Raw genomic sequence first — 234485 nt, forward strand, 5'->3', positions numbered from 1 at the left:
TATCAGTATTATTTTCTGTACAGTAAATAATTATTTACGTGTAACTTAAAAATCATTTAAATTAGGTAACCTTTAACCTTTTAGAGTAAAAATAACATACACTCATGTACACTACCAACTTCATTTTATTTTATTGTATACAATTTAAAGGTTTGCAACGAGAATACACATTTTTGTTGAACTATATAGAGGGATGCGTCTGATGAATGATGATAGATAAGTAAGCCAAATCTATTTTCGAAAATAGTTCGTAAAATAATCTAGGCTTAATTAATTGTTCATTTCTAATTACGTACTTGGCCATTTATATCATTATATGTAGTGTATACAACTTTTTCATATTCTTGGGAGTGCTATTGACTTGAGTAATGAGTGGCGCAGAAAATACATAGCATTTTTGGGCTTTGATGTATTAAAAATTGGTAAAATCACGATTGTTATAAGTTGCAAGTGAATATTTGGCTTTAACAAAAGCATCTAAATTCGGCTTTTAGAAAAGAATCGCAATCATTAATTGAGCCACTTGAAGATCATCAAAAGCAAAAAAAAATTAGTAATGACCTAATTAATTAGTGTCTACAACCCTAAGACAAAGGATCCAATTCTCTTGCCCAATGAGAGGCAGAGATTATCCAAGAGGGCTCTTAAATATTCAATTTTATACTACTATTATGATAGTTGGAATGATTGAAGACTTCATAAAACAGACTAGTGAGAGTTGAATTTACTTTTTAACGTTGGAAAAAAAACCATTTCATTTACTAAATGCTCACATATAGTGCGATTTATTTTCCTAGATAAATTAGAACGCTTTGAAGTGATAATATAAATTACATGTTCTCTTGGGAAAGTTTAAATGATGATACTAGCTAACCTAGTGAATCTTGTAAGAAAGCATATATATATATATATATATATATATATATTTTGTGACCACATAATTTATTTTGCATTTTATTTACTCTATATGTCTAACATCAATCCTTTGGTTCCAATGCGCTTGTGACGGATCAATCATATCTACAATGAAGGAGATATGAAGAATCGATGTAGGGGAATATGGAAAAAAATAATATAAAGAAAGAGAAGGGAAAGAAAACAACTTATACCGGTATGAATGGTTTCAGCGGTCAAGATGGACAAATCCATCAATGGATTAAATTGCTTTTTATTCACCATTCATCAAATACAGTACGCAGCGGTGCGGTCTAAAAATAATAGAAAGAAAATCGCTGCGAACCAACTGCGGACCGTTTTTGTCTACAAATAGAATTGGTCTGTAGCGCTATATCCTACTTTTTGGGGTGGTCTAAACCGCTGACGGATTTGGCCTAGTGAAAAGTTTTATTTGTTGGATAGTTAAATCCTAGTATATATATATATGTATATATATATATATATCCTTTTTGTTGTGTGAGAAGTTTTAGCACCTTCCATAAGAACATTTATATGTTCGATATCAGCCATTGATTATACATGTGATCGTAACGCTAGTTTGAGAGAGAGAATAATGTCATTATCGAATTGAAATATAATTAAGACCGCTGCAACAATAAATCCCAAACATGTTGAACTAATTATGTGTATCACTTTTATTTATCATAAAAGGCAAACATCTTTTTCTTTCCAAAAGCATAAAAACCCTAGCCACCCTTATGTATTAATACATAATCGTTATAAGTTGAACGCTCAGAAACAGTCCTAAATTTTCAATTTTGTAATGATTTGAAATATAATATGAACACGTCACCGCTCCTAACATTCCAATTCAGTTGTTTTAGATCTACAGTAAAACCTCTATAAATTAATAATGTTGGTACCAAGACATTTTATTAATTTATAGTAATATTAATTTATCTATAAATTAATAATTATTATTTTATAGTGTAAATTAATAATTATTAATTTATATGTATATTTTTAATTGTTTAATTTTAAAAAAACTATGAATTGAGACAATTTTTGCAAAATAAGATTAGAATTTTGGATGTTGTAAATTTTATGGTATTGGAATTGAATTTGAAATAATTAAAAAATATTATTGACAATGAATTACAAATATTATAGACAAATTCACTTATACATATGACATAAATATTCAAATTTATGAATAAGAATATCAATTCTCGTATTTTAATAGTCTATCAAACTATAAAAATGTAAATGATGCATATTTAGAAATTGAAAATTTTAAAAAGTTTTAGCTGTTTTATGAAATGTTATAGAATATTTTATATCATTATAGTTTGAAGATACAACATAACAATTTTTTTATATATATAAGGTTTAAGAGAAACATACTTTACTATATCAACATATATATATATATATATATATATTTACATGATTATTAATTTATGATATTATTGGGACTATATTTTACATGGGGATTTCAAAAAAAATATTATCTTATTATCTTATCTAAATTTGTTAATTTTTACACTGTCCCGACTTGGAACTAGTAAAATTTATTAATTTATAGTGTTTATTAATTTATAGAGTATTAATTTATAGAGGTTTTACTGTATATCAAAATGTAGACAAACTATCAAGCAAATGAAACGATAAAAAGTAGAGTATAATGGATACATTAGCAAACAAATAAACCTATTTCAAATTGTGATACATAACATAATAAAACACATTCATCTAAAAACAGATATTGATCCTTCTATTTTCTTCATGTGCTTTTTTCATATTCTTATTCTACGATATATAATTAAATTAGGAGTGCACTTGAGTTGTTAATTACTGAATTGTACTTTTAATGAATACTTTTTTTTGGTGAAAGGAAAATGAATAGTTAATTTAACGATGGGTAGATTCATAAACAAAAAAGAGGAACGTCGAGGATACGATCTTGTAATATATGTTTAATGCAAATGACGCATAAGTTCTATCTAATCCATATATACATAATGTTAATAAATAAAAAATTTGAACTTTTAAGGGTGTTGAGTTCCTATCGGACAAACTATATTCTTCCAGAAAAACAAAAGAGAGGAATATATTGAATTATGATTGTTGTTCTTGACTCCTTTATCTCTCATATTGTTGTCTACGTCATTTTCAAGCACATTTAAAATTTAATTTTCAGTATTTTATCAATTTGTGGTTGCTAACCTGACAATTCACCAAAAAAAGAGTGTTTCAAAAAAAAATTGAAGACCTAACATTACAAATCTAATCGTATACAATAAATATGCCAAAACATGAGTTCCAGTCCCATATATAACTTTTCAGTGAACAACAAATATTAAATATGTAATCATGTATCGGTCATTTAGAAAATATAATCGGGCACTTAATGAATCCGTTTAAGTGACTCTATCCGAATAACCAAACCATTTGAAAGTGGATGTCAGTAGTATTGCCAGAATTAATATAACTTGACGAGGATTTGTAGAATTATCGTGCATAAAAGACATTAAATTCATGTAAAACATCATTTTCATTTATAAATATTAAATGGTGTATTTTTTTGTCTTTTTTTTGTTGTTGTAATTTTCCAACTTTCAGATTGGAAATTTTGATCATGTCGTAATGATGGAGCAGCATGTGTAACAAGAAAATATTGTAGCTGATCCAAAATATGGTACATATAATAGCTAGTCTAATCTCCACTACCCGATTATTTACTCACATGTAACTATGTAAGATATTCGGATCACGTTGCTCAACATGCTAACATAAACAAGTGATATTGTCCTCTATGATGATATCACTCCATTTCCTTTCAAGCAAAACTCAACTTTTAAAGCACTTTCAGATATTACTAACACAGTTTAAGCATAATTGATCAATTATACAGCACTTGACAAAGGAAAAGCAAAAAAAATGAAAACATAGTAAGCGATATTTTGGAAAGAAGTAAGAGAGTTGCACACTGCATACTTAGCTAATCAATTTTATAGATATGAAAACATTGAAAAGCAAACCGAGGGGATACGATAACATGAAGCAAGACAAAGCAAAATAGAAAACTCACACCAAAACCCTAAAGAAGTTCGACCAACGTGCCAAAACCCTAACTTCCTTCCCACCTTAATTATTATTAATTATTAATTAGTAGTGCTACCCATAGTTCATTAAACAAGTATCCGACACCGATGATACATCACGCGAAACCAACATTCCTTGGAACAGCCTTGCACTTCAACGGCTGCTTCATCTCCATAGACAGCTTCAGAACCTCAGCGAGCTCAACATCACAAGAACCCTTAACCCATTCGAAATTCTGAATCAGTTGAGCAATCCAAAGATGGACAGTAGCTAGACCCATTGCTTTACCAGGGCAAACGCGACGTCCGGACCCGAACGGAGCCAATCTAAGATCAGAGCCCATGATGCTCACATCCTCACCACCAATGAACCTATCAGGGTTAAACACTTCAGGGTCGGTCCAGATTTTGGCGTCGTGTGTGATGGACCACATGTTGACCATAGCTATGGTTCCTGCAGGGACAAGGTTGGGACCTACGTGAACATCGTGGATAGCGAGTCGGGCCCATGAGAGGAGTGGACCAGGTGGGTGGAGCCTTAAGGTTTCTTTGACAATAGCTTGGAGGTACGGCAGTTTTGGGATGTCGGAGTCAGACAAGGATCTAGTGTTGTTACTTGTAGCAGAAGCTATCTCTTTGTAGAGCTTATCCTGGATGTCTTGATGCAAAACCATTCTAGCAAGAACCCATTCTACTAGAATCGCAACAGTATCTGTCCCTCTAAAAATCATTTCCTTAAAAAAAAAAATCAAAAGATTAAAACCCTAGAGACAAAATATAAATAAAACTCACATTCAAAGATTAAAACTTTTTATCCTATGAAAAAAATAGTGAAAGTAGCTTACCCAAAGGACAGCAATCATGTCAGAATCAGACAGCTTTTCATCCTTTTGCAAGCCAAGCAAGACATCAACGAAGTCCTCTCCATTGAGATTGTTGCTCTTCTTCATCTTGTGTTTCTCAATTATTCCGCCGACAAAAGTGTTGACTTCAGAGACCAAAGCTCTACACCTCTTCCTCACTCCTTGAAAGTCAAACCAACGAAGAAGCCAAAAGTGATCGCTCCAGTTAAATTTCCCAAGCAACTCATAGCCTTCACTCACCAGCCTCTCCAGGAAACACCCATCCCCATTAACTTCATCAAAATCGTAACTTTCACCGAAAACAGTCGTCATTACGTTATTCAAAGAACCAAAGTGAACGATCTTTTTCACTTCAACTTCACCACAAGCATCAGACGTGACAAGGCTCTTGATCTTCTTCACCATTTTCATACCGATCCCAACTCTAACACCTTCGAAACTCGCGATTCTCCTCGGACTGAAAAGATGAGTGGAAGAGATTCTCCTAAGATTCCTCCAGTACTCACCATACGGTGCGAATCCCATGGCACGGTGGAACAGTAGCTCGTAAGCTGACTCCTTAACCGGCCGGTCCGCAAAAGCAGAGCTGTTCAAAATCTCTTTAGCCGTCTCCGGTTCACTAGAGATGACGAAACGCGAAAACCCAACAGAAAACGCCATCAACGGAGAGGCCTTGAAGCGTTTTGCAAGAGCGGCGAGAACACGGTGGGGATTAGCGCCGGAGAAGACGGAAAGAGAACCAGATGGTCCAGGAATCGCGACCCGGTCCTTGGATGACCCGGTCCAGGCCCATGCGAGCCCACCTGGTGAGAGGAAGAAAGCAACGGTCGCTACGAATAGCGAGATCAAAGCAAAGGCTTCGACGGTGAGAAGGTTCAGGTTGTTAAAGAACAGAACGTAAGCTTCCGAAGACATCTCACTATCTCAGGCTGAGTTATGGAAGGAGAGAGAGAGTGTTGTTGGGAGTGTGAGAGAGAGGAGTGTTTAGAGTTTATGATGAAGATATGAAGTGTTTGTGCATGGGAAGTGTCTTTAAATAGATGTGATTTACTAGTTGGATCGTTGATATTTTTTAAAAAAAAACTAATTAATAAGGTATTAATCTTTAATGGTGAATTAAATGTTTTAAATTTGTATTTGCATTGTTGGTCAATGCGTTTTTACCGGTGGAGCGATTTTTTATGTTGCTTTCTTTTGTTATTAGTACTAAACTTTTTTGAAAATCGCCACATTTATATTCAGTATAATAAAATAAATTGTAATCTGCTAATATTTTAATGGTTTGATGATAAAAATGAAATTATATTTTTGTAACGGTTTTGGAGATTTTCTAATAATCGAGTCGCATCATTTTTGATAAAATATCAGGAGACAGTATAGTGTGATTCATATGGTTTGTGTGAAGATTTGAAAGCCAAAGATTTGGTATGTTTTCTTGCAACAATTGGCAAATTGTAGTTGTGTCATGCGTAAAATATTGGAAATAAAGTCAAGATATTTTCAATCATGTAATAAAAACTGTTTTTGGAATACATGATAGGACAAGCTTTTTACTACCATATCAATCTATTTTATTAAACATTGATGAACATCACATGAATATCAATATCAACCTCACGCTAAAACAGCTAATCTATTCGAAAAGATTCATTCGCTCTCCTGATACAATTTTAAAATAAATGGGTGGAAGTTAATTAACCATAATTATAAAATAGTACTTCGTCAGTTTCATAATATAAGATATTTTAGAGGTTTTTCTTTGTTTTATAATATAGCATGTTTTCAACTTTTTAGATAACTTTAATATTTTTTTATTATTTATTTTATGTAATATTATTTATGAGTGGTTAAACTTTTTTAAAGTGGTTATTTTTTAATATGCGTACTTTCATCCCAAACATCTTATATTTTGAAACGGAGAAAATAATTAGTATAAAAAAAGGAAAACAATGCTAAAGAAGAATCGATATGAGGGAATCGTAGCCGTCGTTGCCACTAGTACGGATGTATTCATATTTTAGTGTGGCATACTAATTTTTTTATTTGAAAACATTTTTTTGAACTTAAGAAAAAAAAAACACTAACTTCAGTCGTGAAATCAAAATTTTATTATCAACGATTATGTGAAAATCGTGATTAACAATCGACAATTTCATCATTCCACAGTTTTAAACGACTAGAATCTAAAAAGAAAGATGAATACTGGTTTCTAATTAAATCAAATTGTTATCACTTATTCATTTCACTGTTCCATTCAATTTTTTTTACGGCAAATACCAATTAAAAGAATTTTCACCACCAACTCAAAAATGGCAAACAGAAGTGTGACTTCTCTGTATTACTCCATTTTGTTTTTTGTTTCACACTCATAAATATGAGTTAGATGCAAACGGTGCAGTTAATACATCTGGCAAGGCGTGCTCACATGGCGAACAGAAGATAGAATCGTTATGGCTAAGCGTTGGAGGCATCTCAAAGGTTCGAGGCTTTTTTATTTCACTATTCGAGTTAACATTACGAGACACGTGGAAGGAGTCAAATCAATAGTAAAGTCAATATCAGTATCATAATTGAAGAAGAAAAATATTTGCCGTGTGATTTTTAACATAAGAGATAGAGCCTTCCCGTGGTCCTTTATAATTTTTTTGTAACACTATGCACATCACTGTTGTTGTGCTCTTTTTTCAATTTTTACATTGCCAATTTTACTTTACAAGTTGTACAAGATACATAAATTAATATATATACTTGTACTAGGATTTACGTAGAGAAGAAAATATAATATATATAAGTAAAATTTAAGGGGAGACAAAGGGCAGTGATGATTAAGAAAATACAGAAGAAAGCTGACATTAGTAAACACGTAAAAGCTCTGTGATGTGTTATGGTCTACTAGTCCTAGTGTTGTAGGCTTAGGCCTGCTCCGTCCAGCTACTTTCTACTGCTTAAATTTACTGTTTCGTATTTTTTATTAGTGTGTATATTACTTACTTCACAGATAGCGAAACCCATATCTCCTTTTCACATATATACTTTTAGTATCAGTTGTAGACTGTAGTAAATGGACCAACTAATACTAATTGATTTATTTCATGGTTCTGATTTTCTTTATGTATTTTTTTCTCAACTGATATTGATATTGTTATTAATAAATTTGGTTCTAACCAAGCTAGAATACAAAATAGGATACTACCTCCGAAAAAGGGGAGCCGGAGGAAAACCAGATTTCTCCCCAAACTAACAAAGAAACTAAATAAAATCATACATAACAGCGCATCTTTATGTATTTATGACCCTAATTCATATTGACCTATTAAATTATTTGCTAACTTATTAACTGATTAACTATATGGTTTTTAATAGATTAGTAATGAAAATTGTTCACTTTTTAAAAAGACTAATCGGTTGTGATTAGTATATGACATAGAATTTTCGTTGTAATCAATAACAAATATTTTTAATGTTCTACCATTTTTTACTCACTATTTTACATTACTTTGAAGTTTGAACTAATATTATCTATGGCTAATTATTATTTTATTCGCTAAAAGTTTTATATTAGTTTATATGAGTAATCGGACTCGATTCTTTAATTTTTTATAATTTATTAACGAATTTAGCTATAGCAAATCAAAATAATGGAGACATGTTTTCTAATACTACATGTTTAATAACAAACAATGTCATTCCATAATATTATAGTAAATTAATACATCTTCTCAAACAATATAAACTAGTTATATTATCATCAAATTTGACCAATAAATACATGAATATATGGAAATGTAGCTGCAATTCTGTTAAAAGCAAAAGCGTCTACAAGTTGATATAGAAATTTAGAATTGTAATATTATGTGGCAAAACCAAATCATGATATTTATTTTGAAAGTAATCGAAATAATTGGTAGAATTTGACTGATAAATACATACTTACATAGAAATAAAGTTACATTATCTTCTTACAACAAGAACATGAGTAATGTTTTTAAAAAATGAATTATGTAGCATGCAATACTTTTTAGAAGAATCATAATAAGAAGGAGCAAAACCAAAGCATGAAATGTTCCTATTTAGTTATCATTAAACATAAAAACTTGATAGTTTCATAATTTAATTCAACTATTTGTAGGACTTTGATTAACAAATACATGCAATTACGATTCTTTCTTGAAAACAAGATAATGAAATAGTTCAAAAAATATATTTATGCAGCCTGAAGTAGTTTGATTAGAGGTATAACTTGTAATAATAAAATAAAAACATGAAGTACTCGTATTTATTTGTCAATATGAAGTATTCATATTTATCCATCACTTGTAAAAAAATGCTTTATGTTTTTTTTATATACTGATATACTTTAATCAGTAAATATATGAAGACACATATTGTTGGTACAATTCACTTTTAAAAACAAATGTGTGAAGTAGTTCAAAACAAATGTAATTGTGTCACATAACATAGATTCATTTAAATTAGAGTTTGTAACATTAACTAGAAAAATCAGAGCATTATATACATATTTGTTACCCATAAACAAATATCTAGTTAAAGTATTCTGTAAATTTTGTAGATTTACTACCTATTTAGTAAGGTAGCTATAACTTATAAAAAAAACATAAGTAACATGAAATAGTTTGGTAAAAGTCCTAACACAAAGTAACAAAATCAAAAGTTCAAAACATAAAGCATACATATTTATTTTTGTCACAAAAAATATATGACAAAAGATTGCAATATTTTAGATCCAGCAATGTTCTTACAATTCTCTCTTACACACAAAATCATAAATTAGATCAAACAAATAGAATTATGTAACATTACATATTTGTGTAACAGTGTTGAATGAAATAACAAAGCTTGATCATAAAAAAAAACAATAGAGAGATGTTTGATAATAGTTTAACTTTTTAACAAAATTTGATCACTAAATAGATAAATACATATAATTGCATTCATGTAACATAAATATAAATAAACTACAACTTTATCTTGATATTAAATTTATGAAGAATGTTTTACCTGAAATAACACAACATCAAAATAGAAATAACAAAATTAGTTTTGTACATCACAACCATCTCATATGATCTACATGCATTTCTACATCATTTACATCACACTTTAGTAATCAATGACTGTTGTAACAATTTTTTTAATAGATTGAGAATAATGTGACAAATTTGTAACTTTGAATCAATCATATTAGATATTTGAATATCTTTTAATGTATATAGAATACTTTTGTAATGTCATCACAACTACCACTCATAAACTATCTAATTTTAGTGAACTTTTTTTTGATAATTTTCAAATTTCATTTCAGATATTATTTTACTATCTAAATTCGTAATTTTAAATATCAATAATTGAAATTAATTTATTAATCAAATATGATCATTAAATATTTTTGTCACTTTCATCATTTTATATACTAGTATAAGAATAATATTTTATCATGTCTATACTTTAAAAGATTTTGTTATCAGTTTGCATGAATATTCATGTGAATTTTAACAAATACATAATTGATAAAGTTTTTGAAACTAGTTAATAAATTTTGACCTAAAATGAAGTATTTATGTAGAACTGCATGTATGACCTTTAGAAACTGTGAAGTAACTTAGAGCATGTGCAATGGCGTTGTTTTGGGTCGTCTCCCGGCAAATGTGGATTTATAATAAATCGAAAATGGCCCAATATTGAAGGATCGACTCTTTATTTGCGACGTTTTTTGGCAATGTACTTGGACACGTGGAAGGTGATGATTCACAACTTTTGATCCTAGTCAAAACACTTGTACTACTCCGACCCTTTTTCTCTTTGTTTTTCCTTCCGGTGGTTGCTCGTCGTCTCTTAGTAGTAGTAGTAGAAGAAGAAATATGATGAAGAAGGGGAAAGGGAAGAACAGTGGTTTGTTACCCAATTCCTTTAAAATTATCTCTTCTTGCCTCAAAACTGTCTCTCCCAACGCCTCCAACGTTGCTTCTTCTGTTCGTTTTGCTGGAGCCTCCGTCACTGCTTCTATTTCCGCTGCTGAAGACGATAAAGATCATGTCAAAAATAAGAAACCAATGCTCATACTAAAAATAAGAAACTTTCTAAATAATAATATTAAAATTGAGGGACCAAAAACTATGGAACACCAATGACCATGCTCTTAAATGAAAAGGTGCATGTTCTACATTTTTTTTTTTGGAAAAGACATACTACATCACTACATCAGGAGTATTTTTTAAAAGACATACTACATCACTACATGAGGAGTATTTTTACTATTGACAGCTGTTTTTGTTGTGAGTCCAAAATAGATTTTAAATGTAAAGCGTAGGAATAAACATGTAAGAACAAAAAAGAAAAGAACTGGAAAGTGAGAGGTCAATCATGTCAATGTCTGGACAACCAGACTTCATAGCCTTAACAAGCAAAGAGACTAGTTCAGTTCAAACATAACCAAACCAGAGTGGTATCATTCTCTTGTCATCATCGTCTTGTATTTCCTTTCCCCTTGTTTGGTATGTGGTTAAGGATATGGATTGGGTATATATTTTTGAACATAAACTGTATATTGAGATCTCATTCTATTTGGATAAATAGATCTATTTTTCAAATTTTTTTATTTTTTATATCTAAAATTCACTACAGATTTTTTGTATAACACGTATATACAAGACCGATGATTACATTTTGAGTTACTTTCACATTAGCTTTTTTTTTTGACGTCTGAATTTGTATTAATCTATTTGGATAAACTAACAGCTACAAATTACATTAAGAGACCAGTTAGCCTAAGCTAATTCACTACAGATTTTTTGTATAACACGTATATACAAAACCGATGATTACATATTGAGTTACTTTCGCATTAGCTATTTGTTTTGTTATTTTCAGAGTGTTTTTAATAGAAAGATTAATGCTTTTTTATTTACTATGCAAAATTTATATATAATGTCATTTTCTAAGTAATAAAAATATGCATGTGTTCACGTTTCCCAAGATTTGGTGTCTATATGTTTTTTATCAAAGAAATAAAAACGAAGCAAAAGAAAAAAAATTGTGACACTAAAATGAAGTCAAAATAGTTTATTAAAAACATTTCTTAGTAGTAAGTTAGTAACTTACCGGTAACTTGAGTTAAGCATTTCAGTTATTATTTTCGCTTCAAATTTTGTTGTTAGATGTACAATTTTATTCTATGAATAGAAAGATGAGGTTTGTTTTAGTGTTTTACTGGTCGTATATGTTGTTCAACCTTAAACTTTTTTTTTGGTTTATTTGCTTTTAAATCTTACCGGTTAAGCTTAATAATAAGATTGAAATATGTTCACAAAAGTTTCGTGAAACACTTCTTGATATATTATAGCTCGTATCAATGCACTGTTCAAACATTTCCCACCATAATTGCTTTGGCTTTGGCTTTATTTTGGTGATAATTATAAATTTTTATAAATAAGCAAAACTTGTTATCTTTGCCTAACTGTGTGTATGTGGCTTCCTGTAAACTCGAGCACACACATTCCCTTTTATCAAGTCCGATGATTCATGGGCTGTACGAACCGTTTGCTAGTAATTGGGCCGATAATGTATCGTAGAGTAACACATTCACACTAGCAAATAAATAATTCTGTGGGTATATGTTTTTCTCTATTGGTTAATTCGTTTTACTTCAAAAAACCTCTCTTAAGATTTGATATAACCGCACTGTTTTCTTTTAGTCACAAAATGAATAAAATTTATAACAATATTGTTGTTTATATCCTTCAGATTTTTTTTTTTTTTATTATCAAATTTAATGTTTAGAATCCAACCATAATTATTTTGTACAGTACAGTTACAAGTTATAAAATATATTTCACGATATATGATTGACATTTTTTAAATTGATGATTTCAAAATACAAATCAAAGATCTAAATTAAAATTGAATTTTATTCTTTGGGAAGACTACGAAAGAGGCAAAATATTAATGTTTTTCACTCTTTAAAATCTATGTTAATTTTTAGATTTAGTATTTAAAAAATATACTTTATAAGTAGTTTAAAAGCCTCCGTAGCATAGTGGTATTGCGTTCGCTTCGTAAGCGAAAGGCCGCGAGTTCGATCCTCGCCGGGGGCTTTTATATAGCTCTTTCTTTTGACCTTTTTACAAAAATATTTATTTTGAACTTGCCTATTTTATCTCTTTAGTTTCTTTTGTGACATTCCCAATTTCTTAGCCACAAAATTTCCATTACTCGACAAATATAATCGTCAAAAAAAACAATTCGTGGAAATTTTCCCTCCTTATACCATAAATAATAATGTTTAATTGAATAAAATCTGTAGCAAAAGCCCTACAAAAATCCCCAATTCTCGTCGGAGATTTCTAAGTCAAAACCCTAAATGATAGACCACCATACCTATATATAAATATTATATTCATATCTCCTGTGTCCCTTACTCTGTCTTCTTCTTCTTCTTCTTCCTTCTCTTCGAACTGATCTGAGATTTTGATTCTGCTTCTCTCTTCTCATCGTCCAAGGTAATTGCTTTTGTTCATTGTTCATATACCCCATTCTCTCGCACTTTTTCAATTGGGTTTTATAAAATCTAACCTTAAAGTTTTCTCCTTTATTGTGGATTCCTCTGTAAAAGCTTGAGCTGTTCTTTTTATTTTTTTACTTCAAAGTGTATTGTAGCCTTAAAGATAGATCTTTAGAGTTCAATTTTTATAGATACACTTCTTGGCAAAAGTCTTAAAGTAAAGCTATAGGATCTACTGAGATTTGTGAGTTCCTTTTGCGTAGAATGGAATTGACAATGTGGGATTTGTACTGAGTTTTCTTGTTTGATTCAGATGAAACAAATTCATATTTCTGTTTGTCTGACGCTAATGAATGAATCTTTTCTTGGGATTAGGTAGAGATGGCACTCGAATCAAACACTCCAGTGATGGATCCACACACTGTGGGTAATGCGTTTGTTCAGAAGTACTACAACCACTTGTATGAATCACCAGCGGAAGTGTATCAGTATTATCGCGAGGATAGTGTTTTAGGACGCCCGGGTTCTGATGGAGAGATGGATTCTGTCAAATCCTTAAAAGTAAGCTTCGGTTTCGATTATATGAATCGGAAAAGTTCATTGTTTGATTAGGTGTTGATGTCTCTTCTGCGTTTGTTTTTGAGTTCCAACTAGTGCAAAATCTTTTTAATTTTTACTTGGAAGCAAAGTTTTGATTTTTAGAGTTTCTTTGATTTTGTTTGCAGGCTATCAATGACAAGATCATGTCCTTCGATTACGTGAACTCAAAGATTCAGATTTTGACTGCTGATTCCCAAGCATCTTACAAGAATGGCGTTGTTACTCTAGTCACTGGTTTACTGACCGTGAAAGATGGTGAAAGAATGAGATTTACTCAATCGTTTTTCCTTGTGCCCCAGAATGGAAGCTACTTTGTCCTGAACGATGTCTTTAGGTATGTCTCTGATGAGATTGTTGAACCAGAAGCTAGCAAGAAAGAGGTCGAGGCGGTGATTCCTCAAGTGGTTGAATCAACAACAGTTACTGCAGTGGGTGAGTACTTATTTGCCAATGTGTTTTTGTCAATCAAGAATATCAGTTTTACATTTCGGGATTCATGAGAATATTGATAATGATCTGCAGAGCCAACAAAAGAAGTTGTGGAGCCAGTTACTATCCCTAGTCAACAACCTGCGTCGAAACCGACAACTGAAGTTACAGAGAAGAGACCAGAAAGAGCTGTAGCAAATGGACATCCCAAAACCCCGGAGGAAACACTTGTGAAGGAAGATAAGAGCAATGGTGTGGATGCTCCCAAGAAATCATTTGCAGCAATGGTGAGTCCTCTTTACCTGTAAAATACTAAAATACAATTCTCTCGCGCTATCTTTGCTTTAGGTGTAATCTAAAGATTTTGCTACTTACGCTTAGGTCCAATCTCCTGCAAAGCCTAAGCCTAAGCCTGTGACAAGGCCGAGTGCTGCTCCCAAACCCAAAGCTCCTGCGCCTGTTCTTGAACACTCTCCTGCCGAAACAGTCGACCAACCAGGTTTGAATTCAATGTTCTAACATTTCAGGAAAACCAAATCTTTTCCCACTTTTGTCTATGTCTTAATATGATTTACTCATTTTCATGTGTCAGCCGAGGATGGTGCCACCATATTTGTTGCAAACTTGCCTATGGACGCAACACCCGAGCAACTCAATGAAACATTCAAAGGCTTTGGAGCGATTAAGAAAGATGGTATCCAAGTTAGAAGTTACAGGGTGAGTTGTAATTGAATGGATCTTTAGAGGAAACACGTTCTGCTTTGTTGTTCGACTGCTGAAGTTTTTGAACCATCAAAACGTTTTCATTTTTCAGTTAAAGGGAAACTGTTTCGGGTTTGTGACATTTGAATCTGCTGAAGTTACGAAATTGGTACTCCAGGTATGTTTCAACTTTCGACATCAACAAATAGCTTACAAACTTCTGATTTATTGCTTCTGATGATGTCCCTCTACATAACTCTAGGCTCATAAAGAATTGGCCATCAGAATCGGAAACCGAAGAGTTTCAATAGAAGAGAAACGAGGTAAGTTAGAGTAAGCATTACTACTTTGTATTGGTCTCCAAGATATAAACTTCAAGATTGTAAAGACCTTTGATTCCTCTGCAGGCAACAACGATAATGGAAGACCCTCAACGCGAAACGGAGGCTACAGGAGCGAGAATGGTTACAGAAACGACGGGTTTAGGCCTCGAGGCAACAGTTTTAATGGTGGAGGTCGAGGCTATGGAAGAAATGGATATGATAGACGAGGAGGCGAATCACGCAACGGTGAATCTAACAATGGTGATGGCAAAGTTCACCAGAACGGAACAGTAAAAGCTGGCAGTGAAAATGCTCGATCCAGAGGCTAAAAGAGTTTTTTTTCTTAAACTCTGATGATGTGTTGTTATTTTGTTCATTTGAAAAATTGAGAATCTGAAGAAGCTTTTATAGGAAGAGAGAAAGAGAGAGATTAGAAGGTTTTGTTTGGAGTAGGCTTGTCTCTTTTCATTTGATCTTGTTTTGGACAAATAATTTGATGATTACATTGTTTCTTTCCAATCTAAAAAATCTTGAAGGCTTCGTCTGGTTCGGTCTGCAAAAACCAAATTATCTATGACTAAATCAGACAGAGAAACAAAAAAGACTTTGAATTATTGAAACGGCAACCAACCGTCTCAACTTATGGGCTTGGTTTGTGATGGGAAAGTGAATGAGTTGAGTTAGCTCAGTAAGGTCTACTACACAAACCAACGGGTGGAGAACACGTAGCATGGTTGGTTCTACACGTCGGTCCCCCACTTGACTCCACAAAGGAGAGACCCACCAAGGATTCTAAAAAATCTTCTTTTCAATTTATAGATTTCATTCTCCAACCTAACTATCACTTATATAAACCAGACCATTTTGTTTCACTAAGCTATATGCTCATTTATGTTTAATCTTACTCTTCTCCGTCAAAAGATTTTTTAGTCGTCAATTATCAAACTTTACCATTAGTACTTTATATTATCATGAATTCATGATTAGTCTTTTAAGCTTATACTACTAGCCTATTGATTAGTTTGCTTTTTTTTTTCTTTTTTGTAGTAGTAGTAATTTAATTACTTTTTTTTTTTAAAACATAGAAGTGTTTTTATTCTCCTTAGTTCACTTTTTCACAATCAACTTGCTTGCTTCGTGGGGTCCTTTATGGTCTATCCCACGTGAGTGACGTTGTCGAGTCGCTAGATTTATATCATATTCAAATTGTTTTCACTCTCAATTTTTACAAGACCAAATTTTAATTTTCTTACTCTCTAGATGAAATTATTTGTTTAATTTTTCTTTTTTTTTACGGATTTTTTTGGTAGTGTTTTTTTTTTTATTATAATTTTCTATTTGTTTAACTAATACAAAAACAAACTTGTACAAAAAGAAAAGGAGAAAGAAAAATAAAAGAAATTAAAAAACAGGGGAAAAGGAGGAAACGGATCTTTTTACCTGGAGGACACGTGTCGTGACACTGGGTAACTCAGTCACTTTACGACACGTTTCCTGAAGCAGCACTATGAAAACGCCGACGTAATCCACCGGCCACGTGTCGTTCAGGCAGCTCTCTCGGCGGCCACTTGCCTCCTCTCAGTCAAGGCCTCTGTCTCTCCTTTCTTTCTCTCTTTCCTTCTTTCTCTTTTCTTTCTCTCTAATGTCTAAAACAGTCTTCTTCTTCTTCTTCTTCTTCTTCTCCGTCTCTGCTTTTCAATTTCAATTAACCACCTCTTCGTCTCTGGTAACAACAACAACTCCGCCGGAGTCTTTCTAATTTTACTTTGATGTGAAAATTTGCGATATTTACTGTTTAAATCCATCATAACAATTTTGGATTTTTGATCGGATGTGAGAATTCAAAGTTTCTTTTTTTTTTTTTTTTTTGTTTTTTTCCATTCTTCTTCATCATTTTAGTATTACATAGGAGAAACAAAAAAAAAAGATCCTTAAAGTTTCTTTCTGTTGTTTCGGAATCTATGGGGGAAGCAAGTAGACAACAAAGGGCATGGAACAGAGAAATGACCGTTACGACAAATCTTTCTCTAGACATAAATAAATACCCGAGAGATCTGTTACGAGGTTTCATGTCTGAAAACGGTGTTGGAGGTGTAGGTGGAGGAGTAGGAGAAACAGACTGCGATGACGAGGCTGCGATCGAGTTGAATCTTGGTTTGTCTTTAGGAGGTCGATTCGGAGTTGACAAGACTCCTCGGAAGCTCAAACGATCTTCCTCTGTTATCGGAACTCTTCCGTTTGATGACTCTACGGCGACTGTAACGGGGATGGAGGAGGCTGAGCCGGAGAATTACACTGTCGGTTTAGTGAGAACGACGTCGTTACCGGCGGAGATGGAGGAGGAATGGAGGAAAAGGAAAGAGATGCAGTCTTTGAGGAGAATGGAAGCTAAGAGGAGGAGATGCGAGAAACAGAGTTTGAGAGTTGGGAATTCTGATGACCAAACGGTGTCCTTCGAGAATGAGAGATGGGTCACTGCGAGCAAAAGTGGGTTTTTGCAGAGACATTTGGTTTCTTCTAATAGGCAACTCTGTGTTGATTCCGATGGCGGAGGCGGAGCAACAGGAGGAGGTAGCTCATCTAGCTTATCAGAGCTGGACAACAAGAATCAACAAGGTAGATTTCATTACATTTGTTTTGGTCTTAGACTCGTATTATAGTAACAGTATGGTTTAGTTTCTATATTTGTCATTGAACTTGTGTTATCGTAGAATGAGTGGGAGACTTATCAGAATCTATGTTGTGTAGGATCATCAAACAGTTGTAATGATGAAAGAAGCCCGAAGATCGTGGCAGGATGTTCATCTAATAGCGGAAGCAACGGAACAGAGAAACCAAATAGTGTGGCAAGAGGCAACAAAGTGAGTGAGAATGAGAATGAGAAAGGAGTGAGAAGTGAGGACTCGGTGGATAGGAAAGGCAAAGGGATGATGGCTACCTCTACTACTGGTTTGTTTGACATGCCGTGTGTGTTTACGAAAGGGGACGGGCCAAACGGGAGACGAGTTGACGGCATTCTATACAAGTACGGGAAAGGAGAGGAAGTGAGGATAATGTGCATTTGCCACGGCAGTTTCTTGACACCAGCTGAGTTTGTTAAACACGGTGGCGGAGGAGATGTGGATCGTCCTCTTCGCCATATCGTTGTCAACACTTCTTCTTCGACCTTTTAAAATCGAAGAATCGGTACAAAGAGAAAACGGATGCGGTCTTTTGTTCTTTGTTTTCATTTTTCTCGTTGTTTTTTTTTTTTTTCTTTTGGATCTTTGGTTTTTTGGCTATAAGAATGAAAGCCAAATCCCAAGTCTTGAACCAATCTTGATCTTCAAGATTTTCATGTTTTTTTTCTTTTCTCTAGGGTGTAATATTTGTGAACATGAAAGTATCATCATCAAATGATTCTTTCTCTAGCTCTGTCGCGTTTAAGCTAAGTTTCATTTATGATATCTCCACACAGCAGCCTCTCTGTAAAGTACGTATAATTGATGTGTAAACAGTAAACACTCCCAACAGTTTAATAAAAAGACCAAGGAGCAATTGAATACAGAAGTGCTCAAGCAGTAGCAAAGTCTCTATGAAGCAAGTGTTGTTGCAGGGCAACTATCAACAGCACAAGCTAAGATATCTCTGTAGTCTCTTGATATTGTGAAAGAATCATGGACTCGTCCATCACTGCTCTTCTTATACTCGAACAGAAGGTTAGAGTGATCAACCGCTGTAAGTTTAACGAATCCGTAATCTTTATCTCTTACAAGACTCCAGTTAGGTTGAAGATCAGAGAATTCAGCAAGACCAGCTCCTCCACCTCCAGCAACAATGTGGATCGTCCCATTCAACGGACCTTTGTAGTTGTTCTTCTCATGAGTCGTACATACACTCTACACAAACACAAAAGAAACAGAACAATGGAGTGATTTCATTTTCTAAGATTCATTCTTTGATATGATGTTTTTACCTGATAAACCGGGCATGTTCTCTCGTAGTTATGTGCGTGGCCATAGACTGCAATGTCGACTTTGTACTTCTGCCATAGCTTTTGAAGACTGTCTCTTCCCATTGGTTCGGCAAAAGAGCCTTTTTCTGCATAGAACGATGTGGAGGAGTAACCGAGCACACGGTGAGCAATGAATATCAGCCACGGCTGCTGTTTCCTATCAACTGATGCTAGACAGTGCTCGATGAAGTTGTATTGCTCTGTTCCTTCTCTCCAGTCATGTTCTGTGTCAGCCACACAGAACCTAAACATTCCGTAGTCACTTGAGTACCAGAACTTGGCTCTGTTTTGAGCAGCTACGTAGAACATTGTCTCAGCTGGTACACCACATTCTCCTCCAGAGTCTAAACCCTGGTAAAATGAACCTGAGTTGGGCCAGTCACGTTCATGGTTTCCGCTGCAGAGAGTCAATTTTCAAAGACTCAGTAATCAAGAAAGCCAACTAACTTTTTGCCAAAGAAACCAAAAGGCAAAACCTTGCAATCATGTATGGAACAGTGGAAGCAATTGGCTCAATCTGTGCAATGAATTGGTCCCACTGAGAAAGGTATCCATTTGCATAACATATATCTCCAATGTGGAATACTGCATCAGTCTTCTTTAGGTCTTTAATAAGTTGCTTTGTGGTGTTGAGAGAAGCACGTTGGAAATCGTTGTACTCGTTCGAGCCATCAACTTCAGCCTGCAACCACATGACACAAGAAAAAGTATGAATGTGGTTTTGAGACTACAACAATGAATAGTATGGTATGGTCTAGACTAAAGATCAGAACCTTTCCCATGTCTCCAAAGATAACAACTTGTTGGAGAGAGTTTTGTCCCGGGAAAGGAGAAGATTTGAACTGGTACTCTTTACTCCAGATAAATGCACCACTGGACACTCTATGCCCAACTCTGTAGGTATACCTATATATTGACCAAACCAAAGCTCAGTGATTCTTTCACGAAGCTAATTCATCAGTTCAGAACAGAGAAAACACATGGCACATACTTGGAATTAGGCCATAACTCTTTGAGGAAAGCTGTGTGTATGTATCCGGGATCACGCCATCCCACCGTTCTTGCAGGAGCACCGCACATGCTGTTACGCCCGAAGGTCAATGTCGCAGCAGGTGAGAGTTTACTCTCTCCTCCTTTAATGCCCCACTCAACAACAGGTTGAGCTAGGTTGAGTCCATAACCACTAGTCCATGTTACTGTCATCTATATACAAACTCGTTTTAACTTCTTTGGGTTAGTAACACAGAAAATGATCACCAAAAGGGTTTTAGAATCTTACTTCATCCCATTCTTTGCCTAGTGCTAATCGCGGGTAAACTGGTGCATTTGGGTTCTCAAAGGCTACTTTGTTTGAGATGGCCACAAGCTTTGGCTATTACACAAGGAAAAAGCAACAACCAAGGAATGGTTAAAGATGAAGCTAAAAAAGAACTTGTAAAGCTAGAAAAGTTGTGGGTGGGAAGAGTGTTACATCCAACAAACCGCCAGAAAAGAGCGCGAATGAGAAATCTGATCTCTGGTTGATCAGTTGAAGCTTCAAGGAACCTATTCCAGTATTGTTGTATCTTGGATTACTAAAGTTTGCATATTGAAACTGCAAAGAGAAAAAAAGGAGCAAAAAGCTTAAGACTTGATACAGAGATGAAAGGCAGAATCATTGGTGAACCAGGCTATGAGAAAGCAACAAAGACCTTGATTGGCGCAGAACATAGTCGAGGTGTTTGCACCATTTTGTTATCTCCTGGACAAGTAGATGCACTGCAGGAACAATAAAAGTGTTCCAAAGACTATTAATTTCAATCTCAGAAGTACTAATCTTGATAAAGAGATTGTGTTAAACTACTTGAAATCTGCAGGAGAAAACACTCCAATCCAATCGTCATCTGATGGTTCCGGAGAACTATATTTAACCAACACCAATTCACTATGTTGACCCTGCAAAAAAAAAAAAGAATTCGCATTGAAGTTCACCATGTCAAATGTCATCATCAAAAACTATGAAAAGATCTGATGAAAGAAGAGAATGGTTGTTACATTAGATCCAAGAACTGTTGGAGAGGCTTTGACATAAGCTTTTACATTGAGATGGAATGTTGTTTTATGGATAGCAATTCCTGATAAAGGTTGGTCTTTATCAGAATTCACTTCTTGAATTGCTCCAAGAACTGATACAACAGTCACCAATATTGCAACAATCGATCCTCTCATGTCTGTAACACAAATGAAACCACATGTAGCAGAAATTGAAACACCTTGCTAAATTCAGAATCATCAACAAGGCATCGAAGAAAAATAAAACCTAACAACTGGATTCAAGAAACAGAATGAGGAGGACATTATTACCAGTAAACTTCGTTTTTTTTTTGCTTTTAATCAATCTGAGGAAAGAAAAGATTGTTGTGCCTTTGAAGAAGAAGATGATGATTTTGGACTAGTCTTTTTAAAAACGTCAGCTGAATAAAGTAATATGCCATTCTTGAGATTCCCCCAAGGATAGATAAAAGACTTTGTTTCGTCAACGGTCAGTTTGTATGACACTATGGAGTAGAATTCACATCGATACTTCAAATTTGATTCCCTAAAATTGCTTAAATTCAGGGAAATTAAGATTTTTATTAAATTCGATTCCCTAAAATTGCTTGACAAATTTAGGGAAATCAAAATTTTTAATGTCTGAACAAAAATAAAAATAAAAAAGCATTCATATTTTTAGGTTTATTAGTAAGAAGCATAGTTTTTGGTGGAATTGTTAGTTTTTCTTTGCTAAGGAGAAATATTTTGTGATTTGGTGATATATTTAAAGGAATACCAAATAGGTGTTTTAGGAGATTTTTAATAAAAAGGTGTACTGGATTATAGATTTTGGAAGATTTTGTGATATTTAGGAAATTTTGGTTTTTGAGAAACTTATGTGAATATTTTGATACTTGGGTCGAAGGAGATTGAAAGGAAAACAAAAGAAAAAATAATTTTCTTTTTTAACTACACGTGGAATTTTGTTAGTGACTTATTAGTGATAATTAGTACTATGGGATGTATTTGACTAACAAAAATGATTATTATTAAATACTTATGGACGAAAAAGAAAAAATACTTATGGAAGTTCAAACCCCAATAAACCCAATCAACATTGGAGTCCTTTCTTTTTTATAGTATAGATCTTCAAGATTGCTAAAGCGCAAGGCCGCAAGCGTTGTTGCAGGACAACTTAAATTTAATAGTTTTTTTTTCTTTCTCAATAATACAAAATTCGTTAAACACTTAAACTTCGTGGCATTTTTTTTTTATGATACGCATTTGAATATCATTAATGAGAAATGAAAGGTAAAATATACAAAAAGCTTAACCTAGTAGCTAATCCTTGCCCAAAAAAATTTCGTGGCATTTTTATTATCTTCATTCCTAAAACACTAGCGTTGTTGCATGACAGCTATCAAACGAGCACGCCAAGACGTCTCTGTAGTCCCTTGATATCTTGAACGAGTCGTGGACTATTCCGTCACTGCTTCTCTTGTACTCGAACCCGCAGGTAGGAGCTATTGAATGCCGTAAGTGAGAAAAACTTGTGATCTCTATCACTGATCACACTCCAGTTCGATTGGTCGGAAGAGAAAGAATCAAGGTTGGCTCCTCCACCACCTCCAGCAACAACGTGAATGGTCCCGTTTGTACATTGTCTTCTCAGAATGCATGTATTTTCTCTACAAAAAGAGTAACAGAAAACTCAAAATTAATTTTCGGCCAAGAAAATTAACATTCTATGATATGCTATATAGTGAAAAGAAAAATTATTTTTAACCTGGTTAACAGGGTATGTCCTCTGTGAAGGCTGTCTCTTCCCATTGGTTCCCCAAAAGTACCTTCCTTAACATAATAATAGGCTGAGGAACAACCGAGCACTCCAGTAAGATTTCACGTCGGAGAAATCATTTAGATTGGCTCCTCCATCCCCAGCAACTCGTGAATTGTCCCGTTTAATGGACTCTTGTACTTTATCTTTTCAAAACGCATGCATTTATTCTACAAAAGGGTCACGGAAAATTCAAAAATTTCGGCCAAGGAAACATTCTTTGATATGCTCAATAGAGGAATTTTCTTTTGAATATTTTATTAGATTTTTTTTACTTTTTTTTTTGTCGAAGATTTTTTTACTTTTAAAAAAGATAAATAGTTTGTCATTTGGTGAACATTGATTTTAAGTGATTCTTAAATAAAAATAGTTTGAGTGATTTTTAAGGAAAATTTTAGGAAAAAAAAAAGCAAAAATAAAATTGATTTTTTTCTTCTTTATCTACACGTGCCCCAGCCTCTCCACCCTATTTTTTGTTTTTTCTTGAATAAATAGTGTAATATTTATTTATATACCCCCTAATTTAATTATTAGTCTTACTAGTGCCCCATACTAAATATTTGTCTACATCCGCCCCTGGTAATTACTATGGGATTTATTTGACTAACAAAAAATGATTACGAATAGATACTTATGAAAGTTCGAACCTCAAACAAAAACTCAATAAACATTGAAACAAGGATGAAGGAAAGCCGATACAAGCTAACTATATACAAACTTAGGAGAAAGACTTAAACCATTCGTAGTTCTTTTTCTTTTTCTCAAATGAGTCGTAGATTCTTATGTTTATTGCTTCTCTTGTACTCAAACTGAAGGTTAGAGCGATCAAATGCGGTAGTGTGACGAAACCGTAATCTTTATCATGGAACACATGGTAAGGGTAAATTGGCTTCTCCACCTCGAGCAACAACATTAATCGTCCCATTTAATTGACCATTAATTGTACTTTCTCTTCTCATAACGCATGCATTTGTTTATTTTCATAATATGTTTTTATTTCATTTTAATAAACATGAGCATTCATCATATGCAATTGTACAAACCGGAGTGTTCTTTTAAAATGCCAATTTGCAATACCCTTGCTTTGAACATTTCATGTTGCAATCATTATCTGTTTGGCATTGAACATTATTAAAATTCATCACTTTAACCATTTTACAAACGCAATTGCATCTGCAAAAACCTCCCTCTGGGCAATACTTATCACAGTCACTATCCTTCTTACAACAAGTAGGTGGTGGACCGGGATCACCACGACCACCACGAGCACCTTCGCAGCCGCTGCATGTTGGTATACAAGAGTTTTTGTTAAGAGAACTTCCATTACTTTGAATGCTAACTCCATTTTCTGCACATATAAATAAAAGATAAGAAACAAAAAAAAAAATGTTGAAAAAATGTTAAATAGCAAGATTTTATTCTTAAAACACATTAGACAAAAAAAAAACCTTTACCTATAGGCACAATTCTTCACTGAAATATTTTTTAATATTTTTACTTACCGACAACAGCAACAAGTAAAGAAACCAATAACAAAAGCTTTAAGGAAACGGTCTTCATTCTTGTAATCCCTTTCACCGATTAAATTCTTTTTTGTCTTCTTTGGTAAATATTTTTGATAGTTAAGTTGAAGCTAGTCTAGTTTATGTGATGGTTTGATGGTCTAGTTTTCCATCTAATGGTTTGTTGCTTTGACCAAGAGATCGAACTTTTCTTAGAAAAACGTTGGTCTGGCTTTGACAAAAGAACTGATTATAAATCTACTTATAACAACTTTTGGAGTCTTTGTCAAAAAAAATTAGAATACTTTTCCTTAAAGGTTTAAAAATATATTAATTACTAATTCATTCAAACAGTTTGTGGATTGTGGATTTTAATAATTTTTAGGGATTCTAAAGGAATTGAGAGGATTTTTTTAGTTAAAAATACAAAAATTCAAATCTCATGGTTTTAAGTGAGATTTGAATTTTTATTGCAATAAATCATATCAAATTCTCTAAAAATCATCAAAATCATTTAAAGTCTCATGAAAATTCAAATCACTTAAAATTTAGATCAAATACATTCCCTAAAACTTAAAACCTATATGATTTAATTATTATACTTTTTCTTCCATCACATCAAAGATTTGTATTACATATTATGCATTGAATTTGATTTTTTTATAATCTAGTTAAAATATGGTTTATTTCCTTCTATGTGTGATCATTGTATTTTGATTTTCAATTCAGAAAGAAACATTAATTACTAATTTTTCGGAGATTCATTCGATGATCACTGAAAGATTTATGCTGAAATTTATGGGCCACTAAATATATATAATCATGGCCCATCAAATTGTGGTCAAACATAAAGCTGGCCCAAAAAAAAAGTTGCACAATGTTTTTTTATATTTATATTACCAAATATTATTCAAATTTTATAATATTACATATTTTAATCAAAATTATACAACCTGAACTTTAGTCACCACTAACTAATTTTAAAAAACCAATCTCTAACTGTTCAAATGATTTGTGATGTACCAAACAATTTATAAAACATATAAAAAATGTTGTAAGTATTAAACACAAACTAAATAGTATAGATAGATAGATAGATACTCTCTAAATACTACACTAAACCACCACAATTTTGTTAGCACTATGTAAACCTTACACTGACACAATTTATTAAACATAAATACTGATCCTGGTCTGATGATATTATAATGATTTACAGTATATATATATATATATATATACTATAATGATTTACAGTATATATATTATTAAATCTTTTGACCAATTTATTAGATTTATTAATTTTTTTTAAAAATGAAAAATAGTTTGTGATTTGGTGAAACTTAAATTTAAGTGTTTTTTAATGAAAATTTTAGCAAACAAAAAGCAAAAAATAAGCAAAACAAATTTGGATTTTTTTTCTTCTTTACGTACACGTGGAAATTTTGTTAGTGAATTAGTGTAATTAGTAATTACTACGGGATTCATTTGACTAATAGATACTTATGGAAGTTCGAACCTAAAAAAAACCACTAAACATTGGAACTAAAGAAGAAGGAAAGCCGATAAAAGGTAATTAGTATACCAGTCAGGCAGTCACTATGGTTACCCTAAAAATAAGCACTGAAGTTAGATCAACGGTGGTGATTAAGAGTTTGCATATGTTTCTGATATTAAAAAAAAAAAAAGCGAAAGCTTTACATCAGTTCCAAGAACTGTTGGAGAGGCTTTGATATAAGCTTCTTCGTCTCCGTGAGACTTTCCCTCTTGAATTGCTCCAAGAAGTATCACATCAGTCATCAAGACTGTAAGCTTTCCCATGTCTCACAAGAAAGCGTGAAACAAAAAGAACATGATGAAAAATGAAAAGATGAGTGAGGAAATGAGAAACTAAAAGTGCGTATATTTATACTTCGAAATGGGTTTTGAGGTTCAGACGTCTTAGTCCACAGACACAGTCATAAAGCATATTTCAATACTCAATAACATTTCTTTTGGTGCCTAGAAAGTAAAAACCCTATTTCAAAACATTCATGGTAGACATTTATTGACACACAAACTCAACAAGAATATCTCTTCTTCTTATTAAACTCTCTTTAGGTAAAATAACTCAAACCCTTACATCATTCAAGCATTACCACAACTAAATATATATGTTTTGCTCAAGACACAAAAATAGAAGACTTCTAACAAAAGGAAATTTAACATAACTCGTAACTTCCTATTCTTCTAAATATACTCTGCTTGAGCCCCAATCTACTTCAAGATTACTCAACATTCTTCTCCTTAAGCTTGAAGTTAACTTCTTCCACATCTTGAACTCCAATCAGATCTCTCATCTCTTTAAACTTAGTTCTTCCAAGCGCCTTAGTTAGAATGTCTGCCTTTTGCTCATTACCAGGAACATACTCAACCTCCACTTGCTCATTTTCAACACATTCCCTTATAAAATGGAATCTGGTATGAATGTGTTTGCTTCGTCCATGAAACACTGGATTCTTGGTGAGTGCAATCGCACATTTGTTGTCAACACGTATTGTAGCCTTTCTTCCTGTTTCTCCAACAATTTCTCCATGAAGGTCTTGGAGCCATATTGCTTGTTTAGCAGCTTCTGTAGCTGCCATGAACTCAGCCTCACAAGAAGATAGCGCAACTGTCTCTTGTTTTTGCGAACACCAAGTAATTGGACAACCTTCAAGATAAAAAACGTGCCCAGTAGTACTCTTCCCATCATCTACGTCGACAATATGTGAACTGTGGCTATAGCCTACTAAGCCGCTTGCTACTGATCGTTTGAAGAAGATTCCAAGAGAGGTAGTTCCACGCAAGTACCTTAAAACTTGTTTCAAGGCAGCTCCGTGAGATTCTTTAGGATCTTGCATATATCTGCTCAACACTCCAACACTATAAGACAAGTCAGGTCATGTATTCAACATATACCGAAGACAACCGATAGTCTTCCTGTATTCCGTCACATCGATTCCTTTCTCCTTTGGCGACTTGGACAGCTTCAAATTGAAATCCATTGGCACTTGTGTTGAGCTACAGTCGGCCATTCCAGTTTCACACAATATTTTGCGTGCATATCCATCTTGTTTCAAGCTAATCCCACCTTCTTGTTGTTGCACTTCAATCCCGAGATAATAAGTAAGCCTTCCGAGATCACTCATCTCAAATTTTGTTGCCATTTCTTCCTTGAATTCCTTAATCGAGCTTAATAGGGAACCTGTTACTAACAGATCATCAACATATACCGCCATTATAAGGAGATTCTCCCCATCACTCCTTTCATACAAAGAAGGTTCCTTTAAGCATCGATGAAACCTCAGTTCCTTAAGTACTTTATTGAGCTTTACATTCCAAGCTCTGGGAGCTTGTTTTAAGCCATAAAGAGCTTTCTCCAACTTGTAAATCTTATGTTCGCTTCCTGAGATCGTAAAACCTTCGGGCTGACTGACATAGACTCCCTCCATTAATTCTCCATGTAATAACGCGGTCTTAACATCCAGATGATGAATTTCCCAGCCTCTTGAAGCCGCTAGAGTAATGATGAAACGAACAGTTTCCATTCTTGCTACCAGAGCAAATACCTCATCATAGTCAATTCCATGCTTTTGAACATATCCTTTTGCTACTAACCGCGCCTTGTGTTTGTTGATGCTTCCATCAGAATTGTGTTTTACCTTAAAGACCCACTTTAAACCAATGGGTTTAACTCCTTGAGGAGGATCAATTAGGTTCCATGTTTTGTTGTTCTCGATGGAAGTAAGCTCGTTTTCACATGCCTCTATCCAAACTCTGTGATCTTTGGCTTCTGTAAAATCCCATGATTCATCATTAATCACGGTTAGGAGCTTCTCGCCTTCTATTTCAGCCATCAACACGTAATCATTCATCCAAGCTGGTTTTACTTTTGGTCTTGTTGATCTTCTTAGTGAAATAACATCACTATTATCTTCATTTCCTCCACCGTTTTCTGAATTAGCATCATCTCCTTCTTCTGGACCATTTCTGCTCTCCACATCATCACTAACAAGTTCCTCTGTTTCGGTAGTAGTATGCTCTGTTTCGTTACTCCAAGGATAATGAATGTGCTATATTCTTTAACAAGTCCTTCTTCCTTGTCGTTACAGAACCAACTTTTGCTTTCATCAAAAACCACATCACGAGACACACAAATTTTCTTGGTTGTGGGATCTAGAAGACGATATGCTTTCGAACCGGGTTCTGTGCCTAGATGAACCAGAACTCTTGATCTATCATCGAGTTTCTTTCTTCCAATTGTTTCAGTTCTTGCACAACTCAAACACCCAAAAGTTCTGAGATGTTCAACATTCGGCTTCCTTCCTTCAGATGCTTCGTATAGTTTCTTCCCAATCACTGATCTTGTTCCAATCCTATTGATTAAGTAAGTAGCGTGTCTCACAGCTTCTCCCCAGAGGTAGTTAGGTAAGTTCATGTGTTTCAAGATGCTTCGAGTCATCTCCATAAGTGTTCTATTGCGTCTTTCTACTACGCCATTTTGTTGAGGAGAGTATGGTGCAGTCAGATGCCTTTGAATCCCAAACTTATCACAGAAACTCTGAAACTCATGAGAGACAAATTCTCCACCTCTATCAGTTCGAAATACCTTAACCGTAGCTCCAATTTATTGTTCGACGAGCTTCTTGAACGCCTTGAGTTTTTCTAGTGCTTCGCTTTTCTCCTTCAACAAAGCAGTCCACATATATCGAGAACGATCATCAATAATCACGAATATATACCTTTTGTGAGAAGGAGTCGGCGACGTGATTGGACCACAGAGATCACCATGAATCAGTTCAAGAATTGCAGAGGCTCGATATGAAGTAGATTGTGGGAAAGATTGTCTTGCTTGCTTTCCAAGCAAGCACGATGCACAAGTCTCTCTCTCGACTACGATGTTTGGTATGCCAAATACTAGCTGCTTATTGATCATTGTCCTCATTGTTTCAACATTTACATGTCCCAACCTTGCATGCCATTTGGTGGACTCTGTGGAAGATGCTAACTGCAGGCACCTAACGGTTTTGACTTCAAGAAAGACTTTGTATAAACGATTCCTTGACCTTCTAGTCTCTATCAGCAAGCCTCCTAACCGATCATAAATTCTCAACAAATCTTCTTTCATTCGCACCTCACACCCAACTTATATAGCTTGCCGAGACTTATGATATTACTCTTTAGATCCGGAATGAAATATACATTGTTTAGCACCTTCCTTACTCCATTCTCGAACACAAAACAAATTGAGCCTTTACCTCGTATATTGATTCGTGAATCATCTCCAAACCTCACCATTCTCGTAATTCCTTCATCTAGTTTTAGAACGAAGTCTCGGTTTCCACTCATGTGATTACTAGCTCCATTGTCGAGATACCACACATTCTTTGTGTCCAGGTCAGACTCAAACACACTTGGTTTCACCTTCTTCTCATTAAGATAAACGACCTCATGCACCATTAATTCATCAGCATCCTGAGTCTCATCAGCAGTTCTCTTCTCTTGAGTTTCTTGGAGTTTTAGCAGTCTATCAGGGCAGTTAGAGGCATAATGTCCCAATTTATCACATCGAAAACATGTTATTGATGATGCATCTTTCTCCTTATCTTGAGATCCATTACCATACCCGTAATGACCTCGACCTCTTCCTCTCCAACCTGAGCGACCTCCTCGTCCTCTTCCTCTGAAACCACCGTTTCTTTCTTGGTAATAGCCTTGAGATTCAGAATTTGCATACATTAATTTGTCTTGACTCTCGGTTTGTTCCTCATCTTCTTCACAGATCCTTTCCTCATATACTTTGAGTCTCCCAACAATCTCTTCAAAGGTAGTATGATTTATATCAAGTACTTGTTCGAGTGAGGCAACAATGTGTATGTATTTCTTCCTTGGCAAGCTCTTCAAAAACTTCTTCACGAGCTTCGGTTCTTCGATAGTTTCTCCAAGAGATGCATATTTGGAAGAAATTGATGAAAGTTTTCCAACGAATACATCGATGGTGTCGGTTTCTTTCATCTTGAGTTTGTCAAATTCGTTCATCAAGGTTTGTAACCTGGCCTCTTTTACTCTGTCAGCTCCCATATGTCTTGACTTGATTGCTTCCTAAACTCCTTTAGATGTATCGTGGTCTCCTACTTGCAGTGTCAACGCCTCTGTTATAGATTGGAACAACAGGGAGATTGCCATGTTATTCTTCTCCTCATCCTTCGAACCTAGATCAATTGTCTCCCATACCTTGTTGACTTTTAGAGCAATCTTCATCTTCATCACCCATGTGGTGTAGTTGGTGTCATTCAGCATCGGATACTTGATGGAAGAAGGTGAGATCTCCTTGGACTTCAACTCGCCTTCGTCAGTTGGCTTCACGTCAACCATGGTGAGCTTCTAAGGTTTCTCCTAAGCTCTGATACCAATTATTGACACACAAACTCAATAAGAATATCTCTTCTCTTATTAAACTCTCTTTAGGTAAAATAACTCAAACCCTTACATCATTCAAGCATTACCACAACTCAATATATATGCTTTGCTCAAGACACAAAAATAGAAGACTTCTAACAAAAGGAAATTTAACATAACTCGTAACTTCCTATTCTTCTTATTAGTGTATATTTAGATTGCTCCTAAATATACTCTGCTTGAGCCCCAATCTACTTCAAGTTACTCAACAACATTTATTTATTTATTTTTCGTCGTCTATTTCATGGTAGAGTAATAAGATGTGGACATTTAAGCAGAGCTAAGCTTGCCATAAACGTACCGTTTACAGTTTGAGTGCGAGGTTAGAATGTCATAAAGTGAAAGAAATTAATATGGCGTGCCATTTTCTAGTCTGTATGCCATTGAAAATGTGATTTCCTGGAAATACCCTTAATGAATAGTTCAAGTAGTAAAACTAAATGGTAATAGAACAACTGGTACAAATGATATATAACACGACAATTAGTACAAATGGTACAACTTCGATATAATTGGATCAACGGTACAACTGAGATATAATAGGACAACTGGGTACAAGCGAGTGATAAATAGGACAACTGGTACAACCAAGATATAATAGGACAACTGGTACAACCAAGATATAAATAGGACAACGGGTACAACCAAGATATAATAGGACAACTGGTACAAAATAGTACAAATGTTGCAAACGTAACTTTTGCAATTCTAAACCCTAGCACCGCCAGACTCACTAATTCGTTTCTTCTTGATTCATTCACTGTTGTTATCGCCGATTCCTCGCTGTTAACCTTCCACTACTCCTCCGTTGTCAACCTTCCACTACACCGCTTCCTCCGGCATCAACCTTCACCGCTTCCTCGTTTTCTATTAACAGATCCGTCGCAAAATCCAACAAGGCGTCTTTCACCGGATCTGAAGCCAAAACAGATCCATCAGCGACTAGGATCTCATCACCTTTCTTCACTCATTCGTTTGATTTCACGTTCATCTCTCTCGATTTCGTCATCTTCTTCTTTGTTCTAGATCTGATTTTGTTTCAGTTGGGTGAAAAAGACGTGTTTAAAATCATTAGATTAAATGAATAAAGTAAGGAGTTTTTGGTCTTTTCTGTACTTTTTGATATAAAATAAATTAAAAATAAAACGCTGGCATTCTAGCTCTTTCTTTTATAAATTATGGCTTTCTAGACATTGATTCTTACAGACTTTATAAATTATGGAAGTACACAACATAGTTTTTGTAGACTTTATATTTTTAATAAATGGTTACAAATTGTTACAAATAGGTTATAGATAGGTTATAGATTAATTCATATATTAATCAGTTACACCTAAATATTGGGTGCAACCTTAATTGGGGATATTCTAAATTGATAATTGATATATTAATGGTAACAAATAAACTCATGGATATTCCAAACTGTATTTTTGGAAGGTTTTAGTCTTATATCAAGTTGTTTCCAAAGATCTTTAAACACAATATTATAAATTTACTTTCCTGATTAGGACCCGTGCTCTAGCACATATTGAATTTTTTTTTATTTATATTATAATTTTAAGACTTACATATTAAATTTTTATATACTCTAACACGTAAGCTGCTGGAGACACTTTATCACGGATTAATAATTTTATATATTCTAGCATGCATTAAAATTAATAATATAAAAGTTACATAATAAATTTACATTATATAAGTAATATTTACCATAAAAATTGTTTGCATATATTATATCCAATTAATATTATAAACAATTACATATATAATATTTTAAAAATAATGAAAAGTATTACCGCACAGATCCAAATCTAGTAATTTAGTAGTCAGAAGAAACTCGTGTACCCCACAATATCAAAAACAATAACTTAACTCAGTTCTACAATATGCGATTCCGGTTCGATTAATTTGGTATGAGAAATTGTGGTACAACATATTGTATGAAGATTCTGATTCAATCTCCCTTCGAAAACTTTCGATTATGAAATTACTACATACATAATCTTTCTGTATCTGCTCGATTAATTCGGTATGAAATAATCAAACCAGTCAATTTCAATTGAAACCCAATCCAAAGTCCAAAAAACTCATAAAAGTCTAACGTAAGAAGCCAAGATTTCGCCATGAGAGATGGAGAAGTCTCTGATTGCGCATCATTTACACTCGAAGAATGGAATGGTTCTTCTTCTACTAAGCTATTCAGAACTGCAACCATCACTGCCTCCACTTCTCTCTCCATCCAAAGGTTCTTCCTTTGTTCCTCCTTTTTCTAATCCATCCAAATCTGATAGTTTCAGTGAGAATTCACAACAAAATTGAGAAACTTTCTGCTGCTGGTGATTGATCATAGATCTGCTAATCGCTTCAATCATGTATGGAGACGAGTTCTTCAAGCATTTGTACCGGAGGCAAGTTTTTTGTTTTCTTTCTTTCTTTTTCCCTTTTTAGAATCTGGTCTTCGGATTAGGGTTCGTCTGAATTGTACTTTGTATGATGATGCAGGGCTTCCCTGGTAGTGTAACTCCGGATTATGTAGGGTTTCAGTTATGGGACACGTTACAGGTAATGTGAGAGAATATGCTTTGTGTGCCTTATCGCTACTGTAAAATTTGATCTGTGGTTGAATTTGTGACTCGGCTATGTTATATTTTGTTTGCAGGGGCTCTCAACTTATATAAAGATGATGCTTTCCACTCAGGTGAGCTAAAGTGTTTTGAGTTCTTAAATTGGTCTGCTTTTCTGATCTGGATTAGTTTCATTTCAGGCTCTTTTGAGTGCAATTGGCGTTGGTGAGAAATCCGCAACAGTTATAGGTGCTACATTTCAAGTGAGTTTCTTCTATTGCTGATATTTAACATGTCTCCTACTTTAGAATTCACTGGCTCTTCTTTTAAGCACTATAAGTTGCAAGGGATTATGGTTGTTATATCTTGTTTGTAATATGCAGTGGTTTCTGAGGGATTTTACTGGGATGCTTGGAGGCATATTGTTCAGGTGCCTATATTGTAGATTCTATCAGCAATTGATTCTCTTTATATGCTGAGTATCAATATCAGCCTTTAGTAAAATGTGGGAATTGTCTGATGTTCTGTTCTTCAGGGTTCCAACCTGGATAGTAATGCAAAAATGTGGCGTCTTGTTGCTGACCTTATGAATGATATTGGTATGTTCTATTGTTTTCTTTCATCACACCAGTTTAGTTAGTTGCCACATTTACACTTGACAATCATTGCCCTCATTTGGTTCTCAGAGTCTTTGAATAATATCAAGTTTGTTGCTTTTATTGCAGGGATGCTAATGGACCTTCTTTCTCCTTTGTTTCCATCTGCCTTCATCATTGTGGTTTGCTTAGGGAGCCTGTCAAGATCATTTAGTGAGTTTCATTACTTGCATCAAACACTGAACTTGAGATTTCCTCTTTGATTGATACATCGGTTTTTAACGTTTTTTCGATCTCCACTACTTGAATTAGCTGGTGTTGCAAGTGGAGCAACCAGAGCAGCTCTAACTCAGCACTTTGCTCTCCAAGAGAATGCAGCGGATATATCTGCTAAGGTATTTGAACTTTTTTTCACTGTGAATGATTTTAGAAAACTATAAATGTAAACTTCTTAGTAGTTTTTTTTTTATCTACTTTATTTATTGAAAGGAAGGAAGCCAAGAGACTATGGCAACTATGATGGGTATGTCATTGGGAATGTTGCTAGCTCGGTTTACCTCTGGAAACCCTTTGGCTATTTGGTTTTCGTTCCTCTCTCTCACAGTGTTTCATATGTATGGTAAGTTACAAATGAAGGTTAAAGCCTAGATCAGATCAGAATTTCTCTAATTATTTGTATTTACTGTTTCCCTTTCTTATTTTTTTAGCAAACTATAGAGCTGTCCGGTGTCTTGTATTGAATTCACTAAACTTCGAGAGGAGTTCGATTCTTCTAACACATTTCATGCAAACTGGCCAAGGTAGTTTAAGTGTTATTGAGTTTTAGAACGTTTCAGTGACTTCCCTTTGTTCTTAACTGGTTCCTCTTCATCAGTCATCACTGCATCATATATCAGTAACTTTCTTTAACTAAACATGTCGCCAGTTCTCTCTCCCGAACAGGTTTCTTCAATGGAGGGTGTATTGCCTGTGTGGGCCACTTCACTGAGATCAACTGATTCAAAAATATTGCATAAGAGAGTGCACTTAGGAGTAAGAGTTTCTTCTCTTCCTCGTCTAGAGATGTAAGTTCAATACTTTAAACAAAACAGATGATGGTTTAAAAAGAGAATAGATTGTCGCTGGTTTAGGGAAAGAATCGGTTTGAGGTTGACAATATTATGTGCAGGATGCAGCTGTTAAACGGTGTTGGAGCTTCTTCATACAAAAATGGTTAGATTGATTTCTTTTTCCATAATATTTCAGGGACATTAGTTTCTCCGTCTATATTTGACTTAAACTCGGTTATTGTCTGTTGCATACTCCTGCAGCTAAGTACTTATTGGCGCACAGAAAGGGAAATGTTAGTGTGATCTTGCACAAAGATTCAGCGGCCGCAGATGTGTTGAAATCGTATATACACGCGATGGTTTTGGCAAACCTTATGGAAAAAAGCACATCTTTCTATTCGGAAGGAGAAGCTTGGATGGATAAACACTATGACGAATTTCTCCACAAGGTAATATAGATCACTATGACGAAGCTGGTGTTTTCATGACATGAAAGTGATTGTTCTAAGTTTTGATTTTCACTTCTTCTTTTTTTCTTCTTCTTCCCACAATCCCACTATGTAGCTAAGATCAGGAGGTTGGAAAACAGAACGTCTTCTTTCACCTTCCATTACTTGGAGAGCAAATTGGATAATCTCACACTTCCGGTGCTAAGATCGACTGAAGCTTTATCGCCTTTTTTTAAGATCAAAATTGTTTGGCAAAGTACTAGAAACTGATATGTTAGTTTTTGGTTTCCATATTCTATAGTAGGTTGGATCATATGCTTTTGAAGTTTTGTTACATATTTCTCCAAACTACTTTACTTAGTCAATTTTACGTAGATCAAGAAACTAACAAATCCAAAATAGGCTACTCAAAATCAACCAAGATCAGTAGGTCAGTAAATGTGGGACTTTTGAGTGTTTTTCAGGCCTGGGATAAAAATCGAACCGAACCATACCGAACCGAGATTTTAGGTGTTCGGTTCGACTTTGGTTATAAGAGATGAACCGATCGGCGGTAATAATAAAGCCAACCGTTTTTTTTTTCCTAAACGCAAAAACTGGCATTGGAATCGCTTCGAACGTAAATAAATTAACAGTTTCTGAATCCCCCTCAGTCCTCACATTATCCAGTTCATCGCTTAAACCCGCAACAACTCCGGTTAACAATCCCAGCCGGCGAATCGAATCCACGGTGAGTCTTTTTGTTTTTACAAAATCGAATTTTTGTGTACCCTAGATTTTGGAATTCCGATTAAGTTAGTTTTTTTTTTTGTTCGTAGCTCTTAGCTCTTAGGGTGAATGATGATGCCTCGTGACGATAGATTTAGCGAACTACCGGATCCTTTGATAACTCAAATACTCCTACACCTTCCGACTAAAGATTCGGTGAAGACGAGCGTTTTATCGACTAGGTGGAAGACTCTATGGCTACATGTCCCTGGGCTTGACTTAAACTGCTGTGATTTCTCTTTCAAAAACCAGAACGAGCTTGAGATGGTTACTTTCATCGACAGGTTTCTCCAGTTCAACCCTGAGTCACGCCTGCTCAAATTCAAGGTTGATTACAGTAGATATAAGATACCCCAGTTCGAGGATCGGATCGGCGATGCGGTTAGCCGCGGGGTTAGGGTTCTAGATGTGAAGAGCAATACATTGTATCAAGATGCTGATGACGGACTTGTCTATCCTTGTATCGAGTTCATGCCTTTGAATCTCTATACCAGCAAGACTTTGGTTTCTTTAAAGCTCTAGTGTTCGGGTCTTTGGGAACCTGAGGGTTCTGTTTACATGCCTTGTCTCAGATTCATGCATCTTCAAGGACTTAGATGGCGTAGTAGTATTGGTGGTGGTGGTACTATGAATCTGGAGAAGCTCGTCTCAGGTTGTCCTGTTCTTGAAGAACTCACCTATGTAAAGGACATTAATGATGATGAATCGGTGGTTACGCGTGTGAGATCTCGGAGCCTGAAGAGGTTTACTGCTCCGGTTGAGTATGGGTATTATGGTAATCTGGGAGTGGCTCAGACGTTTGAGATTGATGCTCCGGGACTAGAGTATATGAGTCTCAAAGAAAACCATTTTGATAGAATCGTGGTAAAGAACCTGACTTCTTTGTTCATGGTTGACCTTCATATCAAATTCATGGTCGAGTCTGGCCGGATGTTTGATTCGGAGGACTTGTCAAAGAGAAACGAAATCTGTGATTTTCTCACTGGGATATCTAGTGTTAGACATATGACCATCTCTCATCAAACAGTGAAGGTAATATATATGTTGTTAATACAACACTTCTTAGTCTTTGTCTGGTTGGAAAACTCTCACTCACTAGTATCCTTTCTCCTTTGCTTGTTGTTGCAGGTCCTTGGTCTTTACTCAAAAGTAGGAGTGATTCCCAAATTCAACAACTTGTCCCGTTTACATGCTGTGTTCCCGAGCTCCTTCATACAGTTTTTGCCAGTCTTTCTTGAGAGTCTCCCTAACCTGAAACATTTAACTTTGGTAAAACCTGTTTATGGATTTTGGCTTAACAACATTGTGGTTGTTGTGGATGGTTTCTAAATAGGAATACCCTGGTGTTTGCAGGAGATTCCTTATGTAAAGGAGAAGACGGAGGAATTCAAACTCGTAAATGTGCCTCAGTGTTTGGTATCGGCTCTCGAGTTTCTTGAGCTGAAACGATTGTTTGACTGGAGGAAAGAGGAGATGAAAGCAGCGAGCTACTTTCTTGAAAACTCAGCAGTCCTCAAGAAACTGACTCTGAGGTTCATGGGTTGTCCTAAATACTATTCGGATACAGATATCTATGAGGAGCTTAATAATCTCAGAAAATGTTCTCCAACATGTCAAATTATCATTGCCTGATGAATTTGATGCACAAAAGCAGGAATGAGACAATGAGCATTCTCAGTGTAGGAGTCTGTCATGAATTCTTGAAGTTGAGCTTTTAGCATTCTTCTTTTTAAAGATCATTTTTGTTGGATTTCTCAATTTCAATATTTGTTTCTTGGATATTGTATTCTCTTATTAATAAATTGAAAATAAAAAGGTGAAAGAAAAAAGCATTGGTCATTGGTCAATGAGTAGGAACGTTGAACATTACATGCTGGAGTAAAGCCAAATAGCTTTGAGACCCTCTCAGTCTAAGCTCTGAACTGAACCAATGATAGGAGGAACACGCTTGTTTAATTTAGTCAGAAACTCATGTTCACCCAGTCAAAAACATATAATTTCTACAATGTTCGATTCCGGTTCGATTAATTTGGTATACAACATATAAAATCTTGATTCACTCTGTATCTGCTTCTGCTCGATTAATTCGGTATGAAATAATCAAACCAATCAATATAAATTTCGGTTAAATGAGAATGTAGTTTTTTTGGTTCGGTTTGGTCTAGATATGACGACTCCAGTCCAGTATAGAACACGCTAAATGGGAGAGTTGCAATTCTTTTTCGCCTTTTTTCACTCTTTTCTTTCCAGTCACGGTTTACGCGTCACTATCTATCTCTCCCCCACACCTGATTGAAAGGGAGACTCGTCGCCGTTGTTCGTGGCGGCACTTCAAAGGTTTGCTTCATCCTCCTCCTACTTCTCTCGCTTATCTTTCTTTAACAGCTCTTATTTTACAGACATTTTACGAATTTTGTCTTTTTTTCTTTTAAAAAAAAAACTGTTTCCGTGAAATTCTCTTATGTCTGTGTGTCATTTCGTTGGTCCATTTTAGTGTCTCTCTTCGTCGTGTATGTGGTCTGGAGATACGCAATTTCCATTTTGTTCTTCTGATCTCATATCCCATTTGGGTGTTAGCGAAATGCAGTTGGGTTATAATTGTTAGGGTTTTCTTTCACTAGTTTTGTTTCTCATCTTTAGTAATTTACTGGGTCGGTTGTCTTACTCGTCTTCTTCGTCTAGGTGTTAAAAAGTTGTGATTTTTATTAGGTTTCTGGAATTGGGTTTCGTCAATTTCAGGGTTTAAGGATAAGGGTTTTATGCTATCATCATCATCATCATGAGACTTGATGATTATAATTCAAATTTTTGCTACACGAGCTTCTTTTGGCTTACTGTGGGATACTATGGGATGTTTTGTGTTGTAGGGTTGCAATGTATTCTAGAAGAGAGCTGGAGGATTTGGAGTACAGATACTACAGTGATATGAAAGATGGTTCAAGGAAGGTCAAAATCTCAGAGTCTCTGTTCAGATGTCCCTTCTGCTACAGAGATCGAAAGCGTGATTACCAGTTTGATGACTTGCTTCGACATGCTTCTGGTATTGGCGGTAGTTCCCGCACTAAGGATGGCCGAGAGAAAGCTAGACATTTAGCACTCGAGAGATATATGAGGAAGTATCTCCGCCCTCTGGAAAGACTCGATTCTACTCCAACTCCAGATATCTCTTCTCTTCCTAAAGAGGATTTAACTGGAAAGTGGATATCTACTTTGTCAACTTTTGAAGGAGAACTGATTGAAAATTCTAGTTCACCATATACTGCTCAAGCTGAACCCAAGTCTGTCTCAGTAGATGATCCTGGACTAAGTGGTGGAGAAAGACCAATATTTTCTGATAAACCAAACTCCTCATTTAGCAATGAAGACAAATCATACCCTGCCAAAAGACCTTGCCTAATTGCTGGTGTGAAAGAGGAAGAAGAACCTGTCCAACAGATTGGTCTCAGCCATGGTGTTAAGTTTTCTCCAAAATTTCCTCAAAGGCTGGATTCTTTGGCTGCTGGTAACGGGGATCAGATGTTTGTGCATCCCTGGAAAGGTATCCTGGCGAACATCAAAAGAATTTTTAATGAGAAAACAAGAAGGTATGCTGGTGAGAGTGGAAGCAAGATAAGGGAAGATATGGCCAACAAAGGGTTTAATCCCCTCAAAGTCACGCCACTGTGGAACGGAAGACTTGGTTTTACTGGTTTTGCTGTTGTTGACTTTGGTAAAGATTGGGACGGATTCAGAAACGCCACCATGTTTGAGAAACACTTTGAAGTCAATCATTGTGGGAAGAGAGACTATGATCTCACTCGTTATCGAGGTGATAAACTTTATGGTTGGGTAGCAAAACAAGATGACTACTATTCAAGACATTATATTGGTGACCACCTCAGGAAACAAGGGGACTTGAAGAGTGTTTCTGGTAAAGAGGCAGAAGATCAAAGAAAGACATTGTCACTGGTCTCAAACTTGGAAAACACACTGGAGACCCAAAGCAGTAGTCTTCAACAAATGGAGAGCGTATACAAAGAAACCAGTTCAGCGCTTGAGAAAATAATGAGAGAGAAGGATGAAATGATCGACAGACATAATGAACGTATGTTCTCTTTCCAATGATATGAATTTTTGCTTGGTCTTGTATTTATTTGGAAACTGATTAGTTTACTTTTCAATGATTAGAAATGAGTATTATGCAGCAAACTGCCCGTGATTATTTGGCCAGTGTTTACGAAGAACATGAAAACGCCTCTCTTCATCTGGAAGCTCAAAGGAAAGCATATGAAGACCGGGAGAAATATCTAGATACATGTCAAGCTAAGAATAAGACTGAGCGGAGAAAGCTTCAATGGCAAAAACAAAAGGTAACATTCACATGCTTTGCACAACTTTACCTTATACTATCTTGATCTTAGCAATAATTCTTGGAATCTTAAATTTCTGCCAGAACTTAATGGCAATGCAAGAGCAACAAAAAGCTGATGAAGACATGATGAGATTGGCAGAACAGCAACAGGTAGGCTATACACTTTAAAAGTTAATGTTCTTTCTGTCGGTTTGATTTTTGGCCATAGTTGTAAAGTTGGCTGTTGGTTTACAGAGGGAGAAAGATGAATTACGCAAGAAAGTTCGTGAGCTGGAGCAGCAGATCGATGCTGAGCAGGCATTGGAGCTAGAGATAGAGCGTATGAGGGGTGACTTGCAGGTCATGGGACTCATGCAAGAAGGTGAAAGTGAAGATCCAATAATAAAGAAGATGATAGAAACGACAAAGGAAGAACTGAAGGACAAAGAAGAGGAGTGGGAATTCCAAGAGTCAATCTATCAAGCTCTTGTTGTAAAACATGGCTACACTAACGATGAGCTACAGGATGCGCGCAAGGCTTTGATCAATGTAAGCCTCCATGTTTTTGCCTGGTAACTCGTAATAGAACCAACACTCCGATGATAGTATAAGTGATAGAACCAACACTCCGATGATAGTATAAGTGATTTGCCGTTTATGTTCTGGTACTTGTTACTCATGTTGTTTAAGCTATGCAGTCAATGCGACAGTTGACCGTACGAGCTTACATTGGTGTGAAGAGAATGGGAGCATTGGATGAGAAACCATTCCAAAAACTAGCTAAAGAGAAATGTCCAGCCAAAGAAGCTGATGAAAAAGCCGCAGAGCTCTATTCCTTGTGGGAAGAGCACTTGGGAGACTCGGCTTGGCATCCGATTAAGGTCGTCGTAAAAGATGGAAACCCGAAGGTAAACAAACATGTTTTTCTCTTCCAACTATGCTTCTAGATGATATCTTAGCTCCTGCAATTTAAGAACATGAGAGAGACTATAACGAGTTTGCAGGAAGAACTTAATGAAGAAGATGAGAAGCTACAAGAGCTGAGGAAAGAATTGGGGGAGGAAGTGTATGCAGCTGTGACACAAGCGCTAAAAGAAAGGAACGAGTATAATGGCAGTGGAAGGTACATAGTGCCTGAGCTTTGGAATTTTAAAGAAAATAGAAAAGCTACTCTCACGGAGGGAATTGTTTATCTGGTCAACTTGTGGAAACAGAAGAAGCCGAAGCCGAAGCGTAGATAAGATTTTATGATTATCTCCACTAAGATATTAATTCCTCCACTTTTCTAAACTGCTGCAATCATGAATATATATCACAGACTTACAAGGCTTGTTTGGTTATTGAATTACACGTTACATTTCTAAGTACTACAAATATATATATATACACAATCAAAAGGGCTTCGTGTTATTTTATACTGTCGTCGTGATGCTTTCTGGAGATTACTTCCTGTGTTGAGATGGCGCCATAAATAAGAAAATGCAGGGTACAAATAGAGCATTGAAAATCCCCTGATTCAGAGCTGATGAATCCTGACCCTTCTTGTCAACGTTATTGCCACAAGCCGCACATTGTGCTTTACTTCTATGCCTGCAGTGATAGTTTTATTCCTTGAAACGGATAAATTTCGAAGAAATGGTTTTGTGATAAGCAAAGTATCTACCTTTATGGTTCCTCTGTGACAAGCTTCAGTCCTGCCTTTTCTCTTTTTCCGTCCCATCATTATACCAGTCTCAAAAACTGATGCACATTTCTTGTCAACTGACAAAGAACTTTGTTCTCAAGACCACTGTGCTTCCAAATGCTCACCTGACCATTTAAATATAGGTTCTTCATCATCATCTGAGTCTCTTGGCCTTTAATACAGACAGGGAAGCTTCAGTCGGTTTAATCCCGTTTGCCAACATCTCTTTCATAAGTGTGACCGCCTTACGTGCAGATCCATTCCTACGAAAACCAGCTATTAGCGTTGTGTACGACACAGCATCAGGCTTTAACCCGCTTTCAATCATTAGATCAAATATCATTTTCGCCTCTTTAAGATTTCCCATCTTACAACTACCAGCTATTAGTGCTGTGTAAGGCGCAGCATCAGGATCCACCCCACTTTTGATCATTTGATCAAAGATTCTTTTTGCCTCTGTAAGATCCCCCATCTTGCACTGCCGATCAATCAAAACCGTGTAGTAGAAGACATCTGGTTTAACATCAAAGGCTTTCATTTCCCTCGTAAGATCCAGTTCTGGATCGTTACTGAGCAAAACTGTGTATGTTACCACATCAGGTACGATTTCTCTCTTCTTCATCTCTTTAAAATGAGTTTTGGCTTTGTCCAGGTCGTTTAACTGGCAATATCTGTTAATCATGACTGTGTAGTAAACAACGTCTCGTTTAACATCAAATGCTTCCATTTCCCTCTTCATATCCAACTCTGGAATGCTATTGAGTAAAACTGTGTACGTTACCACATCAGGTATGACATCTCTCCTCTTCATGTCTTGAAAAAGAGCATAGGCTTGCTTCAGCTTGTTTAACCGGCAACAGGTGTTAATCATGTTTGTGTAAGTGAACAAATCAGGGATAATCTCTTTACTAAGTAATATTTCAAAAAACTGCTGGGCTTTTCTCACATTATTAACTCGACACCAAGCACCAATTAACCTTCCATACATGCTCTTCTCAGGTTCGACTCCAAGTTCCCACATTCTCTCCAGTAAGTCTTGAGCTTTGCTGATATAATCCTTCTCGGCGCAAAGACTAGTGAATAGAGTAAAATACACACTCTTGGGCAGAGGAAATTCCAGTCTAATGAATCTTTCAAAGGCCTGATCAAGATAGCCAGCTTCACAATAACCTTTCACCATACTTGCATCATTTTCCGGAGATTTAGGTTCCAAACTCTCATAGAACGCTTCAGCCTCGTCTATTTTACCGGCAACAATCAGGCCTTCAATGACCCTGTTGTGTGTAACATAAGTGGGTTTTACCCCACGAGCTTCCATCAGTTTCAGAGTTTCGAGTGCCTCTACTGCAAGACCATTCCTAGCCAATCCACCAGCAAGTACATTATATATAATAATATCAGGTGTTTTACCTGTTCCGTCCATTTCAATCATCAAATCAAAGGCCTCAGAACATTTACCTTGTAGACAGCAACCACGTATCAAAGTCGTGTAGTTGATGACGTCAGGAGCTATTCCTTCAACCTTCATTTCTCGGAACAACTCAATGGCTTCGTCTACTTTGCCAAGCTTTCCCAAAGCATCAAATGCAACATTGTAGCAAACCCTATCAAGAGGAATGTTCATCTCTCTAACCTCTTTAAACAGATCACAAACATCCGAGAACTTTCCTATCTGACAACAGCACTGAAGGATTGAGCTTACAATTACACAATTTATTCTTACTCTTTTCTCCAACATTTTGTTAAAAATATCCAAAGCTTTAGGTACATTCATATTCTTGCGATGTACCTCAATTAAAGCCGAGTAAACATAGACATCCGGATCAATCCCAAGTTCCTCCATGTCAACAACTGCGCTTTCAGCAACGTCTATATTCATCTCATTACATAAACCACGAACTACTTTGCGATATGCAATTCCAAGAACACTTTTTCCCACCAAAACATTTGCATCCCTCAATGGTTGGAGAAGAAGATAAGCTATACCTGCCATCTGATTTAAGCATAGTCCTTCAATGAAATCCATATAGAACACGCAAGGGTTCCTCGTCTCTGAGTTTAACAGTCTACTAAGAAGCTTCTCTACTCCTTCTGTATCATCATTCCTACACAATGCTTTAACCACAAGCACATAAGTATGCGCATCAGCATCCAACCCCAGCCGCTCAATCTCCCAGAAAACACCAACCACCAAATCAGTTCTCCCAGAAGCAATCATACGGCTCAACAAAAAATTCAGAGCCTTTATATCCGAAGCACGACCTAGGGAATAGTAAGACTTGAAGAAAAACTCAACAGCTTCATCAAACATTTGAAGATTAGCATAGGCTTTAACCAATGCAGTAGAGACCCGGGTCAACAACACCAATGACACTTCTGCTTCTCCAATGGCATTAATCAAAGCCATGACAGTGAAACCACGTCCCTCATCTCCTTTTCTAATGAATCCCACAAAAAAAAGATCCAATTTCTGAGCCAAACCACAACCACAGACGATTCTGATCACAGCTGCATAAGCTTGGAGACTAGGGAAAGCCCCATTTCCTTCAATTCGTTTCAGAAACGACAAAGCAAGATAAGGATCATCCTTCATAGTATTCAAAACCCGAAGAACCCCAATTTCATTCAACTCCAACACATTACAATCAAAGTTACCTTCTTTCACTTGCTCCGACTGTGAGATTGCAAAGTTGTCCATCCGGGCGAGTGCAGACACCACGTAGAATCGGGAAGAGGGTGTTCTACGAATCAATCCTCTCACATGTGAGAGTATCTGAATCGGAAAAACCCGCATGAAATATTGGGAAATAAGCAATCGGAGAGACACTAATTGAGATTTTTCCGACCAAGAGAAACTGACACAGTTCATAGCTCCAAAGATTTTCTCAGGGTTTTACTTTCACAGAAATCGAACCGAAATAAACCGTATACAAACCGTAATTTCTTTTCAATTCGAACTCAAACCGAAATAACATTGTAAATATACCGAATCAAACCGAAGTAAATTATTTTAATTCGTAAAGCAGACGTAATCTGACCCGTTAAATGTTTGGGCCAATAAGGCCCACTCATTATGAGCTGAGAGTTTTATAACATAATCGTGCTTCACTTCCTTAAACCCTTAAAAACTTCAGAATCAAAATCTCGTCTGTTCACCGCCGGTGTGCCGTCGCCGAATATGCTTCGTCGTATCTTTTACAAGCGTGCACGGTTAGTTGTAGTCTCTGTCTAATCAGTTTATCTAGTTCAGAGTTCTGTAATAGCAATCGAACGAAATTGGGGCTCAATTTTGATTTTTGCCTGCTTGTAAATTGTAATCGGTTTTCGAATTGAAACTAATTTGGGGGAAAAATTTAAACTTTTGATTTTTTTTTTTTTATTATTGGCAGTGATGATTTAGCTTACTGTCATCGTCTGTTGCACGTTCCGTATAGCGAACCAGAGTCTGATTCTAAGGTAATATCCGAAATCGTTAATATAGTATCAAAGAAAGAAGCATCATCATCATCAGTTACGGAATCAACTCAACATTGGCGTAAGAACTGGCAAGATTTGAGAAAGGATAGGTTAACAGCTAGTAATTTTTCACGTGCTATTGGGTTTTGGCCTGACGGTAGACGAAATCTTTGGTTTGAAAAAATCGGGGTATCGAAACAGTTCGGTGGGAACCGAGCTACGTTTTGGGATACTGATAACGAGGTTGAAGCACTCGAGAGATACAACGAGCTGACTGGTAATGAAATCCTCATGCCTGAGTTCTTTGTGTATATGAATGGTGAAAGCCCTGAAGAAGACTGGTTAGGAGCTTCTCCTGATGGAGTGATTAACGTAGTCAAAGACGGTGTTACTTCAAGCGGTGTGTTAGAAGTGAAATGCCCGTTTTATAATGGGAAAGTGGTGTATCCGTGGAAGAAGGTTCCTTGGAACTGTGTTCCTCAACTTCAAGGTTTGATGGAGATTGTGGATGCAGATTGGTTGGATTTGTATTGTTGGACTCCGAAAGGAAGCAGTCTCTTCAGAGTTTGGCGAGATACCGCGTTTTGGGATGATATGAAACCTGCACTTGTTGATTTCTGGCAGAAGCATGTTTTACCTGCAAGAGAAGTGTACAATAACATTGATATAAAGGATCCTCAGGTGAAGCTAAGAGAGTTTATGCCGGATCATTGGCATCAAGATTGCAAGAAGATTATGCGTGGATCTGAGAGAATCAGCGAAAGCTCTAACCGTTTGTTCTATGAAATCGACGGGAAGCTTGTAGATTGAGATTTTGGTGGAGTGGAACCTCCAAACAAAAAGCCATGTTTCTTGCTTTCATTTGAATGTTATTTGCTTCGTTCGGAATGTAGAAAACACGAAATGAAGCTCTTGCGATGAGCTTTAAGTACATATTTCATATTGTATACTCTGTTTCTTGTTGTTTCATCAGCCTTTTGTTACATCATAGTATTGGTTTGGTCACTCTTCAAGTTCTCTTAATAGAAATTTATATTTGTGATTGTGTGTATTGGACGGTTGGATTGAAGCTCAATTATCCGTAGTATATAAGAATATGTGGTTGGGATTATGCCACGTAGGATGGACATACTTGCCACGTGTCATATCTGTTCTATCAAGTACTGTACCAACCAACCCGCTTCCGAAGTGAAACAGAGAGTACAGAGAGACGCGTCGTCTTCCACGATGCTCTCAACGATGACGGCGGTTTCTCGGCCGGTTTTCAAATTGAAACGGCCGTTCAAAGTGACGGCGGAGAAATTCCCGACGTTCTTGCCGAGTGATGTTGAGAGAATCAAAGACAAGTTTGCTTTGAAGCTCGCCACCAGAATCGAGAGGCTTCCCGTATCTGTAAGTGACACGTTTACAACTATAATATAAATCTTTTCAAATCGGAAGTATGATCCTTTTATTATGATTGAGAATTTTGAGCTTCTCACATTTTCTTAGCTGCAAGTGAGTTGATTGACTTGTTAAGTTAATTGAAATCACATAGGTAAGCTTCACTGAGAAAAGTATTATGAGCAGTTGCGTGACACCGCTGACGCGGATCGAGACAACAAGTCCTGTTGTGCTTCTACACGGATTTGATAGGTACTATTTCCTTTGATCTCAACTCAGATTATGTGGTATCTTTTAAGTTTTTTAAAAAACTCTTGTAAACAGTTCTTGTTTAGAGTGGAGATACACTTATCCATTGCTTGAAGAGGCTGGTTTAGAAACATGGGCATTTGATATCCTTGGTTGGGGTTTTTCTGATTTAGGTTCACTTCCTTTCCCTTCTTCTCTCATGCGCCGAAATTTTCAACGTTTCCGCACTTACTCAGTTTCCATGCTTCTCTTTTCAGGGAAACTTCCACCGTGTGATGTAACGTCTAAAAGAGAGCATTTTTACAAGGTTTGTAGTCATTTCCTTTTACTTATGTGGTTTTCATGTTAGTTGAGGGGAATTGATTTTGCTCTTCTTGTATGGATGGATACATAGTTCTGGAAGACTCATATTAAAAGGCCTGTGGTTTTGGTTGGGCCGAGCCTCGGTGCTGCTGTCGCAATTGACATTGCAGTCAACCATCCAGAAGCGGTACTTGTAGAATCCTTAAGGAGTTTTCCATTATTTCTCATAAAGAAGTTTATTAGTAAACATGTTCAGAAGATATTGACTATGAGAAGAAATCTTTGAATATTCATTCAGGTTGAGTCCTTGGTTTTAATGGACGCAAGCGTTTACGCTGAAGGTACTGGAGACTTGGCAACTTTACCCAAAGCAGCAGCTTATGCTGGTGTAAGTTCTCATCAACTTTTATACATAATAGTCCCTGATTGTGCTGGAAGTGATCCTCTGAGTAAAACTCCTCACAATTCTGTTAACTTTATGGTTTTTTAGGTATATCTACTGAAGAGTATTCCATTGCGGTTATACGTGAACTTCATTTGTTTCAATGGTATCTCATTGGAAACTAGTTGGGACTGGACAAAGGTAAAGAAGCCTTACTAAGCGAGTTCTTATTGGTATAACAAGAAACTAGCTCTCAGTCTGTTTTTTCTTTTTTTTTGTCTCAATCTAGATTGGTCGCTTGCATTGTTTATATCCTTGGTGGGAAGATGCAACTGTTAGTTTTATGACGAGCGGAGGATACAACGTAACTTCTTTGATAAAAAAGGTACTTTCTTTTAAATCATTTCTTGTTCATTCAGATTTTGGAAAAGATGAAATCAAGAAGAGAAACCATGCTTTGATATTTCTATGTTTGCTCTTTCTTTTCTACTCTTTATCTTCTGTTGCAGGCTACTGAAAAGATTCTGTTCTGCAGGTTTCACAGAAGACACTGATACTATGGGGAGAGGATGACCAAATCATTAGCAACAAGCTCGCTTGGGTTAGAATTTTGTAATCTCTATATAACTATATTTAAATTGGTCTCACTAGTTCTAAATCATTTCTTCTTCAATACAGAGACTTCACGGAGAATTACCGAACGCGCGAGTGGCACAAATATCAGACTGTGGACACCTTCCCCACGTCGAAAAACCGGCTACTGTGGCTAAACTGATCACAGAGTTTGTTAGAGAGACTTGTTGCAGGGAAGTGGTTGAAACTATATCTTAGAGCCTTGGGGGCGTTGGGAATTATTGAAGGTGTGTTTCTTACCAAAATCTAACTACTCAAATTGTATAGTTGATACTTCACTTCTTTCATTGTTGGTTGGTCTTTTTTTGAATAAATAAAATTAATCCCCCACACTTGTTGTACTCTATGATTGATCAAAATAAATTATTGCTGATATCATTTAAAAAAAAACACACAAGAAACGAGTTGGTAAGGTTGTTGTTGAGAGGTCTTCATCATAAACTCATCACTTCCCAAATCGTTTGTTTCCATTCTCATCACTAAGATTTAATGTTCTGTTTTTTCTTTCTTTACTCAAGATTCGATTAGAGCAACCTCTTTACATAATAAACGAAAGCCCAACAAACGCCTAAGCTTCATGTTCCCACCCATAATAGAATCAGAAGTGGATGTCTTTGCCTCTCTACACGTGTCCAAATCCCAACCGTACATCAGAACCCCATAGAAACGCTAGTAATGATGAGAAACAGAGTCTAAAAACAGAGGAGATGACCAAACTTGAAGCACCACTGCCTGAGTTGCCTGGGTTGAAGACTCCTGTTGGACCAAACACCGGAGGAGTTCCCGGGAACGGAGTTCCTGGAAATGGATTCCCGTATTTGGAGTTGTTCCGTTGGACGGAGTTGTTCCGTTGGACGGAGTTGTTCCAGTTGGTGGTGTAGTTGATGGAGGTGATCTTGTAGAGGAGCTGTTATAAAATAGTGAACAAAAAGTAAACTTCACGTTTTAATGTGAATGAGACAGCTTTAGGTTAAATGGAAGTGATCATACAAACCTAGGGCTTAAAGGAAAGATGCAACCAGTACCCAAATCTGCACAAAAAGAACGTCATTAATTTTAAGATCACAACTTTTTCATCCAAAGACTTAAAAACTTTTATGGGTGGTTGACTTTACTGGAAGGTGGGTTTGGATTGGTAGTGGCAGTGCCGGAGAAATTGCAGCTTCCAGGGACTTGAGCTGCGTTTTGGAAATAGCTATTAACAGCCCAATCACAGTGGCTTTTGATGGTGTTAGGTTGATAACAAGGAGCCTTGTCATGGATTGGATTACAATCTGCTAAGGTTCCACATGCATAGTCTATTGCTGTTTGAAGCTCTTTCTCTCCTATGCCATCTTTGCAGAGACAGTAAATTGCACCTAGAAAGATAGAGATATATATATTTTAGCTTTAGATTGAATTCTTTTAAAATATACTATAGAGCCTATTTAAATATGATGATAATAACTGTTCTTGAAAAGATCATTCCTTTACAGAAAGTTTGATTAAGGAAATAAGAAAATAAGAGTTAAATCATAAACAGAGAAGAAGAAGAAAGCTTTACTTGAAGATTTGGTGAAGGCCAAAAGAAGCAAGAGACCCAGAAACACGTTCATGATGATTAGTCCTAAGATCGCTGTTTAGGAGAACCACAAAAGAAACTTTGACCTTTAGACCAAGAACTAAAGATGATGGCTTTAGAGAGAGAGAGAGAGCTGTACAGAAGTTTAGGAGTATTGGAAAATGAAAGGTGGTTTAATAAAAGATTGGAAGAAACAAAACAAAACAAAAAAAACATTGTATAAAACCTTGTAAGTTAGTGTTTTGGTTCCAATATTCCAACGACGATTTCTTTTGTATTGACTTGTACACTGAAATAAAATAAACCTTTTTCAAAAAAGAAATACATTATTATAATAGGTTGATTTTTATAACGTACAAAAGAAAAAAAAAAGAAAGAGTTGAAAAAATTGACAAGTATCGACGAACATAATGCATTTACGTATAGAAGATATGCGTGCGGGGTCCTCTCTGTTTGTTGTTGCCAGCATAATGCATCTTTGGTAAATTATGTATTTAACGCATTTTTAGTTTAGCATTTTTTGACATGAGTCACGTTTTATGTGCAAAATAAAACTGCTTTGAAATTTACATATTGATGAGTCAAAATATTCTGATGAAACGTTTCTAAATTCAATAATATAATCCTATTATTCTGATGGGTATGTACTTCTCTTGTTGTGTGTGTGTGTGTGTGACACGACCGAAACGGTAATAGTTTTGGGTTTGAACACCAATTTTCGTTTGTTTAATGGTTTGAACTTTGAACTCAATTTAAGAATGGTTTTGACTAGTTAATGTATACGTAAAGCTTAATTTAATTAATGCATTATTTTTATGTATACCACCATTACACTTATTCATCAACCCCATTCACCATATTCATATATGAGCCGGCTTAGAGACTCAGAGCCATGTAATGTAATATGGTACGGTTTGAAACTAGAATATAGATTGTACAGTTTCACATTAAGCAAATGGGGATGTAGCTCAAATGGTAGAGCGCTCGCTTTGCATGCGAGAGGCACGGGGTTCGATCCCCCGCATCTCCAATTCTTTTTATCTTCTTTTAATTTATTTAAACATTCTATTACCATTACCATACTGGTACTAGTACTACACATCGCTGAAAACTATATTTTATGAACTGATGTTCTATCAACTTTTTTCTCTGTAGAACAATTGGTTTTGTAGCAGACTGCAGTAGATGAATTATGAATATATACGAGAGATATCCTTTGGAAACAATTACAAAACGCAGAAAATAAAACTGAAAACAAATAATGTGCGATAATGGATGAATGAAAGAAATTATATATAACAGAGCTGCAAATTTGTTTGCAAAACAGAAGAAGAAAATATGTAAAGAATGTTGTAATATGATGATGATCAAATCTTATCTTCCCCATTAGTAGAAAATCTCAGTCTCCATTTTGATCTACTTGATTTCTCCCCAGGGTTTGCAATGTATCATCATTTGGATCTTCGATGCAAAGTGAGACTCTGATTACATAGAAAATCTCAGTGTTCTTGAAGTTTCCAAAACTTGGAAATTTGTAGAAAAGAAGAGGGAGAGAGAGAGAGAGCGATCACCTATTGAAAAAAATACTGTACTTAGTGTCGCCGTCGGATGGTGCAGAGAAAGCAAAAGTTTTGACATCTTGCCTTGTTTTGAGTTACTTTTTCAGGAAAGGTTTTTGACAAACGAGGAGCCGTTGGTCACTTCCGTCTTGAAGGTCGATGACCCGTGCTTCCCAACGTACACGAGCAGCAAGTGTACGTGCCATCTCTATCACTCCAAGCTTATCGCTTAGCACAACCCATCCCTATCAATCAGTCAGCAAAGGCTAAGTTTCTCTCAGCTTATGATTTCCTAGTTAAGATCATATGAGAAATGGTGGGAAGTGTAGAAAAGAACCTCAGGGCGGAGAATCCGATCCATCTCCAAGAACAAGTCCATTAGGCTGCACCGTTCTGAGCTAAGATGTGTGAGAAGTTCATTGGCATGCAGCATGTCATATGTTCGAGGATAAGTAGGGAATGGTTCACACCTGAGCAGCATTAAAATGTCCAAGAAACAAATGTTATAAGCCAAAAGGAGGATATAAGCAATGAAAAACATGCTCTGAGTCTTATAGAGAGACCTAAGGCAGATAAATGTGATTAACCTAAGTCTTTTATGGAATATGTAAGTCTAAGAAAACAGACACTCACCAGTCATGTAGAACGCCGGGAAAACCTCGATCAAGTATAATAGGAAGAGTATTACGTGCTTTGACTGGGACAACATTCATCACCCAAACTGATTTCCCTTGTTTCAGTAAGGCGTGATTCAGATTCCCATAACGAGCATTCATGTCCATGGCATTGCGTATCATGTAAAAAGGTGGGACAGGATCTTCATCACCAGGTCTTTTGGGGTGGTCTGAGAATATCAAAGGTGTAAGCAAGGACCAATAGTTTTTTAGGGCTGATCTCCATACTTGTATATCCTCATCGAATTCTTCAGGTTTAATACCTGTTGAAAGAAATTTAATTCGGAGAAGAACATTAATCGCAAGAAAAGTATGAGCAATGAAAACTGAAAATGACTCGCAAAAATAAATAGTTACCATTTGCTGTAGACCTATTCTGAATAGGAATCCATCGTTTACTCTTGGTTCCACTTATACATGGAACAAGGGGTTGGTAATACGGAACACTATCATCATCTTTGCAAAGAGGTATAGAAGCTTCCGAGCTAAACAGCAAGCAGGAAAAAAGAAAGAACGACATCAGTGTGTGACTGTGAGTGACAAACCAAGCTTCAATACTCTGTTCTCATACTCACCGAGATGAATAACAATTTGAATCTGTTGTTTTCTGCCAAAGAAACGTCTCATCTTGCTGACCTGAGAGACTCCAGCAGATTTTCTTAGATAACTCATCCACTCGTGTGGAGATACTTGTTTTCTTAGTATCAGGAGAATTTCCATGTGCTTTGCTTGTAGGAGATGTTAAAACAAAATAACCCCCGGGCTTGAGAACACGATCCACTTCCAAGAGTAGCATTGCATCTGCTTAAGGGCAGATAATTGAAAGCATAACTCTGTAAGTTCCATTTCAAAGACCCAAATTCACATATGTTAACCAAAATAAGTGAAAGACTATGAACCATACTAGATAAATACCTTTTCTATCCCAAGTAATCCCACATTGAGCACAGTGGACCATGTCAAATGATAAAGGTGGATATGGAAGCTGTTTCGAAAATAAATTTCCAATCATTGCAGGAAGGCCTCTCTCTAGAGCTAACTGGACTTGGCTTCCAGTTGCCTCATACTCTGCTATACATATAGGCATCACGTTCAAAGACACTAGATGTGCACCAAAGCTACCAAATCCGCAACCAATGTCTAACACAGTCCGTATCTGCAAGAAAAGGAAGATAACTTATAGGAGTTTCTGTTGAAAACAGAACTAACGATCAAATGTTAAGACAAACTAGAGAAAGAAGATAAAACGTCTTACACCAGCTTGTCGAAACTCGGTATCGCTTCCTAATCCAATCATCTCAGCAATTTGAAAAGCATAATCTTTGACCCCATCAAAGAGCAAGCCATCTTCCGAGTGAAACGTAATTTGATTCTCTTCAAGCAACATTAGCCTAATGACAAGTATATTAAAAAAGATTAAGATGGTACAACACTAGCTGCTGAAACTGCATAACAAAGCTATGGTGATCACAAATAGTACCTTTTAGTCATAGTTCCTGATGAAAGAAACTGGTCTTTAGTAATCTTGACGTTCCCAGTCCATATAATATCTCTACCAACAGGCCATCTAAGTGGTATCTTATAATCCTTGGGAGGACGAACTAGACATCTTTCCTCTTCTCTTGCAAACCCACAATTCCGATCAGCAAGTACATTCTCTGTTACGTTATAACAAGGAACATAGTTTTCTCTTTCTTTACCACATAAAGGAAACTCTTTTAACCGATTGACCCCTAAGGAGAAAAACCTTAGATCTAGATAATCAATAGCTGCTTGTTCCTTAATCCTCCCATAGTTACTATAAACGTTGTGTGGCGGCACTCGCGTAGTCGAGGTCGTAGAAGAAGAATCATCAGAGTTTGGTACTAAAATGGTAATGAGAGCAATGACACCAAGGATCAAGAATAGTAAACCGCTGATCCGTGGTCTAAGACCAAAAACTGAGGCAAGCTTCATGGTCAGCTTTTATTGACACTATACAACCACCAATACCACTTTAAGTCCCTAAAAAAGATTTCTTAAATCCAACTAACACCATATAACCTAATCAAGCCATAAAAGATTCAACATTTGATTGATTCATGTAGACCAAACCACAAAAAGAAGAAAAAATCCAAATCAGGAAAGAGCATCAGTCACAGGACTGTATGCCAAATTCAGAACCAATACATAACAACAAGTATTGGTTAAATCCCAGATGTAGCCCAATTACGGAAACGAAACAACCTGCAACCAAATTTTCTCAGATCAAATTTTGTTTCTAAAAAAGGAAGATAGATAAAGTTTTAACCTTTTTACAAGAATTTTTAGATAAAGCTTTATTGTTTCTCGACGTATAGTTTTCTAGATCATAAACGAAATGAGTCAGGCAGGAACAAACAAACAACGAACCTCGTAATTTCTAATAATGAGATCTCGACGACGACAAACAAATCAAATAAGCCTGAACCAACGAATCGACGACGAGAAGAAAAAATAAACAGAAGGGTTTGGAGAAGCAGAGTAAGTGTAAATGAGGGTTGAAAAAAGAGAAAACTTTAAAGAATTGGACCAAAACGATGGCGAAAACGAAGTAACCAGTCAGAGAGTGATGTGATATGATTAGAGAAGAGAGGACTGTTAAGCTTTTTCTTGCTCTGCGTCTGTCTGTACTTTACTCCGTTTATGAATTTTTTATATATTAATAATTAAATAAGTTTGCATTATTAAAGGCTTTATGGATTTTTTACCAACGAGAATGTCGACAAAAAAGAAAGCCTTTACATATTTAACATTTTTTTTTGATTTTGCATTACTTTGCTTTAAGCCTGACTGAAATATTATGAGCGTATGAGGATTGAGGAACTTGTATTTATGTTATGAGCTGTTAAACAAATAATGTGGAGGAAAGAAAACAGAGAAAAAAACATCTTTTGAACAGCTATTATTACACAAGGAGACAAAATACAAAAAGAAGACATGGGGGACAAAGATTTCTCCAAATAACATGTTAATAACAGACCAAGGTTTTAATATTTTTTAAGCCATAAACTAATGAATCGCAAGTTTGAAGTTACAATATACATGGAGATAAAAAAAAAAAAAAAAAAAAAAAGAGCGAGAAATGATTGCTAACTTAGGTGGTGGATTTGGCTTTGCGCTTGTAGTAGTGGAGGAATCGCATCTTTGAACTTGATCGGAGCTGCTTAGTTATACTTGAGTTACTAACATCATCAGGCTAGCTTGGACAACTTTTCCAAGTTATAAATATATTAAAGTATATGTATAGTTCATACTGTATCATATTAATCAATTGGGGATGTAGCTCAAATGGTAGAGCGCTCGCTTTGCATGCGAGAGGCACGGGGTTCGATCCCCCGCATCTCCAAATTTTGACGTTGCTTAATTTTTTTTGGTTTGTGGGGTAAGAGATAAAAACAACTAGAGAACAAGGAGGCAGAGATGAAAAAAGCAGCTGACAATAGGAAGCAAAGCCTAGTCTCTCTTTTCGTATATGCCACACTCCATGTGAGGTGAGGCCAATGTGTACGACAATCTCGCAAGAAAGAAACATGGAAGCAACCTTTCATCTGTATGATGATGAGGAAGCAAGCTAAGTACTCTTGTTCCAGAAAAAAAATTCATCCAGGCCACCAAGGGACCATATCCATATAAGTAACGATCATATATGTTTGCAGTGTTATAACACATCAATTTAGCCCCAAAATTTCATTGAAGAACTACAAGGATGGAAACTTGACTTGAGTTAAGAAAATACAGAACCAAATTGTAAAAATGTTTTTTTTACCCACAAATTCCAAGCGTTTAATTAACCTCCAAACTCTCTGTTCAAGTAATCCACAAAACGTCTCTTTGCACTGTCTGCATCAGTTGGTAATGGTGGCCCGCTTAAACTCGATTGACCCATCAATTTAACAAACGTTCTCCGAAGCCTCCTTAGCTCCGGTAGTCCAATAGGTCTGCAGATTTCGATTGGAGGTAGTTCACTGCCAAGAGTAACTCTGCTTATAGCCCCACCAAGTGACTGTTGTTCCACAATCGCGTTGATGATTTCTTGTGTCGCTCTGTCCAACTCGTAAAGAGAATTCGCTTCTGAGAATCTAGCAGCCTGAGTGGCGATACTTGGTTGGAGAATCCTCACATCTTGCGTTCTGGAGTCAACAGTCTTGGTTAGATAAGTCACAGCCTCTGAAATCACAGGAGAGGATTTGTCTATTCCTTCTCGAGCAGGGTACAGCTCAAACAGAGGTGAATCCCACCGGTTTCTTCTCTCAGGTTTCTCGAATCTTCTCACCAGATCTTCGAATATACCATCGCCATATGAAGCCTCACCTCTATCACTACGTTCTTTATTCCATTGCCTGCAATGAGCTTCATCCACATCACAGTAAACAACACAATACCTAATCCCAGCAGCACGCGCGATACACCAGAGCTCGTATCTGTAACCTTTGATACTGTTTAACGAATCCACAATAACAATATCGCCTCTCGAAACTGATCTATCAACATCTGACCTGAGCTTTCCTCTCAGATTCTTCTCCGCAGGCATGTTAGCATAGTTTTGGTTGCGATCTAGATGAAACGAAGCCTCATCAATGATCCTAACACTCTGTTTCGTCTCTGACTCTCCCAGTGTTTCAGCTAAGGTTACTGCAGCTATTGACTTACCACTACAAGGTTGCCCACAAATCACAACTAGCGCCATTGGCTTATATCACACACAACCTAAAAATTGGAGTCAATATAAAACTTTAGATCCAATCATCCAAAACTGTGCAACGACCCAGATTCACATATAACGGATTCAATCCTCTAGAACAAGTTAAAGCATCAAACTTTATACATATATACTCCCAAAATTAACAATTCCGACGAAAAAATCAAGATAAATCAAAACATTACCAGAGCAAAATCGGGAGTGTTGTTCGACAGGTTGAAGAAAGCAAAGAGTGATGATGATGCTAATGGTCGCGTGAGAATCTAATTTGGGAATTTAGGGTTTATAAGATTATAACCGGTTTAATTCGTTTGGTTCGGTTTGTTAATTATGTGCCGACGTTACCGGTTAAGAAGATAGATACGAGCCGGATTTGCCAACACAAGTTGCGAGGCACGTTGATGGTATACGGCGAGGATAATTTGGTAACTTCAAATTTTCTGTAAAGATTTAAATAAAGTACAGCTCATTCGAGGTTGTCTCGGTATCCGAATTAAAATCCGGGTTTCAAAATCGGGTCTTTCCCCCAATCGAAAAAAAGCACGAATTTTTAACCCTAGCCGCGTCCTAAAATTCCCCCAAATTTTTTTTTTTTTTCCTTACAAAATTTTCTTCGATTTCTTTTTTCAGATCCCTTCCTTAATCCAGATCGATCTTCAAATCAATTGTAATTTTCTTATTCCTCTCGATTTCCTCCTTCAATCGATGTCTGTTTTGTTATCATCGCATCGTTTTGGTCAAATCTAGGGTTTGAGTCAGATCCAGATCTTGAAACAACAGATCTGATTAATCTTTGGTCTTTGATGTTGATTTCATTAAATAGGTTTACCGGATCTGTTGTTAATTCGGGTTTTCCCCAATTTTTATTGTCCGATTTGGGGATCTCGTAGATCTCGATGTTTTAGGGTTCGTCAGATATGTCTATTAACCGAGGGCTTTTTGTCTGTTTTCTTGATAATTAACCGATTCTTTGATTTACGATTCTTAATTTGATGATTTAATCCGTGAATTGAAATCTAGGGTTAGGGTTTTTTTTCAAATTTGGGGATTTTTTTAATTTACCCAAATTAAATTGGGGTTAATTTTTTTTTATTTTTTTATTATACTCTAATTAAATTATTTTACTGGTGAAATAGTCTTCTTGTTGTCACTTGTCAGTGTGAGTCTGTGGTTCTCATAGATAACCTTCACGCCAAGTAACTAAATGGCTTTGGTTCTTATTTTACAGTCTCAAAAATATGGGTTTCAAGCGCACTTTTGATGCTGAGGATGTCCAAGAGCTCAACGTTAAGCATGCAAGACAGATTAGTTATTGCAATAAGCTGACCAAGCTAGATGAAGGAGTTCCATCTCAGTCTACCCTTTCTCATGAATCTCCTGAGTCAGATATACCTTGGAGACCAGTTTGCTCGGAAGATGTTTATTGTTCTCCGATGTCTCCTAGAAAACAAGTTCCTGTCGGGCCGGATTACCAGGCGGTTATTCCTGAATGTGTCAAGGAAGAGGCAAGTCATCAGTCAGGTCAGGCTGTGACGGGGAAGTGCGTAATTCCAATGCCTGACTGTGAAACCGAGATTTGCAAAATTGGTAAAGGAAGAAAGGAATGCATTTGCCTGGATAAAGGTTCCACCAGATGTGTGCAGCAGCATATCATGGAAAACAGGGAAGACTTGTTTGAAACTATTGGATACGACAGATGCCTGGATTTAGGTCTTTGTGAAATGGGGGAGGAAGTAGCCGGCAAACTAACTGAAGATGAGGAAGATCTATTTCACGAGGTTGTTTACTCCAACCCGGTGTCACTGGACAGGGATTTCTGGAAACACCTTAAGTCTGCGTTTCCTTCGAGAACCATGAAGGAAATTGTGAGTTATTATTTCAATGTCTTTATCCTGCGAAGACGAGCTATCCAGAATCGTTCCAAAAGCCTGGATGCTGATAGTGATGATGACGAGTGGGAAGTAGAGTATGACAACACCTTTTATGGTGCTGAAACTCCATCAGATGATAAAGCCGAAAAAAGCCTCTCAAGAGACGAAGAAGAAGAAGAGGAAGAGGTTAATGTTAATGCAGATTCGAACATGTCCTTTGAATACCAGTCCAATGTTATCTACTCTCGATGTCCAGTTAGAAACAGAGAAGAATCCAACATTGGGAATTACTGGCGCCACTGCAATGATCTTGTGGATAATTCATATTCATTTGATCCTTGTGATTCGATACTACCAGATCATTGCTGGACTAAGAACATTGATCTGCTTCCAACTTCAAACATCATTGATGAGATCTTTGGTCAAGACCCGTGGGATGATTTTTCGAGAGGGAAGTAAATGAAGAACGATCTCAGTTCTCCATTATTACTCTGCTCTTAAGTTCTGAATCTTGTTTATGTAAATGCATTATTTAAAAAAAAAACTCAAGTTGGAAGTTTCAGGGAGTCTTGTATAGTTTATGGCCCTTGAAGCTCTGTGTTTTTGATGCTTTAGGTTATTTTATTACCTTTGTTAATCAGAATTAGATTTTGTTGTAAGAAGAAGAAAAAATCTTCAAACTGTTTAATGAACTAACTTTTTGTTCATATTCTTAATTCAAATCTCACTTCCTATACCTACGATTTCAGTAATCAGCTTCTCCAGTACTTGACATTTACTCTATTTTCTTGAACTTGAACTAACAGTACTAGACATAAACCTCGTCTCTGAAACAGAGTGTTTGGTTATTACTAACGGTCCCAAAATAGGAAGCAGCAGAAGACTGTGACGTGAAGGTGGATCCTTCTCTGACGCGTCTCCCTTCATCTCTAAATCCCTTCAACAGTAAACAAACAGAGAGAGAATCAAAAACAATTCTTTTGATCCATTCTTGAATTACATATCTCTATCACAGGTGACATGTTTCTATTTTTGGATAGCCATTTTTCTTAATCAGAATTTTTTTCAGAGATTTCACAGGTAATCCATCAGATTCTATCTCTTCCTGATTCGAAACTTTCCAATATTTTTAACATTTTCATATCAAGTTCTTGAGAATCTTTCGTCAATCATCATCATCGTTATTTCCTTGTTGAATAGATGTTTGGATTTTTCAAATCTCCGGGAAACAATAAGCTTCCCAATGAATCATCAGGAGGAACAATCACTGCAGGAAGAAGGACTTCTTCAGAACCAATCCTTATAACACCTGATTTCGACGATGACGACAAATACAAGAATGGTTTCCGTGATTCTGGTGGTCTGCAGAGCCAAACCACAGAGGAGTTAGAGAACTATGCGGTTTATAAAGCCGAAGAAACAACCAAAGGTGTTAACAATTGTCTTAAAATCGCTGAAGATATAAGATCAGATGCTACAAGAACTCTCGAAATGTTGCATGACCAAGGTGAACAGATCAACAGGACTCATGCTATGGCTGTTGATATGGATAAAGATCTTAGCCGGGTAAAGATTTTCGTATCCTTCTTACGTTCTTTGAAATTATAGGTTCTGTTTTTTATGGGTGCTGATGAAAATGTTTGTTAAATTAGGGAGAGAAACTTTTGAACAACTTAGGAGGAATGTTTTCAAAGCCATGGAAACCAAAGAAGACTAAAACTATCTCAGGACCTATGATCACACCAGGTTTTAATCCTTCTAACAGAATCTATACCTAGTTACATAATGTATGCAATCTCAATCTCTAGTGTTTTTTTAACGTTTCCGAGCTCTTGATTCTTGATTGGATAAAATTATGTGTTTGATGATCATGTTGTTACCTCATTAATAACTCATATCATCTCTATAGTTATTGTTTTCACACTTTAGGACTCATGATTCTTGATCATAAGATGATCATCTTTGTTTGCAGTTTGAAGATTAGGAAAAAAACTCGATCCTTAACTTGTGAATAACTCGTATCATCTTGATTCTTGATTCTTGATTGGATTATATCATGTATATGGTGGTCATGTTAAATATAGTTATTGAACCTTTAGATAAACCGTCGAAGAAGGGTGAGAATCATAAGGAAGAGCGAGAGAAACTCGGTTTGGGTGGGAAAGGACGATCGAGCAGCCAACCACCTGCACTAGACCAACCAACAAACGCGTTGCAGAAAGTTGAGGTGTGTGTTCTGTTTTATAAGTTTTGCAGATCTCTTCAATCTTTTAAATGAAGGAAAGTTGTTAAAAACATATGTTTAATGCAGCTAGAGAAGGCAAAACAAGATGATGGACTTTCAGATTTAAGTGACATTTTGGGTGATCTTAAGAGCATGGCTGTTGATATGGGATCTGAGATCGACAAGTCAGATAACACAAATTACATATACTCATACATTTTTATGCTTGTGTTTAATATACTTATTATTGTTTTTGGTGCAAAAATTGCAGGCAAAACAAAGCTCTTGATCATCTCGGCGACGATGTTGATGAGCTTAACTCTCGTGTTAAAGGAGCTAATCAACGAGCACGTCATTTGCTTTCCAAATAAGCAACCCACCTTCCACAAATATTGCTGTTCTTATATGTATATTATTACGTATCTTCTCTTTTTTTACTTCCACATTTGAGATTTTCTTCTTTGTTCATTCTTTGCTACATAATTTGTCAATATTAACAACACATTTGATTCAATTGTTTCTATTAATTTTACAGACAATATTATATCGAAGTGTTTATACCTATTACAAACTGAATCGATCCAATCTAAAACAAAACATTAAACTATCAAACTGAGAATAAAACCCCACCAAATTAATCCATACTTTACAAGTTGGTTTCAGTTTGTTTCAAATATGCTTCAACCAGAAACCTTAAAACTAAAACCGAACAGAAGCCTGGTTTAGTTGATTAGACTCTGCAGTTCCAAAAGTGTTGTATTTCTATAGTATAACTCAAACAGTACATTAATGTAATTACAGCAAAATCCCTTCAGTCTGTAACATCGTAGTGATACTCACAAACTCTTACAAATAATAAGCACAAGAAGACACTATCTAACAACAATCAGTATTATTTGTAGTGTACAAAAACTTATCTTCTCTTCCCAACACCGTGGTAAAAAAGAGATCCTATACAAATCATGCCCCCTAAATAGACTCAGTTCAATATTATGTCTCTTCGTTCTTGACTGGGATCCAACGGTTACCAGACGACGATTTCTTTCCACGGGTGAAAAACCCGATAATGAACCCTAACACCACACCCGCAACCATCAAGCCTGCTCCTTTGACATACCACAAGGTATTAGATTCGGATTTTCTAATCAGCGTAGCAGAAGCGGAAACGGTTTTAAGACTTGGGATTTTAGTACTCTCTTTACTCCCACTGATTACTTCCCCAGAAGCTAACATCTCAACAGTATCATGAACTTCACCATCATGGTTACCCACAAATGAGACAGTGAGCTTTTCTTTGTTTGCAACTAAACGAGTGTATCCAAACTCACCCGTACGATACATTGATTGTTCAGGCTGAGGGAATATAGGAACATCTGGATGGTTTGGTCTCGGCTGCCAAATTGGTTGCCAATCTTGACCAGCCATACCGATCACAAGATGAACCGGGCTTCCTGGCCACTGTTTGCCGCAAGTGTTGTTGCTTATCGGACAAAACCTTTCGTATCTATGAACATGTCCCCATAGAGCAAGTGTGACATTGTTGTCCACAAAGAGCGGTTCCAAATGCTCAACCATCTTTTGTCTAATCATAGTATCTCTAACCTCATTGCTCGTAGTGTACATCGGTCTATGTCCTTGCACAACAACAAACGGCGTTTTCTGCCTGTTCACAGTCTCTAGATCTCGCTTTATGAATTCATACTGACTGCCTCCTTTAACAAAATTCGTCTCTGTGGAGATATAGAGGAAATGAACCGATCCCATATCATAAGAATAATATAGATTCCTCGTCGGAGGAGCTTTCATTCCCGTGGGTTCTGAAGAATTCCCAGGCATGTTGAACTTCAAACTATACGGCACACCACATTCACCACCACCATCAGTTCCATAAGTCGTAGCTGCCCAATCAGGTTTCCAAGGCTGAGTAGGGAAATCATACTCATGATTACCAATGCAAACATGGTAAGGAACTTTGGAGGCAATAGGCTCAATCTGAGCAAAGAACTCATCCCATACCCACGAGTAACCACGAGCGTAACTTATATCTCCAATGTGTGAAATAAGAGCTGGCTTTTCACCAAGAGCTTCAATATCACGGAGGATCCACTTCACCGTAGCTATACTCTCATCTTGTGTTCGGATAAATGTAGTGTAAGGCGTAGCACAACCCATATCTCCAAACATGAAAGCTACTGTTTCTTCTGAGTATGCATCTCTAGCAATAAAACTACGGATCTCACTCCATCCCTTAGATTCACTCCCAACCTAATTCATAGAATCCATTAGTCAATCCTGTAATCTAAACATATATCTTTCAGAAGCTTTAGATTGGGATATGTGAATAATACCTGATAATAGTACCTAACGCCATTGTTCAAATTCTTCATAACGGTATCGTAAATCCAACCAGGATCTCTCCACCCGATGGTTGAATTCGCCGGCGAATCACACATGTGCTCTCTCTCGTACCTCATCCCACGAGCCGCAGCGGAATTGCCTAACAAGTCCTTCTCTTCTCCGTATCTAACGAAACGTTCCTCTCCATCTCCAGCTACAAACATGACACGCATCGTGTTAACCTTATCCGTGAACGACAAATGAATCTGCTCCGGCTTGCCAACGCCGCCGGATCCGAAGCTCAGCTGCTCCGATTCAGCTAAAAGATGTTTAGTTCCCGGTAAAGGATTCTGATCATGATCCTGGTGTTTCATATCGATCTCTGATTCGCTCCATCTGAAGATCCGAAACGTGTAGTTCGATCGGAGATTTGTCAAAGGAAGAGAGATCGAACCGAATCCAGATTTCCAAGTGGACGATTCGTTGAGGAACTTGTAACCGATGAAGTGATCGCTAGGAGACTCCGGCGGCGAATAGAGGCCTAACCAATCGAGATCTGACGGAGAATCGACGCCGGACCATTGGATCACGACGGTATCGCCAGATCGATTCAAAGCTTTCGGGGAAATAGAAACTGTAGCTTTGGCATTAGCAGAGGAAGCGAAGACGGAGATGAAAAGGAGGAGGAGGAGGAAGAAGAAGGAGAAATTGACGATCATGGCGACGGAGGAATGCAAGAATAGTTGTTGCCGGAGCAGAGCGCCGGAGATGAAAGTTATATAAACAGTGATTAGTACAAGAATAGTTGTTACCTGTGATTTGTGGTGGTTAGCTCTTTGAAAAACCAATGGATGATGATCTTTGACCTGTCACCTTCTTAAAGATGGGTCTATCTAAAGCCCAATAAAATGGGCCTTACTAGGCCTATATAAAGAAATTAATTAAAATAATACTGGGGAGTTTGAACCGTTTTAATTCGTGACGGGATTAGTTTAGTTTCCACTGAGCTTTTGTTTGCTTTCCATGGCGATGATATAATAAATCCTTCTTCTTTCTCCCACACCATTTCACTTGCCCACTAAACAAAATTGATTCTTTTTACCCTTCTTATACCCACGAAGGATTCATGATTTCGTAAGCTCTACAGATCTTCTGAAGATGGCTCTGCATTTGAGTTTGTCTCTGATCCTCCGGATTTACGCTATTTTGTTGCTACTGATCAATGTCTCCTTCGCTAAAACACTTAAACGAGACGGTAAACTCTTTCGATTTCGATATTTTAGCTTGTTTCCAATTTATACTGTTCCAAAGTTGTGATCTTTCGTCGGATTTGTTTTTTTTTTGGGGGGCAGTGAAAGCGTTGAATGAGATAAAGAGGTTAGTTGGGTGGAGAGTGGTGTACTCTTGGGTTGGAGATGATCCTTGTGGAGATAAACATTTGCCTCCTTGGTCTGGAGTCACTTGTTCCACTGTTGGCAATTACCGTGTCGTCGTCAAGCTGTAATCTTTGACTCTCACAATCTCTGAAAGTTTGAGGCTTTTGTTATGTTAGTTGTTATCGCTTAAAATTGGTTTGTGATGTTTTTGCAGAGAAGTGTTTTCAGTGTCGATAGTTGGGAAATTCCCAACGGCTGTAACGAGGCTCCTCGATCTCACTGTTCTGTAAGACTATCCTCATTAGTGTGATCCTTAGTTGTTTCTTAAGGTAATTTTTAATAATAAAAAGGGAAGAAGAAACTTTGTTAAAAGAAAAGGAAAATTTTGTTGATTATTGGTAGAACCAAGTTAAAGTGTTTCTTAGTAATAAATATAATAAAATAATAATTAATAACTTAAAATATTCAAAATTATTTTATATATCATAGAAACATATTTTAATAATAAAAACATAAAATAACATACAACATTTAAAATTAAAACATAAAATGTTTTTAAAAAATGTCGTCTGCTTCACCGGAACCAAATCGACGACGAATCCATTAAGAATCAGATGTGGGAATCAATTGGAAGAAAAGAAAGAAGTAACAAGACGATTTTGTGGAGAAAGAGATAGAAGAGAAAACTCGAAAATGAAATAGAAAGGCCAAAAAAAAATTTACCCCATTAATCTCATTTCACCTTTCAACCCATTGATATTGCGCCACCTATCCTTAAGAAACGTTTCTTGTGATCCTAAAATAAGAAACGTTTCTTACAGTTCTTACATTTTGTTTCATTAATAATTAATTTCTCTAACTAAGAAATTTTCTAAGAAACAACTAAGAACCACCAATGAGGATAGTCTAAGTTTCACTGACTTATCTTGTTAGTTCTGATGTTAGGGGTATTGATTGTTTTAAGGAATTGGATTTATAAATTTTGGCAGGGATCTGCACAACAACAAATTGACAGGACCTGTTCCTTCAGAAATTGGGCGCCTTAAGCATCTTAAGACACTGTGATGTTCTTCACATTATCTCAACATAATATATGTTAAGGGGTTGAGTTTTGGCTGCTTGCTTTGTTTTGATCTTGTTTTTGTGTAATGTGTACTGTGAGCAGGAATTTGAGGTGGAATAAACTTCAACATGCTCTGCCTCCTGAAATTGGTGGATTGAAGAGTCTTACGTATCTGTGAGTAATCCTAGCTTATGTCAGGGATGATTGAAGGGATTTTGTTTGAGATCTGTCACATGCTCTCGCTATTGCAGGTACCTGAGCTTTAACAACTTCAAAGGAGACATCCCCAAAGAGCTTGCAAATCTCCATGAGCTCCAAGACCTACATCTTCAGGAGAATCATTTTACTGGGCGGATCCCGGCGGAGTTGGGAACATTACAAAAACTTCGCCACTTGTAATCTTGACATTCAATGCTCTTTCCTGTATATCAACCAACAGAGTTCAGATATACTTAGTATCTTTGTCATGTTCTGCATGTCCGTAGGGATGTTGGTAGCAATCAATTAGTGGGGAGTATAAGCGATCTTTTACGCATACAAGGATGCTTTCCCGTTCTTAGAAACCTGTAAGTGAGTTTGAGAGTTAGCCATCAGATATAATATTGTTCCTGAGTTAACTTTTGGTTGTAGGTTTCTAAACAATAATTACTTCACTGGTGAACTCCCAAACAAGCTTGCAAATCTAACAAACCTGGAGATGTTGTGAGTACTTTATCACATCTTTTGATTTATGAACACCACTTACATATTTTATCTCTCCCTATCTTATCCTTTTGAGTTCAGGTACTTGTCTTTCAACAAACTGACTGGAGCAATACCTTCTGCACTAGCCAATATACCAAGGCTAACTAACTTGTAGGCCTCTCTCCTCAACTAAATACGTAATTAAAAATTGATCTGAAGGACCCATGTGCTTTCTTACATCCATAGAGCATGTTGTGATTTAACTTTCAGGCACTTGGACCACAATCTATTTAGTGGGAGTATCCCTGAAGCCTTCTACAAGCATCCGAATCTAAAAGATATGTATGTAAATAACCTCTCTTTGATCTCTTTGTAAAGGACAATTATATAACATCCATGTTATAATTTAATTCTTGGTGGATGTATGTGGCAGGTCCATAGAAGGGAACGCATTCAAAACAGACGCGAAGGCGATTGGTACACATAAAGTCCTCAAACTTTCTGACACAGACATCCTTGTTTAGTGCATATTACAACCGTGTTTCATTTCAGATATTAATTTGGCAGTGTAATGATTTAATTTCTATGTTACAGCAATATTTTGTACTTGATGTGTTTTCTGAATCTGAAAGATTCCTTATCCATATATTAAAATTGAATGGAAAGCAATCTAGTTTGTTCTTTTCACTGTCCTTTTGAGAAAGCAAAGAACCATAAAGCTGAAGAGGGAAAAGAAATAAAAAGTGTTCTTAACTTTACCTGCACACCTTTATGATCCAAATATGAAACTTGCATGCAAAGCAATATTCTCAAAAACCCTTCAAAAACCAAAACCCTGAAACACATCTAACCCCAACCTTCTCAAGTCCTCCCACCATATTTTAGTTTGAAAATGGATACCTTGATCAAGCAGACAAGGTAAACCACTAAATCTCCAGATTCATCTTTGCTATTCAACAACACGTACATATAGATATGCATATGTTTATGTAAAATGTTGACATCTTTGTTTCAGGAGGAGACATCCAGCTTCCCAGGAAAAAAATAGAGAGGTTGGTAGCTCCACTAGAGAGAAAAAAGTGCCGGCAAGGAAGTCTGTTTCATTCAAAGAAGGTGCTGCATAATTCTGTTCTGTTGTTCTTGATAGCCTATCAATATTTTGATTAATTTCACATTAGTGCTGTTCATATTCTGTGTTTTGGTAGATAAGAAGAAGCCCTCAAACTGGTTACAGAAGCAGTTCTCGAGGCAAATGAGTGGCCAAAGTTATGACCCGATCGGCGACATGGATCACGCAGCTGCAGTTGCAGCCACTGCTTATGCCATAAGCACTTTTGAAGAAACTTGGCTAGAGAGTTATCATGTAAGGGCCCTAAGAAAAACTTTTTGTTACGGTTAATAAAAGTAACAATATCATGTTATATGAGTTTGTTGTTGTTTGAAATTGTAAAACAAAACAGAATGGCCTTGAACGTGGACCTTCTTTGTCAAGGAGCAGGAGCAGAAGCGAAGATAAGTTTCCTTCAGAGGAACCAAGAAGCTTATCAAGAAGATTCTCAGGTGAGGTTACGGATTATCAAGATTAAAATTTTGCTATTCAACTGAAAATGTTTACTGGATGTTAATGTTTTTGTGTTGACACAGGACAACTTTCGTTTAGAGATTCAGAGACGAAAGATCAAAAACATCCAACGCCAAAGTCACCAGTGAGAAAGTCATCGTCGGTCAAAAAGACATTCTCCATAAACTTGAGAGAAGACCACACCAAACAGAATGAAGATTCAGGTGAAAAACATGATGGACAAAGAAAACCAGTTTCTGAACCGCCACGGATACAACCACCGGTCAGGATACGATCAGAACGTCGTGCTCCACCACCGCCTCCTCCTCCTCCTTTTCTATCACCTCCGCCTCTGCGGCTTCCACCTAGGGAAATGAAAAGGCAGAGTTCTGGGCATGCCAGTCGAAAAGATGATTCTACAGCTGATGCTTGGGAAAAAGCTGAACTAGCTAAGATCAAAGCAAGGTAAGTCTCAGTACACACAAGAAATTATCTATTTGTGTTTTAGTTACACTCACATATGTATTACACAATCAGGTATGAGAAGTTAAACAGAAAGATCGATTTGTGGGAAGCTAAGAAGAGGGACAAAGCTCGAAGGAAGCTGGACATATCTGAGGTTGGCAATATAATGACTTTGTATAATCTAATGTCGTGATCATTATCATATAATTGAATGATAATTTGAGTTTTCTTACACTAACTGGTTTGTACATGAACAGCAGAGCGAACAAGAACAGAAGAGGAAGAGAGGTTTGCAGAGATTTAGAGAAGACACGGAGTACATCGAACAGATAGCTGCTGGAGCCAGAGCTCAGGCGGAGAAAGAGAGACAGAGCAAAGAATTCAAGGTGAAGGAGAAAGCCGGGGTTATCCGTAGTACCGGTGAACTCCCTGGAAAGGCATGCTGTTTCTGACAGTAAAACAGATGGTCCTAGATAACTGTAGCTATATTGTGTGTGTGCGTGAGAGATTTATATGGGTTTCCTTTAAAGAAAGATGATATTGAAAGCCAAATGTATATAACAGAGAGCTCTTGGCAAGCAACAAAGATATTCTTAACACACAACGCTCAGTGTTAATTTGTTGCACAATGTTTTGAAACCAACAAAACCCAATGAAACACTTCCTAACAAGTACTATATATGTCACACTAGTGAAGCTAATCCGGTTTAAGGTACAAACATAGCGTCAAAATTGGGCCATTAAGCGCAAGAAATTGTTTTATAGTACACCTGTATAATGATAAAGGCCCACCTAGTACTGTTTGGTTTTTGTCATTATAAAAGTAACTTGTAAATTACGCAACTCGACAAAATCAAGTGATGGGAGTTATATATCACCACCCATCAAAGCTTCGACCGACAGTTTTTAATGGAAAACGATAATTCCATAAAGATATTTTGTGATATTTTTTTTTGTACTATATTGTAGCATAAAGACCACGTACGAATGGTGTGATCGAGAAGAGAACACCACATTGGTCACTGTATACTAATCACGTAAATGTTCTTTTCAGCCACGACAACACAAACAAACAATAATGATATATCAACTTTAGTTAATTAGTGTACCTCAACGAACAACACTATACTTTTTCAACAGTGAATCACATTATTAATTAAGAGTATTTAGCTCGATAATTCTTTGTACTGTATTATTCATAGTAATTAATTACAGTTTTTTTCTAAATGGTTTTATAATTATCATCTGTTTATTTTCTCCATATAATAAATATTCCGTGATCTCGTTTATTTGTAAAAAGAATATAATTGTATTGGATAAATATCCATTTTTTTCAATCTATAAATAATAGACATATCCATCTCGTAACTCATACATCCAACACACACAAACAAAAGCTTTTTTATATTCAGAGAAGAGAAAGAAAAAAAAATGAATTTCATCTCCGAGCAAGTTAAGAAACACTCAAGCTCGAAACCAGAGGAGCCAGAACACAACAAGCCTGCTGCAGCCGAAGGAACAGAAACAGCCACAAGACCAGCTTCCAACGCCGAGCTCATGGCGAGTGCCAAGGTCGTAGCCGAAGCTGCTCAAGCCGCAGCTCGTAACGAATCAGACAAACTTGACAAAGGTAAAGTCGCCGGAGCCTCCGCTGATATCTTAGACGCTGCCGAGAAATACGGTAAGTTCGATGAAACGACTAGCACTGGTCAGTACCTCGACAAGGCAGAGAAGTATCTCAACGACTACGAGTCGTCACACACCGCCGGTACCGGCGCTGGTGTTCCTCCTCCGACGACGACTCAGGCTGAGCCAGTAAGTCAGACTGAGCCGGCGGCTAAGAAAGACGGTGAAGAGTCTGGTGGTGGGCTTGGAGGTTTTGCCAAGACGGCTCAAGGTTTCATGAAGTGATTTGATCGTTAATTGTTGTCCCACTTTCGTAATAATAATTAAATAACTTTTAAGTATCGTGTTGTGACTTGTGACTAGTTTATGCTGCATCGTTTGTGTTAGTGTGGGGAGTGACGAGTGAGTGTAATAAATTCAGGTGATCATAGTATAGTGTCCATCTGTGTTGTGTTTATGCTTATTCTCCCGTTTCTTTAAATTCTATGTGTTCTAAAAGGTTTTTAATTTTCTATGTTAAACTAGTGTTTCGTAAACAGTTTCTATGTTAAACAGTTTTCCTAAAATCATACAACCTCAAAAGATGGACATTAAGAAACAGAGACACTGATGTATATATCACTCTAGAATCTGTCCATTAATTTCATAAAACAAACGCTTAGAGTTATCAACAATCCTCTCAGCCCCACGCAAAACCTGGTTCGTTCATGTCTAGATCCAGGTACATAATCACTAAAAGGATCCGTTACAACTAAACTCTTGAACATCTCTCTCCCAGGCACAACATGGTTCACCCAAAAATCAACAAGTGTTACTTACACATCTCCTTAAAACGCAGAATCTCTTTCAATCCTAAACAAACTAGTTCCATTAAGTCATTAACAGTCCAACAATACAAATCCAACCAATCTCTTATCCATAATCTCCATCAAGCGTTGCGCTTGATGGAACATACATAGGATAGTACCAAGGAATCTTCTTCCATGGATAAGCCTGTATTTTATCACCGTCGTAAAATGGCGGGACATTTTCACTTCAGCACACCACGTGAACGTCTCCATCTGGTGAAGCTCCTAACCAATCTTCTTTGAAGGCTTCTACGAATTCAGGTAAGAGAAAGTGAGTGCTTACCTGGTATCATCTACTGAGTGCTTCGAACTCTTTGATCTTGGTCCAACACGTAACGTGGCTGCATTGCCTTAAAATGGCTCTATGGGCCTATGGCTCCTCCTATTTTCTCTAACCAAAGTTGAAATCTACGGTTAGGCCAAAACCCAATGGCTTGAGTAATCGATTACTTCTCTGTTTTGTCCCAGTTCTTACGTCAATGTTGCATACATTGTTCCTCTGTAAACGGATCATTCGAGCTCACGATCGTAGATTTGGTGCTACTGCTACTGCTGCTAAATTGGAGTGTGCCAAATCGACAATGCAATGTGTGCAACTGAAGCATTTGTGGCAACATACAAATTTCGAAACTTTCGGATCTAAAACAAAAACATAAACAAAACATCAGAGAGAATTGACCGTGAAATCTTACAAGAGCTACGACTAAACATCGTTGAGAAGTGAGAGCAAACGCAAACGAAAACGAGAGGGACGGGACGATCTCTGTGTTTTTGGAAGTGACTCAGAAAATTTTGGGGGCGTTAATACAAATATCGATCGCTCCAAGGACGAAAACATGTAACATTTATTCAAAAAAAAGAAAACGAAGATTAGCAAAAGGTTAAAAGCTGAGACGCTTTTGATCGGACGGTCCGGAGTTCCAGAGATGACGACGTGTCGTGAGATGAGATATTATTGTCTTTTAAGTATTTTATTAGCAATTACACGAGAATCAGTGTCACATTCCAAAATTACCCTTTTGTTCCGCAACATCGTTGGGCCATATATTAGCAAGTTACCGAAATAGGCCCATTAGATCATATATTTGAACCGAACCGAACCGAATTTGAATTCTGTATATTAACCGAAACGGTACAGTACGGCAAAATGTATCGGTATGGAACTCCATTAAAAAGTGGTTGAACGAATAAAAATATCTTCATGTATTCATCACCAACCTAAAATAAAAATTAAAAAAATTAGTCGATGAAAAATCTCTATCACAAACTGTTCTCTTATATTACGTCTCTCTCTCTCTATACGACAACTCTTTTGAAAAGAATCGTACTCGGTACAGTAATAATAATCTCATAGTCACTTTCCCAAAGTCTCAACATCATTGTCACGTGAAAGGCGCGTGTGATGACGAACGTTGGTTACTTGCAGTTGTTACAGTTGTAGTAGTTGAAGGACATCGTTGTCTTCTAGGCCTTCTTGTCATCTTACCCCAACCTGCAAAGCTTCTATCTTCTAAACTCATTTCAGTCTCACCATTGTTGTTTTGATTGCTCACAACATGTTGTTGATGAACCACTTGAGCAGGAGCTGGAGCTGGAACCGGGATATAGACCGGTTCAGCAGGGATTGTTATGACTCGTCTTGGTCTTCCTCTTGCACCGGTTTTTTTCCTTGTTAAACCGGTTGGAGTCCAGGAGCTTCCCGCTGCTCTCATGAACCCATCAAACATATGAATGTCTTCTGTTACTTCGTGTTTTGAAAGAGACACAAGTCCAGGGAGAATGTCTCTTTGGAAATCTCGTCTATGTTTCCCTTTTCTCGCGTTTCCTCTTCTTGGTCTTTGGCTCGTTACCAGCGTAGTTCCTGTAGTTTCCTCCAATTTGAGGTCTTCAGGAACCAATGGCTTAGGCATATACTCTTCTTCTGATATCTCAGGTAGTTGCAGGGTCATTGACTCAAAGTAATCAATCTCTTCGATAGAACGTGACTGATTGCTCGATAAAGTATCGAGCTTTGTGTCCAGATTCTCTTTGTGAGCATTTACTGTTTCTGCAAACCAGTGAAGGATGATGGTTTCAGAGACTTCTGGCGAAGCAGCAACTTCAAGCTCTCTATCTACGCAAGCTGAAGAGATGGAAACTATTGTTTCTGCTGCTAATTTTTCAAACTCTGGCGGTTTCTCTAGAGTTTTTTCTTCAACTGGGGTTTCCTCTGATGGCTTTTCTCCACAGATATTATCATCTTCTTCTTCATCATCAGACTCCGGAACAGATTCCAAATCTATCATAGGTGCCTTCGAATTCATCTGTCTTGAACTGGTAGGAACAGAACAATGTTCGCCTTCATCATCAGTAACCAACATATTCAAATCAATCTGACACCTATTACTAACCGATGCCTTTGTACCAATCTGTTGTTCCTCTATTTGCTGATCATCATCCCAAAAAGGATCACACGGTTCGTTCATGTCTAGCATCCTAACGTTATGGACTTTACCTTTTCCTGCATTGGATTGATCTTTAAAAGCAGATCCAGGATTTTCCACGTTAGCAGTTAACTTCTCAGTCTCCGGATTACTGGAACAAGAACCAGACTTTAACCTCTCTAGCCACATACTATTCTGAACTTTGTCTCCTGCCTCATCTTTAATATCCAATGGTTTCGAAGTAGAACTCAGAACAACATCATTGCTCTTCAGATTCCCTTTCCCATCAGCCATCTCAGAGTTACAAACAGACTTGGGTTTATTAAGCCATGGTAAAGTACCCAAGCGTTCTTCATCCTTTCTAACTTCAACAACAGAAGTATTTGAAAGTGTCACATTTAAATTCAAATCTCTCACACACTTCATCTCCGAGCTGTAGTCACTTCTTCCACCATTAGGATAATTAAAGTCAGTCCCAGCGAGTTTTGGTTTTGATGAAGAGGAACACTCATTGTAAAACATGTTGTGGTTTAACCGACTGGGATTCCCACAACCCGGGTTAAATCTAGAATTGCTTTCATACTGCAGTCTATCTCCAAGAAACCCTTGTCTCTGAGTATTAGCACTTAGTGTGTCAGACAAGTTTAGAACCGGGTATCTCTGTGCTGAAGCAACTTTATGAGAAAATCCAAAACCAGGATTTTGCCAAGAAGACTGCAAATGGTTCCACGAGACAGCAGAATCTGGAGGATTATACGGATACAAGTGGCGCTGTTGGTGAGAAGTTAAACTTGACTCCACGTGATTTTGATGAGTGATGGCTTCATGACTACTATTGGTATCAGTATCAGCCTCTAGATCAATAAACGTTCTTTCTCTCCAGAACACTGGCTTACTTGGTGGACCAGAATTAGGTACACTCATAACTCTTTGTGAACTGTTCATTAGAACTTGCATATGCTGAGAGGACGAATCAAGAGGCTTGGCCGCTTGAAAAAATGGAGCAGCAGACTTGTGTGTGCCAGTATAATGATCTGCATATGGCAGATTTTACATGAAAACATTGGTAAATAAAAAAAACATGTGTAACCATGGAAGAATCCAACAATGGCATTTACAACATGATGGATCATCTTACCATTTCTTAAGGGCTGATGTGGCCAAACTTTTGGTCTATTGTTCTCATCTGAATGCAGAGAGACAACAGGAACATGGTCCCTTACACTACCCGGGTTCAGAGATTTTCCATAGTCGCGAATATGGCCTTGAAACTCACCATTACGCAAGTCACGGGGATGACCATAAGCAAATTCGTTCGTTTCTTGAGCATCGATTGGTTCATTCAAGTCAGCTAAACCATTGCTTCTACTCGAGCCATATTTAATCCTCAACCCATCTCCGCGAGATTCAGTCTTCACATCTCCATTAGGAAGCTGACTAGAGGTGCTGCAAACCCTGTGATCTTTTAGCTCCACAACTTCGTCATTGTCATCAATGTACTCATCAGCTGGAAGACAAAGGTCGATCATCTTTCTTCTGATTTTCGTCGGTCTAGCCTCCGACATTTCAACATTCTTGGAACTAGCTCCATTTTGCCATGAAACTGGGCCAACAACCACTTGAGAACTGCTTCCTTTCATGGGAGAATGTCCATTATCCTCAACCACAGACATGGATGGCCTATCGTAAACAGAGTTTGCCAAAGGGAAAGTTGGGATTTTCCATTTACGGGCATCGACATTTGTAGCTTGAGATGAGAAAGATGCCTCAATCGGAGCCCATTCGTTATTCAACTGTTTCCTTTTCAGTTCTTCCATCATATCCTTTTGTATGCTGTACACCCGGTGAAGTTCCAAAACCTGGTTAAAAAGGATCAAAATTTCACAAAAATAAGCTGAAAATACCAGAGAACGGAGAAAGATCAGAGAGAAAAATCTTCAAGTAAGTAAACCTGTGTCTTAAAAACAGCTTCGTGTTCGAGCATTGTCCTTCTCACAACATCCTTGTCATAGCCAAATGAAGTAGTCTGGGAAGGGAAGCCATTGTAGCATTGATCATTAGCAGCAGCAGCAGCAGAGGTTTTACTGTCACTGTAGAACAATGGCCATCTACAACCGTTAGACTCTTTGTTGAGATCTCCCATAGAGTGATGATATCCACCAAATAAGCTTTCACAGTGCACCTTTGTTCCCATTCCTGCTCACACAAAACAAAAACAAACAAAAAAAATACAAAACCTCAGTCTCCGCCAGAGATAAGCAAATCTGAAATTAAAAGAAACTGAAATTGCCTCACAAAACAAGGACTTTAAAAGCTCCATGAGGCTCTAATGTAACTATCTATCTAAATCACCAGAAACCCAGTAGCTTGAAAAATCCATCATCCAAAAGTCAAACAGTAAAACACAAAGCAATTTGTAAAGTGATAGCAAAAGGGTTTTTGAGTTGTAAACGCCGACGAGTCAAAATAGGATCTTGAGCAATCAACTTGAAATCTAAAGTTAGATAACAAAGGAGAATCTGAAACATATTAGGACAAAGGAGGATTGTACCAAATTGAGAAGAAAGAATACTACTTTATTATAATCTAGTGAAATTGGGAAATCTCCAAACTCCAAAATCATAAGACAAAACCCAATTAATAGAGATTATAAAAATGGGATTTTTATGGTTTTAATTACCTCAAACCCACATCCTCTTATCGCCGAGCTCGTCTTCGATACTTTCTCAGAAGAAATTAAAAATTAAATTTTTATAAAAAATTTAAAAAAAAAAAAAAAAAAATCTAAGAATCAGAAAGGCAAAAAAGAAAGAACAAATAGTCGAATCTCTCTAGTAGAGAAATGGGAGGGATGGTGGTGGGTATAATAAGAGTTATAGCGTAAAACACCATTAATGGAAAAAATTAGATCGTCATCTTTTTCGATCTACTGGGCCACTCTTCTCTCTCTCTCTTTAATCAAACATAAAAATTCTGCTGCTTGTATTGTGAGGGAAGGGAGGAGGAGGATGATAAAGAAGGTTTGTGAGAGAGAGAGTTTGTTTATATTATTATAGAAGAAGAAGAGAAAGAAAGATCCGAAAATGAGAAGAGAGGAAACGAGGGCCGAGAGGGGGGGGGGGGGGGGGATTTGGCTTTTGTACAGTGTGTCTTCTCTTCCCTTTTTATTCTCTGTTTTTTCTTCTCCTTTTTTTTTATTTTTATTTTTCTTTACTCACTTCGATTTTATGGGAATGTAATAATAATAAAAAATATTAACATTTTAACACATATTATTATAGAAAAAAAAATCAGGATTTTTCCAATATATCAGAATATGATTTGTTATTTTTTTGGCCTCCTGAAACTGTTTCTTTATTTTGTTTTTTAAGTGATAAATTGGATTTTTTCTATATAGGAATTTAGGATATTTCCATTTATTAAATCGGTTTTAGGTAAAATATCTTATATTTAAATTAAATGTTTAAATAAAATTTTCTTGCCAAAAAAAAAAGTTGATTGAGTAATGAGCAGTAGAAGTAAAATTATTGGTGAAATCTAAAATGGGGGTATCTTCTAGGTTCTCTTCATCTTCTTTTCAATCCTTTCTTTAAGAGAAAAATAATATATAATATTATACATATAAGTATTTAATTTTGTATTGTAATAATTTAATATGGTTATATCGACTTTAATCGGTCATTGGTGTATCCTACAACTTAAATTGTGAAACGTGTTAACATAATTTAATTAATTAATTTTTAAAATTTTTAAATTGTGTATATTGAATCTCCTAGAAGGTTTCAAAAGTATTTGAAAAAATATATAAATTAATGATATAATGTCAAATGTTGTTATTTACAGCGACTAATACTCTGTATATACTATATAGTAATAGAAGAAAAAAATGAAAATTGAAAAGGAACATGTCGTCACTCGTCAAGGATATATATGGTAAATCCTTTGCCCATTGATTACGCTTTCTTTATTTAACACATTTTTTTTTATGTTTTTAGGCCTAAATTTATTTTTGTATATATTTTTTGGTTTTTGATAATTAGGCCTCTCTCAAGTCCTTTTTTAAAATACTAGTATAAATTTAAAAATAAAACAGTAGTTAATAAATTATTGACAGCAAACAAAATGTAGGTCCCACCTAAAAATCCTTTCTATAGGCTCTTAAGAATTCTACAAATTTTTGGATTGATGACTAAAGTTGTCAAGTACGCTTTCAAAAATAATAATAATATGGAATAACGAGTTATCCCATAACCTTCTGGTTAGTTATAGCTTAGATGTTTAAAGTCTACTTGTATATGAAAAAAAAAATGAATGTTGTTAATAGGATTGAATTTCCAAAGATGTTTTTGGTATCAAATCTGGTGAGAGCAAGGGTCCAGCTCACATATGTTTATATATTTATTAACAACTGTGAAGAAATGACCCCTAAAGGAGTAACAAAATAATTATAACTTTTTTACTATGGATGTGACCAAAAACTCTTTATAAATTTTTATATGCACAAAGTTCGAAAGCCTTCTAAATTTTCATTTATTAAAGCTTAAAATTCTGTATAAAAATATCTTTGTTGAAATTATTTTGGTATCTTAGACGTGAATTTTTTTTTGGTAATTAGTTATTTAAAAAGTAAAAATAAAACAAACAAAACCTACGGTCTTCGCCTGTTGTGTGGCATGGCATCATTATGTTTTGTCTCTTATGTCACAAACCCACATGGTTAGTTCCGTATTGGTATATTTTTTTAGGTAACATCGGAAAATTTATGACATTGTCTCATTTTTTTACTTTTTAAATCCAAGAATACATAGTAGTTAGACAAAAATAAAATCAGGAATAAACTATAATATATATATATATGGTAGATCTACATATGTGAACTATTTTCACAAACAAAATCAAATATTATACAGTATCTATCTTTCTCTCCTCAAAACTTACCAACGTTATTTATTTTCATTATTTTAAAAAAACTGAATTTCAAATACATATCAGTAAAGAAAGAAAAAAAAAACGATCGAAGCGCTAAACAATTAGATCGAAGGGCATGTAATCCTTATTATAATTAATAAACAAGTATCAATAGTTGTTAAAAATGCTTTTATTTGGGTTCAAGATAAGTTGGGATATAGACCTTAAAAGTGGTCCAAAGTATACTTTCGGAAATGTCACTCTCATCAGAAAACTAAAAAAAAAAAGAATCAAAGATTTTATAAAACTTAAGTATTAGTCAAGGGTCCTATCATAGTTCTTATGGTGTGTCCCACCAAATTGATTTCATTGCGAATCCAAATAGTATTAATAATTTTATTAAATGTTAAATATATATACACACATGCAATGCAACTATACTAAATATATATATATGCAACGATCAATTTTCATCAGTTTTTCTACCAAACAAAATTATACTTCAGACTCATAATAAAACACGTATTTTGATCCAAACAATATAGATCTAAGTTTTTTAAGTATATCAATGATGGTTTTTTAAGTATATCAATGATGGTTTTTTAAAAAACTATAGAATTATGAGATAATTATGTTATTATGAGATAATTATGTTATGTGGCAGGCTCATAATATTTTATCATATCGGAAATATATTTATCACTTAACAATATTAAAAACAAAGGAAACTGAAATTGAGAAGAAAAAAAAAGTAAACTATTTTGCCACTCGTCTCCCACTAGCTCTCCTTTTACCCCGAAAGAAAAAGAATAACTATGTATTTTTAAAATATTCTCTCGTCTTTAACGCGTACGTCAATCTATTATTAATCTATACATACGGAGTAGTATTATTTTTATTAAATGCAAAAAATAAAAATAAAAAATAAAAAAATCTCTCATGAGTTGTTACATAAAGATAGTCCCTTTCCAAAAGTTTTTTTACATAAATTTTTGAAAAAGCATCAAAGAACGTAGACAAACCACACTTGTCCACACAAAAAAGCAATGAATTAAACACTTAATTTATCTCGTTTTGTAGCCTGCAAAAGTAGATTCCAATAAAATCTATAGCTAATCCAGATCTGTTTTAGTTCGTTTTTTTTTTTGTCTGAAACACCGAGCATACATACTTTAAGAGAAAACCAAAACCGAATTAATCAGAATGGATTGTGCATTTGATACAAATGTTATTGGCGAAATTTAAGATTTATGGGTATATATTGATTCCAACTACATACAAATCAAAACATTACTCTAATGATGGATAAAAAAATTGTCAAAGTTATTGGTATTAATAAACGAAATTTACAAGTAAAATAAACCATCTAACCAATTCATAACGGTATAATAATTATCATTAGAAAAAAAAAACCCAAGATATAAATCATTTTACTACGATTGTAATCATGATCAACCTGTGTGAGTATCTTAAATGGTATAAATATCTTGCACCTTTCGTATTAATTTCTTTTATTTTGTTTTGATTTCAAAAACTTTATGAAACCAGCTTACTACAGTCTGTATAAATCCGTATGAACCCCAACGAGGAAGTCCCCGGGGACTAAATCGGTCATAACCCAATTCAAAATGCAGTATGTATTATTGATTAGGTATATGATTGATTTATATAACTATTGACTGTTTGTCCATAAAATACTAAGCATAGAACTATATCCATATGGATATATTATATGATTTTTTAGTGTTTCTTCAATCTAGTATATTTTTTTTGCTTTTTGTTCTTTTCCCCTTGAATAAGATTGATGATAAGCCCATTTCCAAATATAGAATTTGGGCCTAAATCACTACAAAAAAAAAGTAATAATACTCCATTGTAGTAGCTTTCAGATAAGGGCATAACTAAGATACTGATGGTGTGTAAGTCGTCGTCTGTCAAGTGTGACTACGTTACATTTGTAATGCTTTATTTTTTTTTTCCCTTGTCATGAAAAAAAAATCTAACAAGCAGATAAGATGAAATATGACCATTTGAAAAAATTAGATAAAACTACTTACTAGTTACTAAACAGTTTTTAGTTATTAATTTAGTTGTAGTTCTAGTTTATTACATCGTTTTCACCGGCTTGTGCGTGTACGGATGCTACTATTATTATACTTGGAATATGAAAAGGGCCAATCACCGAATTTTGTCGACAAAGACAAAGAGAAAAAAGGGAAGAGAGAAGAAGAAGATGCTCTCCTATTTCTCTAAGGGCAGTTTTGGTGAATTAATAAATTTAAATGGCAGATGATGTAATTAAAGAGTGAGTAGTGGTTTGTTTTGTCTTAAAAATATTGTAAGTTTGAAACGGGAAAGAGAGAAACAAATATTTTCTTTTTGTCTCCAGAAGCAGAAGTATTTATTAGTTTCCGTTTCTACCCTTCTACTTATAATTTTCATATGAGAAACAAAAAACACAACAAATGTATGTTAATTAGTGACAATACTATTGGTAAACCCAAGTAAAATGGTTTTGATAAATAATTTTCGTATAATCCTGGTTTAGTAACCATGTTTTATATTTTTAATCGTTAATAATTTAATTAATTTGTCAGCTTCGAAAAATATTTGTCGTGCTCAGAAATATAGTACAAAATCTCTTTAGGTTGTCCTTTTAATAGCCTCTGACCTATGATTGCTCTTTCCCTGGATCCTATTTTAAAAAGTGCATGTATCATTCTGTACTGTATTTTACAAAATACCTGTATTTTTCGTATTTATCAGAAAAAAACAAATGAATCAAAATTAGTTGTAAGTGTTTTATGATATGTCTCGATAAATTAACTAACAGGCATAATATGTTTCAATATGTGTGAACAATTGTTATATAATGTGATTGGAAGTGAACGTATATACAAATAGTTATGTACTAGTATCTATGGTTTTTTTTTATAGAACATATATATTTGCTCCAACCATATTCTAAAGGCGAGGTACGTAGTAGGTGAAAGGCTATGCAAAGTTCCTTTTCGACAATTTTTTATTTTTAATTTTTTTTTGTACGTTTTTAAAAAATTTTAGTTCTGGAGACGTTTTTTTTTCTTTTTTTTCCCTAAAGACGTTTCTAGATACCGTATAGAAACGATTACACTAGAGTAAAGTAGTAACTACTACTAGACTACAATTACAACACGTAGGTAACTTTTCCAGTACACAGCTTTATTTCACAAGTTTTTCCATCAATATCAACTAATAATACACGTTTCAGAATCATCAAACAAATGCTTTTCAAGAAAGCTTTTGATGATTAATTGATCATATAATTAAACCGTCAGAATCTAGTCTTCATTCCCTTGTCAGCAAATTCATCAAAATATAATCCTAATTTTAATATTACCATTATCTCTTTCTCTTTTTTTTTGTTAAGAAGTTATTAATCTATCGTCATTAAATTATAGTACTAAGTATTACTTTAACACTTGATGCTATATATCAATGTTTAAATCTGCGTTCGATCTAATTAACTAACTAAGAGACCCTACAAATATGGGAATCCGCAAGAATCAAAAGGGGGCCATCAAAGTCTCCATCACCAATCACCTGTGATCGCTCGCACACTTAACTATACGATCTTTGTAGGCATTAACGGCGCGTGTCATCTTGATCCCATCACGAGATATACCTTTCACGCTCATAGACCCCGCTCACCTCAGCACCTGTCCTGGTCGTCGACAATATTAAGAAAAGCTGAGAAACCAACACATCATGACATCATGACATCATGACATCATGTCACTGATTCATAAGCTGACTGTCTCTGATATTCAGGCCCATTGGGCCTTATTCCACAAATTATATTATCCAGCAACAAGCTGATTGACATTTCTAACGTGCGTTTAATTGTGATATAGGCCCTGTTCGAAAGCATGTCGCAGCGACAGCAGCTGGCGACTGATTTTTTTTTTTCTTTTTCTTTTTTTTACATGATAGTTTTGTAATTATGAGTATTTTAGGGATTATAACTATAATTTAGAAATCCATTGCTTTCACTTGAAAAAAAAAAACTGTATTACAGCAATAACATGTATTTATTTTAATACTACTGTTTTTTTTGTTCTAACTAGAAAAAACAGCTATCATGGTATGTATGATTAGGCAGGCTTTATATTCGACAGCCCATTAAGATACGAAATGGGCCTTAAAAAACGGAAAGTGAGTTGTCATTTTCTGATACGTACAACGTGGAGTAGCTTGTGGCCTTGTCCGGGGATGTCCCAGCCTCTCTCGCTCCAGATTCACCGTACAATAACAAGACCGACGCTTTTTGTAAAAGTGAAAACCTAAATCGATCTATTTGGTATAGTTTTTTGTTTTGCTTTGACTAAGAAGAGATTCATATTGTTTGTTTGTTTGTTATATCAAAAGGATTAAGAATAATAAGTTAGATTCAGTCACGTAACCTGGTGTTGGCGTGGTGGAATTAGTAGTACTCATCTTCATCTCTTAAAATGTAAAAACTATCAATTCTTTTTTTTTTCATTCATTTACCATAGCATTCTCAGAAAGTTTTAAAATATGTAAAAAATGCTTAAGTTTTTAAAGTATTGTAAAGTTTACAATGATTGATCTATTAAAAATATACATGATCTCTTTAAATGATATATTTGTTTTTTTTTAATGATACATTTGTTTATATAGAAAAATAGAGATAAAATAATACATATAATAGGACCAAAAATTCAACCTTTAAATTAAATGTACAAAACGACAGAAAAAAATATCAATTGATGTGAAACATGATTACTTTTCCAAAATTTTCTACTGCTCTCCTTAGAAATGGGATTTTATACATGTGGAGATGTGTTTCATTTCATTCATAATTAACTCAAATAAATAAATATTAACTAGTTCAAGAAGTCTGAACATTATATTATTACTGAAATAAACCAAATTGAGTAGTAGTATTGTTTTTTTCACAAACGAAAAACAAAAAAGAGCAGAGAGAGAAAAAGAGAAAGAGCTTTGTTTACATTACATTACAAAACATATCTGCAGCGTGGACTTTCTACTGCAAACCCAAAAAGTGTTGATTTAATCTCTTTTTATGTTTTCCAGATCCGTTTTAAGACTCAAAAAGAAGCAGAACAAAGGACAACTACAAAACTCGTAAATCTCCATTAAAAGAGATATACTATTTTATTAAAAAAGAAAACAAAACGGCAAAAAAAAAGTGAAGCGAAACACGACACGGATTCACACAGATGTATACAAAAAGGATTTTAGATTTGAGAAACTAAAAAGTTTTATTTTTTCTTCTTTGTTTTTGATAATTGAGTTGTTGGGTTTCTTTTTGTTTCCTTTTTTTCCTTTTTTCCGTTTGTTAATTTTGGAGATCGATGTCGGAAAAGGAAGAAGAGGTTCCGTCGACATCAAAGTCCACCGGAGCTCCCTCGCGACCTACTTTATCTCTTCCTCCACGTCCTTTTAGTGAGATGTTCTTTAACGGTGGCGTTGGATTTAGTCCTGGTCCGATGACTCTCGTCTCTAATATGTTCTCTGATTCCGATGAGTTTAGGTCTTTCTCTCAGCTCCTTGCTGGAGCCATGGCTTCTCCTGCCACTGCTGCTGCTGCTGCCGCTGCTGCGACGGGTGCTAGTGATTACCACCAGAGAATTGGTGGTGATGGGAATGATAATAATAACAATAGCTCGAGTGGTGGTGATGTTGACCCGAGATTCAAACAGAACAGACCCACCGGTTTGATGATTTCTCAATCTCAATCGCCGTCGATGTTCTCCGTACCTCCTGGTTTAAGTCCGGCGATGCGGCTCGATTCACCTAGCTTTTTGGGTCTTTTCTCTCCCGTTCAGGTTTTTTAGATTCATCTCTCTGACAAATTTTTTTTAATTTTGTTTGGTTTTTGGTTGAAAGTTTAAAAAATCTATTTATGGAAACTGTGAGTTTGTTGTGTCTTTTCTTTGTTGAGCTGTTTTCTTGTTTTTTTTTTTTTTTTTTGTTTTGTTGGCTAATGGCTGCTGTGGTTAAAAAAAATAACACGTTTTTGTTAGCAAATATAGGTTTATTCCAACAAATTATAGATTTTGTAACCATTTTGCTGGAATCATTCATTCTTTTTGGTCAAAATTTGGAGATTATGAGATTAGAATTGATTTAGGGATTATTAGAGGTTTGGTTGGGATTTCTCCTAAAGGAAGGAACTTTGCAACTCAGCTGTATTGAATTAGGAGGTTTTAGAGAAGAAGTACAAAAGGAGGAGCTTGTTGATCAAGATTTGGGCTTGCTCAAGGTTTCTGTATATATCCTCAGGAAGATTTCTTGGTTCTTATGACCTCATATGTTTGATTATGGAACATAGTCCAAATGTTCCTTTAGACAAGTCTTTGTTCTTTGATAGGGTTATCTAGTTTTTGACTTGGGGGTAACTAGCGGGATTCGTTTCTCTGGCTCTTCTTTTTCTTGACTCTGAATCTGTCTTAATTGCTCGGTTCTTGATCTAACCCGAATGTAACAATGTGCAGGGATCATATGGAATGACACATCAGCAAGCTCTAGCTCAAGTCACTGCTCAAGCAGTTCAAGCCAATGCCAATATGCAGCCACAAACCGAGTACCCTCATTCCTCTCAAGTTCAATCATTTTCATCTGGTCAAGCTCAGATCCTGACCTCGGCTCCACATTCTTCAGTACCAGCTCAAAGAGAAACCTCAGATGTAACTATCATCGAGCACAGGTCACAACAGCCTCTAAATGTTGACAAACCAGCTGATGATGGCTATAACTGGCGAAAATATGGGCAAAAGCAAGTTAAAGGCAGTGAGTTTCCTCGAAGCTATTACAAGTGCACGAATCAAGGATGTCCTGTCAAGAAGAAGGTTGAGAGATCTCTTGATGGACAAGTAACGGAAATCATCTACAAAGGTCAGCACAATCACGAACCTCCTCAAAACACTAAGCGAGGAAACAAAGATAGCACCGCCAATCTAAATGGGAGTTCCATAAATAACAACTGTGGGAGTTCTGAACTGGCGGCATCACAGTTTCAAACCAATAGCTCCAACAAGACTAAGAGAGATCAACATGAAGCAGCAAGTCAAGCTACCACAACAGAGCACATGTCCGAGGCAAGTGACAGTGAAGAAGTCGGAAATGGAGAAACTGGTGTAAGAGAGAAAGATGAAAATGAGCCTGATACCAAGAGAAGGTAAAGTTACAAGCTCTGTTGATGATTAATTATAATCCATGTTTTCTGTTTTTTTTTTTTTTTGATGGGAGAGATCTTTGAATATGCAGAAGTGTGGAAGTTCGGGTTTCAGAACCAGCTGCTGCTGCTTCACATAGAACCGTGACAGAGCCTAGAATTATTGTCCAAACGACGAGTGAAGTTGATCTTCTAGATGATGGATATAGGTGGCGCAAATATGGACAAAAAGTTGTCAAAGGGAATCCCTATCCGAGGTAATACACTTTGAATGGTGGAATCGGTGATCAATAAAGCTTATGTCTAATAACCTTCTTGTTTAATGTGTTCTGTTTTTGATCCTTAGGAGCTACTACAAGTGCACAACACCAGGATGTGGAGTGAGGAAACATGTAGAGAGAGCAGCAACAGATCCAAAAGCTGTAGTAACAACATATGAAGGAAAACATAACCATGACCTTCCAGCAGCTAAATCAAGCAGCCATGCTGCTGCAGCAGCGGCACAGTTAAGGCCAGATAATCGACATGGCGGTTTGGCTAACTTAAATCAGCAGCAGCCCATTGCCCGTCTAAGGCTGAAAGAAGAGCAGACAACTTGAGAGAAGAAAAGAAATCTCTGACCTATTTCATGATAAAGCTTTCAAAGTTTCACTCATACACACTTTGTCTGAGAAATCTAGCAGTTTGCAGGAAAGAAACAGCTTCAGAAAGGGTTTGTTCTTCTATGTTCTGGTGTAAAACTTAAAAGAAGCTTTTTAGGTTTTCAGATTTCTGTTTTATTAATATGTGAATTCTTTTTGTACATGAGGAAGAAAATTACGGGGGGGGGGGGGGGGGGGGGAATATTTTGTGTTGTATCTTTTTGTGTTATTGTTTCAGTAAAGGATAGGTCTTACATTTTGTGGATGAAATTATAATGTTGTAATATCAAACTGTTTTGTTTTCTTTTATTTATTATTTGTAATTTTGTTACATAATGGCTAATGACACAAGTTTGCTTGCTATAGTTCATTTATCTCATAGTCATTGCTTAAATGAGATTTACAGAGCATTGTTTGTTTCTAAAGGGCTTTTGAACAGTGAGCTGTGAGAGTAAGAAACAATGACGTTTGTACAAATGAATCTTTTCTTTTTCATGTGATTTAATAATTTGCGGAGCAGATATGGTTTCCACAAAAGACATTGATATTTTCTTCTTCTTTTGTCTCTACAATACAAATATATGAAAAGGTTCTCTGTTTCTGCTTTTGTCTCTTTGCTCTCTCCATTGATTTGATTGATTGGTTGATCCTTCTCTCTCTCTGTTATTTTGTAGTGAATCAGATCCGAAAGCCCAATCATTGTTTGTTAGTTAAAAGCGTTGGAATCTGTCCGTGATTAACGAAATCAATCTTGTTCAGCCTGACACAACACAGTACTTGCTCTGGCAGTTCCTCTGGTGATTGAGCCTGTGTCAGAACGAGCAAAAAGTTAACTTGAGGAACACTCCAATAAAGACCTAACCAAACCAAGTGTTTTGGGAGATAATTCAAGTACCTGAATAGTTAAACCCAAATCAAGAATTCCATTCTTGATCCTATCCCTGAAAGATTCGAGTCCTTTCCTTGATATGTAACTGAATCTGTGTATATCCAAATCGATCTCAAAGTAGTTTGGTCCCTGTCCAAATGATCAACACACACATAAAATTAACCACAAAGCTGTAAAAATGAAATCTAAGTTAATATCTAAGAAAGAGCTGTAGTCTAACCCGAAAGAAATCGTGTTGCGGACGAGAAAGAACTGGTCTGTCGTTGTAAGCTGTGATAAGTTTCCTCTCAGTAGAGCTTAGCTGAAGATCCTCAGGGTTTACCAAACCGGTCATGATCTTCAACCTCTCTCTGAATGGAACTGTTGATTCTCTTGTGAATCCTTTGACTTTCTCCACTTCATCATCCATAAATCTCTGCATAACCCCAAATCTTTTTAAAATCTCTCTTAACAAAAACATAACAAGTCCTAGCTAGGCTATATATAGATCCATCACTATCATACCTTGATGGTTTCTTGAAAGTGAGATGAAATTTCTTTGTGATAATTTTCATTCAGTTTGAAGTATAAGACTAAGCTAAGTCCTTCACCATCATAGTCACCAAACATAGAGGTCGGATACATAGGAAGCTGGATATTCACAATCATGTAATTAGGGATATCACAGAACTGTGATGATGCTGGTTTCAAATTAGGGAGCTCAATGTGCTGAGCAATGTGGTTGATCTTCTTAGGACATGCGAAAAGATCAATGCCGATTGGTATGTAAGGACTACAATTTGGTGCAGGACTCTTTTGCTTGTCTCTGCACATGATTTAAACAAATACAATTAAGAGTGAATACAAAACAAATACAATTAAGAGTGAATACAAAAGCTGTTTGGTCTACTTTGCTTGATCTGAAACTTTGAATCCTAACCTGAAGAAGTTCAATCCACGGAGCTTGAAACTCGACGGAGAAAGCTCTGACCAGCTTCCTTGACTGCTTAGTTTCTCTCCCAAAGAACGTTGAATCACAGAACCGGCTTTTGGACGGTACAAGAGCTTCTCAGCTGAAGCTGATACACATTTAGATACAAAATCATTAGAAGAAAGTTAAAAAAGAGGGATCCAAACTTAAGATACTTTGTTTGATCCTTTTATCTTCTTACAGAAATCAGATGCTGTTGATTTGCTATCGATAGATGTCCTTCGCACAGAAACCATAACAACTTTTGATGACTTCTTCCTGTGATCTTGATGATCTTCACAAGTAGTAGTCTTGTAAGTCTCGTGGTGAGATTCATCAGCCACTTGGTTTCTCTTTATGCTAACTTCATTCTTGCTTGAGTATGACTCAGCTTTGTTTCCATCTATTTTCAGGTAACTTTCGTAGAACTCTTCATACTGAATCACTTGTCCCATTGCAGAAGCATTTGCATCTGCAAAAAAAAAAGATCAGTGTTTTCAGACACACACACACAAACCAATGTCTCTAGTTTTATCTAGCTGCGACATTTTTTTACCTTCGAAGACACTACTATTTGAACCATCATCAGAATCAGAATCTATGTAGCTAAAGGAATCATACCAAGCTTCCTCATGTGATATTCCTGGAAATAGAAAAACAAAAAAGACTAATCAAGATTCAAGAAAACACATTTTAGAGAAAAACAGAATCAAGGTTTTGAGAGAATGGTGCATACGGTTGCCATCGATTTGGCTGCAGTTCCATTGAAGCTGAGTGACATGGAAGTTAGCGTTAGACATCTCAGCTCGCTTACACATCATCTTGGCAGCACAATTGTCGAAATCAAGATGAACATATTCGCTCACCGCAAAATCCCTAACACTGGCATTACTCATGCGTTTCATAGGAACATCTGGCATCGAAGCCGAGATTTTGGACCGACATTTGCCAGATCTGCCGCGCTTATGCTTCTTCTGTTGAAGCTTGTTGCTTAGCTTTCTCTGGGAAGAAACGCAACCACCCATATTTTTCTTTGGAGACTACTACTACATTCACCAGCTAAGCTCAAACGAAATCAAAGTCTTTTGTAATGAGCCTGTTGGAAAACAATATCAAGACAACAAAAAAAAAAAAAGATAATAAGAAGACCATTACCAAATATATAAATGATCTTTGTCTGAAATCAAAATAAGATGCCAAAAAAAGATTGAATATTATACCCCTTTTTTTTTAAATCTTTCGGATATATCACTTGTAAGAAGTTATGTTTACATAAGAGAATGCATCAACAACATTCATAACAATGGGATGTTGATTCATGTATCTTCAAGACCTTAAAACAGGAAATAAGACAAAAAAAAAATTCGAATGAGGTTTATATTTTCTTGAATTTGTTGCCTACTTAGTTTAGAAATTTAGAATATATTAAATATAAGCAAAACATCGATAACATCAAACGCAACAAATGCAGCCATTTGAATGAAACGTGAAAGATAAGAAAACAAAAAAAATCTTGAAAAACACAATTAAAGCATTGTTTAAATTGGAGATTAATCCAAAACTCGAATCATTTGTTAACCAAAACGTGAATTACTACAGACCCATTAAAAAAACAAAGATTAATTTGCAAATCAAGAAAACTAACCAGAGGAAGAAGAACAGAGGAAGGGGTCAAAAGAAAAGAGGAAGAAGAGGATCTTTGAAAAAAAAATCCTCTGTTTTCGTCCTTCTTCTTTCTCTGCCTCTCTATTGTCTAAGTTGTTTCTCTGTCCTTTTCGTGTCAATCAAAAATATAAACAAGAAGAGAAAAGGGAGAGAGAGAGGTATTAAGAGAAGATTAAGAACCGTAATAACACACTGTTTTTCTTAAGTAACCCGTTTTCTTCGGATCCTTTTACCAAAGTCTTCTCTTCATGCCCGTTTTAATCTCTCTTTCTTTTGTCTCTCTCTCTCTCTGCTTTTAATTGTTGTTGTCCACTTCAATGATTATTATTACCGGTAACAAAAAAAAAGTAGTAATTTTTTTTTTTTATTGACCCATGAACTTCGCTCGCGCGGGTAAGAAGAAGAAGAAACAGCGTATTAATTACATTACAGAACATATGAGTTTATTTATTTATTTACAGCACGTGTCGCCATTTATGGAAAGATCTTCTTAATTTCTTAACCTCTCTTTAATACCCTGTCTTCTTCCTCATCGATTCCATGTATGTACTACATATCCCATTTTTACAAACCTTTTTTTTTTTTTTGGACAAAATGTACAAACCTTTTTACCCGATCTTTAAGGGAGAAAACACACAATGGCAAAGAAAATGTTAACGATCAGCTGAACGTAAAATTATAGTTCCATATAGATATTAATGAGAAAAATGTCTAAATCGTTGGGACAATGAATTAACATTTTCTTTATAAAAGAAAAATAGTAAAATAAAAGAAGAGATTCGTATGTGAAGTTCTCGAGGATCATATGCTTATTGTATACGGCGGCATCCTAACCTATTATGTGTAAAAATTATGTACTAAAACGTCATTTATAATTTAACCAATGTAGACTATATATTAGTAGTATATGTTTCTATTGCTATCTATTCTAATCGATCGACCTATAATATTACACAAAATTAGCTAGTTAATGCATGTTGCCAATTTGATAGACACACACACGACATCAGTTTTTTCTATCCACCATCATCTTTTTTTTTTTAATCTCCATATAAATTATGAAGGGATTCAGATGATTGTGTGATGCATGGATTCTGTGATCATAGTAGTTAAATGGGATGCGTATAGTTTCCCCTAATTAACATATTCGGTTTAGGTAATCCATGGAAGAAACAAGACATGGTACTTCGACGTGGTTCGTATACAAAGTAGTGGCTAATGTTCAATTACTATGTTGGTATAGTGGTGGAAATGTTTTTGCTATAATATGTCGTTGTACAATACAGTTCGTTATTTATTAGTATTAATCTGTCATTCGTAGTAGATTAATTGATTATTGTACATCAACCAAAGGCTAAAGCCGTCTAGGAGTACAATAAACTACATTAAAAAAACAATATTGAGCTAAAAAAGGTGAATAAAAAAGCCATTTGTTAGTTCGAAGTCCTTTTCGTAGGAGAGTAAATAGTCCACGGAGATATATTCTCATCATTGATTTTTTTTTTTCTTTTTCTCAATAGTTTACAGTATTTTATTTTCATTTTATAATCTTCTGGTTGAAGCTGTTGTATGAAAGAGACTTACCTGATTCTCTATGTTTGTGGAACAAGATTTATTTATTTCACTTAAAAACTGTATAATTCCAACGAAAACTATTTAAAGTCGGTGAGTTGCTCGTTTTTAAATTATGTTTAAGACTGCCAAAACTTAGACTAGTTCCACTTTGATAATATGTTTTCTTTCTCATTTGCTTAATGGTTACATCTATTACATGTCACTTCCGGTTAAACTAGATGGTATTAATTCTTTTGGTTAAAAATGACGTTATTGCAAGGAAAAAGACTCAACAATGGATTCTTGTTTATTAGTATTTTCTTTTTGAAGGAATGGATTCTTGTTTACTTCAACTGTACTATTGACGGCTCATGTTTAATATCGTACGTTGATTTTACTTTATATAACAAAAGAAAGTAATCAGGATTTTTGGACATGATTTTCTGGATTTATTCTATCATTTCCGCACAAAAATAAATTATGTAACTATTATATTGGGAATATTTATAAATTTAAGACTAACTATTTATAATACGCAATAAATAAAAATTACTCAGAAAGAAATTCCGAAAAGAAATATTCATCTATTGCTAACAAAATTCTTGAATATAAATATTATAAAGTCTTTCGATCATTAAAAAAGCGTAGGGATAATATTATATACTAATAAAAAGAAATTTTGTTAGAAGTGATGGCTATATTTTTCTCACCCAAAAGATACAAAATTAGGTAGGTAAGAAAACCTTTGGGTCATTGGGTGCACTTTTTCCAAGCAAACCAGGTCTAGTTTTTATAATGGTAAACATGTACATATATGTATATCTGAAATACTAAAAGATCGGACTAATTCAATTCGACATATATAATGTATATATTATACTACTATACATGAATAATATAACTACTGAAGTCTATTTAAAAAATAAGTTAATTGCATATATTCAAAATTTTAATTTTCGCTGAGGATGGTCTTTGCCAAAATAGTTTTTAATTAGAAGAGGAAGATGAGATATTAATGGGTGAAGCTTTAAATTCCAATTAAGAGAGCTTGGGCAGCTGTAAGTGTAGTTGGTAGACTTACAAACACCAATCAAGACGTATTTACTTACGTGATGTCACCGTAATTAAATTTTCTTGTTATAACTTTTTCTCATTTATCTAGTTGGAGTCAAAATGTCTACTTAATTTGGAAAATTAAGTAAATTAACAATAAATTTGATGACAACTCCATTTAAACCAAAACTGATTATATATTCATACTAACTTCATTTTCCATTGATTCTATTCTAGTAGAAGAAAACTAAACTAAAATAAGTCTCGATTATTAAATTGATTTATGTATTATTTTGATACTTTTTTTTAATACAGAGTCCGGTACAGTTTAGTAGTTACGTGGATACCAAATAGATCATACAAGTTAAATATAGAATTAAGAAGCAGATACGTTCCAAACATAATACTTGAACGTGTGTAGAGTGTAGACCTAAGGAAACATTGCCAACTGGCAACTCTGTATTATACCATAATCTAGATATCTATAAATCTAGGGGTGTGTATAATGTAACGAATAGTGTATATAGGTTTATTGTTACATTCAGGTATACATCAAAAATTCAAAACATGGATGGATGTGTGGCAAACCTCAAAAGAAAACAAAAACCTCTCACGATGATATGAATTACTATTCACATCTAAATCATGTAAATAATGAATTCGAAAACTTTCTCAATGATATCCATTTTTGGGTATCAAAATTTGCCTCAACATCGTTCCTGTTTTAAAAAAAAGAACGTAGTATTACTGCTCATAATTTAGCAAAATATGATTGTCGAGACAATAATTTCTACTCTGATTTTGTATTATTACTGGAATGGCTTCGGCAAAACATTTGTATTGATTCTTCTTAAAGTGAAATAAAATTCTATTTTGTGAAAACAAAAAAAAAGAATTCGAAAACATTTTTTTTTCTTTTTCCAAAATGATGTCATTGGTTATATTTATTTACGCATAATCACTAATGATAAAAGTACCTAACGCTTTTCGTCCACAACCTATGAATGTAGTTAGCTATTTATTTAGATATTTTTATTATTGCATATGATGATGATGATGATGAATCATAGATTGATAAACATATTATATATAGATTATTAAATGATTGTTCATTTTTCTTTGACACTAATTAAACATGAAAGAGACATGTCCTTCGGGTGCAAGAATACCTAAAACAGAAAGCAAGAAGTCATAAATATCTTATGATTATAAAATGTTTATTGGTGTATACTAATTCCTTACATAGTTTTATGTTGGACAAGTTAGTAGTAATTAGGTTTACTTATTTTTCGATTATAAAACTCTAAAAAGTATTGTCTCCCACTAATCCATAAGGACAAACTGGCAAAAGGCAACCACCTCAACAACATGAAAGAAAACGAATTATTCAACTTTTCTACAGAATTTATATATAATATAATTTATAAAAACTGTATAGTAGTATTACAGTTGTTTGTATCATATACTTTTCTAAATAGAATTTAATACGATTTGATTTTTCCATTTTTTTGAAAATGACAAAAAGTGATATGATTGGACGAAAGAAACAAAACCAAATTATATAGTGAGGTGAGTAAAACAAATATCAAGTCATGCACTAAGGTTCCATCAATTGGGCCCGTATCTTTTAGTATGAGTTTGTCACAGGCCCATTTGTAGTATATTAGGGTCATGAAGTAAAAGCTTTAGATATTTTTGGGGATCTAAAGCACTAAATATCATGAATTACAGACCCTTCTAACTAGAAATATGGGTATTTGGCAAGACAGGGGTGTTTTCGTAAATTCGATCACTTACTTTATTGTTTTTTCTGCTTTCTCTCTTCGCCTTTGCTCCCTTCCCCGAGATTTTCCGATCGTGCTTTCCTTAAAAGCATTTCTGTTACACGTCGTCGGAGCCCGGCGACAGATCTCTGAATCGCTGGAGGAAACAGTAAGTAAATCTACAGATTTCGTTTCTTTAAACTTCTTCTTCGAATACTATTTTTTTCTATCGTTCCTTCGTTGTGGCATTGATGCTCGTAAATCTAAGTCAGAAGTTATCTTATTCAGTTTTTGAACTAGATTGCGTCGAACGAGTTTTCTTCTTCTTGTTGATTCGCATTGCTGTTATTTTTTCTATCTTATGAGATTTAGCGATACCTGTTTCGAGTTCTCTCTCTCGTGTTGACGGGATTTTGCTCATCTGAAGAACCCTGAATAGTTTCGGAAATTTCGTATGGTTTCTTGACACTGTCACTGGTCTGCTGAATTGTCGCTAAGCTTATTCCATTGGAATTAGTGTCTCTTAACTCTATAAGTTGCTGATCTTATAGATGGGTTTAGAGTTATCAGGTTTATTGATATAACAAAGAGGTTACAAACTTTGCTATTTAGGGATTTGTAGGAATTGCTTTTTTTTTGGGGCTCAAAATTGTTGAGATTAGTTTCGTAGCTACTCATAAACTAAATGTGATTTGGAATATCTGCAACATAAGTTACTACTATGGAAGAGGTTACTCTGAAAAATTATCAGCATGGTTCAGATTCAGACCTTTATGTATTTCTTTGCTTGTGGTTTATATGCTTCAATCGAAGTGGCTAGATTCAGATACAGCTTTGTACTTTTTGATTAATCTCGGGAATGTATGATGTGAGAATTTACGAGATTGTCTTTCTTAATAGCTCTCTAAATGAGTTTGTTATCTGTTTAAAATAACACTTTTAATCTAATCTGGTTTTTCTTTTGGCCAGAAATGATCGAGTTTGGCCTCTCTCTGTGAAGGGTATATCCTCTGGCTGTATCCACCTTACATTCTGCCAGGAAGATCGTAAGCATCGAAGTGCCTTGGGCTCTGGCTGAAGAATCAGAACAGATTAAATGGGTCGCCTAAAGTTGCATTCTGGAATTAAGTCCATTGAGGAAGAGCCTGAGGATTTTGAGAGTACTGAGTCAAGCAATACAACCACTTTAGCATGCATGATTGATACGGAAATTGCTGCTGTTTTAGCGGTTATGAGAAGAAATGTAAGATGGGGAGGTCGATACATGTCTGGTGATGATCAACTAGAACACTCGTTGATTCAGTCACTTAAAGCTCTTAGAAAGCAGGTGTTCTCATGGAACCAGCCATGGCATACGATTAGTCCTATGTTGTATCTTCAGCCCTTTCTTGATGTGATACGTTCGGATGAAACTGGAGCACCGATAACCAGTATTGCTTTGTCATCAGTTTACAAGATCTTAAATCTGAATGTAATTGATCAAAATACTGCAAATATTGAAGACGCAATGCACTTGGTAGTTGATTCTGTGACAAGCTGCCGATTTGAGGTGACAGATCCTGCATCAGAAGAGGTTGTACTAATGAAGATCCTGCAGGTTCTTCTGGCATGCATGAAAAATAAAGCATCAGTTATGCTAAGCAATCAGCATGTATGCACTGTCGTCAATACTTGTTTTCGTGTTGTCCACCAAGCAGGAATGAAAGGTGAGTTATTGCAACGTGTAGCTCGCCACACCATGCATGAATTAGTAAGGTGTATCTTCGCCCATCTCCCAGATGTTGACAGAACAGAAAATACACTAGTCAACAGAGCTGGAAGCATCAAGCAAGAGGTATGTTATTGGGGTCCTTGTTATTTCCTTTACAGTTGATTAAAGTCTGTTTGGTGTGCAAGTTTATTGTGGGATATCTTCTTTCAGATTTTATTTTCCTAGTGTGAGTCAAAGAGCACTATTAGAACAAGAAGACTAGCAATTCTGCATATAGTAAATAATTCATTTGTTACGGAACAACTTTCCCAACAGATGCGATTTTATGCATTTTTCTCTTGTTTTCATATATATATCACTTATAGTGGAATGAGTACTAATGGTATATTGTATGGTTGCAGAAAGCTGGAGTAGACAACGATTATGCCATTGTGAGTAAACCAGTCGAGGATGGAAGTGGCAATTCCGAGTATGACACTGAAAATTCTGTGGCAACTTTTGCATCTGGTGCTCAAAGTTTGATGGATGATGGACCAGTTGGGCCTGGAAGCAGAAAGGCGGCTTCTCCATATGATTTGCATATAATGACAGAGCCATACGGAGTTCCAAGTATGGTGGAAATATTTCACTTTTTATGCTCTTTGCTAAATGTGGTTGAACATGTTGGGATGGGCTCCCGATCAAACACCATAGCATTTGACGAAGATGTGCCTCTGTTTGCGTTGAATTTGATAAACTCAGCCATTGAACTTGGTGGATCGTCAATCCGCTATCACCCAAGATTGTTAAGCTTGATTCAAGATGAGTTATTTCGTAACTTGATGCAATTCGGCTTGTCAATGAGCCCCCTTATTCTTTCGATGGTTTGCAGCATTGTGCTCAATTTGTATCAACATCTACGTACCGAACTCAAATTGCAGCTTGAGGCATTCTTTTCCTGTGTGATCCTAAGGCTTGCTCAAGGAAAATATGGTCCCTCGTATCAGCAGCAAGAGGTTGCTATGGAGGCTCTTGTGAACTTCTGTAGGCAGAAGAGTTTTATGGTGGAGATGTATGCCAATCTTGATTGTGATATAACTTGCAGCAACGTCTTTGAAGAGCTGTCCAATCTTCTATCGAAGAGCACATTTCCTGTGAACTGTCCTTTGTCCGCAATGCACATTCTTGCTCTGGATGGTCTAATTGCTGTTATTCAGGGAATGGCTGAGAGGATAAGTAATGGATTAACTGGTTTGGACTTGGGTCCTGTCCATCTTGATGAGTATACACCTTTCTGGATGGTTAAGTGTGACAATTATAGTGATCCAAATCACTGGGTTTCATTTGTACGCAGAAGAAAATATATCAAGAGAAGGTTAATGATTGGAGCAGATCACTTTAACAGGGATCCAAAGAAGGGGTTAGAGTTTCTCCAAGGGACACATCTTTTGCCGGACAAACTTGATCCCCAAAGTGTAGCTTGCTTTTTCAGATATACTGCTGGACTTGATAAGAACCTTGTTGGGGATTTTCTTGGAAACCATGACGAATTCTGTGTTCAGGTACTCAATGAATTTGCTGGGACTTTCGATTTCCAGTACATGAATTTGGATACTGCACTCCGACTCTTCTTGGAAACTTTCAGGTTGCCTGGAGAATCTCAGAAAATACAGAGAGTGCTTGAGGCGTTCTCTGAAAGATACTATATGCAGTCTCCTGAGATTCTGGCTAACAAGGATGCTGCTCTTGTGTTATCATACTCTATTATCATGCTTAACACTGATCAACACAACGTTCAAGTAAAGAAAAAGATGACAGAAGAAGATTTTATTCGCAACAATAGGCATATCAATGGAGGAAATGATCTACCTAGAGAATTTTTGTCTGAACTATATCACTCCATCTGCAACAATGAGATCAGGACTACTCCAGAACAAGGTGCAGGCTTTCCTGAAATGACTCCCAGCCGTTGGATTGATTTGATGCATAAATCTAAGAAAACTGCTCCGTATATTATGGCTGATTCAAGGGCTTATCTTGACCATGATATGTTTGCCATTATGTCTGGTCCAACCATTGCTGCCATATCAGTCGTTTTTGACCATGCGGAACATGAAGACGTTTACCAGACATGCATTGATGGATTCCTGGCTATTGCTAAAATATCTGCCTGTCACCATCTGGAAGATGTGCTTGATGATCTGGTTGTGTCTCTCTGCAAATTCACAACTCTCTTGAATCCATCATCTGTTGATGAACCCGTTCTCGCATTTGGTGATGACGCAAAAGCAAGGATGGCTACTATCACTATTTTTACCATTGCAAACAAATATGGAGATTATATACGTACAGGTTGGAGGAACATCTTGGACTGTATCTTACGGCTACATAAACTTGGACTTCTACCAGCTCGTGTAGCCAGTGATGCAGCTGATGAATCTGAACTATCATCTGAGCAAGGACAAGGAAAGCCTCTCGCGAATTCCCTATCTTCAGCTCATCTACAGTCGATGGGAACTCCGAGGAGATCTTCCGGATTGATGGGAAGGTTTAGTCAGCTTCTCTCACTTGATACAGAAGAGCCAAGATCACAGCCTACTGAGCAACAGCTTGCAGCTCATCAACGAACACTTCAAACAATTCAGAAGTGTCACATTGACAGCATATTTACCGAAAGCAAATTTCTACAAGCTGAATCTTTGTTGCAGCTTGCACGTGCTCTCATTTGGGCTGCAGGTAGGCCACAAAAAGGAACCAGTTCTCCTGAGGACGAGGATACTGCAGTTTTCTGTCTGGAATTGCTTATCGCAATCACTCTTAACAACAGAGACAGGATTGTTCTCCTTTGGCAAGGTGTCTATGAACATATAGCTACAATTGCTCAGTCAACGTTGATGCCATGCAACTTAGTGGATAAAGCTATTTTCGGTCTACTTCGGATCTGCCAGAGACTACTTCCTTATAAAGAAAGCCTAGCTGATGAGCTTTTGAGATCTCTTCAGCTTGTGCTGAAACTGGATGCTCGTGTTGCGGATGCCTATTGCGAGCAAATTGCAGTTGAAGTCAGCCGTCTTGTGAAAGCCAATGCTAATCACATCAGGTCTCAGGCCGGATGGAGAACGATCACATCCTTACTCTCCATCACAGCCCGGCACCCAGAAGCTTCTGAAGCAGGATTTAATGCGGTATCCTTTGTTATGTCTGAAGGAACTCACCTGTATCCAGCCAATTATGTACTGTGTGTTGATGCTGCGAGACAGTTTGCTGAATCACGTGTGGGACAATCCGAACGGTCTATCCGTGCCCTCGATCTAATGGGAGATTCATTAGAATATTTGGCAAAATGGGCTCGCACAGCTAAGGAAAACATGGGAGAAGAAGATTTCGGGAAGATGTCACAAGATATTGGGGAAATGTGGTTTTGGCTTGTCCAAGGACTAAGAAAAGTGTGTTTAGTCCAGAGAGAGGATGTAAGAAACCACGCGTTACAGTTGTTACAAAAGTGTTTAGGGGGAGTAGATGGGATCAACCTAAGTCATAGCATGTGGTCTGAATGCTTTGACAAAGTAATCTTCACGGTATTAGATGACTTACTTGAGTTAGCTGCTGGGTCACAGAAAGACTATCGAAACATGGAAGGCACATTGCTTCTCGCGATCAAACTCCTCTCCAAAGTGTTTCTTCAACAACTCCAAGAGCTATCACAGTTATCTACCTTCTGCAAACTATGGCTCGGTGTCCTAACCCGAATGGAGAAATACATGAAAGTGAAAGTAAGGGGCAAAAAAAGCGACAAGCTCCAGGAGTCGGTGCCAGAGCTACTGAAGAACATATTGCTTGTGATGAAGACCAAAGGCGTGCTTTTGCAAAGAAGTGCACTTGGTGGAGATAGCTTATGGGAACTAACATGGCTTCATGTTAACAACATTGCTCCATCTATGCGACTAGAGGTATTCCCTGATCAAGAATCAACACAGCTTGACGATGATGAAACCGTCTCTAACGGCTTATCTTCTCCTGAAACTGGCACAACTGGTTCGTGACCTTATATATGACTGAAGTGAAAGTGAAAAGCATTTTATGTAACCTCTCTACGTATTTTGTAATATATATGTGTTTCTAATCCAGATATCAGATTAAGCCCCTCCATTAGAATGTTTCCAGTTCCACTCTGTTGAAATATGAAACCTTGGAATGAGGTAGAAGGTTTTAAACAAATGTGGGACCCACCAAAGGAAAAATATCAGCGGCTTCAGCTGCTGCTTCCACGAGTTTTTTACTACTCGTTGAGTCGTTTACGTTACGTCGTGAATTTTCCCAAAACTGAACTTTTCCCGAGAAAATCAAAAACCTAAGCAAAGAGAATCGTTCATTTCTCCGATTGATCTCTAAGAAGAGTGAATAATAGAAAGAAGAGGAAGTTCAAATGGAGTCGCTGATATATGTATCTCCTTCTATCATACTTCCTCCGACCACCACTACTACGATCTCCGTTTCGACTTCACGATCAGTATCGATTCGTCTTCGTCCTTCCTTTTCCGGACTGTGTAGCTCCGGTAGACGAGTTTCGATTTCGAGAAGGAGACTGTTCGTTAGCTGTAGATCGACCGGCGGCGGAGGAGGATCAGATAAGCTTGGTGGCGATGAAGAAGAAGAGAGCGAGGAAGTAGAGCGGGCGCTTCACTTGGACGGTACGATCCCTGGGACTTCCGATGAGTTTGTAAGGCAAGTCTCGTCTCGTGCTTACGAGATGCGTCGGAAATTAGAGCAGACGTTTGATTCCACCAGCTATGATGGTATAATCTCTCAATCACTTTGGTTACTCATCGTAGCTCCTGAACTGAGGCTGCTATTGCGATTTTGTGCTCTGCGCTTTCAATTTCTGCGTTTTATCTTTTTAACTTGATATTTCCATTGAAGCATATGCCAATGTAACTTGATACATAGTTTTTTTTTTTTTTTTTTTTAAGTTTCTCTAGAAAAATCTGGTAATTTTGCAGTAGTTTGAATTCCTTAGTGCGTTGTCTTCGTTAACAGGAATCAAATCGTTTTGTTGAACAATGCCAGAGGTTAGTCATAGTGTCACACACAGCCAGTGAAGCTCTCTAGGAGAAGAGGGCTTTTTAGCTGTAACTATGATATGGAAAAATTGTTTATTTCTAGTTTCCATAACTTCTTTCACAACACGGTTTTATCATCTCATCTTTCCCAGAAAATGCTGATGCATAGGAATATCAAAAACAGATTTATAGGATGGGAACATAAGTGGTCTAAAGTTTAGGATTTGATGTTGTGTTCCTCTACTGCTCTGTGTATCTTGCTTTGGTGATTTCGTTGACTAACCCTCTCTCACTGTGTCTTGGCAACAATCTCAGTGTTGGAGTCCAACCCATGGAGAGGGGACTCGAAGCCTGTATATGTACTAACACAGAGAGAAAACCAGATCTGCACCATGAAAACAAGAACAAACCACAGGTTCCAAACTCTATTCCACTCAAGCTTATTTTTACTAGCATTAGTTTTTTTTTTTTTTTTTTTTTATCTCCCTTGCATAACAACAATAGCAATCCGTTTGTAACAGTGAAGTAGAGAAAGAGCTTGGACTGTTGTTTCCTAGTAGGATCAGCAACCAGAAAAAACAGTCTAGACCCAAAACTAAATTTGATATGCTCGTTGAAGACATTCGAGATGGAGTATTGGTAAGTAATTTTCTATGAATCACTTCCAACACCCTATTGGAACCCACTAAATGTGATATAAATCTTTTATCTGAAAAGGTATTTGAAGATGTGAATGAGGCTGTTAGATACTGTGACCTATTACAAGGTGGAGGAAAAGGGTGTGAAGGCGTCGCTGAGATTGAGGCCTCATCTGTAAGATTATGCGACAACGATATCATCTCATTCTATAAATTTGTTGCCTTGGAACATTTGAAATGATCAGCTTTGTTTTGTTTTTGTTTTTTGTTTTTTTGTTTTTGAATAGGTTTTTGATCTTTGCCGGAAAACAAGGTCACTGGCAGTGCTCTTCCGCCGGGGAAGAACTCCACCAACACCTCAGACGTTGGAGCGTAATCTGGGATCTCGTAAGCGTTCTCTTGAGGACTTGAGGGATGGTAAATAGCTTGTGAAACAAGTGTAGGCCACCTTACATTAATTTATTATACTTGTATATATTATTAAACTGTAATTAACCGTGTGTGTATATATATACATATTACTTGTGCTCCATACTGATATTGCTCCTCATAATTCTCTTGAAGCTGTGCTTCTTTACTTGAAGGCTTCTCAAAAGCTAATCCACTAGTTTATAGTTCGGATTTTTTGTTTTCATGTATAAACAAATAAGTTGGTCAAGTATGATGATTAGCTGACAAAAAGACCAATGCAAATTGAAATTTTTAACATGAGAAATAGTGACTTTTTTTTGTTCACAATAAAATAAAAAATAGATGCCAAAGGCATATATACGTGTGTATGTATTAATAGAAGTCATGTGATAGATCATAGATGTGATTCCATGTTATCCGGATCGTTGACTACTACATTTCATAGAGACCATAACGGTTATTATTATATGATCCATAGTATTTTTGTATTGATTTGTCAAACTTAAAATTTATGAAATGATATGTATTAACTTAGCACTTTGATTTACTTATGTTTTCTTAACTCAAAAAGGGTAAAATAATCAAGGTGACCATTCTTCTTTTCAATTTTAGAACATTGTATTATTGTAAGAATTTACATCAAATATTTGTTTTTTTTTTTGTAATTTTCTTCAAAATTAACCAAATTCAAACTAAATTTACATTATTCAATAAAATTATGAAACTTTCTAAAGAACTAATCACATCATTGATCCCTTTGATTCCTTCCCTAAGTAGTAGGCCTTCTTAGTCGGTCACTAATAATAAAAAGGACCAAAAGAGAAAAGTCAGAGATAACGGTGACAGAGTTTTAAAAAACTCACTAAAATAGACGGAGGAAAAAGTCATCAACTTGACGGCTAAGTTAACGGCGGATGATCTACGTTCACACAAGCAAAGGACATAAGAAAACAAGAAATAGAATCGTCTCTCTCTCTTCTCAAATCTGGTTTTCACAGTAAAGAATTTGATTGATTCCTCAATCACGCGGTAGCTAAGATCACTGTGTGATTCGTATCGCTCAATCGAAACCCTTTTGTCGAAAATCTCAATCTTTTTTTTTCTTTTTCTTTTCTTCTCTCAAATTAGCTGAATCGGGTTGAGATGAGCTCTGATCCACCGGCGGCAGGAGACGGTGGCGAACAAGCCGCTGCTGCGGGAACGAGCGTGCCTTCACCGTCTTCATACGACAAGCAAAAGGAGAAGGCACGTGTGAGTAGAACATCTCTGATTCTGTGGCACGCTCACCAAAACGACGCAGCTGCAGTTCGGAAACTCTTGGAGGAAGATCCTTCTTTGGTTCACGCCAGAGACTATGACAAACGAACGCCTCTCCACGTTGCTTCGCTTCACGGTTGGCTCGATGTCGTTAAATGTCTCCTCGAGTTTGGTGCTGATGTCAACGCTCAGGATAGATGGAAGAACACGGTAAATAAAAAGGCTCTTCCTTTTTGTGTTCCTCCCTTCAAATCTCTCAACTTTGTTGTGATACTGAATCTGAAAATTGTTTCTTTTTTGGTTTGGTTTTTTGGGTATTTTTGAAGCCTTTGGCTGATGCAGAAGGAGCTAGAAAGCAGAAGATGATTGAGCTGCTGAAATCTCATGGCGGTTTATCTTATGTGAGTTTTTTGAAATTTCTTTCTGATCTTGTAATGTGTATAGCTTTAGATTAGACATTGTCCGTTTTGTTTGATTCTTTATTTAGGGTAGGTAGTGTGATTGCTATTGAATATGAGAAGCTCTAAATCTAGGATATTTCATCTTCTCTCTGAAGTAGCTGCTTACTACAGTGTTGTTCGTTATACTTGTTTTTCAGAGATTCAGAGAGGCACTTTAGTGTTTCAATTACTCGTCCCGTTTTGTGTCTTGCTGAGTAAATTCTTGATGTAGGGTCAAAATGGAAGTCACTTTGAACCAAAGCCTGTGCCACCACCGATTCCAAAGAAATGTGACTGGGAAATTGAACCTGCTGAGCTCGATTTCTCAAATGCCGCTATGATTGGAAAGGTGTGTATTTCAAGCATTCTCTGTGTTTAGTTCAATACGATGTAGTTCTTCTTTTGGCTGATTGGAGGTTGGTCTCATGTTCTTTTAGGGTTCCTTTGGTGAGATTGTGAAAGCCTATTGGAGAGGAACACCAGTAGCTGTGAAACGTATTCTTCCATCTCTTTCAGATGATAGACTTGTTATGTAAGTTCTTATTACTCTCTCTCTCTCTTATATTTCATTTGCTCTTACCTAAGTTTCTTGTGTTTCATAAGTTCCATATTTGCTGTGATGCAGTCAGGACTTCAGGCATGAGGTTGATTTGCTAGTTAAGCTTCGTCATCCTAATATAGTGCAATTCTTAGGAGCTGTAACCGAAAGAAAGCCTCTAATGTTAATCACTGAATACTTGCGCGGGGTAGGTTTTCGCTATCATCTGTCTTTTATCTCTGCAGATTCATTTCTTGGCTAACTAAATGATTCATCACAGGGAGATCTTCATCAATACCTCAAGGAAAAGGGCGGTCTAACTCCAGCAACTGCTGTCAACTTTGCGTTGGATATCGCGAGGTACTTGAAGTTTTAACATTCGAGATATCATGTGAAATTTTGTTCATCATAGTTGGCCTGAGTGGTTTACAAAAATTGTTGTTACAGAGGAATGACATATCTTCACAATGAACCAAATGTTATTATTCACCGAGATCTTAAACCAAGGTAATCAAAATTGCTTCATAGAGCCTCAGTTTCTTACTTCAGATTTGCTGTTTGTAAACTGCTTCTCGCATTTTATATTTCAGGAACGTTCTTCTGGTTAATTCCAGTCCAGACCACTTGAAAGTTGGAGACTTTGGGCTAAGTAAACTCATAAAGGTTCAAAACTCTCATGATGTCTACAAAATGACTGGTGAAACCGGAAGCTGTAAGTGTTGGTTTATAGTAAAAGCTGATGTCATCTCCCATTTTTGTTCTTTCATTTCTCTAACTTCACCACCTTTGTCTGTGCAACAAAACCAGACCGGTATATGGCTCCTGAAGTATTCAGGCATAGAAGATATGACAAGAAAGTTGATGTCTTCTCCTTTGCAATGATACTTTACGAGGTACTAAGAATCTGAACTAGAAATTTTTTTCTATTAGTCTAATAAACAGAACCAAAGTTCATTTGAACCTTAATTTAATCATCACATTCTATCCAGATGCTTGAAGGAGAGCCACCGTTTGCGAACCACGAGCCATATGAAGCAGCCAAACATGTATCAGATGGACACAGACCTACATTCCGTTCCAAAGGATGCACACCAGATTTAAGAGAGTAAGCAAAACCCAAGGCCACATGAATCAGCGTTAGTCTACATGTTAACTAACTAACCAGTGTTCCTTCTCATGATAGGTTAATTGTGAAATGCTGGGATGCGGACATGAACCAAAGACCGTCGTTTCTGGACATCCTCAAGAGACTTGAAAAGATCAAGGAAACTCTACCATCAGATCACCATTGGGGCTTATTCACTTCATAATACACCAAATCATTATTTATGAACAAGAACAACCAGAAACAAGAAAGTGATATTATTCTGTTTGCTTATTATTATTTCTCTTCTGTTTCTTGTCTTTTTGTAAAGATTGCTTCTTTTTCATATTTTCATTTGTTTTACAGTAAACGACTTACTACAAGAGTGTGACAAAAGAGCTTTTGTTGTTCCATGGATTGGATTGAATTTGCAGGTTAATTGTCTATGTCGGAAACATCCAGTAAGAAAATAAATAGGTTGACAAAAATGAAATCAGTTGTGTTATATATAAAAGCTATAGTCTCAGGGTTTTGAATACAATTTAGATGAGCTTCTTTTTCTGGAAGAAGGTCTTCAAGTGCCAAAACTGAAGACCTGCGACCGATAAACAAACTGCAAGCGATACAAAACTCAACCATGCCATCTTCGAATTCGTCGATATGTTCAGATTATGCATTTCTTCTTCCCTGCAATATACCAAATGAGGAATGGGTATTTTGAGTTTTCGAGTCATTCTCTTCCTCAAGATTAAGCGACTTGAAGGGAAAACATGCTTTGTTGTAATTAAATTACCTGTCGCGGAGATAGAACATCTCTTCGTGGATGGAATTCACGGTGTCAAATAACTTCTTAACCTCAATCTCCATCGTCTGGCCAAATAACATCAAGATACGACCATGGCAAAGGTCAACAAAACATTCCTTTAAAAAAACTCTGCAATCTCTTTAAGAGGCTATATATCACATTTCAAGCTAGTCTTGCTCTGTTGTATGTCAAAGCCCATCTACTTTCATTTAAAGATAGCTTTGCTCTGTAATCTGGTAAAGCCTAGTCCTAAGTTCCTAGCTACCTTTATAAATTGATCGGGTTTCAAGTTAAACTAAACAATCAATTTCTTCATATGCAAGACCGCAAACAGACAACCCCTATCAGTTGCGTTTTTGAACCCTAAGCAGTGATTCAAACCAAACCAATGCACCAACATAATTTAGAAACCTATACACTACATAGCAATTCTCAATTCATATATAACATTCCAGTTTCAAGCATAATGTCTTGGTCTATCTTAGCTACCAAATTTCTTACACATCCGAGCACAATGCTCAAATTCTTCATATAACAAACAAAAGCATCAAAATCTATTTGCTATAATTGAAATTAGTTTGACCAAGTTAAGACTTCAAAGAGTAAAAAGAAGAAGGCGAAAAACTTACTTCAACTTGGCTCTTCTTAGCCACAGTGGACCAATCCTTGGTATGAATACCGGTCCTCCAATCAAAGTCAATGGTCAGCGTCGTCTCCGGTTTGTGATCAACGGCGGTGAAGCAAGATATATAATCCCCTGTATCGATCGCTGTAAACGAAAACTGTCCCGACTCTACACCGTCCGCTTCGTGATAAGCCGTTCCTTGCGGCGATGTGACCTAAAAAAAACCATTGCATTATACATACTGAGAATCAAATCGAAGGAAATGCGAATTAAAATTATTAAGATGGGGAGATTCAAAGATGTATTACCCTGACGGTGACTTTATGGGAAGGAGGAAGAGGATGATGATCATCGTTATGGTTTACGACGCTGTATTTCCCGACGGTCAATGCGTTTGCGTGAATCTCCTCTGAGATGCATTTCGTGTGACCAGAAGTCAGCTCGTATCGCATAGAGATCGTCACCGGAGATAGAATTGAAAGGATTAACAATACAATCGTGCTCCGATGAAGATCCATGGCGGCTCCGATATCGAGAGAAATCGATCTGACGGGTTTCAAAAGCTATCCTTCTTCTGCGGGTTAATGGAAAGGGAGGAGACAAAGAAAGTCAAACATACGTACGTTGCCACGTGTAATTGTTTCATTCGTTGAAACACGTGGAGTATTTTCAAAATTTACAACTGATGATAACTCTCTCAATTGGGCTCTCTTTTAAAGTTTGCATAAAAAAAGATCACTCAACTGGGCTATAAAATGAAGGCCCTACAGAGTATTGAACTTGTCTTCTCAAGTGTACATACAACCCCCAAATCAGAAGAAAATATAAAGAAATAAATAACTCTTCCAGATTTTTTACACAACATTTCAGTAATGTTAATTTTAAACTTGATCAAGAAAATAACTGTACTCAAGTGTTTTTTTTTTTTTTTTTTTTTTGTAGAGGAGAAGAAAATAGCTTTGATAATGCAAATAAAGTTACACATGAGTCATAATTTCCTTTCAGTCTTTTTTTTTTTTTTTTAACTGAAAAGATGTCCGGATAAAATCATACTAAAAGAGATTAAACAGTTTTTTTTTTATAACTGAAACGTGATTAGTGCAATAAATAGATTGAGACAATAAATAAAGTTAGGGGGGGGGGAAAGAGAACAATTAGGTGAATTCGTTGACGACGAATGACAACGACTACCAAAAAGGCAAAATGTGTCATCTTTCTTTCTTATTATAGTATTACATGTTTTCAGAGTTGAATGTTCTTGAAATCTTTGTTTTTCTTGACGATTTATATATATATATATTCTTCTTCAAATCTCTCTATTTAATATTGAGCTACCATTATGTTTTTCTAATATTTGAAAGAATTTTTCTGTTGGTATTGAAGCCATCTGAATTAGGAATATATTGTTTTTAAAATGCAAATAGAATGAATTGTGTCTCTCTGGGAAAAATAATAATAAATACAAGAAGAAGACACTTGACGGTTATTAACTTATTTCCCATCTTTCTCACCGTTACCACCTCCTTTCTTTTTTTTTTTTCCCGTCTCGTGATTTTTTGTTTTCTTCTTCTTCTTCTTAATTTCGAATTTACTCGGGAAAAATAAAATAAAAAACACCTCGAGATTCAAACCTTTGACACACAAGGAGAAGCATTTCATTTCGCGTTTCTCTTCTAATTTTATCAATTTCTGCATTTTCTTTGAAGGATAAAAAGAATTCACAAGATCGGAGATAATTTTTTTTTTTTTTTTTTTTTAGGTTTTTAGAATTTTTTTAATCTCATGAAGCGGCGAAGACGATCGTCGGAGGAGGGAGATGGAAGTTAGATCGGAGAGTGTGACTACTCAGGCGCGAAGCGATATCAAGCTTCCGCCTCCTTCGGCAGTTCCCAAACCTCGTGTACAAGTCTGGTTCGTTAGAGTTTGTTCCAGCATTTTGGTTTGGACATGTTTGGTTCAGCTTTTCGCCGCCGGTGAGCTTTGGCATTCTCGGATCTTCACTGGTTTAACCAATCAGATTTCTAGATTCTCTGCCCCTGTCGAGCTTCTTCCTTTCCCACCTCCTCTTCCTCCTCCCAGTCAGTGTTTTCTTGGGTTCTATTTCGTCTTCGTTGGTGCTTCAGAGTTTATTATTGATTTGATTTTTATTTGTTTGTAGGAAATTATACAAGCAATGGTATACTACTTGTATCCTGTAATGGTGGATTGAATCAAATGCGATCCGCGGTTGGTCACTTGCTTTTAATTGCTCTCCTAATTTTTTCGATTCAGATTTTGATGTTTTCCAAATTCTGATTTTTATGTTGTTTTCAGATATGTGATATGGTGACTGTTGCTCGGCTATTAAACCTCACTCTCGTTGTTCCTGAGCTTGACAAAACATCTTTCTGGTCTGATCCTAGGTATATTCATTCTATCTTTCTAGAAGATCTTTCACTTCTGATATGTTTTATTTTTGTAGCTGTGTAGCGATCTAAAGCATCCTAATCTTTTTTGGTTTGCAGTGGTTTTGAGGATATTTTTAATGTGAGACATTTCATTGATTCATTAAGAGATGAAGTTCGGATCTTAAGGAGGCTTCCTAAACGGTATACAAGGAAGTATGGTTATCAAATGTTCGAAATGCCTCCTGTGAGCTGGTCTGATGAAAAATATTACTTGAAGCAGGTAGGTTTTGTGCTGTTCATGACTAGTTTTCTGTTTTTGGTTCCTTTGACACTATACTTACCACAAGACATTGTTATGGCAACAAATTGCAGTTTCTTCTCTTCTTGTTGTGTGTCTTTCTGCATTTGTGATTGGTTAAATTTCTTGTTCAGGTATTGCCCCTTTTCAGCAAACATAAAGTTGTACACTTCAATAGGACCGACACCCGCCTGGCAAACAATGGTCTTTCGCTCCCTCTGCAGTGGCTCAGGTGCCGGGTGAACTTCCAGGGACTTAAGTTCACTCCACAGCTTGAGGCTTTGGGATCTAAGTTAGTTCGAATTCTACAACAAAGAGGGCCTTTTGTGGCTTTGCATCTGAGATATGAGATGGACATGTTAGCTTTCTCTGGCTGCACTCATGGTTGCACTGAGGAAGAAGCTGAAGAATTAAAAAAGATGAGGTTTGTCTTCAAAACATCTGCCCTGAATTGGAGGAGTTCCGACTAAAAAGATGAGATTTTGTTGTTAATGTATGGGTCCATTTTTGTGTTCTTTAGGTACACATATCCCTGGTGGAGAGAGAAGGAGATAGTCTCTGAGGAGAGGAGGGCGCAAGGGCTTTGTCCTCTGACGCCAGAGGAGGTAGCATTGGTTCTAAAAGCACTGGGATTCGAGAAAAATACACAGGTATACATTGCAGCTGGTGAGATTTATGGGAGCGAGCATAGGCTATCCGTTTTAAGGGAAGCATTCCCGAGAATTGTGAGTCTACCAGTCCTGGTTTCCCTTTTCTTGCTACAACTAGTGATAAACTGCACCTGCATTACATATGAACGTTTTCTTAGCAGTTTTGCACACATTTGTTATAGGTAAAGAAGGAAATGCTACTGGAGTCAGCGGAGCTGCAACAGTTTCAGAACCATTCGTCTCAAATGGCTGCTTTAGATTTTATGGTATCTGTAGCCAGCAACACTTTTATTCCTACCTATGATGGAAACATGGCAAAAGTGGTGGAAGGTCATCGGAGGTAATTTTTTTGGTATCGAATACATTCATTTTCATGACAACTGACAAGTTAGTGTTAAGAAAACCATACCTGTAATTCTATATAAAAACACAATTGGTCTTTATGTGTTGAATTTGCAGATACCTTGGATATAAGAAGACAGTCCTGCTTGACCGTAAGAGACTCGTGGAGCTACTAGACTTGCATCACAATAAGACCCTCACGTGGGATCAGTTTGCAGAAGCCGTCAAGGTAGCCCATGAGAAACGAACAGGAGCCCCTACACACCGAAGAGTAATCTCTGACAAACCTAAGGAGGAAGATTACTTCTACGCAAACCCTCAAGAGTGTCTTTGTGAAGGTACAAATTGCCACGACCTGTTTGGCCATAGAAATTCCAATTTAACACGTTGATGAAGTCATGTTGTTAGCATATTATCTCATTGCTTCTGCAAGAGGACGGCATGCCAAATACTTGAACGGGAGCTGCATAGTTCCTTCCCTGAGTTTTTTTCCATTTTTTGTTTGTAACTTTTTCAGCTTTCCTGCATAGTTGCTGATCTTAATTTGATTGTTTTACGTAAGTTAAGATGTAACTAAAAGAAGATATTGTCTCATCTTATAGAAATTTCAAAAGTTGTTTTTTGGCAATAGCTTAATATACATATTGTGGTCTCTTCCTTTAATTCTTCTGTCTCGAGATTGATTCAACTCTATGCGGTCTGAGACCAAATCAGTAAGATTTTCTTTCGGGCCCCGAGTTTGTTCTTGCAGGACTTCTGTACGAGCTAAGCTAATTCTCACTTGGCTTCCCAGAAGATGATATCCCCTTGCTCACCAACCAAACCAAGATCTTTGAGCCTTCTCTCTTGGTAATATTCTAAAACATCAAGCTCAAGCTCTCTATCCTTGAAGATTTGGTCGATTTGCTGAAGCACCCTCTTCTCACCAATCCTTATCTTAAGAGCAATTTCCAACCTATTATCAAGCTTTCCTTCTTCCAGAAGCTTCTCATCCTACGAAAGACAATGAAGACGAGCAAGAATTGAAATGAGTGTAAAGTACCTACAAAGACATTACAAGTAAGAGCTCGAATATATATACCTCTTCAGTGGTGGTACTAAAACCAGACAGAGCAGACTTGCAGGCATCTCTGACAACACGGCATATTAGCTCCTCGTTTGAACGACTTACAGGCAATTCAAGATGGCCCCATATGGTGTTATTGAAGATAGATTCTAATAAGAAAGCATCTGAACCGCCAAGGGCAACAAGCCGAAGGTACTGAAGCATGCCAGCGGGAAGAGTCTGGTCGTCTACTATGTCGAAGTATCCGGTCTCACCCATCCCGTTAGTCTCAGCAATATCCAACTTATCCCCATAGAATGGGTCTGATTCAGGTATCTCTATGGTCAAAGTATATGAGTTTCGGTTAGGGTTTGATTCCACAAAACCATAGTCCAGAGCAAGTTCTGCATTGCTTTTGTTCAGATCATATTGAATGTATACCTGTGGAATAGACCACCCACACAGCATTAAAAGGGTTAGATCTTATACTCTTGAGGGTTTAAACTAAGTAACAGTGCTTGCAGCTTACCTGCTGACCTGCTTCAACATAAACAGGTGACTTCAAGGAAAATAAGAGATCTCTAGAGAAAAGGCCAGCTCCTTTGATCTCGTATGCATAATCTTCTGTCGTTATCGCAGGGTTATGGTTTATCTGTTCACAATGAAACATTGTAGTCAGAGATTCTCTGCAGAGACAAAAGCATTCAATGTATGAAGATTCTTTACAACTAAGACATTATACGAATAAAGAAGATAGCTGTCGCTTATATGGATAGTTATCTACAGGAGCTTACCAAATCAGCAAGAGGGATCAAGACAAGGTTCTGGCCACGAAGGCGAGAAAACGCCCTCGACTTGAGAATCCCAAACGCCCAGATGAAGTCATCAAGTGTTATGCGGGATGAGAAGAGATCTTTGTTGGGCAGTAATATCTCCTGTTCCAGTTTCAAGAATTCATTCTCCACATACTCTTTCACACCCAATGTGGTGCTCAACAGTTGAGTCCCTAAGCCAAACAACAAAAAGCACATAAGTTTATAATGTTTTGCTCAACTGTCTCTTGATTCATCATCAGCTACTAGTAGTGAATCAACAGCTAATTCCCAAACCAGTTGGTATGAATCTGATCTGTATATGGAAAGAAGAAGAAGAAGAAAAGGGTAAAAGGATTAACCTTTGAGCTCAGCAAGCTCCTCTTCTGACCTGTACTGGAGCATTTCACGAAGAAGACATATCATTAGCTACACAGTTGACCAGAGAAACCAAACTTTGAGCAAACAGAGAAGCTCTACAGTTCCTACAAATAAGTAACCGATGATCAGAGAAGGAGAAAACCCACCAGAAGACAGTGGAATCAGTAGATTGAGGAAGCATATCAAGATAAACTCTCCATGAAGAGTCTTGTGCATACTTCTCTCTGATCAAAAACAGAGCAACTGAAACCCACGGCTTCAATGCTCCGCATAAAGGTCCGATCTTGGAAGCCGTAACTGTCTCTGGGTTTATCCACAACCGCTTGGGAATCTCCAACACGACCTCGTTTCTTCCAATATCACGCCTGGCTACAAGTCCCAGACCTTCCTGTACCACCGCAGGTTCTGCCGGAGACTTCCCGGAGACGACTCCTTGGGCTCCCAGCCATTTCCAGAAGTTCCGAACATTTTCCGGCAATTCTGAGCGTGAAGCGGATATGGGTCTCACCAAAGATCTCTTGGGTCGAGAGAAGAGAAAGGAAGTGCTTTGAGACTTTTGAATTGACGGGAGACGGAGAAAACCCGTCACGACGGCGACGGAGGCAGACATGGTGGTTTTCCGTTGGCGGGGTTGGGTAGTGTCAGTGAAATACAGAGTGTGGATAAAATATGTCACAGACATAAGTTTTTTTCTAACTTGAGAAAATAAAAGAATCTCTAGTGAAGAATCAAAATGTAGAAGGCCCATTATTGTAAAAGGCCAAGGCCTACCTTAAGCTTCTATGTAAATTAATGATCTTTGTGTATTCACATTTTTCATTTTTTTTTGTAAGTTAGTGGTCAAACATACAAATCCTCCTCCTGCACAGAGTCTCCGCAAATATAAGATAAGTATTTTTTCTTGAACAACAAGCATTTTCGATTGATTTGAAAATTAATATAAATCAGTAGTAACTCATGATTTCTAATGAGTTTTATAGATACCCAAAAAAAAAAAAAAATCAGATACCACGTGTTAAGTACTTACGAGTGATGAGTTTTTTTACTTAAGTAAATAAAAATCAGAAATGAATAAGCCTATAGTGTTTATATAATTTCGTATACTGTACATAAATAGTAAACGCGGCAGAAATATTATTTATATACTTTGAAATAGTAATCTAATTATTAGTAGTTTGGTCGTATCATCTAATATAATAATAATAAAAGACTTTGAAAGAGTAAAAAAATAATAAAACGTTTCCGAGACCGAATTGCCGGAACAAAGGAGCGGAACTTTCTATTCTCGTGTGCCGGCTTTGACCACGGTCCACGGGATATGAGACCACCACACCAGTTAGGCACATTTATGATGTTGATATCCTATCAGAAAGCCTACTACACTCTTTAGGCTCGTGACTATACTTTTTACCCAAATGACACAGTACTATTTTTGTGTGTTTTGCCAATAACTTGGTCCATGAAACTAAGGCACGATCGATCAGAGTAGAGAATGCCGTAGGACTAGAACACTTCGGCCAGTTTGATTACGTATTAGTTATTTTCTTTAAGTTTGATAGGACAGATCCGGTTGATAATATGCAATTAGACTTTTTTCAGACAAGTGGTTTTTCTTTGTCAAAAGATATGAAATTTGTCTTACAAAATTAAAAACCAAATGTGAAGAACACAGATTCTTATAAAAACCGCTTGTCGCGCAGAGACTCGCGTGGTACCTAACCTGATAGCAACTTACTCATCGGCCCAATTTTTAAATCAAAGACTGAGAAAAATGCTTGTCACGAAAACCACAAAACTTAGTCAATATCCTGGATGACGTCATGACGTGATGGTCGAATCCATACAATTCAGGGATTGGTCAACTAAAACATCCATCCCATATATAAATAATTTTTTAGTTCTTTGTTAAGAACAAATCTTATTTTAAAATTTTATAAAAATTCTCATATAAACAGGACAGTTATTAAATTTAACTACACATGGTAATGGTACGACAAAAGAAAAATCTAACTACATATGTTATATATTCTTATATACAGTACTTATATTCTACAGCTGGGTGAAAAGGCTTCCTCAATTTAGTTCGCGTACTATAATAATTAATTAATTTAAAGTGTTTTCAGAAGGTCAAAATGGATGGCTAATTTATACAAACTGTATTAGTCGTTTGACATTAAAGCGACTCATATACCTAATCAACTACTACTAATTATTGTATAAGGAATAAAGTAATAAACAATACGTTACCCATTTGATGTAGGACATTATACAGTTTTCAGACAAGTTAAAATATAACTGTTAAACATACAAATCCCAGTATTCAGCGAAACTAATAGATATAGTTTTCTATATTACTATATACATATATCCACACAAATTGCATTTCTGTATCCATATAAGTGAATTTGTTTGGTACTATAGAAACCTGTTGCTAGGGAAAGAGTATCCTGTATTGAGAGATACACCAATCCAACACTAATATGATTTAACATTAAACCATAGCCAATTGTAGGATAACACATAATGATGATCGATGTGAGGCCTTTCAAATCGACTCAACAGCTGTTGGTGAGATATAAATTACTCGAAAACGACTCTTAGTGTTGATCACTTGATTGTACATATAACCAATTTTGTCACATTTATTATACCACGCAAAGTATCTTACTGTTTGATATATCTGATGATACCAAAAAAAAAAAAAACTATAAGTGATGCATTTTTCTTGTCCGTTCAAGTGTCATATTAATTCATTGACACCATAATAGTTCGACTTTTCAAAAATGATTATTTGCTTGGTTAAAATTTAAAACCAGGCTATTTGACCAATTGACCAATTAACCAAAATGATTATAATCCGCTTTTTAATTCTTTTCTTAATAACTTGCCATCTTGTATTTCTTGTTCAGTTTTTTTTTTCACGCACGTACGTGACTTACGTTGATTAGTGCCATGCAACGTAATTTACGTTCAATAATAAAACTGAATTAGAAGAAAAAAAACGAATATTTCATATCATATGCAATTAATTATGCATTACATATACTATAAGTCTATAATTACGTGTAAAGCAAGTTTTAATCTATTTTATTCACCTTAGGTTATGTTATGTGCAATTACAATATTACCATATCGACCTTGAGCCGCCCAACTGGGTCTGACACCGCGACCAAAGAGGATCGGGTCGTCCACTATGAATATCAAATTTCTCGAGATGACACACACTGATTGATGAATTAATTATAATCAAGTTAGTCAATATAGGACTAATCTCGTAATCTTTATGAAGCTTTTATCTTTAGGACGAGACTAATTATCTCATACTTGTCTAATATAACTCACCTACATTTTTTTCAACAGGTAGATCAACGCGGCTTTTTAATATATCTTCTAAGAACTAGTAAAATAAAATTTCCCATTTCTCACCCTAAAAACTGAAGTACAATGTTTTATCACACTTAATGTAAAATATCGAAAGCTATTTGACAAATTGTTGTACCGTAATAGGACTAGAAACATAAAGTTATTTATAACTGAAAGAGCAAATACAAATTACAAAAAAGGATTTTGAATTTCTGTATCTGAACATAGTACCCACGCGCTTTTTAAAGTTGCCCTCTCTGAATTCACGTTGAAAAGAACAATAGGCAACTGTTGTACCCACGATTTGTCATCTCGAATAATAGGCAAGAAGGCCTGGGTCGGGCTGGTCTAATGGGCCAAGAGCGTATCACTGATCGGTCCATCAGGCCCGGAGAAAGGAAGAGAGCGCGGAGATGCTTTGGGGTTCAGCTCGCAGCTCGGGCCCGGTCAAAGATTCCCGCATTCAAGAGGATTAATTAGACCGCACAAATCGTGCCCTATTAATTGTGCATTGATTGGGCAATAAATTGGTGGGTATAAATATGTAAGGGGGGTGTCACTTGTAAAGGATCCAAAATTTTTTCCAAAAACAGCAATACAAATTCAAATACTCAAAAACTCTCTCAATTCAGCTCGGAACTACTTAACGGCGGTAAGCTCCTCCACAATGAGTCTGGGGAAGAGCGAAGCCCAGTTCGAACATCATCTTCACAATGAGTTCGGGGAGAGGGAATGACAGACCGCACGCAGAGAAGAATATCTCGAACGCGCAGCAGTACCCTGGAGGGGGGTTCTCCGGAGACTCATCAGCCTCCGGGAATCTGATCTCGACCTCCGACGGAATCCCGGTGGATCCTCTAATCTCGGCTATGCTCTCCGCAGAGAGAATCGACGGTTGGTGGGGGCCAAAAACGCCTGGAATCAAGGGTTTTGCGGTTTTTCCCGATGAGGATTTTGGCGGAGACATGCTTTTCCGGTAAAAGTAGTGAGAAATAAAGGAAGAGTGAAGTAAAGAAGTTCACAGAGGAAAAGAGAGAAAATCGGAGAACGGAAAACACAAGCACAATTGGGGATTAAGAGTGAAAGAGAGAAGTCGAGTTTACCTTTATACACGGGACCGAGTAATGATTACCTGGGGAAGTGAAAGGTCTTGCACCGTTTTCTCTCTCTCTTATAGTTAACACGCCACCTAGTGGGGCCCCGAGGCTTGTTCGGGAAGGCAAATCCCATCATTACCACGATCAAATCGTGGAGATATGGGGAATATTCAGTTTCCCGAAATTGATCGCTTGAAGGTTTAAAGTCCCCCGAACTGTTCAGCTCGGGAGACTTGGGGGGCAACTGTTGTACCCACGATCTGTCATCTCGGACAATAGGCAAGAAGGCCTGGGTCGGGCTGGTCTAATGGGCCAAGAGCGTATCACTGATCGGCCCATCAGGCCCGGAGAAAGGAAGAGAGCGCGGAGATGCTTCGGGGTTCAGCTCGCAGCTCGGGCCCGGTCAAAGATTCCCGCATTCAAGAGGATTAATTAGACCGCACAAATCGTGCCCTATTAATTGTGCATTGATTGGGCAATAAATTGGTGGGTATAAATATGTAAGGGGGGTGTCACTTGTAAAGGATCCAAAATTTTTTCCAAAAACAGCAATACAAATTCAAATACTCAAAAACTCTCTCAATTCAGCTCGGAACTACTTAACGGCGGTAAGCTCCTCCACATTTAAATCACTTCGGAAGGAGAAGCTCGTTTCCAGTTCTCACAATTATGATTCGAAAAGCTATAAAGTTAATTGCTTTAATTAGAAACAAATTTTCTATTCATAAATCTTTAAAATATCGTCAACAAATTATCATAAACGACTTATTAGTCTCTCTGTTTCTCTCTCTCTTTTGTATATATATATAGGACTCTTCTTCTTCAGACATCAACATAAACTATAGATTATTTAATTAAAAAAAAATTTGAAAACACATAAACAAGAGAGATTCAAACAAGAAAGATAGATTCGATTCGATTCAAGAATCGAAAACATGAAGTTCGGGAAAGAGTTCTCGTCTCAAATGGTGCCAGAGTGGCAACAAGCTTACATGGATTACGATTTCCTCAAGAAACGTCTCAAAGAAATCGTCAGATTCCAACGCAGAACCAACAATGCACATCATCCTCATGGTGGTGCCAAGAACAGCGGAGGACTAAACCGGAAAATGACTCTATACCGTGCGTTCAGCGGTTTAGTCTCGACCCCGGGTAGACACAAACGCGGTCATCCTCATGATGTCGAAGAAGGTGTACAGTTGACGGCAACATCATCCACGACGCCGGGACCAATTCTTGTTAACACAACCTCGGGCCACGGTTGCGAGACGACGTTTCTGATGGCGGCGGAGGAAGGAGGAGAGTACGAGCTAGTGTTTTTCCGGAGACTAGACGATGAGTTCAATAAGGTTGAAAAGTTTTACAAAGAGAAAGTTGAAGAAGTGTTGAAAGAAGCTGCCATGCTTAACAAACAAATGGATGCTTTGATAGCGTTTCGTGTTAAAGTTGAGAATCCTGATGGGTGGCGATGGGAGGAACGGACGGTGGAGATAACTCGATTAGCGTCTGATATAGCTACTTCCGCGGCGGCTCTCTCTGCTTCGACTCCCGCCGGAGCTAAATCAAGTAAGCATATAATTTAATACACGTATCTACTCTATTCACCTAACTCACCGACTTTATGGAAAGACAAAAACACGAATTTAAATTCTGGTCCACTTTTATGTCTAGATTGATTAAATTTGATAGTGCCAGCCAACAAAAATGTATATTAAAAGATTTGATAGTATCAAATATGGATTTGAATTTGTTTATATTTCTTCCCGCCGGCTTGATCAAATCATATCATAACAATTGTATCAAAAACCTGATTAGAGTTACTGTATATTTTTTTTTTCCAGGCTTGAACAATGAACAAAGTCATTTTTTGGTATTTAAAATTATGTTCGTGAGATGTGATTTTCAATGATTTTTTTTAGTCCACTTGAATTTGAGTCATATACTACCCACTGAAGTGCTTTTTTTTTTTTTTTTAATACGTTTGGATTTTTTATGATATCCTCATTTAAGTGAATGATTCTGTAGTTTAAGGTAAAAAAGTTGTAGTGGTTAGGATTTCTTATTTCCACTTGAGTTAGTTTATATTCATCTTTTGTATTTTTTTGGTAAGGAGTTTATATTCATGTATATTACATTTCTTTTAAATAAATTATCAAATGTAATGGATAAGATGTATAACACACTAAGATCCCCACCACGTATTTTTTAATTTTATTTTTTCATAATATAATTTAAAAATCTGGTTTAGTTTTTTGAACATCTAAACATTTTGCTTTCATGCAACCTTAGATCATTCTATTGTTCTACACGGCACTGTACCAAAACCGGATTAGAATTGGTTAAATTTAATTCCCGGTTTAAATTAAATTGTATCATTGTATGTTACCGTAATTTTATACCAAACCGGAATTTTGAATTTGTAGTGAAAGTTCGAAGTGACCACATGGAAGCTATACAAGAAGGAGGGTCGAGCAGAGCTGGGCTAACGGAAGCTGATGAAGACGAAGATGAAGAAGAAGAAGAAAACGAAACCTCCGTGGTATCATCCGGAGCAGTCAATGACGTGACGACGAGCAGAATGAGAGCAGCGAGACCAGCTCCGCTCGAAGTTCTTGATCGAGTCAAGATCAACAACACAAAAGAGACGCCTCGTTCAACCATTAAAGGAGTTCTCAAAGTACCTAATCACACTGAGTTAAAATTCAGCAGAGAGAATCTGATGAAAGTCGAAGAGAGTCTCAAGCGTGCTTTCATTGAGTTTTATCACAAGCTTCGGCTTCTCAAGAGCTATAGGTGCGTTTGGGTTTTTCTAAAGTTTGGATTTTTTTTTTTTATGGGTTTTTTGATTATGGATTTTTCGATAATTTTTATGCAGTTTTTTGAATGTATTGGCGTTTTCGAAGATATTGAAGAAGTATGATAAGGTAAGATTTGAGATTTTTTGTTTTTTGGAGGGTTATATATGTTTCAGAAGAATGACTGCAATGTGTTCGACGTAATGTCTTTTTCTTTATAGATAACGTCGAGAGGTGCAACGAGGATTTACATGAAAGTGGTTGATAGTTCAAACTTGGGAAGCTCTGATGAGGTAAAGATATTTATGATTTTTTTTTTCTTATTTGGATAAGTAACTTCATCAATTCCTCTGTTTTTATATTCTTACTCTGTTATGACAGGTTATGAGACTCATGGAGCGTGTTGAAGCAACGTTCATAAAGCATTTTGCTAACGCTAATCGAACTAAAGCAATGAACATTTTAAGACCTAAAGCAAAACGAGAGAGACATAGAACTACATTTTCTACTGGTAAACAAATCATTAGCTTGCATAAATTGTCATTTTGTATTTTTTTCAAACTTTGTGGTGCTTATGAGGAAAATGCTTTTCAGGTTTCATGGCTGGATGCGTTTTCTCTCTTATAGTGGCTCTTGCCGCGATCATCCGTACCCGAAATCTCTTGGAAAAAGAAGGCCAGAAGGAATACATGAATACTATGTTCCCTCTTTATAGGTAAGAGCTTAGTAACTTGGCCATCTTAAGTAGTTATATATCGAGCATTTGTGTTGGAATGTTGTTGCTTAGAATGTATTCTTCCTTGCTGTTTCTTGCAGCTTGTTCGGGTTTATCGTGCTGCACATCATCATGTATGCTGGTAATATATACTACTGGAGGCGATACCGAGTAAACTACTCCTTCATTTTTGGGTTCAAGCAAGGTACTGAACTTGGATACAGACAAGTCCTGCTTGTGGGTTTCAGCATCGGAGTCTTTGCATTGCTTTGTGTTCTCGCAAATCTTGACATGGAGGCAGACCCCAAAACGAAAGACTACAAAGCCAAAACTGAACTTCTTCCTCTTATCTTACTTGCTGTAAGTTCCCAAATCCAGAAATAATCCGAGCTTTTAAGGTTTTGTACTATAAAGCAATGGCATAGTAACTCTGTGATGTTTGTTTTCTACTTTAACAGGCTATGTTCATGGTTCTAGTCCTGCCGTTCAACTACTTTTACCGCTCGAGCCGCTATTTCTTCCTCACTTGTCTGTTTCATTGCCTCGCCGCTCCACTTTACAAGGTAATTAATCAGAGATGAAATAAGCTCATTAATCAAAGAGAATGCTGTAAATTCCTATTCTAGTTAGGTATTGACCGTCCTTTTCCCATGCAGGTTACATTGCCTGATTTCTTCTTGGGAGACCAATTAACTAGCCAGGTTCAAGCGCTTCGAAGCATCGAGTTCTACATATGTTACTATGGTTGGGGAGACTTCACAAAAAGAAAAAGTACTTGCAAAGACTCTGATGTCTACAACACTTTCTTCTTCATTGTTGCTATCATCCCTTATGTCTCTCGCCTCCTTCAGGTACATAGTTACTGCCCTCAAAAATGAAAATCCAAAATTTTAGCAGTCCATAACGAAACCTTGCTACTCATACAGTGCCTGAGGCGGCTAGTTGAGGAAAAAAACCCGGAACAAGGGTACAACGGACTCAAGTACTTCTTGACTATAGTGGCGGTTTGCTTGAGAACGGCTTACAGCATCCAAAAAGGTCAAGTCCCGTGGAGAGTTTTAGCCGCTGTCTTCTCATTTATAGCTGCAATATTCTGCACTTGGTGGGACTTTGTCCATGATTGGGGTCTTCTAAACAGGACATCCAAAAACCGTTGGCTTCGAGATAAACTCCTCGTTCCTCAGAAGAAAGTATACTTCATAGCCATGGTGAGTCTCCAAAACACTTTTTCATCAAGTCAAAGATGTTTTTGTAGCAACTGATCTTGGAACATGTACCAGGTTTTGAATGTCCTGCTGAGATTTGCGTGGATCCAGACGGTTCTGGACTTCAACTTTAAATTCATGCATAGACAGACGATGGTTACCATTGTGGCTAGTCTTGAGATCATTCGTCGTGGTATATGGAACTTCTTCAGGTGAAAAAAAAACTTCAAAACTCAGATTACACTGACACCACAAAATGTGTTGCATTAACATTCCAATTAGTAACGCTCTGTTTTTGTTTGGATTGTGGAAAAAAACAGATTAGAGAACGAGCATTTGAACAATGTCGGGAAATACCGAGCCTTCAAGTCGGTTCCATTACCGTTTAACTACGATGAAGATGATGATAAAGACGATTAGTAGTTTCAGAAGACCCGTGAATACAATACTCTTTAGCTACCAAAGCTCATCAAACTGTTTACACAGTCTGTCTTCTTCTTCTTTTTGTTTTTTGTTCTTTAAGATGGGAATTGTAGGGATGCATCAATTGCATATCAAGGTTCGATCTCTAGTGGTAAATTCGCGTAAAAAAAAACATATTCTTCAGATTGTTCATTTCAGTCTATATGATTCTTTCTATTCAACTTTGAAACTCTTTTTTACGTAGTTTGCGAACGGTGTCTGATCCTAGTTTGCAATCAATCATGGCATTTGAGAGAATGTGGTGAACAAGACTGTCACACCAATCATATATTTTCAAAACATTGAAAAAAAAAAAAACCTAAATCCTCATAATCATCTAGTTTTCAGCCCCTAATTCAAAACATACTCACAAGACAGAATTTGAGATTCTTGTAACTTGAAAATCATGGAGAGACAATGCTGGCCTTTGATTTGTCTCATCCAAAGCAAAAAAAATAAAACCCTTCCAACCCTATAAGGCTATAAATGATGAAGGCAGTGCTAAATGTCAGTCACACTTGGCTGCTAACAACTAAGCTCTTTCTAAACATGATTACCGATACCGAAAGCATATTTAAACATATAAAAAGCATGATTAACAAGGTAAGCAAAAAAACAATATGGTCATGTGTGGAGGCTGATAACAGATATGAAGTTGTGCAATGTTTCATATCTCCCTACAAACGATACATGCCAGGGCAAACCTGGGATTTGTAAAGATCCTCATCTTCGAGGAGACTTCAACCAAACAGAACATGATCCATAATGAATTGAAGTGAGAAAGAAATGCTAGTGTATCTTAAGCACATAGTGAAAAACAACAAACAACAACAACAACAAAAGTAAACTCAATCTTCAGAAAAAACTAGAAAATGCTGGAACCAGAAGCTTACAGAAAGGTCTGACCTTTAACTGTTTCAAAGTAACAAATCACATTCAAATGAAGAAATAGCTAAACAAACCCACAAAGAAGACATGATATCTTCACTGAAACATTCATGGGGATCAACAAAGTAGTGACCTTTTTAAGAACAAAACCTCTCTGGAATCATATAAGAAAAGAAGGTAGTATTCCATTCAGATGAACTCAATCAATCAACTTATTCGCACACAAAATGACATATTCAATTAGAGAAGAAACTTAAACCATCAAATGGTCGATCTTTATAAGTGATTTCCTCTGTTCCTAACCGAGCAATTGTATCCCCAAATTCCAATATTTTGAACACTTAGATGAAAAAATTTACCTAAAATCCTCTCACACTCAAAATCAACCTTGAGCTTGCTTCATCGCAGCCACCTCCTCTTCCGAGATCTTCTCTTCTTCTTCCTTCTTCTTCTCAGCTTCGAGCTCCTTCTTCACCGCTGCTTCAGCATCTTTCTCCGCAGCAAGAATCGGCTGATAGTAATCCGAATGCTCATCCATACACTTTTTAAGCATGGAGGTGACTTCCATACACTTGGTAACAATATCTTCCTTGTTCTTCTCAGCTTCTTCCACACACTCTTCCCAAGCAACAAACGAGTCTTTGCAGCCACCTCCTTTCATAAACAAGCAAAACCCACACTCTCCTTCCTCTTCATCCTCACCCTCTGCGTCTCCTCCTTCTTCGGGATCTCTCCAGACAGTTGATGAATCTCCAAGTTTCTCAGACGGGGATGAATGATCTCCTCCTCCTGATTTCTCCGATGGAGTCAGTTTCTCTGATGGAGCTTCGTTGGTTTGAGATTTGGGTTCGGAAGTCTCCGTTTTTGGATCTGTGGATGATATGATTCCCATTCTTTTTTCTAAAAAGATCGGATCTTGTGGGAATTGGGGGATTCAGTCAGATGTGTTTTTAAGGGTTTTGAGGTTTTGTCTCTCTCTCTCTCGGTGCCGCCGCCGACTCTTACAGCCTCTTAGCCAAAGAAGAGAATGTGAAATCGAAAAAGTCTTTTCTTATGTTAAAACCCCTCAAAAACCCTTTCTTTTGTGATCTTCACTTTTTTCACACTTTACAGTTATTTATTTATTTATTTGTTAATTTTGCTTCGATATAAATTGTGAAACGGATTACAAAAAAAAAAGAAAAAAAACACTTCAATTGATATTTAACTAATTTTGAAAATATTCTAAAAATAATTGTTTTATGAGATTATGATTATTTTTTAGTTTAGCTTTTTACTAACACTTTAGATGAAATATGTGTGTCTCTAGCCTAGGCATGAGTAGTGTGTTCTGTAAAAGAATCTTCTTGTTCGTTACTTCGTTTTCGTGTGTCTTTGTAAGCCATTAGATAATCCATACGAAATATAGTCAAATTTGTTTAGTTTCTTTTATTCCTAGTTCTCACCAAAATTAGGCCTCAATATGTCTACTTCGACCATTTTTTTAACTTTTTTTTTTCATACCATTTTTGTTATCGTTAGAAAGAGAGAACAAAATAAAAATAAAGAGATCATCCAGATCAAAAAAAGTCAAAAGAGATCATCTTTGATAATTTAATAGTATTAGATGAGATGACCCATGCATAGATGACATATATTGTATGAAACAAACCCAATTGAAACTTTTGTTGAACCGTTGAAGGCTACACATTATTCATATCAACCAAATTGAATTTGTCCACAAAACCGTTCAGAAAATGCTGCTCCATGACATATATTGTATTATTGTTTTGTTGAGATTTCAACATCAATTGCTTGTTGCTGATTAACACACAACTCGTCTCTCTCTTATTTGCCATTTTTTAATTCGAGTACAAACACCAACATCATTTTTTTTTATTGTAATAAATGGAAATACATGTAAATATATTGAACAAATCACACTATAAAATTGTTGGGATCACTTTCGGAGTTCTTCAATTTTCACAGCGCAACACATTTAGGATATTTATAAAAAACCTGCAAGTTTATTTGACTTGGTCATTATAAGAGTTGTAAACTCTTTGACAACTTATAAACTCCTAACAATAATTGAAACTATAAACTACTATTTCAAATCTCCGGTGAAGGTTTCCTGGTCTCTCGGTATGAAGATGAAGCTCATGATAACAGCAATCCTCACTTGCTTACTTCTTTGGTCGGTGATGTTACTATCATTCTCCAACATCTTCAAACACCAGCTTCTTGGTGATACAGTCAACGGTATGATCATTCATATTTCGAGTTTCTTATTCAGAAATCATCCTTTTTGACTTACTATTTCATTTTTTTTGCAGTAGTTTCAAAGGATTCCGTAAAACCGAGGGATAAACTGTTAGGAGGGCTTTTAACGGCTGATTTTTATGAAGATTCTTGTTTGAGTAGGTATCAGTTTTCCTTGTATCGCAAACCTTCGCCTTACAACACTTCTCAATACCTTGTCTTTAAGCTTAGAAACTATGAGATGCTTCACAAGCGTTGCGGTCCAGGCACAGATGCTTACAAGATAGCAACAGAGAAGCTTGGTCATGATCATAATGAGAATGTTGGAGACAGATCTGTTGGTGAATGCAAATATGTTGTGTGGGTTGCTGTTTATGGGCTTGGAAACAGAATACTCACTCTTGCTTCTGTGTTCCTCTATGCTCTCTTGACAGACAGAATCATTCTTGTGGACCAACGCAAGGACATAAGTGATCTCTTCTGTGAGCCTTTTCCTGGTACTTCATGGTTACTTCCTCTTGATTTTCCATTGATGGGTAAGATAGACAGCTTCGACAGGGAATACTCGCGTTGCCACGGAACAATGTTGAAGAATCATACCATTAACTCTACTACAATCCCATCGCATCTTTATCTTCATCTTCTCCATGATTACAGGGATCAAGACAAGAGGTTCTTCTGCCAAAAGGATCATTCTTTAGTCGACAAAGTCCCTTGGCTGGTTGTCAAATCCAATCTTTACTTTATTCCATCTCTATGGTTAAACCCTAGTTTCCAACCCGAACTAATCAAGCTGTTCCCGCAGAAAGACACCGTCTTCTACCACTTGGCTCGCTATCTATTTCACCCAACAAACCAAGTTTGGGGTATGGTCACTAGATCCTACAATGCATACTTATCAAGAGCAGACGAGATACTTGGGATTCAAGTAAGGGTCTTCAGCAGACAAACTAAATATTTCCAGCACGTAATGAACCAGATCGTAGCCTGTACACAAAGAGAGAAACTTTTACCTGAAACAGCTGCACAAGAAGAAACACAAGTAACAAATACAACAAAACCCCCAAAATTTAAAGCTGTTCTGGTCACATCACTGCATCCAGGATACTCTAACAACCTAAAGAACATGTATTGGGAACGACCGACTTCAACAGGAGAGATAGTAAAAGTTTATCAGCCAAGTGGAGAAAGGTTTCAGCAAACAGACAAGAAGCTTCACGACCAAAAGGCTCTAGCAGAGATGTTCCTCCTAAGCTTAACTGATAAGCTTGTCACGAGCGCTTGGTTTACATTTGGATATGTAGCTCAAGGTCTAGGAGGATTAAAGCCATGGATACTCTACACACCAAAAAAGTTCAAAACTCCTGACCCACCATGTGGTCGTGGTGTGTCCATGGAGCCTTGTTTCCTTACCCCTCCGGTTCATGGATGTGGAGCCAAAAAGGGTATTAACACAGCAAAAATCGTTCCTTTTGTAAGACACTGTGAGGATCTTAGACACTATGGGCTTAAGCTAGTTGATGATACCAAAGATGAGTTATAGATTTTTCTTTTTTTTACAAATTGAAACAGAGGATCTTTGATGAGTTCTGATTTTTTTGTGTAAAGGCAAAATGTATACAGATGTCTTCAAATATAAAACTTTGAAATAATCACGTTCTGGTCTGAACAGGACCATCTCTGTCGGATTCTTGAGCGCAAAGTCTATGTTCTTGAAAACTCAACCACAATCCTAAATCTTAATCGCTCCGTTCTCCTCTTCTCGAGATAGTTTTAGACTATCTGACAAGGAAGGGAGTCGATGAGTTAACTCGCGAGTGATGACTGATGAGGAGAAACTCGCCTCCGTTGAATTATTATTTTGTCAGCTAACCTAACCTATTTGGAGAAGAGGAGAAAAACAGAGTATTTACAGTGATTTAGAGAAACTTAGGTTAAAAAGAAAAAAAAACACTCCCTACTTTTATTGGATATTTGATTCTAACTCTTTTTTGTTTTTGTTTTGTTAAGTACCATGTCTGATTCGAAATTTACTTCTTAAAGGATTTTTGTTTTTTTCTGAAAGCAATTATAGGATTTTATATTTGTTTAATTATATTTTGATGTCGTAACATGTCGTAAGAAATAGAGAATATTAACCCATTATTTAATAAAGAAGTTATTTGGAAAAACTTAATAAAATAAGAATGACGAATAATTATAAAGTTGGGTGGTAACATGTGTCAGAAATTGAAATTTATAATCTAATTTTAGATATTTTATATATATATATGTCTGCTGAAAATAAGAAAATTATCATTTCCTATTAGAGAGTCAATGTTTTCTTACCTATTAAAATGTTACTGCATATCCCAAAATTTAATGTTCAAAGATTCTTTTTTTTTTTTGTCATCTCGGTTTTTCATTAATAATCGATAAGATTACAGATAGTAACTATGTAAAGTTACTAAAGGGATAGTGATTAAACAACCATCAACATATCCCTCCAAAAAATATAGGTTCTAAAACCTGTTTGTCCAAAAGGAGAGAAAAAATGCCTAAGTTAAAAGAGAGTTCAAAAAGTTCCTGCAACCACAATGGGTAACTGATGGCAACATACGATTGCATTAAGGCATAATCTGGAATGTTTTGAGCGATGAGAGAAACTCCTCTATTTTGTAATGGCTTCTCTAACAGTACTCTTCATTTTGGAATTCTATTCAGTAGGATCAACATTTCTGATTGTTGATGGGCAAAGTTTGGCCAAGCTTTTGGTCTTAAAATTCCACCCACTAACTCAACAGATTCGGAAGCAAAGATGATCTTTGAATACTTGTGACTGATCATGCTCTGAACTGCCCATAGAAAACCTTCCAAGTTTGCTTCATCTTTATTCCCGGATACCGTAAGGACTTTTCTGCTATGAAGGATCACGCATCCAGTATCGTCTCTTAGTACCCAGGCGACACCTGATTTCTTGTTCTTTTGGGGCTTAGATATACCGATATTGCATTTTACCCAGCCTGCAGGAGGAACATTCCAAAGGGAAGCTTAATCTAGTTCTTCAAGTTCTTCCAATTCGTCACATTCCAAGTCCACTTGTGGAGATAGACTCCAAAGAGCCTCATCTTCTCTTATCTTTGTAACTGTATCAAGGGGATCAAACATTTTGGCTTCGAAGAAGAATGAGTTTCTGTTTTTCCATAGACGCCAGAGGATCCACGGAAAAAGTATTTTAGTTTCCAAAGGTACACTCGAAGATTTGGAGGAAGTGTACAAATAGTGGAAGTTCGAGTGAACCGACAGCTCATCAAAACCAGAGGGAGGCGAGGGATAACCGGACATAGTCCAGATTTGTCTTGCTAACGTACAGGTGAAAAGGACATGGTTGATGAATTCTCCTTCATTGCCGCAAATTTGGCATCTGGTATCCAGCTTAACACCTTTTTTTGAGATTAAGTCTGAAACGGGAAGAGCATCACTGACTGCTCTCCAGAGAAAGACTTTGATCTTGGGGACAGTTTGCAGTGTCCAGACCTAACTCTTAATGTCATTCAGCGAGGGCAACATCTCCGCTTCTTGGAGTAATTCTTGATTATTCAGGGTGCTAGCCAACCATCTACCTGATTTGACAGAATATTCACCACTCCTCGTGTGTTCCCAACACCAGAAATCATCCTTACCCGTAACTGGTTTCTATTTTTTGATGCAAAGGATATCATTGGGGGGAAAAAAGGATTCCAGAGTTTCAGAGTCCCAAGTTCTTGACTGAAAGTTGATTAGTGAAGAAACTTTCTGTGTCCAATCAAAGAAAATATTCTTCCTGTAAGGAGCTCTTTATTCATGATCAAAAATCCAGGGGTCCATCCACACATTGACTGAGTAGCCATTACCAATTTTCTTTCTCAAACCTTGAACCAAAAGGTCTCTACCATGTAAGATGCTACGCCAACCGAAAGAAGGTCGATCTCCAATACCTGCATTCAAGAAATCACCATCGGGACAATATCGACTCTTGATCACACGTGAAAAGAGACAGTTAGGCTCTTGAAGAATTCTCCAAGCTTGTTTGGCTAATAAAGCCTGATTAAAATCATCAAGATCCTTAAACCCTAAACCTCCATTCTCTTTGGATAGGCACATTTTCTCCCAAATAACCCAATGAATTTTCTTTGAAATCTCCCATCATGCACCAGGCTTCAGAACGATGAATTCCTATTCTTGTGATTCTTTCCCACACAATGGCTCTATCACTGACCACATGATCGCCATATACAAAGGTAACAAAAAACTCCACTGAGCCGAAGCTGACTTGAAGGTCGATCATGTTCTTATCATAGAACTTAATATCTAATGACACTCCTTCCTTCGAGAACAGTGCCAAACCACCACTTAAGCCAACTGGATTTATGGTAAAAACTCTTGCATAACCCAACCAACTTTGAATATCAACTACTACATTACTATTATTCTTAGTTTCACACAGGAACATGATCTCAGGGAAGTGTTCTTTACGCATTTCCTTGAGACGAGGAATCGTCAGATCATGAGGCCACCCCAATCCCTGGCAATTCCAGCTGATCATGCTCATTACCACTTGAACTGCCCCTCAATTTGGGATGCCTCGTGGGTTTTGCGCTTAGCGACTTTTGATGATGATTTAGCCTCATCCGCAGCCTTTTGTTTTGTGGAGTAAACAATCAGCTTCTTGTCTTCTCTTGTTCCTTGTACGACCTCTTTTTATCTTTGAGCTTTGTATGGTCTTCTTCTTTGTTTAGACTTTTTCAAAGTAGACCCGGAACAATCGGCTACAGAGAGGCCCGCATTGTGATCCGTTGGTAAACTTTGAGAAAGCAAAGAAGAACCATAAAGCCTTTGATCTACCCCACCATCTGACTGAGTTTCTCTTAAAGCTGCTCCCATTTCAAAGACATGTTGCGAAGAACTGGGACCCTCATCGCAACTCATTGACTGGTTTTCGTTGCCACATAACTCAGACTGGACTGGTTCGTGTGGATAGCTGAAAACGAAACCTTTCTGCTTGAGAACATCATGAGAAAGCAGAGGAGGCTTCTCCAATCTGAGGACTAATCGTGCAGTTGTAGGATCATTCTTCAAAGATTCAAGGGAGGATTTAATCTTGTCAATTTTTTCTAATCTTTTTGCCCCTACTGCCCCTCTCATGTACTTACGCATCTCATCAATAACTTCAGCAGTCATTCTAGGTCGACCCGTAATAGGATCAATTCCCACTTGATCATCTCTTAGAACTCCAAAGAGAGGATCAGAGATAGGAATTAACCTGTTGTGAGCAGCTACGTTTTCTTGCTTCTTTAGAAGTCGGGTCTCTTTTTGTTGTGAGAGCTCTTTCTGTTTAACTGGACACTTGCCCTGTTCATGAGTAAGCCTTTGGCAGGTGAAACAGCGTTCTGGACTCTTTCAAAATCGAAAAAAATCGTGACAACTTCACCCTTAAAGGTTACGACCTTGGATCTGCGGAGCGGTTTAGAGGCATCAAATTTTATTTTGACTCTCACAAACTCGTTTATCTGTGATTAGGATGGGTCGAAAGCAACTTCGAGTACCTGACCCAGGATTTCACCCAGAGCTGTGATAGCCTGCGTGGTGTAGTGATTCACTGGGATGTTCCGGATTTGGACCCAGACTAGTAAATATTGGAGGAAATCTGCTGGAGGAGATTCCACCCATCTGTCGATGACAATTGCCCATTCATTGAAAGTATGTACTCCTTTCTCTAGGATTCTTTCAAGGTCGTGTTCATGTTGAAATATGAATTGGAAATGTTCCTTTGATAAAGCTACCCCTCTAACTCTGTGATATAGTTGCCATTTCCTTGGGAGATCCCTGACCAGATTTGAGATGGATTGGCAGTCAGGATTAAGGATCTTACCCATTAAGCTTATGACATTGTTTTCGCTTGAGCAGAATTCTGGGAGATCTGGCATGATGAACGAGACATTTTCCTCTTCTTCCAGAGACATCCCTTATAGAGCTGAATCTAGTTGATTCGACATATTTGAGGGAGACTCAAAAATTTGAGATTGAAAATAAAATTGGGATGAAGAACCCTAATTTTTCGGAAAGATAAAACAGGAATTGTCGGGATCTTTGGAGCAAAAGGATGTAAAAAGAGTGCTATACAGGTACGATTTTGAAAGGAAAGTTTACCCTACATTGACTCTCAAAAATTTAAGAGAACAGATACTCTAGTTGAACAAAAGACTACTGAGCCCAAAAAAGCAAACCGGGAGAATATTTTTTCATTCAAACGAGTAACGTTTATTAGTAATGTTCAAAGATTACTTTCCATGTTAACTTTGAACTATTAAGCTTTTTTTGGGAAACCAAATAATTCGACTTATGACTATTGACCTAAATATATATAAACTACACAAATATGGAAATAAGCATAAAAGACATAACCTTATCACTTTTTTTTTTAATACATATGAACGTTTTAATATTATTACTCTCTCTTTTTTGCTGAAAAAAACAAACGAAATCCTCTGTTTTTCTTTTGTATCTTCTTTTCACTTTCTTCTTCTTCTTTGTTTCGGTTTTTTTTTTTGGGTTTCTTTTCTTAATGTTTCTTCTTTCGTCTTGATCGATTTTGATTTCTTCTTTGGTTGCTTTACCTCACAAACTGTGTTCCTTTTCTTCACGAATATTCCTTAAGTTATATGTGTTTTTGATTTTTATAGTTTGATAAACAGTATGGACACCAAAAAACCATCCGATCCTTATGTTAAAGAACAAACACATTGTCAAAGATCAACTCAACCATCGAAAACTCAAAGCAAGGTACGTTACAAATTGATATACAATTTGTCTGTTCATATTTAAGTACACATTCATCAATATATACTTTAATTTTATGTATATCGAATATATGAACAAAATTTCATTTGATAAAATAATAAATCTTATGATTAGAGATTTCAACATAGTTTTCCAGTTATATGTGGAACATTCATTCTCTAAAAAAACCCTTATCACTGATGTTTTATTTTGGTTCCTTGGTTTAGGCTGGTTTAATCATTGATTTTGGTTTGGTTTAGTGAAAGGTCGGGGATAGGCTGTTTATCTCTTAATTTTGAGTTTAGCTGCAACAAGCTATTATTTAATTCCATACGTTTTAACAATTGACTGACTCAATTCCCCATATTCCATACGTTTTCATTAGGAAAAAAACAGTCGTTTAGTAGTTGCAATAAGTTTTCTATAAGAAACTCGACTTGCTTAGCTAAACATTAAAAAGTTGAATTATCAATCAAGGGAGTAAAAGTTACAAAATTAGGCTGTTTTAGGAAGCTAGGGATGGCTTTATCAATCAATAAGATGTATAATAAAATCGAATTTGTTTACTTTTCTTTATTAATTCTTCGTAGTCAACAACGCGAACTTCCGGATCTGATTAATCTTATTTCCATAGACGAAAGAATAGAATATGATTATAGTCAAATTCACAAACTAATACGTGACATGTGATGTATGGTTTACATTCCAAGTTCTCAACATTATGAGGCTTGTTGCTTATTCCTTCCTTAATGTTAAATTGTTAATAATACTACACAGCTTGATAATGAGTCACATAAATCGAAGATCAAAGACTTTTTTTTTTAATATAAATATTAAACAAATGTGGAGTCACGTTACGAAGTTCGTTGATTGTCACAACTTAACAATGACCCATTAGAATATTCAAAACACGTAGTATTATACTAGATTACATTGTTTCTTCACCTTTAGTTAAGAATCAAGAGTTGAAACTCACGCTAGATATATAACTCTTTTTGAATCATCTCTTAGTTATAACTGATCAAACTCGTTAAGTCAACATGTATCAAAAACTTCAGATCTCCGGCGAAGTATTCAGGACTCTGGGTTCGAATATGAAGATTCTGCTAACTGTAATCATTAGTGGCTTACTTATATGGTCTATAATGTTGTTATCATCCTCAACCAACTTCAACAGCCAGCTTCTTGTTGCTACATCCAACGGTAAATAAAACCCATCCATCTTTTTTTTTTTGTGTAACTAGAGAGAATTACTCTTTTTTGACTTTATAGTTCTTGTTAACAGATTCAAAGGAACCCGAAACACCGAGGGATAAACTGATCGGAGGGCTTTTAACCGCTGATTTCGATGAAGGTTCTTGCCAGAGTAGGTATCAACAATCTTTGTTGTACCGCAAGCCTTCACCGTACAAGCCTTCTGAGTACCTCATCTCTAAGCTTAGAAACTACGAGAAGCTTCACAAGCGTTGCGGTCCAGGCACAGATGCTTACAAGAAAGCAACAGAGCTTCTTGGTCATGATGATGAGAATTATGCAAACAAGTCTGTTGGTGAATGCAGATACATCGTGTGGGTTGCGGTTTACGGTCTTGGGAACAGAATACTTACTCTTGCCTCTGTCTTCCTCTACGCTATGTTGACTGAGAGAGTCGTTCTTGTTGATCAAAGCAAAGATATAAGTGATCTCTTCTGCGAGCCGTTTCCAGGTACCTCATGGTTGCTTCCTCTTGAATTCCCATTGATGAAACAGATCAACGGCTACAACATGAGATACTCTCGTTGTTACGGAACAATGTTGAACAATCATGCCATCAACTCGACTTTAATCCCGCCGCATCTGTATCTTCACATTCTTCATGATTCAAGGGACAATGACAAGATGTTCTTCTGCCAAAACGATCAGTCTTTAGTCGACAAAGTCCCTTGGTTGATTGTCAAAGCCAATGTCTACTTTGTTCCTTCTCTGTGGTTGAATCCAACTTTCCAAACCGAACTAATGAAGATGTTCCCGCAGAAAGAAGCTGTCTTTCACCATCTGGCTAGGTATCTTTTTCACCCCACGAACCAAGTTTGGGGCTTGATCACAAGATCCTACAATGCTTACTTATCAAGAGCAGACGAGACGCTCGGGATTCAAGTACGGATATTCAGTGATCGACCTGGATACTTCCAGCATGTTATGGATCAGGTTGTCTCTTGTGTACAAAGAGAGAAACTCTTACCTGAGGCAGCTGCACGAGAAGAACCAAAAGTCAATATAACGAAAAGACAGAAACTTAAGGCTGTTCTTGTCACATCTTTGTATCCAGAGTACTCTGACAACTTAAAGAACATGTATTGGGAAAGACCGACTTCAACAGGAGAGATAATTGAAGTTTATCAGCCAAGTGGAGAAAGGGTTCAACAAACAGACAAGAAGCTTCACGACCAAAAGGCGCTTGCCGAGATGTATCTTCTAAGTTTAACTGATAACATTGTCACAAGCGCAAGGTCTACATTTGGATATGTTGCTCACAGTCTTGGAGCGTTGAAGCCATGGTTACTCTATCAGCCAACAGGTCCAACAGCTCCTAATCCACCGTGTATTCGATCCACGTCGATGGACCCTTGTCACCTTACTCCTCCGTCTCATGGATGTGAAGCCGATTGGGGAACTGACTCAGGGAAGGTAGTTCCTTTTGTCAGGCATTGTGAGGATCGTGGGAACGATGGGCTTAAGCTATTTGATGAGTTATAGATCTTATTTACTATAGCTGCTTCTATTGGACTGTGAGTTACTAAAACAGAGAATCTTTGATGAATTCTTCTGATTGTATGTAATGTAACAATCAACGCTTTTATCTTTCTTTTTAGAGTCGTCAATAATTATATTATTTAGTGTTGCATACACAAATATAAAGGAATCATGTTTGAATGCTTAATGGAATATCTTAACACTTTACAGTTTACAGTTACATCCTCTGTATTAATATGTTAATGCACAGAACATTATTTACATTTACTTACGAATCAAGGCTCTGTCGTTAACATCCTCGTGAGGTTTTCTGGGTGTCAGCGACCTTTGAAAATCCTCTGTTTCAGAGCTTCTGATACCTCGTCCTTCTTGGTGATTTTATCGTGCTTACCTGAATCCCTGCATCATGTAGTGTTGTGTATTAGGAATCAAAATCTTCTCACATTCAAAAGTGTACGAATCAAAAACATCATTTACCAAATGTTAAAACATAGAACTGGTTAATTCTCTAGGGGGAATGAGCAAAGTTTCTACCTTTATGGTTCCTCTGTTCTCAAGCTCCATAGGAAACGGCGAAACGTAGCGGTCCCATCTCGGTCCTTTTTTCTTTCCCGAAGAAGAAGTGCAACAGAGAGTTCACATCCTCATTTACGGTGATACACTGATAAAGAACTCTATTCTTAATACATGTAACCGTGTTTCTTGACCTTCTAGATATAAGCTCTCTTCATAAATTTTTGGATCATCTTCTACGAAGTAGCTTGGCCATTATTCTAGCATAGTGCACTATAAACACGGAAGCTTCAGTTGGCTCAATCTTCTTTTCCGACATCTCTTGCATAAGTGTGACCGCCTTATGTACAGATCCATCCCTAACACAACAAGCTATTAGTGCTGTGTAAGGCATAGCATCAGGCTCCAATCCACTACCTATCATTTCATCAAAGATCCTTTCCGCCTTTTGAAGATCCTGAATCTTGCACTGCTGATCAATCAAAACCGTGTAGTAAACAACGTCTGGTTTAACATCAAAGGCTTCCATTTCCATCTTCATATCCAAGTGTGGCATATTATTGAGCAAAACTGTGTATGTTACCACATCAGGTTTAACATTTTTCCTCTTCATGTCTTGAAAAAGGGCATAAGCTTGCTTCAGCTTGTTTAACCGGCAACAGGTGTTAATCATGATTGTGTAAGTGAACAAATCAGGGATAATCTCTTTACTAAGTAATATTTCAAAAAACTGCTGGGCTTTTCTCACATTATTAACTCGACACCAAGCACCTATTAACCTTCCATACATGATCTTCTCAGGTTCGACTCCAAGTTCCCACATTCTATCCAGTAAGTCTTGAGCTTTGCTGATATAATCCTTCTGGGCGCAAAGACTAGTGAATAGAGTAAAATACACACTCTTGGGAAGAGGGAATTCTAATGTAATGAATCTTTCATAGGCCTGATCAAGACAGCCAGCCTCAACATAACCTTTTACCATACTTACATCGTTTTCCCGAGATCGATGTTCCATACTCTTATAGAAAGCTTCAGCCTTGTCTATTCTACCAGCAGCAAAGAAGCCTTCAATGACCATGCTGTGTGTAACGGAAGTGGGCTTTACCCCACGATCTTCCATTCGTTTTAGAGTTTCATGTGCCTTTTCTGCAAGGTCGTTCCTAGCTAATCCACCGGCAAGTACATTATATATAATAATATCAGGTGTTTTAACTGTTCTTTCCATTTCAGTCATCAAACGAGAGGCCTCAGAACTTTTACCTTGTTGACAGCAACCACGTATCAAAGTCGTGTAGTTGATGACGTCAGGAGCTATTCCTTTACCCGTCATTTCTCGAAACAACTTAATAGCTTCTTCTACTTTGCCAAGCCTTCCCAAAGCATCAAATGCGACATTGTAGCAAACCCTATCAAGAGTGATGTTCATCTCTCTAAACTTTTTAAACCAAAAATAAGCTTCAGAGAAATTTCCCATCTGACAAATGCACTGAAGGACTGAGCTTACAATCACACGATTTATTCTTACATTTTTCTCCATCATTTTACAAAAAACATCCAAAGCTTTAGGTATATTCATATTCTTGCGATGTCCCTCAATAATCGCAGAGTCCCCTGGTTGGTCTTCAACACAAACCTTTACTTCATTCCATCTTTATGGTTGATCCCTAGTTTCCAAACTGAACTAAGCAAGCTATTCCCACAGAAAGAAACAGTCTTTCACCATCTGGCTCGCTATCTAATTCACCCCACAAACCAGGTTTGGGGCATGATCACAAGATCCTACAATGCTTATTTATCAAGAGCAGACGAGAGACTCGGGATTCAAGTACGAGTGTTTAGCATGCCGGATGGATATTTCCAGCACGTCATGAGCCAAATCCTAGCTTGTACACAACGAGAGAAACTGTTACCTCAAGTGTTTGCTTCAGAACCACAATTCGTCACTATTACATCAAGAAGCCCAAAACTCAAAGCAGTTCTTGTCACATCTCTTTACCCAGAGTACTCGGAGAAACTAAGGAGTATGTACTGGGAAGGTCCCAGTTCAACAGGAGACATAATACAAGTTTACCAACCAAGCCAAGAAATGTATCAGCAAACAGACAAGAAGCTTCACGACCAAAAGGCACTCGCTGAGATATATCTTCTAAGTTTAACGGACCACATTGTCACGAGCGACTCATCTACGTTCGGATACGTTGCTCAAGGTCTTGGAGGATTAAGGCCATGGATACTCTACAAGCCAAAGAACCACACAGCTCCTGATCCACCATGTGTTCGAGCCGTGTCAATGGAGCCATGTTTCCTTAGAGCTCCACTCTATGGTTGCCAAGCTAAGAAAGTGAAGACCACCCCTTTTGTTAAGTATTGCGAGGATCGGATCACAGGCCTTAAGCTAGTTGATCCCGCAGATCACAGGCTTCTCTGACGGACAGACCTTCACGGAATATTTTGAATTCGATTCTTTTCAGATGCCTTAAAAAACTTAGCATCCTCACCAAAGTTCTTATTAAATTATTAATTTTGGTTTCATGGTAGCTAATTTTATATAATTTGAACCTTTGCTGTATTAATTATCATCTACTTATGTTTTAATTTTGTATTTTTATTCAACACAAATTTGCATATTTTATTCCATAAATATAAAGTTAATAATTAAGAGTATTTCACTATTTTGAAAACAGTTACTTACAAAAAGTACTATGGAAACATATTATTGAATCATAAATTGTGAGATTCTCTTTCAAAACACTTTTAGTATAGATTAAAATTTGTTTATTTTTTTCTCAAATTAAGATTTGTTTAAGAAAAAAATAAGAATAATTAAACATAATATATGGCATGTAGTAAACTTATATGATTAGAGGTTTTCAGTTTCTCTCTAAGAAATATCTTTTTGGAGTATTTAAGATATAGTATATTAGTAAGATAATTAGAAGCAAACCTATTAGTTTTCATTTCCTTCACCTCTTGATAGTCTCATAACATATTTCATTTCCATCTCTTTCATCCTCAAACCATAATCAGTACTAACATCATACATGCAACAAAGTGGAAAACAGGAAGAAAACATCTCAATTAGGATCTCTCCGGTATGAAGTTAACGATAACAATCACCACGTGCTTAGTACTTAGCTTGGTGTTGCTACTACTATCATCCTCCAACTTCTTCAACCGCCACAAGTCTGATTTTACATTCACTGCAGATAACAAGATCATTCATCTTTATGGGTCAATTTACTTCAGCAGAAACAAAAATCTCACTCATCTTCTCTCTCTCTGTCATCTTCTTAAAAAAGGTTTTAAACAACCGAGGGAGAAACTGCTAGGAGGGCTTCTTGCTACAGAGTTTGATGAGAAATCTTGCTTGAGTAGGTATCATCACCCGTCTTTGCGCAAACCTTCACCATACAAACCATCTGGATATCTTGTTGCTAAGCTTAGAAGTTACGAGAGACTTCACAAGCATTGGGGTCCTGGCACAAAGGCTTACAAGAGAGCTACAGAGCAGCTTGGTAACAACGATGTAAGAAGCTCTGGTGATCATGAATGTCGTTATGTAGTGTGGATGCCTATGTTTGGGCTGGGAAACAGAATGCTTTCTCTGGTCTCTGTCTTCCTCTATGCTCTCTTGACAGAGAGAATCGTGCTTGTTGACCAACGGAATGATATTCCTGACCTCTTCTGCGAGCCTTTTCCAGAGACTTCCTGGCTACTTCCTCTAGATTTTCCATTGACGAATCAGTTAGATAGCTTCAACCAGAAGCACTCGCGTTGTTACGGAACAATGTTGAAGAATCATGCCATTAACTCAACCACAATACCGTCACATCTTTATCTTGATATTTTCCATGATTCCAGGGATCATGATAAAATGTTCTTCTGTGAAGGAGATCAAGCTTTACTTGGCAAAGTCCCTTGGCTTGTCGTCAAATCCAACCTTTACTTTGTTCCATCTCTATGGTTGATCCAAGGTTTCCAAGCCGAACTCATTAAGCTATTCCCACAGAAAGATACCGTCTTTCACCATTTGGCTCGGTATCTTTTTCACCCAACAAACAAAGTCTGGGGTATGATCACAAGGTCCTACGATGCTTACTTATCTAGAGCAGACGAGAGACTTGGGATTCAAATACGAGTGTTTAGCAAACCCGCTGGATATTTCCAGCACGTGATGGATCAGATCCTATCCTGTACACAAAGAGAGAAACTTCTACCTGAATTGGCCACACCAGAATCACAAGTCACTAACACATCATCAACAAGCCCAAAGCTGAAAGCTGTGCTGATCACATCTCTGCATCCAGAGTACTCTGAAAAACTACAGAACATGTTTTTGGAAAGACCAAATTGGTCAGGAGAGATCATTGAAGTTTATCAGCCAAGTGGAGAAAAGGTTCAACAAACAGACAAGAAGGTTCATGACCAAAAGGCGCTAGCCGAAATCTATCTCCTAAGCTTAACTGATAAACTTGTCACAAGCACAAGGTCTACCTTTGGATACGTAGCTCAAGGCCTTGGGGGATTAAAGCCATGGATACTCTACGAACCAAGGAGCCGCATAGCTCCTGATCCACCATGTGTTAGGGCCATGTCGATGGAGCCTTGCTTTCTTAGAGCTCCTCTCCATGGTTGTCAAGCCAAGACAATCAAAACCACCCCTTTTGTTAGGTATTGTGAGGATTGGACCACAGGCCTTAAGCTAGTTGATGTCTACGATGAATTTTGATAGTAACGCTCGCTTCATCTTCTTTTGTTATGTTCATCATTGGCTTTGTACACAAAGAGAGAAACTGTTACCTGAATTTAGAATAACAACAAACTAACATATCAAGAACACCTAAACTTAAAGCTGTTCTGGTCACATCTCTGAATCCAGACTTACAAAGATCGGAGCCTTGGGATTTAAGGTATTTGATTACCCAGATGATTTATAGGGTTTTTTTCGTAGAGAACTGTAACTGTTACTCTCCATCTTCGTTGCCCTAAATTTATGTAACTTCAGCTTCGCAACAATGAAGAGATGGTATCTTACATCGCCGTATTTCGATTTCTCTCTGATCTCGGTGAGATTGCCGACTAATTAATTTCACTGACCGCGACGACGATTTGCAAAATCAGTGAGTCAGATCGCGAGTCACTTTTTCGCTATTTTCCCACAAGTAGAAATATGAGCACGTGACTAGCACACGTTTATTCAGTATCCTACTTTATTTCTAAAGAATTGCAAGTAAGCCCCTGAAATATTGATTATCTTTTATAATGTCCAAAAACTTTAATTAATTTATATTGTACCCAATTCTCGATGTGAATATCTTTATATACGTAATTTGAGAGAGTTTTAAGGTTATGATTTTATGATATGATCTGAAAATCATAACCACTCTGCAATGGTGAGACATTTGAATGAATATAGTCTGTCATTGTGAATGCATGGCCCAGCCTTTAAAACTATATTTGTATGAGAATATAGATTTAACAGCTTCTTTAATCTTTTCCATAATTATTAGTATAAAATAAAACTTTTAAACAAAATAAATAACATAATTACTTAGCAACAAAATTATATATGATGACGGTGCATCTTTTATTTGTGTAGCTATGGAAAGGTAAAAACAATTTTTGAGGACAGTTCATGTTGAATCGTATTACATGCAGCCGCCTTATATATCATTGAGTCGTTTAAGTCTTTTATGGTTATAAAGTTGAGAGATTCGCCTGCATGCAGATCCTTGCTCAGTCTAATCTTTTTTAGGCCTACGTCGCTGATAGGCTTGTATAGTCTTGGATGATCAGCATCCACAAACTCACCCGGTGCTTCGAGATCACTATCCACTGGTCCTAATAGGAATGAGGATATAGAAATCCTTACTTTTGCGTCTATGCATTTCACTCTGTGCTTCACATTGCACAACCTCCCATTGCTCCAAATCTGTCAGAGAAAAAAACCAACAAGAGTTGTGTTTAATTTTCATGGGTTTAGATTCAACGTAACACATTTTTGAACTCATCGTAGCCATGTCACCAAGGTTGACAAGAAGCGTGTTCGGCAACGTGCTTACGGGGACAAAAGATCCTGAAGAGTTGTCCATGACTTCAAACCCACCAACATCCTCATCACCTTGAAGAATGGTCAAGAAACCAAGATCTGTGTGTAAAGACACACCAAGTCTTCCAACTGTTTCCGGTTTAAAATGATATTTGTTCATCCGAAACTGGCTCGGCCATCCTCTAAAAAATTGTGGATCCTTTACTCCGTAACTCTCCGCTAATCTCCTTGCTAGATCCCGTGCAAGACCATCAATAGCTTTTCCATACTTAAGCATAATCTCCCTGCAATAACCAAAAACAAAACAAAAAACATAAAATCAAAGTTCCATCGCAATATATAACTTTGGGTGCCCTTGTGTTTTGATATAATCTGAACCGGACCAAATGTGCAATATATAACGACATAAAAGAAAAGGTGAAAAGAAAAGAAACCTTTGATCCGTAGAGGCATCAAGTTGGTCACAAAAGCTATTGACAGCTTGAGGAGATGCCATGTCAAAAAGACCAAATGATTCATACAAAGGATTCAAATCACTTCGAGGCTTGTAACCGGTTCCTAGTATCACATCAATGTTTCGTCTTTTCACCTCACATGGAAGTTCATGGAGATCTCTAACACTCTTCTTCATCTTAGCCATCAAAGACAGTGGAACTCCATGGTTTGTCACCATGAAACATCCCCATTCCTCACTTGCTTCACGGATTTTTTGATTCAAGCACTTATCAGAAACATCTTTCAAGTCTATAATTGGAATGACGACTCCACTCGAATCCGCCATTGATTATGAGATATTTTCTCCGAGAACCGAGATCTTCTTGGTACGAAGGGGAGTTGAAAAGTAGGATGTTGGCTACTTTCTAACACAACCTTTGTCCAATGTTATAAAGAAGACCATCCTACGAGAGAATGACGTAACAATATGTAATTAGACAAAAACGTTCTCTCTCTCATAATTGATCATCGGTACCATGTTAGGTAGTTTATTTCAACAAAGACGTTTGAACGAAGAGGAAGAAACAAATATATGGAAAACCTAATATATCTAAAAAGGGTTAATGAAGAGCGTGCGTCACGTGGAATTTCCAAAAAAAAATAAAAAAAACGTGCAACACGTTTATATCTAGATAGTGTGAGGCTGAAGATAGATTGTGCGTGTCAGTGAGTGGGTGTCTATGTATGCTTGGAAACAGAGAGTTCTTCTTACTCTTTCTCTAATTTTTTTTGGTCAAAAGAGTTTTATAAGACGCTTGCTGAGATGTATATCTCTTGAGTATGCATAAGATAAAAGTCTGACCAGAGATTTGGTTACGTAGCTCAAGATCTAAGGTCGATTAAAGTATTGGATTCTCAACAACCCCATAGATCTTGACACACCATGTGTTAGGGACATGTCCATGGAGCCTTGTTGAGTTGTTTCCATTATCCTCTGACTTATCTTAAAGGCCCTTCAATTATTTGATTACATTTAATTACACTTCATATATAACAGTATACAATATACATGGTCTTACAGTCGTATATCTGGCGGACTACGTTTAATTAGATTATTTAACTAATATGCATGCACAAGTCAACGCAAAACCCTACTTAGTCTAATGGTTGTATAGAAATTAAAAACTAAATGGAGAGTTTTTACTTTTTAAAGAGTTTTTAGAAATAGAAGAGTACCTTAATTAAGGAATTTCGTCGGGGATCTTTATACTGTCTCTAGATTTTCTCGAGAAAACAAATGAGTAGATGTATTGGGAAAGGGTTTGCTCATTCAAGGCAAAAAAAGTTAGAAAAGTCCCAATTGGCCAATTCTGTATAGAGAAGCAACTTACGTCGATGCATTTGCAGTTTGCACAGATCTTTCCACGAGAAATTTATTATCTACTACCGGCATAATTTCACTAAAAAACATACATACATACATACATACATACATGCAAATTGTAATTTGGATATATAGTGATGTATACAAACCACTAAAGTCTACCGGTACAACTTTCTAAATTAATCTTTTCTATCTTTTGCTTATTTTTTTTTCCAAATTACTCAAAAGTAGATACATTAAATCGACCAAACTGATGTAGTCTAGTGATATTGGTATACATAGTAACATAGACATATAATATAGTGGTTTGAGATACATGTGGCGTCATGGGCGGATCTACAGCCACCGGCACCAAGGAGGTGCATGCATCTGCCTTCTGTGTAATTTAGATATCGAACTACTCTTCAAGTTGCACGCCAATGATTCTTGCATAAATTGTGCCAACTCAAGAACACAATAAGCAAAATTATGCCGGTAGTATATAATAATTTCAATCTACAAGTGGATCAATCTACCAATAGTTTTGTGATAATGCTCAGGTTCAAGTACAAGTGGCGATTTGGACAAAACCAGACTATTTACTTCCGGACTCCAATCTTTAATATAACAAGTTAACAACTCTACAGGTACTGAATATGATTTAGATAAAAAAAAATTCTTCTCTTTGTCAGAAGATCAAGAGTAGTATTGCATCCACAAAGAAAACTAAAGGTAAAAATTTCATATATTGTGCAACAATCCAATAGGTATACATCTTTATTTTTGAACCACCAAAAAAAAAAAAAAGACATCTTTATTTCTCATTCCTAGGGACTTCGACAATAATCTGCAGTTTTCTAAATCCACAACGTAACCATCTTACAATGCCCTGTAGCCAGGTCAATTATCTAACTCTTCATGCGTAATAAGCTTGAGAGCTTCTCCATCATGCAATTTTTTAGTCATTCTAATATTTCGTACCCCTTCGTGACTAATAGGCTTGTATAGTCTCGGATGTTCTGCATCCACAAACTCACTTGGAGGTTCCAAATCTGTATCCATTGGTCCCAATAAGAAGGAAGCAATAGAATACCTCATTGTTGCTTCTTTGCATTGCACTCTATGCTTCACATTGCACAATCTTCCATTGCTCCATATCGTAGCCATGTCCCCGAGGTTGATAGCAAGCGTGTTTGGCAACGGGTCTATGGGGAAAAAGTTTCCTGAAGAACTGTCCATAGCTTCAAGGCCACCAACATTTTCATCATCTTGAAGAATGGTCAAGAACCCGGAATCCGTGTGTAACTGCACACCGAGCTTCCCGACTGCTTCGGGTTTGAAATGATATTTGTTAATCCGAAACTGGCTTGGCCATCCATTGAAAAAGTCGGTCTCAACCAATCCATAACTCTCTGCTAACCTCCTCACCAAATCCGTTGCAAGACCATTGATAGCTTTTGCATACTTAACCATAATCTCCCTGCAAACTCCAAAGTTCCATCAAGACATCAATCAATGTTTCCATCACAAGAACCCTTTTGCGACCAAAGAAAAACAGAAATTAACCTTTGATCTGCAGAAGCTTCGAGTTGGTCACAAAAGGTATTGACAGCTTGAGGAGAAGCCATGTCATAGAGGCCTAATGCTTCATAGTAAGGATTGGTTTCATTTGGAGCTCTGTAACCACTACCTAGTAACACATTGGTGTTACGCAGTTTCACCTCGTATGGACGCTCAAAGAGATCAATAACAGTCCTTTTCATCTCAGCCATCAAAGACAATGAGACCCCATGGTTAATCACCCTAAAACATCCCCATCTCTCACTCGCTTCACGGATTTTCTGATTCAAAATCTTATCAGAAACCTCTCCTAAGTCTATGGTCGGCATGACTCCATTTAGTTCCGCCATAACCTTCAACAGAGAGGTTCAAAAACAAATAGAAGTCTTTCTCTACTCAACAGTCAACACAACAACCTAAGGCCAATGATATAGAGAAAGAGAAAAAAAAAAAAACAAAACATCATTAGAGAGTGCCGTCATCGATGAGATCCGTGTATAAAATTAGTTCCACCAACTCTGATCAAAACAGAAGTCTGAATTCGAGAAAGACCTACATCCAAGTTCCAACGAATCAGAGGAAGAAAAAACTTATGTATCTTAAAATTGGCTAGTGATCTATAACGTGACGATTCAGACAGCTAAAATAGTCATCAGAGAAAATAAATTTACATCTAAATTGAAGAAAACCCACTATAAAATTAGGCTAAACATAACAGAATGTGATTGCTTATTCTGGGTAAACATCAATTACGTCTAAATTTGATTCTCTTCTTTGTCTACTATTGACAAGAGTTTTTCAGAACTAAAAAAGAGTACCTTTTAGTATCGTCGGGGAACTTCTTACTGTCTCTAGATTTTCTCGAGAAGATAAAAGGAGTAGACGACGTGTAGAGTCAGAGTGACTATTAAGACAGAAGAACGGAAACGAACTTGAAAAAATTGGATCTACAGAGACTTTTCTGCTGACGTCCACAGAGTTATGTTTTGTCCCTCAGATATCTTCTTTTTTTTTTTTTTTTTTTTTTTTCCCAAAGAAAATATATTGATTTAAACTGAAACATTACAAAGTTGTTGTAAGAGCCAAATAGGCTTTGTTACATATTCGACATAGTATTCAACATCTTGACAACCAAATTTTGCTAAAGAATGAGCAGCTGAATTACATGACCTCTTTATAAATGTACAATCACAGAATCGAAATTTTGATCTCTAAAACTGTATGTCTCTTAGCAAGTTTGAAAGAGAAGCATTTTCCTTTTGTCCGTTGGCGAGCTTCACAAGTGTCTCAGATTCTTCTTTGATATGATAAATAGACAAAGAATATGACGTCAATTTCCGCAACGAACTAAAAATGTTTTAAACTTTTAATCTAAATATACTCTGAATCTGAATTCATCCAATCCAAAAGCTAACGAATAGTAAATACAATGCATATACGCAAATATTCCTTTCTACTTTATACATGAACAAAAATCTCAAAGAACATACATAAATTCAATATTTTGTTGGACATAAATTTTGTGTCAACATAACAATTTCCTTAGAAATTGCAATTTATATTAAACTCGATGAGGACCCGCTGGATGTACGGATTTAAAGTTTTATAAATGAAATTAAATTTATTAAAATTTGTTGTATGTTATATATAAATTTTATTTTTGTTATAATACACTGATTTATATCCACTTACAAATATTTTATGTATGTTACTATTAAAAGTATATTTTTTGTTATACCTAAATATACTCTTGTATGTTACAAAAATATTTGTTTATCACCATCTAGATATTGTCTATATAAACAAATTAAGCCAAGTATAGTACTTTCACTTCTGCATAGTTTTTTAATTACTAAAATAGTTGGCTCAAAAAACATTTTGAATAAAAAATATATTACATAATATACTAATCAATGATGATGTATCATCATAATAATGTATGACCACCATGGAGAAAACATCGGCTCCGCCTTCATCCCTTATGGAGAGAACCTTGCGTCCAACCATCTCCATCATGGAGAGAAGTTTGGCTTCGCCTTTCTCCCTTGGAGATATAACCTTGCCTCTAATCTCCTCCACGTTCCTCCCTTACGGAGATAACTTTGTGTCCAACCTTCTCTACCATAGGGAGAACCTCGGCTCTGCCCTCCTCCTATGTGGAGAAAATATGTTCACGTCTTTTTGCTATCTCAAAATAACTTGTTCTGACAATCAATGAAAGTAAAAACAATTTTCTAACGTCACAAAAAAAATCTTTTGATAGTAACTAATGTTAAATTTCCCAATGTATTCGTGATAGTAATTATGCCAAAGTGAAAGTAAAATAGTTGGCTTAATGTGTTTATAGATAACATAATATACTAATCAATGATGTATCATCACAATAATGTATGACCGCGATGGAAAAAACCTCGGCTCCGCCCTCATCCCTTATGGAGAGAACATTGCGTTCAACTTTCTCCATCATGGAGAGAACCTTGGCTCTGCCTTCCTCCCTTGGAGAGATAACCTTGCGTCCAACCTCCTCCACCTTCCTCTGTTGGGTAGATAACCTTGTGTCCAACCTCCTCCACCTTCCTCTGTTGGGTAGATAACCTTGTGTCCAACCTTCTCCACCATAGAGAGAACCTCGGCTCTACCCTCATCCTGTGTGGAGAGAAAATGTTCACGTTTTTTTGTTATCTCAAAATACCTTGCTCTGATGACCAATAAACGTCAAAACCTTTTTCAATCGTCACAAAATCTTTTGATAATAACTAATGCTAAAATTCTCAATGTATTCGTGGAAGTGTGTAACAACCCGTGGGAAGGTTGTTAAAGGATGACAGCTTGTCCTGTGGGAAGGTTGTTAAAGGGTGTAGACCAGGATTCGAGGAACGTCTGGCCAACCAATAACCTACTGGTGGATTTGGATGATTAGCTCCATTTCCACAGTGAGGGGTTAGAATCGATGCCCTGCAGGGCCAGCTTGGGGTCCGTTGGATCCACAGACGGTCCGTTGGGGCAGCAAGTGGGGGGCTAGTGGGGTCCACGGGTTTGGTTGTTACAAAGTGTCTTTGACACACCATGATGTAGCCTCTGTTTTTGTAACGCTTCAACCGTCACATTGTTTAGTGAGCCCATGCCTACTCTCCGTCCATGGGCCCACCTTCCCAAGTGGGCTCTACATCTATTCTCGGCTTGTGGACCAACCCATATTTGATGGCCGGTTTGTTACGTCTGGGAGTCTTTAAAAACTTGATTACCGACCTTACAAATCAACAAATGATATTTTTTGTGTTTTGTCCTCACTCGCACAATTTCGACAATCACTTCCAGAAAGGTCACCCATCATGAAGTTCTCTGAGGACCTTTGACTGAAAAAATAAGTGCATTTTGGTGACGTATGTGGCTAAATCAATTCTTTTAAACATTTCCGCAAACCAGGGTGTCAGAGTCTTTGAGCTCCTATGGATCTATCAGCAATGATTTATTTTTTCCAATCTATCTATTTATGTTTGTTGTATGCTTGTGTTTGATTAGCCTATTTTATCAATTCATTAGATTGATGAGCTTCTATTCGTTACTTCCCTTCGGGATTGAATGAATAAGGGTAACAATTATGTTTGCAAAAAAAAAGGGTTTTTGACCAACCAATCAACATTGAGAAATTGAAAAAAAAAATAATTTGGCATAATTAAAGAAACAATAGAAAATTATAAGCAAGGTAATATATGAATCCCAAATCATTCAAAGATTAAAATATAAATTAAAACAATCTAAAAATACTATAATAAAATTTAAAATACAGTATTAGAAAAATAAGACTCATATATTAAGTTTTTTTGGTAAACATATTAATCTAAATTATTCCCAACCGAAAAAGGAGAAAGGAGTAGAAAATTTTGGTTTTAAGAAAATAAAAAAAAATTATCTTTCCATTAAAATATATTCCCAATTAAACAAAGTTGAAATCAATGTTTTTGAATAAATTATTTAAATATGAAACGATCTTTGATTATATAGAAGTGAATACAAAATTTAGAATTAATAATTAAAAGTATATTTTCCTTAATCTTTTTTTTTCTATTTTTTATAATTAATCACTTAAAATTAAAAAAATAGAGAAATAATATTATAATTTCGAATTTTATGAAATATATATATATAACCTCCTTATAATTATTTAAAAAAAATTTTTTTCTAAATTCTGAAATTGTTTACAATTATCTTTTTACTTTATTAATATTTTTTAAAACAAAATATTTTCTTTTTATTATAATCAAATTCTTCCTCTTAAATATTTACACATGTCAAAATCTCATATTGATAACTTGACACATATCAAAATCTTGTTAATGGCTAATTTTCAAAACCAAGCTTTATTTAACAAGATTCATGTATGAAATATAATAATTGCCGATAACAAAAGAAAAAAGGAAAAAAATATCAATTTGAAAACTCGAAGATAAATATCTGGGCCTACTATTTAAAGCCCAAATTTTGGTATACTCTTCTTACCATATCAGGATTGATGCTACTTCTCAAATTTCTTACAAGATGTGTAAGAAGACTAAGAAACCCAAATCTGATATTTGTTTTCCAATTTCAAAGGTCTAGAAGGAAGAGATTCCTGCTAGTTGTCTAAACTTCTCATAGGAGACCCAAAACACGAACTGCCACGGTCCAAGCCTTGCCCATGTAGGGAAGAAACCTTTCCACAAAGCTCTTACTCCTTCAAACTTAACAGTCTTCACCAAACAGTCGTAAGAATTTCTGTACACAGCTTTCTCGCCTTGATTCATCATCCTTGTCTTCACCACATCAGCCGGACAACTCAAAGTTGTAGAAGCAAGACCCGACATTATAGAAGCAAGAGTGTGCGCGTAAATGTTATCCTCAAAGATCTTTTTATCGATGACAAAGTGTTTGGCGTGATCATAACAAGCTAGCTCTCCCATATTAACTAGGAATGCTCTCTGGATGTTTGGAAGAACACCTTTCCATAGCCCTATTACTCCTTCTGACTGTAGGATTTTGGTGAAAGCTTCGATAGGTCCTGAGTATCTCGGTTTCAGGCCTTGACTCACCAATCTACCATCTGCTTGCATTCTCACCTTAACCAAATCAGCTGGGCTAGCCACTACCTGCATTTCTAGTATGAACACAATAAGAAGCATTTTTAGTTTGGTGTACTATATAGATAACACTCAATGGTCAATTCTAGAATATAGCCACATTTCAAGGCCGCAATAGAACTTCAAGTTTCCATTGGTAATCACTGAACTGAGGGAACTTAATTGTAACACGTAGCAGAAAACAAGCAATCAAATCATTTGGATTAAGGATATATGAAACACACTGACTGAGAATTCCAACATTTGAATCTCAATGGATTCTCATCTTCAAACCAACCTAAAGTAGCAGCTAACTCTGAACACCTAAAAATCAAGAAACTTTTGACAACATCCCCTTCTTAATACCGTCTTCTATATAGCATCTTCAATGGCAACTAAACATAGAGATCGATTGTTATATTCAAAATCGATTAACACAAACTAGCGTAAAAGTCAATAGAAGACTCTAAATATTTACAGATGAAGAAGCACCGTTACCTGAGCTATAACACCAGAAAATCCTCCGACGAGAGCCTTTGTGGCGAGAGGAAGGGACTCGCCGTTGTTAGCTTCAGATCTGACGATGAATCCTTTCAAATTCTCGTATCCGATGATTCTGATAGGCGTGTAGAACAGGTGTCGCATAATCGCCGGAGACAGACCTTTGTAAAGACCAATCACTCCTTCTTTCCTCGCAATCTCCGATACGACTCCGATAGCGCCAATCCGGTGCGCACCATGGAGCTGCATTCTGGTCTTGGTGAGATCAATCGGAAACGTAACTGACTCTGCGACCATCGCAGAGAGTGACGCAAGCAGGATCCTCGTTCCGGTCGGCGATTCTCCGGCCACTCGGCTCCGCTCCATTTTCACCGGAATTTATTACTAAACTGAACTCACTGTGCATCACATGAACACAGAGTTTAATTACCCAAAAACAATACGACATCGTTTGAGTATACTTGACGACGTCGTTTTAATTATTTTTCTAAAATACAAAACTTTAGAGATAACATCCGACGTGGCAAAATATGAAAGACCGTCGTGGCAAGCATTATGATTTTTCAAGTAGACAATAGTTTTGAGCTCCTCCCATTTCCTATCCTTCAAAAAAAAAAAAAAAAACAGAGAAGAAAAATATAATAGTAACAATAAAAATGAGCTCCTTCACGACCAACACTCCGCCACCGTATCTCCTCCTCCGGTCAAATTACCGTCGGCGTTCAAACCCACCATTCTCCGTTGTATGCTGCGCCGGAGAATCCCAACAAGATATCTTCACTGGCCGGAGAACACTGCTGACTTCACTTATAACATTCACTACCATCGGCGGCGCTGCGGTCACGTCATCAGCGTTAGCACAGGAGAAATGGGGGACGAGGTCATTCATTAAAGAGAAATATTTTATGCCGGGGCTATCGCCTGAGGATGCGGCTGCGCGTATAAAACAGACGGCTGAAGGATTGAGAGGCATGAGGGAGATGTTGGACCACATGTCGTGGAGGTACGTTATATTCTACATAAGATTGAAACAGGCTTATCTGTCTCAGGATCTCACCAACGCCATGAACATCTTGCCGGAGAGTCGCCGCAATGATTACGTTCAGGCCGCAAACCAGCTTGTCGAAAACATGAGTGAGGTATAAGTGAAAACTCTAATCCACAGTATATTTTCATATTTTGATCAATACGTAGTAACAATATATTGTTAAATGTTTTTTCATATAATAGTTGGACTTTTACGTACGGACGCCAAAGGTGTACGAGTCGTATCTCTACTACGAGAAGACATTGAAATCGATAGACAGCGTGGTGGAGCTTCTTGCTTAATTCAGTTGTATTGTATATATCTATCTCTTAATAAGAAATGTCTGAACTCTTTATATGTTACATTACATTATATTTCATATAATTAAATTTAAAGACCTTAAAATAGTGTATCAGATCGATATACATAAGTGCATAGATATCTTAGTGGCGTGAGCAAGATCAATGCTCCGAAAGAACCGATGAGAGATCCAGAGATGCGTTCACAGAATTTGTCAAATTGCTGGCATATAGGTGGCCAATTAGCTGTTGTGTTGCCCTCGTGAGCTAAATACACGGTCGCAGTTGCTGCTGATGCGCCAGAGCTCACCAGAGCCAACATCACCTGATTGTTATATATAGAGAGAAACAAGACATCGCAACATTTTGAGTGATCGCCTCGTTAGGCATAAAGTTGTATTTCATTGAAATGGAAATTTTCTTGGGACAGAATTTAGTTATAACTACAAAAAGAGAGGGAGAGTCGGAGAGATATACCGTGTCGATAACGAGCAAGATGATTCTTGAGGTTTTAGCTTTAGTACTGAAGATATGAAAGATACACACAGGTAGAGAAAGAACCAAATATCCACCAGCAATCGCGTTTGCAACCACGAAAAACCTATGAAGCAGAGCAAAGCAATATTGTTATATGTACACAATCAGTTCTTGATTAATCAGTATTGATCTTTTTGAATCTTTTACATGAGCGTTGGTAAGTCGCTGTATTTAGCTTTGAGAAGTACGAGCTGGCTCAAAGAGACAACAGATTCATGCGTTGTTCCCATGGCGAGCGCGCTTCCTATTGTTCCAAAACAGCAAATAACCGCAGAATGAATCCAAGAACCGATATTCCTTTGTTTATAACCAACTTTGGCTCAAAAGTAATAACTTTCCTAGATGATCTTGAACTTTCCCCAGCTTCAATCCCTTGTTGTGCTTCTCTAGCTTGAATATGCTTTGCTTCCCCTGCTTCGATCCGTTGTGCTTCCCCAGCTTCGATATGCTTTGCTTCTTCCATTTTTGTATGTGACTGTTTACTACACAAAAAGGGTCTGAATACGTATATATAAATCTCCACAGTAAGGATAATTCAAGAAGTGGTTAAGACTTTGAAATAGCTGATTATAGTGAAGAATAAAATACAAAATGTAAAAGCATAATTAAGTGTAGAATTCATATAAAGACAGAGAATTTAGGTTTTTTGCTGAGGACATAGAATGAGCAAAGATTTATTTGTTATCTTGTGTTTAGCATACCTGCTCTAATTTTGTTACATCCAACAACAACCAATATGAACTCTCTTTTTGGCATCATATTATCATGTCCTTAGCTAATTATCCAAAGCTAAAAACTCTGAAGTCTTTATTAATTTTGACTGTGATTTTTCTGAGATTGTTGAAAATATTCGATCGTAGAGACAGAGCTTGAACCAGTGATACGAGAGCAAAGTTCCAAAGGTAAGAAAAACCAGAGAAATTCAGACACAAAAATCGAGCACATAAACTAGAAGGACTGTTTTGTCTTTTATAGGCGTTATTGTTTAAAGATGAGGCAAGTGCTTCTTTTGAAAATGTCCCACATCGACGAGTTAGAGAAGCAATAGTCAATCTTGTGTAATATATAAAGGACGCTGAGCTCTACTGGCAAATCATACCTTTCTCGGCCTTTTGGCTAAGATCAAGTGTAGTATCTGTTCTTATCAGTTTAATATCTGATATGTGGGCCATCGGCTCACTCGATATTAACTCTATTTTTTAAGGGAGAAGGCCCGTTAAGATAGCTTGCTATCTGGTCTTTCGCGAGTCGCCCATGCGTTGCACTATTGCAAGGGCCTGGCTCATCCCATCACTTCATCAGTCCAATTTTTGTAAAATTCGTGTTTCCACTCTTAAGCTAAGAGTACCGAGTTTGACAATATAGTCAGTAAAATTATAACTGTAACTTTGTCCCACATCGACATATCAGTTCTAACTGCTAACCAATGGAAGATTTTGAAGCTCAAGCTCAGGCTCTGCTAACTACTGGTTTCAAAACAGAGCAAAAACTTTTAGTGTGTTTCAAGACAGAAGATACATATTTGATTCACAAAGACAGAAAAAGCTGGAAGCAAACGACAAAACAAGTAGTGTGTGACACAGACACTGTGAGAAAAAGTAAAGTGGAATATGCTCATGGCCTCATAATGAGGCCCTCATACAATGCAATTCCTGCGTGACAAAGCAAAACATCCTGGAATAAAAACTAGAGGGTTCATACATCAATCTCAAACACATAAAAAGATTAAAGAGATATTGGCAGGTATTTTCTTTAATGTAATACAATAGATAGTGACATGTTGGTTACTAAAAGTAGAAATGACAAAACACTTTTGAGATTTCAAACAGTATACCAAAGTAAAAACTAAAAAGAAAAAGAAAAAGATGAAAACACACCCTCTTGTTTACATCTCGCATAGACAACTTTCTTCTTTCTACAAGTAAATCATTCATTTTGTATAAAAACTGCATACATAGAAGTTCCTGAAACTGTTGAACACACACTCTTCAATCTTTCCGTTCTAAGAAACATTGTTTCTTCTCTTGGAATTCGAATTCTGCAAATAAAAACAAATCATGTACTTTAGTGGAATGTCTAGATTGAATGATGCATACAACATTGGATAATCCTCAAATCTTGTGAACCAGAACATACCAGTTTAGTGTAGTCATCGCGTTTTGCGTACTTGGATTTGTTCGAACTCTCGGTATATGGAAGAGATGTTGGTAACAAGACAAGTCCATGATCCATGTCGAAAGAGTTAGCTCTTAATCGCAAGATTACTTGCGTCAGTGCTTTCATAGCAGCATCAGGATTTCCTGTAATCTGACAACAGCAAAAAACCACCATTGGCTTAGTTTCATAACAAAAAAAAAGTAATAGAACACAATCCAGATATGTGTTCAAATCACCTGAACCATCTCTTCATCTTCGCGTGCTATTTTTGGTACATCTTCTTTTTGAAGAATTTTGATATTAGCTCTTGTTACACTCCTCATCTCGGATATAACAGCTCCACCTTTTCCAATGAGACACCCTATTTGGGAACTCGACACAAGTAAACGAGTGGAGATTGCTAAATCATTCGCATCTTTACCCACTTTCTCACTGCACCGCTGTTGTAAGCGTATCGCTGCATTCACCGCAGGAGACTGGTCTTCGTAGAACTATATACACACAAGAAAACTCTTATCAAATCTTCCCATTTTTAATATTTGTATGAGATATAAGAGATATTGCATTACCTCTTTTGATGATATGAAAATGATGCAATCATCATCATCAGTTTCTGAGGTATTGACTCTAATCGTTGCACCAGTTTCTTGCCTAATCTGATTAATGAAACCACCACCTTTTCCAATAACACCTCCAACGTTTTCAGATGGACAGATGAAGCAAACACAAAACTCCCTAGCATCTGTTATATCTCTATGCACAGCGTAGTTTCTGTGAGAGCTCGTTAGTGCTGCAGACATTAACATCGCACCAGGCTGATGCATGGAACTTGGAGATGACAGGAGCAAGTGTTGAAACCGTGACGGGTTATCATAAAGCAGTGAAGCAACTTGATAAAGAGCTTCTCTAACTACCAAAGGTTCACCAATTATCTGAAAATCAACCAACACAATGATCATGAGAGCTAATTTAATTAGAATTCAAATCCTTATAAGACTTGTGAATGTTATTGTATCTCACTCACCTGAAGAAGCTCATCATGACTCAAAGCCAAAGCACAAGAGGGTAGATGATCTTTGATGACACGAATCTGAGCATTGGTATCGTTACGCAGATTCTGGATTACTTGCCCACCTTTCCCAATAACACAACCAATTTGGTCTGATGGCACAAGCATCCTCACAGTAACAGTTTGCTTCTTGCTAAGATCATCACCATCATCATCATCATCATCATTATCATCAATGTCTGCCACAACCACGTCGTAAACCTTGAAAAGAGCATCCAAAGCAGGACAAACAAGCTCTCCCTCATCTCCAAAACGATTCAACTCCTCATTAGTGGAGTATATGGTAACAACACGCTCATCACACCCTGGCAAAGCCTCGTTTATCCTCATGTTTGATTTAGTCTCAGACCTTATCTGCTTCGCGATCTCACCGCCTTTGCCAATAATGCTCCCGGGATTTTCACAGGGCACAAGAAACGATACACAGTGTCGTCTGACCCAATGACATTATTATCTGTATCATGATCATGAAGATTTCTTCTCTTACTTCCTCCATTTCCAGTAAACTCAGATTGCAAATTAGATCTCTTACCATGAATGTTCCTCAGTGTACTAGCCATTTTTAACAATGCCGCAGGGGAAGCTGGTGAAAATAAGATTTATTTATTAGTCTATATCAAGAACTACACAAAACAGAGTTGTGGAGTATTCATTCTAAAACCCAACTTATAAAGATCAGATCTTGGCAACAACACAAGAGACAGCTCTAGTTAGAAACCAAAGAGCCAAAATTTTATAAAACAAGTCTTGACTTCGTCGGTCAAGTATGCTAAAATTACTCAAGAAACAGAGATTAGGTCAAAATATGTCCCCAAATTATATCTCTTTATGCAAATTGAGCTAAGAATGAAACAATACGAACCCAAACTGATCAAGATCCATTGACACATCACCGTCCGACCAAGAAAAACAACATTTTGAGATGAACTCGATTGTTTAACATTTTAATGAATTCAGAGTTATAGAACATGCAATGATTACCGGAGAAGAAAGGGTCGATGATCGGAGATTTCACCGGAAAATGTGACCGCTTCTCTTGGCACTTCTTGCTTCAATGGTTTTTTTTTTTTTTTGGCTTTTATGATGGGTTTGAAAGCAGAGAAGAAAGAAATAGAAGGTTTTGGGGCTAACGTCTTAATATTATTAAAATATCTCTCTGATTAACAAATAACAAAACAGGTGGCTTTTTAATTTTTATTCTCTTTTAAACTGTTCTTCGGGACGTGACGGCACGTAAAACTCAATATAAGAAATTATTTATACGTACCTGAAAATTTATAAAATAAATATTTTTTTTGTTATATTGTTTGCTTCGAGAATTATTATTTATTACGACCATAATTATGGTTTTCTTATACTGTAGTGATTACTGATTTGATCATAGTTTTGGATTTTAGATAAATGTGTATTAGTCAACTTTTTGATTATTATCACCAACTACACTGAAAATATAATGTGCAAACCATCGTTAATAGTTTGGTGAACTAATATGTTTTAAAATGATAACGACATATTTCGTTGGTTTAGCAAGTTATGTGTCGGTTATATAACAAATAAAATGACCAGATAACATATTGATAAAAGCAGTAAAAGAACTAAATTACTAGTATGACTTACAATTTTTCTTATTCCACTTGTGTCCGGTGGCTTTGGTTTATTGTAACTATGTTTCGTCTTACCCAACTAATCCCAGATTAGTCTTCGTTAACAGCATGTGCTAGATTGGAATACAATCATATATAGCTCGAATATAAAGAATGAAAGAAATATAATAAAAATATTTTTACAAATAGTGACAAACTTGAGTATTAGATTATCTGTCGTCCCATTGATAGGAAATTTGTTAAGTCAATGTTATATAATTCAGTAAATTGGTTTGGAGTCACATGAGCCAAGACGGAATATGTGACTAGATAATTCACAATTATTATTGTTTACTTTAATTAGGTTCATGGTTCGATATGAAACGTTTTGAGAGTGTACATTCAACATTGTGTTTATTGGTGATGATTGTGTGGTTGTACTCGTTTAACACCATTTACACAAAATGTTTTTGTGCTGTTTTATAGCGTTTATAACCTTTTTGAATATAAGCAAAAAAAAAAAAAACACTTTTTAAAATATTTGATTACAAACGATAGTAGTTGATTGTAAACATACAATTTAGTTGAATATTAACGTATGTAAATAACTAAATATACTTGTATATACGAATTAGGCTGTAGTTAAACTTATCAACTAGTTCTATATCAAAACCATAATATTGTTATATACTACTATTAATCAATGAGGAACATGGGAAGCAACAATGTTTTTGAGGAGTGGTGACCATAAATAAGCATTTCACTCCGAGTAATGTGGTATTATGGAGAGACATTTTCCATGGTGTGGACTCTTTTGGAGAAGCATAAACAAACATTCGAATTCAACTCCATTTTTTTTTTCTATCAGATACTCCATTATATTAGATTAAAGATTTACAAGCTTTTTTTGAAGAGCAACCAAATACACCAATAAACTTACACAGGAGGACAAAATAAACTACAAACATCGATCTTAAAACATACATAAAACAAGCTTTAAAGCTTGACTTGAAACCATAAAAGTGACAAGATACATAAAAAGGACAACAAGTCCTAAAAGTAAAGAGTTGCCACACAAAGTGAGACCACTCGTGGTGAAGGATGACCGACCACTGCCACATAGTCAGCCACATTGATAACCATTGCCGCAGATGTTGCAAAAGAATGAACGCGGTGTTTGGATTCCGTGCGTGCACCAAAGGTCCTTGGAAAGGGTGGTCACATGTTGGACAAGACGAGAGTCTTGAAAACCAAAAACCTGAAAGGACACTTGGAGAGGGTGTTGTATTGCACGAAGCTTCAATTGCCATTACTACGCCTTCCAAAAGACATAATTGAAGAGGAGAGGAAGCAAAAAATCTCTCCTTATAAGAAGATGTTATTGTAAAATAGCTCTCATCGAATGAGGAAATTAGACTAATTTCATTAGAACAAGTAACCTCCCAAAAGGGGGAAATTCTTTCACATAAGAAAATTGATAAACGTTGTAGGCACAAAACAAGAAATACAATAACAAATCCATTCGTTAATTTGTCGGAAAAACAATCATGTTTAGAGATACTTGGGCTGGAATGGGAGCACTTAATACTTGTTGGGCCTAAGTCCATTAAATGAAAAATGAAAGATTGGCCATGTGTTAGCCCACTAGGATTGAGAACTCCGTTTAGACGGGAAAACAAGGTAAACGACCTTCTTCTCCGTTGCAGCTCCACACTATATCTGAGCGAGGTGAGGCAGCGGTGCTGCTTGGAGGCGGAACTATCATCGACCAAGAAGGTCGAGAGGCAAAACAGAATAGTTTTTTAGGAGGGATTACCCGAGATAGATGGAGAATTGGCTGAGCTAGAGAAAAGTCTCGACAACGGTAAACTGTTTTGTCGGAAGGAGAGGTTAGTCATTACAAGTGTAGCCGACGGAGTTATGAGAGAACAACAGCTCGCTAAACTAGGTGAATCTGCTTCAGCTTTGGTGGCTTTGGTGCTGAGCGGCAGAAGGGTGATAACGGATGGGACTTCCACTCCAAACAGGGTGTCGGAAATGGCTCTCACCGGGACTAAGGACTTTCTCTCTATAGAGCAGGAGCGTGTAACAGATCTATCCCATGAGAAGGAAGATTCCGAGTCTCTCCCCAAACAGGGGGAAGTCGGAGCTAGCAATTTTACAAAGGAGATCTTGCCGGAAGAGAACGTTGACCGGTTCTGACCGAAAGCAAAACCGTCTGAGACCAGATCTGATAACTCAGCCCAGTGGAGATGGTCGGAACCTTTAAGGAGAAGCATAAAGAGCTCATGAAACTGCATCCTACAAAAAGCTTTGAGAATACGATCCCCTCCGACCACTGACAGTCTAGAAGATGTAGAGAGGTCGGGAAAATAATTTTGGTTATAAACCACGAAGAAGGCATGTTCTCGCCGGAGAAACTCAAGAACAGTGTCACCCAGTTTGCTCGCCATTCTCACCAATACCGAGAAAGGCTGGAGGAATTCCAGAAGGTCTCGTCGACGACTAGAAATGCCGGGGGAAGTGGACCAAAGATCTTCGAATAATCGAACCCGAGAAAGTAGAAACAAGCGCCGGTCAGGACGGAGAGCCAGAGATTTGTCGCCAGAAGACGCTCATATTGTAGATGAGCGACTACCTCAACTTCCGTGTCTGAGAGAGTTCACCCACTTTCTTTTTTTTAGAAAAGACGTTTCTTACATGTAATTTTTTGAATTCAACTCCATTTTCCCACGGATGATGCGGATTTTGTCTTTCCACAACTATGGTGATTTAAGGTTTATTCCACAATCTCACCAGTTACCATTGTGCCATTTTTTGCTTGAAAGTTGAAGAAAAAAAAATCTAAAGGATTAGTTTTTAATTGAAGCTGACCAAATCAATGTTAGAACAACAAAACTACTTAAATTTCATAAGTTTTGACTATCTGTTTAATTTGACAAAACAAAATTTTGAAACGGCAAAATCAACTCGAATTTCATGATTTTAAGCAGATAAAACATCAAAACTAATTCAAATTTCTAATACTTTTCTTTTATAAGTTATGAAATTTATTCATCCAAATTATATATAAAAAGGAAGTTTTATTAAACATTTTTTACTCTTAATTTCCCTATTCTTTTGAGTTTTGATAAATTTTGATAAGTGATGATCGATTAGAATAATTTTTTATAAATCGATAATGGTTTCTAGGAGTTTGAAATCTTTATAACAAAAATAGGGTTTGAATTGAGGTTCAAAACTGAGTTCAGGATAAGTGTTACTCTTAACTTTAGTAAGCAAACATTTTGATCAATTTTAAGGGCATGCCACTCGATAACAACAACAAAAAAACATTCATAATATAGTGATTCAATATTTGCATATATGAAACATAGTACAGTTTTTTTTTTTTTTTTTTTTTTTTTTTTTTTTTTTTTGGCAAACAGTACAGTAGTTCTTTGACTCAAAAAATTCACCGAATTCATTTTTTCCATCTAAAAATTAAATGCATTCCACATTTTTATTTTGTCAATAAAATACATTCAACGTACATTAATTACTTGCTTTTAATTTAAACTCACTTCCATTATATACATACACCTTAAATAAATGTACTTGTAAAAATAAAACACAACCAAGATAAAAGTTACATACACACACAGTACAGTAGAGTAAAGAAGAAGCAGATTTCTCCCATTTCCAAGAAATTAGGGTTTTTCTTTTTCTCGATCCAATTCGCGGCTCGTAGTTTCAGTTTCTTCCGACAACAGTCCTCTTCTTCCTGATTCTGTCGCTCCGAGTTTTGAAGCAGTAAGCCCCTTTTACTTTACAAATCTTAATGTCATTGGAGAAGTCATATATTCATTGCAAATGAAAATTTCGACAATGTGGGTTATTTTGTTTTCCTTTTCATCTTCTTCTTATAGGGAGAAAAAAGCATTTTGGAATCTAAAGTTTAGATCTTTGCTTACTTGTATGAGTAAGAGATTTACTTACTGCCTTACTGGGTTAGGTAGATTAGTTCTTTTAAATTTTCCAGATTTGTTTTTTTTTTTCCTTCTTCATTGTTCTGATTGAGCTTTGGTACTACAATGTGAATTCGTAATGTCCTGAGTTATTAGATGTTTGTTTTGATGATTGAAAGTTTGAAACTTTTTTTGCTATTTTGATTACTCAACTCAGGTGTGCTTAGCTAAAAGAGCAATGAAACAAATCCAAATTATGGTTTTTGCAAGATCTGTCTCATAGAGGGGTGTTTATTAAGCCTTGATTTGGAGATTAGTCTTCAGAAGTACTGTTGTAAAGTGAGTATGGGTTCGCTCTGTTGTGTTGCTGCGAAGTCAGATAGTTCAAATTCTGCAAGTGGGGAGTTTTCGTTTCGTCCCCATGAGCCTTATTGGAGGACTAATTCAAGTTTCTCTCCACCTTCATCGAGATGGGATGTCCATGGATTAATTGATGGTATTAGCTGTTATGGTTCCTCCACTTCATCAAATAATGCTAATGTTCTTCGTAGTCCCGACCTTTCTCAGGCTCTTCATTGGACTCCTAATCATCTTGATTCTGCAACAAGAAGAGGTTTGTTGCATCAACCAAATCCTCCGTGCCAACTCAAATCGATTCTTGCTCTGATCGGCTTACATATCGTTTCATGTTTCTCTCTGCAGATCAGATTCTTAAGCAACTTCCTTGTACATCAAGAAACGTTGGTTCGTTCTCATCTTGTTCTGATATTGGTGACTCTGAACCTAACCGAAACTTCTCAAGCCGGCGCTTTTTCTTGTCCAAGCCTGTTCATCCTATACTGCATCCTTCTGATGATGTTAGGGATATAACATCTGATTCTGCGGATGCCTGCAGTTGGAGCAGCGGGACCACAAGCAGCATTGATTCTGTGGATGTTGCAGAGCCAGTTCTTGATTGGGTTAACAACTCTACCAAAGCTCAGAGAGTACCTTCAAGTACATTTAAATGTGCCTTGTGTAATAGATACCTCTCACAGAAATCTCCTTGGGGATCTCGATCCCTCGTAAGAAACAGAGATATGCCTGTCACAGGAGTGCTTTCATGTCAACATGTCTTTCACGCGGAATGTCTTGACCAATCAACTCCAAAGACTCAACGCAATGACCCGTCTTGTCCAATATGCACCAAAGAGGAAGGAGAGCTTTTCAAATCACACAACATTCTCCCAAGGCTTAAACCGCTTTGTGAAGATGGACATTCTATAAGACCATGGGGTTGTGCTCAAGCCAGTGACTGTGTTGAAAGTGCTGTTAACGTGCCACCGAAGAACACCATGATGATGATAAACCGGAACCGGCTAAGGAGAAATCTCTCACTTAGAGGAAACTCCAGCAAAGATTTTCCAAGTAGAATCAAGAAAAGTAACTCATTAGCCAAGGAAAATCTGACAAATCAAGTCTCGCTTGTGCATTCTAGAGGGAAAGAGAAAGCTTCATGGTAGCTTTGGAGAAGAAAACAAGCAGAGAGATTAAAAGGTCTATTCTTTGACCTACTTAATTTTTAACCTTTTGACAAGTATTGATCTTGGATGATCATGTATTCATTATGGAAGATCTGTAAACAAGTTTGTTAAGAGCTTTTTGATTGTTATGTAACTAGTAATCATCTATCTGTTGGTGGCCATCTTAAGTGTCTTTGGTTCGGTGTAATCGCGGATCTAAATTGTGCCAATTCCTGTATGTGTAGACAGCTTAGTAAACTGCCAAACTGTATGATATGGTATGGACGAACACAATCAATTTGGTACGTACGGAAATATATATTTGGTCAGATTACTTCTCTTCATTGTTGTTAAAGTTTGGGGCCGTTTTGGTTATGATTAAATGTTATCCTTCCGTTTAATAGTTTTGATGTGAATATTCCAACCAACATTCAAATGTAAAACTGATAAATGTTGAATGAAGTCATCATTATTTGATTAATAAGTGGTAGTGTGGTACTGTATATATTGAATATGGGGCTTTTAAAAGTAATTCTTAATCTGTATGAAAACAACTTTTAGTGAATATAGTTTTCTCAATTCATAATGTCATCTGAACAGATAAAAGTTAAAATTATAATTATCCAGGGACCATGGCCATGAGTCCATGACTTAAAAGGTAAGGACATAATTATGAAGGAAAAAAATAAGAAAATTCATAAATATTCAACAAAGAGAGCATAATGATCTCTTCTAACCATATGCTCCTTAGTAACAAACTTTTTAGGCTCACAATTTCTCTCATTCAACAAGAATCAGACAAGGGCATGACGACATGGCTACGTTCATATCGCTTTAGAGTTTAGAGACAAAGCCACTAACAACAAAAACGTGATTAGTACTGTGATTTATTATTAGATGATAAATTATATGAAGGTGATCAGTAAGTGAACAGTTGAGATAAGTACTAGTGCCATGATCGAAAATAATCTAATCTGAAAGCACATAAATTATACTCTGGCTTTCTAACAACACCAAACACTCTCTCTTAATTATTTTGTTGATCATTCATTATTACTATAAGGAGGTTTTGGTTACAATGTTTATATATAGTTTCTTAGCAATTATTTCGACATCTGCATATACGTTTGGGACGACCTAAGATGACAACAGGGTTATCAAAACATTCACAACGTAAGTTCTTTTTGCCTTCTCCTGAAGTGCCTTTCTTATTCATCGCTTCTATGCACGTTTTCTTCCCGTCATTGCCACATTTTCCGGGGAATTCGTCTGTAAATTCACATACTCCTCCTTGCTCCACATGGATACTTTTCACCTCTATTAATGTTTTATATCAATGACAAGAAAGTGCTAACTTTGTAGAGAAACAATTTTAGATAAATTGATAATGCAAAACAAGATACCTTTAATGCTGTTCATAACAAAGAAGAGAAGAAGACATGTATTTAATACTTGAAACTAAATATATTTAAGATAGGATAAGAATAGCTATTCTTCTTAAATTACGAGGGACACAAAAGAAAAAAAAGAAATAACAAAAAAAAGAGAGGTGGCGCCAAGTCAACTAGATCGACACGATAGTGATTTTGTTTTAGAAAAATTCTTCTAAATTAAAGTCACATGTTATCGCTAAATTCTCTCATATATTTTGGTATTAGTTGCAATGTTGCATACATGCTGATGCTACAATTTTAATTAGAACTCCACTTTATAGTTTATATAGTAAATGAGAGAGATCAAAATTAGTTTTCCTTTGGACACATATGCTGTTGACCCAAACCATCACTAAGACGACTCACAAGCTCTTACCAAAATCCTTTTTCTTGGAGAAAACTTTGTCTTTGAATCTCAATTCTCAAGTGCCGATTGAACATGTAAACAAATTTAAATTCGTTTGTTATCATCTACCGGTTAAGGGAGGCAACTTGGAAACTGCTACAGTGCTACACATAATGTGTTGCTTTAGATCTTTGGGACAATGGTGGTCATCTCTTTTCCTACTCTTTTCATTATAAACTTCAGATTCTATCTCAGGCATGTAGTTAGTTTCTGGTTAAGTTTAATTGTTTTTTTAACCATAACCTAATAAAGGTCCGTTTTTCTAACTAACGTCGTTGCTTCATCCGATCCACTCAGAATTTTTAGTTGAAACAGCAAAAGGTAAAAATCATAATTATCAAGGGCCATGACTTTAAGGCATGGATATATGATTATGCAAGGAAAATTTTTCATAATTATCCAACAAAGAGAGCATCATGATCTCTAACCATGCGTTCTTTATTGTAACAAACTTTTTTCAGATTTCTTTATTTGTTGACCATCTTACCGGATCATTATGTCTACACACAAATCATCACTTAGACTCGCAACCTCTTCCACTTATAAACCAAATAAACCCTTTTCTTCAGACAAAAACTTTGTCTCTGAATCTGAAAAATTAAGATTAGACATGTCTCATCTTGTGGTTCTCTTTATCATCTACATGCTCATTAATCTGTCACTAGGTATTAAATGTAGAGTGTCTTCTTGTTTTCAGCAAATATATATTTGCCTTGAAGCTTTTTGACGAAGTGTTTATTTGATGTTTCCAGGACTGCAAATGCCTTACATGACGACAGATCCTAAAGATATAGCCGGCAAGTCATTCGATTACATCATTGTTGGAGGTGGAACTGCGGGATGTTCCTTAGCAGCGACTCTGTCTGAGAAATACTCTGTTCTGGTCATTGAACGCGGTGGCTCGCCTTATGGAGATCCATTAGTAGAAGAAAGAAAGAACTTTGGGTACTCACTGCTAAATACAGATGAATACTCATCTGTTGCACAAAGTTTCACCTCTCTAGATGGAATCGAAAACTACAGAGGACGAGTTCTTGGAGGATCGAGCGCTATAAACGGCGGATTTTACAGCCGAGCTAGCGATGAGTTTGTAAAGAAAACTGGTTGGGACAAGGATCTGGTTCAAGATTCATATAAATGGGTTGAATAAGGTTGTCTTCATGCCTGAATTGACTCAGTGGCAATGTGTTGTGCAGTTCGGGTTTCTTGAAGCCGGGTTTTATCCGTATAACGGATATAGTTTGGAGCACACGCAAGGGACAAAGATCGGTGGAAGCATATATGATCAGTGTGGGAAAAGGCATACATCCGCAGATCTTTTGGGATTTGGTAAACCAAGTTGCACCACCGTTCTTCTAAACGCAACGGTAAAGAGCATAATGTTTGATGGTAATAAAACTCGCGCAGTTGGGGTTAGGTTTATGAAAAGTGATGGGAGCTCAAGTACGACCTACAAAGCACATGTTGCGAAGCATAGAGGCGAGGTTATACTCACGGCTGGAGCTTTAGGTAGTCCGCAGATTCTTCTCTTAAGCGGTATTGGACCAGAGAAGCATATAAGAGATTTTGACATTCCTGTAGTTGTCGATCTCAAACAAGTCGGAAGGAAAATATCGGATAATCCAGGGATCTCTCTTCTTGTTGATAGATTCTCGCAAAACCGCACACTCGAGCCACCTCAAGTGGCAGCAATAGCAGAAGGTTTCAAATTCATACTCGAATCCGAGGTTCTTCCGACTAACATTACCACAACAAGAATCTCTATAGCAGCCAAGATCGCATTCCCTAAATCCAAAGGAAGGCTAAAGCTTAACAGCACAGACCCTAGGGAGAATCCTTCAGTGAAATTCAACTACTTAGAGAACAAGGAAGACCTTGACGCATGCCAAGAAATGGTTCTCCATCTTCAACATGTAGCAAGGTCAGAGACAGTGACGTTTTTCTTAGGAACACAGTCACAGGATAAGCTTGTGGCAGGTGATGAAGAGCTTAAGAGCTTCTGTAAAGAGAATGTGAGAACTTATTATCATTACCATGGCGGTTGCGTAGTGGGATCTGTGGTAGACGAGGATTATAAAGTTAATGGTGTGAGGCGGTTAAGGGTCGTTGATGGTTCAACGTTTGAAGAATCACCAGGAACTAACCCAATGGCTACAGTTCTAATGCTGGGAAGATATCAAGGAATCAAAATACTCAAAGAAAGAGAAGCAGAAGAAGAAGAACAACAAAAGTATCTTAGCCCTCAAGGAAGCCCACAACCACAACCCTAAACGTTAAAATCTTTGTTTTGTGTTTGTTAATTGCCGCAATGAGAATGAATCATCTTCTTGAATTTGTTTCAATTTCAGCAACAAAATACATTGAATTCGAGAAAATTGATATTCAGAAAACGGAAAAAAAAAAACAAAAAATATACAAAGCTCTCATCCCCTAAAACCTAAAAAACCTAAGCCTCTGTTTCATCACCTTGTCGTCTTCTTCCTCAGTCTTCTTCACCTCTCCTCCCGCCGACGGAGAACCCAATCCACAAGGTTGGTGTATCCCCAACCACTCCTCCACGCACTTGCTCAACAGGCATCTCGTACCTACACATAGGACACGTGGCGTGCATCCCCAACCACTCCTCAACGCACTTGGAGTGAAACCTGTGCTTACACGGCATCTCAGTCGCCACGTCACCTTTAGACCACTCCTCCAAGCAAATCGCGCAAGAACCCTTCCCCTTATTATCTTCTCCGATGACGACACGTGGCATACTCTCAACCGAAGCTTTCGACGCCGGCGATCTCCCTTCTTTACCTCCGCCGCCTAAGAAATCTTCGAGCCCAGGACCAAATCCGATCGTCACCACACTCGGAGTCAACGGATCCATGCTGATATGCGCGTGTATCGTCGTCGGCTGATCAGCGTCCTCAGCAGCTTCTCTGGCGGCTATAGCTAAAATCAGCGGTAAAAAACGAGAGACACCATCGCTTCCACTTTCGAACTCAGCGAAATCGTTCTCTGAAGACATCACGCTAACACACTCGATCGATCAAAGAAAAGAAAGAAAAAGAGAATCTTTTTTATGAAGAACAGAGGAAAAAAAAGAGCAAACTTTCTCGGGGAAAATCTAAAGAAGAAGAAGGAGAAGAGAAAAAAATCGAAAGCTACGATGCAAAGATAAGGTGGAAGAAGAAAAGGGTTTTGAGATTATATATGTTCGTGGAAGGTTACAGTAGTTTCATGAATCATGAAGGAAGTGGCAATAACAGAGGAAACGAAGGTTATAGAAGACTCTCGAATCATTGACGACGCTTTTATTAGACTTTCCTTTTTATTTATTTATGATTATTTCAAAATCTTATCCTCTTTCATTAAAGGATATAGATATTTTACACTGTGGAAATAAAATAAAATAATGATTTGTGTCATATACAATTTTATTAATTTTTTCCGAATGCACAGAAGGTGTTTGATTAAATTCCGCTGAGAAGTTGTCTTTTTTTACCCCTCTGTAGTTTAGTGAGATCTTTCGACTTTCGATGATTTTACGAATGAGAATGGGTACCTCTCGCATGGCTGCTTTGAGTTCTCTTCCGTTTAGAGTCTCTGACTTTCTCGGAACTCGTCTGAAACCTTGTTTCCTCTATCCAATTCGATTGACAAGTAAGTGAGTGGGTATAGTTCGTCTTACTCTCTTCTTCTTCTTCTTCTTCTTCCATGTTTAATTATCCTTTATCATCTTGCTTGGTTCACTAATTTCTCGACCCTTTAAATCAGATATGTCTGTAAAGCCGTTTGTGATTGAAGCAAGAGGGAATGCTCGAGTTGAGAGCCCAAAAACCAGGAACATGAGGAGCAGGAAGAAGGTTACTTTTCTCAAGTCGTTTTTGCACAAAAGTTTGAATCTTTTGCAACATTGTTTTAATTGTAAGTTATTTTTTTTTGTTTTGTTTTGGGACAGTTTAATGGAACACAAACAAAACCAAGGCTTTCAGTATTCTGTTCAGATAAACAACTGTATGCTATGTTAGTGGATGACTTCAACAAAAAGTGTTTGTTCTACGCTAGTACATTGCAGAAGTCCATTCGTGGAGATCCTCCATGTACTGTCATTGTAAGTTCAGTCTCCCTGAATACTTTGAATCCTCTGTATGTATCACCTGAAACAATCGAGAGTTTAGCCGGTCAAGTAGCATATTGCTGGAGTTTGCTTTGTTATCTAAGCCATTTATAGTACTGATGGCATTGTCTTTGCTCTTCTACTCTTGGATCATTGATAAGAGTTTAGTCGGTTAAGTAGCATTTTGTTGGAGTTTGCTTTGTTATCTACGCGGGGTATAGTATTATTGGTGACATTGTCTCTGCTTCGTTCGTGTTAGAATTGAGAAACTGGTTGCCTTTCTTAGAGATGACCGCATTGAGTTCCAGACTAGATAAGATAGAAGAGACTAGCTTACATGATGTTGTTTCTTGTCATATTTGAAGTTACATCTCTATAATATAGTAACAAAACAATAGTGTTGTCTTTTGGTTTGAAAAGATCATTTCTAGTATCTGGCTTTGATTCCATTTTTTTATGTATATCAGGAAGCAGCAAAACGGGTTGGAGAGGAGCTTATTAAGGCTTCTATTGACCTCAAGATAAACGAGATATCATCTTATGATCGAAATGGGAATGCTCGAGGCGAAAGAATGCAAGCCTTTGAAATTGCAATTAAGCAACACGGATTCTTGCCATAATAGGTTTAAACTCTTCACTCAAAAACTCATTACATTCATCATATAGTTATAGAAGCTTCTTGCCTTCACTCTCTTATTGAAACAAATTAAACGCTCACTCTCTTGGTTTCTAGGTAGTTGAAACTGAAGCCATCACACTTAGATGCTCACCAAGAGAATCTTTTTCCGGGGACTTTGGAAACTTGATTTTTGGAAGTACATGATTTATCCGGAACATAAGGGCATTCCACAAACTCTTTAGCGTAATTATCAAGACATATATAGATCTGGAAAAGCTGCTTATTCCCCTCTACATCTTCGTTGCATTCAATACCTGGTGCAAATCCGATCACGCACTTGATCGCGTTCTTGATCTCATTTAAACCGTAAAACCCATCATTTGGTTTAATTCCTACACAATGAACATACAATGATCAGAAAGTTTCCAGGTTTTGTTTTCTTGTTGAAACTTTTGTGTACCTTTTTGTTTAAGGATGCTGAGGAGATTGATTTTTTGTCTGAATTTGAGATTGGTGTGGAAGTAAGAGTGTTGGTCGAAGACAGTTTGGACACATGTGCCATGCTTGTTCCACTCGTGTTCCCACAGATTCGTCTCGTTACTTGGACAAACCCACACTCCCCACTCTGTCCATTTCTTTTCCATTTTGCTTACTAGATCTGATATCTGTTATTTGTTCAATTCAGATACAATCCAAGAATAGTTTTGTAAAACTGCTGCGATGATTTTGTTAATCTCTTTTCGTAAAATGATCACTAACTCCAAAATTGGGAGTTTAAGTAGATCCCAAAACCAAACATATAATTAAAATACGAATAAAGATGGATGTATATAACCTTGGAGATATCGAAGAGATTGGTTTGGTCGCAAAAGGCAGGCCAAGTGCCATTGATGAACTGAGGCCAGAGTCCATGGATCATAAATTCCGGCGACTTATTGCCTTTCGTCGGAGGAGGACAACATCCTTTTTGGCTATCGCATATTGCTCCTGGCCACTGCAGATGATATACGTATAAAAAATAAACTTATTGCATAAATGTATTTATGTATGTATTGTTGGAATCATACGTAGTTGACCCAGTAGAAGAAATTGAAGTCTGGTGGTGCTGTTTGAGATGACGACGCGACAAGACTCAGTAAAATCAAGAAGCTTACGATGATGATTCCTCTCATGTGTTTCTGCTCTCTGTGTTTCATGCCTTTTGGTTTTCTTTTCTTGGATTTATTTCCCAGCAATTTTGTGACAGTTAATCATATACAGTACTTATAAAAAACAAAAGGAAAGGTGCCTAACAATCATATGTTTCCAAAAAAATGAATATAATATTTTTCTTAATTTGTTATTACGTTTGTTTATTAGTTTATTATTCTCAACTTGTTTCTCGACAATGGATATGCATACAACAACTTCTTTTTTAGAAGAGAACAAAAAAAAAAAAAGTTACACAAAGCTAAGATGGTATTTCAGTCTTTATTACAATTAGGCTGGACATTCGGGTAACTCGTTCGGGTTCGGGTATTACTCATTCGGGTTCGTGTAAACGGGTTTAGAAAAATAGTACCCATTGGGTATTTTTAGATATATGGGTTCGGTTCGGTTTGGGTACTATCGGGTTCAGGTCGGTTTGGGTTACAAATTTTAGAACCCGATTAGTACCCGAACTACCGGGTACCCGAAAAAATATAATTAAATTTAAATAAATTTAGTTAAATTTTGACTTACATAACAAAATATTTTATATATTTTGATTATTTTTGATATTTAGGTATAAAACTAAATGAAATATTCAAAATTATAATCATAATTTTGGGGTAATTGCATTATATTAATGATAAATATTATAAATATGTTTATATGTTCGGGTTTAATGGGTACCCAAACGGGTATCGGGTATTACCCGATCCTAACCCAAACCCACGGGTATTAGAAAATAGAACCCAATAGGGTTTTATAGGCAAACCCGTACCCAACCCGAACCCGGTTTTTCGGGTCGGGTTCCGGATTGGGTATTCGGGTACGGTTTTTATGTCCAGGCCTAATTACAATGCTTAATTGGATGGGCTAAGATGTAAATTTAATGGGCTTTTGTAGCAGGCAAATGTAATTGCCATTTCACACTTGAAAAGATAACAACTGAAGAGATAAGATCTTGCATAACAAGAAACCATATATATAAAAACACAAAAAGATATAATTAGAACTTAGCAAACTGGAGTTTAGATGGACATCTTCCTTTAGGCAAAACTGGACATTCGATAAACTCAGTTCCTGATGTATCAACACAAATGTAGATCTGATATAGCTGGGCATTATGCTTCCGATCTTTGTTGCATTGGAGTCCTGGTGTAAATCCAATCCCATCTTTTATCGCGCTGGTGATCTTTTTCAGATCGTAGAATCCATCATCCGGATTAATTCCTGCAATTAATTACCAAAAAGAAAATTAATGGTCATTGATAAGTTTAAAATGTATACATGAATAGTAGTGGTTTATATATATACCGGAGTTAGCGAGGATTTGGAGTAGATTGGCTTTGTCTTTGAGTTTAAGAGCATTCTCAAAGTATTCGTGTTGGTCCATTTCTGATTCTGCGCACGTGCCATGCTTCTCCCATTCGTGTTCCCAAAACTTGAACCCTTCGTTGCTCGGGCACGATAGTGTTGGCCAATTCTTTTTCATACTACTTAGCAGATCCTCTATCTATACATTCATAATATATATATATATATATATATATATATATATATCATAGCTTAATATATAAATATGAAAATATACTCCATCATTTATGAATGTATATGTATACCTGAGACCTGTCAAATTTGCTGTCGGGATCGCAATTTGATGGCCATGAACTACTGTTATAATTAGGCCAAAGACCGTGGATGCCAAAATCTGCCGCAGGTTTGCCGGATGTTGGATAGCAACAAGAACGGTTTGTATCACAATAGGCTCCTGGCCACTGCAAATATACAGTAGCAAACAATAATCACTAGCTTTTTTTTTTTGAAAAGGAAAAAAGTTTATATAAAGTTTGGACATAAAGTTTATATATGTTGTTTAAAAAACAAAACAAATTTATAAAATGGGTTAAATCAGAGGACAGACCTGAACAACAAAGTAGAAGAAATCAAAGTCTTCTTGAGATTGTGGAAGGTAAAGACTTTGAAACATTAGAAACTTGAGGATACTCCCCCAACCCTTTGCTCCCATCTTCTTGTTTTTTATTTCCTATTCGTTTATGTGATGCATGATTAAAGACATTTCGGCTTCAAATTTATTCACAAATGCAAATTCCCATATGATACCATTTTTAATATGTTATTCAACTATGATTATTGTTAATGTCTTCGTGATTAATTAAAAAGATTTGTATATTCCCTTAAACAATTATTTTAATATTTGGGAAATTAAAGTCATTTATTTAAGGTCAGTAAACTTAATCTCATATTTTAGAAAACTGATTGTTATGCAATTGTCATCACTATTTTGTGCTTTTTAATTGTTTTGATATATTAATAGACTTTTTTTTGGTCAAGAAATATATTAATAGACTTTGTTTTGAGAAATTTGTCACTATCAACAAATTTAGACAAATCAATCAATTATTAAAATCGACCAACTATTTATGCATACTTTACAAAAACGTTATTTGCACTATGTTATGACAGTTATGTTATCCAAGGATCGCAGACCAACTACTTCAAATATAAAAGGCCATTTCCGTGGATTGATCCGATCGAGTGGAGATTATAAAAAACAAAGATTGACTTTAAAATAGTTATGAGAGATATCCATTTTTATTGTGCTTAGCTCATCCCTTTTAAAATTTGGGAAGAAAGTATCATCGTATAAAAACAACAACAAAAAAGTAAGAGGAGTGTACGTTACATACAGGCTTAGAGCATGTGAACATGTGACCCAATATATATATATCAATAACCAACTAATGTTCATACCAGCTAACGTTTAATTATTAGCTAATTAATGCTTTGTAAGGAAGAGTCAAATGTAGTAATCATATTGAACACAAATCCGGCGACTTATTGCCTTCCGTCGGAGGACAACATCCTTTTTGGATATCGCATATTGCTCCTCGCCACTACAGCACTTCAATTTCTTCTACTGGGTCAACTACGTATGCTTCCATCAATATGCGATATCCAAAAAGACACAACGAGACTCTGTAAAATCAAGAAGCTTACGAATTACGATGATGATTCCTCTCATGTGTTTTTGCTCTTTTTGTTTCTTGACTTTTTGGTTTTCTTTTCTTGGATTTATTTCCCAGCAATTAATGTGACATTAATATCTCCAAAAAGATGAATATAATATTTTTCTTAATTTGTTATTACGTTTGTTTATTAATTTGAAATTCTCAGCTGGTTTCTCAACAATGGATATGCATACAACAACAACTTCATTTTTAGACACACCAAACAAATAAAAAATAAAAAAAACTCTTAATGATGGTATTTCATTCACCCTATTTCCCTTTTACAAAGCTTAATTAGACAGGCTTATATGTAAAAGTAATGGGCTTTTCTAACAGACAAATGTAATTGCCATTTCGCACTTGATAATACCACAGCACCACTGTGTAAACTGATATTTTTATATATAGAAAAGATAAAAAATCCTATGGATACATAGAAAATAACTATAGTATTTTAAGCTAATGAATAAGAATATGTTATGTAAGTACTGTAACAAAAACATAACTATACTATACTTTTTTTATTTTTTCTTTTTGACATTATAGCATCGGGGATATTTAGAATGCATGCATTAGGGTTGAATTTTCATGAAACGTATACTGCATAATGACAAATATTGCAGTATGTTTTAGTCCACATGTATACCAAAGTTTATCTTATTTAAATTTTAGATTAAAAAAAACATAACAAGAAACTAGAAAAGATAATAAAAGAAGACATATATAATTAAGAGAGAAGAAACAAGATTGGATAAGAGAAATTAGAAAAGATAACAATAGATAGAGATATGGCATAACAAGAAACCATATATAAAACATGTAATGATATAATTAGAACTTAGCAAACTGGAGTTTAGATGGACATCTTCCTCTAGGCAAAACTGGACATTCGATAAACTCAGTTCCTGATGTATCGACACAAATGTAGATCTGATATAGCTGGGCATTACGCTCCGGATCTTTGTTACACTCGAGTCCTGGCGTAAATCCGATCCCATCCTTTATCGCGTTGGTGATCTTATTCAGATCGTAGAATTCATCATCCGGATTAATTCCTACAATATATTACCAAAAGAAAATGGTCATTGATGAGTTTAAAATGTACACACATGAATAGTAACGGTGTATATCTATATATATACCGGAGTTAGTGAGGATTTGGAGGAGATTGGCTTTGTCTTTGAGTTTAAGAGCATTCTCAAAGTATTCGTGCTGGTCCATTACTGATTCTGAGCACGTGCCGTGTTTCTCCCATTCGTGTTCCCAAAAGTTGAACCCTTCGTTGCTCGGACACGATAGTGTTGGCCAATTCTTTTTCATACTACTTAGCAGGTCTTCTATCTATACATTCATATACATAATTTACATTAGAAAAAAACCATTTCTTAAGAAATATATAGGAATATTACACGATCATTTATTTATTATATGTATACCTGAGATCTGTCAAATTGGCTGTCGGGATCGCAATTTGATGGCCATGAACCATCTTTATAATTAGGCCAAAGACCATGGATACCGAAATCTGCCTCAGGTTTACCGGATGTTGGATAGCAACAAGAACGTTTTGTATCACAATAGGCTCCTGGCCACTGCAAATATATAAATACAAACAAATATTACTTAATTTGGTCATAAAATTTAGAAATGTTTCACAGAAAGTTTAAAAATGGGTTTATCGTCAGATTACACACCTGAACAACCAAGTAGAAGAAATCAAAGTCTTCTTGAGATTGTGAAACGAAAAGACTTTGAAACATTAGAAACTTGAGGATAGCCCAACCCTTTACTCCCATTTTTGTTTTTTCCTATTCGTTTCTGTGATGCATGATTTAGACATTTCGGCTTCCAATTTATACACAAATGCAAATTCCATATCCCTTGTAATACCCCTATTTTTTAATTTGTTAATTATTCATCTATTATTATTGTTAATATCTTCGTGATTAATTAAAAAAGATCCGTATATCCGATCCCCTTAAAACAATTCATTTTAATATTTGGGGAAAAATCATGTTTACGGTTTACAAGTAGATTGTAAACTCCAATCTCATATTTTAGAAAACTGATTGTTATATTTTCAATCCTCTCAAGTCTCATAATGCATGCAATCGTCACTATTTGCGTGTTTATATTGTTTCTTTTTTAATAGTTTATATAGATTATTGTTTAGTTATATGTATAGACTTTTGTTTTGAGAACTTTGTCACTATCAACAAACTTAAACGAATATATCAACTCTTAGAATCAACCAACTATATCTAAATCTACCTCCTCCTATAAATATTTATGCATAATTTACAAAAACGTGGACTTGCACTATCCCCTATATACTACTATCCAAGGATTGCAGACCAAACTACTTAAAGGGCAATTCGGCGGACTGATCCGAGTGTAGACTAAAAAAAAGGATTGACATTAAAATATTTATGATGAGGGATGTCCATTTCTATCGTGCTCAACTGATATTAAAATTTAGGAAGAAAGTACAGTATGAAGAAATTTAAAAGTACGAGGAGGAGTGTAAGTTACAGGCTTAAAGCATGTGATGTGAACATGTTGTTAAGGATCTGTCCAGGATTAGCGTTTAATGATTCGCGCTAATTAATGCTTAGTAAGGAAGGGTCAAATGTAGCAATCATAGTTTAATTGTTAAGGATCTGTCCAGGATTAGCAAAAAAAGAAACATGCATTAATTAAGCAACATGAAAATAATATGGAATAATGGAGGAAAAGTAAGGTACGTGGAATTATAGAATTAGCGACCACTACTTATCCACTTCTGCCGTTGATTAACTCGTGCTTACCGGTGATGTAGTGATGTACAATTGGACATGGTTTAACAGCGTTATTTTGAATTCACTATCTTTTTTTTTTTTTTTTTTTTTGGACAAATTTGAATTCACTATCTAAAACCACAAAAGAAAGAAAAAAAGGTCCTACAAACTTTTCGTGTTTTATCAACCACGAGACGAGAGTATTCATAAAATAAATAAGCGATTTAAGAGGTTTCGTGTTTTATTGAATTTGTCTGATCTGAATTGATTTTTTTTTTGTTTTTTTTTGTCGTCGTCTGATCTGAATTGATTTTTTTTTTTTGTTTTTTTTGTCGTCGTCTGATCTGAATTGATTTGGTTTGAGTATTTACATATTTCAATTATCAGACGAATTTAAATATTTGATTTAATCGTGTTATATGTAAAAAAGAAAAAAGAATCCATAAAAACAATAGTAGAGTCTCTACCATGGTTACTTGGATTAAACCGATCCGTTCCATGAGAGATAACTAAAATCGATTGATACGATTGTACTTTAAAATCGGAGTCACCCGCGTTTTACTACTTCTGTTTCGCTTAGAAGGATCCGACAATCAAACGGTTAAAATATAACCCGACCCGGTCCAAATTGTGAGGAGCAGGTGTGTAAATTCGTAAAAAAGGCGCTCCACTCGAGTCGACCAAATAATTTTCGTCACCACTACGAAATCGGAGACTGACAGCTTTCATCGACGGCACGGCGGTCTCCGATCCCATTCCCGATCTCCGATTATTCAACTAGGTTCACGATAATTGTTAGATTATTACGTTTCGTTTGCGTGCACGTTCAGATCTCATGATCCCTTATCCGTTTTTTCCCGTTAAAGCTCCTTAAACCTTGATGCAACGGCCTAGTGCTCGTTCCAGGTTGAAATTCAAATCAGATATGATAGATCCTCCCGAGGTTGAGACTTCACCTGGTCACCACCACAACCAATCATCGCCGTCCACACTCGCTAAACCCAAGTCAAAACGAACCAAATCGATTATTTTGTTAATCGTTGCTTCTGTCGCTATCGCGTTGGGGTTATTGTTTGTTTGCTTTTCAATCGTACGCTCTCGGAGGAATCGGAGAGTTTCGCTGCTCAGGTACAGCGTCGTTATCGATGGCGGGAGTTCGGGGACCCGAGTTCATGTGTTCGGGTACCGGGTTGAATCCGGGAAACCGGTGTTTGATTTCGGAGAGGAGAGTTACGCTAGTTTTAAGTTGAGTCCTGGTTTGTCTGCGTACGGTGATAACCCGGAGGGAGTGAGTGAGTCAGTGACGGAGCTTGTGGAATTTGCTAAAGGGAGAGTTCCTAAGAGAGTGTTGGAGGAGAGTGACATTAGGTTAATGGCTACTGCTGGAATGAGATTGCTTGAATTGTCTGTTCAGGAACGGATTCTTGAAGTTACTAGAAGAGTTCTTAGATCTTCTGGGTTTGTTTTTCGAGAGGAATGGGCTTCTGTTATCTCTGGTTAGTTTTCTTCAGTTGTTCTTTAAGATTAGGGAATCTTAGGTTAATCACTGGCTTGTTCATTTGTGGAAGTAAATGAGAGTGTTTAGTTGATATGTTTACGTTTACCTTTGGTTGGTGCGCTTTTAACACTTCTTGTTAGTATTGGAGTGGTTTGGATTTGTGTTGCAATGAGACTTTTTGATATCCAGGATCTGATGAAGGTGTATATGCTTGGGTTGTTGCAAATCATGCGCTTGGTTTGCTTGGAGGTGAACCTTTAAAAACAACAGGAATTGTTGAACTCGGTGGGGCTTCTGCCCAGGTTTAGTTTTTCCCCTGTCAAATCTGTTATTGATAGCTTAACTGTGTGATAGTTGATCAACTGTTAGGTGATGACTGTTTGTGCATTCATTTAGGTAACATTTGTGTCAAGTGAGCTTGTGCCTCTGGAGTTCGCGCGTACGTTAGCCTATGGAAATGTCTCATATAATCTCTACAGTCACAGCTTCCTCCACTTTGGGCAGGTAACTGCTGAGAGCAGAGTATTTTGTCTGAAGTTGTTTTCTTTGATTTGCCCTTTTTAAATGTTTGGAAACTTAATGTAGTTGTATCTCTGTTAGCTGCTTAGTGGTCTCTGATTTTCTATGCTTCCGCAGAATTGTAGAACATGCTACCAAACAGAGGATTTTTATCCGTGATAATGTTCAACAAGCTATTAACTTTTGTCTTCTCGCAGGATTCAGCACAAGAAAAGTTATTGGATTCACTACACAACTCATGTTAGTTGTTGATAAATCTTTGAAATAATTGCAATTTGGAGTTTAGGCAATTGAAATAAGTTTTTTTCCCCTTAAATTTCAATACAGTGTTTCAATACTTGCAGCTGCAAACTCTACAGGGGAAGGAATAGTTACTGACCCTTGTGTTCCTAGAGGATACATCCTTGAGAAAAGTTCACAGAAAGATTCATCCGGATTCGTAGCTGAAAAAAGCCGTTTTATAGCTTCACTTCAAGGTGCTGGTAATTTTTCAAAATGTCGATCCGCCACATTGGCAATGTTGCAGGAAGGAAAAGGTAAAATGCATAATTGGTATTCTGAATATTGTTCACTGTGTCAGTTTTCTATCTCTTATTGGTTTTACTTTGAGTACAGAGAAATGTCCTTATAAGCATTGTTCCATTGGATCAATATTCACACCTAATCTTCGAGGAAGTTTTTTGGCTACAGAGAATTTCTTTCACACCTCGAAGGTAAAAATCCTTTGAACTCATGTTAGTCGACGTCATGATTCGATCTGAATGTCCGGAGAATTAATTGTTTGAACACTGGTCAATTGGTCTTATACATTTTTCTGTATGATTCAGTTCTTTGGGTTGGGAGAAAAGCATTGGCTGTCTGAACTGATATTAGCCGGAAAGAGATACTGTGGAGAGGAATGGTCGACACTGAAAGTGAAATATCCAACTTTTAAGGACGAGAATTTGCTTCGGTATTGTTTCTCATCAGCATATATTGTCTCAATGCTTCACGAGTCTTGGTGTTGCTCTCGATGATGAAAGGTAATAAAATATTTAGATCGTTTCAGTGTTTTGGTCTTGATCTAAAATTATGTCTTTTTTTTAATAATAATTATTATTACTATGCAGAATTGGGTTTGCTGGTAAAGCTGGACAAGACATACCACTTGATTGGGCATTGGGTGCTTTTATCCTAAATACTGCCACATCCACTTCTGATTACAATGGTAAATCTAGAAAAATTATTGACTCGAGTAACTTAGCCAAACACAACAATGGTTTTAGTTAACTTTGTATAGTTATTATATAAAAATAAAAAAAATGTTTCACATAAAAAAAGGTAAATTATTATTATCTAATTATATTTTACGCAAACTCGTGTTTCATGCTACTTTCTTCATTAGTCTCTTTTTGTGAAAATAGTTTGGCCACCAATAAAAAAGTTGAAGACCAATTTGAATTAGTGTGTGACTTTAAGGTTTGTGGGTAAAAAAATTAAAAATTAGGTAAATAAGTGTAATTATCCAGCCAGAAGCAACGGGGCATGAGTCGACCGAGACACAAACTCTTGATGGGACCAGAACGGACCATACGTGAAACGACGATGAGCATGCACAACCGGTTGATTAATTAAGAAACTGGCCCACCGCCAGTGATGATTTTTTTGTTCGTGTTCTTTTTGTGTTAGACACGTTTTTTTTTACCGTACAAGTCTTCGTCGAATCAATAGTTACTTTGATTACCAATAATTTCCACTAATTTCTTACCATCTCGCAATTATTGATCCATACTATAATTTATATTATTTTATTTTATAGAGCAGGTGTAGAGAGATTCATTACTTAAGTTGTACGTCTTTCGAACGGCAATTCCTAACTCCGATTCTAGACTAAAAGAAGAAGACTCAAAACTATAACTTACTTATTGGGTTACGTTTTTTTCAAATCTTTTGTCTTGCGTTTTTTTCACTACGTTTATTGCTATTGCGTTACGTCTTTTATTATCTTGCGTTTTTTCATTACGTTAATTGTTGTTGCTACTGATTATTTTGATAGTTTCGGTTACGGTTTCCTTAACGGAACGATTGCATGCTCCTTTCAGGTTAATTGAAAGATGGAACCGGAGATGGATGCTCTCAAGGTTCAGATTCTACCTGAGCACCAATCATCACCTTACACGCTCACAAAGCCCAAGTCGAAACCCACGAAATCGTTGATCCTGCTAATGATGATCATCGCTTCCGTGGCTGTTACGTTAGGGTTATGATATGTTTTCGTTTCAAGTTCAGTTCTATCCTCCGGAAGTTTGCTTTGCCCAAGAAGTTCACTCCGGTACAGCGTCGTTATCGATGCCGGGAGTTCGGGGACCCGAGTTCATGTGTTCACGTACTGGTTTGATCAATTCGGGGAACCCGTTTTCGATTTCGGAGAGAAGCATTACGCTAATATGAAGTTGACTCCTGGTTTGTCAGCGTATGCTGATAACCCCAAGGGAGCAAGCGTGTCAGTGACGAAGCTTGTGGAGTTTGCTAAGAAGAGAATTCCCAAGAGAAAGTTCAAGAAGAGTGACATTAGGTTAATGGCCACTGCTGGGATGAGATTGCTTGAAGTGCCTGTTCAAGAACAGATTCTTGACGTTACAAGAAGAGTTCTTAGATGTTCTGGTTTTATCTTTCGAGACGAATGGGCTACTGTTATCTCTGGTTAGTTTTTTTCTTCTGTTTTTTGGAATCAACTCTTCTTCATTCGGCAAATTGGAAAGCGCATGCTAATTATTGGGAAAATATTCAGGATCTGATGAAGGTATATATGCTTGGGTAATTGCCAATCACGCTCTTGGTTCTCTTGGAAGTGATCCCTTAGAAACAACGGGAATTGTTGAACTCGGCGGAGCTTCTGCACAGGTTTAGTCTATTTTCTCCCAAAATATGTTATCGAGACAAATGTATGTACGTGGGTATGCTGACAAAAACATGCAAAAACAATTCATTTTTTTTTTGGAAAAGACAATATTACTATGAATACCGTACCTATTGTACATTTATATAAAGAAAAGAAAAATCAAATATAGCTCAACTTAAGTGATGCCAGATTTTATATAGTATAATATAATTATGGAATTCTTTTTCCGTTAATTTATGTAGGAAAATGTGATTCAGTGTTTTCTAATTTTAATAAAATTTCATCAGAAATCAAAAACAAAATGAAATTGAAAGATGTTTTTAGATTTTCTTAAAAGTTTTACAAATTTAGAAACAACTGAATAATATATCTAGGTTACTAGATATAAAAAGTCAACTATATATGGTAAACGTCTATTATAAGCGATGACTTTTTGCGCATTTTGCTTAGGTGACATTTGTGTCAAGTGACCATGTGCCTCCTGAGTTCTCGCGTACGATAGCCTATGGAAATGTTTCATACACAATCTACAGTCACAGCTTTCTCCATTATGGGAAGGTAACTTTTTGAGACCAGAGCATTTTATTTGTTCAGTAGTACTTGTTTACTTAGATTTTATCCTTTTAAAAAGTTGGTGGGAAACTTTTTGCAATCGTGTCATCTAATCTAATCGCTGAATTTATTTTGTTCCCCTCTCAAAAATTATAGTAGATAATGCTACCAAACAAACAGGATTTTATTCCTTATATTAATTTTTACGAAGCTATAAACTTTTGTCACCTTGCAGGATGCAGCTCTAAAAAGGTTACTGGAATCACTGCATAACTTCGGTTAATTTTTAAACTTGGAAGTTTTTATTAAATTAGTTAAAAATCACACTTTTGAATTTATGCAAATGAAATATTTAATTTGTCTCCCTCAAAACTCATAAATGGTGTTTCAATCCATACAACTCTACAGGAGTTGAAGACCCTTGTACTCCTAAAGGGTACATCTACGACACGAGCTCACAGAAATATTCATCCGGATTCTTAGCTGATGAAAGCAAATTAAAAGGCTCCCTTCAAGCTGCTGGTAATTTCTCAAAATGCCGATCCGCTACGTTTGCACTTTTGCAAGAAGGAAATGGTAAAAGAACATTGTTGGTATAGCTAAATAATATCTTCCCTTGCTCGCTCTTGATCTCTTATGGGTGTGTTTTGGTAATTTTGTGTACAGAGAACTGTGTATATAAGCATTGTTCTATTGGATCAACATTCACAACTGATCTTCAAGGAAGTTTTTTGGCTACATTAAATTTCTTCTATACCGCTAAGGTATATATCCAGTCTCATAATGTCAATATTATATGTCTGAGTTTGTGGAGATATTGTTTGATCAGATATATATGGTTGCTGTCTGAAATTTGAATCAGTTTTTTTGAGTTGGGAGAAAAGGGTTGGTTGTCTGAACTGATTCCAGCTGGAGAAAAATATTGTGGAGAAGAATGGTCAAAACTGAAACTGGAATACCCAACAGTTGAAGAAGAGTATTTGCGTGGGTATTGCTTCTCAGCGGCATATATTATCTCAATGCTTCACGATAGTCTTGGTATTGCTCTTGATGATGAAAGGTAAACGTTAATTTAATGAATGAATTCAGAACATTTAAAGATCTCTCATTGTCGGGTTTTGGAAAAGATATAAACTATATATGTTTTGGTTTGTTTGCAGTATCACGTATGCAAGTAATGCAGGAGAAAAACACATACCACTAGATTGGGCATTAGGGGCTTTTATCCTAGATACTGTTACACCCACTTCTTATAATAAAGGTGGTAAATCTAGAAAACATCTTGGCTTTTTTAAGTAACGTAGCCAATTACAAAATATGAAATCATATTTTTGTAGTCTACGTTAAATTGTGTTTGAAAGTTGAAACTATTTTCTTTTTTCAAATGTAATAAGTTAGCTACGCCCTTTAATGGGCGTGTATGAATAATTTATCCCTACGTGGGATTGTCTGTTCTCGTTAGTGGGACTGTATTGTATGCAGTTTTTGTTGTGTTCTTCTCAATAATATATAATGTTTTGAAACATTTCAATCAATTTTTTTGAATATAATGTAAAATTTATTCGAAAAAGTAGTTTTTACATTAAGTGTAGGCATGTAGTTAAAATGTTTTTGTGGTGAAACTAGAGTTTTGGTCTAAAAATTTGAAAAATAATATAGTCCTACATATATATATATCTCAATCAATTTACCACTAATAGATTCTTAGTCTGAGGCTGGCATAACCTAACAGAGATATAAAACTCTCGATGGTGACCATATGGGCATAGGATTGGCTAAGAATTTGGACCACCGGGAGTGACGACGATCCTTTGTTGGCAAGTCCTTCTATTTTGGGATCGGACAGTTTTTTTTTAATTGGTTTTACTTTTCTTTGACAGTTTAGGTCTACAACAAAATTAGAGATCTAGATAATTTGATTACCAGTTACCATTAGTTTCTTATCCTGGATGATTGGTTTTGTAAAAGAGTTTATGTAGAAAAATATTATATATAGTAGGTCAAGAGAATAGAGCTCATTTTTAGTTATATATATAGGTCTTCCAAAGGCCATTTTGGACGCACGACTCCAATTTCTCATCAGTTACAAAATCAAATTTTAGTCTAGTTAAGAAGAATACACAAAGAGAAATTGCCTCGGTTACGTATTTTTCACTACGTTTTTATATTGTTATTGATTTCTTGTTTCAGTTTTCGTTATGGTTCTCATATGATTAAAACTAGATGCAATGCTTGTTCCAGGTTAAACATATATAAAATCAGAGATGGATACTCTCAAGGTTCAGATTCTACCTGAGCACCAACCATCATCTCCGTCGTCGACGGACACGCTCACTAAACCCAAGTCGAAGAATGCCACGAAATCGATTATCTTGCTAACTGTCGCTTCCGTAGCTATCATGTTAGGGTTACTATTTGTTTTCGTTTCAGATTCAGCTCTGTTCTCTAGGAGCTTATTTCAAAGAAGTTCACTCAGCTACAGTGTAGAAACTAGGTTTCCACAATGAATTTGTTTAGGGAGGGAAACAAATTCAATAGAGTTATCTCTCTAGGAAACGGATCTAAGCCTTCGAATTGAAAGTAAAGAAGTAAAATTCAAAAGAATTAGGGTTTATTGCTAAGAACCAGAAGAAAACTCGATTATTGTATTTGATTATGGATCCTTACAATGGAGAAGTCTCTCCTTCTTTATACATGTTCTAAGATTACAATATATTAACTTTCCTTATCGGACGAAGTGAGATATGGAAAACTGCCTCATTGCTTCAGTCGGCCGCCGTGCCGAAGTGGAAGTCGGCTCCTTCTTCTTCAAGGCTACACTTTGGCCGAACTGACTTCTTGTTGACCTAATCGAGCCCTTAACCGGTTTCCCGGTTAACTAATCAATTAGTATTTCTGGTTTAGCTCGGTATGTCGGGGGTGCTGAATCCCGCACCAACATACAGCGTCATTATTGATGCTGGGAGTTCTGGGACACGAGTTGTGCTTGTAACCGTGTCTTAGAATGGTCGAAACTGAAAGAGAAATACCCAACAGTTAACTAAGGACAAATACTTGCATCGTTATTGCTTCTCATCAGCATATATAATCTCAATGCTTCACGATAGTCTTGGTCTTGGTATTGCTCTTGATGATGAAAGGTACATGTTCTTATTGGTCAAGTTCAAGATTAGTCAGTTTAGGTTTTGGGACAAAAAAATGAACAAAAAAAGCTATATATGTTTGTTTTTGGCTGCAGAATCAAGTATGCGAGTAATTAAAGCAGGAGAAGAAAACATACCACTAGATGTGGGCGTTGGGCGCTTTTATACTAAATACTGCCGCACCCACTTCTGATTACAGTGGTAAATCTAGAAAAATGCTTGGCTTTTAAATGACGTAGTCAAATACAGAAAATGAGTGTAATTGACTCAAAAAATGTATGCTACGCTACATTGTGTGTTGAAACTATTGTATTGGTAGTCATCGATCGTTTCCTTTCGTGGAATAATTAAGTTAGCTCTACTCATAATAAATTGCACGCCAATATATGTGGTGGTAATGGTATCATGTGTGTAATCGATCTTACGATATGCATTGTCGGTAATATATGTGGTGGTCTGTGTGTAATATCGACATTTTAAGAAAACCTCTGCGACCTTACAGTTATTTGAAGTGCCAATTGTAGTTTTAATACTACCTTTTTTAGAAAATTGACTTTTGCATTCTCTGAACTATTCAAGTGTACAACAACCTGATAGATAAAATAATTACCACTAGTAGTTTCTTAGCCCGAATTCTACGTAGAATAATACTACTAGCTAGCTAGTATTATTAATTATATAGTAGGTGTAGAATAAAGTTCATTATGTTGATCGAAGCCAATGATCTTTTTCTTTTTCTTCCTTTTGGATCAGTTTCGACTACTATATATGTAAACCCAAACCCACAGTTCATTCTGCAAAGTTATAGAAACGGCCTTAATTGGTTCTCTAACGCAAACATTGATATAGAACCTAGCTACAATAAAACTTACAAAATCCCAAAGAACTTTACATTTATCGGTCTCTACAATAAAGGGAGTATATGATATCTGCATTCACTTTTTGGGTCAACATGTGTGTCAGATTATTGTATATAGGAATTATATCATGAATACGTGACCATGTCTCTTCTTTTATATCAACTAAATAAAAATTTCTTATGGAATGAATGAGAGAATACTTGACAATTTCTATAAGGAATAACTCAACAACGGTCAATAATTTTCAAACCGTACAACTAGGACTATAACATATATTTATTCAACATTTATGTACCTGACAATTCATGGTCAACCGCGTTTATACATGTTTCTTCTAATATATTCCTCAAACCAAACGTTTATATTAAAGAATCGACTTTTTTCATAGTTGTATCTTGCCGTAATTAACCTTATTCACTTCTAATTAATATAAAAATAATATTAACCTATCGACTCTATTCAGATAATTAATACTCAAAAATGTATCAAGTTTTTTTTTATAAAAGGAAAACAAAAAAAATAACTAAACAATGGTTTTCAAAAATTATATATAAGTGCTACAGTTTTTTTTTTTTGGGTGCAAATATAGATATATATATATATATATATATATATATATATAAATGACAGTTAAAAAGCAAAAAAAAGAAAGAATCTAAAAGACTAATGAAAGTGATGAGTTTTGAACTGATCATAGGATGAAAACAACATATTGTATGATGATGATGGTGATGATGATGATGAAAAGCTGTATTATTTGAAGTTAATTGACTCGGTTTAAACTAATTTAATCAAACAACAGATAACTTTTATAAATGAATTAGTATAATCTAGTGTTGTCAATAATAAGACTACTAGATGATATAGATAGATGCAAATAAAAAAAAAGAAACAAAGACTAGTAGTACTTAAGAATTTTTAGATTGCAACTAGGAGAGCCGTTTATACTCTGGTCAACGGCTATAAACTAACGGAGCCGTTAAGTCTTTTTAAGACGTCGTTATCTCTCTCTCCCGCTATAAAAAGCGTTTTCCTTTTCCCCCAGTAGGCGTCTTTTCCGGGAAAATATTATAATTTGCCATAGAAAAAAAAAAGTTTCTCTCATCTCTTCTTCCCGATAAAATTTTTATTGGACTTCTTCTTCCTTTTTGGGGGTCTCTCTGCTAACATCTATCTCTCCCGATCTTTTCAGCTCAGGTGAATAATATCTCGATTCAATCTCTCCGATATTGGCTGTAATTTGTCGGCGTGATCCTTATTATTTTTTTTTAATCGGATTTTTTTTTTTTAGCTCATAATGTCTGATTAGAGTTCATATACTTGTGAATTTTGTTTCTTTCTTTTTTTTTTTTGTATTTAGGGATTTCAAATTTGGTTTTCGAAAACACTGAAGATGAGTAATCACATGGTTCAAGTACCGGTTCTCGCGGAGGATAGTGTAATTGATATCCACGACGGAGTTACTACTACTACTACGGAGGATTCACTGATTTCGTTGGCGGAGTGCCGTATTTGTCAGGAGGATTGTGCTATTGAGAATCTTGAGAGTCCTTGTTCTTGCAATGGTACCTTAAAGGTAGTTTTTTTTCTTTTCTTTCTTTCTTCTCATTGTTCATGATGATGGTCACACTAGGAAAAGCTGAGAGTATTTGACTGACTCAAAGTTTATGTGTTTTGATCAGTATGCTCACAGGAAATGTGTTCAGCGTTGGTGCAATGAAAAGGGAAACACTTTATGTGAGATCTGTCATCAGGTATATATACACCTTTTGTCGTAGGTAGTCTTTTGGATTGAAGAGATGTCTGATGAAATTACTAGAAACTGAGTCTTGATATGAGCTTTTAAGAGGAGGCAATTCAAGAATGCATTTGTTAATGGCGGTGGTGACTATTTTAGGATCATTCATTTCTTATACTAGTTTTATCTTGATGATTGAGAATTTCTAACTCAACTTAACTTCTCTTATCCCAGCCATACCAATCTGGATATACATCTCCACCACCTCCACCTCTGTCTGAAGAAACTACTATTGACATTGGGTAATGATCTGTTCCCATTGTTCTGTCATACTAACTTAAGGTTTGGTTTTTTTTTTTTTTTTTTTTTTTTGACTTGTAATTTGTTCTGACTTATTCTTCTCTGTTTTGTTTTAGTGGAGGATGGAGAATCTCAGGTTTGGATTTAAACGATCCACGTCTCCTGGCAATCGCTGAAGCTGAACGCCAGATTTTAGAAGCAGAGTATGATGAATATACAGCTTCAGATACCACTGGAGCTGCATTTTTCCGCTCAGCTGCTCTAATAGTGAGTCTCCAAAAGCTTCTCAACAAGTTTCATCAACCACTTTCAGACTTTTTACCAAGTTCTTTTAACATTCCTCTTCTCTTTTTTGCAGTTGATGACTCTTCTTCTATTGCGACATGCACTCACTATACCAGATTATTCAGATGGTGAAGATGATCCTTCTTCAATACTTTCTGTAAGTTCTAATCAAATTTCAACTTCTTCTTCTTCTTTTAAGGGCATATACTGGAAGTTTCTTCAAAGTTCTAACTCTTAACCTCAAAATCTATTTGCAGCTTTTCTTACTCCGAACTGCCAGTTTTCTTCTTCCTTGCTACATCATGGCATCAGCCATCAGTATCCTGCATCGGCGTAGACAAAGACAGGAAGCAGCAGCCTTGGCCACTCGGTTTGCACTGGTGCTTAGCTCGCGGCAACCTAGAGCCGTGATTAATTATTTGTCAATGGAGCCGTGATATAATAGTTTTTACACCAAAGGTATATGCTTTTCAATGATTTCATCAGAGAAAGATTCTTGAATTGCTGCTGTTAAGAGAGTAGTTTGCAGTAAGTGGAGAGAAGATAGGATTCATTGAATCAAACCTCTTCTTTTCACTTCTTGCAGAGCAATTGACTCTATCTTTCCTGATGAAATCATTGAAGAATCATATGTGGTGTGAAATTATTAACCAATATCCAATAGCAACAGGACCATCCATCTGAATTGGCTCACAACAAGGAGTGTCCTAACTTAGCTTAGGTTTTTTCTTTCAAGTATTAGAATCTAAGAAAGATTCTGTGTATCTTAAATTAAGAGTTTCTGTTCTTGGTGCCATTTTCCTAGATTGTAATGTACATTAAGTACTTCAACAAAAACTCGATTGGGGAGGTGAGCATTTCACTTTATAGGGTAAAGCCGAGACACATATTTTGTAGTCTGTGTAAATAAATTTGTTTTCTCTATCATTTTAGTCATACAATACTGTCATGGTGGTAATAAGGCTATGTATCACATGTAACTCGACCAAAACCCAAATTGCATAAAGTATGAATTCTTTTCTCGAATACAAAAGATCTTACTACAACTGATTACATGATTAAGCTTTTTGATGTTAACTCCGGACAGAACAAAGAGGAAAGCTTAAAGCTAGTTTGCCTGCAATAGTTCCTTAATGTCATACCCTTGGATCTACAAAAAACACAAAGGATACACAAACATAAGTTAAGAGTTGATCGGTCCTTTTAACATTGTAGTGATCATAGGAGTGAGAGAGTTTTCAACCTGAAGAAAAGTGAGTAGCAAAATAACTCCTGAGTTCCAAATACCATGTATGACCATAGGGGTAATGAGATTGCGGGTTTGTGCATATGATAATCCCAAAACACTTCCTAAACCGAATGGAAGACGAAAGATACTTGTTTTCATCCAAAGATGTTTATAACCATGAGAAGAAGCTAATGCTATTGTTTTGAGTTATGTTATACCTAGAATAAACAGCTGTGGGAATTCACCGGGTGTGAGATGAGCAAGGGCAAACGCAGCTGAGCTGATGATAATTGCTATTGGGGTTGGGACCCTGAAATGCCGAGAAAAACAAATTGTAGTAAGCTGTTGTCCAGAACCAGATGAGAAAAAGACAAGAGGTTTTACCATTTGGTAAGAGAGACCATGAAGAATCCACGAAAGACAGTCTCCTCAAGAAGTGGGGCAAGGATTCCAGTTATGCCCACTAAGCTTAAGGTGCTGTAAAATCATCATGTACAATGTGATCAGAATCCTAGTATTAATGCTCATCCTCGATTTCTATTGCTTTGCGGAAATACCTGATGCTTGAGGAGCCAATTAATGGAAGAAGCTTCATCAAAGAGTCTACCTGAAAACATCACACTAGGCCTCATTACCATTATCCATCAGATATTTCAGAAAAAAACATAAAATATGGTAGTGAATCCTCCTCCTAACCTCCCTCTCGGGTGCTTCTGTTCTGAACAAGGATAAAGCAACACCTGTTAACGCAATAGCACCAACAGCCCCAACTAAACCGATTCCACCCCACACGAGCCATCCTTTTTGCAGGTTGAAGGGTTGTCTCAAATCTGAAGATTGAACGAAATGTCATATGCCAAGAAAAGAACAAACCATGCAAGACAAATTCCGAGTAAAAAGAAGAGTAAAAATACCATAGCGAAGAATATCTTCAGGAAGTGGCTCGAAGGTTTTGGCAACAGTGAATATGACAGCAAGCACCACTGCAGTTGTTAAGCTGCAAAGCAGTTAGATAAAGTCATTCAACATAAGACATTTCAAGAACTTAAAAATTCAAGAAAGAACTAACTTTACAAAGTAAAATCGGGGAGATTCTATAATCAGTTTATATTAACAGAGTAAATAAAAGCTAAGACTGTGACTATGTATGTAACTGGAAACACACAAAGAATAGAAGTTTTGGTACCCTTGATCCAGGAACAAAATTTCAGCCTTATCGTCCAAACTCAATTTCTCAGCATCAATTCCTAAAAGCGGTATGACTGCCATCTCGGTTAATCCTGTCAAAACAAAACTGCCTGGGAACACAATTAATCTCACTCCCCCATACATCAATAATAGTTAAAGAACTTGAGACGAAAATCATTTCATACAGAGGATAGTCACTGAACATCTAACTACTTACACCAAAACAGAGAGATTATCTTTCAGAACTATCTACTCAACCATCACATTTATCCTATCACACAGTCTACGTTTTATCAAAATCCAACCCTAAATTCAACCAAAGGAAAGCTTTTGACGAGAGTACCTTAATGCACAAGCGAACGAAGTTAAGGAAACCGTCTGCCATTCCCATGGAACTTCCCACCTCTGAAGTATCGGCCACTCTGAGCTACCTCCTTGTAACTAGAAAAAAAAAAACCAATTAAAACTTTAATATTTTCTTAAAAACCTGACCTTTATTCACAATTCAATACAATTTGGATTCAATTGAAAGAGAAAAAAAAAACACATAGAGCTGCTTCAGAAAAATTCAGACCGGAAAACTAATTGAGCTAGAGTCAGAGAAACAGTAACCTTTCCATCTCCTCCAGGTTCTTTCCCAGAATTGAAAATGCAAGGGGCTCTCCATTTCCTCCGGTTAACCGTAAATAACCGGCGGCTAGCAAATCCCGGAGAAAACCGGCTCAAACCGTCGCGGTTATAAGTCTTCGGCAGAATGATCCTCCGTGAATCGGAGAAACATAAAAGAGACGAAGATTGAGATAAACAAGAGACTATCTGTGAAACCATTTTTGAACTCTTTGATTGAAAAAAAAACTTTTATTTTTCCTTCTTCTTCTTAAGAGAGAGAGAACTTGAACTTCCACACAGACGAAGAAGATAAGATCCGACTAACACGGGCGGGTAAAAAAAACCCCGTAATAAATTAAGGCCCAATTATATCAAAATAGGCCCAAAGCCTTCAAGGACCAAAACAACTCGGAGGGTCTTTATCAGAAAAGGTCACAGTATGTCACAAAAATACGTACATCCCTCGTGTTTCCTAATTTGTAATTTTGTTCCCTAGGAGAATCATATCCACTTATTTTCTTTTTACATTTAATAAAAAAAAATTCGTCTTCGTTTTGTAACCAAGACAAAAATAATTAATGTTTTTTCGAGCATTAGCACAGTTCTACTGGCAAATATGCAATCTTGTCCCACTAATGGAACCTACAGGCTACACGACACGCATTGAACAAGTGACACATAGCTTCAGTAACTCCTTCATTTCGTCTCTATTTATATTCTCAAACCTAAATCATCTACAAGAAAATACTAATGCAAAACAAAAAATGGCTACTACCTTAACTTCATCTTCTTCAACTCCAAACACATCTTTTGATTTCATGATGAACATCAATAACAGTAGCAGTCTCTATGGTCCTTTCTCTTCTTCTTCTACTTCTTTTTCTTACTTAACAAGCAAGGAAGATGCTCTCACTCAGCAGAACCTCATGAGCGGTATCAATCCAGATGTTCTTGGAGTTAACAAGAAAGGTTCTGAAGATTTGGAGATCAGTGTGTTTGGTGCTGAGAAGTACTTTAATGGAGATATGGATTCCGACCACAGTCCTAGATTTGTGTCTCCTCTTCCAATCCCTGAAGTTCCAGTCGAGAGAATCGTAGTTGGTCCGAAGCAAAGCTCGAAGAATTCCTCGGGAACCCCGAGTCTTCTGTCTGAATCCAGCTGGAATAGCCAAAGCTTGTTGCTCCAGAACAAATATATGGAGAAGAACAACAAGAACATCAAGAACAACTCTAGCTGCAACAGTTACTTGCAGGAGGAGAAGGATACTAGTAGCAATCACAAGGCGAGTAATAAGAAGAGTTTTCTCGCTAATCTTGGCTGCAGATGTGTGTGTTCGAATTGGAATTCAGTGGATGTCGTCGACGACAAGAGAAGAAGCTCTACTCCGAAGAAGATCAAGACTCAGTCGAGTTTCTCTGGGAATTTAAGCTCAGAGATGAAGATTCATAAACAGCAACAAGAAGCAATGTTAGAGCAGAGGAAGTCTCTGGAAATATTTGGATCTCCTCTCATTGAGAAGAGAATCATTCAGAAGAAATTCCCATGGGAATACGCGAGCTCTGCTAAAGCTGAGGAACATAGAAACTCTGTCAAGTTTGAAGAAGAAGAAGATGGGAGTGTGAGTGATGTAAGTACAGATCTTTTTGAGATTGGGAGCTTAACAGGGAAGGGAAAGCCCTTTCTTGCAAGGCAAGGAAGCAGTGATCCAGACTCACCAAATGGTTATGCACCGAGTGAGGTAAGCATACAGTGGAGTGTAGTAACGGCAAGTGTAGCAGATTACTCTGTTATGTCTGAATGTGCAACGAGTCCTGTCAAAAAGAACCGGTCTTTTCAGATTCCTCGAATCCCTATCATGGCGAAATCAAACCGAGAAACCGCTCCTCAGAGACGGAAATCGAGCAGTGGTGGTTTATTATTGGGATGCAAGAGTCATAAATCTGTTAGAGTCTCTGGTGATTCGTACACAAGCATGAACAGAACACCGAGTTATGTTCCAAGATTCCCCGTAGAAGCTAATCCTACAAGCGTTGAAACAAGAAGGAGGATCAGCAGTAGTTCGGGTTCTCACACGCAATCGTCTTTTTTGTATACTTAATGATACCAAAAGTCCGAGCTCTTTTCTCTTTACATGTAATGTCTATTGAGTGAAAAACATTTGTTTTGCTAATACCATCTTCAAATTCTTGTACCTAAAAGTAATACTTCTGATCAAATTGAGTTAGCAACGAGATAGTCGAGCTTGTCAATAGAGGGCTGCAAATCAAAATCTTTATTATGAATCAATCCTTAAAAAAAATACTTTTGATGACCACTAATGACTAAATGAGTAAAGATGGAACGTGGTCCAAGAACTCACCTATTATCGCCTGAGGTTTTCAGGAACTGCACCATGTGAAGACTAGACACTTGAGGTCTAATCTGCAAATAAGACATAACTAAGAATGCAAGTCCATGTGATATATTAAGGTGTGATTGTAACCTTTTGTTGGCTCTGGAGACAGATTTAATGCAGCACGTAGACTAGACACAAAACACAAATGGTCCACCTCATTTTCATGTGCTTGTCTCAACAATAGAAAGATACCTGATTAGGGTCTAGATTTAACGGTTTAATCAAAGCCCTACGAGTTGCCTAAAACAGCCTTTAATGAGGAAACTCAATCAAACAATGATAGTGTCCTTTCACCTAACATGTCTTAAAAGCTAATCCAGAATCTTCTTGGTCCAGAAGACCAGAAATCATCTCATCACCATGTGATGATAATGAGATAAAGTAGACGTGGACAAAACCTTAATTGTGTCATTGATGATGATATGTCTCTGTGACCAACTCAGGAAGAATGTTAGGTTTTGAGAAAAGAAAAAAAATTGATTGTGATACAGTCTAAAGTTCTAAACTTCTAATTTAAAATACAGACTTTACCAGCTGCATTTAATCAAAAAAGCCAACCTTTGAATCTTAAACCCAATACACTGAATCCAGATATCAAATTTCAGTAACCTCAATGAAACCAAAATTTTCAAGAAAATATAAACCTTGTCCCAAAGTATCAATGGATCTTGAAGATAAGTATTGCGTCGCTTTCGAAGGTCCACTTTTTCAATAATTGAGCAACCAATTCATTGGTCTATAGATTACCCAGTTGCCATGTCTGTAGAGGATAGGAACAACAAAAGCAAGCAAGAAACCCTCTGCAAATGACTCTGTATGTATGTATGTGTATGTCAATTCTTAATAAAGGAGATGGATGAGACACTAACAGGTCTCAAAATCTGAGATTATAAAGCAGATAATAACAAGAGAGAAGATCTGAAGTCTTGGCTATTACAAAACGAATTTACTGCTAGCTTACACAGAAACATATGCCCGCATGCAGATTGAGAAAAGGATAGATTGGAAGTGTATGTACAGTTACAAGTACGCAAAGGTTACAGTGGTTCTCTTTAACGAAGTGATGATAAGAATCCCTTGAAGAAAGAGAAGAAAACTACTCATCTTTGGATACTTTGATTGGCCGTGTTTCAAAACCTCCGTTGGCTCTTTTCTCAAGTGAATAAGGCAAGTAAGTACCGAGAATCCTATCCCACATGACAAAGAACGGCTGAGAGAAGTTGTATTTGCTACCGTAGAGCTGGTGGTGAACATCATGATAAGCAGAATTATTACTGAAGAAGATGTGAAATGGATTTCCCGGAAGCCATAGTCCACAATGATCATCCACTGTTTTGATGGTAGCAAAGGAGAAGAAAAAGATGGCAGTCCTCGGAGACATACCAGAGAAGAGGAAAGACAAAGCACCACCAATGGTGTCCAAGAGAAGACCTTCTAGTGGATGGTTGTACAGAGCTCCATACGCATAAGGCACGATAAGACGATGATGTTGAGAATGGATGTGCTTGTATAAGAACTTGTTGAGGTGCATATACCGATGAATAAAGTATTGCCAAGTGTCGATCACAAGCATAGCAATGATAAACTGCCTAGCCAGAAGTAAAAGGGAAGATGGCTGCGCCGTAGCAGCATCTGCATCATTCCCTGTTATCTAAAAAAAAACAAAATTCCAAACAAATCTTTCAGGTCATGATGATAGTATATGAAATTCCCGCAACAAACATATCCCCTAAAACCTATTCCAAATATAAAGTCTTTATGTAGAATTCTAAAACCTGTAACCTTTTGATTAAACAGGTTCAGGAAAAATAGAAGGTGCTTATGAAATCAGAAAACCCTAAAAATCATTTCTAATCGACCATAATATTAGATCAATAGAGAAACATATCAAAATCAGAGCTTTGGGAGAGAGGGAGGGAGAGGGGGAGGGGGTGGATATATATATACCTTGAAGAGGATAACGGCGATAATGGCCTGAAGAGTCTGTTGAAGAAGGACGCCCTTGACGACGGCAGATTTGGTAACGAGATTCTTCTCATCCTCGTCAATCTTGGAATGCAATCTATATTTATCCATAGATCCTAAGCAAATGTACATCCCTGAATACACCCAATACACCAAAATCGGCACGAATGTTCCCAGAAACTCATCCGATATCGCGAAACCCATCATTTCTCCTCCTAACTAACTCTTAAATCAATCTCCTCCTCTGGCTCCCAACACAATTCGATAAATTAAACACCGCCTGAACCAAATCGCATCACTCTTCGTTAATTAATCCTCCCTATTTAAAGAGAGAGCTAAAAACTACACGAAGGTGACTTTAGATTTGGAATCTTCTTCGGTGTTTTTTTTTTTTTTTTTTGTCGTCGAGAAGAAGAAAGAAGACGCAGAGGAAAAGATATAGATAGAGAGAGATGAAGAGAGATGATTTTTTCCCAGGTTGGACCCGATGCCGCCACGTGGCTTTTAATGAATGGTCAAGGCCCCAACTGGGTTTCGATTTTTAATGTGTGCTATTTATTATTATTAAAAATAGTTTATAATAATACGAATCGTTAAAATTAAATATGATTAGATTTGTTGAATTAAAGTCGAAAGCAAAACACATGCCAAAGTGATAACATAAAAGTCTAAAGAACAACAACAACAATATCATTGGTTTTGATTTTTTGCCTCTCTGTCCAATTGTGGAAACTGGACACAATTCGGTGGCTACCTCGTGGGGGTGGCAATTATTTGCTGTGTTCCTTTGTTTGTTTATTCAGTTGAACATTTTTATTAAGATATGTTTAAGTTGTATATCAGTTTAGACCTTATATCTGTTTGATTTCCGATCCAGATTCAAAATACTTAGGGAAAATAGCTCAATGTATAAGATACTACTACTAGTCTCACAAACAAATTGTCTAACTGAAATCAAATTACATAAAAAAATAATAGAAGATGGAGGACCAATAAGATAAGTAAATAAGGACTCTCTAGTGTTACAACTAGTGCACAAGGTATATATTGTAACTCTTTCATAGAAAAGAGAGGAGACAACTTTGTTCACTAAACAGGACAAGTTACTTCCTTTCGGAGAGCCAGCCAAAAAATTGTTGACTTTTAAGACTCTGCTTTTGTCGGTTCCGATGATTCTTCAGGGCCTCCAGTTTCTTCAACAAGCTGGTTAAGACAGAAATGCGAGGTATGTTGGGTCAATGCCATTTACTCAATCGAAAGAAATATGTTCTCTTAAGTCAAATACTGTAGAGTCAGTCAATGAGAACATACCAAAGAACCGACTTGCTCAAAGGCTCTCATTGCTTTCGAATCTTCCTCGTATTCATATCCCAACTGTAGAATCCGTGGTCCGTTCACTGACCAAAATGCTCTTCGACCTGCCTCCTGTAAATATATCAGAGGACCTTTTGGTAAGTTTTGGGTTTGGTGAATTCTTAACCAGGATTCAGAAGAAAAAAAAAAGGGACAGCGAGAAAGAGATTTGTTATACCTCTAAAATGATCAAATATATAGCTTCAAGTGTCTGAACGCGAATGTCCGGATCAGTAACTGGTTCTCGCTCAATGGAAAGTGCACTTCCAAGCTCAGGTGGCATTTTTGAGATATCTTGCTCACTGTATGTCTAAGCAATGTAAAACAAAATCATCAAAGACCAAAAGAAGAACAACTTTTTTAAGCAATGACGTATCAGCTATGAAGCAAAATCAACAAACCTTGCTGCCTGCAACTGGTAAGAGCAGAGCGGGCCAGAGAAACTCTGATATCAAGAGTATGTTCTGGAGTTGGTTTTTTGCTTCAAAACAGCAGTTACGAATAGTCCCAGCTACCTGAACGCCGATGAGCATAAACCATGTTAAATTGCTCTAAGGGTAGATTAAGTAACAGGTTCATAAAAACACTAATCTGCCAAACTTCTTTGAACGTACCCCTTTCTTTCGCAATTGATTTGTAGAATCAAACTGTCTAATAATCTGTTTTAGTAGTCCTCTCTTTGGTTCCAGTAACAATTTCCTCCCATCTTCTGTTTTTGATATGTTGACAAGGATTGAGCCGACATGCTCAAACTGATCATCTGGTGAAAAAAAAAGAACAACATTCAGTAATTCATTCGTCTTGTCTTTCTATCCAATAGCAATGTAACAAACACGGTTGCAAACCATAAACTAATAGGTAAGACACTATGCATAATATTTACTTAACTTGTAAACAACTACTTCAATGCTCCAAATGTAAACATTACATCAGAATTTGAATAAATGGTAAAACCATTAGAACTTTGGAAATTTTAGTCTTACCGAGGATTAGATACATGAAACCCAAACATGATATAGATAAAAGAAATTCCAGACTATCAAATCATATATAGATTATTATATCAAATAATATACCCAATCAAAGACTAAAGTAGTAAAAACATACCAGAAGTTTCACCAGAAGACCTGCAAAATGACCTAACAAGCTTCATGATATGTAGTCCATGCATCTTCTCATCGTCAATCTAACAAAGAGATAAAGTTTGAAACGATTAGCTACATCACCATTAGACTACCAAAAGACAATCCCCACTCTCCACCATTACAGATAAAATGGTAACCAAGAAAGATAAACGACCTGAAGCAAAGAAGAAACCCCATCATCCAACTGAGTGAGATTAACTAGAAGCATAACAAGCAACCTGGTAATACAAGACTCAGGCTTATACAACATGTCCATGGCTACTTTGATCAAACCCATTCGAATCATCTTCCCAGCCAATTCAGAGTTCTGAGAAAGATTTACAAGAGCTTGAGCTGCTGGCTCTGATACTTCCTGGAAACAATTGAATTCAAAACATTTCAATCTCTATCAACACCAATCCAACAAAGGAAAAAAAAAGAGTGCTTCTTAAGAGTTGAGCCATTGAGAACCTTGCTTTCATTTAGAAGACGAGACAATGATGGAAGAAGAATCTCAGAATACTTGGCTAGAGATTGTAAACCTTCCTCCGAACCAGTTAATCCACTAACAATCTCCACCGCAGCTTTCTTCACCTACAAGTTTGTTTCTTTCATTCAATCACAATCATCGCTAACCAAAAGAAAACCCTAGAATCTAAAACTGTCGGCGCATCCTCATAGCTTAGAAACAGATGAAACCAAATGTTAAATAAATAAAAAAAAGCTTACTGTTGGAGAAGTAGATGACAAAAACTCAACAAGCTCTTCCAGCTCCGTCGCCATATCTCTGGTCTCCGAGGAATAATTCGCCGTAGAGAGAGAGAGAGAGTTCAACGTTTCTGCGCGCTATATCTCCGCCGGCGAACACGAAAAATCGTCAGGGTTTATTTGTTTACACGACAAACCAGAACACTCTAGTTTATTCAGAGGAACCCAAATTCAGAAAAGAAAAATTGCAAAACAACCCACACACTAACTAAAGTTTACACAATAATCTTATATTTATGAAAAATATAAAAATAAGACAGCATACATTATCCTAATTATTAGGGGTACTTTGTAACGTTTTAGTTAGTTTGAGGGTTATTTTGAAAACTTTAACTAAAGAAAAAAAACCCCAGTTACATCTTTGTGAGAGAGAGAGACTCAAATTTGTAATCTTTGACATTTTGGATTTCACAAAGATGGAAGCTTGTTTGAGATGGTCACGAGGAAGCTATTTGTATAAAACATTGAGACCACTGTCCAGCTCTCCCCGCTCTTCTTCCGTCTCTTTCAGCACCGGTTAGTAGCTTCTGCTCCTCTGTTTCTCATTTAAAATGGCGAAAATTGGAATGGATTCTGTGACCGTGAGAGATGCATTTTGATTCAAGTGAATCTGAAATTGGGTAATCTTAATTTTATCCAACGGCATCAGAATATGAATTTGATGAATGATTCTGGGTTTCTGTAAAAGAAAAAAGTGATTTTTTTGTATTTGTTTGCTTTTCATAATTGGGTCATTTGTGAAGAAGGGAAGCCAATCAAGAGAGCTTATGATGGGTTGTTGCTTGATGCTGGAGGAACTCTTCTGCAATTTTCGAATCCTGTTCATGAAACCTACGCTACCTTGGGCCAAAAATATGGTCACTTCCTTACACTCTTTGATCTGTACCAAAGACCAACTTTTTAGATGTTCGTAAGTTGATTTTTGATTTGTTTCAAGTTCAGGTCTCAAGACAACTCCAGCTGAGATTAAGCAAGGTTTCAAGAGAGTTTTTTCTGCTCCTTGGCCTGAGAAGTTGCGTTACCAGGTCCTTCTAATGAATGAGTGAATCTCTCTTTGTAACATAGATTCTATCTTTGATCGTTACTGTAAGCCATTGTATTTAAACATCTTTCATTGTACTCTTAGGGAGATGGAAGACCGTTCTGGAAGCTCGTTGTCTCGGAAGCTACTGGTTGTTCTGATAATGACTACTTCGAAGAAGTCTACCAAGTGAGTATCGACTGAAATACTGTTTAAGTAGTCTTTAGGTTCCATTGATAATGCCTAAAAGATGAGTTTAATATTCTGTTTTTTTTTTCTCTTAGTATTATGCGAATGGGGAGGCGTGGCATCTCCCAGAAGGAGCTTATGAGACAATGTCACTACTGAAAGATGCTGGAGGTTATTATTACATTGCAGAACTCTCTCCTTGTTTGCTTAGATTACTTATTGTATTCGTTAATGCTGATTTCTAAAACTGGTGTTAGATGATTGCAGTTAAGATGGCTGTTGTGTCTAATTTTGATAGCCGGCTAAGAAAGCTATTGAAGGATCTTAATGTCATAGATATGTAAGCTTTGTCATGTTCTGTTATTCAAATCTGGAATCTGAGTGTTCAAGTTAACACCATAAAATGGTTCTCGTGTATAATGTGTTTTTTCTTTCTTTGGCAGGTTCGATGCTGTGATTGTATCCTCAGAAGTCGGATACGAGAAACCTGATGAACGAGTCTTCAAATCCGCGTTAGGTATTGCATCCTAAACTGAACTGTTGTTTCTTATACATGGCTGCAAAAGGTTTTAGAATTTAAAGATTCCATGTCAAACGCAGAACAAATTAGCGTAGAAACAAACAGGGCAGTGCATGTTGGAGATGATGAAGGAGCAGATAAAGGCGGAGCAAACGCCATTGGTATTACTTGTTGGTGCGGCACAGAGACTTTTTTAACTTGTTTTATTCGAAGTTTCTAAATTTCTCAATGATCAATTCCATCATGAGTCATACTGTTTTTTGTTTGTTTGAAATATTAGGTTGTGGGGAAAAGATGTGCAGACATTTTCAGACATACGAGAGCGGATCTTGGTTTCAGAACACTAAGCTTGAAAGGTTTTGTTCTGCAACATTTTATAATATATCTCGATTCTCGGGGTAAATTTGCAGACCTTGGATCATGTAACCAATTTACTCAATCAACACTGTAATCTGTCTTTTTAAGTTAGTTTTTTTTTTTGTGTTCAACACTGTAATCTGTGTTTTTAAGTTAATTAATAATGAAAAAGCGGCAAACTTGGAAGACAAGAATCTAGTATAATTTAGATCAGATTGATGTATCACGGGAAGCATACAAAAAGAAGAAAATGGTGAAAACAAATTACAAAATAGAGATTAAACTCTTGACATAACAAACCAGATATCCAAGTAAAGGGCCGTCTTTGCAAACGTCTTTGAAAACGGAATCAAGAGATTTTGGTTGTGGGATCATACATGACCAGTTCTGTACCAAATACAGCAGAAGAAAGAAGCTTGTTCTTCTCCAGGATTGCTAGTGGAGATATAGGAGTAAGAACACTCACTATCGAATATATCTGTTCCCAAGTCTTAGTCTCTGAACTGAACGACCATATCACTTGTTGGGTCCGATTACAAAACGAGACGCACAATCGGTTGTTCAGGTTGGATATGATGATTTCTTTGGGAGTTTCTTCCGCAGAAGGAAATGTAGAGATGATTTGAAAAGTTTCGGTATGAAGATCTAAAGATAAAACTTTTGTTTCTTTCTCCTCGGTTAACCAATAAAGCGATCCATCTAAATACAGAGGATACGTGGAAGCAATAATCCGATAAGGAGAAGAAGGAGTAATGTACCTCCAAGCGTTGGTGCTAAAATCGAAGACTTCACATGTAGTAGCGTTTTCTAGGCCTAGTTCAGAAGAGTTAAATAGCCTAACCGGTTTGTATGTACCAATGATTTTGTCTTTGCCGAATCCAAGCTGAGGGTATGAGAATAAATCAATCCCTTCTCCTTCCAGAAACCTATCGAAGGTGAGTCGCTGCAACCTGGAGGGAGGGAAACTTCGATGCCATCGAGTGGTGGGATTTAACACAAAATTTGCTTTGAGGTATGCGTTGAGGCAAACAAGACCGTCACAGCTATTTTGCCAGCCGCCTAATGATATTGGTAGTGATGATCACTCCAACACCAAATTCCTTGGAGCAGAAGTAACAACAAGACAACGACGATCATCATGAGACAATACCACTGTCTTCAGCTCACTGGACACCAAAAGAACATATATATCATCATCTCCTACTGGTTTCGAGCCAAAGGTCAACTGTTTCGCCTGGAAATATTGAGACCCCACTGTGGATTTCCACTGTATGGAAACAGATTTGAATCTGAGCAGAGACTTCACCGGAACTCTCTCTAGAATTTTCTCTACGGCATCGTGTGGAAGCAGTTCCATTAGTTTCTCTGTGGCTTTTGTTCTGAGTAATCCTCTTATTTGTAACTTTTTTCGTTTCTTTATATATATATTTTAAATCTTAAAATTTTAAGAAGATAATAAAAGATTTCATCCAAATAATCAAATAACACAAATAAGGAAGGAGAATATTTTATTTAACAAATCGTATGTATATCATATTCTAAAAAGTAAAAACACACAAAACTATAATCAGTAAATCAAGTAATTATTTTTAAGATAAAATATATATTCAGTCTAAATAATATACAGAGCTTAAACCATATATGGGCCATAACAAATTTCGTTTGTTTTATAATGGGCTATATTCAAAAGCCCATAAGATAAACACAGTAGCTACTTGTTGACCTAGAAAAAATATCGGATCGGATCTATAAATTGAAGTCATTTTTCTAGGTTATCTGTTTTTTTCGTGAAGCAGCCGCGCTTTTCGGCTGAGGAAGGAGAAGAAGAAGAACCAACCAAAAAGAGAGACGCCATGGGAAGAAGTAAGTTTTCTCGATCTCTCTTATCTTTTCGTTTAGGGTTTCTTTCTTCGTCTAATCTAACCAGATGTTCCCCCTTTTGTGCGATTTAGAGATTCTTCATTTCATTTGATTTTCGCTGTTCATCGTAGAAAGGATTAGGTTTAAATCTCCCTTCTGATACGATTTGATCGATTAGGTTTGGTTGATGTGAATAGAAGAATCATATATTTGAGCTGTATAGATTTGTGTCCTCGAGCTAATAAATCTGAACCTTGTTGTATAGGACCTGCGAGGTGTTACCGTCAGATTAAGGGTAAGCCATACCCGAAGTCTCGCTATTGTCGTGGTGTGCCAGATCCCAAGATCAGGATCTATGACGTTGGTATGAAGAGGAAAGGTGTTGACGAGTTCCCATTCTGTGTCCATTTGGTGTCGTGGGAGAAGGAGAATGTCTCCAGTGAAGCTCTTGAAGCTGCCCGTATTGCTTGCAACAAATACATGGTGAAGTCTGCTGGAAAGGATGCTTTCCATTTGAGGATTAGGGTTCATCCTTTCCATGTTCTCAGGATTAACAAGATGCTTTCGTGTGCCGGAGCTGATAGGCTCCAGACTGGTATGAGGGGTGCTTTTGGTAAAGCTTTGGGTACTTGTGCTCGTGTTGCTATTGGACAGGTGCTTTTGTCTGTTCGTTGCAAGGATGCCCATGGTCACCATGCTCAAGAGGCTCTTCGTCGTGCTAAGTTCAAGTTCCCTGGTCGTCAAAAGATTATTGTCAGCAGGAAATGGTATGTTTAAAAGATTTCTCCTTTCACATTTTTGTTTTCACTGTTTTGTGGTTACGAGCAAAGCTAACTCATAAGTGTTGTGACATTTTTATTTTATTTCAGGGGATTCACCAAGTTTAACAGGGCTGACTTCACTAAGTTGAGGCAAGAGAAGCGTGTTGTTCCAGATGGTGTCAACGCTAAGGTATTGTTTATCATCAAATTATAGCACTCGTTGATTCTTGGGTTGCAGTAATAGTATTTGTCATTATTGGAGCCTGAATTGAACAATGATTTGGTTTCTTTTGCAGTTCCTCTCATGCCATGGACCTTTGGCTAACCGTCAGCCAGGAAGTGCCTTTTTGCCAGCCCACTATTGAAGAGTCTCAGAACTGATGTCTTCTCATTCCGGTGAAGAAGAATTATAATCAGTCTGAAACTTTTTGCTTATCTTTTTATATCTCTGGCGTTGTTTAAGTTTCGTAGTTGGACACAACAGTATTCTGAATGTTTTGTGACTCTTTTGTTTAATCTTTGAAATGATATTTGCTCCTTTGGTATCGACAGTCTTTTCCATGTTTTGTGACCTTTTGCAAGTTTTGTTGTTGGCTTTTGAGATCTGATATACAAAATCCTCCCTCTTCTTTTAACTGAAGCAGTACACAAAGTAGAATTATATGATTTGTATGCTTGATTGATAAATGATCAGAGATGGTTAAAACTTTGAATGTTAACGTAGTTTGATTCTCTAAGGCATAATAATTTCTAAAAGCCTTGTTTTATTTTATTAGTGGAGACGGTTCATTTAACATTTTTACATGGTGTCAAAACGACTGTTAAATCTGAAATGGGATTTAATCTTTCTTCTATGTAAGTTCATTGAAGTTTTAAAATAGAGAGATGGGTCATGGGTGGTTGGATGATTCTTCTCCATTTTTGTTTTGATCTCTTTATTTAGTATGCATAACAGATAAATAGATTGAAACTAGCTAAAGCTTAGCATAGCTAGCTAATGTTAGGTGGTTGTCCTTTTTAATATTTATGATCTTACTATCTCATGAAAGTCATAAAAGGCTGAGTGATCCGAAAGAAAACGACAGAGACCTACACGTCAAAATCAGATTCAAACTGCCATTTTCATGTTTAATTCCCCTCTTTGTTGTGTTTTTCTTTTTTTACTTAACATTTCAAAGAATTTCTTGCAAACATTTTCTGAAGAAAGAAGCAAAAATCCCAAAACAGAGAGAACCAAAAGAAAAGGAAAGAGAATGTTGAAAAAGTTTTGGGAATTACTTGCAAGTAAAAGATCAAGATTTCTTGCAAACTACAACTATATAATAAGAAGATTTAAATGCTCTTTTTCTTCTCTTTTATATGGAATTGAGAGGAGAAACGCCAATCACAGATATATTCTCTTTGCCAACATTTAAAAGAAATGACCAAAACTTTATATTTAGAAAACAAATTCAACAACATATGACATAACTGAAAAAAAAAAAAATCTTGATTTTCTCCACTACACTTATTACAGAAAAAAAAAACCCTGTTTCTGTTCTTTCCAAAAATCTTACAATACCACCAAAGAGTATCCAATTGAATTGAAATAAATTTCTTTTATAACCAAAATAATTAAGAAAAGAAAAAAAAAAGACTGTAACTTTGGACATCTCCAAACAAGCAGGAGAATCATAAAAATTATTTGTTGAAAAAAAACTTTAAATATCAGCAACCCATCACGGCGCAATTGTATACGAAATTCGAAGAATGTTTCCTATCGAGCAAAGTCCATAGAGGCGGACTTCGATCACTCTTTGGTATCCAAGAATTCAGCTCAATGTACCCTCCACCTGAACTCTTAGGTCCACCAATCACAATTAACCGCTCACCGCAAGCTCTAAACGCTAATCCCCAACCGTTAACCGAGTCAGCTCTCTCGGGCAATCTCCCTAACGTAAACCATTTCTTACTCTCTTTATCATACTTTCTCACTTCCATGTCAGCATGATCCGCTGCATACAACTGATTCTTCACAACCGCAACGAGAGGCGGCGCCTCTGCTGCTGCTGGCATTTCCCGGCTCCTCGGAGGAGACATTTCCGGAATCTCAGTCCATTTCTTCGTCTCTAAATCAAACTCCTCACCGCAAGTAAGCACTTTAGAGTCGTTCCCGCCAATTCCACCAATCACATAGAACTTCCCATCCATGAAAACACCCGAACACATCTTCCTCGGTTTGTTCATCTTCGGAAGCGAAGTCCAAGTCTGAAGCTCCGAGTTATACATCTCAGCGGAATCACTGATTTTGCCGAGAGAGTCACACCCACCAGCGAAGATAGCAACCTCTCCTAGACTCGCTGAGCCAAACAAACACCTCGGCGAGTTCATCCTCATACCGGACGACCAAGAGTTGTTCAAAAGACTGTATCTGTATATAACATGAGAGGAGTAATCATCTTTGCCTAAAACAAGCAAGTCAGTGCCAACAGCTAAAGATTCTTTATCGGCACACATGAAGGTAACACCTGAAGGCATAGTTGGAAGATTCATCCATCTTCTTTCAACAGGGTTGAAAGCAACCCATTCCAAGAGCTGACAAGAGAAGTAAACCCAATGTTCAACAATCTGGTTTTGTCTCCTGAGTCTATAGATCTCTCCGGACTTCACGAGAGACCGGAAACAACGGTTCAAGGAAGCAATGGAGCCGTAAGACGACCTTGAGCAACGGATCAAACAGGTGATGGAATTGTCCCTGCCGATATCGTTGATAAGTGAATCGCCATCGTTGAAAGAAGACAATCCAATCAATCTGAGAGACTTGCTCTGTCTGAGGTGGTCATGAACATCATCATCATCATCATCCAATGGTCTTTTGCCATTGATGAGATTAGTAGAGTCAGAGGAATCTTCTTCTTCTTCTGATTGTGGAAACATGTAAGAAGGCCACTTGGATTCAGAAAGACGAGAACTTGAGAAGACCCTTGTTGATATCAAAAACGTCCGATCTTCCACCATCTTCTCCGGTATAGATTCCGATGTTAAGAAAAAGAAAAAAAGAGAGAGACTTTATGAGAAATCTCAACAAAAAAAAAAAACCAATCAATCAAACAGAGAGGACGATTCAGAGTATTCTCATTTTCGAGATTAGATCGTCCAAATGGATTGATTCAGAAGAACAACAAACAACAACCAAAAAAAAAATTAAAAAAAAAAGTTTCTTTATGGAAACAGCAAAAGCCAATCGCCAAGAAGAAAAACAAAAGTCAGATCTTCAGATTTCAAATTAGAAAAAAAAAAAAAAAAAAAAAAAAAACTGAAAAACTGATCTGAATATGATTCCTCGACGGAGAAGGAAGAAGAAGAGGAAAGAAAGTAAAATGGAGAATCTATAAAGAGGAACCAACGAAAGAGAATTACAAGAGATTGTTATTATTATATACTAATAGTAATAAGAACAAAAGAAAGGTACTTATTACGGATTTTGGATTAACGAAAAAAAAAAAAAAAAGATTAGAAATTTGAAAATGGAAACAACTCTCTCTCTACGAATCGGACTGAAGCGTTCGTTAATGAGTTTAATACTTAAATCTCTCCCTCTCTCAGGGCTCAAAGTTTAAAGTCTCTCTCTCTCTCTCCCCCCTGTTTGTTCTTTTTTTTCTTTTTCAAATCGGGTTTTAAAAAGGAAACGGAAAATTAATTAATTAATTTAACTAAAATGTAGTACTATTTGTTAGAGGTTTTTTGTACTCTTTTTTCTAACATGACGTCCGGAGTAAATTTTGTATTCAAGATAAGATTTTTTTTTTCATAAAAAGGAAATATTTTTAAGTCTAAAATAAACGTATTTGAAAAATCAAAGAAAAAATTAATCTGTTTCTAGTTTTGTTTTTTGTTTTGTTTTCTAGTGTGTTTTCAAAGTGTTATAAATGTTCCTAAAAGTTTCAGTACTTTTTTACCTGTTTCTGTTTTTTTGGTCAAAGGATGTCAAATTTTTGCTTTGTAGTTAAAAAAAAAACTTCTATGTACGTCACATTTTTGTTTCCTTTTTTTTTTTTTTTTTTACGAATGTACGTCATACACATCTCTTCGTTTTTTTCTAGAAACAAGAAAAAAGTTCCCCATTTCTATTCACAATTTATGATTTCTTTTGGTTAAGGTACAAAAAAAGCAATACATTAAACCGATTTTACTAACACTTAAGGGTATAGAAACTATCATATTCATAGGCCAGATATATATGGTTTTGAAATTGTGTTAATGGAATATACTATAAATTTAGTGGATATGTATTGGGGGAGGACAAAATAAAGGACCTATACGCATTTTTCCACAATATATTATATTTTAGGGGTAACGAATAAAAAGTACTTTTTCAAATGGAATAGAATACTTTGATTTTTCTGTTTTTGGAATATAACAACATTTTTTCAGTTAAAAACTGTACGGGAAAAGAGAGTATGTATGTTCTCTCTCGTTCATCTCTGAGTAAGCTGAACAGAGATAGATAGATTAGGAATACGAGAAAGCTGTCGACAAAAGTGTTCTAGGTTTACGGATCACGTGTTCACGCACGTGTTTTTTTTTTCTTTTTTGTGCCCATAAATCATAATAGCAGTGTTCAAGAAAGCGGTCTAGGCGGCCGTCTAGGCGCCATCTAGGCGCTAGGCGCTCAGCAGACGCCTAGATGACCGCCTAACCCGCTTAAAATTACATACATTTTATTTTAATATTTATTTTTGATTTTTAAATTACACATAATTAAATTATTATGTTTTATATCTATATACGTAATTATAAACATTTATGTTGTTAATATAACTTAAATAAATGTATTTTTCTTACCGTTGTTTATATTTTTTTATTTTTATAACATATATTTTAATATAATTATATATATATAATGTTTTATGTTGTAAACGCCTAAACCGCCTAAAAACCGTCTAGGCCCCAACTAAGCGTTTTAGGCGTTAGGCGTTGGGTCACCGCCCAGATACCGCCTAGCGTTTTCTTGAACACTGCATAATAGTATTAGTGTATTCTTAATTTTAATACTAGTACTATATTGTTAATTAGTATTTACTAGTGAACTATATTACCGAGATTACTGCATTACTTATGTGGTTGGCGTTGATCCGTTGACCAGAAATATTAAACTGATGTGGTGGTGGGTGAGGAGGGTGGGCTCTTCTTTTACCTCATCAAGAATATATAATAGTATAATACTGTCCGTTTTCTTAGACGTGTGTGTTTAATTCAGTTGATGGACATTTTCAAAGCCATGAGAGTTCGAGAGAAATTGATTGACAATTAGCCTCTACTTTTATATATAAAAATTAAATAAAAAAATTACTTTTGATAATAATAACGATAATTTCCTGATTAACAGTGGGTTATTCTCCGTGATCTTAGTGATTTTTGTTTTTTTATATGGATGGACCGACGCTTTTCTAGAAATGTAACAATGAGCTAGTAGTATCGTTTAATTGTAAAAAATGGTCTACTGTCTCTCTTTGGAAGCTATCAGATTGACATGTGCGTGCGTGCATGAGCATCGTATTCTATGCACTTCCGATATTTTTTTATTACAAGCATGCACTTGTTTAAACATGTTTTTGTATAAGAGATTGTCACTAGCTACTCCTCTTAGCGGGGTTTAAAAACAAGCAATTTCGTACACATACCTTAGATATACATTTATCGAAGCTAAATATGTAAAGATCTTTTTTCTTTTTGTTTTGAGAAAACGTATAGAAAAGATATTCCATATCTTTTTTAGTTAAAGGTCGCATTGTATTTGTACCATTTCGATTATAAACTTTAAAAATTGAAGAACCTTAAGACGCGCCGAAAGATTAATAGCGTGCAACTAAAGGATTATTATAAATTTAATGCGAGTTGCATCTTGGCAGCTGTAATCCACTCATCAATTGCCACGTGTGAGAGCCATCTTATTTTGGACGGTAGCAAAGTGCTTTTACCACTCGCAAGAGTTTGTAAGACTAATCTAATCAAATAATTAAGGGAAATTTGCAGATCTTTCTAACCGGTTTTTCTTTTAATTCTTGAATTTATTTATCTTCTTAAGACATTGGTTATAACTTATAAGTATAATGTATGGTATTTGGTTGACTAAAAATGGGATACATCATACACGTCAACAAGGTTTCCAAAGTTTATGAACTAAAACCCTTTAAATAAAATTTAATATGCGATGAAAAAGAAAACGGATAGATTCTTTGAGTTCGACGCCGCATAGAAGAGATCTAAGATCTAATATTTTATAACTACTCTATAAGTTATTAATTTAATCGTTGGGACATTTAATTAGGATCTTATAATAAATTTAGATAAAGTTTAGTTGGTCCCAAAAAAAAAAAGAGAGAAAGTTTGTGGACTTATTTTTAAATAGAAATCTCTAGATTTGTAAAACTTGGGAGTCAATGGTCAACAAATATGAGTTTTAAAGTATGTAACTTATCAACGATATTTTGATGTACACGCAGAAATGCATATAACCTTAAAAACGAATTGATATCCCAATGGATTATTTCTATTTTCATATGGTTAACTTTTTCTATTCTCTCTTTTCGTTTTCAACGAATCATGAGTAGGGGAGGAAAAGATTTTTTTTTTTTTTGTTGCTTTTGAATTTTCTACTAAAATTATCGAATAGGTGACTGTTTTTCTTGGGCGTATCTTAGTGACTTGTGTCTGAAAGTGAAATCCTAAGAGCTGTCCACGTGATCTGTTTATATTGTGTGTTCACATTCTTTTTTTTTTTCCACATTAATCCTCTTAAGTTAGCTAGTGTCTTAATTGATGATTACATTCCTAAAGTAAAAGTGTTATTACATTTCTACGTATTAATGTTACTACAAGGGTAGAAAGATTTGCTAAAGAGAAACAACACCAACATTTTGTTTGTATCCATTTAGTTAATATTGCCTTCTCATGCGACTGATTAACAATATTTACTTGACGAGCCATCATCAGATGCGTGACAGCCCACGCTACATCTCTGTATACACTATTGAGGAAAAAGACAAAAATCGCCAACAAAAATATTAGGTTGAAAATTTATCATTACAAAGCCAACTTGCAACAACACATTACAATATTTTCTTCTCTTTACCAAAAAGGAAAAAAAAAATCGAAAAAGTAATGTGTGTATCATATTGTTGTTATACCAGCTAATTGTTTAGAATTATCCGTCGGAAGGAGTCGGAGATAACGTGGTGGCTCCTAATACCTTTACTTCTTCTTCTTTTTTCCCCTCTTTTGACAATACCTTGTCATTCAAGTCAACGACTAATTTCAACACGTGCTCTTCGTAAGAAACTTAGAAGATTTAATAGATTTTAAAGTAACTAATTACATCTACTTTTCTAAATTTTTCTGTATATGGATAATATAAAATACCGCATATCGTCTAAGCAATACACTATTTTTTTTTTTTTGGTTAAAGATAAAGCAACACATGTTTTCATCTTATTAAAACATTTTGTGTTTAGTTTTTGGGTATTGGTTTATGGTTTGTGCTGTCCATCAGGTTAATGCCGACTGCCGAGAGAAGAGAACAATCCATGATTAACATCCAATAATAATTAGGTTTGGTCGGTCATTTTAGTTTTTGGTGTGGGGGGAATTGAATGAACCCAAAAAAAAACCAGAGGTTTCTTTCAGTTTTGTTGGCAAAGGTATTTTATGTTCGGTGAAACAATAATGACAAAGATTATCATCGGCTAAACGCGCATATAAAGAAATTGAGAATCACATATAAAAAAAGCTTTCGAACAAAATAAACATTATTAACAATAGAGGAAAACTGGGAGATATCAACTTGGAATGTGATGTTTGAATCGACTAAAAATCGAGTCAATTTAAGACAAACAGAAAAATTGCGACTTAAGAAAATTAGGTGAGTTTTGATAAACACGTTGTAGTTTTTGTAGATTTTCGAATTGACGTCAACTCAATATCAAAATCTTTTCTTTAATATTCGTTATGAAATTCCAATCCGAATCAAAGCGTCTAACCTATAGCTGTAGAACAATAGATACTCTTGTCAATGGTCAACCTTTTATTTTAATTTCTTACATCATATATATATGGTGAAGATAATGGTTCTTCTTGGACTTGGAACAATACTACTCAACTATTCCCTATAATTTAAAACACTTATAAAGTATTTAATTATTTTTTTTGTTAAAAGGCTTTCTAAAGTATTTAGTTTTGTTAAATATACTGGTCTTGTTTTTCATATACACGTATTAGTTGAATGTTCCATAATCCACATGCTTGAGCTTCCAAAGCTATTTAAAGTAGCACCTTGTTGTTGTTGTTGTTGTTCAATATAGGTATAATTTTGGTAAGCAATGGAAAATGAAACTATAAAATGTAAAGAAGGCATATTTCTAACAGTGAATTTTTGTTTTCCGTGAAAAATACAGTACATAGGAACACTGCCAACAGAGTCAGAAGATACAAAAGATGAACCACACATAAAATTTTGAGATACTTAAATTAGATCTTTTTTTTTGAACAAACAGATACTTAAATTAGATCAATCTGAAGTTTTTGATACACACGTGGCGGTGAAGAGAAGTAGGAAGGGACAATGAGAGATGGAGAAAGAGAGACGTAAGTATTGGTTTCGCCAACGGCTCATATTGCAAAATAATAACAATAATGTTCTTTGCGTTTTTTTTTACCAATACATCAAACATTTGTTAGGCACACGGCCCTTTTCTTTTTCTCTTTTTGTCAATATGTCTCTTTAGGAGAATTTTTTTAAAGTTATCAGGGAGAAAAAAAAAAAGTATTTTACCTGTTTGTGTTTGGACTTTGGACGGTTTGGATAGATAATATTTACAATTTATCAAACATGCGTATGTAACAGTACAAAAGGTATACTAAAAAAATAAATGGTTCTAGAATGTTAGAATCGTCTATCTATAGATTTTTTCTTCTTGTAGAAACAATAAAGTATTATTCTAATTAGTTTCTTGAAATAATTAACATCGGATGTGTTGCCTGTAAAAAAAAATCAAGAAAGTATAATTATTGTTTTTAAAAACTGAAAGCCCCCCTTTCACACAAAACTAAAAAATCTTTTAAAAAATAGTTTGTAATTTGTAAATATTGGGCCTTTTATGCAAGAATATCTATATATTTAGAATCGTGTACATTATGGGCTCACTCATAATATTAATGGCCCAATATTGAGCTTGTATTTATACTTTTGAAATTGCGTCTGTTTCATTCACTGAAAAGGTCGTAGTAGTAGACTTAAAACCTTTCCCACTCACATCATCACCTTTGTCTCTCTTTCAAGCTTCTCTTTGTGTTGTGTGTGGTTTGGTCAACAGCAACAGGTAACTTCGATCCTTCGATTTATTTGAATTTCTTCTCTAGATCTGTAGTAATATGATGTGTGAATCAACGATTTCGGTGTTCTTGATACAATTTGCAATCCGTTCTTGCTCAAGTTTCGCTTGAAATTTCAGAATCATGTAAAGATAAGTTTGGTATGAGGTAGAGATCGGGAAAAGTGTATATAAGATACCTAATATTCATGAGTTCGATTTCTTCTGGAAGTGATTAATCTATCGAATTAGGTTATGTATAATATTTTAGGTTTTTTTTTTTCTTTTTTTTTCTTCTACAGCTGTTGAGTAAAGATGGATCATCAAATTGGGTATGGTGTTGAAGTTACTGGGTTATCTCCATCTGTTACTGAGAAAGATCTTATTGATTTCTTCTCTTTCTCTGGTACAATCGATTATATTGATATTGTCAGGTAAACAAACCTTACTTCCTTACAAAATTTGATACATTACATTGGTGCATGTTATGGATTCAAAAGAGAAACTTTGGTATGTTGCTAATGAAACCAGGTCAGGTGAGCAAGCATGTACTGCTTATGTGATGTTCAGGGATTCTTATTCTCAAGAAACTGCTGTTTTACTCAGTGTAAGTGTTATTTTCATTTGATTCACTTTTTTTTTCTTTCTTCTTTTTTGGTAAGTGTCTCTTGAGCATCATATATAACTCAGTCCTTTGGAATTTTTCGATATCTTCAGGGCGCAACGATATTGGATCAGCGTGTTTGTATCACTCGTTGGGGACAACATCACGAAGAGTTCGATTTCTGGAATGCGGCTCCGCGGGGTTTTGAAGATGAATCATACTCACATGTACGAATCTCTCTTTTTACACATTTTGATCTTTCTGTGTTTTGTTAAATAGTAGAATCTTACAATCACTGCTTCAGTAGTCTTTTTGTGTTGAAAGTTTGATGTTTGGTCTTATATCTAAAGCTCATTCTTTCTTCAATCATGGTAGCCTCATGCTCAACGAGGAGAGTTCAACGCTGGAGAAGCAGTGACTAAAGCTCAAGAAGTGGTGAAAACAATGCTTGCAACAGGATTCGTGCTAGGCAAAGACGCTTTAAGCAAAGCTAAAACCTTTGATGAATCCCACGGTGTATCAGCTGCGGCGATGGCTAGAGCATCCCAATTAGAGCAGAGGATCGGTCTCACAGACAAAATCTTCACCGGACTTGAAGCTGTAAGAATGACCGACCAAAGGTACCATGTTTCAGACACGGCTAAATCAGCCATCTCTGCCACAGGAAGAACCGCAGCAGCGGCTGCAACTAGTGTCGTCAATAGCAGTTACTTCTCAAACGGAGCTCTTTGGCTTTCTGGTGCGTTAGAGCGAGCTGCTAAAGCTGCATCTGATCTCGGTAACCACGGCTCAAGGCAGTGACTATAGACAGAGGACCAGATCAGAACCGTATCCGTCTTGTGAATATTATATGATGCAAAGCTGATCATGAATAACTTACTACTAGCTTATGAAAGGATAGGTGGGATAAGATTTTATGAATTTTTATCATAACGAACACTAAACAATGTATACACACTCGCATTACCTACTACATCTTATATACACTATAGTTTCATTTCATTCTCTAATCAGCTTACTTAATAGCATGATCTGTTTCTGAAATAATTTCTGGAATCTACGGTTGATATTGATTCAATATTTGGATAGACTAGCTCTCCATAGAGCTTACGCCACGTGGTACATTGCGTGCCAAACATCGAATCCAAAAAAACAGAGTAGTCATCATCAACCTCTTACGCTCCAATCTCAAGTCTCAACAATCAAACTCCAAATCGTTCTCTCATGGCAGCTTCTTCCTCAATTCCAGCGTCAACAGCCGTAACCTCCGTCGTCCGCAAACCCCTCCTCCTCTCTACAACATTCTCTTTCCCCGCTTCTTCACTGTCTCCCTCCACCAAATTGCCACAAAGACAAATCCAAAGATTGCTCCTAGCTTCCTCCTCTGCCTCTGCCGTCCCTTCCAATCCCAAACCGGTGAAGAAAGAAACCATCTACTTCGACGGAGGAGCTCATTACGGTGATCTATTGGCTAATCTCATCCTAGGCCTAACCATCCTCTGGCTCCCACTTACATTAGCCGCTGTATCTCGAGCCTTTAACCTCCGTTACAGGTTCACCAACCTCCGCGTGACGGTGATTTCGGGACTAACGGGAGAAGACAGGAGCGATTTCTCGTACAAAGTGATCAAGGACGTTCAAGTCGTGCCGAGGTTCATAGGAGAATGGGGTGACATCATCATCACTTTGAGAGATGGGACAAAAGTGGATTTGAGAAGCGTTCCTAAGTTCAGAGAGATTGCAAAGTACTGTTTATCTATGGCTGATCAGCCTGCTGTTCTGAAAGAATCTGGCGCCAAAGGCTTTTGATCGTTTTCTCAAAATTACTCTGTTCTGTGTAAAACTGCAAAGCAAATTTAAATTGGCTTAATTGTGTTTAGTAATTTGCTTAAATGAATGAAATGGTTGGAAATGATCAAACTAGCTTAAGGAGTATGTATTATGCTAATGTGTATCTATGCGACTGGGTCACTCTGTCATCAGGGCAATAGAGGATAACATGGCATATACTTTTTTCACATGTGAAGCAATGAAAATCTCCACCAATGAGCTTTTAAATTATCGAGACGATGCAACGGTTATTCACTTATATGTAACCGAATGAAGGAGTAACCTTCTTTACATAGGGACCTATATTAGCTCAGAGCCTCAGACGGCGCAGTGCTAATATCGTAGAAACATTAGAGCATTAAGCATTTACATCGGTAAACTTTTTTTGCTGTGTCTTAAAAATAAAAATGATATTAAACTTAATATTTAATTGGATCTCATTAACTTTGTTGCCACGTGAGAGAAGGAGAGAGTTAGAGAGAGATAGACTAGTAGAAAATAAAAAGGACAAAACAAAAATTGAAGACCAATAACATGTTGCCACGTCAAGAGTCTCCCAGGTTCTTTAAAATGTCTGCAAAGATACGTATCTATACTGTTGTGTCTTATTTAATTATTTTTTAATCAAAGACCCTCTAAAAAAATGTGCAATGGACATGCCCTTATATACTTCGGAGAAACGGCCCAAAGGTGTTCTTGTCCGTGTAGTCCAGTCCAACATCACCAACCACTGTTTATTTTTACTTTTCTAATAACCAAAATCATCATAAGCAAATCAATCTCTAAATTAATTTTAAAGCATCTAGTCTATGCCAAACAAAAGTTTATAATATAAACATTATACTACATTTCTGCATTCGCGTATTGCATATTCAATAGCTTCCTATGTTAATAATTTAATTTTAATAAACACAAAAATTAATAAGAAGGAAATATATATGTTTATGCAGATGCCTTGTTGACCATAGGGTCCATATCTCTGTTAAATTTGACCATATACATCTCCATTGGATTCCATCTAAATGTGTTAGAGAAATATTTGAAGAATCGAAAATAAATGAATATACAATATTAGATAGTTTCGTATTTGAGAATGTTGATGAGTACAAGGAGAAAGGCCTTAAAAGCTAGTGCCTACTGACACATTCTCATCAAATCTTAGGTAGTCTTCCACATTTCCCAATTTTGACCATAATATTCTTGTTTTTATTAATTATTTTATTTACTACTGTTATGAAAATCCCTAATTATGAATGACACTGCTTTCAAATATTTAGTGTTGAAAGTTGGTTTCGCGATGGGAATTCATAGAAGTTGCATAAAGCATAAATATGCACTGTAAAGATTAGATGGCTCTCTCTATCCACTCTCTCAACTTTCAATTAAAAAGAACATTTTGCAGAATTCAGATTCCTCTCATTGTCCTCAAAGCTTTATGTCACATTGATTCACATGCATGGGCACAAATGTGCGCATACATCATACATGTACGTGCGCATCTATATTTCTTTCCATTTCTACACGTGTAAACAAGTAGGCGTATTGCATACTTTCACATACGTCATACGTGTCTCTGAATTAGATGCATGCAGCCATGAGCACATTTACGAGATATCTAAAAACTAAAATAATGAGGATCGTATATGGTAAATATTTTCTAAACAACTACAAGCTGAATTCTTTGGATGTTAACTTATAATTTTATGAAAGCCTCAAAAGAAAAAGAAACTATAATATACTATTAGCTTTGTCTCAAAAAGGAAAAGTGGTTAATTCTGAATTGGTCAGTCTTTTTAATTTAATCATAAACACAGAAAAGGGCGGCGCATAGTAGAAGTTCGGTCAAATGCCAGGCTAACAAAGTAACAAGTATCCTTAAATTGTGTAAGAATGTCTTCTTTCTTACACCCTCCTCTCTTCTTTCCTCCTCACAGAAATGAAAAATCTCTAGAGATTTATAACGAATATATATATATATATATATATATATATATGCTAACTTTAACAAAACATATTAAACGTATATTAAAGCCATGCAAAGAAATTAGAGTGATATATCGAAAAGATAAGAAATTTTAGTTTAAATCCAAAATAAAAATGAAAAGGTTAGTACATCAAAAGGGAATCTGATGATGATCAAAGGGCACCTTAACCAAAAGATAAAAATCTTCACATTGTTACCAAGAAAGAAAGATAAATTTTTGATTACGGGGGACTAAGTAAAATTAAGATGGACATTGGATTCCTTTAAGAGCTTTTAGGTGTATAGCCTTGTATAGAGTCGTAGGTATATGAAGAAAGTATTTCAAAAGAAGAAGAATGAATGGTTTTAGGGGTTTAGAAAAGCTGGCTCGAATCAAGGAGTAGTAGTCACTCTAATTCCTTGTATAGGATTTGGAGAAGCTACATCAAAAAGTATGTGGCCTTGTCTGGTCATATTATCTTTTAAAACTGAATGGTATTCTTTTGTGATATCATTCCCTATCCTTTTGATTGTTACAATCCCTTATTTTTGACATTGTTTTAGCCATTTAGTTTGTTGTATTTTGGTCCGGGTTTTAAAATCCCGTGAAGTTTGTTTTAGTGTTACCCATATAAGTTATATGATGTTTGTAAGGTTTTTCCAAAAGAGCGTTGATTGATCATAGTTTAATATAATGGGTTTTGATTGAAAATTAAAAAAAAAAGCTGGCTCAAGTATGTAGCGATATGCCCCACGTACGCTTTGTAGGAATCCCAAGCGCATAAGCGTATTTCTAACGGATTTATCTATACATGTTTCAGATATTAAAAAAAATCCACTAACATTCAGATATTCGATCGGATATTGAATTTTTCAATTTTTAAAATTTTACAATGTCGTTTGATCAAAAATATGTATATATTTACAATGTCATATTGCCTTCCCCTAGCTCTAATCATATGCCTTGACTAGAAGTCTATATAACCCAAGAGGTGGAGTTGAGTCCTCTCAAACCAATTGAGTCCACACTTTTGTTATATAAAATATTGAGTTCCATACGTTGTGGCGAATAAACGATATAAAAGGCAACTTATAGTGATGATGAGAGAGCCGAATGATACCCAAAACCACGAGCACGGCCTAATTCTGTATATAAAAGTGTACAGATTTAAATTTTATATTTTTTTTCGTTAGACTAGGAATTGGTCAAAAGATATACATTACTGCATTCTAAAATACGACCTAGTTTTGTTTTCTACGGTTAGTTGAAGTAAAAGTCTATTGTATCTAAGTAAGTTTTATACGTGACAAAATTAACAGACTTAAAATGGTTAAATCCTCTTAAGTTACCACAAAACAAGTGAGCTCGAATTTCTACTATAAGTAGAGTTGAAAATGGTACATGACCATTAGACTAACGAAACAGGAAGAGAGTAACCATCAACGTAAATCTAAAATTAAATCGTTTACGTAGAGTGAGTTCGAATAATCACGAGTATGTAGTTTTCTACGTAGAAATATCTCTCTTTTTTTTGGTTTAATTGTATTTCAATTTGCATGCATTACATAGAAAATCTCTTACTCTTTCTTTAGTCTTTTCTTTTAAAAAATTTCCGGTTTCTTGAAGTCCCAATTAGTTTTGGTTTGGTTTACATGTAGTGGGCAGCCACGTGGGAGAGAAGAGAAAGACACGTGGAGCTGAGTGGTAGGATTTGGAGACCGCTCCTACTTGACCATGATGTGATCAGAAAAAGAGAGCCCCACGAACGTTTTCAGCTCATTAAAACTACAATCAATCTCTTTGGGAAATTGGGCCATTTCCTCCAACAACTAACACCATCAACACATACTTTATATAGTTTATACCAAGTTTTGTTTTGTTTCTACATTAATTATGATCATCTATGGATGAATCTTTTGATTATATTTGTCGAGATTTTTAGTCACCACTTTTGTTGTGGATCTTCACATACTATATACTAGTTATCATTAAAACTCATAGATTTTTAGTAACCATTTTTATTCTGATGAGTCCATATGTATAAAACTATGTACATGGTCATGTATATCATTAAATTGGAATAAATGATGATTCACTGTTGACAAAAAAAAAAGAGAATTCACTGCTCAATTCTTTTTCTTTAGATGCATGCTAACTTGCTAAGTAGACCATACATTGTAGTGTTGCTTTCATGATGAGGATAAGGATGGAACTCTTTAGAATACAAAGAACACAAAAACAATATATCACTCTAATATGCATATCAATTAATTTATTTAATTTACTGTGTATTTGGCGAATTATATGGCAATATATTGTCACGGACTTGGTCAAAATATTTGCTGCAAAGTCCACCTAGGGTTGGCCATAGCCTTGGAAAAATAGAAATATTTCAATCAGTCTTTTTCTAATTGGACCCTTAGCATATTTCATTAATACATTTCACTCTTATTTCTCCTAAATTGACGTCGATATAACCCAACATAATGTGAAAATTCATATTGTGTACAGAGTAGTTAAGTAATTACAATGTTAGTAGGTTAGTATCGTGCTATGTCGCGGGTTGTTTTTGAATTTTTTTAATAAGATTTTTGTTTTGTATTTTTTGAAATCAAAATATAATATAAATTGTTTGGAATTAGAATTTACTATTAAGTTATTTGGAATGTATCTAATCGTACTCAAAGTTCAATTCCAGAATATAAATATTAATATAAAACCAATGTACCTCAAATACTTTATGAGCTGTCTTGTAAATAATTAATATCTGTTAGTGCATCTTGTTGTTTTTTGGATCCAATAAAGAGTACGCATATTATAGTAAGTAAAAAGAAGTAACCACACTTGTCATATATGAAGAAAATGTGGCAGTACTTGTACACATAAGTGCTACAAACACATGTCTATATAAAACAATGTGTGGGCATGAGGTTCTCAATTAAAAAATATGAATCATAAGTATTAAGAACCAAAGAAGAAAAAAGTTTGAAAGCATATATTTTCCATCTCCTTGGTGGCACTAACATCGGAACATAAGGAATTAACCTATGCTTAGCCTGCATGAAACAAGAACAATAAAAAATTACCTAAAAGCTCATGCATGGAATAGTTTTAAATCAGAAAAGAAACATTTTAAGTTAAATTTTTTTAACTCACGGACTTATCTAGTCCTGCAAAGAAAAGCAAACTAATCATATCAAAGTAGGTTTTATATAGTATTTCTTAACATATATTAAATCATAAAGTCATTGAAGACAGCATACGAAGATACAAAATACGGAAGTAGGCGATTGAAGGACGCCCCTGAGGTAACGTGACACGAGGTTGATGAACCCACTATTCTCATTCGCACTAAAACAAAAAGGAAACAAGCCACAGTCTAAACAATGAAGATCCAGAATCGACAACATAAAACCTTATCTCAGTCAGTCCATCAACGGCGTACTTGAGCTGCGGGAGCTTCTTGGTTGCGGTGGCCATGAATAAATTTTCCGATGAGATATATACGACAAAAAGAACAAAGATTCATCTTAAGAAAATGAGTAAATACCTTGTTGACCACAGATTTGGTGATTCTCGGGAACTCCGATCCAACTTCAGAACATACTTGGAGAAGGAAAAGGATAAACCGAGTAACGAAGATGTAGTCCTAACCGCCTCCCAAAACAATTTGGAGCAAAAAAAAGACATAAAACTTAAAAACATAGTTAAATGTCTATGGAAACACACTTGCGTTACTATCCAACTCTTTTGTCAATGAAAGGTGACCACTAAATAGATAACACTCAGTTCCTTGAAAACAGAATGTGACACACCAAATCGAATACAAATTATGTTCTCTACACATTACCTTTGCTCGGTCATTCTTACAGCTTCAAGTCCGGTAAAGATTTTGTCAGTGAGACCAATCCTCTGCTCTAATTGGGAAACTCTAGCCATCACCGTAGCTGATACACCGTGGGATTCGTCAACGGTTTTAGCTTTACTTAAAGTGTCTTTGCCTAGCACGAATATTGTGGCAAGCATTGTTTTCACCACTTCTTGAGCTTTAGTCACTGCTTCTCCAGCGTTGAACTTGCCTTGTTGAGCATGAGGCTACATGATTGAAGAATAAATGAGCTTTAGAAATGAGACCAAACCTGAAACCAGTGAGTGTAAGATTCTACTATTTAATAAAACCCAAAAAAGATCAAAACTGAGAAATGTGTAAAAGAAAGATTCATACATTTACATTTGAGTATGATTCATCTTCAAAACCCCGCGGAGTCGCATTCCAGAAATCGAACTCTTTGTGATATTGTCCCCAACGACTAATGCAAACACACTGATCCAATATTGTTGTGCCCTGAAGAAAGCGAGAATTCCAACGAACCGAGTTATTCATGCTCAAGAGACACACAAAAAGAAAGAAAAAAGTGAATAAAATTGAAACAATACTTACACTGAGTAAAATAGCAATTTCTTGAGAATAAGAATCCCTGAACATCACATAAGCAGTGCAAGCTTGCTCACCCGACTTAGTTTCGTTAACAACATAACATATATAATCTTGTGAATCCAAAATATGCACAAAATACCAATTTTGTCTACAAGTAAGGTTTGTTTACCTGACAATATCTATATATTGGATTGTACCAGAGAAAGAGAAGAAATCAATAAGATATTTCTCAGTAACAGATGGAGATAACCCAGTCACTTCAACACCATATCCAATTTGATGATCTATCTTCACCTAACAGCTGAAAAAAAAAGAAAAAAAAATAGAGAAACCTTCAAATATCTCAATTTAATCTAATTCGACAGTTTATCACTTCCAGACGAAATCGAAACTCATAAATATAAGGAATATACTCTTCCTGATCTCTACCTCATACTAATATAGCTTCACATGGTTCTGAAATTTCAAGCGAAACTTGAGCAAGAGTGGATTGCAAATTGTATCAAGAACACCAATTGATTCACACATCTTATTACTACAGAGTGGTGGCGAGTTCTTGAGACAGGGTGAAGAGAGAATTGAAAAATCAGATTTTGGGTTGTTGAGATTTTGTAGACATTTTCGATAAATTTCAGATTATTATAATGTTATTTGATAGATAAGCAAAATTACAGATGATATGTATTATTAGTTATAATTTGATTGGTTACAGATTTGATTGATTTAATTGGTTATAAAAGATAAGTTGTATTATTGTTATAATTTAATTGGTTACAGATTTGATTGGTTACAGATTTGATTGATTTAATTGGTTATAAAAGATGAGTTGTATGTTTCCTTAAATACAAAAGCTGAGCTGTCAGCACCTGGTGAAAAACCAAAATTTTTTATTGTATTGATTAAGTCATTTAATTGATTGCTCTATTATGGACCCATGAATGATTAGTCACTTACTTAGGCGTACTTTCATAGCTTTGTTTGTATTAGAGACTTAGGTCTCTTTTCACCTTTATTCTATATAACTAGCTAGTAGTGTTTAGAATTTGAAATTCAAAGTTTAACCGTTAGTGTTAAGTGATGCTTAAATCAGGAAACGAGGATGTATATGTTGATTACAAATGGTCTGAGATGTCTTGATGGAATGGTCCGATCGAACGATGTAATTAGCGTCTAAAAAATATTATAAATTGCAGCGGATGTCACCAGCCTGATCTGGTCCTAGACCGGGTATAAATTGATCATATCTTTTAGAAAAGCCTTTGAAAATAGGACCATGCCAGGCATAAACATAACTGAATGCGTTGGTTCACTACCGCACTATGAAAACTTTACCTCGTCTATATATGTCTATTCTTGGAAGAAGCTAAACTAACTTTTCTTATTCTTAAATGAATTAAACTTTGAAAATGAAAACAGAAGAGCGAGTTGTTCATAGCTGGGGCTACACGAGGTGTTGGCAAAGCTGCATAATTAGTTTGGGGGATATCAGGTATGAGATTACAGGTGGTACAAAAGCATTAGCTAGGTATTGATCCAATAAGATTGTAGATGTGATGGAAGATGTATGTTCACTCTCAATCACAGTAGATCCAAAAAAAGCCACACAAAATGGCATAAAGAATTGAGAACGACCCATGTGGTGGAGGGAACACTTTTCCTTTCTCCCCTTTTGAAAAAACTAGCTCTTGAACATCTTTACGAAAACCAAACCTTAACACATATTTAGTGTCTACATATTATATCTACAGGAGTGTTATCTCAAATTACGTACGACATGATTTGCTCATCTCGACTTTCTTAAAAATTATTGCTTTCCGATCGAAAAGAAAAGTTAAAAGGGGGGAAAACATAACTAAGCACCCCAAAAACATAATTAAGCACGTTTTAATTCATGCAGCTTGTTTCATTCTGATTAATCATTGATATATTATATATTTGTTTTAACGATAAGTCTTTGTTAACGTTTTATTTTTTCTTTTTCTTGTTCAATATATGTCTTCGTTAAACTAATCTTCTTATTACGTCAAACGTTCTCTTTATAAATAAAATATTATGTACACGAGAGGACAAATAACCCCGTCCCATCTTAGAATCGAGACACAGTACCCAAACAGCAGCAAAATCAACATCCAATTAAACTTTATTTTGTTTCTTTGTTAAACATCCAATAAAACTCATGTGATCCGTTTTTAAAAGATTAAAAGACGAAGAAGATAAAGTTAGTAAAAGAAAATTAAAAAGGCACCGAATATTAGAAAGACTTCTTCGTTGGATAAATTATATTCCCTCTATTTCATAATATAGGATGTTTTAGAGGTTTTTGCTTGTTTTATAATATAAGATATTTTCAATTTTCTAGACTACTTTTAGACAAGTTTTTAATTTTTTAATTTATTTATTTTATGCAGTTTTGTTTATGATTTGTTAAACTTTTTTAAAGTAAACATGTCTAATTATGTGTTTTGGCTAAAACATCTTATATTTTGAAATGAAGGGAATATAAAAAAAGGAAAATAAAAAATAAAAAGTGAATGTGTTCGTAGTGTAAAATGTGAAGTAGAAAGGAAGGCTTTTACATAGGGTTCCATTATTTATCATAGACTTTAGTCCTTTTTTGGTTTCTTGTAACTCTATCGGTGTCTGCTTGTGGGCCTTCTCATACCACCGACCCTTTTGCTCCATAACATATACTCCATATAACACACACATTTGTTAATTTATTAATTTGTGAGAATGATTAGATTATGTTTTCTCAAGATGTTCAAACTTTATATGTATATACATTGGAAAGATAATTAGTCAAACTACGCAAGCGACCTAAATAATTATATCTATAAGAATATAATAAATTATCTTTCCACATTATTGATTTGTGGAGATATTAAAGTGTAACTCAATATATCCCATGCAAGTGTAAATGTAAGTTGTTAAAATCGTTGATCACATCAATGTTATGCTCGAGAATCTAATTTTTATGCATCCATTCTAGTTATGTACACCTCTACGTGTGTGTTTTATTTGTTGGAATAATGATTTTAACTGTTGATAAATTGTGGGTGGTGTCCATGTACCAGTAAGTCATTAACAGATTAGTGGAGGGAACAGAATGAAACAGTGAGTCACTGATTCTCCTCCCGCCAAAACATCTTCCTGTTCAACATAAACCTCAAAATAATATGCATGATTAACTGAAAAATCTTATGAACTTCCTAAAACAACTAACTAATTGTCGGACGAGGGTAGACAAACTAAATACATATATAGAGGGCTCATATACGAAAAGTGGTGAAGTCATTACCAAATTAGCATATTCGCCTAACTATATGGGCACTAAAGTTGAATCGGGATGTAATAGTATTAACTGTTAAACATCGTTTTTCTAACGAGACAATCTAATTGCATTTAGAATTTTGTTTGGTCCGCTTACTACTAAAATTGAATCTTTTGACTTTTCCTTGACATGCACTTGGCACAATGCTCATGTGCTTTCTTTTCTTGGACAATGGACATATAGATGATGATATATAAAAGTATACTATAAGTTGTATTGTGCCTCACTGTCTCCATATGCATACATCAGTCAGTTACAAATCGAAATCATGTTTTATAATTAGTACATCTCCTATTTATTGAGAGTAGTGACTAAGGTATCGTTGAGAGTTACGTTAATTCACGTATCATTTTCATTCAAAATATTCTTAATGTATTCTACATACGTTTGATAGCTAGGCACTACATGGATGGCCAGTGATCGAAGAATGATACAACACGTACGTACGTACGTTCGTACAAATATGTAGAGTTGTAGATATAAACATGCACATACGTATTATTATAAGAATATAATATATAGGTATTATTGTTATTCAGTAATAAAATGGGGTGAAATAAGACCCAAGATTGACCTGAAATGTTTATCTTTTTCATTGTTAAGATGTTTTTAATGTCTTTTCGAAAGAAACTAATTGAATGAGAGATCTAATTAAGGATACGAAAACAAAAATCTTTATATGCTATCGGCTACCGAAAAGTTTCCAAATGAAGTTAGCATAAAACTATTAACGTTTAATATTAATCGATAGCTGAGATATGATGAATTTGAACCATTTCCAAATTCTACTATACAGAACAAAAATATAACTTTCGTCTGGTTATGACTCGGTTCGAAACTTTTTGGTTTAAAAATAATAAATCTTTAAAAAGCACTTCCACTTAATAATAAAAGAGAAGTTTCATTCAATCCTTGGTTTAGAAGTCTTTATTGCTAATCCGTATGTTACTGCATGCACAGATACACAAGTTGACACTTATGTAATCGTATGTTACTGCATGCACTAATTGATACTTTAGAGTAAAAATACAAAATAGAAACTGAGAAGAGAAGAATGAAAAGTTGGGCATAAAACTAACTAACTATATAGAATTGAGAGAATCAATTACAAAAAGCGAATATATATAAATAAATTCACAATGGATGTGGACAAAAGACAATTAAGTAACAGTAAAATAATACAATATTTTCTTACAGCAACTGTTTATAAAATGTGATATGTCAGAGGTGCGCTTCGCTGTCTTAATTCAAATCCAAAGGCACCACACGCGCTACATGTATCGCTTGTATCTCATGTTCCAATTAAAACTCGACAGTTCATAACTCATGAACTATTCTTGTTTTTGTTGTGAAAACTGATTTTTTTAATTTCGAAATAATATCAAAACTTGATTATTTCTCTCTTTGATAGTATTATTTATTTAAAGTTAAATACTAATAAAACATGGAAACATGATCTTCTGATTATTTATACAAGAAAAACCACTAATTCGGCTCATTTTTCCAAAAGTAAGTTAAATCATTTTCTCGAAAGGGTGAGAAATTAGTGACTTCAAGAATTAATAATTTCAACTATTTGGTTGTTTACTTCGTTCATCTGTACACACACACACACACACACACTAAAAGACTAGACTCCAGAGAGGGTAGCAAGTAGTTACCAAAATTAATTGCATTCGTCGTGACTGGTGGGAGCTTCCGTTTGGGTATATCTAAATTAAATTGAAACAGCTCATTGGACATGACTTTCTCTAATAAGCTTCTCTATGCATAGATTGGGATTAAAATAAATAAAATTTTGGAAGATTTTTTTAAAATTTGAAAGCTGAAGGAATCGAAATCAAACGAATAATGGCCGTTGAATCACACGTTACTTGTCATGTACCCTCTTTAACAAAACACCAACGAAGTGTTGCCAATCTCAACCATCTTTTTATTTTCTCTTTTCCAAATCCAGTATACTTTTTTTTTTTCCCCATTTTCTAATTTTTGTTTACTCTCACCTTTTGTTGTTCTTTTCAAATATACATTCTATAATATATAATAATATATTTAAATTTAGATAATTTACTAGATGAATTTAACGAGAAAACATTAAAGTAAAAGGCCTTCAAACAACTAAAAGAATACTTTTACATAAAATCGTACTTGAAACTAAAAACTTTATTGTACATGCCAATATGTCATTCCTTTCAACTGATATACATATTTATATACACATTATACATGTAACCATATATTCTGCCAATATATACTGAACCAAACTTTAAAAAAAAAAACCCGGTGTAGGAAACCCATAAAAGTAATCATGTTCTCCACAAAATTCAAGCTAGACGACACTAGTACCGTAAGATAATGGCAAGTGTTTTTCTTACAATAATATTCTTCTACTTCTATCTACTACTATACTTTAACAAAACCCAATGGCAATGGACTAACTTACTACTAGATGTAAATTAATAAACCAAAATAGAAGAGTCTATAAAATAAAAACAAAAGGAAAATTTACAAAAAGAAAGAAAGACAAAGAAACATATAATTGGTGAAGAGAGGAGGCAGTAATGGAGAACAAAGGTCATGGGTTTCAGCGTTTTATTAGTATAGTTTTTTCAAACTTTGCCTTCATACCCGCGCACTTACTCTTCCTTCCGTTGGCTTTCCCATTTTCATTTTTAAAAATCTTTCTTCTTTTATTATTATCTTAAATATATTTAATTATAGTTCTACAAAATGGTTTTCATGTGGAGAGAGAAATAAAATTACTTCAAGACACATATATATATAATCAAGAAAATATTTCGAAAAATTTCATGGGTTCTTTTTATAATTTATTTTTCTCTCGTATTTTTGAGTTTGATAAAACGAGACACATGTGTTTTCTTATATAAGAAGCCTTTTATTTCTCTCTTCTTTTAGCCGTTTTGGAGAAACTCGATCTCTGTAAAAACAATATATATATATATATATATAAATATATATATATATATATATCGAAACAGAGGAATGAAGTGGAGAATAAAATAAAGCAGGGTAAACTTGAGAGTATTGAGTGACGAAAATGAGTTCCTTTTCAGAGTTTGTCTTTAATTAGGTTTTTTGTTTTTTGTTTTCTTGATTTTTCTTTTTATTTTCCTGGAAAAAAGTTGAAGCAGTCATTGTGTGTATGATAGTAGAAGTTTTTTTGATTTTTTTTTTTTTCTGAAAAAGGTAACGGAGCGTCGAAGAAAGAAAGAGAAAGAGAGAGAGAGAGAGAGAGGATATATAGAGTAAGAAAGAGACAGAGGAAGTAAAAGAAGAAGAAGAAGAAAAAATGGAAGATACGAAGAAGAAAAAAAAGAAGAATATTAACAACAACCAAGATTCCAAGAAAAAGGAACGTCATATTGTTTCTTGGTCACAAGAGGTGTGTGTATATGATGAATCTCTGTTTTTTTTTGTTGTATAGTATTTTATTGCTCTGTTCTTGATTGATTCTGAAATGGGTTTATGGAGTTGCAGGAGGATGTTATACTAAGAGAACAGATTACTCTACATGGAACTGAAAAGTGAGCTTTCATTACTCATTTCACTCTTCTTCTCTCTTTATTTTCTTGGAAAAAAAGTTTTGTTTTTTTATTGCTTTTTTTTTTTTTTTTTGAAAAGAAGGATTATTCTTAAAAAGGTTGTTGATTATATTGTTTCTGTTTATGTTATTTTGATGATATTAGTTGGGCGATAATTGCATCCAAGTTCAAAGATAAAAGCACAAGACAATGCAGAAGAAGGTTTCATTCGTATCATATATATTTGATGAACTGATCTGCTTATTTTGTGCCAAAACTCTCTCTCTCTCTCTCTCTCTCTCTCTGTGTTTTGTTTTTTTGAATCCGGAGATGGATATTTGTTTTGCAGATGGTATACTTATTTAAACTCTGATTTCAAGAGAGGAGGTTGGTCCCCTGAAGAAGATATGCTTTTGTGTGAGGTGACTTCATTACATGGATAAGATCTTTTTAAAAGTTTGGTGTTTTTGTGGTTTATGTCTGATCTTTTATGTTCCTGTGTGTGATTTTCTCAGGCGCAAAGAGTATTTGGGAATAGATGGACTGAGATAGCCAAGGTGGTTTCAGGCAGGTATAATCAAAGCGCTCAAGCTTTAATGGTGGGTGAATGAAGTCATCATAATAAGACCAGAGTGATTAAACTAATGTTCTGTTTTTGTGTGTGTGTGTGTTGTAGAACGGATAATGCTGTGAAGAACAGGTTTACAACACTTTGTAAGAAGAGGGCCAAGCATGAAGCTATGGCTATAGAGAACAACAACTCAACCAACAAAAGAATGTTGTTCTTAGACGGTATTAGTACACCGCAAAAAGCCGAGAACGACGCTCCTATCGCTAAGAGAATGAGGTAATGTTTTATTTTGCTTTGTTTTGATCTAATAAACATAAATCTATCCAAGTAACTTCACACATTTTGTGTGCTTTGTTGGTTATTATTATTCAGGAGAAGTAACATTCTAGATCTCACAGATATCAGTAACAATGGTAAGCCTGAGTCTTGTATGAAACAGAACATGATGAGGTCACCATTTTCGGTATTGGCACGCAATGCCATAGGTATTGATGATAGCTTGGAGGACCAGAATCAAACAAGCAATGTGAAGGAGAGTGATGGTGAAGGGATGTTTCTTAAGAAGGATGATCCAAAAGTGACAGCTTTGATGCAACAAGCTGAACTTCTAAGCTCCTTGGCGCTAAAAGTTAATGCAGACAACACAGAACAAAGCATGGAGAATGCATGGAAGGTAGGCCAAGAAACCAAAACTTCAAAACATAACGATATTGCAAAATGTTTTTAAGCTTCATGACTTCAATCTCTCTCTTGTTGTATGTTTATGTCCAGGTCCTTCAGGATTTCTTGAATAAAGGCAAAGAAAATGATCTATTCAGACATGGAATAAATGATTTCGATTTTAAAATCGAGGAGTTTAAGGACCTTATAGAGGATTTGAGGAATGGTTATGAAGACAATCAGCCATCTTGGAGGTGAAAATAGCTTTTAGACACCACATAAATTTTGTGTTCGTCTTAATGTTTTGATTGTCTAACCTTTTCATTTGACGATGTCCTTAGGCAACCTGATCTTCATGACTCACCAGCTAGCTCTGAGTATAGTTCAGGATCAACCATCATGCTGGATCAGTCTGGTGATAATAGAACACAACCATCATTATCAGATACTCAGACAGAACATAAACAAGTTGGGGAGGAGTTGCCCTCAGCTTGCGATGTCCCACAAGATCCTGATGAGAATTTGCCCATCTCGGGCGAAGAAAAGTTCAGCTCGCCTGTTCAGGTCACACCATTGTTCAGATCTCTAGCAGATGGTATCCCAAGTCCACAATTCTCTGAAAGTGTAAGCTCATCATTTATGTTCATCATACAGTACTTAGGCTTTGATCAAAGATCGAGTCTTAAAAGACTTTTTGCTTTTGCAGGAAAGGAGCTTCCTGCTAAAAACACTTGGGATTGAGTCCTCTTCTCCATGTCCAAGTGCTAATCCTTCAAAACCACCCCCTTGCAAAAGAGTACTTCTTCATAGCTTGTAAACCAACCAACCAACCGTCTTTGGTCCATCTCTCTCATACCATAAACCGCAGCTTTGTCTCCTTGGAGACGTGATTTTTTTCCCCACTTTTGCTTAGATTTCATTTTAGGTTTTGCAGCCATATCGGCCTGGAAGTTTTTGTGAAGCGGGCATGCCATGATCTGCATTCCTTCCTCAGGGTTTTTTTAAAAAGTTTCTACGTTGGTCCTAGAATGTTAACGGTAACACTTCTAGCCCCCCAATCAAAAGAAAGCTCTCAAGAATCTGCCATGTACTCAGATTCAGCTTTCAGTTTCTTTTCTTACTAAAATATAAGGAAGCCATCTACAAAGGAAGGCACCAGTGTTGTCTTTAAGAAAAATTCTTTGGTTTGTCTCTTAAGGGTCATACTCAGATACATCATCTGAGCATTTTCCCGTGATTTCTTAATTTGTTTTCATCATCTCTGTACAGAATCTCTATCACATATATATAAAAAAGTATTTCAGAGTGTAACTTTAGGACCAAAAAAAGGACTCAGAAGAGGGTCAAGTTTTACCTGTTCATCTGTTGATATTCTCTCATGGCAGAAGAAGAAGACAACAGAACTTAAAACTTGTTTTTCCTCTTAGGATATTGTATTGCAGCATATGATTGTAAAGACATATATGAGTGGAAATATGATTTGATTTTGGTTTTGATATATATAAGTTTTCTACTAAAAATAAAATGCATTAGTTTACATTTTGCTAATGTGACTAAGCTTTCTTCTCTCTAACTTTCAGACCTCTTGGGTTTATATTTTGTAGTAAACTGTTCCCAAATCAAAAACAATTTTTGTGAAGAATCAAAAATCTGGAACTTCATTCTCAGCTTCAAGTCTTTTTCTTCTTTTGCATTCTCTGCAGCTTCCTCCATTTCAGGTAAATTTGGTAAGACAATCCACCAAACACCATCGACACACATCCCCATTGTTTGGGCGATAATGGATTCCCGCTCAGCACTGACGACACCACGATGCTTACAAACTTCCGGGTTGTGGTTATGGTTGTGTTAGCTAGAGAACCGAATCTGCTAATTGTCAAGAAGATAAAGTTTTGGCCCACTGCGCCGCATAGACAGTACATTAGAATGTCCCATGCTGCCTCAGGGTGTTGCTTGCAGAACTGGATGGCTTCAAATCCGCTACCATGTGGCAGTCCAAACATGTAGACCATGTTGTATATGGTTCCCCATAAATTCATTCCAAGCATTATGTCCCATGCATTAGTTTTGGGGTACCTGCATCCATGTATTACGATGATTATGTCCAAATGAATGACAAACTTGATGTTCTGACTGGATAAAGTTTCTGAGAGAACGTCAAGAATCATACCTTGCGGTAATGGAATCCTGGGTGGCGTTTGTGAATCCGTCAAAGGCAAGGTTTAAGAAGCAAAGCCCGTAACCAAGGGGTGCATTGGGATGTGCCAGCTTGCTGATGGTCTTAGAGCTTGTCTGAAACCAATTCAAAGAAAGTTACTACATTTACAGATACAGAGTATACCAAATGTCATGATCAAAGTTCCTGAATGCAGATCTGCCTTACCTTAAGAAGGGCAAACATGGATACTCCTCCCGCAACAAGAAAGGTACAAAGATACTCAGGCAAGGTGTATCTTATGCCATAAACTAAGGATCCCATCAGCATAACTACAAGAAGGAAAAAGCTTATATAAGATACACATAGCAACAGTTGACAGCGATTATGATTTGAAGCTCTAAATTGACACCTCACCTGGAATCATTTTGGAAGATTTTGCAAGTACCTGCAGAAAGCAAGATTTGCATAAAGAAAGGTTTAAACCTCAAGTATCATTACACTACCATAGTGTACCATGTCTAAAGATGCCTGAAAATTACCTGAGCAGGGTAACTAATATACTTCAAAGCTTCAATGCCCATGGCAGGACCAATAGTATTAGTAATGCCAGCACTCCAGTATGTCCACCATGGAGCTCCACCACTACCTCCATTGGACCACAGCTTAATCACTGCCCATATTCAAATAATTCCAAACAAAATATATATCAGCTTCATAGAACATCTAGTGAATAAAAAACGAAAAGAGTAAACATTCGAATGCTTACTTATATAAGACCAAACCAAGCAAATTACATTCTGAGCCAAATTCAGAAACGCTAGATGCTCAAATCTCTTCCCATCTTCTCCAAATTTCTTCGTGGACCTAAAATTCGAAAATTACAAAAAAAAAAATTGAGTTCCATCAGCTACAGTTCTATAAATTCCAAATCACAAAATTTGTATAGCAAAACGCATATCACCTAACAAGGGATTCCTAGAATAGCAACAATCTCGAACAAAGAAAATCGAGAGAAAAAATCAAAGAGCTAAACAAGAATGATCGATTCGACCCTAAGATTGTTTTTGCTTTTACTTACAAAGTCTCTTGAAGAACGCCTTGGTAAATGTACGCAGCCCAGATCCCGGCGACACAGAACGACAACAGTAGAACTCGCCGGAGACCGGAACCGTGAGATTCCATTGTCGCTTGTAAAATTTTCTCCGGTGGTACTTCCGGCAACAATTTCGAATTTTTCAATTTTGTTTACGGTTTTTTAAGTTATGCGATCGAAATTAATGAGATCGATCTCAAGTGGGAACGGGAGTTATGATGGCAGTGTCCGGAGGCGCGAGAGAGACGTAGATGTTCCACGTGTAATTATTATATTGGATGTATAATATGACATAGCATCTTTGATTGGCTGTTAGACGTGGATTAATTTCTGGAATCCAAGTCACATACACTGCTATCCATGTCTACGATAAAAAGTGCAACTACGTGCCGTTTTGTTTTTATAGTTTGGGCTTGGGCCTTTTATCAACTGAACTGCACGTATGAAAAATAAATAAATATCAAATTGGGAATAAATTTATTTCGTCGATTCATACAAATGGTTAAATTATGTAATGAATTTTAAATTTTGCGATGCCCTATGCATGATAGATTGATAGTTTGGTAATTTTTTTTTTTTATATTACTATGGCTTTTCCTTATCAAAAGAATGTAGATTCCTATTCGTAAATAATGTAGAAGAGGAAGAAGGAATCTGTATGATCTGGTTTGAAGAGTCAAAAGAGTGAATTAATATTACTCATTCACATATTTATGAGTGAATACTGAATACAAGTGACTTGGTCAGGCTGTAATGTAGGCTTATGTAGCAATATAATAATATCTTGCGTATTGCGAGGGATTAATATATCTAATATAAAGGAATTAAGAACAAGAATTTGCCGGTCAACAGCAATGTGATAATAATTTTGAGTCAGCTTTTCTTGGGTCAATGCATATATAGGATATAAATTGAAAACTAAGAATTTAGAAATACACCAAAAACTAAAACGCTAATCACCGCTACGTCGCATTATATTTTCAAAAATATAAATGATGCTTAAAATTACCATCCTTTACATCTACGATTACAAATATATTGATTCTACTGCGAGTCTACTTGTTTAGTTATCCATGATCTGATTATTCAGTACTAACTACTAACACACATCGTTATGATACATATACTTCGACGTTTAAAAGATAACATATTAG

The 234485-nt window shown here is 36.2% G+C and overlaps 53 protein-coding genes, 4 non-coding genes and 16 pseudogenes across 94 annotated transcripts; 39 read left to right on the forward strand and 34 right to left on the reverse strand.

Moving 5' to 3' along the window:
* Positions 1 to 3894: 3894 nt before the first annotated feature.
* LOC104772646 (cytochrome P450 78A5) lies at positions 3895 to 5872 on the reverse strand. The gene is made up of 2 exons (XM_010497240.3): positions 4847 to 5872; positions 3895 to 4735 (listed from the first exon to the last, which is right to left on the reverse strand). Exons 1-2 carry the CDS (start codon positions 5777 to 5779, stop codon positions 4118 to 4120), a joined length of 1551 nt encoding a protein of 516 aa, XP_010495542.2. The 5' UTR covers positions 5780 to 5872; the 3' UTR covers positions 3895 to 4117.
* Positions 5873 to 12903: 7031 nt separating this feature from the next.
* TRNAT-CGU (transfer RNA threonine (anticodon CGU)) lies at positions 12904 to 12975 on the forward strand. Its single transcript has one exon. It is a non-coding gene; the product is annotated as a tRNA-Thr (tRNA).
* Positions 12976 to 13044: 69 nt separating this feature from the next.
* LOC104772654 (nuclear transport factor 2) lies at positions 13045 to 15885 on the forward strand. Of its 2 annotated transcripts, none has more exons than XM_010497245.3 (9): positions 13045 to 13380; positions 13758 to 13943; positions 14108 to 14414; positions 14505 to 14698; positions 14793 to 14910; positions 15004 to 15128; positions 15226 to 15291; positions 15376 to 15436; positions 15521 to 15885. In XM_010497245.3, the coding sequence occupies exons 2-9, from the start codon at positions 13764 to 13766 to the stop codon at positions 15763 to 15765; spliced, it is 1296 nt and encodes a 431-aa protein (XP_010495547.1). In that variant the 5' UTR covers positions 13045 to 13380; positions 13758 to 13763; the 3' UTR covers positions 15766 to 15885. The 2 variants fall into 2 exon arrangements, with proteins under 2 accessions (XP_010495547.1, XP_010495551.1); XM_010497249.3 differs by having other exon boundaries at positions 13128 to 13380; positions 13762 to 13943.
* A 472-nt stretch (positions 15886 to 16357) lies between these two features.
* LOC104772668 (ninja-family protein AFP2) lies at positions 16358 to 18846 on the forward strand. Its single transcript, XM_010497258.3, has 2 exons — positions 16358 to 18052; positions 18185 to 18846. Exons 1-2 carry the CDS (start codon positions 17398 to 17400, stop codon positions 18607 to 18609), a joined length of 1080 nt encoding a protein of 359 aa, XP_010495560.1. The 5' UTR covers positions 16358 to 17397; the 3' UTR covers positions 18610 to 18846.
* Positions 18847 to 18900: 54 nt separating this feature from the next.
* LOC104772672 (putative inactive purple acid phosphatase 1) lies at positions 18901 to 21991 on the reverse strand. 2 transcript variants are annotated; one of them, XM_010497261.3, is made up of 11 exons: positions 21774 to 21991; positions 21465 to 21640; positions 21274 to 21365; positions 21122 to 21188; positions 20902 to 21024; positions 20710 to 20802; positions 20422 to 20633; positions 20204 to 20336; positions 19907 to 20112; positions 19392 to 19827; positions 18901 to 19314 (listed from the first exon to the last, which is right to left on the reverse strand). In XM_010497261.3, exons 2-11 carry the CDS (start codon positions 21636 to 21638, stop codon positions 19009 to 19011), a joined length of 1842 nt encoding a protein of 613 aa, XP_010495563.2. In that variant the 5' UTR covers positions 21639 to 21640; positions 21774 to 21991; the 3' UTR covers positions 18901 to 19008. The 2 variants fall into 2 exon arrangements, with proteins under 2 accessions (XP_010495563.2, XP_087355704.1); XM_087499578.1 differs by lacking the exons at positions 20902 to 21024; positions 21122 to 21188; positions 21274 to 21365; positions 21465 to 21640; positions 21774 to 21991 and having other exon boundaries at positions 20422 to 20626.
* A 2258-nt stretch (positions 21992 to 24249) lies between these two features.
* Positions 24250 to 25030, reverse strand: LOC104772682 (defensin-like protein 260). The gene is made up of 2 exons (XM_010497270.3): positions 24783 to 25030; positions 24250 to 24628 (listed from the first exon to the last, which is right to left on the reverse strand). The coding sequence occupies exons 1-2, from the start codon at positions 24838 to 24840 to the stop codon at positions 24336 to 24338; spliced, it is 351 nt and encodes a 116-aa protein (XP_010495572.1). The 5' UTR covers positions 24841 to 25030; the 3' UTR covers positions 24250 to 24335.
* Positions 25031 to 29927: 4897 nt separating this feature from the next.
* On the reverse strand, positions 29928 to 30884 carry LOC147946615 (uncharacterized). Its single transcript, XM_087507187.1, has one exon. It carries the CDS (start codon positions 30882 to 30884, stop codon positions 29928 to 29930), a length of 957 nt encoding a protein of 318 aa, XP_087363313.1.
* A 2380-nt stretch (positions 30885 to 33264) lies between these two features.
* On the forward strand, positions 33265 to 36268 carry LOC104772686 (protein root UVB sensitive 3-like; annotated as a pseudogene). Its single transcript, XR_015589086.1, has 15 exons — positions 33265 to 33507; positions 33613 to 33670; positions 33765 to 33824; positions 33922 to 33960; positions 34027 to 34089; positions 34210 to 34258; positions 34354 to 34425; positions 34552 to 34635; positions 34735 to 34817; positions 34912 to 35041; positions 35130 to 35222; positions 35348 to 35486; positions 35591 to 35634; positions 35733 to 35920; positions 36036 to 36268. The product of XR_015589086.1 is annotated as a protein root UVB sensitive 3-like (transcript).
* A 291-nt stretch (positions 36269 to 36559) lies between these two features.
* Positions 36560 to 38517, forward strand: LOC104772694 (F-box/FBD/LRR-repeat protein At1g13780-like; annotated as a pseudogene). Its single transcript, XR_015589082.1, has 4 exons — positions 36560 to 36650; positions 36746 to 37720; positions 37817 to 37957; positions 38042 to 38517. The product of XR_015589082.1 is annotated as an F-box/FBD/LRR-repeat protein At1g13780-like (transcript).
* A 319-nt stretch (positions 38518 to 38836) lies between these two features.
* LOC104772722 (factor of DNA methylation 4) lies at positions 38837 to 42428 on the forward strand. The gene is made up of 7 exons (XM_010497306.2): positions 38837 to 39025; positions 39556 to 40772; positions 40856 to 41037; positions 41121 to 41189; positions 41274 to 41567; positions 41717 to 41926; positions 42023 to 42428. Exons 2-7 carry the CDS (start codon positions 39563 to 39565, stop codon positions 42257 to 42259), a joined length of 2202 nt encoding a protein of 733 aa, XP_010495608.2. The 5' UTR covers positions 38837 to 39025; positions 39556 to 39562; the 3' UTR covers positions 42260 to 42428.
* Positions 42300 to 45575, reverse strand: LOC104772706 (putative pentatricopeptide repeat-containing protein At1g13800). Of its 5 annotated transcripts, none has more exons than XR_015589089.1 (3): positions 45358 to 45575; positions 42682 to 45246; positions 42300 to 42608 (listed from the first exon to the last, which is right to left on the reverse strand). XR_015589089.1 is itself a non-coding variant. In XM_087499623.1 (2 exons), the coding sequence occupies exons 1-2, from the start codon at positions 45569 to 45571 to the stop codon at positions 42857 to 42859; spliced, it is 2604 nt and encodes an 867-aa protein (XP_087355749.1). In that variant the 5' UTR covers positions 45572 to 45575; the 3' UTR covers positions 42300 to 42856. The 5 variants fall into 5 exon arrangements, 2 of the variants coding, with proteins under 2 accessions (XP_087355749.1, XP_087355765.1); XR_015589090.1 differs by having other exon boundaries at positions 42682 to 44060; positions 44161 to 45575; XR_015589087.1 differs by having other exon boundaries at positions 42682 to 45575.
* A 222-nt stretch (positions 45576 to 45797) lies between these two features.
* LOC104772725 (uncharacterized) lies at positions 45798 to 47209 on the forward strand. Its single transcript, XM_010497308.3, has 2 exons — positions 45798 to 45912; positions 46092 to 47209. Exons 1-2 carry the CDS (start codon positions 45881 to 45883, stop codon positions 46966 to 46968), a joined length of 909 nt encoding a protein of 302 aa, XP_010495610.1. The 5' UTR covers positions 45798 to 45880; the 3' UTR covers positions 46969 to 47209.
* A 109-nt stretch (positions 47210 to 47318) lies between these two features.
* LOC104772728 (alpha/beta hydrolase domain-containing protein VTE7-like) lies at positions 47319 to 49498 on the forward strand. The gene is made up of 10 exons (XM_010497311.3): positions 47319 to 47550; positions 47696 to 47793; positions 47866 to 47963; positions 48048 to 48097; positions 48185 to 48280; positions 48392 to 48481; positions 48584 to 48676; positions 48765 to 48860; positions 49011 to 49076; positions 49154 to 49498. Exons 1-10 carry the CDS (start codon positions 47386 to 47388, stop codon positions 49304 to 49306), a joined length of 1005 nt encoding a protein of 334 aa, XP_010495613.1. The 5' UTR covers positions 47319 to 47385; the 3' UTR covers positions 49307 to 49498.
* Positions 49499 to 49557: 59 nt separating this feature from the next.
* Positions 49558 to 50864, reverse strand: LOC104772735 (PLASMODESMATA CALLOSE-BINDING PROTEIN 1-like; annotated as a pseudogene). Its single transcript, XR_015595216.1, has 4 exons — positions 50652 to 50864; positions 50224 to 50466; positions 50103 to 50139; positions 49558 to 50015 (listed from the first exon to the last, which is right to left on the reverse strand). The product of XR_015595216.1 is annotated as a PLASMODESMATA CALLOSE-BINDING PROTEIN 1-like (transcript).
* A 762-nt stretch (positions 50865 to 51626) lies between these two features.
* On the forward strand, positions 51627 to 51699 carry TRNAA-UGC (transfer RNA alanine (anticodon UGC)). Its single transcript has one exon. It is a non-coding gene; the product is annotated as a tRNA-Ala (tRNA).
* Positions 51700 to 51851: 152 nt separating this feature from the next.
* Positions 51852 to 55725, reverse strand: LOC104772741 (putative methyltransferase PMT4). Its single transcript, XM_010497322.3, has 10 exons — positions 55294 to 55725; positions 54383 to 55128; positions 54158 to 54293; positions 53818 to 54058; positions 53478 to 53703; positions 53260 to 53387; positions 52862 to 53165; positions 52566 to 52698; positions 52241 to 52473; positions 51852 to 52150 (listed from the first exon to the last, which is right to left on the reverse strand). The coding sequence occupies exons 2-9, from the start codon at positions 54856 to 54858 to the stop codon at positions 52324 to 52326; spliced, it is 1794 nt and encodes a 597-aa protein (XP_010495624.1). The 5' UTR covers positions 54859 to 55128; positions 55294 to 55725; the 3' UTR covers positions 51852 to 52150; positions 52241 to 52323.
* A 471-nt stretch (positions 55726 to 56196) lies between these two features.
* On the forward strand, positions 56197 to 56269 carry TRNAA-UGC (transfer RNA alanine (anticodon UGC)). The gene has a single exon. It is a non-coding gene; the product is annotated as a tRNA-Ala (tRNA).
* Positions 56270 to 56521: 252 nt separating this feature from the next.
* On the reverse strand, positions 56522 to 57945 carry LOC104772746 (protein KTI12 homolog). Its single transcript, XM_010497328.3, has 2 exons — positions 57808 to 57945; positions 56522 to 57630 (listed from the first exon to the last, which is right to left on the reverse strand). The coding sequence occupies exon 2, from the start codon at positions 57608 to 57610 to the stop codon at positions 56711 to 56713; it is 900 nt and encodes a 299-aa protein (XP_010495630.1). The 5' UTR covers positions 57611 to 57630; positions 57808 to 57945; the 3' UTR covers positions 56522 to 56710.
* Positions 57946 to 58083: 138 nt separating this feature from the next.
* Positions 58084 to 60200, forward strand: LOC104772754 (uncharacterized). Its single transcript, XM_010497336.3, has 2 exons — positions 58084 to 58289; positions 58851 to 60200. Exon 2 carries the CDS (start codon positions 58861 to 58863, stop codon positions 59950 to 59952), a length of 1092 nt encoding a protein of 363 aa, XP_010495638.1. The 5' UTR covers positions 58084 to 58289; positions 58851 to 58860; the 3' UTR covers positions 59953 to 60200.
* Positions 60201 to 60418: 218 nt separating this feature from the next.
* LOC104772762 (putative SNAP25 homologous protein SNAP30) lies at positions 60419 to 62231 on the forward strand. 2 transcript variants are annotated; one of them, XM_010497345.3, is made up of 6 exons: positions 60419 to 60573; positions 60694 to 61059; positions 61146 to 61239; positions 61593 to 61720; positions 61805 to 61902; positions 61989 to 62231. In XM_010497345.3, the coding sequence occupies exons 2-6, from the start codon at positions 60694 to 60696 to the stop codon at positions 62086 to 62088; spliced, it is 786 nt and encodes a 261-aa protein (XP_010495647.1). In that variant the 5' UTR covers positions 60419 to 60573; the 3' UTR covers positions 62089 to 62231. The 2 variants fall into 2 exon arrangements, with proteins under 2 accessions (XP_010495647.1, XP_010495643.1); XM_010497341.2 differs by lacking the exon at positions 60419 to 60573 and having other exon boundaries at positions 60576 to 61059.
* Positions 62232 to 62460: 229 nt separating this feature from the next.
* On the reverse strand, positions 62461 to 64916 carry LOC104772776 (putative inactive purple acid phosphatase 2). Its single transcript, XM_010497351.3, has 2 exons — positions 64066 to 64916; positions 62461 to 63982 (listed from the first exon to the last, which is right to left on the reverse strand). Exons 1-2 carry the CDS (start codon positions 64771 to 64773, stop codon positions 62708 to 62710), a joined length of 1983 nt encoding a protein of 660 aa, XP_010495653.1. The 5' UTR covers positions 64774 to 64916; the 3' UTR covers positions 62461 to 62707.
* Positions 64917 to 65007: 91 nt separating this feature from the next.
* LOC104772785 (uncharacterized) lies at positions 65008 to 67860 on the forward strand. Of its 2 annotated transcripts, none has more exons than XM_010497361.3 (11): positions 65008 to 65309; positions 65407 to 65554; positions 65645 to 65716; positions 66420 to 66491; positions 66596 to 66667; positions 66745 to 66888; positions 66979 to 67059; positions 67124 to 67195; positions 67277 to 67348; positions 67448 to 67519; positions 67611 to 67860. In XM_010497361.3, exons 1-11 carry the CDS (start codon positions 65213 to 65215, stop codon positions 67699 to 67701), a joined length of 993 nt encoding a protein of 330 aa, XP_010495663.2. In that variant the 5' UTR covers positions 65008 to 65212; the 3' UTR covers positions 67702 to 67860. The 2 variants fall into 2 exon arrangements, with proteins under 2 accessions (XP_010495663.2, XP_087364582.1); XM_087508456.1 differs by having other exon boundaries at positions 67124 to 67192.
* A 6-nt stretch (positions 67861 to 67866) lies between these two features.
* LOC104772777 (uncharacterized) lies at positions 67867 to 69807 on the forward strand. 2 transcript variants are annotated; one of them, XM_087508455.1, is made up of 7 exons: positions 67867 to 68095; positions 68193 to 68290; positions 68383 to 68540; positions 68638 to 68737; positions 68822 to 69203; positions 69276 to 69357; positions 69461 to 69807. In XM_087508455.1, exons 1-7 carry the CDS (start codon positions 68070 to 68072, stop codon positions 69653 to 69655), a joined length of 1041 nt encoding a protein of 346 aa, XP_087364581.1. In that variant the 5' UTR covers positions 67867 to 68069; the 3' UTR covers positions 69656 to 69807. The 2 variants fall into 2 exon arrangements, with proteins under 2 accessions (XP_087364581.1, XP_087364580.1); XM_087508454.1 differs by having other exon boundaries at positions 68031 to 68095; positions 69464 to 69807.
* A 507-nt stretch (positions 69808 to 70314) lies between these two features.
* On the forward strand, positions 70315 to 71365 carry LOC104772791 (nodulin-related protein 2 pseudogene; annotated as a pseudogene). The gene has a single exon (XR_015595218.1). The product of XR_015595218.1 is annotated as a nodulin-related protein 2 pseudogene (transcript).
* An 82-nt stretch (positions 71366 to 71447) lies between these two features.
* LOC147946616 (uncharacterized) lies at positions 71448 to 72494 on the reverse strand (annotated as a pseudogene).
* A 362-nt stretch (positions 72495 to 72856) lies between these two features.
* LOC104772797 (uncharacterized) lies at positions 72857 to 77213 on the reverse strand. Its single transcript, XM_087508458.1, has 4 exons — positions 76781 to 77213; positions 76052 to 76296; positions 75239 to 75959; positions 72857 to 75134 (listed from the first exon to the last, which is right to left on the reverse strand). Exons 2-4 carry the CDS (start codon positions 76292 to 76294, stop codon positions 73060 to 73062), a joined length of 3039 nt encoding a protein of 1012 aa, XP_087364584.1. The 5' UTR covers positions 76295 to 76296; positions 76781 to 77213; the 3' UTR covers positions 72857 to 73059.
* Positions 77214 to 84014: 6801 nt separating this feature from the next.
* On the forward strand, positions 84015 to 87215 carry LOC104772804 (putative WRKY transcription factor 4). Its single transcript, XM_010497378.3, has 4 exons — positions 84015 to 84860; positions 85530 to 86212; positions 86302 to 86466; positions 86556 to 87215. Exons 1-4 carry the CDS (start codon positions 84387 to 84389, stop codon positions 86806 to 86808), a joined length of 1575 nt encoding a protein of 524 aa, XP_010495680.2. The 5' UTR covers positions 84015 to 84386; the 3' UTR covers positions 86809 to 87215.
* A 102-nt stretch (positions 87216 to 87317) lies between these two features.
* Positions 87318 to 91071, reverse strand: LOC104772811 (uncharacterized). Of its 2 annotated transcripts, XM_010497383.2 has the most exons (10): positions 90334 to 91071; positions 89909 to 90021; positions 89425 to 89784; positions 89245 to 89331; positions 88891 to 89160; positions 88659 to 88797; positions 88244 to 88544; positions 87960 to 88154; positions 87746 to 87868; positions 87318 to 87657 (listed from the first exon to the last, which is right to left on the reverse strand). In XM_010497383.2, exons 3-10 carry the CDS (start codon positions 89711 to 89713, stop codon positions 87547 to 87549), a joined length of 1515 nt encoding a protein of 504 aa, XP_010495685.2. In that variant the 5' UTR covers positions 89714 to 89784; positions 89909 to 90021; positions 90334 to 91071; the 3' UTR covers positions 87318 to 87546. The 2 variants fall into 2 exon arrangements, with proteins under 2 accessions (XP_010495685.2, XP_010495690.2); XM_010497388.2 differs by lacking the exon at positions 89909 to 90021 and having other exon boundaries at positions 90334 to 90798.
* Positions 91072 to 94699: 3628 nt separating this feature from the next.
* Positions 94700 to 100562, forward strand: LOC104772824 (ARF guanine-nucleotide exchange factor GNOM). Of its 2 annotated transcripts, XM_087508460.1 has the most exons (4): positions 94730 to 94892; positions 95693 to 96557; positions 96836 to 97975; positions 98059 to 100562. In XM_087508460.1, exons 3-4 carry the CDS (start codon positions 97956 to 97958, stop codon positions 100454 to 100456), a joined length of 2418 nt encoding a protein of 805 aa, XP_087364586.1. In that variant the 5' UTR covers positions 94730 to 94892; positions 95693 to 96557; positions 96836 to 97955; the 3' UTR covers positions 100457 to 100562. The 2 variants fall into 2 exon arrangements, with proteins under 2 accessions (XP_087364585.1, XP_087364586.1); XM_087508459.1 differs by having other exon boundaries at positions 94700 to 94892; positions 96836 to 100562.
* On the forward strand, positions 99323 to 102706 carry LOC104772829 (uncharacterized). Its single transcript, XM_010497397.3, has 5 exons — positions 99323 to 101209; positions 101789 to 101888; positions 101995 to 102112; positions 102191 to 102286; positions 102399 to 102706. Exons 1-5 carry the CDS (start codon positions 100840 to 100842, stop codon positions 102534 to 102536), a joined length of 822 nt encoding a protein of 273 aa, XP_010495699.2. The 5' UTR covers positions 99323 to 100839; the 3' UTR covers positions 102537 to 102706.
* A 602-nt stretch (positions 102707 to 103308) lies between these two features.
* On the forward strand, positions 103309 to 106254 carry LOC104772835 (serine/threonine-protein kinase VIK). Its single transcript, XM_010497401.3, has 11 exons — positions 103309 to 103989; positions 104106 to 104180; positions 104452 to 104568; positions 104657 to 104751; positions 104845 to 104965; positions 105038 to 105117; positions 105205 to 105264; positions 105348 to 105469; positions 105565 to 105650; positions 105747 to 105862; positions 105941 to 106254. Exons 1-11 carry the CDS (start codon positions 103666 to 103668, stop codon positions 106065 to 106067), a joined length of 1323 nt encoding a protein of 440 aa, XP_010495703.1. The 5' UTR covers positions 103309 to 103665; the 3' UTR covers positions 106068 to 106254.
* Positions 106255 to 106327: 73 nt separating this feature from the next.
* Positions 106328 to 107993, reverse strand: LOC104772844 (transmembrane emp24 domain-containing protein p24delta7). The gene is made up of 4 exons (XM_010497407.2): positions 107580 to 107993; positions 107276 to 107485; positions 106635 to 106711; positions 106328 to 106528 (listed from the first exon to the last, which is right to left on the reverse strand). The coding sequence occupies exons 1-4, from the start codon at positions 107787 to 107789 to the stop codon at positions 106384 to 106386; spliced, it is 642 nt and encodes a 213-aa protein (XP_010495709.1). The 5' UTR covers positions 107790 to 107993; the 3' UTR covers positions 106328 to 106383.
* A 763-nt stretch (positions 107994 to 108756) lies between these two features.
* LOC104772856 (rhamnogalacturonan I rhamnosyltransferase 1) lies at positions 108757 to 111576 on the forward strand. 2 transcript variants are annotated; one of them, XM_010497418.3, is made up of 8 exons: positions 108757 to 109349; positions 109430 to 109497; positions 109585 to 109673; positions 109776 to 109938; positions 110091 to 110380; positions 110477 to 110681; positions 110789 to 110946; positions 111066 to 111576. In XM_010497418.3, the coding sequence occupies exons 1-8, from the start codon at positions 109088 to 109090 to the stop codon at positions 111337 to 111339; spliced, it is 1509 nt and encodes a 502-aa protein (XP_010495720.2). In that variant the 5' UTR covers positions 108757 to 109087; the 3' UTR covers positions 111340 to 111576. The 2 variants fall into 2 exon arrangements, with proteins under 2 accessions (XP_010495720.2, XP_087364587.1); XM_087508461.1 differs by having other exon boundaries at positions 108757 to 109244.
* Positions 111523 to 113880, reverse strand: LOC104772851 (fructose-bisphosphate aldolase-lysine N-methyltransferase, chloroplastic). Its single transcript, XM_010497412.3, has 6 exons — positions 113333 to 113880; positions 113168 to 113196; positions 112788 to 112999; positions 112523 to 112645; positions 112030 to 112434; positions 111523 to 111941 (listed from the first exon to the last, which is right to left on the reverse strand). Exons 1-6 carry the CDS (start codon positions 113866 to 113868, stop codon positions 111726 to 111728), a joined length of 1521 nt encoding a protein of 506 aa, XP_010495714.1. The 5' UTR covers positions 113869 to 113880; the 3' UTR covers positions 111523 to 111725.
* Positions 113881 to 118169: 4289 nt separating this feature from the next.
* Positions 118170 to 123005, forward strand: LOC104772862 (phosphate transporter PHO1 homolog 3). Of its 2 annotated transcripts, none has more exons than XM_010497424.3 (12): positions 118170 to 119212; positions 120070 to 120439; positions 120522 to 120570; positions 120663 to 120734; positions 120823 to 120952; positions 121036 to 121156; positions 121258 to 121516; positions 121615 to 121719; positions 121813 to 122007; positions 122083 to 122364; positions 122437 to 122573; positions 122682 to 123005. In XM_010497424.3, the coding sequence occupies exons 1-12, from the start codon at positions 118582 to 118584 to the stop codon at positions 122779 to 122781; spliced, it is 2451 nt and encodes an 816-aa protein (XP_010495726.1). In that variant the 5' UTR covers positions 118170 to 118581; the 3' UTR covers positions 122782 to 123005. The 2 variants fall into 2 exon arrangements, with proteins under 2 accessions (XP_010495726.1, XP_087364588.1); XM_087508462.1 differs by having other exon boundaries at positions 122687 to 123005.
* An 871-nt stretch (positions 123006 to 123876) lies between these two features.
* Positions 123877 to 124798, reverse strand: LOC104772869 (uncharacterized). Its single transcript, XM_010497430.3, has one exon. The coding sequence runs from the start codon at positions 124601 to 124603 to the stop codon at positions 124094 to 124096; it is 510 nt and encodes a 169-aa protein (XP_010495732.1). The 5' UTR covers positions 124604 to 124798; the 3' UTR covers positions 123877 to 124093.
* An 870-nt stretch (positions 124799 to 125668) lies between these two features.
* Positions 125669 to 127640, forward strand: LOC104772878 (putative fucosyltransferase 7). Of its 2 annotated transcripts, none has more exons than XM_010497437.2 (2): positions 125669 to 125952; positions 126027 to 127640. In XM_010497437.2, the coding sequence occupies exons 1-2, from the start codon at positions 125838 to 125840 to the stop codon at positions 127493 to 127495; spliced, it is 1584 nt and encodes a 527-aa protein (XP_010495739.2). In that variant the 5' UTR covers positions 125669 to 125837; the 3' UTR covers positions 127496 to 127640. The 2 variants fall into 2 exon arrangements, with proteins under 2 accessions (XP_010495739.2, XP_087355778.1); XM_087499652.1 differs by having other exon boundaries at positions 125706 to 125952; positions 126030 to 127640.
* Positions 127641 to 128634: 994 nt separating this feature from the next.
* On the reverse strand, positions 128635 to 129276 carry LOC147946617 (uncharacterized). The gene is made up of 2 exons (XM_087507188.1): positions 129018 to 129276; positions 128635 to 128954 (listed from the first exon to the last, which is right to left on the reverse strand). The coding sequence occupies exons 1-2, from the start codon at positions 129274 to 129276 to the stop codon at positions 128635 to 128637; spliced, it is 579 nt and encodes a 192-aa protein (XP_087363314.1).
* A 1395-nt stretch (positions 129277 to 130671) lies between these two features.
* On the reverse strand, positions 130672 to 131933 carry LOC147946618 (uncharacterized). The gene is made up of 2 exons (XM_087507189.1): positions 131517 to 131933; positions 130672 to 131322 (listed from the first exon to the last, which is right to left on the reverse strand). Exons 1-2 carry the CDS (start codon positions 131931 to 131933, stop codon positions 130672 to 130674), a joined length of 1068 nt encoding a protein of 355 aa, XP_087363315.1.
* Positions 131934 to 132363: 430 nt separating this feature from the next.
* LOC104772885 (fucosyltransferase 6-like) lies at positions 132364 to 135670 on the forward strand. Its single transcript, XM_087499659.1, has 3 exons — positions 132364 to 132753; positions 133809 to 133953; positions 134036 to 135670. Exons 1-3 carry the CDS (start codon positions 132667 to 132669, stop codon positions 135484 to 135486), a joined length of 1683 nt encoding a protein of 560 aa, XP_087355785.1. The 5' UTR covers positions 132364 to 132666; the 3' UTR covers positions 135487 to 135670.
* A 409-nt stretch (positions 135671 to 136079) lies between these two features.
* On the reverse strand, positions 136080 to 137700 carry LOC104778712 (uncharacterized). Its single transcript, XM_010503157.2, has one exon. It carries the CDS (start codon positions 137570 to 137572, stop codon positions 136226 to 136228), a length of 1347 nt encoding a protein of 448 aa, XP_010501459.2. The 5' UTR covers positions 137573 to 137700; the 3' UTR covers positions 136080 to 136225.
* Positions 137582 to 138621, forward strand: LOC104778715 (putative fucosyltransferase 8 pseudogene; annotated as a pseudogene). Its single transcript, XR_015594645.1, has one exon. The product of XR_015594645.1 is annotated as a putative fucosyltransferase 8 pseudogene (transcript).
* Positions 138622 to 138934: 313 nt separating this feature from the next.
* On the forward strand, positions 138935 to 141130 carry LOC104772894 (putative fucosyltransferase 9 pseudogene; annotated as a pseudogene). The gene has a single exon (XR_015589103.1). The product of XR_015589103.1 is annotated as a putative fucosyltransferase 9 pseudogene (transcript).
* A 352-nt stretch (positions 141131 to 141482) lies between these two features.
* LOC104772904 (2-oxoglutarate-dependent dioxygenase DAO-like) lies at positions 141483 to 142940 on the reverse strand. The gene is made up of 3 exons (XM_010497464.3): positions 142480 to 142940; positions 142059 to 142329; positions 141483 to 141928 (listed from the first exon to the last, which is right to left on the reverse strand). Exons 1-3 carry the CDS (start codon positions 142824 to 142826, stop codon positions 141596 to 141598), a joined length of 951 nt encoding a protein of 316 aa, XP_010495766.1. The 5' UTR covers positions 142827 to 142940; the 3' UTR covers positions 141483 to 141595.
* Positions 142941 to 144565: 1625 nt separating this feature from the next.
* LOC104772913 (2-oxoglutarate-dependent dioxygenase DAO-like) lies at positions 144566 to 146671 on the reverse strand. Of its 3 annotated transcripts, none has more exons than XM_010497475.3 (3): positions 146222 to 146671; positions 145410 to 145819; positions 144566 to 145323 (listed from the first exon to the last, which is right to left on the reverse strand). In XM_010497475.3, the coding sequence occupies exons 2-3, from the start codon at positions 145751 to 145753 to the stop codon at positions 144744 to 144746; spliced, it is 924 nt and encodes a 307-aa protein (XP_010495777.2). In that variant the 5' UTR covers positions 145754 to 145819; positions 146222 to 146671; the 3' UTR covers positions 144566 to 144743. The 3 variants fall into 3 exon arrangements, with proteins under 3 accessions (XP_010495777.2, XP_010495771.2, XP_019098983.2); XM_010497469.3 differs by having other exon boundaries at positions 145410 to 145955; positions 146222 to 146626; XM_019243438.2 differs by lacking the exon at positions 146222 to 146671 and having other exon boundaries at positions 145410 to 146183.
* Positions 146672 to 149748: 3077 nt separating this feature from the next.
* LOC104772926 (mitochondrial uncoupling protein 3) lies at positions 149749 to 151584 on the reverse strand. The gene is made up of 2 exons (XM_010497484.3): positions 150998 to 151584; positions 149749 to 150529 (listed from the first exon to the last, which is right to left on the reverse strand). Exons 1-2 carry the CDS (start codon positions 151364 to 151366, stop codon positions 149999 to 150001), a joined length of 900 nt encoding a protein of 299 aa, XP_010495786.1. The 5' UTR covers positions 151367 to 151584; the 3' UTR covers positions 149749 to 149998.
* LOC104772940 (photosynthetic NDH subunit of lumenal location 2, chloroplastic) lies at positions 151541 to 152432 on the forward strand. The gene is made up of 2 exons (XM_010497498.3): positions 151541 to 152139; positions 152231 to 152432. Exons 1-2 carry the CDS (start codon positions 151657 to 151659, stop codon positions 152327 to 152329), a joined length of 582 nt encoding a protein of 193 aa, XP_010495800.2. The 5' UTR covers positions 151541 to 151656; the 3' UTR covers positions 152330 to 152432.
* LOC104772934 (casparian strip membrane protein 6-like) lies at positions 152319 to 153400 on the reverse strand (annotated as a pseudogene). The gene is made up of 3 exons (XR_015595220.1): positions 153011 to 153400; positions 152804 to 152927; positions 152319 to 152651 (listed from the first exon to the last, which is right to left on the reverse strand). The product of XR_015595220.1 is annotated as a casparian strip membrane protein 6-like (transcript).
* A 558-nt stretch (positions 153401 to 153958) lies between these two features.
* LOC147946619 (U2 spliceosomal RNA) lies at positions 153959 to 154154 on the forward strand. The gene has a single exon (XR_015596072.1). It is a non-coding gene; the product is annotated as a U2 spliceosomal RNA (small nuclear RNA).
* A 432-nt stretch (positions 154155 to 154586) lies between these two features.
* LOC104772949 (KH domain-containing protein At4g18375) lies at positions 154587 to 157225 on the reverse strand. 2 transcript variants are annotated; one of them, XM_010497512.3, is made up of 7 exons: positions 157071 to 157225; positions 156622 to 156672; positions 156045 to 156543; positions 155590 to 155952; positions 155257 to 155511; positions 155000 to 155170; positions 154587 to 154901 (listed from the first exon to the last, which is right to left on the reverse strand). In XM_010497512.3, the coding sequence occupies exons 3-7, from the start codon at positions 156417 to 156419 to the stop codon at positions 154866 to 154868; spliced, it is 1200 nt and encodes a 399-aa protein (XP_010495814.2). In that variant the 5' UTR covers positions 156420 to 156543; positions 156622 to 156672; positions 157071 to 157225; the 3' UTR covers positions 154587 to 154865. The 2 variants fall into 2 exon arrangements, with proteins under 2 accessions (XP_010495814.2, XP_010495809.2); XM_010497507.3 differs by having other exon boundaries at positions 156045 to 156672; positions 157071 to 157206.
* A 3965-nt stretch (positions 157226 to 161190) lies between these two features.
* On the forward strand, positions 161191 to 163329 carry LOC104772960 (uncharacterized). 2 transcript variants are annotated; one of them, XM_010497515.2, is made up of 3 exons: positions 161191 to 161464; positions 161837 to 162232; positions 162322 to 163329. In XM_010497515.2, the coding sequence occupies exons 2-3, from the start codon at positions 161965 to 161967 to the stop codon at positions 163119 to 163121; spliced, it is 1068 nt and encodes a 355-aa protein (XP_010495817.2). In that variant the 5' UTR covers positions 161191 to 161464; positions 161837 to 161964; the 3' UTR covers positions 163122 to 163329. The 2 variants fall into 2 exon arrangements, with proteins under 2 accessions (XP_010495817.2, XP_010495822.2); XM_010497520.2 differs by having other exon boundaries at positions 161309 to 161464; positions 162327 to 163329.
* Positions 163330 to 165407: 2078 nt separating this feature from the next.
* Positions 165408 to 167292, forward strand: LOC104772973 ((R)-mandelonitrile lyase-like; annotated as a pseudogene). The gene is made up of 2 exons (XR_015595221.1): positions 165408 to 165625; positions 165713 to 167292. The product of XR_015595221.1 is annotated as a (R)-mandelonitrile lyase-like (transcript).
* On the reverse strand, positions 167270 to 167973 carry LOC104772971 (E3 ubiquitin-protein ligase MPSR1 pseudogene; annotated as a pseudogene). Its single transcript, XR_015595223.1, has one exon. The product of XR_015595223.1 is annotated as an E3 ubiquitin-protein ligase MPSR1 pseudogene (transcript).
* Positions 167974 to 168399: 426 nt separating this feature from the next.
* On the forward strand, positions 168400 to 170187 carry LOC104772975 (uncharacterized). The gene is made up of 5 exons (XM_010497527.3): positions 168400 to 168608; positions 168723 to 168811; positions 168907 to 169059; positions 169533 to 169688; positions 169799 to 170187. Exons 1-4 carry the CDS (start codon positions 168485 to 168487, stop codon positions 169683 to 169685), a joined length of 519 nt encoding a protein of 172 aa, XP_010495829.1. The 5' UTR covers positions 168400 to 168484; the 3' UTR covers positions 169686 to 169688; positions 169799 to 170187.
* Positions 169674 to 170934, reverse strand: LOC104772974 (ribonuclease 3-like; annotated as a pseudogene). Its single transcript, XR_015595222.1, has 4 exons — positions 170752 to 170934; positions 170520 to 170678; positions 170145 to 170349; positions 169674 to 170076 (listed from the first exon to the last, which is right to left on the reverse strand). The product of XR_015595222.1 is annotated as a ribonuclease 3-like (transcript).
* An 808-nt stretch (positions 170935 to 171742) lies between these two features.
* LOC104755716 (ribonuclease 3-like) lies at positions 171743 to 172984 on the reverse strand. Its single transcript, XM_087495215.1, has 4 exons — positions 172794 to 172984; positions 172492 to 172647; positions 172187 to 172385; positions 171743 to 172102 (listed from the first exon to the last, which is right to left on the reverse strand). The coding sequence occupies exons 1-4, from the start codon at positions 172896 to 172898 to the stop codon at positions 171879 to 171881; spliced, it is 684 nt and encodes a 227-aa protein (XP_087351341.1). The 5' UTR covers positions 172899 to 172984; the 3' UTR covers positions 171743 to 171878.
* Positions 172985 to 174539: 1555 nt separating this feature from the next.
* LOC104772993 (ribonuclease 3-like) lies at positions 174540 to 175793 on the reverse strand. The gene is made up of 4 exons (XM_010497549.2): positions 175596 to 175793; positions 175338 to 175493; positions 175044 to 175242; positions 174540 to 174956 (listed from the first exon to the last, which is right to left on the reverse strand). The coding sequence occupies exons 1-4, from the start codon at positions 175695 to 175697 to the stop codon at positions 174733 to 174735; spliced, it is 681 nt and encodes a 226-aa protein (XP_010495851.2). The 5' UTR covers positions 175698 to 175793; the 3' UTR covers positions 174540 to 174732.
* A 1517-nt stretch (positions 175794 to 177310) lies between these two features.
* On the forward strand, positions 177311 to 180901 carry LOC104773011 (putative apyrase 4; annotated as a pseudogene). The gene is made up of 9 exons (XR_015595224.1): positions 177311 to 178174; positions 178366 to 178478; positions 178573 to 178680; positions 178893 to 178935; positions 179040 to 179231; positions 179311 to 179408; positions 179523 to 179717; positions 179805 to 179902; positions 180777 to 180901. The product of XR_015595224.1 is annotated as a putative apyrase 4 (transcript).
* LOC104773003 (putative apyrase 3) lies at positions 180789 to 183589 on the forward strand (annotated as a pseudogene). Its single transcript, XR_015595225.1, has 8 exons — positions 180789 to 181377; positions 181466 to 181578; positions 182027 to 182134; positions 182364 to 182406; positions 182537 to 182704; positions 182795 to 182903; positions 182991 to 183188; positions 183289 to 183589. The product of XR_015595225.1 is annotated as a putative apyrase 3 (transcript).
* A 3567-nt stretch (positions 183590 to 187156) lies between these two features.
* Positions 187157 to 189381, forward strand: LOC104773043 (uncharacterized). The gene is made up of 7 exons (XM_010497595.3): positions 187157 to 187328; positions 187492 to 187707; positions 187814 to 187885; positions 188104 to 188171; positions 188286 to 188436; positions 188528 to 188611; positions 188712 to 189381. Exons 2-7 carry the CDS (start codon positions 187525 to 187527, stop codon positions 188889 to 188891), a joined length of 738 nt encoding a protein of 245 aa, XP_010495897.1. The 5' UTR covers positions 187157 to 187328; positions 187492 to 187524; the 3' UTR covers positions 188892 to 189381.
* LOC104773030 (uncharacterized) lies at positions 189344 to 192174 on the reverse strand. 2 transcript variants are annotated; one of them, XM_010497578.3, is made up of 10 exons: positions 191483 to 192174; positions 191214 to 191311; positions 190869 to 190976; positions 190597 to 190679; positions 190379 to 190512; positions 190240 to 190289; positions 190067 to 190159; positions 189901 to 189992; positions 189698 to 189804; positions 189344 to 189604 (listed from the first exon to the last, which is right to left on the reverse strand). In XM_010497578.3, exons 1-10 carry the CDS (start codon positions 191696 to 191698, stop codon positions 189563 to 189565), a joined length of 1023 nt encoding a protein of 340 aa, XP_010495880.1. In that variant the 5' UTR covers positions 191699 to 192174; the 3' UTR covers positions 189344 to 189562. The 2 variants fall into 2 exon arrangements, with proteins under 2 accessions (XP_010495880.1, XP_010495885.1); XM_010497583.3 differs by having other exon boundaries at positions 190869 to 190980.
* On the forward strand, positions 192074 to 193650 carry LOC104773019 (protein PHYTOCHROME KINASE SUBSTRATE 2 pseudogene; annotated as a pseudogene). Its single transcript, XR_015595226.1, has one exon. The product of XR_015595226.1 is annotated as a protein PHYTOCHROME KINASE SUBSTRATE 2 pseudogene (transcript).
* Positions 193651 to 194724: 1074 nt separating this feature from the next.
* Positions 194725 to 196353, reverse strand: LOC104740092 (sphinganine C4-monooxygenase 2). Its single transcript, XM_010460620.2, has 2 exons — positions 195823 to 196353; positions 194725 to 195526 (listed from the first exon to the last, which is right to left on the reverse strand). Exons 1-2 carry the CDS (start codon positions 196045 to 196047, stop codon positions 194972 to 194974), a joined length of 780 nt encoding a protein of 259 aa, XP_010458922.1. The 5' UTR covers positions 196048 to 196353; the 3' UTR covers positions 194725 to 194971.
* Positions 196354 to 196728: 375 nt separating this feature from the next.
* LOC104773056 (uncharacterized) lies at positions 196729 to 199258 on the reverse strand. Its single transcript, XM_010497608.3, has 9 exons — positions 199047 to 199258; positions 198789 to 198911; positions 198493 to 198690; positions 198301 to 198379; positions 197808 to 197953; positions 197595 to 197708; positions 197372 to 197503; positions 197152 to 197265; positions 196729 to 197043 (listed from the first exon to the last, which is right to left on the reverse strand). Exons 1-9 carry the CDS (start codon positions 199098 to 199100, stop codon positions 196984 to 196986), a joined length of 1020 nt encoding a protein of 339 aa, XP_010495910.1. The 5' UTR covers positions 199101 to 199258; the 3' UTR covers positions 196729 to 196983.
* Positions 199259 to 199443: 185 nt separating this feature from the next.
* Positions 199444 to 201363, forward strand: LOC104773064 (uncharacterized). 2 transcript variants are annotated; one of them, XM_010497619.3, is made up of 9 exons: positions 199444 to 199601; positions 199829 to 199942; positions 200028 to 200110; positions 200212 to 200295; positions 200391 to 200466; positions 200563 to 200635; positions 200739 to 200812; positions 200896 to 200989; positions 201096 to 201363. In XM_010497619.3, the coding sequence occupies exons 1-9, from the start codon at positions 199502 to 199504 to the stop codon at positions 201160 to 201162; spliced, it is 765 nt and encodes a 254-aa protein (XP_010495921.1). In that variant the 5' UTR covers positions 199444 to 199501; the 3' UTR covers positions 201163 to 201363. The 2 variants fall into 2 exon arrangements, with proteins under 2 accessions (XP_010495921.1, XP_010495928.1); XM_010497626.3 differs by having other exon boundaries at positions 199453 to 199601; positions 199832 to 199942.
* Positions 201364 to 201436: 73 nt separating this feature from the next.
* On the reverse strand, positions 201437 to 202247 carry LOC104778716 (F-box/LRR-repeat/kelch-repeat protein At1g09650 pseudogene; annotated as a pseudogene).
* A 650-nt stretch (positions 202248 to 202897) lies between these two features.
* LOC104773080 (large ribosomal subunit protein uL16z) lies at positions 202898 to 204340 on the forward strand. Its single transcript, XM_010497636.3, has 4 exons — positions 202898 to 203035; positions 203298 to 203799; positions 203902 to 203983; positions 204090 to 204340. The coding sequence occupies exons 1-4, from the start codon at positions 203026 to 203028 to the stop codon at positions 204156 to 204158; spliced, it is 663 nt and encodes a 220-aa protein (XP_010495938.1). The 5' UTR covers positions 202898 to 203025; the 3' UTR covers positions 204159 to 204340.
* An 863-nt stretch (positions 204341 to 205203) lies between these two features.
* Positions 205204 to 207414, reverse strand: LOC104773091 (F-box/kelch-repeat protein SKIP11 pseudogene; annotated as a pseudogene). Its single transcript, XR_015595228.1, has one exon. The product of XR_015595228.1 is annotated as an F-box/kelch-repeat protein SKIP11 pseudogene (transcript).
* A 4501-nt stretch (positions 207415 to 211915) lies between these two features.
* LOC104773103 (binding partner of ACD11 1) lies at positions 211916 to 214746 on the forward strand. The gene is made up of 5 exons (XM_010497654.2): positions 211916 to 213149; positions 213443 to 213574; positions 213672 to 213747; positions 213858 to 213971; positions 214120 to 214746. The coding sequence occupies exons 2-5, from the start codon at positions 213456 to 213458 to the stop codon at positions 214543 to 214545; spliced, it is 735 nt and encodes a 244-aa protein (XP_010495956.1). The 5' UTR covers positions 211916 to 213149; positions 213443 to 213455; the 3' UTR covers positions 214546 to 214746.
* A 155-nt stretch (positions 214747 to 214901) lies between these two features.
* Positions 214902 to 215667, forward strand: LOC104773110 (uncharacterized). Its single transcript, XM_010497660.2, has one exon. The coding sequence runs from the start codon at positions 214969 to 214971 to the stop codon at positions 215551 to 215553; it is 585 nt and encodes a 194-aa protein (XP_010495962.2). The 5' UTR covers positions 214902 to 214968; the 3' UTR covers positions 215554 to 215667.
* A 4692-nt stretch (positions 215668 to 220359) lies between these two features.
* Positions 220360 to 222504, reverse strand: LOC147946620 (binding partner of ACD11 1-like). The gene is made up of 7 exons (XM_087507190.1): positions 222427 to 222504; positions 222146 to 222270; positions 221980 to 222016; positions 221764 to 221883; positions 221389 to 221633; positions 221089 to 221187; positions 220360 to 220997 (listed from the first exon to the last, which is right to left on the reverse strand). The coding sequence occupies exons 1-7, from the start codon at positions 222502 to 222504 to the stop codon at positions 220964 to 220966; spliced, it is 738 nt and encodes a 245-aa protein (XP_087363316.1). The 3' UTR covers positions 220360 to 220963.
* A 5129-nt stretch (positions 222505 to 227633) lies between these two features.
* Positions 227634 to 231578, forward strand: LOC104773119 (transcription factor MYB124-like). 4 transcript variants are annotated; one of them, XM_087508465.1, is made up of 11 exons: positions 227634 to 227905; positions 228515 to 228710; positions 228806 to 228852; positions 229015 to 229071; positions 229199 to 229271; positions 229365 to 229420; positions 229526 to 229696; positions 229793 to 230093; positions 230192 to 230334; positions 230422 to 230704; positions 230787 to 231578. In XM_087508465.1, the coding sequence occupies exons 2-11, from the start codon at positions 228618 to 228620 to the stop codon at positions 230895 to 230897; spliced, it is 1335 nt and encodes a 444-aa protein (XP_087364591.1). In that variant the 5' UTR covers positions 227634 to 227905; positions 228515 to 228617; the 3' UTR covers positions 230898 to 231578. The 4 variants fall into 4 exon arrangements, with proteins under 4 accessions (XP_087364591.1, XP_087364590.1, XP_019098985.2 ...); XM_087508464.1 differs by having other exon boundaries at positions 227668 to 227881; XM_019243440.2 differs by having other exon boundaries at positions 227867 to 228398.
* LOC104773124 (UDP-galactose/UDP-glucose transporter 3) lies at positions 231545 to 233572 on the reverse strand. The gene is made up of 7 exons (XM_010497676.2): positions 233317 to 233572; positions 233005 to 233102; positions 232778 to 232908; positions 232653 to 232683; positions 232464 to 232567; positions 232251 to 232372; positions 231545 to 232156 (listed from the first exon to the last, which is right to left on the reverse strand). Exons 1-7 carry the CDS (start codon positions 233418 to 233420, stop codon positions 231751 to 231753), a joined length of 996 nt encoding a protein of 331 aa, XP_010495978.1. The 5' UTR covers positions 233421 to 233572; the 3' UTR covers positions 231545 to 231750.
* Positions 233573 to 234485: the final 913 nt, after the last annotated feature.

This window comes from Camelina sativa, chromosome 3, assembly GCF_030686135.1.
Source record: "Camelina sativa cultivar CO46 ecotype springtype chromosome 3, ASM3068613v1".
In the NCBI taxonomy this organism is placed as follows: Eukaryota; Viridiplantae; Streptophyta; class Magnoliopsida; order Brassicales; family Brassicaceae; genus Camelina; species Camelina sativa.

Coding starts and splice junctions, on each gene's coding strand:
- LOC104772725 (XM_010497308.3), top strand. CDS start 45,881: ATGCTTCGTCGTATCTTTTACAAGCGTGCACG. Junction 45,913..46,091: donor ATCTTTTACAAGCGTGCACG/GTTAGTTGTAGT, acceptor TATTATTGGCAG/TGATGATTTAGCTTACTGTC.
- LOC104772878 (XM_010497437.2), top strand. CDS start 125,838: ATGAAGATGAAGCTCATGATAACAGCAATCCTCACTTGCTTACTTCTT. Junction 125,953..126,026: donor TCTTGGTGATACAGTCAACG/GTATGATCATTC, acceptor TTTTTTTTGCAG/TAGTTTCAAAGGATTCCGTA.
- LOC104772835 (XM_010497401.3), top strand. CDS start 103,666: ATGAGCTCTGATCCACCGGCGGCAGGAGACGGTGGCGAACAAGCCGCT. Junction 104,181..104,451: donor CTCATGGCGGTTTATCTTAT/GTGAGTTTTTTG, acceptor TTCTTGATGTAG/GGTCAAAATGGAAGTCACTT. Junction 104,752..104,844: donor TCAGATGATAGACTTGTTAT/GTAAGTTCTTAT, acceptor GCTGTGATGCAG/TCAGGACTTCAGGCATGAGG.
- LOC147946618 (XM_087507189.1), bottom strand. CDS start 131,933: ATGTCTCTGGAAGAAGAGGAAAATGTCTCGTTCATCATGCCAGATCTC. Junction 131,323..131,516: donor TGGGTGAAATCCTGGGTCAG/GTACTCGAAGTT, acceptor ACTCATGAACAG/GGCAAGTGTCCAGTTAAACA.
- LOC147946620 (XM_087507190.1), bottom strand. CDS start 222,504: ATGTGTGAATCAATTGGTGTTCTTGATACAATTTGCAATCCACTCTTG. Junction 222,017..222,145: donor CAATATATAGATATTGTCAG/GTAAACAAACCT, acceptor TGTGATGTTCAG/GGATTCTTATTCTCAAGAAA. Junction 220,998..221,088: donor CCAAATCTGTGGTCAACAAG/GTATTTACTCAT, acceptor GCAACCAAGAAG/CTCCCGCAGCTCAAGTACGC.
- LOC104772904 (XM_010497464.3), bottom strand. CDS start 142,826: ATGGCGGATTCGAGTGGAGTCGTCATTCCAATTATAGACTTGAAAGAT. Junction 142,330..142,479: donor GATGCCTCTACGGATCAAAG/GTTTCTTTTCTT, acceptor TGGTTATTGCAG/GGAGATTATGCTTAAGTATG. Junction 141,929..142,058: donor CTTCAGGATCTTTTGTCCCC/GTAAGCACGTTG, acceptor TTTCTCTGACAG/ATTTGGAGCAATGGGAGGTT.
- LOC104772754 (XM_010497336.3), top strand. CDS start 58,861: ATGGGTTTCAAGCGCACTTTTGATGCTGAGGATGTCCAAGAGCTCAAC.
- LOC104772993 (XM_010497549.2), bottom strand. CDS start 175,697: ATGGGAGTAAAGGGTTGGGCTATCCTCAAGTTTCTAATGTTTCAAAGT. Junction 175,494..175,595: donor TCTTCTACTTGGTTGTTCAG/GTGTGTAATCTG, acceptor ATATATTTGCAG/TGGCCAGGAGCCTATTGTGA. Junction 175,243..175,337: donor GCCAATTTGACAGATCTCAG/GTATACATATAA, acceptor ATGAATGTATAG/ATAGAAGACCTGCTAAGTAG.
- LOC104772728 (XM_010497311.3), top strand. CDS start 47,386: ATGCTCTCAACGATGACGGCGGTTTCTCGGCCGGTTTTCAAATTGAAA. Junction 48,482..48,583: donor AAGCAGCAGCTTATGCTGGT/GTAAGTTCTCAT, acceptor ATGGTTTTTTAG/GTATATCTACTGAAGAGTAT. Junction 48,677..48,764: donor CTAGTTGGGACTGGACAAAG/GTAAAGAAGCCT, acceptor GTCTCAATCTAG/ATTGGTCGCTTGCATTGTTT.
- LOC104772776 (XM_010497351.3), bottom strand. CDS start 64,773: ATGATCGTCAATTTCTCCTTCTTCTTCCTCCTCCTCCTCCTTTTCATC. Junction 63,983..64,065: donor GCGTTAGGTACTATTATCAG/GTATTATTCACA, acceptor TCTATGAATTAG/GTTGGGAGTGAATCTAAGGG.
- LOC104773103 (XM_010497654.2), top strand. CDS start 213,456: ATGGATCATCAAATTGGGTATGGTGTTGAAGTTACTGGGTTATCTCCA. Junction 213,575..213,671: donor GATTATATTGATATTGTCAG/GTAAACAAACCT, acceptor TAATGAAACCAG/GTCAGGTGAGCAAGCATGTA. Junction 213,972..214,119: donor AAGATGAATCATACTCACAT/GTACGAATCTCT, acceptor CAATCATGGTAG/CCTCATGCTCAACGAGGAGA.
- LOC104772741 (XM_010497322.3), bottom strand. CDS start 54,858: ATGAAGCTTGCCTCAGTTTTTGGTCTTAGACCACGGATCAGCGGTTTA. Junction 54,294..54,382: donor TCAGGAACTATGACTAAAAG/GTACTATTTGTG, acceptor ACTTGTCATTAG/GCTAATGTTGCTTGAAGAGA. Junction 52,699..52,861: donor CCCGGCGTTCTACATGACTG/GTGAGTGTCTGT, acceptor AATGCTGCTCAG/GTGTGAACCATTCCCTACTT.
- LOC104772668 (XM_010497258.3), top strand. CDS start 17,398: ATGGGGGAAGCAAGTAGACAACAAAGGGCATGGAACAGAGAAATGACC. Junction 18,053..18,184: donor GGACAACAAGAATCAACAAG/GTAGATTTCATT, acceptor TATGTTGTGTAG/GATCATCAAACAGTTGTAAT.
- LOC104772746 (XM_010497328.3), bottom strand. CDS start 57,610: ATGGCGCTAGTTGTGATTTGTGGGCAACCTTGTAGTGGTAAGTCAATA.
- LOC104773056 (XM_010497608.3), bottom strand. CDS start 199,100: ATGGCGACGGAGCTGGAAGAGCTTGTTGAGTTTTTGTCATCTACTTCT. Junction 197,954..198,300: donor GTCTTCTGGTGAAACTTCTG/GTATGTTTTTAC, acceptor TTTTTTCACCAG/ATGATCAGTTTGAGCATGTC. Junction 197,709..197,807: donor ATCAATTGCGAAAGAAAGGG/GTACGTTCAAAG, acceptor ATCGGCGTTCAG/GTAGCTGGGACTATTCGTAA.
- LOC104740092 (XM_010460620.2), bottom strand. CDS start 196,047: ATGATGGGTTTCGCGATATCGGATGAGTTTCTGGGAACATTCGTGCCG. Junction 195,527..195,822: donor TCGCCGTTATCCTCTTCAAG/GTATATATATAT, acceptor GTTTTTTTTTAG/ATAACAGGGAATGATGCAGA.
- LOC104772654 (XM_010497245.3), top strand. CDS start 13,764: ATGGCACTCGAATCAAACACTCCAGTGATGGATCCACACACTGTGGGT. Junction 14,911..15,003: donor CGAAACAGTCGACCAACCAG/GTTTGAATTCAA, acceptor TTCATGTGTCAG/CCGAGGATGGTGCCACCATA. Junction 15,437..15,520: donor TTCAATAGAAGAGAAACGAG/GTAAGTTAGAGT, acceptor ATTCCTCTGCAG/GCAACAACGATAATGGAAGA.
- LOC104772926 (XM_010497484.3), bottom strand. CDS start 151,366: ATGGAGCGGAGCCGAGTGGCCGGAGAATCGCCGACCGGAACGAGGATC. Junction 150,530..150,997: donor TTTCTGGTGTTATAGCTCAG/GTAACGGTGCTT, acceptor CTAGAAATGCAG/GTAGTGGCTAGCCCAGCTGA.
- LOC104772646 (XM_010497240.3), bottom strand. CDS start 5,779: ATGTCTTCGGAAGCTTACGTTCTGTTCTTTAACAACCTGAACCTTCTC. Junction 4,736..4,846: donor ACATGATTGCTGTCCTTTGG/GTAAGCTACTTT, acceptor TTTTTTTTTAAG/GAAATGATTTTTAGAGGGAC.
- LOC104772885 (XM_087499659.1), top strand. CDS start 132,667: ATGGACACCAAAAAACCATCCGATCCTTATGTTAAAGAACAAACACAT. Junction 132,754..133,808: donor CATCGAAAACTCAAAGCAAG/GTACGTTACAAA, acceptor CAAAAACTTCAG/ATCTCCGGCGAAGTATTCAG. Junction 133,954..134,035: donor TCTTGTTGCTACATCCAACG/GTAAATAAAACC, acceptor TCTTGTTAACAG/ATTCAAAGGAACCCGAAACA.
- LOC104772829 (XM_010497397.3), top strand. CDS start 100,840: ATGGAGTCGCTGATATATGTATCTCCTTCTATCATACTTCCTCCGACC. Junction 101,889..101,994: donor AAAACAAGAACAAACCACAG/GTTCCAAACTCT, acceptor CGTTTGTAACAG/TGAAGTAGAGAAAGAGCTTG. Junction 102,113..102,190: donor ACATTCGAGATGGAGTATTG/GTAAGTAATTTT, acceptor TTATCTGAAAAG/GTATTTGAAGATGTGAATGA.
- LOC104772949 (XM_010497512.3), bottom strand. CDS start 156,419: ATGAGGATAAACGAGGCTTTGCCAGGGTGTGATGAGCGTGTTGTTACC. Junction 155,953..156,044: donor GTCATGATGAGCTTCTTCAG/GTGAGTGAGATA, acceptor GTTGATTTTCAG/ATAATTGGTGAACCTTTGGT. Junction 155,512..155,589: donor TTTTCATATCATCAAAAGAG/GTAATGCAATAT, acceptor GTGTGTATATAG/TTCTACGAAGACCAGTCTCC.
- LOC104773080 (XM_010497636.3), top strand. Junction 203,800..203,901: donor ATTATTGTCAGCAGGAAATG/GTATGTTTAAAA, acceptor ATTTTATTTCAG/GGGATTCACCAAGTTTAACA. Junction 203,984..204,089: donor CAGATGGTGTCAACGCTAAG/GTATTGTTTATC, acceptor TTTCTTTTGCAG/TTCCTCTCATGCCATGGACC.
- LOC104772975 (XM_010497527.3), top strand. CDS start 168,485: ATGATTTTACGAATGAGAATGGGTACCTCTCGCATGGCTGCTTTGAGT. Junction 168,609..168,722: donor CTATCCAATTCGATTGACAA/GTAAGTGAGTGG, acceptor CCTTTAAATCAG/ATATGTCTGTAAAGCCGTTT. Junction 169,060..169,532: donor ATCCTCCATGTACTGTCATT/GTAAGTTCAGTC, acceptor TATGTATATCAG/GAAGCAGCAAAACGGGTTGG.
- LOC104772856 (XM_010497418.3), top strand. CDS start 109,088: ATGGAAGTTAGATCGGAGAGTGTGACTACTCAGGCGCGAAGCGATATC. Junction 109,498..109,584: donor TGAATCAAATGCGATCCGCG/GTTGGTCACTTG, acceptor TGTTGTTTTCAG/ATATGTGATATGGTGACTGT. Junction 109,939..110,090: donor AAAAATATTACTTGAAGCAG/GTAGGTTTTGTG, acceptor TTTCTTGTTCAG/GTATTGCCCCTTTTCAGCAA.
- LOC104773124 (XM_010497676.2), bottom strand. CDS start 233,420: ATGGAATCTCACGGTTCCGGTCTCCGGCGAGTTCTACTGTTGTCGTTC. Junction 233,103..233,316: donor GGCGTTCTTCAAGAGACTTT/GTAAGTAAAAGC, acceptor TTCGAATTTTAG/GTCCACGAAGAAATTTGGAG. Junction 232,373..232,463: donor CCATGTTTGCCCTTCTTAAG/GTAAGGCAGATC, acceptor AATTGGTTTCAG/ACAAGCTCTAAGACCATCAG.
- LOC104772851 (XM_010497412.3), bottom strand. CDS start 113,868: ATGTCTGTGACATATTTTATCCACACTCTGTATTTCACTGACACTACC. Junction 112,646..112,787: donor TGATCCCTCTTGCTGATTTG/GTAAGCTCCTGT, acceptor CATTGTGAACAG/ATAAACCATAACCCTGCGAT. Junction 112,435..112,522: donor ATGTTGAAGCAGGTCAGCAG/GTAAGCTGCAAG, acceptor TCTATTCCACAG/GTATACATTCAATATGATCT.
- LOC147946615 (XM_087507187.1), bottom strand. CDS start 30,884: ATGGGAGCTGACAGAGTAAAAGAGGCCAGGTTACAAACCTTGATGAAC.
- LOC104772869 (XM_010497430.3), bottom strand. CDS start 124,603: ATGGGAATCATATCATCCACAGATCCAAAAACGGAGACTTCCGAACCC.
- LOC104778712 (XM_010503157.2), bottom strand. CDS start 137,572: ATGAATATACCTAAAGCTTTGGATGTTTTTTGTAAAATGATGGAGAAA.
- LOC104772785 (XM_010497361.3), top strand. CDS start 65,213: ATGGCTCTGCATTTGAGTTTGTCTCTGATCCTCCGGATTTACGCTATT. Junction 66,668..66,744: donor TTGAAGAGTCTTACGTATCT/GTGAGTAATCCT, acceptor TCGCTATTGCAG/GTACCTGAGCTTTAACAACT. Junction 67,349..67,447: donor ATACCAAGGCTAACTAACTT/GTAGGCCTCTCT, acceptor TTTAACTTTCAG/GCACTTGGACCACAATCTAT.
- LOC104772913 (XM_010497475.3), bottom strand. CDS start 145,753: ATGGCGGAACTAAATGGAGTCATGCCGACCATAGACTTAGGAGAGGTT. Junction 145,324..145,409: donor GAAGCTTCTGCAGATCAAAG/GTTAATTTCTGT, acceptor TGGAGTTTGCAG/GGAGATTATGGTTAAGTATG.
- LOC104772797 (XM_087508458.1), bottom strand. CDS start 76,294: ATGGGAACAAAGGTGCACTGTGAAAGCTTATTTGGTGGATATCATCAC. Junction 75,960..76,051: donor AAGCTGTTTTTAAGACACAG/GTTTACTTACTT, acceptor CTTTTTAACCAG/GTTTTGGAACTTCACCGGGT. Junction 75,135..75,238: donor ACATCAGCCCTTAAGAAATG/GTAAGATGATCC, acceptor TGCCATATGCAG/ATCATTATACTGGCACACAC.
- LOC104772940 (XM_010497498.3), top strand. CDS start 151,657: ATGAGCTCCTTCACGACCAACACTCCGCCACCGTATCTCCTCCTCCGG. Junction 152,140..152,230: donor TTGTCGAAAACATGAGTGAG/GTATAAGTGAAA, acceptor TTCATATAATAG/TTGGACTTTTACGTACGGAC.
- LOC104772762 (XM_010497345.3), top strand. CDS start 60,694: ATGTTTGGATTTTTCAAATCTCCGGGAAACAATAAGCTTCCCAATGAA. Junction 61,240..61,592: donor AGGACCTATGATCACACCAG/GTTTTAATCCTT, acceptor TTGAACCTTTAG/ATAAACCGTCGAAGAAGGGT. Junction 61,721..61,804: donor ACGCGTTGCAGAAAGTTGAG/GTGTGTGTTCTG, acceptor TGTTTAATGCAG/CTAGAGAAGGCAAAACAAGA.
- LOC104772862 (XM_010497424.3), top strand. CDS start 118,582: ATGAAGTTCGGGAAAGAGTTCTCGTCTCAAATGGTGCCAGAGTGGCAA. Junction 121,517..121,614: donor TTCCTCTTATCTTACTTGCT/GTAAGTTCCCAA, acceptor CTACTTTAACAG/GCTATGTTCATGGTTCTAGT. Junction 121,720..121,812: donor TCGCCGCTCCACTTTACAAG/GTAATTAATCAG, acceptor TTTCCCATGCAG/GTTACATTGCCTGATTTCTT.
- LOC104772960 (XM_010497515.2), top strand. CDS start 161,965: ATGGGTTCGCTCTGTTGTGTTGCTGCGAAGTCAGATAGTTCAAATTCT. Junction 162,233..162,321: donor TGATTCTGCAACAAGAAGAG/GTTTGTTGCATC, acceptor TTCTCTCTGCAG/ATCAGATTCTTAAGCAACTT.
- LOC104772682 (XM_010497270.3), bottom strand. CDS start 24,840: ATGAAGACCGTTTCCTTAAAGCTTTTGTTATTGGTTTCTTTACTTGTT. Junction 24,629..24,782: donor TTTACTTGTTGCTGTTGTCG/GTAAGTAAAAAT, acceptor TTATATGTGCAG/AAAATGGAGTTAGCATTCAA.
- LOC104773064 (XM_010497619.3), top strand. CDS start 199,502: ATGGAAGCTTGTTTGAGATGGTCACGAGGAAGCTATTTGTATAAAACA. Junction 199,602..199,828: donor TTCCGTCTCTTTCAGCACCG/GTTAGTAGCTTC, acceptor TCATTTGTGAAG/AAGGGAAGCCAATCAAGAGA. Junction 200,990..201,095: donor GCCATTGGTATTACTTGTTG/GTGCGGCACAGA, acceptor TTGAAATATTAG/GTTGTGGGGAAAAGATGTGC.
- LOC104772777 (XM_087508455.1), top strand. CDS start 68,070: ATGGATACCTTGATCAAGCAGACAAG. Junction 68,738..68,821: donor CTTATCAAGAAGATTCTCAG/GTGAGGTTACGG, acceptor GTGTTGACACAG/GACAACTTTCGTTTAGAGAT. Junction 69,358..69,460: donor GGAAGCTGGACATATCTGAG/GTTGGCAATATA, acceptor GTACATGAACAG/CAGAGCGAACAAGAACAGAA.
- LOC104773043 (XM_010497595.3), top strand. CDS start 187,525: ATGAGTAATCACATGGTTCAAGTACCGGTTCTCGCGGAGGATAGTGTA. Junction 188,437..188,527: donor TCCGCTCAGCTGCTCTAATA/GTGAGTCTCCAA, acceptor TCTTTTTTGCAG/TTGATGACTCTTCTTCTATT. Junction 188,612..188,711: donor ATCCTTCTTCAATACTTTCT/GTAAGTTCTAAT, acceptor ATCTATTTGCAG/CTTTTCTTACTCCGAACTGC.
- LOC104772824 (XM_087508459.1), top strand. CDS start 95,820: ATGGGTCGCCTAAAGTTGCATTCTGGAATTAAGTCCATTGAGGAAGAG. Junction 96,558..96,835: donor CTGGAAGCATCAAGCAAGAG/GTATGTTATTGG, acceptor GTATGGTTGCAG/AAAGCTGGAGTAGACAACGA.
- LOC104773119 (XM_087508465.1), top strand. CDS start 228,618: ATGGAAGATACGAAGAAGAAAAAAAAGAAGAATATTAACAACAACCAA. Junction 229,272..229,364: donor AAGATATGCTTTTGTGTGAG/GTGACTTCATTA, acceptor TGATTTTCTCAG/GCGCAAAGAGTATTTGGGAA. Junction 230,705..230,786: donor GTCCACAATTCTCTGAAAGT/GTAAGCTCATCA, acceptor TTGCTTTTGCAG/GAAAGGAGCTTCCTGCTAAA.
- LOC104755716 (XM_087495215.1), bottom strand. CDS start 172,898: ATGGGAGCAAAGGGTTGGGGGAGTATCCTCAAGTTTCTAATGTTTCAA. Junction 172,386..172,491: donor GCAAATTTGACAGGTCTCAG/GTATACATATAC, acceptor ATGAATGTATAG/ATAGAGGATCTGCTAAGTAG. Junction 172,103..172,186: donor CCAAATCCTCGCTAACTCCG/GTATATATATAA, acceptor AATTAATTGCAG/GAATTAATCCGGATGATGGA.
- LOC104772811 (XM_010497383.2), bottom strand. CDS start 89,713: ATGGGTGGTTGCGTTTCTTCCCAGAGAAAGCTAAGCAACAAGCTTCAA. Junction 89,332..89,424: donor CAGCCAAATCGATGGCAACC/GTATGCACCATT, acceptor TTCTATTTCCAG/GAATATCACATGAGGAAGCT. Junction 89,161..89,244: donor AAATAGTAGTGTCTTCGAAG/GTAAAAAAATGT, acceptor TTTTTTTTGCAG/ATGCAAATGCTTCTGCAATG.
- LOC104772804 (XM_010497378.3), top strand. CDS start 84,387: ATGTCGGAAAAGGAAGAAGAGGTTCCGTCGACATCAAAGTCCACCGGA. Junction 84,861..85,529: donor GTCTTTTCTCTCCCGTTCAG/GTTTTTTAGATT, acceptor AACAATGTGCAG/GGATCATATGGAATGACACA. Junction 86,213..86,301: donor GAGCCTGATACCAAGAGAAG/GTAAAGTTACAA, acceptor TTGAATATGCAG/AAGTGTGGAAGTTCGGGTTT.
- LOC147946617 (XM_087507188.1), bottom strand. CDS start 129,276: ATGTCCGGTTATCCCTCGCCTCCCTCTGGTTTTGATGAGCTGTCGGTT. Junction 128,955..129,017: donor TCCACAAGTGGACTTGGAAT/GTGACGAATTGG, acceptor TTCCTCCTGCAG/GCTGGGTAAAATGCAATATC.
- LOC104772844 (XM_010497407.2), bottom strand. CDS start 107,789: ATGGATCTTCATCGGAGCACGATTGTATTGTTAATCCTTTCAATTCTA. Junction 107,486..107,579: donor CCCATAAAGTCACCGTCAGG/GTAATACATCTT, acceptor GGTTTTTTTTAG/GTCACATCGCCGCAAGGAAC. Junction 106,529..106,634: donor ATGTTCTATCTCCGCGACAG/GTAATTTAATTA, acceptor GGTATATTGCAG/GGAAGAAGAAATGCATAATC.
- LOC104772706 (XM_087499623.1), bottom strand. CDS start 45,571: ATGAACTGTGTCAGTTTCTCTTGGTCGGAAAAATCTCAATTAGTGTCT. Junction 45,247..45,357: donor GTCGGAGCAAGTGAAAGAAG/GTAACTTTGATT, acceptor AACGAATTGAAG/GAAATGGGGCTTTCCCTAGT.
- LOC104772722 (XM_010497306.2), top strand. CDS start 39,563: ATGTATTCTAGAAGAGAGCTGGAGGATTTGGAGTACAGATACTACAGT. Junction 41,190..41,273: donor GATTGGCAGAACAGCAACAG/GTAGGCTATACA, acceptor GTTGGTTTACAG/AGGGAGAAAGATGAATTACG. Junction 41,568..41,716: donor CGCGCAAGGCTTTGATCAAT/GTAAGCCTCCAT, acceptor TAAGCTATGCAG/TCAATGCGACAGTTGACCGT.
- LOC104773110 (XM_010497660.2), top strand. CDS start 214,969: ATGGCAGCTTCTTCCTCAATTCCAGCGTCAACAGCCGTAACCTCCGTC.
- LOC104773030 (XM_010497578.3), bottom strand. CDS start 191,698: ATGGTTTCACAGATAGTCTCTTGTTTATCTCAATCTTCGTCTCTTTTA. Junction 191,312..191,482: donor AACCTGGAGGAGATGGAAAG/GTTACTGTTTCT, acceptor TTTTTTTTCTAG/TTACAAGGAGGTAGCTCAGA. Junction 190,680..190,868: donor ATTTTGTTCCTGGATCAAGG/GTACCAAAACTT, acceptor ACTGCTTTGCAG/CTTAACAACTGCAGTGGTGC.
- LOC104772672 (XM_010497261.3), bottom strand. CDS start 21,638: ATGAGAGGATCGATTGTTGCAATATTGGTGACTGTTGTATCAGTTCTT. Junction 21,189..21,273: donor TTTTCTCCTGCAGATTTCAA/GTAGTTTAACAC, acceptor TTGTTCCTGCAG/TGCATCTACTTGTCCAGGAG. Junction 19,315..19,391: donor GAACATGCCCGGTTTATCAG/GTAAAAACATCA, acceptor GTGTTTGTGTAG/AGTGTATGTACGACTCATGA.